The sequence below is a fragment of the Podarcis melisellensis genome, assembly GCF_964234715.1.
Source record: "Podarcis melisellensis genome assembly, chromosome: 4".
Lineage (NCBI taxonomy): Eukaryota > Metazoa > Chordata > Lepidosauria > Squamata > Lacertidae > Podarcis > Podarcis melisellensis.
Genome location: NC_138531.1, coordinates 84,730,240 through 85,018,597, shown reverse-complemented (window position 1 = coordinate 85,018,597; position 288,358 = coordinate 84,730,240). Strand labels below are relative to the sequence as shown.

General features: G+C 41.9%; 5 protein-coding genes and 1 long non-coding RNA gene across 8 annotated transcripts in view; 2 read left to right on the top strand and 4 right to left on the bottom strand.

Annotated features, from left to right (window-relative positions):
- LOC309369195 (stromelysin-1-like) overlaps positions 1-4,267 on the bottom strand; it is a 15,287-nt gene extending 11,020 nt beyond the window's left edge. The window contains 2 exon segments of the mRNA XM_081909962.1: positions 3,441-3,685; positions 4,117-4,267. Of these exon segments, the coding sequence (XP_081766088.1) occupies positions 3,441-3,685; positions 4,117-4,224 (353 nt within the window). The 5' untranslated portion in view covers positions 4,225-4,267.
- Positions 4,268-8,124: 3,857 nt separating this feature from the next.
- On the bottom strand, positions 8,125-25,343 carry LOC309369188 (stromelysin-1-like). The gene is made up of 10 exons (XM_081909951.1): positions 25,088-25,343; positions 24,431-24,675; positions 23,252-23,400; positions 23,036-23,155; positions 21,061-21,222; positions 13,770-13,932; positions 12,316-12,449; positions 11,251-11,410; positions 10,731-10,834; positions 8,125-8,603 (listed from the first exon to the last, which is right to left on the bottom strand). The coding sequence occupies exons 1-10, from the start codon at positions 25,193-25,195 to the stop codon at positions 8,500-8,502; spliced, it is 1,449 nt and encodes a 482-aa protein (XP_081766077.1). The 5' UTR covers positions 25,196-25,343; the 3' UTR covers positions 8,125-8,499.
- Positions 25,344-51,471: 26,128 nt separating this feature from the next.
- LOC309369174 (collagenase 3-like) lies at positions 51,472-62,567 on the bottom strand. Its single transcript, XM_081909925.1, has 10 exons — positions 62,324-62,567; positions 61,902-62,143; positions 60,192-60,340; positions 59,964-60,089; positions 59,056-59,217; positions 58,498-58,615; positions 57,022-57,155; positions 56,456-56,615; positions 55,053-55,156; positions 51,472-52,100 (listed from the first exon to the last, which is right to left on the bottom strand). The coding sequence occupies exons 1-10, from the start codon at positions 62,537-62,539 to the stop codon at positions 52,000-52,002; spliced, it is 1,512 nt and encodes a 503-aa protein (XP_081766051.1). The 5' UTR covers positions 62,540-62,567; the 3' UTR covers positions 51,472-51,999.
- Positions 62,568-85,645: 23,078 nt separating this feature from the next.
- On the top strand, positions 85,646-86,350 carry LOC309368553. Its single transcript, XR_014167819.1, has 2 exons — positions 85,646-85,791; positions 85,831-86,350. It is a non-coding gene; the product is annotated as an uncharacterized lncRNA (long non-coding RNA).
- Positions 86,178-99,860, bottom strand: DCUN1D5 (defective in cullin neddylation 1 domain containing 5). 2 transcript variants are annotated; one of them, XM_081908705.1, is made up of 9 exons: positions 99,361-99,860; positions 94,346-94,437; positions 93,211-93,281; positions 91,502-91,593; positions 90,675-90,783; positions 90,489-90,593; positions 89,613-89,715; positions 88,864-88,939; positions 86,178-88,765 (listed from the first exon to the last, which is right to left on the bottom strand). In XM_081908705.1, exons 1-8 carry the CDS (start codon positions 99,435-99,437, stop codon positions 88,884-88,886), a joined length of 705 nt encoding a protein of 234 aa, XP_081764831.1. In that variant the 5' UTR covers positions 99,438-99,860; the 3' UTR covers positions 86,178-88,765; positions 88,864-88,883. The 2 variants fall into 2 exon arrangements, with proteins under 2 accessions (XP_081764831.1, XP_081764830.1); XM_081908704.1 differs by having other exon boundaries at positions 86,178-88,939; positions 99,361-99,857.
- A 1,726-nt stretch (positions 99,861-101,586) lies between these two features.
- Positions 101,587-251,282, top strand: DYNC2H1 (dynein cytoplasmic 2 heavy chain 1). Of its 2 annotated transcripts, XM_081909489.1 has the most exons (90): positions 101,587-101,704; positions 101,861-102,150; positions 104,091-104,261; positions 106,224-106,359; positions 106,908-107,026; positions 108,236-108,380; positions 109,528-109,760; positions 110,688-110,822; positions 110,921-111,034; positions 112,188-112,299; positions 112,714-112,838; positions 113,797-113,972; positions 115,140-115,335; positions 116,580-116,675; positions 117,668-117,808; positions 117,901-117,999; positions 118,476-118,615; positions 118,743-118,971; positions 120,500-120,627; positions 121,477-121,592; positions 122,139-122,266; positions 123,406-123,555; positions 124,906-125,111; positions 125,772-125,927; positions 126,018-126,132; positions 126,518-126,688; positions 128,702-129,084; positions 129,321-129,453; positions 129,996-130,113; positions 130,616-130,728; positions 130,817-130,936; positions 131,818-131,968; positions 133,124-133,326; positions 133,889-134,071; positions 134,649-134,831; positions 135,416-135,639; positions 137,286-137,401; positions 138,126-138,325; positions 139,747-140,011; positions 140,469-140,676; positions 143,869-143,998; positions 144,833-144,988; positions 146,003-146,262; positions 147,100-147,346; positions 148,724-148,875; positions 150,522-150,666; positions 151,332-151,434; positions 152,439-152,606; positions 152,718-152,848; positions 154,717-154,965; positions 155,808-155,916; positions 156,664-156,777; positions 157,127-157,269; positions 157,811-157,889; positions 160,351-160,505; positions 160,653-160,790; positions 161,479-161,592; positions 162,938-163,098; positions 163,828-163,951; positions 164,544-164,665; positions 165,787-165,873; positions 166,403-166,529; positions 168,137-168,278; positions 168,796-168,905; positions 169,568-169,666; positions 170,276-170,399; positions 171,858-172,021; positions 174,858-174,977; positions 176,843-176,977; positions 178,199-178,342; positions 180,555-180,644; positions 187,360-187,425; positions 189,038-189,088; positions 189,907-189,984; positions 191,140-191,271; positions 194,466-194,538; positions 196,344-196,504; positions 197,727-197,852; positions 198,883-198,993; positions 199,905-200,060; positions 201,309-201,384; positions 205,469-205,680; positions 206,415-206,519; positions 219,136-219,252; positions 224,254-224,463; positions 224,641-224,730; positions 237,217-237,326; positions 239,682-239,763; positions 245,039-245,155; positions 250,286-251,282. In XM_081909489.1, exons 2-90 carry the CDS (start codon positions 101,947-101,949, stop codon positions 250,442-250,444), a joined length of 12,915 nt encoding a protein of 4,304 aa, XP_081765615.1. In that variant the 5' UTR covers positions 101,587-101,704; positions 101,861-101,946; the 3' UTR covers positions 250,445-251,282. The 2 variants fall into 2 exon arrangements, with proteins under 2 accessions (XP_081765615.1, XP_081765616.1); XM_081909490.1 differs by having other exon boundaries at positions 101,603-102,150; positions 152,460-152,606.
- The last annotated feature ends 37,076 nt before the right edge of the window (positions 251,283-288,358 follow it).

Genomic DNA, 288,358 nt, shown 5'->3' with positions numbered 1-288,358 from the left:
AGAGATCAGGAGATTGTTAAGAAGGCCCAAAAAGTTTTAAAGGATTATTTTGAAATAAACTTAAAGACAAATGTGGAAAAAAGAACAATCTGGGACGCAAGTAAAGCAGTTATGAGAGGGTTTCTAATACAGCAGAACACGATTAAAAAAAGGCTCTGGAATGAAAAGAAGGAGAAGATTTTGGAGAAAATAAGAGAAGGAGAGAAAAAACTGAGATCCAGGCCTAAATCAAAGGAAGTATTGAGAGAAGTGAAGTTTTTCCAGGCACAATATTCGAAACTGATAAATCAAGAGGTGGAATGGAAAATTAAACAAATGAAACAAAGATCCTTTGAATCTGCTAATAAGTGCGGGAAGTTGTTGGCTTGGCAGCTGAAAAAGAGACAAAAGCTTAACACAGTTACAAATCTAGAGATTGAAGGGAGAATGGTTCAGAAACCCGAGGAAATTAGAAAGTGTTTCCAGAGATATTTCAAAGAACTTTATTCACAAAGGCCACAAAAAGGCTCGGAGGTGGACCAATTTGTCACAACTAATGGATTACAAAAAATACCCCAGGAAATGAGAGCAACCCTGAACTGTAATATTACAATCCAAGAAATTGAATGCGCCATTCAGAACCTCCAACTGGGCAAGTCTCCGGGACCTGATGGACTTACTTCCAAATATTACAAGGCATTGAAGGATTCATTGATACAACCATTGTTGGAAGTTTGTAACCAGATTATGGAGGGGAGGAAGGCACCGGAAACGTGGAAAGAAGCTTTCATCACGTTGATACCAAAATCAGAAACTGAAAAAACTCAACTTAAAAACTACCGTCCTATCTCACTCCTAAATGTGGATTACAAAATCTTTGCAGACATTTTGGCAAGCAGGTTTAAGAAAGTATTAAATGAAGTGATTCATAAGGACCAAGCAGGCTTTCTCCCAGGCAGACATTTATTTGACAACACAAGAAACATCATTGACATTTTGGAATTTTTACAGACTAATTCAAATACAAGAGCGGTGTTGATCTTTATTGATGCGGAGAAAGCCTTTGACAACATTTCTTGGATGTTTATGAAGAAAAATTTGGAAAGGATGGGAGTAGGGCGGGGGTTTGAAAATGGAATAGAAGCAATTTATTCAGAACAAAAAGCTAAATTGATAGTAAACAACGTGGTGACAGAGGAGTTCAAAATTGAAAAAGGGACACGACAGGGGTGCCCTCTATCTCCTCTGCTGTTTATTTCAGTCCTGGAGGTGCTATTGAACATGATTAGAAATGACCGGTTGGCACAGGGAATTGTGGTCGGAGAGAAACAATATAAATTGAAAGCATTTGCAGATGACTTGGTATTAACATTACAGGAGCCAGCCTCTAGTACTAAAAGAGCGTTAGAATTAATTTCTGACTTTGGTCGGGTGGCGGGATTCAAGCTGAATAAACAAAAAACTAAAGTTTTAGCAAAAAACTTGACAACTACTGAAATAGAGGAGTTCAGAAAAGAAACAGAACTAAATGTGGTTAAAAAAGTAAAGTACTTAGGGGTGTACCTGACCTCCAAAAATTTGAATTTGTTTAAGGACAATTATGAGAAATGTTGGTCAGAGATCAAAAGAGACTTGGAAACATGGTCAAGACTGAAACTTTCCTTGTTGGGCAGAATAGCTGCTATAAAGATGAATGTATTGCCGAAAATGCTATTTTTGTTTCAGGCCCTCCAGATCGTGGATAAGGTGGAATGTTTTGGAAAATGGCAGAGGGATATATCTAAATTTGTCTGGCAGGGCAAAAAGCCCCGAATAAAGTTTAAAATACTAACAGATGCGAAAGAAAGAGGGGGGTTTGCCCTGCCGGACTTGAAGTTATATTATGAATCTGCAGCCCTCTGCTGGTTGAAGGATTGGATTTTGTTGGAGAACACCGATGTCCTCGACCTGGAGGGATTTGATAATGCTTTTGGGTGGCATGCATATTTGTGGTATGACAAGGTTAAAGTTCATAAATTGTTCAAAAACCATATTGTCAGAAGGGCAATTTTTATGGTCTGGTCAAAATATAAAGACTTATTGGAGAGTAAAACTCCGAGGTGGCTCTCACCGATGGAGGCCAAAGCACGTAAAAGACTCAATATGGAGGCCCACTGGCCTAAATATTGGGAAATAATTGAAAAAATTGGAGATAAATGGAGGTTGCAGAGTATGGAAAAGTTAAAAAACAAGGTGCGAGATTGGTTGCATTATGCTCAAATTCAGGAAGTTTTTAAAGCGGACAAAAAAGTGGGTTTCCAGGAGGAAAAATCGAAACTAGAGACAGAGTTGCTTGAGCCAAAATCTAAGCTAATTTCGAGAATGTACAACTTGCTGCTTAAATGGAATACACAGGATGAGATTGTTAAATCCTCCATGATAAAGTGGGCGCAGGACTTGGGGCATAACATTATGTTTGAAGACTGGGAAAGGTTATGGAACACCGGAATGAAATTCACGGCATGTAGTGCCTTGAAGGAAAATATTATGAAAATGACATACCGGTGGTACATGACCCCAGTCAAGCTTGCAAAGATATATCACCTGTCTGATAATAAATGTTGGAAATGTAAAGAAGAGGAAGGGACATTTCTACACCTCTGGTGGACCTGCCCGAAGGTGAAGGCCTTCTGGGAGATGTTACATAATGAACTAAAAAAGGTGCTTAGATTTACCGTACCCAAGAAACCGGAGGCCTTCCTCCTGGGCATGGTAGACCAGAGGGTGGCCAAGAAAGATAGAACTTTCTTTATGTACGCTACTACAGCAGCAAGGATCTTGATGGCAAAGCACTGGAAGACACAAAATCTACCCACATTGGAAGAATGGCAGACGCAGCTGATGGACTATATGGAACTGGCTGAAATGACTGGCAGAATTCGAGACTCGGGAGAAGAAGAAACGGAGGAAGTTTGGGAAAAATTTAAGGACTATTTGAAAAAGCATTATAAGTTGTATGAATGTTAAAAAATGCTCCTCTCTAGGAAAGTACAGCTTCAGTATCGGTAAATTTTTGAATTGGTAAATAAGGCACAACAAGACAGAAGTGATGTAATGAAATAATTTTATTGTGTTGAAACTAAAAATTAATGGATTTGGATTGAAATGTTTAGAGACCAGATATCACGATAAAATGGAAGATATATTATTATGTTTAAAATAAGTCAACAAATTGCTGAGGTTTTGGATTTACAGAGAATGCAGTGGGGGGAGTCCATTAGATCTATGGAAACATGTATTTGCAATTTGAATTTTGAATATTATAAACCCAATAAAAATTATATTAAAAAATAAAAAAATAAAAAAATAAGATCATCCATTCCATTATCTCCCCAGACAGAAGTTTTCTTCCTCAGCCAGGAGCCAATAATAAGCATTATCAAGTTACATCTTCGATTCAGGCAAGTGTTTTGAAACTTTACCTATATGTCAGGTTTCTTCGTCCCCATTTTGGTGACTCGGGAAAGGTGCTGTATTCTGCTACATCAGGAACCCCACACCTGGGATTCTTCATTGCCGCCAAAGTGTGTGAATCCAGTCTGCCTGTCACTCTCAGCCCAAAGTGTTTCTGCATTTGTTGTAACTTGTCAACAGGAATCTCATCACTCCTTTTGCTTCTTGCGACTGGCGTTGATGTGGAATCAGGGTAGTAGTTTTCTATGTACGTCTGAAGGGGAAGAACAGATGCATTTGAGTGTTGCAGAATTATTTTCACATATAATATTTCACATTGTAGGATTTTGATCTTTCTACCTTTTCCCCCCAGTGAGGAAGGTCATTTGTCTAATTGCACCCATTTTACAGACATAAGAACTGAAGCTAACGGACATTAACAGTGAATCCTATGCACGTCTTCTCAGTTCAGCGGGACTTACTCCAAGATGTATGGATGTAGGGTTGTATGTAGAATTGCAGTCTATTTTACCCAAACCCATTCAGCACAGCTATGGAGGAGCAGAGGTCGGAATCTGCATTTTTCCAGTGTATAAGCATGCACAACATTACACTGAGTGCCACTTTGCACAAGGCAATTAGTGACTGACTACTTTTTCTGCTAGTGGAATTCTGCTTCCCCTCTGTGCTACCATCGAACATTACCTTTGCAAAATTCAGGTCCGCTTCTCCAACTTGATCAGCTTCGTGGATTAGGGGCAAAGCACACGAAAGTGCTCCATAGAGCACAATCGTCAGTAGGAAACTCTTCATTGTCTCTTTCGCTTCTGCGTCCCAGTCTTAGAGTCCCAGAACTGTTCAGTCTCTCTGTCAATGGATGTGTCTATGTGCTCCCAATGGACCTCTATATATACCAGTACTTCATGGTTTTCTATAGAATCAACAGAAGCATGACTCACAACATTATAACATCCGTTGAGTTGCCAAACACAGAAAATGTCCCTTTTAGCAGAGTGACACGCACAAAGTTTGTTAAGTTCAAAAGCCCTGATTTGGCCACTACCAAGAAAGTGACTTGGACATTTCCTCCAAATAATTAAATAATTAGAATGGCATCATTCTCAGTTTATTCAATAGAGGTGGAGCCTGGTGTCCTTTTTAGCAGAGTGACACACGCGGCAGAGTCTGTTAAGTTCAAAAGCCCTAATTTGGCAATTACTAAGAAGGTGAGTGGGGTTCATTGCATAGGGTTTTGCCTCCAAGTAATTAATTAATTAGAATGACTCCCTAAAATTAATGAGCCCAAATTAGCTATATCCTTTAACCTCAAAGTGTTTACTCTGTGTAGGACTGGCGGTGAACACCACTGAACTTTTTCTTTTTAGTTGAAGGAATCCCATTATATTAGGATCATGTCAATTAATAGACTGAAATCTTATTATCTATATAAATTAGAAATAATTATAGCAATTGTGGCATTATCTGAATGAAACATTAACCATAAGATATGATGAAATGAATAACGCAGATCTTTTCAATGCAGCAAATTCTGGAAATTCTAGACAATTTTACTAGGAAATCAGCAGAAATTGTTAGAATAATTCTCTCATTGATCAGCACATCTAAGTCTGAGAAGTGACCTTGTTTATTATTTTTGGGTACAGAACAGTATTTGCCTTCTCCCACTACAGCATAAGAAAAGAATTTTTGGGGTCTCACAGAGTGCAGCTGAAATTTTAAAGCCCAAAGTCCACCTTTGCCTGGGGTTCTTTCCTTTGCAGAATTTACACAGAAGTAGACCTATAATGCTGCTCTTCTGGGATTTTGTCAACAGCACAGGAGTAAACAATGCTCTCAAGTTTCAAACACTTACAATTTATGGCTTTCCCTCTGTACACACAAAAGCATAAATGCTTTACTGCAGGGAAACAACCTAACTTGGATTCCTAGTTCATTCATCTGTTATTTGAATACAGAAAATGAGTCTGTCAGTGGGTAAAACACCATGTCCAGCAGGAAACTTTGCAGTTGCCAAGAATGGACGATTTGGAATGATCCCTCCTAGAAACAGAAGCTGGTGGTGGGATGACCAAAAAAAAAAAAAAAAGATTTCTGTAGCAATTTTAATTGAAGAAAAACTCAACAGAAACAAGGACAAATTCAGACTCATAGTAAACTAGAAGAAAATGATGTAATGAAAGGATGCAGAAGTTTACTTTAATTTGTTAATGAATCACTTCCTACAAGATAGCCGAATGTGACTGAACAATGAAAACATAATGGTTCTTTGTTAACAACCTTGTAGCCCTAGGTTATGAGACTGAGTGTATAATGCCAACACCAGGCCCATTTTTTGCAGGGAGGCGTATACACTTGGAAGTTGCCTCAGCAATACTGACAGACAACACAGTCCAACTTTGGAAAAAATGGCACTGACTTAGGGTGCCCTGAGAAGAGGGGCTTCAAATAAATATAAAATTGTAGAGTTGCAAGGGACCCCGAGAGTCATCTAGTCCACCCCCTTGCAATGCAGGAATCTCAACTAAATCATACATGACAGGTGGCCTTCCAACCTCTGCTTAAAAACCTCCAAGGAAGGAGAGACCACCACCTCTTGTGGGAGTCTGTTCCACTGTCCAACAGCTCTTACTGTCAGAAAGTTCTTCCTGATCTTTAGTCAAAAATCTACTTTCTTGTAACTTGGATCCATTGGTTCAAATCCCACACTCTGGAGCAGGAGAAAACAAGCTTCTTCCATCCTCCATGTGACAGCCCTTTAGATATTTGAAGATGGGTATCATCTCCGACTTTTGAGGCATATTTTGTGTTAACTGAAGTTTCCAAACGGTCTTAAAAAGGCAGACTTACATTTAATGCATTGTAGTGATCCAGACCTTGGAGAGACCTCTTCAGAGAGAGAGACTTGGGGCTTCACACAACTCCCACTGAAGACGTGGAGAAACCCACACTGGTCCAAAGGCTGAGGAACTTCATTTTAGAGAAGCCTCTCCTCCAGTGACCCCATCTTAAGCCTTGCTTTGATCCCTGTTTCCCCCCCCCCCATGATGCCCAAGGCTCAGGAATCAAAGATGGTGGTGGACCAGACAGGAAGTCCAGAGTTGCAGGTGGAGCACTCTGTTGGCTGCTACACAGCACTATTGACAGGGGTCTTCTGAGGAGCAGGGGCCTCCTTGGGAGGAAGAATTGACTCCAGCAAGTGACATAGCAGAGGACTAGGTAGAGGCACTGGTTTTCTTTTCTTTAATTTTCTATTTTACTGGTTATTTTGTCAATACTAAAAGGTAAAGGTAAAGGTGACCCCTGACCATTAGGTCCAGTCGTGACCGACTCTGGGGTTGCGGCGCTCATCTCACTTTACTGGCCGAGGGAACCGGCGTACAAGCTTCTGGGTCATGTGGCCAGCATGACAAAGCTGCTTCTGGTGAACCAGAGCAGCACACGAAAACGCCAGAACGGTACCTATTTATCTACTTGCACTTTGATGTGCTTTCAAAATGCTAGGCAGGAGCTGGGACTGAGCAACGGGAGCTCACCCCGTCGTGGGAATTCGAACCGCCAACCTTCTGACTGGCAAGTCCTAGGCTCTGTGGTTTAACCCACAGTGCCATCCAATAGTCCACATTATATTTACACATTTTCTGTTCATGTAATAAATATTGGAATAATGATAAAAAAACAGCAACAACGAAAACATAAATGCTGATTCCCAGCCTCAGCTGTTCATGTTATGGCGACCTCCCATCTGAATGACTGTATTGTGGGGCTGCTAGGTTGGTAAGTGGGGTAGTCATGTCTTGTCACTGGTCCGGAAAGCAAGTCCGTATCCCCACATGTGCCACTCTTGATCACTTCGATCGGCAGAGTTGGTGCCAAATAATACCCGTTCTGCATTGTAAGAGCTTGATCGCTTAGTGTCACAGTGACCAGACTTTGGAACTCCCTGCCTATTGAGCACCTCTTGTCGGCACTTGAGAAAAATATTATTCTCTAAATAAGCCTAACCAGCTGCTTAGAAAGTTGACGTAGTTTTAATCTGTTTTTCCTAGCTGCTTATAGCTCAGTGGTAGAGCAACTGCTTGAAATGAAATTAATGAAATTTTATTACGAAAAACATCTTTTTCTCCAATGTAAAAAATATACATATACAACTGGTAGCTGTTGGTACAGCCTATGGGCTGTTCTGTGTAATACATTTCATACATCCATAAATGGTATGGTCTCATGGGTTACTTCTTTAACTTAAAGACATTTCCCTTTTTTTTCTTGAAAAGAAAGTTTCCTCTTTTGGCAAAAAGATAAAGTGATGATTCAGGAAAAGCTCATCCATGACCCTACAGGGAAGGAGAAGTCACACAGCCAAGTTAATATGAGGAATGTGGAGGACTAAATTTAAGATTAGAAATCTGAGTTAATTTTGGATCTCATGAAGAGATTGAGGAGAGCCAACGCTGGCCATTTGGGTGGAACTTTTTCTGACACCTTCATTATGTAGTTTTGTCTTTTACTGAAGAGCCACCTAACCCTGACCCTTTACATATGGGATACGTATTTTAGAATCCACCATATTCTCACAAATGAAATCATTTTTACTGATTTTCAAACTGTATTTTTAAATACTTGTAATTTGCCCTAAGACCTCATGATGAACCACGATTAACGATAAAAATAGTAATCATATACCAACAACAACAATAATAATAAAAATTCACTTTATTACAAAGTAGCATACAACGTACATATTCTTTGTCGCAATAATTTATATTAAATATCTATTAATTTATGTAACAAAAGTTATATACTGCTTGATTTTTTAAAAAACCTATAAACAGTTTACAAAAAGTAAAATGAACGTTGAAATAAAAGACAAAGATAGAAACAGGATTATTTATTTATTTTTTAAAAAATTAAGATCTATCATAAGTTTAAAAACAGTGGGGAATTTCCATTTTAGAAGCTCCTTATTCAAAACGCAGCTTGTTCCGTGGCTCATGCAACCACAGGACAGGCCAACAAACACAATGCCCAGGAGATTCCCTTCTTCTGGGTTCCATCACTCTTTGTCCCGTGTCATTGGCACCCGAACCAGCTGTTGCTTTTCTTGATGCCGATAAATCTTTTGGTTCCGCTGTCAAACTCATATTGCTCTGAGCCAATGAATAAATAGAAATGACCTGAAAAGAAAAATGAGGGAGAGTGAAAACTGTGGACCTAATGGATGACAGAAGCTCTCAAAACCCTACAAAACACCTCAGTGTAGAATGAGCCTACAGTGGTACCTCGGGTTAAGTACTTAATTCATTCCAGAAGTCCATTCTTAATCTGAAACTGTTCTTAACCTGAAGCACCACTTTAGCTAATGGGGCCTCCTGCTGCGCCGCTGGAGCACGATTTCTGCTCTCATCCTGAAGCAAAGTTCTTAACCCGAGGTACTATTTCTGGGTTAGCGGAGTCTTTAACCTGAAGCGTCTGTAACCTGAGGTATCACTGTACTCACTTTTCCAGTAAGACTTGCTTCCTGACTGCTCTCCTCCACCACAATGCTCCATTCCGACCCAACCTCCCCCTGCCAATTTCCTTTTCTCTTTCTTTCCTACGTCAGCCTTCAGCTGTTCTGCATCCTTCTCCAACAATTCCTTCATACTTCTACAAACCTTGAGTTTCCCCTGAGCTTGGAAATACCTCCCTTTGGGACCATACCCAGCAGCAATATTCTCAGTGGCTTTCTGCTATTGATTATTTCTTCGTCAATGGATACCCACATAAACAGGAAAGTAGCTTCCAATTGTAGGACCAAGAGGATTCAGATCCACTGAGTGGGGTCAGTGCCTGATCAGTCGTTTTCAAAATAATAATAATAATTTTATAATAATTTATTATTTATACCCCTCCTCTCTGGCTGGGTTTCCCTAGCCACTCTGGGGGGCTTCCAACAAAAGATAAAAAATACATTAAAACATCAGTCATTAAAAACTTCCCTAAACAGGGTAGCCTTCAGATGTCTTCTAAAACTCAGATAGTTGTTTATTTGCTTGACATCTGATGGGAGGGCTTTCCACAGGGCGGGTGCCACTACCGAGAAGGCCCTCTGCCTGGTTCCCTTTAGCTTCACTTCTTGTAGTGAGGGAACTGCCAGAAGGCCCTCAGCGCTGGACCTCAGTGTCTGGGCTGAACAATGGGGGTGGAGACGCTCCTTCAGGTATACTGAGCCAAGGCCATTTAGGGCTTTAAAGGTCAGCACCAATCCTTTGAATTGTGCTCGGAAACGTACTGCCTCTGGGGAACTTTCAAACTCAGTTGCACTAGCACACATGCCAAGCAAGCACTGTAGTCTGCACAGAGTCATCTATGATAGTGGTTCTTAACCTGTGTTTTGTGGACCTCCAGAGGGTCCATGGATGGGCTTCAGGGGATCTGTGAAATGGTCTTAAAAAAGAATGCCCCCCCTCCATTTCTTTCCTGTTACATTGAAAATTATCTTTGTGGGCAAGAAAACAGTCTCAGACAGGAGGTTTTCCCAGGCTGAACGGGAGACACTAGGGATTGACCCTAGGAACTTTGGTACTCAGCTACCAACCTGGCTCTGAGCTAAGACCTGCTTTTTAGATCCTGACATGGACCATGGCCAAGGGAGCAGTCCTGAGATGCTCAGGTCATTGAGCAACTTGCCGCATTCGCAGATGTGGTCAAGGCCTTCTATGATCTCACCATCACACTGAAGAAAATGTTGTTTAAAAGACGCCTGATTCTTGGGAGAAAAGCAATGACAAACCTAGACAGCATCTTAAAAAGCAGAGACATCACCTTGCCAACAAAGATCCGTATAGTTAAAGCTATGGTTTTCCCAGTAGTGATGTATGGAAGTAAGAGCTGGACCATAAAGACGGCTGATTGCCGAAGAATTGATGCTTTTGAATTATGGTGCTGGAGGAGACTCTTGAGAGTCCCATGGACTGCAAGAAGATCAAACCTATCCATTCTTAAGGAAATCAGTCCTGAGTGCTCACTGGAAGGACAGATCCTGAAGCTGAGGCTCCAATACTATGGCCACCTCATGAGAAGAGAAGACTCCCTGGAAAAGACCCTGACGTTGGGAAAGATGGAGGGCACAAGGAGAAGGGGGCGACAGAGGCCGAGATGGTTGGACAGTGTTCTTGAAGCTACCAGCATGAGTTTGACCAAACTGCGGGAGGCAGTGGAAAACAGGAGTGCCTGGCGTGCTCTGGTCCATGAGGTCACGAAGAGTCGGACACGACTAAACGACTAAACAACAACAACCATGAAGATGGTCATCTGCTCACCATGGTTCAAAAAAGCAGCATCCACCTTGGAGCCAACCTGATGGAAGTCAGCTGATATCTTTCTTGGGTAGCCTTTTTCCATGGACTTCTGGGCTTCATCATATCTAAAGAAATGAATGGGTTGAGAATTCATTGCTCTTTGCACCAGCAGAAACAGCTACATTGAAAACTCCTTATATGTGAAGCTACATATGTAAAGTGTAAGGACTTTCCTTCACTGGGAGTTTTTAAACAAAGGTGTCTTACATGGTTCTGGGATGTGTGGCAAAGCAGCAAGAACCACGTGATACATTATTTGCATTTCAGTTCCAAAGGATTTAAAGGAGGGTTGGTCCTCCAGATGCTACTGAGACTACAGCTCTCAACATCCCTGCCCACTGGCAATTTTTGCTGTGGCTGATGGGTTTTGGAGTCCAATGGCATCTTGAGGACCACCAGTTCCTCATTTCTGAATTACCGTAAAGAGCTTCTCAATGAACTTTCCGGATTGCTCCACGTGAGCTAGGTAAGTTGCCCTTACCTCCAGTAACTGTTTCCAGAGAAGAAATATGTCTTCTTTGAGTTGCTGTCATGAGCAGCTGCATCAATGCTCTTAACACTTTTGGGGAGGCCCAGGCTGTGAATATTCTTGGGGAAGCCTCTCTGTATAATATTTCCCTTGGTGGCCCAATACTTGTGTCCTGTTAAGCAAAAGACAGAAAGAAAAGAAAAAGGATTGAGAGAACTTTGCATGAAGATGGAACAAATCTGAATGAGAGAGCCCAGGATTCCTGAATGTTGAGAAGCACCCTGCGATCTATGGGTATAGGGCAGTATACAAATAATAATAATAATAATAATAATAATAATAATAATAATAATAATAATAATCCCCTTTGTTATAATCTACTAGCCTTTATTAGCTTACACAAGAAAGATCCTGTTTGGAATCATCTTTCCTCTGAATCAAGGTAGGAACCAATACAGGTGGTATTTGTGTACCTTGGTAGAAACCTATTGATTTCCTTAGGCCTTTCCAGGATATTGATACCACTTGACTATAATAATATGTCTCTTTTGGCCTAATGCTGGCTGCTCATCTATTTATTTTTCAAGTTACATACTGAGGTCATATTTCTTTAAAGCCTCATGATGGGTATGTCAAAAATAGCATTGATGTGGTTTTAGTAAATAAATAAATAAATGGCTGGGGCGAACCAGTCAGATAGGTGTGGTAGAAATAACAACAACAACAACATCTGGGATGGATTTCCTAAGGAACATGAAGTAGTTTCACTAACAGCAGCCCAGAATTTATTTTATTTATATACAGTATTATTGTGTTTCTATCCCACCTTTTCCTTCAAAGAGATTTAAAACCCTGACAGTAATCCTGTAAAATAGGTTAGGACTTCAACTCTAGCCTCCCAAGGTCTTAATACAGCCTTCTAACAGCCACACTTTGTAGCTTAGGATTCGGTAAGTAACATTCTGTAGCCTCTTGCACAGCTATTTCTGCTTAATAACATGACACCCTCCACTCAACTCCTTCTTAGCTTCTTTACTTGCCATTCACCCACACTCACAAGGGACCCGGAACATTTACCTTTGAAGAGAAACACTGTGTCATCTGCCTTAACTTCATACGCAGCGTCTATGCCCTTGCTCAAAGTTGGCCAGAAAGCAGAAATAGGAACCTTTTCAACATCTCTTCTCTGGGGATTCTTTCTCCAGAAAAAGCTGGGGGAGACAATGTGGATGTTTAGAAACACAGAATCATAGAACTGCAGCGTTGGAAGGGATCCTGAGGGTCATCTAGTCTGACCCCGTGCAACGCAAGAACCTCAATGGTAGATCACCAGCTTAGCATGCAGGAGGTCCCAGATCCAATCCGTGCCATCACCAGATAGGTCTGGGAGAGTTGCCCAGTCTCAAACCCAGGAAAGCTTTTACTCAGCAGTGTAGACAATACTGAACTAAGTCGCCCAGTCGTCTGACTCAGTATAAGGTGGTTTACTCTGTTTATTACACATATTTGTAGCACGCTCTACAAATATGTAAAATTCACTGGGCTACTGACAGGTCAACAATTTTTTTTTATTTTTTATTGTTATTTTTAAATCATTTTTTATTTGCTTTTACAAATACAAAATTATATATTTTTTAAAATTCAAATATATATCCATAAACAGAGATTACTCCGAATTTTGGGACCTCTCCCCCATGGGGTCCCATGTTAAACATTTAAAACTGCATATTCTTCCAAACTCTAAGTGTTATATCAATCCATATTATCCATAGTAATTGTTACACTACAAGTGAAATTAAAACCCTGCCAGTGTTTCCATCTGCTTACAGTGGTCTCCTAGATAACTTATAATCCCCTCCCCCCCGTTCTTTCATAAAGTTTTTATCCTCTTGGTTTCTGAGTTTTCCGGTCAGTTTTGTCATTTCGGCATAGACTTTTTATGTACGGAACAACAGCCGCCCGGATACTAGTAGCCCGGAAATTGAAAGAAGACAAGGAATGGCAAACCAAGATGACAGGCCAACAATTAAAGCTATCTGAAGTAGCAGTAAAGCCCAACAAAATGAAAGGGAACATCCAGATATCATCTTCCAGTGCTTTGGGTTGAAATGCAGCTGGAGAGTTTGGGCATGACTTTGAATTAGAAATGAAAGATGTCAGTGCTTTGTAGGTAACTTAACCCTGACCATTAGTTCCAGTCGTGGCCGACTCTGGGGTTGCGGCGCTCATCTCGCTTTATTGGCCGAGGGAGCTGGTGTACAGCTTCCGGGTCATGTGGCCAGCATGACTAAGCCGCTTCTGGCGAACCAGAGCAGTGCACGGTAACGCCCTTTACCTTCCCACCAGATTGGTACCTATTTATCTACTTGCACTTTGACGTGCTTTTGAACTGCTAGGTTGGCAGGAGCAGGGACCGAGCAATAGGAGCTCACCCCGTTGTGGAGATTCGAACCGCCGACCTTCTGATCGGCAAGTACTAGGCTCTGTGGTTTAACCCACAGCGCCACCAGCGTCCCTTGTAGGTAACTTACTTATTTTTAAAGAACATGGTTTCCCCTCGGAGAGAGCAAACAGCATCAAAAGCCAGGCGAGGGTCACACAAGTCTGTGGATGGTGCCTCTGTTGCTGGCTCTGGGTTTCCTGACGAACTGTCATCACCATCACCATCACCATCCTCACCACCTTCAGGGGGTCCTTGAAAAGGGGTTAAAGAGAAGAACTGAAGAACAAGCAAGATTTGCAAGATGCAGCTCAGAGCAAGAGGCTTCACTGGATGATGGCCAAACCCGATAATGGATGAAATAACAGGTTGGCTCCGCCAATCCACATCAGGTGGTGAGCTGAACTAGAATCCTAAACTAAGGAAATTCACAGAAGGAGAGTTCCCAATCCCTTCTCTTGCCCGGCCACCGGTGCCCCTGAAAAGCCTCTCTTGAGGTTTAAAGGGCCTTCTAAAAATAAATAAATGAGAAAGAGCATGTGGGGGGTGCTGGGAGGAAGAGGAAGAATTGTCCTCAGACTCTAAGTTACTTTAAGGAATTTCATGGAAGTCAAGTTTCCTGCCACTATCTTCCACAGTCTCTCCATACCATATTGTTCAGAAGGCCTCTCTCCAGAGTTTCTTTTGCTGGAACAGCAGACAGGAGAAAGTGATGGGCAATTTCCCTTCTGGGAATGTCCTTAAGTTCAGGGTCCAGGCCAGTGCTCTTCTTTTTTTTTTTTTTTAAATCTGTTTATTGAGTTTTACACAAATCAACATACATTCATTTAAAACAGTAACAAAGAAAAAGCCAAAAGAAAGAAAAAAAAAGAAAAAAAGAAAAGAAAGAGAAGGAAAAAAGAGTCAATAAGCAAAAAGAAAATAAGAAAAACAAATATTACATACATGTTAACTTCCATCCAACCCGGTTTGGGTTACAGAAATTCTTATAGCTTAGTCACTGCTTACAAAATTAAATCTGTTGTTTAAACGTTGCAGGTATTAAAGTCCATCCACTGAGGTTTTTTTCACCCCTAAATTTACCTCAACATAACCCAGGAATTTACTCCAGTCATTTTTTAGTTTGGTGTTATTATGATGTCTAAGTCTCTGTGTCAGTCTCGCTAGTTCCATGTATTGGAATAGTTTTAACTGCCATTCTTCAACTGTAGGTGTATAAGATGTTTTCCAATTCTGTGCCAGTAAGAGCCTAGCCGCTGCCGTGGCATACTGGAACAGGGTTTCATCCTCTCTCTTTATCACGCCCCCTACCATTCCCAACAGGAACGCCTCCGGTGTCTTTGGGAAATTATACTTTAATATTTTCTTTAATTCGTCGTAGATTTGGTCCCAAAATCCTTTCACCGCCTCACAGGTCCACCACATGTGGAAGAAGTTTCCTACCCTGTTCTTACACCTCCAGCAATTGCTGTCTCCGGTTTTATACATCTTCCCCAGACTAGCCGGGGTGATGTACCAACGGTACATCATCTTTTCTAAGTTCTCTATAAGGGCAGCACAAGCCGTAAACTTCATTCCTTTCGTCCATAATTCCTGCCATTTCTCCTGTTCCAACTTATGTCCCAAATCTCTGTCCCATTTAACCATTACCCCCTTAACTATCTCATCTTTGGTTTCCCAGGACAGCAACTGCTTATACATTTTAGAGAGGAGTTTACTATTTGAGTCCAATATTTCTACCTGATATTTCGATTTTCTCTCACTCATGCCAGTTTTTTTATGTTCCAGCCACAGTGCATTAATCTGATGGTATTGAAGCCAACTGTTTAATTTCCCTTTTAACTCATCATAAGGTCTAATCCTCCAGCCCCCTTCCCGTTTAACTAATATATCTTCATATGTCCATCTTTCCCCTTCTTGATTTATTTTTTTAAGTGTTATGATGTCGATTGGGGATAGCCACCAGGGCGTGTTGTTTTCTATCACTTTTTTATTCCTATTCCAAGCTTCAAGCAAGGCACCCCTGATGATATGATTTGAAAAACTCTTATGGGCTTTTCCCTTATCCTGCCACAAGTAGGCATGCCATCCAAATCTGGCATCAAAACCTTCAAGATCTAATAAGTCTGGGTTTTTTAGGGTCGCCCATTCCTTTACCCAGCAGAGGCAGGCGGCATCATAGTAGAGCCTCAAATCTGGGACTGCAAAGCCCCCCCTCTCTCTTGCATCTGTCAGGTGTTTAAACTTAATTCTGGCCCTTTTTCCTTGCCATATGAACCTCGCCAAAGTTCTCTGCCAGGTCTTAAAGCAGGCTGTTCCTCTAATTATGGGGATACTCTGGAAAAGAAACAGTAATTTTGGTAGGATGTTCATCTTGATCGCGGACATCCTGCCAGACCATGACAACTTTAATCTACTCCAGGTATCTAAGTCTTTTTTAATTTCCTTCCAGACCTTGGTATAATTGTCTTCTAATAAATTTATATTCTTTGGCGAGATCCATATTCCCAAGTATTTAACTTTTTTCACTACTTTAATGCCTACCGATTGTTCCAGCTGGTTCTTGGCGGGTCCATCTAGGTTCTTCACTAAAATTTTAGTTTTATTTTTATTCAGTTTGAACCCCGACAGCTTACCGAATTCTTCTATAATCTTTACAGTGTTACTAACGCTGTCCATTGGCTCCTCTAGGGTTAACACCAGGTCGTCGGCGTAAGCCTTCAACTTGTATTCCTTCTCCCCAATTTTTATTCCCCTTATTCTTAATGATTCCCTTATCTTATTTGCCAATATCTCTAAAACCGTGATAAATAGAAGGGGGGACAAGGGGCAACCTTGTCTTGTGCCTTTTCTTATTGGGAAGGGGCTGGAGAGATTGTCATTTATGATCAGGCTGGCCCTTTGTCCTGAGTAAATTGCTTTTATTCCTTCGAGAAAAGGGCCCTCTATTCCCAATGTCTTCATGCACCGTATTAGGAAATTCCAAGAAACATTATCGAATGCTTTTTCAGCATCAATAAATATCAATGCGGCCGGGATATCAATCTTCATATCTAAATATTCAATGATGTTCACTACATGTCTGACATTGTCTTTTAGTTGTCTATTCGGTAGAAATCCCACTTGATCTTTATGAATGATCCTCATTAGGGACTTTTTAATCCTATTCGCCAAGATCTCTGCAAAGATCTTATAGTCATTATTAAGCAGGGAGATTGGTCTGTAATTTCTTATGTCTGTTTTCTCTGTTTCGGATTTTGGTATTAACGTAATATGTGCTTCCCTCCATGACTCGGGAATCGTCCCTCCCTGCAAGATGTTATTAATGACCTCAGTAAGTACCGGTGCAATGTAGTCTCCTAATGACTTATAATATTTGGCAGTTAATCCGTCCGGGCCAGGGGCTTTCCCGATTTTCATTTTCTTAATGGCCTCTTTTGTTTCCTCTATCGTGATCCTCTTATTTAGATGTTTTTTTTCCTCTTCGGTTAAGCAAATCCCTCCACATTCTACCAGGTATCTTTCTATTTCTGCTTCCTCTTCCTCTCCCTTTTCGTACAACTTTCCATAAAATTGGACAAATCTTTTTTCTATTTCAGCTGTCTCTTCCACTCTTTGATCATCTATTATAAGTTTATTTATCACATTTTGCTTTTTTCTTTTCCTTAACTGCCACGCCAGCAGCTTTCCAGGTTTATTAGCTGACTCGAAATATCTCTGCTTCATATATTTAATTTTCCACTCCACCTCCTGTTCTAGTAAAGCTGAATATTGTGCCTGTAGTATGTTAAGGGTTTGTTTAACTCTATCGTCTCCTGGTTTTATCGCTTGTTTTTTTTCACAATCTTTTAGTTGAGTGAGGATCTCTTCTTTCTTTTGATTTCTCAATCTCTTCCTGTAGCTATTTTGTTGTATCAGGAGGCCTCTCATGACCGCCTTACTGGCGTCCCAGACTATGTCGATGGTCGTACCCTTATTCAAATTTAACTCTAAAAAATTCTTAAGGGTGTCTTTGGCTTTGTCCATAACCTCCTCATTTTCAAGGAGGTAATCATTCATCCTCCATCTGTATGGGCCTGAAGGCTTCTTTTTTATTTCCACAGTTATTGGGCAGTGGTCTGATAGGGTTCTAGGGTGAATTTCGCATTCCCCTACTCTCGTCACAATTGCTCTAGATACCCATATCTGGTCTATTCTACCCCAGCTCTGGTGGGGTTCTGAGAAAAAAGTGAATTGTTTTACTGCCGGGTTTCTATACCTCCATATATCAATTAGGTCGAGGTTTTCCTCAAGATTTGTAAAAGATCTTGGTAACTTCCCTTGGTTTATTTTCCCCTTTTTTATGTTTCTATCCATATTCGGTATAGGTACCCCGTTTAGGTCTCCGAGCAGTATTAATTTATGATCTTCCAATTCTAATAATATTTGCTCTAATTTTTCAAAGAATTCGGCTTTGTTTGTATTAGGGGCATACACCGTTACCACATTTAATTTTTCTCCCTGACAGTTGAGTTGAATTCCTACTATTCTTCCTTCATCATCTTTACAAATTAAAGTCGGGTCCCATTTTTCTTTAACATATATCACTACTCCCTTTTTCTTATTTATTCCCGAGTTGACAAATTCTACTCCTAATTTTTTATTTACCAAAATATGTCTATGTTTTTTTGCTATGTGCGTCTCTTGAAAACATATTACGTCATAGTTCTTGTTTTTCAAAACTTTCTCGATTTTATTCCTTTTATGTTTCTCGTTCAGTCCGTTCACATTCCAGGATAAAAATTTCAGTGAAGAAGTTATCGTTTAAGTTTGCAATACAATAAACTCTCAGAACCGTTCTACCAGCTTAAAGTCTGGCGCCCTTGTTCTCTAGGACCTCCTCCTCTCCTGCCGCTTCCCTTCCCACTGCGGCTTCACTCTTTTCATTTTCATCCTCGGTCCCTCCCTCTTCCCTTCCCGGTCCCCTCCCTCTCCATCTCTCTTGTTTTTCATCCACCTCCCCATCTAGTAACTTGCTTTCTATCCTGCCAAGCTCCTTCTCATATCTTCTCATGAATTTTTCAGCTTCCTGGGAATCCAGTAGTCTAAATTTCTTATCTTTATAGAAAAAGGTGATCCCTTCCGGGAATTCCCATCTATACTGTATGTCGTTTCTTTTCAAAATGCCCACCACCTGTCTAAATCCTTCTCTTTTACGCAACAGTCTTGTTGGTATTTCTTTGTATATAATAATGGGCCTCCCGCCAATTTTTAATTTATTCCGGTAACTTGTTTTTAAGATCAGATTTTTCATTTCCAACGAGTTGAAAATTACTAGACAGTCCCCTATAAATTTATTTGCTTTTAGGTGTTGGGGTTTTGTTTTAATTCTAAATGCATTCTCAATGGTAAGGGCCACTTCTTCTTCTTTTAAACCCAGCCAATTTGATAATTCCTTAACCATTTTTCCTTTTATATCCTCGTTCCTTTCCTCTTCCACTCCCCTAAATTTTAGATGGAGTTGTTTTTGTCTTAGTTCAGTCATGGCTAGGTTATCCCAGATCCGCTCTTGTTCTTTGTTTAAATCCCTCAGATCTTCTTTCATCTTTGCTGACTCCCTTTTCTGTTCCCTTATCTCTTTCTGCATTTTTTTGTTGGATTCTTCAATTATTTTAGATTTAGTTGTTAACTCTTGAATCTTAACTGAAAGTTCTCCTACTGCACATTCTATTTTCTTATCAATCATCTCCTGTATTTCTTCCAGTTTGGTTTCTATGTGTACCTCATTTTGTTTGAATTCCTCTTTAATTTTAATCCAGAGGCAGTCCAAGTCTCTGATCTCTTCCTGTTTTGAGGGTTTCCTATCTCCAGGAGTCCCTCCTCCCCTTTTCCCATCTCTCCCCATCATCGCTAAATCTCTCCCTTATCTCTCCCTTATCGGGCTCACACTCTTTACTCTCATGTAACGGAGAGGGGAGGGGGGGGGATTAAATCCACTACTGTTGAAGGCAGGGATAGGTTACAGAGAGAAGGGGCCGGGGACCAGGTGCAATAAAGAGGGACCAGGGCCGATAAAAAATTAAACAGCGATCAATAGAATTAACCCAAGGAAGGGGAGGGTAGGATGGGGTAAAGTGGGGTGTTTCCCGTCCGGTTGAATGAATGGAGGGGGGGGAGGATTAGCAAATAAACTCCCCCTGTAGCTGTTAGTGGATAAGGTTAATGGGTAAAGTCTTAGAGTACCATCACCGTCTCCCGCCGAATCCACCAGCCACACTCTTCGGGGTCTTCGGGAGGTCTCTTATCAATTCTCTTATATACGCCGACCCGTCCACCAGGGGGTGAGGTAATCCAGCAGCAGTAAAATATTAATGAAGTAAAACAATAAACTACCCCCCTTTAGTTTTCCAATAGTATGTCCCGTAGCACATCCAATAGAATGTCCGATATACAGTCCAATAGATTGTCCGAATATAAAGGAATGTCCGAGAGTCTATATTCAAGTCTGTATTCAAGTCTATATTCAAATAAGGCAGCTAATAAGCCCCTGCGCATCAGTTTAAAAAGAAACATTAGCGCTGTGGGGGCTGACCTAGAAACCTCTGTACACCTTATGGCACCAGTCTGTGATATTGTAGCCACAAAATCTAAGTCTAAAGTTCTCTTTCTCCTAATTCTTCACCAGTAATACTGGGCTTAGTACACTAGAAGCTCCAGCAGGTCTTCTGGCGCTTCAACGGAAAGTACAAAGAACAAAATCCCTGCTTGACTGAATGCTGAATAAAGTAACCAAACCGCGTCCTCCTCTTCTTTTAAATTAAATCAAAATTTAAAATCCATAGTCTCTTCTCTCGTCGTGGGTTTGTTCTACTCACTCAGTCGGACTGGCGTGTATCTCCTTCCTCATTCCTGCGACTTCGTATCAGCGCCATTTTATCCGTCCGCCGGGAGGACACCAAACAAATAAAATCCAACGACATCCAGGGTTCTCCCAGCTTTAACCAGCGTCTTTTTCTAAGTATACACACTGGGGAATCCGTCAAAATCCTATGGTAGTCCGTCGCTTTTCTCAGTGGAAGCTAGAGGCTTCTCACCACGGAGTCGGTCTTTCCCTGCTTGCGCTCGCAGATCCGCCACTCTCGTGACCTCTCTGACGAAAAGCCCGAAAAGTCGGCGGTCCCGCTCCCCGCGCTGCCAGGCGACCTATCCCCCCAGGGTCTCCCCCTTGGGGTTTTTGGGGTACGTAGAGCCCTTACGAAACCCCAAGCCTCCGTGGTGATCGAAAAAACCCGAGCTGGGGTTTTCCGCGCTTCCTCGCTGCCGCGACCGGAACCGGAAGTTCCAGGCCAGTGCTCTTCTTGCATGGAATAAATCCACACAATCATCTGGGAGCCTGTACTTACCATAAAGGGACTGGATGCCTTCAATGTCATCTCGGTGAAGCTGGAAGTTTTGCGGATCTGTAGCTTGATAAGTTGGAAACATCAGAGCCCCCCAAATGCCAGAATGCCTGAGACCCAGTGAGTGGCCAAACTCATGAGCAGCAACAAGGAAAAGGTTGACTCCTAAAAGGAAACAGGAAGATTGTGAGTACTTGTGAAGCTCACCTGGGTATAAGATAGGGAAATATCTATCACTCGGGGGACTTTAGGGATTTGATTTTGGCAAATTCCACTAGGGAATGACCCAGTTCACCCTCTTCTGGTTTAATGTGTGGCAGAATGTATCTAGCCAGCAGATTTTGTGTTTCTAACGTGATGCCTTTCTGCATTTTAAATTGTGTTTTATTGAGAGGTAATATGTTCTGTAACATGTATTTAGGGGTAAGGTAAAGGTAAAGGACCACTGAACGGTTAAGTCCAGTCAAAGGTGACTATGGGGTTGTGGTGCTCATCTCGCTTTCAGGCCCAGGGAGCTGGCGTTTGTTCACAGACAGCTTTCCGGGGCATGTGGTCAGCATGACTAAACCGCTACCAGCGCATTCAAATATATGCATTTAAGTGTGTGTGTGTGTGTGTGTGTGTGTGTGTGTATTTGTAACTTTAATATTTTTTGAGAAGAACAGAAATATTGGATGGAACAGCCCCATGAGTGAACAAATGTGTAAGTGACATGGACCAAAATACATTTCTCCATCTTTACAGATTAGGCTTCTGAAGAAAAAGCTCCTATCAGACATAGTTTTTGAAGTCATAAACACCATGAACACCAGAAGAGTCCTGCTAGATAAGCACCCAAGACCCATCTAAACTCACATGCTGTGCTCACAGTGGCAGTGGGGACTGTCACTCCTTGGGACTGGTAAAGTGGGAGTCAGAAGGGCAAGCAGCAGACGCGGCCAGCGCCAATGACAGTCAGAGCTCACTAATCCCAGGGTTGTCCCCATCCACCTCCCTGCTGAGTTCTGCAAGGGCACTGAGATTAAGGAGTGGGAAGCTGAAAGGCAGGGCCACCCGTCAAATGGTTGCAAGTCAAAAGGAAGGAAGGTTGGCCCTGAAGGAGGCAGCACTCCATTTGTCCTAATGGACCAGTTTTCAGAATCCTCAAACGTGATCTGAGAGCAACAGTGCCTTTTCCACTTGCAATTCTTAGCAACTGCTATTAGAGTCATGAAGTTGGGATGCACTAGAAGCCGTTAATAGGCTCATCCCCCATGAATTTGTCTAATCCCCTTTAAGGCCACCCACACGGGGGCCATTGCAGCATCTTGTAGCATAACTTGGCCATCTGAAGACAGGTTGCTTTTGTATGTCAGAAACACAGAGGAAGGTCCCTAAACACACACCATATTTTCCCATGTATAAGGTGATGCTTTTTGCTTAGAAAATCTGGCAAAAATTGGGTGTCGTCTTATACACAGATAGTGAATGCAGAGGGGGGACGTGCGATTACTGGTGACAGCAAGCAGGAGATTGGCAGCGGCGATTGGGCGCATGATTGGTGGCTGCGACAAGGCCTGCTGGTGATTGGCTGTGGCAAGGTGGGCGGGTGATTGGTGGCTGCCGCAAGGCCTGCTGGTGATTGGCTGTGGCAAGGTGGGCAGGCGATTGGCAGCTGTGGCGAGGTGTGTGATCGGCAGTGGCTGTGGCAAGTGATTGGCAGTGGCGGGCAGGTGGGTGAGCGATTGGCAGAAGTGACCTCTCCACCCCCCAAAGAGCTAAACAACTTAATTTCTTAATTTTGGGTTTAAAAAAATAGGGGTCGTCTTATACATGGGGGCATCTTATACACAGAAAAATACGGTAAGCATTTTTATAACCTAGGATTAGAATGGTATCCGTGTCTCACTACTTTGCAGCATATGTAACAGAGTCACACCGAAAGCCATTACAAGCAAGTGTACAGCTGAATATATTGAAACAAAAGTAAACAAATTACCTGTTAAATCCCGCACCCAGGATTCATCCTCATCGAAATGGGCATTTCCACCGTAAGCAGGTGAAAATGCATGAGCCAATTGCCCACCTGGTCCATCGAAAGGGATATAGTCACCATGAGCTTTAAAAATAAATAAATCAAAGAACATGTGGATAAGTCGCCCGGCCAGGAACCTGAGTAAAACTACCTATATCTATTTGTGTGTGGTTTACTTACATCTAGCAGCAAAAGAGATCTCAATATCTGCAGGTTTCTCATAAACCCTGGTGAAGGTCAGGGGAGTCACATCGCTCCAAACTTTCCAAGCTCTCTCGATCGCAACATCCACATCAGCGCGGTCCATGTCTGGTGTGTAATTCAGAACGCTGTGAAACACAGAGTTGTAAAGAAAATGGACGTATGAAAGAAATGGCACCACACAGCTTTCGAAGTCTCTGGTGAAAGAGAGACCGCTTTCTACATATCAGCACATCTGACACAAAATCCATGCTCCTTGTATTTCTAGGTGCATCAAAGCGATGATATGATGAGCAGGCTTTTATGTTTCTTGCAAACTATGAACTACAGTGGTACATTGGTTCTCAAACTTAATCCCTTCCGGAAGTCTGTTCCCAAACCAAAGCATTCCAAAACCAAGGAGCGCTTTCCTCATAGAAAGTAATGCAAAATGGATTAATCCATTCTAGACTTTTAAAAACAACACCTAAAACAACAATTTAACATGAATTTTACTATCTAACGAGACCATTGATCCATAAAATGAAAGCAATCAACAATGTCCTGTACTATAAAATAAATAAGATAGTATTGTAGATGATTAAAATTAAAATTATTATTTTTTCTTACCTGCACTGATGATAGTCATTGTTTGGATGGGGGGCTTTCATCTATTTCCACAGTCACACAATCAATCAATCAATCAATAGCTGAACTGGGTTCCACACAGTCACAAAAACAAATTACCGTAACCAAAAAAGCTTCAAAAATAAAAAAGCAAATTAAGTAGCAAAAACAAAACCGCCAAACTTTATCCATTCTGGAAGTCCATTTGACTTCCAAAATGTCCGAAAACCAAGGCACAGCTTCTGATTGGTGCAGGTGCCCTGGAAACAATAGCTACAGCCATGTTCGACTTCTGAAAAACGTTTGAAAACCGGAACACTTACTTCTGGGTTTTCGGCATTTGAGAACCAAGGTGTTTGAGTTCCAAGTCATTTGAGAACTAAGGGAGCACTGTAATTAATTGTGCCCCAACTCTTCATTATGCAGGAAGATCAATCATGATGGACTAGAAAACTTTGAGGAAAGACCATTACTGTTCTTACTGAGGAATGTCAACATTTCTAGCATCTTCCAATGGCATCTTACAATCAATTAAGTCTAGTGAAACCTTACCTATATGTCAGTTTTGTTTTCTTCCATGCTGGATCCCCAGGAAAGGTGCTGTATTCTGCTACATCAGGAACCCCACACCTGGGCTTCCTCATTAAAGCCAAAGTGTTTGAATCCAATCTGCCTGTCACTTTCAGCCCAAAGCGTTCCTGCATCAGCCTAATTTTGTCAGCAGGAATATCGTCACTTCCTTTGCTTCTTATGACAGGCGTCGATGCGGAATCAGGATAGTAGTTTTCTATGTATTTCTGATTGGAAGAAAAGATATATTTGATTGCTTATAGAACTATTTTCACATATATCCATTCACATTTTAGAATTAGCCATTCATACTTTCTGCCTTCGTTCGCAACGAAGAAGGTCATTCACCTATTGCACCCATGTTACCAACAAAGGAACTGAAGCTCACAGACATTAACAATGCAATCCTAGGCATGTCTCCTCAGCTGAATGGAAGTTGCTCCAATGTGTATTTATGCATGGAGAATTAACCCATCCAGCAGCTCTGAGGAGGAGAGGACTGAATCTACATTTCCCCAGGCTACAAGCATCACATTGAATTCCACTTTGCACAAGGCATTTAGCAACTGTCTACTTTTTTCTGCTAGTCAACCTACCAGCAGAATTCTGTTTCCCCTCTGTGCTACCATCAGCCATTACCTTGGCAAAGTTCAGGTCCGCTTCTGCAACTTGATCAGCTTCCTGGGTTAAGGGCAAAGCACAAGAAAGTGCTCCATAGAGCGCAATTGCCAGTAGGAAACTCTTCATTGTCTCTTTCGCTTCTGCGTCTCAGCTTGGAGCCTTAGAACACTTTGGTCCCTCTGTCAATGGATCTGTCTGTGTGCTCCCAATTGACCTCTATATATACTCCGTGTTTGTTCTATAAAATCAACAGAAGCATGACTCACAACATTATAACATCCGTTGACTAGCCAAACACAGAAAATGCTCCTTTTAGCAGTGTGACACACAGCAGGAGCTGCCAAGTGTGAAAACCCTGATTTGGCAATTACTATGAAGGTGGCTGAGATTCGTCAAGTGGGACTTTTTCACCAAAGGGAGGGGGAATAGTTCTTTTTAAAAGATAAACAAAATATAAGGACAAGCCCTTCCACGACTCAAATACTATGCTTATTTGTATTATCAATCCTCCCTAGACATTCGGTTGCATTCAACTAAGTCCTACTCAGAATAGACCCACTGAAATTAAGGAATTAGTCAGATCAATAGATCCATCAATAGATCCACTCTGAGTATAACTAGGATTGAATACCACCCATCCATTTGCTATTTAGTATTTGACAGGCTCACATTTGACCGACAGACTGAATTCTTATGATCTATATAAATTAGAAATCATTAGAGCAATTGTATGAAGAACTGAAGAAAACATTAATATGTAAATATAAGATATGCTGAAATAAATAACGTAGGCCTTTCCATTGCAGCAGGTTTTGGAAATTTTACACAGTCTTCTTAGGAAACAAGCAGAGATGGTTAGAGTAATTTTGACACTGACCCATGGATCTGAACGCCAAATAGGTGGCCTTGTTTACCATTTTCCAGTACAGAACAGGATTTGCCGTTTACCACAATAAGGTTCAGCTGAAGAAGGCAAGAAACTTTAGGTATGCTTTGTAAATGAGCCAATTCCTCCTTCATTCCCCCCTTTTACCAGTACGTAACAGAGTAGGTTGGTGGGGAGAGGTCAGGCTAAATCAGTTGCATTATGTGGAAGTTGTAAATATTCGTTTCCCATTGAAATTAATGGACCTCAGCATACATCACGACTCATTTTTCACATGGGTTTCAATGGGACTGAATTCCAACTGACCTGTTGATGTTGTTACAATTATATCCCAGCTTTCCTCCACAGAGCTCAAGGTGGCATACATGATTCTGCCCCTCTGTATATTATCCTCACAACAACCTAGGTTAGACTGAGGAACTGTGACTAGTGTTAGAATGCATATACAACACATATAAACACTTTTTCTTTACCAATCTAGCTGAGTCCCAAGTAAGTTTCATGTGGTGATTTGACCCTTGGTCTAACAGGGACTAGTCCAACAACTTAACTGTGGCACAACACTGTCTCTCTTAGTCTGGAGGCAACCTGCTACGGTTTCATGAAAAGAATACTCAGTTGTCTTGAAAGGTATTATAGACAGTCATGACATAGTTTGGGGGCAAATATTTTCTTTGATTTTGGACTCTATCACTTCACACACACACACTTTAATCTTTGGCATAATTTTATTCATCCATACCATGTCCCCTCTTACTTGCTTTTTCTCTAAACTAAAAGGCCACAAATATTTCCTGATACGAGTGCCGCTCCAACCCATTTATCATTTTGGCTGCTTTCCATGAACTCATTCTGTGGAATATGTACTTTGCCCTCAGGCTGTTTCTGGAGAACTTTCATGGAGAGTCTCATGTCCAGCAATCCAGTAACCTGAATGTGCCCATCCCAAGGCTGAAAAGGCTTTGGCAACACCCACAGGTTGCACTTTGTAAAGAGTATCAGGAGAGGATCTGACTAATTCCAGACACAGGCAGTATAGAAACTTCCGACTGGGAGATAAGAACCCAAGAAAGAGCTGAACTAAATCAGGTCAAACATCTCTCTAGAACAGCATCTTGTGCTCACAGTCACCAGCCAGATGCCTATGGGAAACCGACAAGCAGGACCTGAGCATAGCAGCTGTCTGTGATTCCCAGCTAGTCTCCCTACACATGTCCTTCCAAACATCACTGTAGAAAGATTGTGTGGCAAAGATGAATCGTTAAAAAGAAAAGTATAAGCACTCGGAACCAGCTAGAAGCCCCTTAATGCCAAATTAATGAAGATGAGAAAATGGGGGAGGGCATGCGCTCTGCACATGCTCAGATGAAGACTTAAAAAGAAAAATACTTCCTGCGTTCTAGAGCTGAGACTTGGGTCAAATTAGGCCCCCTTATGAGGTGAGTCTGTGTCTGTGTGTGTGTGTTTACCTTGTGAAATAATGGAGAACCAATTGGGACAGTCCACTAATGCAACAGCCATTATACTAGCCGGAGTTATTCTCCTAGTGTGGCGAAACAGCCAAGTCCATTGGACAGATTGGACCAGTGTAAACATCTGTATTGTTTTGTAGTCTTCCACTACTTCCTCTTGTGCCATTGATGGCACAATGAAAGTACTTTGCACAACAACGCCAACTCTCTTACTTTAGGCACTCGCTTGACATTGGATCTTGCTATTATTCTAGAAAAAGAGTTGCCAGAACTCACCATGAACACCTCCCTTGTTCTCTTATAATGGCAACGGCGCCCATCGGAGAGGTGCCGGAACTGAGTTCCAGCTGAAACAAAGCTCTGGATCTCGCCCTTTGTTTTTGTCTAGAAGGGTACAAGCTGAAGCCTATCAAATGTAATTTACCCCCCCCCAATAGATAATGTACAATTGGAAAGCCTTTCAAGCAGCAGTCCAAGAGGACACCAGAAGTGTGTGCCCACACTCTACACATCCATTTCGTACATGAAAAGGTCACCTAAAGATGACAACATACTCATGAAGAGGCACACACAAATACACACATAGAGCCTCGCAGTTTACAGTCAGCATAGTTGTGGCTGCCTGCAGCATTTCACAGATGGCAGCATGTAAACACAGGCCTCTTCATGCAGGAACTGACTCAGAGGAACCCCTTTCTGACTGCTCAGGAGGCTCGGATAGGGCCAGAAATCCCCTCACGCCTCTTCCTGGCACACCTGTGGTGCCAAGGAGGGAGTCGGCGAGGGAGCAGGTGAGGCAGTTTGCAAGGTGTGGAGGACTGGAAAACGCAGCCTTGACTCTTCCTCTCGTGTTATGCCTAATAAAGGATTTTGAATTTGAATTTGACTCTTCCTCTCACACACCCCTTCAGAAGCTGGCAATCTTAATGTGCCGGTAGTCATGTAAAGAAAGGGACAGAGAGAGGTACCTTACTAAGACAACGGAAATAAGTACTGAAGCACAGTATCTCACCACGTTCAACAGCGCCTTGGAAGTTGGGTGCTTCTCCCTGAAATTCCTTAAAGTAACTAAAGAAATTCAAGTCTATTTCTCTCCCCTAAAGACTTGAGGAACAGTTGAAGGAGCTGGGTGTGTTTAGTCTGCAAAAGAGGATGAGAGGAGATACGATAGCCATCATAGGAGCCAACTCCTAGGGGCGAAGGGGTCTTTGCCCCACCAATAAAAAATTGAGGGGGCCGTGCATGTACTGCATCATGTGATTGATTATGTGGGGTGGGACTTACCTGTCCATTCCCCCGCCAATATTTTATTCAAGTTGGCACCCCGATAGCCATCTTCAAATATCTTAAGGGCTGTCACATGGAAGAGAAAACAAGCTTGTTTTCTCCTGCTCTGGAGGGTAGGACTCGAACCAACAGCTTCAAGTTACAAGAAAGGAGATGCCGACTAAACATCAGGAAGAATGTTCTGACAGTAAGAGCCGTTCGACACTGGAAGGGTCTCCCTCAGGAGGTTGTGGGCTCTCCTTCCTTGGAGCTTTTTAAGCAGAGGTTGGATGGCCATCTGTCATGGATGCTCTAGCTACTCTAGAATTCTACAATTATATGGTTCTATGATTCTATAACTTTTAACTGTGTGGGAACACTTTTTTCAGACCAACTCTGTCCCCCTTCAGGGTCTGGGCTCCAAAGAAGCAGGCACCAAGCCCTTGGTTTTAGCCTAAACTCTGCCCTACCCAGCAGAGAGTTGGTGCCTCTGCCCTTCTCACAGCTGTTGGTGTCCAGCCCTGCCAGGTTTGTGGGAAATGGGGACCTTTCTCACAAAGCGTGTTCTCCTTCATGGAGAGCGCGTGTTGCAGTGGGGTCTAACAAGACACCTCACTGTTGCTGGGCGGGAAAAAGTAGTTGGCCACCTTTGCGATTGGGCTCCTCTTGTCGTTGGGGAGAATTTGATGTTGCCATTTTCTGATTGACAGCCAAGAAGGCTTTTATTCCCTGCACGCAGCGTTGAGCTTCTTCTTTTAGCTGTGCGCATCAGATCACCCGCCCACCCTCCCTATATTTAGGTTGTTTGCATTGACCTTGCTATGCCTGTCATGGGGTCATCTGCTTTTGTGGCAGGAGCCCAGTAGGAATTTTGCCCATTTGGCTGATTGGCTGGTGCCATTTGGTTTTTGCCTACTGCGTAGCAAATTGTCACAACTTGTAAAGCTGCGGTTAGACATTGGTTTTATGAATTGGTTGGTGGAGGGGCATGGATTGGCTGTGCCTGTCCTTCCAATGCTGCTGCTGCAAGGGTATTCCATTAAAGGAATCCAGGGGCTCACCATGCTTTTGTTTGAACCCCTGTCAAGTGGCTAGGGCCACGCAAGAGCCCCTGGGAGCATTTGGGGAGAGATGAGGGCATGGTTCCCAGCTCCATCTTTCTCCCCAAAATGTTTTCCCTTTCTGACTTCGTGGGCGTGCGAATGCCAGTCTGTCCCCATGCGGGGTCAGAGAGTCACAACCAATGCCACTCATATTTTTTGTATTTTAATAAAGTTGTGGCCAAAATTATGCCAAAAGCCTTAAACAAAAATTCTGTGTGAATTGTACTTTATTGGGGTGGCTTGGGGACCTCGACACGCAACAGGATCTGAATGCCACACCAGCCTCCCCTCCTGCAGTTTCCAGTGACTGGTATTTAGAATCATATTGCTTCTAGCAATGGAGATAGAATATAGGCCATTGTGGCTATTGACAGCTTTCACATCCACGAATTTTCTAATCTTCTTTTAAAGCCCTCCAAACTGTTGGCCATCAGCACTACCCCTTGTTTATGCACTGTTCAAAAAAGTACTTTCTCTTGCCAGCCCTAGGTCTTTCAGCATTCAGCTTCACCAGCTCTGAGCTGGATGGCAACTCCATTTCATAGAGTTGGAAGAGACCACAAGAGTCATGTAGTTCAACTCTCCCTTCAATGGATGCAGGAATCTTTTCGTCCAATTTTGGGTTGAACCCACAACCCTAAGATGAAGTCTCATGCTCTACCAGCTGAGAAAAGGGAAAATATTTTCTGTAGGTCCCAGGTGAAGGAGACATGATTGCTGCAGGATAAAAAATCCAGACAATTTAGTAATCGACAGAATTTTAGAGATCCAGTGAGCTGTTATTAATGAGAACCGATCTTTGTCATCAGCATCTGAGTAACATGTCAAGTTCCAGAAGGGTTGCCAGACAGGGTCTTTTCTGCCAAAATCCTTTCCAAAGAAGACATCTGATCTATGATGCTGGGTTTGGGAAATGCCAGAAAAGGCCCGGAAACATTCATTCATTAAAATAATTCCATGCTTGGAAATACCCATGTGTCTCAGGTATCGTGGTGTGTTTTGTTTGGTTCCATTAATTCGTTAATTCAATTCAACTCATGCTCAAATTTTGGTCACAGTGCCCAAGGTGGATTAGCAGATAACAATAGCTGATTTAAACCAAATATCCAAAGCTTTGAAACATCTCCATCATCATCATATTTACATGCATCAACAGGTAACATCTGCGTAGGTATTAGATTAAATTGAAGAAATATTGGCCAGTTTAGGCAAGTGCCAGGAGAGAGAGGTATGGATGCTGGGAAGCAGTAAGCCCCAGAGAGAAAGGGCAGCAAAATTGAAATCATGGGGTTGGGGCAGGTGTGGAACTTAGAATATATCCTCCAACATGCCGAAGGGAAAAATCAGGACGCCATCTTTTGGGACAACATTTTCCCATTTTTTCTTCATGAGGTAACAGCAGCCATTTGGGGTGCCATAGTCTCATGTAAATTTCACCTGATTCCCCTCACCCTCAAAAAGTGAGAGTTTTGTGTCACGGTGCCTTAAAATGCACATTTTGGGATGTTGTGCAAGATTGCAGCCCTAAAAAAATCACTTTTTCCGGGGGAGGGGGGTGTCACAGTGCAAAATCACGAGAGATTGAGGCACCCAAAATGGCCACTGTGCTCTCACGAGAAAAAACAGGATGTGCTGGTTTTTCCAGGACAGTTGAATAAGTAACTATGATAGGTTTAGTGACGAGAAATGTATTGGCACAGTGAAGATGATAAGAAGGCCAGTCAAGAGAAAGAAGAGAAGGATGATTAGAGCAGGGTGGGGAGATTTACAAAGAAATTCCAACTGTGCCTAGAAGGAACTAAGCCTAGCTAAGCTGGGTTAAGAGGTGCACTCTGTTCAAACCAGAACCCCATATAATAAATTATATATATTGTTAGGGACTGGGCAGAGGAGGCATGGTGGAGACCGCCTCCCCATCCTGACCCTTCCAGGGAGGAGGAAGAGGAAGACAGTATAGATTTACATCAGGGGTTTGAGGGAGGTGAGGGAGAAAGTTGGGAAATAATTGGAGAAGAGGAGGCAGGACCGGAACAGCAACTGACTGATACAGTGTCTTTAGAAAGCATTCCAGACCCTCCATCTCCCAGAACCTGGTGAGCCTTAGAAGTAGGAGAGCAAAGAGCTCAAAGACAGAGAGCATGTAGCAGCACCCATAGAAGAGATGCTGAGATTGGCGAATGAGGAAGTGGGAGAGATGGGTGGCTGGAGATTCACTTGGGACAATGCCATTGTCCAAGAGGCTGGGTTCTATAGCCTCTCTCTGTAATTATTGGATAAAAAAGGATGGTAAGAAACTTTCCCTTGTCTTTATGCTTTCCTGGGCAACCAGCCGGGAGCCACTGACAGCATCCTGACACACACAGAGAGAGCACGCGCTTAAATGTGTAAAAAATCAATCAGACATGTATTAAATTATAAACATCCATAATTAGAATGTACAATAAAACTATCCCATTAAAATCTTAAAAGATAAAGCTCTAGAAGTAAAAGATGCAATAAAACAATCCCATTAAAACAACAAAGCAATTAAAACAGGAGACTCAACTTGAGTGATTAAGGGAATACATGTGCATTTAAGCTTAAAAGCTGGCAGAATGCCAGTACAGACGGCTTATCTCATATTCCAGTTGGGAGTGAATTCCATAGCACCAGTGCCACCTGTTAAAAAAAAAGAAAAAAGGGGGAGAGGCTTTATAAGACACACAGAGAGAAAGAGATCTACTAGATAACAATAAGAAGGTAATGTCAAAAATGTATAAAATGGTTTGGCAAACAAAAGTCAACAATGATACATTGGGGAATGGATATAGGACACTATATAGAATTGTCAGCATAGGAGCGATTGTGGAATGTAGACTTAAAATTTACAGCTTGTTTTGGAATAAAGGAAAATTATATGAAGATGATGTATAGATGGTACCTGACATCTAGTAAGCTAGCAAAAAATTATAAATTGCAATCAAATACTTGTTGGAAATGTAAGGAGAAAGAAGATACATTTTTTCCTATGTAAGAGGAGGAAAGCATTCTGGGAAATGGTTTATGAATTGAAAAAAAATATTAAAATAACTTTTGTAAAGAAGCCAGAAGCTTTCCTTTTAGGAATAGAGATGCCAAAAGAAAAAAGGTTTTATTTATGTACGTGACCACGGCTGCTCGAATGGTGTTTGCCCAGAAATGGAAAGAAGAAACAAACCCAACAAAAGAAGACTGGCAAGAGAAACTATTGGAATATGCAGAAATGGCAAAACTTACCAGAAGGTTAAGAAATCAAGAAAAGAGACATTTTGATTTGGAATGGAAATGCTTTATTGAAGAATTGAAAATCTGTTGTACACAACTAAAAACATTAGCAGGACTGACGCAAACATTCGCAGTAATTATTTGTTTTATAAAATTAAAAGAATAAATGATAAATAGGGTAAACTTGGAGGTGTGATAGGAATAAGATATATTACATGGAATCACAAAAGGAAGGGGAAGGAAGTCGAGGTTGGAGGAGTTCTTTTTCTCTTCTTTTCTCTCTCTTTAGATTGTAAAAGACAAAAACTGTCATGACTACGTCAACTGTAAAATGAAAAAACAGAAAATAAAATTTACAAACAAACAAACTGATGAAAAGAACTAAAGAAGAAGAAGTCAAAACCAGCACTTTGAATTGGGAGCAGTTGTGCCAGAATTGGATTTCTATGCTTGGACTGTTTTGCCCTGTTCAAGAGCCTGACTGTCAAATTCTGCACCACCAGCAGTTTCCGAACGTATCTTTGAAGGCAATCCCATATATCATCCATTGCAGTAATCTATCCTATCAGGGTGTGGACAACAGAAGTTAGGCTATCCCTGGCCAGATAGGGAAGTAGCTGCATCACCAGCTGAAGCTGATGGAAGGCACTTTGCGACTGAAGCAGCTTGGATATCCAGTTACACTGGCACCTGCTCCTTCAGAGGGTAGGTAACCCCATTCAAGGCAGGCCATGCACCAGCCAGCCAAGGGAAGCACCCACTAACAGCACTTCAGCCTTATCTAGAATAAGCTTCAGCTGAATGACTGTAATCCAGCCCATGACTGAGGTAGGACTTTGGTCTAGCACGTCCACTGCCACACCTGCAGATGTGGAGGAGAAGCAGAGCCGTGAATCATCAGCATATCGCTGGCAACACACTCCAGAACTCTGGGTAATCCCACCCAGCAGTTGGGATGACCTTTTGAAATCAGGATGGTGTACAGTATATCCCAGCTCCCTTTTATTCAACTGACCGCCTAAATACAGAAAAAGAATTGCAGTGGGCAACTCGAGAAAGCACTGGCGTTTACCACAGCCACATGGAATGTAGTGCTGTCCTGGATTTAGGCTAAATGAAAAATTGAAATGTAATTCTGATGAATTAGGATGCTTCCTGGCTGTGGCTGTTTTTGAGTGGGATTGGGAATATAGGAAGCTCTCTTACACTGAATTAGGCCACTTACATCAGGTCACTCCCAGCCCCATCTGCAGATGCCAGGGATTGAACCCAAGACTACCAGGACAAAAGGCAGATGTTTTACCATGGTGCCTCCTGCTCTCTGTCTTTTTCATCCTGACCGTATGTTTAATTGGGGTTTTAGAGCATAATTAAGCATTAGTCTCATCCCCAAAGTGATTAGGGATCAGTTCAGTTCTTCACATTTCCATATTAGTACAGTGGTACCTCGGGTTACAGACGCTTCAGGTTACAGACGCTTCAGGTTACAGACTCCGCTAACCCAGAATATTACCTCGGGTTAAGAACTTTGCTTCAGGATGAGAACAGAAATCGTGCAGTGGCGGTGCAGCAGTAGCGGGAGGCCCCATTAGCTAAAGTGGTGCTTCAGGTTAAGAACAGTTTCAGGTTAAGAATGGACCTACGGAACGAATTAAGTACCTAACCCGAGGTACCACTGTATGCGATTTATTTATTATTTTGAAATCTCGTGAAAAATTGTCAGCATTTTAATGTGGGTTTCCTAATATGCACATTTTTGCAAAGTGATTTCCCCAATAGAATGCATTTTTGTATGTTATTTTTACACACACACTCTCTCGGAAAAGTGCAACATATTCGGAGAAGCGCAAATTTCAAAGGGTGGCTGTTTCAATTCACGTACTGCTTCAGAAAGTAAGGATTCGGCAGATTCACATTTAAATATGAACTGAATCAAGTATCTTTCCCAAACCTCGAAAGAAATAGCACAAGGAACTGGAAGGCACAAGATGGCAGGCACTAGAGGGCTTTAAAGGAAAGGGTAGAATCCTGACAGTGGAAGTCCTGGCGTCTAGTCATGGAATTTCCAGCCTTCCTTCATGTGTCAGAAGTTCACTAAAAGCACAACACCCTGTCACTGTGTTTAGATTTGGCAGAGACGATCACCAGTCATTTACTCAAAAAGAAATCCCCCAGTTAATTTAGGGTGGCACTATATATACAGTATATTATGATGCAAACAAGAGTTTCTCAATCCTGTATTTCCCCTGTAAGGCATCTTTGATCAGCTTGGCGTTCTCCACATGTTTTGGGATGTAGATCCCACCATCCCTGGCTGTTGGTCATGATGGCTGGGGCTGATTCCAAACATTTGGAATGAACCAGGATGCGGAAGGTTGAAGTAAAGGAGCTCACCTTTACTTGGCTGGGTGGGATGTGCTTAAATCTTCCCCTCTCTGCTGACCACCCCCTGTAAGGCCTGCCATTTCCCTGCAGGCAATCTCGTAAATTGGATGCAAGGAAAACATGACTGAGCTGGAGGACGGGTAGGGAAGGGGAAATAGGCAAGAGACAATCAGGGGGATACCTAGAGGTGGGCTAGGTTGTCCCCTACCAGGGGTGCAGGCTCATGGATGCCCAGAGTAGATGGGGAAACTTAGCCAGATGGGCGTGGTATAAATAATAAATTGTTGTTTTTGTTGTTGTTGTTGCCTTGGTGGTGTTGTTGCTCTGTATTCTTTGAATTATCCACACTAGTGCAGAGTTGAGTGCTGCCTCCATTTATGTCCCCCTGCCAATAAAGAAATGGCATTCTGTGTCCAGTGAGCATGCTCAGCGCTCACTGAGACATTTTGCACCAATGCTTAGGGGTGGGGTGTTGCTGGTTTTTTCTTTTTCCACTTCTGCAATCTATGTTGCCAAGCAAATGCAGGCAACTGAGAACACATATTTGTGTAATAGTGGGCTGACGGTCTCATAGATTTCGTTTGGATTCACATGGCTTTTGAAGAGCTGACTGAAGGGTACCATATTTGAGAGACAACAGAAATGTTTTCAGTCTCTCTGTTCCTGCCACTTTCATGTAAGCAACATTCACAGAAGGTAGGCCTTCATCTCATGACCTCTGTTGTTATGGTGGACTTTAGCACTTAGTCAAAAGTTTTGTTCCAAATAAACAAAACCAAATTATAGTTATTTTGCAGGGCACTTTTTCTATAGCTACCCACAACTTCTGTTACGTTCTGTTAAATATCAGTTGCTTGTTTTCCTGGAGAATTGCACAGCATAACCAAGGACTTAACTCAAGTGCCTAAGCTGAATCAGCAAGATGGGATCACCAGGAAAAAGCAGATTTTTCATTTCTGAATGTGATTCTAAGGCTTCATGTGGACATCTCCCATGCTAAAATATTTGCTGTTGGGAATACATGATATTCTCAGCCCCATTGTGCATACAAAGAATGCATTACGAAGTACCTACACTTGGCTAACAACAACAACAACAATTTTATTTCATTTCATTTCATGAAGCCACCTGGAAGTGATGTACAATATAATGACATATGTTTTTGGTGCCTGCTAAAACATTCTTGCTTCGACAAGTCTCCCCAGATGCTTCAAAAGATGAATTTGTTTTAATATTTTAACATGTATATTTTAAAGGATGGTTGTGAATTTTTGCTTATTTTACCGTTTTATCTTTTGGAACCTGCTTTGAGGATTTAACAGTTAAGTGGTGTATACATTTTGTGAATTAAGTAACATAAATAGATATATAAAACAATTCCACATATTAAAAAACAGTTTAAACATTTGCATATAAAAAGAAGATGATGTGGATGAGGCGATCTTTGAGGTAGCCTGGTTCCAAGCTTTCTAGGGCTTTGTACACTGATACCAGCACCTTAAACTTCACCTTGTAGCTAATTGGCAGAATTTTTATCAGATATTCGTCAATGCCCAACTAGCCGTACACTTCAAAACTGCTAATTAAAGAAATACTATAGTTACGATGACTTTGCGATCAGGATTTGAACTATGAGCAACAGAAGTACAGTGGTGCCTCGGGTTAAGAACTTAATTCGTTCTGGAGGTCCGTTCTTAACCTGAAACTGTTCTTAACCTGAAGCACCACTTTAGCTAATGGGGCCTCGATTTCTGTTCTCATCCTGAAGCAAAGTTCTTAACTTGAGGTACTATTTCTGGGTTAGCGGAGTCTGTAACCTGAAGCGTATGTAACCTGAAGCGTATGTAACCTGAGGTACCACTGTAACTAGATGATAGAACTGTGGTTATGATTTAACAAACAGTCTTTTACAGGGGGCAGCAGAAGAGGAGAAACAACTCCATGGAAAATGGGGTGGGGTGGGGTCAACACAAAATAAAGGAAAAAATGAAATTGTGTATTGGATTGTATAAAAACGTAGAAATTTCATAAAATGCAGTTGGAAAAGCAGTACACTTCAAAACTTTGTGTTGTTTTATGTTTGTGCATATGCTATTCAGGAACGTGTTCTTTTCTAATCCTCTTTCTCTTAAATGGATTCACTAGTCCCTTTGCACCACCCATGGAAATCTTAAACCTTCCAATCACCACCCGATGAAAAGGAAGAATCAGTCATCAGGCGGCTTCTCGCCAGTCATCGTGACCAAACACATTCATCAGGACACATGCAGAGCTCCAAAATAAACACAACGGGAGAGAACCATTCGAAATGGAAAACTAGTGCAAGCGGACGGATTTAGTCTTCTGCTCTCCAGCAGCAGCTAGTGGAGCAGAGCGGGGTGGAATTGCATCGCTCACCTGGTTTTGCATCGCTCACCTGCTGCCAGTAACCAAGAGGAACATGGAGACGGGACAGGGAGATTGGCGCAGTGCAGGTGCAGCAGCAGAGCCAGTCAAACACCATGGCAGCTCATTACTGTTTTAAGTTCTGATCTAAAGAGAGCGAGATTCTCTGGGCACATTGAGTAAACTGAGATATACATGTTTTTATAAAGAGAAATAAATGATACATGTGTGTTTTTACTAAGGGAACCAGCTGACTTGGAAGTCACATCTCTCCTAAGCTCATTACAGCTCTTCAGCCATCTCAGCTCATGACCACTGGGTGGCCAATTATCAGGGATGCTGCAGCCATGGGTTTGCTACATCAGCAGAGGATGGACTTCATGATATTTGAGGTCCCTTCCAATTCTCTGGTTCTATGATGTTTCCTGTGCCCCCTGCTATAACTCTGGTGAACCAGCATAAGGTCATAGCTGTCAACTTACAGATTTGAAAATAAGGGACCAGCAGCCTTGAAAATAAGGGACCAGCAGCCAAAATAAGGGACCTGCAGCCTCACCTGTTCCAGGCACTCCAGTCTTCCTGTCCTCCTGCATTCCGGTCAAACTCATGCTGGTAGCTTCGAGAACACTGCCCAACCAACTTTGTAACCAGAGGTTCAACTGAATAGAATCTGAATCACATGCACCACAAGGCCTATGCAGCCTCAACTTAAGATGGCTCCCCGGCCTGGCATTGCACTGCAAAGTTTTCAGCAGCACGTGCAACAAAATAGCGTCCAGCATTCAAAAACTCCCTCAGCTTGCATTAACTAGCCACACACAAGGCATTCAAGCTCCACCCCCAGTCATTCTTAGACTTCTTATTGGGTGAGCAACACAGCCAAGCAACACAGTTGGAGCCTCCCTCCTCCCTCGCCAGCAGGGAGGGAGGGAGAGGAGCTGCTTCCTTTGAAATTTAAGGGACATCATTTAAGGGACATTTAAGGAACATTTATCAATAAGGGACAGCAGCGGGACATGGCGCTGGAATAAGGGACTGTCCCTTCAAATAAGGGACACTTGACAGCTATGCATAAGGTTCTTCCAGCAACTCACTAATGGAAAGCAGCCCTCCCTTAGTGGTCAAGAAATGGTCATTCCAAGTTCCCCACAGGCTCTCCTTCTGCGTTCTCCTCCTTCTCCTTCTCCACCATACTTCACTGACAAGCCTTACGTGGCACGTGCTTTGTTACATTTTTGATCCGCAGACAGTTTCTTTTTTAAAAAAAATATTAAAAATTAAAAATTAAAAATTAAAAATTAAAAATTTTAAAGTCCCCCCCAAGACTTCCCTCAGCTCCTCTCTCTGATTTCTCATGTTGTTCTCTGCGTACTGTAAAATTGTATATATCCTTTTATTATCTATCTACTACATTGTTGTTGTTGTTTAGTCATTTAGTCGTGTTCGACTCTTCGTGACCCCATGGACCAGAGCACGCCAGGCTACATTAACCCTCAATAACCCTCTACTACACTAACCCTCAATAAATTTGTGTATGTTTATTCAAAACCTGCCAAGGAGTCCAGTTCATTTTGTTGTCTTTTAAAGTAATTTCTAAAAAGTTCCCATTCTTCTCTGAAGTCACAGTTGTCCTTATCTCGCAATTTATATGTCATTTTAGCCAGTTCAGCATAGTTCATCAATTTCTCTCGCCACTGTTCTTTTGTCAGGGTTTCCTCATTCTTCCATCTTTGTGCTATCAAGACTCTTGCCGCTGTTGTAGCATACATAAATAAATTCTTTATTTCCCTTGGCATGTCTTGTCCTACAGACGGTTTCAATGCCCTGCAGAAATCTGGAGGAATAGATTGCTGAAGTGACTCATTTGTACTTTGATGGTATCAAACATCATGTGCTGGGGAAATATTTGCATCTTTGGTTCAAGCAAAGCATCACACTGTTTATATCAGGCCTGGGGGTGGGAGCTTCCTGCTTATTCTTCCGAATGGGGCTCTGGGACTCTGCCCTAAAGTCTTGTCTGAACAGCACCGCTGAGCAAAAAAGAGACACAAAGCTTCAGAGAAGCTGTATTCCCAGCAAGTGAGGTGGGATGGGAAAGCTTTTTGACCAAATGCTCCCTTTCTCAATACTGGCGCCACTGAAACAAATGAATGCTTGGTGCACTCCTAATGGTTTGTCCTGCCTGAGAAGGCAGCCCATGGTTATTTATTGAAAGGAAGCTAGATATTTTTTATAGGCTCTGCCTGTTGCTTTCAGAGGGGATGCTTCATACTCTGGTTTCTGAACAACAAAATCAGGACGCGTTTGCGAGGTGTTCAGACCAAACAGATTCAGTTGTTTGGGTGGTCAGCTTTTCCTGACATGATGGTAAAAGAGGGGAGAAATTTCTGACTATTCAGTTTCAAGATGGTGGGCTGCTTAACACCTCACCTACGCTTATGCAACTGTATTTGCTCCCAGTATATTTCTGAATTGACTTGAAACCTTTAAAGCTCTACACAACTTAGAACCCAGGTATCTGTTGGGCCATCTGCTCCCATATCAGTCCATTCCTCAGGCTCTGGCCTACCCAATATGTGGGCCTGGCGTCCCTTGAAGCACAATCCACATTATACTTGCAATCACACTAGATGTCAAACCTTGGAAGACCTTGGTCAGTATTAGGCATTGGGGATTACTTCACATTTAAAGTCAAATCCATCAATATTGCACTTTCTGAAACATTATGACGACAGCTATTCTTCTAAATTTGCACTTATCCGAAATTTGTATCGCAGTTCTCTGACAAATCAACGTTTACAAAAATGGATATATTGGGGGGGGGGGTTCATAAAAATGAATATAGTAGTGAAAACAATGCGTGAAAATGAATGATATTAGGATAAATTGCTTGCAAGCATGTGCACGTCAGTCAAAACTGCACACACAAATGTGTTTATGAGGAGAAATTTGCACCAAAGCACTGAATAGCTTTCATGAGGATTTTTAAAAAAAGAATTTTCAGATCGCTACAGAGATGTGGAGAACCAGCTTTAAGATGGAAACATGAGGAAGTGAGAGAACCGAAACTGACAAGCGCTTCTGTTGCTGGTCTGCATTAAGTTGTTTAAAAACAAACAAACCACAAAACCTCACAACCACCAGTATTGTATGAAATGGCACATTCCAAGATACCCATTTTCAAATGACGGCTTAATACTAGATCCTTTGCTAGATGTACTTGAAAAGAGGAAATAAGCAAACTTTAGCATTTTTAGAAAGCAAATTACAGTGGTACCTCAGGTTAAGAACTTAATTCGTTCTGGAGGTCCATTTTTAACCTGAAACTGTTCTTAACCTGAAGCACCACTTTAGCTAATGGGGCCTCTCGCTGCCACCGCTGCGTGATTTCTGTTCTCATCCTGAAGCAAAGTTCTTAACCAGAGGTACAATTTCTGGGTTAGCGGAGTCTGTAACCTGAAGCATTTGTAACCTGAAGTGTCTGTAACCCGAGGTACCACTGTACAAAAAATAAGTTTTTTCCTAATTTTTCTTATATTCCTGTTCAACAGGTCCTCTTAGGAAGGTTGCAGACAGAATTCTAGTAAGTAGAAATATTGCAGTGAAAGAAGGAGTTTGTGATGGAATGAGCTTCTTCACATACCTGCAAGTTTCTTAAATGCCACACTTAGCCATGAAGTTAACTGGGTAATGTTAGGGCCAGTCACAGTCTCGTAGCTGAACCCATCTCCCAGGGTTGTTGTGGGGTTAAAACTGGGTGTGCGAGAACCAGGTATGGCACTTTGAGCTCCTGTCTTGCTTTGGAGCTTCATTTGAACTGCCCAAGGCCTTGAGAGGGGAAAAGGAAGATTGACAGAATGCAGTGTGGTCCAAATGCTAGGAATGTGAGATTAAAAAAGCTCATCATCATTTGCTTATCTCCAGGCCATGCTCACTTCAGCTGGCACACTGTCCTAATCAGCTTGCATGTAACAGCAAGCATGGCTTCCTGTTATTTAATAACCTGCCGTGTTATTACTTAGGTACATATAGACTGGGGTATTATGCATAGCTGTCAACTTACAGATTTGAAAATAAGGGACCAGCAGCCTCGAAAATAAGGGATCAACAATTACGTTGATAAAATACATATTTTGTTGCGTGCAAATGGCTTTAGATACCTATTAGGTCCATAAATTACCATATAGCATATATTCAACACAAAAAACAGCAACAATTTGTTGTTGACAAAGGACAGCTGGACATAGAAAAGGGCCCCATTACCTTCAATAGCTTATTTAATAATAATAATAATAATAATAATAATAATAATAATAATAATAATAATAATAATAATATCTTTATTGTCACTGCCCCCTCTCGGGGACAACGAAATTAAGGGACATCATCAATAAGGGAGAGCAGCGGGACATGGCGCTGGGATAAGGGACTGTCCCACCAAATAAGGGACGCTTGACAGCTATGGTATTATGTACGTTGCAGAGCAGAACTTTTGTCTTATTGCTAGGAAAGACAGACACAGCGACAAGGTTTTAACAGCTTCTTTTACTTAAGATGGGCAGCCATGACAGGTCTCAAGCAGAAGCGAGCAAGGAAGGGGAAACAATAAGTGTTGGAAACATAAAAAAAGAAGGTTCTTTTTATCATATGTTGTGGTCTTGTAGTAAGGTTAAGGCTTACTGGGAAATGATATACAATGAAATTAAAAAGATGTTTAAAATAAAGTTTGTAAATAAACACACCCAGAAGCCTTTCTCTTGGGAATTATAGGGACAGAACTACAGTGGTACCTCAGGTTAAGTACTTAATTCATTCCTGAGGTCCGTACTTAACCTGAAACTGTTCTTAACCTGAAGCACCACTTTAGCTAATGGGGCCTCCTGCTGCGGCCGTGCCACCGGAGCCCGATTTCTGTTTTCATCCTGAAGCAAAGTTCTTAACCTGAAGCACTATTTCTGGGTTAGCGGAGTCTGTAACCTGAAGCGTATGTAACTGAGGTACCGCTGTATCTAAATTGCATAGAAACTTATTCATGTATACAACTACAGTGGCAAGAATGTTACTCACCCAAAATGGAAAGAAGAAGAAGTCACAGCAAAGGAAGAATGGATACAAAAACTTATGGGATATGCAGGAATGGCAGAATTTACCAGAAGAATAAGAAATTAAGATAACAAATTTTTTATAAAAGAATGGAAATGGTTTATTGAATATTTGCAGATAAATTGTAAACAGATAGAACCACTGGCAGGATTATTGTAATAACCTGCAGTTATATAAGTTAAGTGAATCTGAATATGCAGGAGATCTTAAAAATAAATTTAAGGAACTGCAGAAAGAGGGGGAAGGAAGTCAAGTTTTAAAATGTCAAAATGATTGTAAAATCAGTGAAATATATATACCTGAAAAGTATAAATATATATTTTTTTTAAAAAGAAAAGAAGGGGAAACAAAAAACGTGGCTCACAACTTGAGAAAGCTACCCAGCCTCCAGATATATTAACCCCTCTGTGGCCTTTTGTTCTCAAGACAGTGTATATTGATTAAAGATGGTTTCCTATTCCACCAGGGTGATTTGGGCTGAAATAGGTTCCCCACCCCTGGAGCCGGACTTCCTGGGAAGCACTCCGTTGAGTGATGGTGGTCTGGAGGCTGCGCACTGGAATTTCTCCACAGACAACCACATGTATGTTTCAGGAAAAGGACCCTCTGCAGCCACGGCAGGCGCTGTGATTCTCCAACGGTTTGACTTCAACCCTGGAGGCACACTCCATTGTCTCTCAAGACAGATGGATGCCAACAACATGATTCAATATGGCGAAACACAACGGGAGATTTGCCTGCCTTCAGATGATTCCTGTTTGTGGTAAATTTGTCCCCATGTCATTACCGCTCTATACATATCCTCATAAGCTCTTGAGAGAAAGACGAAACTGTGGTCAAGAAAGGAAATTTTCGTTTTGTTGTGAGAATGACCCTAGAAGGAAACTAGCAGTCAATGACAACATTCTTTCCTCAAAGTCTCTCAGGAACAGATTGCAGTATATCACAATGCCTTGTCCTCATATGCCCATGAGAGGAAGAATAACTGATTTCCTCAAAGGCTCAAAAATGGCTTACAAGGTTTCATTCCCCCCATAACCTATCTTGTATACTGAGAAAGAGGGAAACTGTGGTTACAAAAAGGAAATTTTTACTAAGTGTGTGTTTTGATGATTTATGAAAGGAGATTTCATGACAAATTCCCTTCCTCATAAACTGAGCAAGTCGCTGCGTAATATTATCAATCTGTTGCCATGTGCAGTCTTAATATGGCCATAACTCTTGCTATGACAAGGACAATGTGTTTATTTTTCTCACCCGTAGCTCCTGCTATGGGTACTTTAAGGACACTGCTAACATTTCAGAAGATGCTGGGTATCTGTATTTGTAATACACCCTAGGCCAGGCATGTCCAACAGGTAGATAGTGATTTCCTGGTAGATTGCAGGTTGTTCCTGGTAGATCCTGTTAGATCTTTGGCCCCTTAGTGATCTCCTCCCCCATCCCCCCCAAAAAGGGGGAAGATAACAACTGTGGCTTCCTTAAAAAAGCTCGACAACTCAATTTTGCCTTTCCCCCAAAAGTTCAAGAATTTTGGCTTCCTAAAAAAAAAGCTCAACCACTTTGGTCCATCCAGCGACAATGGATACATCATTGTCTATTGGGGGTTGGACGTCCCTGCCCTAGGCTACTGGTTTTGAGACATATCCAGTGCTGCAGCTTTGCTGGTGCAAAGGACTTTCATGCACACAATAGGAGTTCCTCTCCCCTCCTATGCCCTCCAGCTTCAGAGGGTGAGGGTTCAGGGGGAGAAAAGGAAATAGAAGTCGCATTGTGCTAACTTTGGATACAACCATATGTTCAGTGAGTTTGGAGGTAAAAACACACACGAGATGCTGGTACTCATACATTGGCAAAAGTGGCAGCACAAAATGGCTCCCAGAGACCGAAAAGGAAGAAGTGGTAGTTCTCTATACCAGTGAGTACTGTCACACAAAAAGGCCTCTATCAATGAAATTTAACACCTTATAAATCAAATTTAATATATGTTAGGATCGGATAAATGCTGGAGATGTGGATTAAATAAAGCAGATTACCTTTGAGAATTGTTCTCACGTAGAAATATTCTGGAAATCTGTTTAGGCTAATATCTCCAATATGTTAGGATGTCATATACGTATGGGACCTAAAATATTTCTACTTGGTTATCTAAAATATGTTACTCTGGGAAATGGCCAAGCAATCTTGTTTAACCTTATAACTGCTGCAAAGATTGTAATAGCTAAAAATGGTTGAGCGGGTGAGCATATCTCCTGCTATAGCTGAATGGATTGAGAAAATTTGGTCCACAGTAATTATGATTCAGCTAATTTATTACAAAATAATTCATATAAATCAGCCTAATAGGTTTATAGGGAAATAGGCATTTTTTGTAATATTTTGGAACAACATGTTCAAAGCTGCTTTCAACCTGCTGTAATAGTATGTATTTATGTTCTTTATCTTTGATTTATTTGGTTTATTAATAAAATAAAATGCATTTGTTTATTTTTAAAGCATAGCCTATGTTCTTCCGACAACTACCCTCTTCACCTAGTTAGCTAGACATCATGCCAACTGACAGGCCTGGCTCCTATTTGTTTGCTTTGGGGATTATTGTCAGAATAGCAAGGGCCCAGGACACTCGCCACTCCAAAGGAATGTTCACCTTAGGTACTACTCTAAGGTTGTTGTAAAGCAAGCCACTGTCAGTTGAGACAGGGTAAAGTTGCATAAGATCCAAGTCCCATTCAGCAGCGGAGCTGGTGGAGGGAAAACAAGCCTTTAAAACAGTGTTCTGTGCTGGGTTGCCAGGGCACATGGCCAAGCTGAATGGACATAGGCTCCAGCCTAAGTCCCTCTACTCTTGTTTCACCACACTGCACCACTGCCACGTCCCTGGTTTGGGATTTACGGTAGCCTTGGCTCAGCCAGTTTTGGCTGAGCCCCAGGTGAACCAGAATTAGCAAATTATGGTGTGTTATCTTCGGCTGAGGGATGCGGGTGGCGCTGTGGGTTAAACCACAGAGCCTAGGACTTGCCGATCGGAAGGTCAGCGGTTCGAATCCTTGCGACGGGTTGAGCTCCCATTGCTCAGTCCTTGCTCCTGCCAACCTAGCAGTTCGAAAGCACGTCAAAGTGCAAGTAGATAAATAGGTACCGCTCTGGCGGGAAGGTAAATGGTGTTTCCGTGCACTGCTCTGGCTCTCCAGAAGCGGCTTAGTCATGCTGGCCACATGACCCAGAACTGTACGCCAGCTCCCTTGGCCAGTAAAGCGAGATGAGCGTTGCAACCCCAGAGTCGGCCACGACTGGACCTAATGGTCAGGGGTCTCTTTATCTTTACCTTATCTTCGGCTGAGCCAGGGACAGAGACATAATACTACGAGAGAAATCTGCTGCATCCTAAGCTACTCATCTCAGCAGATCTTGCCATAGGATTGCCCTTTACACTCCAAATTCAGGAGTCGCTCAGGAACAAGAATGGAGGAGAGGTTTTATAGAGGAAAAAGTTATTGATGGCTATTGTCCACTATGGCTATTCTCTTGGAGGGAACAATGCTTCTGAATACCAGTTGCTGGGAAACACAGAGGGGCAAAGTGCTCTTGTGCCCAAATCTTGCTTGCCAGTTTCCATAGGGCAACTGTTCAGCCACTGTGGGAACAGGGTGCTGGACCAGATGGGCCACTGATCTGACCCAGCAGTTTCTTCTTATGTTCAATTTTAAAACTTGGCAAACCAATGTTTACCTTGCAGATGGATTAAGCTCAGTTTGCCTTGCTGCGTAACTTTATGACCACTGCTCCACAGCAATTGTTGTTATGCAATTTCATTCACCATGTAGATGAAGCATTTCTGTATCCTTCTGCTGTGCTGAAGAATTCCACAAAACAATGGGTATATCCAGAATCACTGTTCACTATGTCTGTTTGTGGACCACTTTGGCAGCGTTGGCTTGTTTCCTCCAGGTAAGAATCTGACCCATTGCTTCTTTCAGAGACTTGCATAGCCCACAAGGACTTTCAGAGACCTATAAGATTTATGTTTATTTGGTTCTATGTTTTCAAGAGTGGATATTCTGTGACTTTCAGAGATTTAGAAGAATTTATTTGGTTTTGCAGAGGGATGCGGGTGTGCTGTGGGTTAAACCACAGAGCCTAGGACTTGCCGAACAGAAGATCGGTGGTTCGAATCCCGTTGCTTGGTCCCTGCTCCTGCCAACCTAGCAGTTCAAAAGCACGTCAAAGTGCAAGTAGATAAATAGGTACCGCTGTGGCGGGAAGGTGTACACCAGCTCCCTCGGCCAATAAAGCGAGATGAGCGCCGCAACCCCAGAGTTGGTCACGACTGCACCTAATCGTCAGGGGTCCCTTTACCTTTACCTATTTGGTTTTGCAGAGAGTGCATATTTCATATATTTCATATTGTTCAATGTATAGATTATATAAAGGGTTTATATTGACATTGCATTGTTGCACTTGGTCATCATGTTGCCTTTGGATATTACCAATTTTAAAACTTGGCAAACCAATGTTTACCATGCTGATGAATTAAGCTCAGTCTGCCTTGCTGCGATTGCAGCGACTTAACTCCAAATGTACAAACCTGAACCATTATGCTGCCCATAGACAATCGAACTCTGTACATAAAACTACAAGGTAATTTTTAATAGCATACAGATAAAATCAGCAGGCTTTGAAAACCAGGGTGCATGACTAAGGTGCGATCCAGTCCCCAGCCAGAGACTGGTGGAGTTTAGCAAGTGACAGAGCCATTACTGTATCCGCAGCCTTGCCACTCATTCCGGCTGAGGCAGAAGGCAGGAGCTGGCAAATTATTGTGCCTGCCTAGGGCTGGCTGATTCCCCTCCTCTGTCGTGGGATGGCTGGTATGGGGACTTTTCATGGGCTGCCACTAACAAGGATCCTATCCACCTGCATGTTTGGCAGGTGGAGAAGTGAATTCTGTGCTGCACCAGTGGAGGGCAGTAAAGGAGAAATGATATGTCTGGAGAGACCTTCTGAAATAAAGAAAGGTTTTAGCAGGCATCTAAGGATGCCTGCCTGCCCTTTTTGTGGTTGTTCATGGTGTGGCTGTTGTTACAGCACATCTTCTGGTTGCAAGTTAACTAAGAAGTGGAAAGTGACACCTAGTGTTGGCTTGGAAGGTTTCCCTTTACTATCAACCATCTATAGGAGGTTTATTTAATGCTCCCCTGCACTCCAGGAGCCACAAACGAAGACCCACTGTTATGTCCAAGATTAAATCGCTCAACCCCAATTAATACAAGGCACGCCTCACAAATAGATGCACTAGGCAGTAAAATGGGGGGTGAGGAAAGGAAGGGGTGGGGGACCGCTAAGGAAGGGAGGAAGCACTGAAATAGGCAGGAAAATCCCGCTTTTTAAAATCCTCATCTCCTGCAATACCTGCAAAACATGTTTGGTGTTGGATTGTGGGGTGTGTGTGCATGTGTGCTGCCCTCAGATTGCTGGTAAATGTGAGAGGAGGGAATACAGTGGTACCTCAGGTTACAGGTGCTTCAGGTTACAGACGCTTCAGGTTACAGACTCCGCTAACCCAGAAATAGTACCTTGGGTTAAGAACTTTGCTTCAGGGTGAGAACAGAAATCGAGGCCCCATTAGCTAAAGTGGTGCTTCAGGTTAAGAACGGTTTCAGGTTGAGAACGGACCTCCAGAACGAATTAAGTTCTTAACCCGAGGTACCACTGTACTGGCATTAGCTCAATGGTAGAACATCTGCTTTGCATGCAGAAGGTCACAGGTTCCGTACCCCAAATCTCGACGTAGGATTAGGCATCCTCCTGTATGAACCCTGGAGAGCCCCTGGCAGGTTAGGTAATACTGACCTGGATGGACTGAGTATGAGGCAGCTTTCTATGCTCCTGACACAGAGATGGGGAGCCCTCACCCAGCTCCAGTGACGTAGCGTGGGTTGTCAGCACCCGGGGCAAGGCAAGTAATTTGCACCCCTAACCCATGGATTTGCGCCCCCTAACCCTAACCCCCAGATGTTGCGCCCGATGCGGCCGGCCCCCCCTGCACCCCCACGCTACGCCACTGCCCAGCTCTGACACTTTTGCCAGCCCCACCCTGAATTGTCTGGCAAGGTCCCTCCCCCACCCACCCAATGCACAGTCATACACACAATTTAAGATCCAGAGAGCAATGGCGGACTCAGTGGCTTTGGTAGTTTAGTCAGGTGCAAAGGAAGCAGGAGTGACTGAGCTTTCTGTACTTGTGTGTTAGGAGTAGAACAGGCAGCTCTTGAAACCCTACAGCCTGGGAACCTATTGAGCAAGGAGACCAGAGGCTGGAGCCCAGAACAAGCCAGAAGCAAAGGCTTTTGGTCCTGTTTTCGGGTGCCTACAAGAAAAACCAAACATTCTGAGTGTGTGTGATGGAGCCCAGTGCAAAATTAATAGCTGGGAGGTGAGGGTGAGATCCAACCTTGCCCCTTGCTTTTCTGGTATCTCCCCCATCCCAAGCAAAAAGGTCTGGACAGTCATGGCTATGGGGAGGGCATGAGTGCTAACTGTGTGGTATAGAGGTTAAAGTGTCAGACTAAGAGCTGGGAGGGTTCAGCCACAAAGCTCACAGAGTAACCTTGGGCTAGACACATCCTCTTGGCCCTCCAGCTGTTTTGGGACTACAGTTCCCATCATCCCTGACCACTGGTCCTGTTAGCTAGGGAGGATGGGAGTTGTAGCCCAAAACAGCTGGAGGGCCAAGTTTGGCAATGCCTGTCTTACCTACCTCATAGAGATATTGTGAGGCTAAAATAGGGAGGGGGAGAATCATGGACACCTTCTTGAGCTCCTTGAAGGTTGTGTAGGATATAAATGTAGAAATGAATGAATGGAATTAAAACATGACTCCTTCACACAGTCTAAGCCCTTTGGGTGGCATGAATGGAATGTTTGCAAGTGTACTTCAAACCAGGAGCTGAAAACTGAGAAAAGTTTGCAGAAATGTGGGCCCCTTTTTGTATTATGTGGCCAGTCTGAGAGCTGCAATGCAACCTCCACTTTTCCAGAAATCGTTTGGATTAGATCTACAGTATTACTGAGACACCTCCCTGGATAAGCAGCCCCTTATGGCCGTTGCTAAGGGGATAGATTTTGTGTGTTTGCGATTTTTCTCTTTTAACATGTTGTGAATTGACAGGCCCTGTATAGTTATTGTTGTGCTTACGCTAAAGTTCTTCTTAGAATTGTATATTGTATGATGCTGTAATGTTACGGATTTATAAAAATTGATTTTTTTAAAAAAAGAAAAAGAAAATGGAGAAACAAAGACTGCGCATGGGAACAGTGAAATGGGCATCATTAGTTGCTGAGACATTGAGGAAGGGATTTGCTTATGAAAAGCTATATTGTGAAATTGTCTGCCCCAACAAATTTCTTTGTAAAGCACATATCTCCTCTTCCTTTCAAGAGCATATGGGGACAGCAGGAGGGAGGGAGAAATGTTATGACACAACCTTCTCTCTCTAAACTCTGAGAAAATAATGTTGTCATCAAAACTCTGACACCACATCCTTGGAATAAACCTCATAGCAAAATAATATCCCTTCGTAACCACAACTGTCCTCACAGTGTCATCAGCAGTTAAGATTCTAACTGAAAATGGGGCAAGAGAAATTGACCGTGAACAGCATGAGGTTAAAGGCAAAAAGAAATGTACTGCCAAAAATGTAAAGTACTGTGAGTTGTAGTTTAAGGGTGCTGAGAGTTGCTAGGAGACCTCCTGTTCTTCTCACGTAGCTACAGTTCCCAGAGTTCCCTCTGAAGAGGTATTGGTTGTTAAACCACTCTGAGAATTGTAGGGGAATTGTGAGTGTTTTATCTGTATGCTGCCCTGGAAGCCATGACTGAAAGGTATCTCACCAAATGGACAGGAGGCTGACAAAATGGACCACTTCTGCAGGGTAGCATCCCTGTGTTCTGCGTCTTTAAAACCATGGATTAAAATCATCCTGGAGATGGAAGCTCTGCCTTCATCTATAGCATTTCAGGACTTCATCCTGAAAGCTGCCAAGTCTCTTTCACAAGCTGCCTGAGAGAATAGCAACATGACAGGAGCAGCCCACAATTCCTGGCCTGCTTCAAGATCTGTACTGGGAGGAAATGGTGCTTCTGTGGAGATCCACTCTTTATCGGGGCAAGACACCCAGAACCACCACTAGCATCAGTCAAGTGTTGATGCCCTCAGCTGCACTGTAAGAACTGTTATGTGTACCTGAGCTTGCCCTTCCCTTCTCCTGCCCATTCCCTTTTCCTTGTGTGCTGTGTCTTTTTATATTTCGTAAGCTTGAGTCCAGGGACCATCTAAGTACTGATTTTTGGCAAGCCGCTTTGAGAGCCTGTTTGACTTAAGGGCAGGATGCAAATGCCACAAATAAACAAACAGAAAGTTGCTCGTTCACGTTGAGTTTTCAAGTAGTATAATTCTACAGGGCCAGTTTTTCGATCAGCACGTAACTGGAATGTTGCCTGCTTCTTCTGTCATCTTTTATGAACTGTAATGTCCCACAAGATCTGAATGCTCTCTTTTAAAAACATTTTTTTTATTTCAGTTCCAGACTGATGGACGTAGTGCTATACAGCCTCATATACACAAAACAAAGTCAAAGGAAGAATGGCAAAGAGCTTGTTCACAGAATCAAGCTGACTGGTTAAAACACACACACTCAAAGACTCTCACACTCACTAGGTGGATCTACACACAGGAGGGAAACCCACTATAAATAAGTCAGAAATTAGATTGTTATAACAAAAGAAAAAAACCTATGGAAAATTGTGTTTAAAAAAGTCTGCTCTCTGGCACCATCTGGTGTTGCATGTTTATAATGCATTCAAATCATTGGTTTTGACTAATGTAGTTGAGCCCACTCACCTCGGCCTGAAAAGCAATATGAGTGCCGCACCCCATAGTCGCCGTTGACTGGACTTAACACTCCAGGGGTCCTTTACCTTTACCTTGCCTCTCTCTCTTTCACACACACACATATAAAACCAAACATCTGCGGTATAATTTTTCATGGAATGCATTTTCCCCACAGTTCAGAACCTAATCCAGAGCAATCAGCACCAGAAAATGGAGGTGGTGGTCAAGACCCGCATAATTCTTTCACTCCAGATGTTGAATTCGAACTGCAGCGGTCCATTGAAAAAATATATGTAACCTGCAGAAGAAGGAAACCATTCAGATAAGATTCCTGCTTCATGTTGCTGCTATTTATTTTGGTTTATGTTACTTCTTTTTAAAAACAGTAAATCAAAAATCATTCCCCACCCCCTGCTCACAAAGCAATTTGTTGATTAAGGCTGCACTCCGAGCCTTGGATTGACTTCACCCTGAGAAGCAAACTCCATTGTCTCTTGAGATGGATGCTAACAAGCCCCACTGAATCGAATATGATTTACTTATGAGCAGACAAGTTGAGGATTGCCATGTGATGCAGGCATGTACAACTGTAAGGTGATCACCTGTCCCACTTTACAGGAAGCAGTTCTGTTTGGAAGACAATATTCTCTTTGAAGATATCCTCTGTTTGAAGGGCTATTGTGTTCAAGTTGGTTTTAATGATAAGTAACCCTTAGGACAGAGAGAGGCAGCTACCTTGATGTTGCCCATCGACACTTTTTTTGGCCATGCCCCACCTAAGCATATCTAAAATCCTGATGCCCACCCCCAGTGACATATAATTCTTATTATTAAGAAAGTGAACTCCTATTCATGTGGAGGAAGCCTAAAAGGCCATTCACTGTTAATAATTCATTCTTGAATTGCCCCCCCCCAAATCAAATTGCCCCTCTGTGGGGTGTGTGCCCCGCGTTGGGAAGCAAGGGCTTGGAGGGTTTCACTTTACTATCAACCATCTATAGGAAGTTTATTTAATGCTCCCCTGCACTCCAGGAGCCCCAAATGAAGACCCACTGTTATGTCCAAGATTAAATTGCTCAACTCCAATTAGTACAATGCATGCCTCACAAATAGATGCACAAATAGAGGGCCTTCTTGGTAGTGGCACCAGCCCTGTGGAACGCCCTCCCACCAGATGTCAAAGAGAAAAACAACTACCAGACTTTTAGAAGACATCTGAAGGCAGCCCTGTTTAGGGAAGCATTTAATGTTTAATAAAAAGGTAAAGGTACCCCTGCCCGTACGGGCCAGTATTGACCAACTCTAGGGTTGCGCGCTCATCTCGCTCAAGAGGCCAGGAGCCGGCGCTGTCCGAAGACACTTCCGGGTCACGTGGCCAGCGTGACAAGCTGCAGCTGGCGAGCCAGCACCAGCGCAGCACACGGAAATACCGTTTACCTTCCCGCTATAAAGCGGTACCTATTTATCTACTTGCACTTAAGGGTGCTTTCGAACTGCTAGGTGGGCAGGAGCTGGGACCGAACGATGGGAGCTCACCCCGCCGCGGGGATTCGAACCGCCGACCTTACGATCAGCAGATCCTAGGCACTGAGACTATTGTATTTTAATATTCTGTCGGAAGCCACCCAGAGTGGCTGGGGAAACCCAGCCAGATGGGTGGGGTATAAATAATAAATAATAATTATAATTTATTAGGCAGTAAAATGTGGGATGAGGAGAGGAAGACCTGGGCACACCTGGCTTGTAGACTGAGCAGGCTCACAAGGCATCTGCTAACAGCGTTTCCCACCATGGCAAGATGTCGTCATCATAACTATTTCTAAATTTTAATATATACATATAAATTAACATATGTACGTTTTATTCAGCTCTATGCCCACTCTTGCCTGTTTGCAATCTAAGTGTCCGCAATAACACTTTGTGATGAAACTTCAGAGACCCCAAACCGGGTGCCAAGTGTAATGGCTCCCCTGCCGCCACCCAAAGGATTCTGGGAGCTGTAGTTTGTTAAGGGTGCTGAGAGCTGTTGGGAGAACCCTGTTCCCCTCACAGGATTACAGTTTTGAGAGAGGTTTAGCATGAAATCTCTCTTCACTGGGAACTCTGAGAACTGTAGCTCTGTGAGGGGAAATAGGGGTTTGCTCACAACTCTCAGCACCTTTAACAAAGATCAGCTCCTGGAATAATTTTAGGGAAAGGAGTTGTCCTTAAAGTGATATTGTAGTACTTTAGAGGTATATGGAACATTGGATTTATGTGTAAGTTAAACAAGCTATAGCTTAGGGCCCTACTCTCTTGGCGGCCCCACAAAGAATGAAAGGAAAAAACACCTGGATTTCCAAAATATAAGATAAAAAACAAATAAAATAAAACCTAAATACAGCAACAGTGTTTTGTGCTGTTTAGGCTCCTATGATGTAAGTAATGGGCCCCTCCTGCTAGCCTGCTCCCTAAAATATCACTGGTTTGCTCGTTTCTATATATAGGGTGCCTATTAGGTCCATAAATTACCATATAGCATATATTCAACACCAAAAACAGTGACAATTGGTTGTTGACAAAGGACAGCTGGACATATAAAGTGCCCCATTACCTTCAGTAGCTTAGGGCCTCATCAAACCTAAATCTGGCCCTGGGTGTACAGTGTGAACTTGACCAATACTGAGCTGGATAGACCGATGGCCTGATTCTGCATGAGGCAGCTTCCTGTGTTTCTTTGACTAGCTATTACTTTAATTTCCACAACCTCCCAGAGCAACCCTACGTCAGTACAGGTCATGCCTTGGTTTTCGAACACGCCTTGCTTTTCGAACAACTTAGTTCTCAAACATTTTGGCTCCCAAACATCGCAAACCCAGAAGTGACTGTTCCAATTTGCGAACTATTTTTGGAAGCCGAATGTCCAACGAGGCTTCTGATTGGCTGCAGCCAATCAGAAGCCGTGCTTTGGTTTTCGAACATTTTGGAAGTTGAATGGACTTCTGCAGCCAATCAGAAGCCGTGCTTTGGTTTTCGAACATTTTGGAAGTTGAATGGACTTCTGGAATGGATTCCTTTCAACTTCCACTATATACCACTATATTGAGAGAAATTAAAATGGTGGCTAGACAAAGCTGTCTGGCACGGTTTGGAGCACTGGGCCAGAAAAAACCCTGAAGGGTCTCCCAAAGCAGGCATCTGGAACGGGCCAATCTGGGACCCTGGTTTTTCACCCCAAAATGCCAGGTGTCAACACAAATAAAATGCATACCATTCTTCTCATAAGCTGCATCCACTCGGTGACCGATCCCAGGAAAATCCTCCTCAATATATCTAGGGTAGCCTTTCTCCATAACTTGGTTCTGTTCGTCATAACTTCATTTGAGGGGGAAATAAAGTAAATAAGCAAGTGTTTTATTTATGTATAGCATTATGCATTGCAATTCTGTTCCAATTCAATGCAGCTGACGACAAAACACAAACATAACAAGTCTAAAATCTAGACCAATAAATGATACCATAGAACTAAAAAGACAGGATACAAAAAGGGTCAGCTTTCTAGCAGAAACCTGTAAATTCTTGCTAGAACAAAAACATACTGAAAATGGCTGAGGGCACATCATCTATCTCTATACAATATTGAACATGAAATGGAGGGAAGTTCCTTGAAGCAGGTGCTGCTTTGCAAGAGAATTCTTCCCCACAACACCTTGCACTCCAGAACAGGTAGGAGACACATGGCCAACCCCAGGGGTCTTCATCCTTGGGTTCCCAGTTGTTGCTGGACCAACTCCCACCATCCATGACCTGTGCTAAGTTGGCTGGGGATGATAGGAGTTGTGGTCAAACAACATCTGGGGACCCAAGGTTGAAGGACATTGTTCTGCCCTATTCAGAAATGTTATGTAGTGCGGATGCCAGAAGCTCAAGCTAGCTAGCACGTGCAATATCAAGTATGCAACGATTAATGGCGCAATCCTACGTGGGGATAATTGTGTTAGTTTTCCTGACCATAATGCTAGGGCTTCAATCCTGGGTTCTGACATTGCTTTCACACAGCACTACTTGTTACATTATGGATCGCGATCAATATACCTCCATGTCGTGCTAAATTTTAAATACTGGAAAATGACTATATGCTGGAATACTGCCCCAATTTTGTCATGTGAAATTAAAATTAAACTACAGTTTTCTGGGTTAACAGGGATGCAAATGAATTTTCCCCCAGAAGCAAATAACCTGGAAATGTGTGCTAAATGTCCACTAGGCTCTGCTAGTTTTTCAGAAGTGGCTTTTACCTAATGTGAAAAGTCACATAAAACTTGGAAACGTTGGGTAAGGAAATGCTGTGAAAGTGGAAAAAAGTTGCCTCAGTGTGGGTCCTCCCTTGTTTACCCATTGGTCTACCACAGCGCTAGTCAATGTGGTGCCTCCAATTACTATTGGACTTCAACTCCCATCATCCCTTACTATGAACCATGCTGGACTGGGCTCATGGGAGCTGGAGTCCAGCAACATATGGAGGGCACCTGGTCTAACACATGAGTACACTGAAATGTTCATTGTACATTGAAAGTTGTTTGGTACTATAAGCAAAACGTCGTTCTTACCACATTGGAATAGTGGGAAAGAATGAGAGAGAAACTATGGGGAAGATAAGAATTTTCAACATACCTCCAGTATTTTTCTCCAGCAAAAAAGAGAGTTTTGCCAGTGTCTTTGATGTGGACAGCAGCATCGACTCCCTTCACAGATCTTGGAAAGCCCAGTTCATAAATCTTTTTAGGGTAGCCCTCTACTATGTCGTAGGCATTCAAAGCCCAGACTTTCTTCCCTGTAGATAAATATGAAGTAATGTATTAGGATTCAACCGTGTGATTGTCATATAGCCTTAGGCATGCTGATGTCTCACCCTCAGTTCCCCTTCTGTAAAAATTAGACTGAGGAGGATTTAATTAACTGGAATGAAATTAGGATGAGTAGGATTGGTACAACCACACAGTTATACAGTCTTGTTGGTGGCATTCCTTTCTGAGAAAACTTCTAGAGGCCCAAGCCAGAGGTGGGTGGGGCCGGAGGAAAGAACAACAAATAGACTTGTTTCTGCACAGACTCCCATGCCCCTCTCACAGAGGGTGCAAAGCAGGGGAAGTAAGGGGCATGGCCGGTGGGGGGGGGAGGGTGTGTGGTGTGAGAAGAGTCTTGAGGATCAGGCAGAGAGATTTCTGCAGAAGACCTACCCCTGAAAAGCAGCACATGGTCGTTGGTAGGATGCTCATAAGCCGCGTCAATCTTGCTTGGGATTTCTGGCCAAAACGACTTAATTTGTACCAAATCCGCCTCAACCATCTGAGGATGTAGGCGCCAGAAGAACCTATGATAGGAAGAGGGATGTTCTAGCATGGTAGGCTAGCATTTTTACTGAAGTGAAAGATATTGAATAGTCCTTAAAGTGCTCCAGAGATTAATTTGCTGGAGCCATTTCTCAGACAACACAAATAATATACAAATGTAATAGTTGACGAATAATTCTGAAGTCAATCATTCAAGGTGCAAAGCATGTTTCTTGCCTGGAAGCTATTCCCAAGAGCTTGTGTTAACAGATTCACTAATCAGGCTCATCTTCAGTGTTTTGGAGCAGGTCTTCACAACATTCCTTTTTGCAAAGTAATTTGTGAGGCACCAAGCCAAATGCAGCCCACTAATAAGGGCTCCCTCTGCACTATACATTTAAAGTAGTATCATAAAATGTTAAACAGTCGTGGCTACCCCCAAAGAATCATGGGCACTATTAAGGGTGGTTGTTAGGAGACCCTACTCATCTCATGGAGCTACTGTTCCCTGTGAAGAGGAATTGTTTGTTAAACCATTCTGGAAACTGTAGCTCTGTGAGGGGAATAGGGCCTCCTAAGAAATCTCAGTACCACAGGAGAACCAGATTCATCCTGTAAGAAGAGCCTGCTAGAACAGGCCAATGACCCATCTAGTTCATCATTTTGCTCTCACAGTGGTCAACCACAGATGTCTCTGAGATGCCTCCAAGTAGGACTTAAGTGCAACAGTGCTCTCCTCACTTGTTTCCCCCGGCAACTGGCACACACTCTCTGGCAGTGGAGGTAGAGCACAGCCATCATGGCTTCAGCGCTGGGTAATGGGAGTACATGGGTGTTAATGCTCTCCTTAGCCTTGCACCAACACCACCAGACTTTCCTCTTTTCCCAGGACTTATGTTGGGGATTGGCAACTCAGTCGTATGCTATTCACTGCAACATATTATACTGGTTTTCGAATGTGGCTTTGTATGTTCTCTCTCTCTCTCTCTCTCTCTCTCTCTCTCTCTATATATATATATATATTATTGAAAATTTTCAGTAGGGATTAAAGTGAAGAGAAATCAAAACAAGAGAAAACAGAGTAGTGCTTGTATGTTGCTTCTTAACCTCACTGTGCTTGCCTTGCAGTGCTGTTATTCTCCTTTTATTTGTACAATGCCTACAGAACTGTCTGCAGTCACGGATATAATAGAATGAAGAAATGACCCTTAAGATGAGAATTGGGTTGTTTTTACAAAGGTGACCCTATTCAACCTTTGCAATATTGGAGGATGTCTGTGGCTGGCAGAGTGCATCTGACTGGGTGTGCTTCAAGTTGCACAGGCCTGCTCTGTCCCTAGACAAAAAAAGTTTATGGATGCACGTATTTCAGTTGTGCCTCACCTGTCCTTGAAGATCACCATTTCTCCTCGAAGCTCCGTGATAGCATCTAGTGTCAAGTTGGCATCACACTTCTCAGGTGTTTTGGGGTGATCGGGATGGGGGTCGTGGTCTCCTGCACCTGTCCAGAAAAGTACATGTGTTATGCAGGAAACTATAAGCCTGTTGACTGTATTTAGTAACACAGAGATGATCATGGGTTCATATAGCTTAGCATTTTCCACACCGATTGGCAGCAGCTTCCCAGGTTTCAGTCTCTACCTGCATGAAATGGGGATTGAACCTGAGGCTTTTTGTATGCAAAGCAGAAGCTCTATCATTGAGCAATGGTCCTTCCCTTATTTTAACATCTGAACTTGTGCGCAGCATTTCATGGGCTCTAATATATGGAATGGTCGTAGAAAATTGTGATTTTATATGTGCAATGTAAAGTCATACGGTGACAGATCTTGCCGCCTCAGGCTGGCGAACAGAAACAACAGGGAAATTTATTACTCATATCTTTCATTGCATATGTACACATAAGGAGAAAATGGAGGGGGGGGGTAAATGCAGGCATACCATATAGAATCTGGATCCCTTGTACGTCATCATCTGGAAGCAATAAGCCTTTATTTCCCGTGTATGTGTAAATTGGAAACATCAAAGCTCCTGGGTCTCTGGAATGCTCAAGTCCCAGCGAATGACCAAACTCGTGGGCAGCCACAAGAAACAAATTATATCCTAGAAAACAGCATGTGCATCATGTTATGAAAGCTACAAAGCTTGTATCACCAGGCTGCTTTAGCCTGATTCTTTTGTTTAATACCTCCTTTTGCAACGTATTAAAATATTACACCTGATAGTATTCACTACTCTTTTGTTTGCATTTCAGAGAGAACAGAAATAGTATCTGTCATCTGTTAATTAAACGATCAGCAAGGTAGCACATCCCTGGTTTAGTCCAGGGTTGTGGAATTTGCATCCCTTCAGATCTTATAGGACTACAACTCCCAGAATCACTGGGCATTGGCCAAACTGGCTGAGGCTGATGCGAGCTGTAGTTCAACTGCAACATTTGGAGAGTCTCAAGTTTCCCAGCTCTGCTTTGCCCCCCGCCCCCCGCTTAGCCTTGGGTTGCAATCCTATGTATCTTTGCTTGGGAGTAAGTTCCACTGAATTCAGTGAAGCACACTTCCAAATTAATATGGAAGCCTGGGAGTGCCTGTGTTGCTTAAGAAGGTATGGCACAGGCAATATGGGTAAGGAATGGCAAAAGTAGCAATATTCAAAACAACCTGTTCAGTCATTATTTGCTATTTGTGAAATTGTTAATTTCAATAATTATAAATCATGCAGCAAAATAAGGCAGGAGAATCTGCTTGCTAAGTAATTCACTGGTCAAACATTTCCTGGCTTCACAGTGGATGCTATTTAGAGCCAACAACCCACACAGTGGTAATAAAAATTATCTTCAAAGCATGCGTTACCTTTAGAATCTGTTGACCACAGCTCGTCTTCATCAAAATGAGCATCTCCTCCAAAATTTGGCCCAGGAGGGAAAGCATGAGCTAATAACCCAGAAGGTCCATCAAAGGGATAGAAATCACCATGCTCTGTAAATGTTTGAAACAGGAATAAATATTATCCGCATGCTTAATTGCAAATCAAGCAAACAAGTAACACAGCCATTAAGACAGCAATTTCACTCTAGTTACCTTTCCTTCCAAAAGAAATCATGATATCAGCAGTACCATTGCGAATTCTAGTAAAGTTGAGTGGCGTCACATCAGACCAGACCTTGAACGCTTTCCTGAATGCTCTGTCGACTTCAGACTTTTTCAGATCAGGGGTGTAATTTAGAATCCTAGGAAGAACGCAACAAAAAAAATCCAAATACCTTCAGATGGTTCTCTGCAAACTCAAAACATGTTGCAAAACATCCCCTATCACAATATTTCAAACGTTACACATCTCTCTCCACTGCCAATTTAGCAAATATAGCAAGCATACAGATATATGCCCCTTTCCTGTTAGAGAATGTGTGGTTTTTATTGCTGAGTTATAATAAATTCACCTTCTTTTTTGGAAGTACTGATAAAGGACAATGACCGAGACATAATGATAGTGTCTCAAGCCTTTTGATTCCACTTAAACAGGGGCCCAATGCAAAATAGGTTTATTTCGACTTGCTTTAGAATGCAAGCATTTAAACTTTCATTCTATGTTAAGAAGGTAGGGTATTAAAAAATAAAAATAAAGCCTGACATATTGCTGGTTCAGCTAGATATTTAAAACTTTACTTCCATTCCTGCTTTTATTAGATACATCTGAGCACCTCATTCACAAAAGGTACTGTGTTTCTCTTGTCTGATTCCTCACCCGCTGTTTGGAAAAGGAAATTGAAAGGAAATTGTGTGGGGCAAATTAAATGAACTCAAAGCTTATAGGCTTTGATGATCTAGAGACAGTAAAACATGGCATGAGATTTTTCCAAACATTGCACATAACCTTCTTCCACATCTTGTTAGTCTGCTAAAACAGCACACCAGGTTAACTTCATGACACAAAATACATGCTAAATGCCTAACCCTGCTGTAAAAAAATAAATAAATGTAGTGCATCTGGCTATAACCAGAAGGTTGGTGGTTCAAGTCCACGCAGGGTTGGCTGTGGGCAGGATTCCCAGACTGCAGGGGGTAGAACAGACAACCCTCTATGTTTCTGTGATTCCATGTTGCAAAGTGTCATGCTATTAAACATATTACAAAAATAAATCCTTTACATACTGACTCAGCTGATTTTAATGGGCCTTACTTCCACATTAGTTTATATCCTGTTTAGGGGATTAGCTGTAGTCCCATGGTAGGCTAAAATCCAGGAATAGGAAACCTGAGGCTCTGCAGGTAGCATTGGACTACAATTCCCATCATCCCTGGCTATGGGCCAGGCTGGCTGGGGCTGATGGGAGCCAGAGTCTACCAGCACCTTGAAGGTTACATGTTCCCCATTCCTGCTATAAGTCTCAGATATCAGATCAGAATTAGCAACCACCACCCCCCCCCGAGATCCTGCAGAGTACTCAGTGACGAGTGCGCCAAACCAAAGTCTCTAAAAAATACCATGGCAGAGGTTTGGAGTTTGGATTTGATATCCCGCTTTATCACTACCTGAAGGAGTCTCAAAGCGGCTAACATTCTCCTTTCCCTTCCTCCCCCACAACAAACACTCTGTGAAGTGAGTGGGGCTGAGAGACTTCAGAGAAGTGTGACTAGCCCAAGGTCACCCAGCAGCTGCATGTCGAGGAGGGGCGGAAGCGAACCCGGTTCACCAGATTACGAGTCCACCACTCTTAATCACTTGTGCCACATGAAGATACTGTCAAGCATCAGCACAAATGGATCTGCACCCAGAGCCAGGTTCATTACCTGTATGTTATATTAGTGTGAGACCACTTCAGCTTTCGAGGGAAGAAGTTGTATTCCCCAATATCAGGAACGCCGCACCGTGGCTGTTGCATTAGTTTGTACGTCTCTTCGTTGAGCTTGCCCGTTACTTCCAGTCCAAAAAACGCCTGCATTTCTCGAAGTTTGGATGTGACTGTATCACCTGCCTTCCTCTGTATCCCAGCCGGGTTGGACTGGAGGTTGTAATGCCTCTTTAGATAGCGCTGGGAAGAAAGAGGGGGAGAGAGAACCAATTAGACTTCTAATTCACTGCTATTTATTAATTTTACAGACTCACATAAGGGAAAAGGACAAGCCTCTGCTCTGAAGAGCTCAGAATCTCAGTTTTAATAGAAGAGAAGACAACAGAGAGAACAGAGCCTATTCTAGGTCCTACGTCATACCTCTGCTAACTCGAATTTCTCCCTTGTGAATTCATCGCTGTCGTCTTCGTCTGATATGGATATCGGCAGGGCCAAACACCATGATATGCCCAGCAAGAGAAAGAAGGCCGCTGCAGCGCTTGGATGCTTCATGATGAATGCCAAGGTTTTGGAGCTCTGATGGTTCAGCTTATAACGTGCTTTGGCTTTTATAGAGCTGCACTGGTGATTCATCATCTCTCAGGGACAGGTTACAACTTCCGAGTGACTGTAAAATAAACATGCTTGCAAGACTCTTTCCCTGCTCTTCTCCTCCTCCTCCTCCACCACCACCTCCCTCCCAAGAAGTCTTGGTTTGAGGAATCTGTTGACCTACTGGTGGTACAGAAACCATGACTTCACATAAACACAGTCTCAGCATATTCCCAGGTGCTGTGGGAAGAGTTGAGTGGGGCAAACGGCATTTTTGATTATGTTGCAATAACTTTATTTGACCTCTCTCTCTCTCTCTCTTTTGAAACCATCCTTCTTCCCTTTTGTTTTCAACAGACAACTGCATTGCAAGCAATATGGGAGCCAGCAGCTTGGCTTAAAGGATTTTCCACCACATTTCTGACTTCCACATCTGTGCGCGGGGATTTTCTCGTGTGATCATAAACTCCAAATGCCCCTAGCCTCTCAGTCAGCACTGGTGGCCTTGCCTCAAAACGTATATTGTAGAGCTGGAAAACCTTTCAGAAAAGGGCAACCTATAGGATCCAGGGGGTGGAGCAGCTCCCCACTAGCAGGAAAAGTTGCAGTATTTGGGACATTTTAGTTTAGAGTAAAGTGTCATGACAGAAGCAGGGCTTTTTTCAATCAGAATTCACAGGAACTCGGTTCCAGCACCTCTCAGGCAGGTGCCATTGCCATTACAGTGATACCTCGGGTTAAGTACTTAATTCGTTCTGGAGGTCCATACTTAACCTGAAACTGTTCTTAACCAGAAGCACCACTTTAGCTAATGCGGCCTCCTGCTGCTGCCACGCCGCCGGAGCACGATTTCTGTTCTCATCCTGAAGCAAAGTTCTTAACCTGAAGCACTATTTCTGGGTTAGCAGAGTCTTTAACCTGAATCATCTGTAACCTGAAGTGCATGTAACCCGAAGTACCACTGTATAAGAGAACAAGGGAGGTGTTCATGGTGAGTTCCGGCACCTCTTTTTCTAGAAAAATAGCACTGGATAAAAGGTAAAAGGTAAAGGACCCATGGATGATTAAGTCCAGTCAAAGGCAACTATGGGGTTGTGGCACTCATCTCACTTTCAGGCCAAGGGAAATGGTGTTTGTCCACAGACAGCTTTCCGGGTCATGTGGTCAGCATGACTAAACCACTTCTGGCACAACAGGACACCATGATGGAAACCAGAGTGCACAGAAACACTGTTTACCTTCCCACCGGAGCGGTACCTATTTATCTACTTGCACTGTTGGGCTTTCGAACTGCTAGGTTGGCAGGAGCTGGGACAGAGCAATGGGAGCTCACCCCATCACAGGGATTTGAACTGCCAACCTTCCAATTGGCAAGTTTAAGAGGCTCAGTGGTTTAGACCACAGCGCCACCTGCATCCCTTCTAGCACTGGATAGAAGTAGAGAAATGGTAGAGAAAAGGTTCCTTTTCTCTCTCATAACATTAGAACTCATGACCTTCAATGAAGCTGAATGTTGAAGATTCAAGACAGATAAAATAAAGGACTTCTTCACGTACCTTTACCTTCAGCCTTACAGTCAGAATAACATTTTTACAAATTTATTTGTTTGTTTTGCTGTTTTATTAATTGCACTTTTGGCTCCCATTCAAAAGTGGCACTGGTACCTTCAGGAGGCGGCAGAAGAGAGGGTGGTAGATGTCAGTGTGACTGGGTTGGATCCTGAGACCCTTTCCTGAGCTATTACAAATTTAAAGCCTTCTAATGCATAACAGCATGGGCTGATTTTGTGACTGCACTATGGGAAAGTTTCCAAGATATCATGTGCTTGTGTGTGTGCCTCAAGTTATTTTGTTTGAGTTCCCTTGTGCTGGCTATTTTCTTTTACAAAACTGTGCTCCTTTTGAGGATGAGCAATGCAAAAGTGAGTAGTGATGTATGGAAGTGAGAGCTGGACCATCAAGAAGGCTGATCGCAGAAGAATTGATGCTTTTGAATTATGGTGCTGGAGGAGACTCTTGAGAGTCCCATGGACTGCAAGAAGATCAAACCACTCCATTCTGAAGGAAATCAGCCCTGAGTGCTCACTGGAAGGACAGATCCTGAAGCTGAGGCTCCAATACTTTGGCCATCTGATGAGAAGAGAAGACTCCCTGGAAAAGACCCTGATGTTGGGAAAGATTGAGGGCACCAGGAGAAGGGGACGACAGAGGATGAGATGGTTGGACAGTGTTCTCGAAGCTACTGGCATGAGTTTGACCGAACTGCAGGAGGCAGTGGAAGACAGGAGTGCCTGGCGTGCTCTGGTCCATGGGGTCACAAAGAGTCGGACACGACTAAACGACGAAAACGAATGAAAAAGTGAAATTAATAAATAAACTACATGAAAAAACCTGTAAAAATGTTGTTTTGACTGTAAGTCAGAAGATGAAGCAAATTTAAAGCTTCTTCCCATAATACTTTGAATGTTTGTGGCTTTTTTTGCATACAAAACTTCCAATGCAGTGAAAATAGTCACTTCTGTTCAATGATATTCTTTCGAGAATTAAGATTTCCTATCACAGGCTGAACCTGTTGGTCTGTGTATATTACATCAAGATTGTTTTTATTACTTCTGGACTTGGTCCATTATTCCCCATTTAGTCACTGAGTACGGTATTTTGCTGCCCGCTATACATCCAGACTGTTGACAAAACCATAGTCAGACAGGAAACAGTAGTGGTTAAACTTCAACCAACTTTTGGGATAATAACAGCCTTATATCAAGTCATGCCAAAAGAGCAAAAACAATGGAAGGGGAATAGAATTAATCAACGGGCTAATTTTCTAGTTTCGTTCAGCATTACGTATAGCAGTTATACAGGGAAATCACCAATCATATCATGAATTTCCCCTCCATGTGTTTGCAGAGGGAAGGAATTTGGACAATATAGGAGATTTACAGATTGGTTGTGTGCTCACTCCCTCTTTTATCACTCCACGTTTGCTTGAGTCATAGGTGTTTATATTTATTCATTACACTACATTAACCTTTGGTAGGGTCCGCCTTAGCGTAAGCTAATGGGAAGCAGTTGTATCAGGCTGCAGGTTTCAGAAGGAGTGTCATTTTCCTGTCTGCGATCGCAATCTCTGTGTGGGTTTTGTACTGCATTTTTGGGGTATTGCTGTGGAATTGTTTCTGTAAGTGCAGTCAGGCAACCTGCTCAAGGCAGTCCCCATGAATCATAGAATTGTAGCCTTGGAAGGGACAATGAGGGGCATCTAGCCCTCTGCAATGCAGGAATCTTTTGCCCAGCATGGGACTTGAACCCCCAACCCTGAGATTAAGAGCCTCAGTTTGTTTAGACATTGCCAAAGAGCAAGTCTGCACGCAAATAAACAACCGGAATACGGCATCATTTTCAGGGCTGGCCAGCCCATGAGGCAGCAACCGCCTCAGGTGCAGAACACCAAGAGGCGGCGTCCAAGTGGGTGTCCCAGCCTGCAATTCTTCATCCATTTTCATGTACTTTTGGTGCAAGTAATCCTGCAACAATTGCATACCAAGATGGCCCATATCGCTCGTTTACCTAAGCTAGGGTGTCTGTGTGTCCCGCTTTACAGAGGACAGTCTTCCCACCAATTTAATTCCAGTATAAAGTTAAAGTTCTCCAAGAAGGATTAAACAAATTCGTGGGGAAGGCCATCAATGGCAGGAGGCAGAGTGCTTATGAATAGGTAAAGGTAAAGGGTGCCTGGATGGTTTAGTCCAGTCAAAGGCGACTATGGGGTTGCGGGGCTCATCTCGCTTTCAGGCCGAGGGAGCTGGCGTTTGTCCACAGACAGCTTTCTGGGTCATGTGGTCAGCATGACCAAACCACTTCTGGTGCAACAGGACACCGTGACAGAAACCAGAGCACACAGAAACACTGTTTACATTCCCACCACAGAGGTACCTACTTATGTACTTGCACTGGCATGCTTTCATACTGCTAGGTTGGCAGTAGCTGGGACAGAGCAACGGGAGCTCGGATTTGAACCGCCAATCGGCAAGCCCAAGAGTCTCAATGGTTTAGACCACTACGCCACCCACATCCCGCTTCTGAATACCACGTGTTGAAAACCATGGAAAGAGAGGGTGCCCTTGTGCTCATGTTCTGCTCCTTGGTTTCCCACAGGCAGCTGGTTGACCACTTCTTGCGTTTCCTACTATGGTGAGATCTATTGCATTTCCATTTAATTTGTAGTCATTATTTCTAAACTTGCATTTATACATATAAGTTATCATATGAAATTTTAATGCAGTTCTGTCTTCTTCTTTTTAGTGAACAGCCTAGCCTAACCTCAGGCTGTTTTGGGGTCAACCCACATATCAATGCATTTTTGGAATCATGTCTGTTGGAACTCAGAGATGGAGCTTCAGTACGCATTAAGCATAATTCTTCTGCATATACTACACACTGGGTCTTTCTAAACTGGTTAACATTACCCAGGGTGAAAAACAAAGCCACACATCTTACATTACGAAAAACTGGAAGTTCCCAAAATCTGGGTAAGCAAAATATTGATGCAGCTGTAGTATTTGGAACATGTGTGCGGTCAGCTGGATTGATGGGAAATATCTGAGAGAACGGGGAGGAGAGCATTTTTCCGGAGGGAAAACATATCACTGGGCACTACTCAATGTTTTGTCCCCAAAAGAGGTCCGTGAGAGGATGGTGGAAAGGAGGAAAATCCTAAGTTGCTGTATTAGTGCTAGTTATTAAAAGAAAAAAGTCAGATCCAAAAAGTAATTACAAAATTCCCACAAAGAACTATCAAATGTGCCACATTTGAGTTGATTGAAACTGGGATTTAAAAAAGCTGTATTGATGAACAGTTGGAGGAGTTGGCTATGATTAGCCTGGAAAAGAGGAGGAGATATGAGAGCCATCTTCAGATATCTCAAGGGCTATCCCAGGAAAGAGGGAACAAGCTTGTTTTCTCCTCCTCTGGATGGGTAGGACTCAAACCAATGGCTCCAAGTTACAAGAAGGGTGATGCCAGCTAAACATCAGGAAGAATGTTTTGACAGTAAGAGCCATCCAACAGTGGAATGGACTTCCTCAGTAGGTTGTAGAACCTGAATCCATGGGTCCAAGTTACAAGAAAGGAGACTCTGACTAAATATTACGAAGAACATTCTGATGTGAAGACCTGTGCAACAGTAAAACAGTCTCACTTAGGAGGTTGTGGACTTCCTTTGAGGTTTTCAAGCAAAGGTTGGATGGCCATCTGTCATGGATGCTTTAGCTGAGATTCCTGCATTGCAGGGAGTTGGACCGGATGAGCCTTCCAAGGCTTGGGTCCCTTCCAAGTCTACAATTCCATAATTCTATGCAGGTTATAAGAAGGGAACCATTGCTGGTATCTGGTTGGAGAAAATGCAATGGAAGCCACCTTCTTTGTATATGTCTAGGCCTCGGATCAGCAACCTTTTTCAGCCATGGGCTGGTACACCATCCCTCAGACCATGTGGGGGGGCCAGACTATATGGGGGGGATGAACAAAATCCTATGCCCCACAAATAACCCAGAGATGCATTTTATATAAAAGCACACATTCTACTCATGTAAAAACACGCTGATTCCCGGACCGTCCGCAGGCTGGCTTGAGAAGGCGATTGGGACGCATCCAGCCCACGAGCCTTAGGTTGCCTACCCCTAGTCTAGGCCCTGGGGTAGTGTTCCTGCAGCTGCTCTAAGAACTTCTGAAAATGACTCTGTCTTGCTGAGAGAGAGGAAAAAGTAGAGTTGATACTTCAAAGCAGATGGTCATGATGCAAAGTTGGAAGAAAGGAAGAAGACTGGTCAGCCTTAGGTTGAAGAAGTCTGGGACAGATATGTATTGCCAAAGATCCAGGCAGAGATCTGAGCTCCACATTAGCCACACAATCATGAGTAACACGGTGCTGTGCTGCAATGGTGTAAATATGATGCTCTGTCATGGCAGAGAAACCACATTTTGGTGGCTTGTTATACTCTGGTTTTGAAAGCGCTTATGGCAAAATGGTCATTTCGTTTTACTGCAGTTCACACATGACTGCAGATTAAAGAAACCACATCCTTTAATCTTTCAGTTATTTGGGACAGGGGAGAAATCTGGTTTCAAGTTAGGACAAATCTCTGTATGTCTTAGCTTTTTGACTCATTTGTTGCTATTTCTTGACAGAACATATATGCCAAGAAAGACATATTAGGATTACAACTATCTTTATGTGATTTATTGCTATGCAGTATGGTACAACAAATCCTTTACTGTTTAGGAGGCGAATGGATTTGCCTTGTCCCATCCAGGTGTATGGTTGAGTGATGAGATAGCAAAGAGGACAGTTTGAATCTGGGTTTAGGACAGATGATGAACTTCTTAGAGTGCTTTGTGAAACTATTTTTTACAATAAACAATTCCCATTTGTGTGGGCAATTCATAACCTGGTGAGAGAAAAGGCCTGGAATTGAGTAGTTAAATCTCCCTAAGTAAAAATAGACATGACATTGAAAAATGTCACAAAAACTACATGCACCTAAGGTAAGATATTTTATTTGAAGCTCGGTCTTGCAAAAGTATCTTGCTGTAGTGTCAGCAACTGGCCTTGAACTGATCTCTTAACCACAGGCATGGGATTTTGTTAAACAATGTGATACAATGCCTAGGCCTAGAAAAAGATTGTGCTGTTTTCTTGCAGATAAGAGGTGGATCAAGCTACATGTCCTATATAAAATTGTCCTTACAATTTGATCAACCACAAGCACTTCCCAAACGTGCAGCATTAGATCTCCATGATCTATTGCAGGAGTCAGCAAACTTTTTCAGCAGGGGGCTGGTCCACTGTCCCTCAGAAGTTGTGTGGGGGGCGGCGGAGTATAGTTTTTTTTTGGGGGGGGAATTAACAAATTCCTATGCCCCACAAATAACCCAGAGATGCATTTTAAATAAAATGACACATTCTACTCATGTAAAAACACGTTGATTCCCGGACCATCCACAGGCTGGATTTAGAAGGCAATTGGGCCGGATCCGGCCCTTGGGCCTTAGTTTGCCTACCAATGATCTGTTGCATAAGCCTAACCCAAGCACCAGGGATGGCCCAATACATTTTGGCACCTAAAGTGGACATCAAAATGGCATCCCCCTTCCTATCAGGGAAGAAGGGGCAAAGGAAGTTCAACATTAGGAACAAGGGGCGAAAGAAATATGGACATCAGGATCTGTTGCCCTGGTGGATTCTGCCGCCTGAGGCAGCCACCTCACCTTGCCTCTTGGCTGGACTGGTCCTGCCAAACACTCTGTTCATCCAGAGGCTCTACTCTGGATTCCTCTCCCCCACCCCAAAAAAAGAAATCAGGTGACTGGAGAGAGGTCCCTTTCAGCCATGGCATCCCATTTATGGATTGCCCATCCCAGAGACGCTCACCTGGCACCAATTCTGATGTCACTCTAGGGCAAGGTAAAGAGGAGCTTGTATCTCACCCGACATCCAGCATGTTATGCCAAGTGGTTTTAACGTTGCTTTCAATTTAACATTGTGTTTTTATGCTGTTGCTTTTGCACTGCTTTCTGTTTTAAATCATTTTATTTTATTTCAACTCTATATGCCACACTAATAGGTTTTTTTTCTAAATCATGCTGTAAAAATATTTTAAACAAATTAAAATTCCCAAAGAAACTGCTTGTTTTTTAGTTGTTTAGTCGTGTCCAACTCTTCATGACCCCACAGTTTGGTCAAACTCATGCTGGTAGCTTCGAGAACACTGTCCAACCATCTCGTCCTCCATCATCCCATTCTCCTTGTGCCCTCAATCTTTCCCAACATCAGGGTATTTTCCAGAGAGTCCACTCTTCTCATCAGGTGCCCAAAGTATTGGAGCCTCAGCTTCACAATCTGTCCTTCCAGTGAGCACTCAGGGCTCAGGGCAGATTTCCTTCAGAATGGATAGGTTTGATCTTCTTGCAGTCCATGGGACTCTCAAGGGTATCCTCCCACACCATAATTCAAAATTCATCAATTCTTCGGCGATCAGCCTTCTTTATAGTCCAGCTCTCACTTCCATAAATCACTACTGGGAAAACCATAGCTTTAACTATATGGACCTTTATCGGCAAAGTGATGTCTCTGCTTTTTAAGATGCTGTCTAACTGAGACCTAAAACCAAACCTTTGTGAGGTACCCAGTTCAGCACCACAGCCATTATTTTGTTTTCACTTATGCTGACCTAGCATTCATTGCATCTAATCTCTTGCGAACTGATAAGGCAGTACTACAAGGAAACCTGAGTCATGTAAGATCTTGAATCAAGTCAGACCATGCTTGGCTAATCTTGACAAACAACAGGAAGTCCAATGGAACCTGAAACTCCCTCTTCTAATATTCCCCTGAGGGGAAAAGAAGTGTGTGAGATACCTCTCCCACGTGGCCATTTATCTGTGATTCACCACTGGGCTTTCCACAGCTAAAAATAACTCACTGATGGCACCAAAACCAAAACTTTTAAACTGAGCCAAAACCACCCTGCACCACGCCCGCCCCAACCTGGTGTGTTGGGAGAGTAGCCATTTAATGCTGCCCCATTGCACCAACCTGTCCCATCCCAAAATAGATGCAAACATTTTGTCTTTTTTTAAAAAAAGATTTATGATTTTCAAGTTTACCTTCCACCGTTTACCTTCCTGCCAGAGTGGTACCTATTTATCTACTTGCACTTTTACAGGCTTTCGAACTGCTAGGTTGGCAGGAGCAGGGACCGAGCAATGGGAGCTCACCCCGTTGCAGGGATTCGAACCGCAGCCTTCTGATTGGCAAGCCCTAGGCTCTGTGGTTTAACCCACAGCGCCACCCGTGTCCCATAATCTGGCTTTAATAAGCCGTATAAGATGCCCACAAACCTCTCTATCCCATCGATCAGAATCATTGCTTCAGGGGTCAAGTCTGGCTTCTGGGATCACCAGCCGGCCATCTCTGGTCTGTGGCAAGCGTAGCTGATAAAAATCATTGCTTCCCAGCAGAGATGGCCTATGTAGGTCACACACCATCACCTATGTCGAGAAGGCTAGGATGGTTAAGGAACAAGGTCATGCTCTGAGCAAGAGCTGAATGCCAAGCCTCAGCTGTTTTCGTTTTTTCCTGAAAGGCTGCTTTGTGGGGCAGTGGCTTGTCTACTGTTACACCACAGCCTTTAAATAGAATGCGTACCTGTCTCCTTATTGCCTCTGCTGCTATTTATGCTGGGCTTTTCTTACCACTCATACTGGTAGGAGAGGACAACTCTGGACTGTTTAAATTCCAAGGAATAAATAAAATTGCAAAATGTGGAGATGTGCAAAATCTGAAGGATAAATACATTCCAATTCACTCATTAGTCTGGGAGGGATGAGTCAGGTCAGTTCCCATCTCAATTTACAAAAAAATTAATTCCTCAAGTATCCCCGGAGCAGGGTTCAAAATTAGCAGGGCGCCGGACACATTTTGTGCCTAAAGATTTTCCATTTGTGAACACCTCCAAAAGTCTGGGTGCCATTTGTGTGTGCCTGGCTGACACTGAAGGATTACTGAAATGTATGTGCTTTGAAGCCTCAGAGAATATGTTAAGGACAGACAACATGTTAAGGAGTTCAACAATAAAGAGTGTTTTGAAAACTGAAGTATGGTACCAATATTTTTATTGTCAACACCAAATTAAACTTGTATTAACAATTTCTGCTAAAAAAAAATGTGATATTAACTATGTGTGACTTATATGAAATGCATATTAATTCATGCTTATCAAAATAATTAATTAAATGTGTCACTGACCCACCCCCCAGTGGCACCTAGACATTCTGTTTTGGCACCCACAACCAGAAGCTATTTGGCTCCTAGTTTTTCTATCTCAGTTTTTAATACTGCCCCAGTGTGAGGTTAAAAAACTCCTGTCCTTTGATGTGTTGCAGGTATATTTCAGAAGGAGAAGGAAAGGGGAAAGAATACTTTTCACCTACGCTTCAGACAAGGGTGGGCACATGTGCCAATTTCAGCTTCTTCCAGTTCCCCTTTCTTCCAGTTTTCAGTTCAGCTCTCCACATTTTCACACTGGTTTGTGAAAATTCATTTCAAAGCAAATTTCTCTTAAGGTACAATATCTTGTATCCAAATATAGCCCAATACACCTATTTTTCAAAGCAGTTTTCTCCAATATAAACAGTTGTTATAGTATGTCCACGAATATGTGCTCTTTTATGCACACCTTATTTAGTGTATGCCTTTTCGTAGACATTACTTTGCTGCAGAACTGCATTGCACCATTCAGATGAATGTCAAAGGATGGTTGTGTTTTGCTTCACCTATTGTTTCGGAAAGTACTTATTAGGTAATTGCATAATTTTATTACGGTCAAAGACCAGCTCGAAAAGCACAACTAGGACAGCTTTCACAAAAATAAAATATACATTTAAAACATTGTACAACAACAGCTTAAAGATTAAAATTTGAGATAAACGCATATACACATCAAGACCTAAAATTTGGGCTACCATACAAATTGGCCCTGCCACCATGGAGGCCGACTTGGACTGTTTTCCTAGTGAACTAATTTGTTTCAAGGGGTGGTCTGCACCTGCAAATCTGCGTGCAGAATCTGGCGACCATCCAGGTTGTCTTGTGGTCTTTACCTAAGAGGAGAAAATTGAGTTTAGACTTATCCAAAGGTTAGCAAGCCTCTCCAGCTGAGGGTCAATGGTATCTCTGCATATCTAGTCATAAAAGGTACATCTAAAGAATAAATTCTCGGGGCTTCCTCTTTCCACTAATGGGCAGGTACAATGTCTCTCAGCATACGGGACTTTTCCAAATATTCCTTTCAAAACTGGCGAAGGCAAGGCCAAGCTTCTGGCTAGAGTAAAGGCCCTTCTTGTGTTTCTTGATGCGAGGAAATAGAGGTATTCTGCCAGGGCTGCAACATATTTCTCATTTTACTAATTACTGTATTTTTCGCTCCATAGGACGCACTTTTTCCCTCTTAAAAACTAAGGGGGAAAGTCTGTGCGTCCTATGGAGCGAATGCAGGGGGGAGGCAGGCAGGAAAAGCCCCCAACACAAGTTTTGCGCGGCTCTTGCAGGCTTTTCCCAAGGAGGGAGAAGGGACTGACGCTGCCAGTCAGTCCCTTCTCCCTCCTCGTAGAAAAGCCCGCAGGAGCTGCATTCTCTTTAAAGGGTGTGCGGCTCCTATGGGCTTTTGCGGGAGGTGGGGGAATTGCCATAGCCGCGCACAGCCTCTCCAGCCGGGAGAGGCTGCGCAAGGCTAAAGAAGTCAAGGCAGTGAGCGCGATCCATCCCTCACGCTGCCTTGGCTTCCCCTTTAGCCTTGCGCAGCCTCTCCAGCCGGGGAAGGCTGCGCAAGGCTAAAGAGGAAGCCAAGGCAGCGAGTGGGATGGATCGCGCTTGCTGCCTTGGCTTCTTTAGCCACGCTTCTTTAGCCGTGCTGGAGAGGTTTAGCTCCCGGCTGGACAGGTTGTGCGGCTATGGCAGAAGCCATGACAGCCAGCGGGATGGATCCCGCTCGCTGTCTTGGCTTCTTTGCTCTTTGGGGCTGGGGGGGGGACCCGGGCTTCCCCCACAGCCCCAAGAAGCTCTGGGAGAAGTGGACAGGCTGTGCGCAGCCTCTCTGCTGCTCTTTGGGGCTGGGAAATAATTTATTTTTCTTGATTTCCCCCTCTAAAAACTAGGTGCGTCTTGTGGTCCGGTGAGTCCTATAGAGCGAAAAATACGGTAGGTAAGTTTTCCTTCAGATATGAATCTTATTGATCTACCCGCATCCCTAGTTAGAAAGTGGTGCCTGCCATGCTTGTTAACACCAACTGACATGTTCCAGCAGCTCTTAAATTGCTGCCTAATCTGACCAGGAGCAAATGTGTGGGAACTTGCCTCTCTCTGTATACAAAAACCACAATGCCATCTGGGAGTCAGCTGACACCCAGTCAAACCCAGTCAGCTCTGCTGCATAGGAGTTGGCTGGCATCTCTCCTATGGATGTAGAAAGACTGGAGTCTTTTTCCGTGCATTGGAAATTCCCAGCAGGGAATATTTTCTGACTCTGCATTTTTGCCAGACGTTGGAAATAATAACATAAACATGCACAAAATCTCCCCCAGATATCTTCTATCTGCATGGCTGGCTCATCTTCAATTCATGGTGACCTCAGGCTAATAGTCACATTCATGTTTCGGAGACAACATTGGCAAGCCGCCATGAAATGCCACCAAACGAAAATAAGAACCAGAGCAAAAACCACAAACACAAATAATATTATTGCAATGCCGCATAGAGGAAGCGGAACACCACTCAGAACATACATTTTTACACAAGTAAAATAAAATGTGTTTACAGCATTGGCCATAGAAGGGGGAGTGATATCATCATCCCGTAAAATGTTGAGAAAGCCAGGGTGGTGTAGTGGTTAGAGAGGCAGAATAGGACCCGGGAGTAAAGGTAAAGCTCACCCCGTCGCCGGGATTCGAACCGCCAACCTTCTGATTGGCAAGTCATAGGCTCTGATTTAATAAAGAGAAATCTTGCCCTTGTGAAGAAGGCTGTGACCATGTGACCTAACCCGTGTGCTGCCTCTGCCTGCTGCCTAGGTGCTGACGGGCAACATCCAGGCCTCTGCTCTCCCATTTTTTGGGTCTTCATCTTGCAAATGCCTGGGCTCCTGCTTGGGGGGTTCCCACAGGCATCTAGCTGGCTGCTGTGAGAACAGGGTGTTGGACAAGATGGGCCTTTGGCCTAATCCAAAAGGGATCTTCTTGTGCTCTTATGGACTGGACAACCCTTCAAATAGAGGAACATCATTTGACAGGTTCTCAATTTTCCACCCAAGCCTCTCACAGGTCCCGTTGTTTGATTTCGGGGGACTTGTACACAAAATGCCCCAATGGTTTCTGTGCCTTGCTTGAAAAACTCTTAGTTCTGTGATCCAGATAAGAAGCTATGCTCTATTCACTCTTTCCTGGCAACTGGGGAATCAGTTATTTCCTGTGGGAGATGTCTTTCTCCCCACCTGCAGCGTGACACAGAAACCAAGTCACCTCTTGGTTGAGATGGCCTAGGCCTTCCGCTTCCCACTTGGAGAAGGACAGAAATGTGTGGTTTGCCTTTCCTGACTGCAAAGTACTGACAGTGACAATTTTTGTGGTTGCCATTCCTGGCAAAGTCGAGTTTCTAGGAATGTCAACCCCATGTTTTGAGGGTAAGGGTGAGCTGGCAGCAGTAAGATTATCTTACAACCCCAGCAAAAAAGGGGGGAGGGAGGGGGAGCAGAGCCAGCCTAAGCAAGAACTCTGAGAGTGTAGTCAAATAAATGCAAAGGGTTTCAACATGTCCTGGAATGATAAACAGCAAATAATTGAGAAAGACCTTGAAGCCACCTATGGCTCAGTGAGCTATTTTGCACGGGGGGGGGGGGTCATTGAGGTGCTTTGTGCATCCATGTCTAATCTTGCCCCTTTCTAAAAAAAAAAAATTGGTATGGGTTTTTCTTTTTGCAAATCTACCAAATAAAAAATAAAATAAAATTGGGATTAAGGGGTTTTCTCTTTTTTTTAAATTATGTTTTAAAGTAATATTTATTAAAGGTTTAAGGGTTACAGAAAGAAAAAAATAAAACACAAAATTAAACAAAACAAAACAACACATCACAATAAAGAAAAAAAACAGAAAACACTACTTATCTTAACAAAACAAAAACAAAGACAGAAACAATTAAAAACACAACGAATATTCCCATAACTTATCTTTCATTTGCTTGTTTCATTGACCTTCTCACACCTCCCTTTTTTGTATTCTAGTTCAGTTAGCTATTTCAGCAAATCCTTTCCATCTTTCTCAGTTTTTGCCCTATAATTTGTCTTGACATAATCTAACTTTACTTTTCCTCATTTAGCCAATTAACAATCTATTTTTTACTTAATCCTTTATAACATTTCTGCTAAAGCCAAATAACTTCATTCCAACATCCTTCTAACATTCATTAATTTTACAATGTTTCTGTAAATAATCTTTAAATTTCTTCCAATCTTCCTCCACCGACTCTTCTCCCTGGTCTCGGATTCTGCCAGTCATTTCCGCCAGAGATTAAGGGGTTTTCTCAAGACGGTGGAGGGGGTGTGTGCTGTGTCTTCTTGGGGTAGCGGTGGTACTTCTCATCCTTCTTCTGACAGGAAGTGTTCTGCAGGGGGAAAGGAAGAAAAATGGGCAGCCAATGAGGGTCACTTTTGGGGGGAAGGGAGAAAAGTCCCTATTTTCCATCAGAGGAATGTTGGAGGGTATTGACAATTCACTCACCAGTATTAAAGTAAGACTCAGCTCCTAGTCTAGTTGGCTTCTGTACAAGGAATGGTGGTGACGCCATCTTGTTCTTGGCCTCAGGCTGGCCTGGGATAAGGAATGGAAAACCAGGCTGGGGAGAGAGGGAGAATGAAACAGGTTTGCTAGAATTCTGACCAGGAGCACTGCACACTCCAACCTTTTGTTGCATGCCCCACAAGCACTTTCTTAAATCTCATTACAGCTAGCGGTGTCTGTATTTCAGTCCAAGTGCAATATTCATATCTGCACCTTTCGGATTAAGCGCTTCTCTTTTATTGAAACGGTCTCCAAGATGACTCTGATTTTATTTGTTTATCTGGCTGCATTTATGCCCCATATTTCCTCCAAGAAGCTCAAGGTTCTCTTCTGCCTCATTTTATCTTTACAACAACCCTGTGAGGTAGATTGGGCTGAGATACTGTGCCTCGCCCATGGTTCACCTAGAGAGCTTCATTGTGGCTGAGCACGGATTTGAGCTCTGGTCTCCCGGGACGCGGGTGGTGCTGTGGGTTAAACCACAGAGCCTGGGACTTGCCGATCAGAAGGTCAGCGGTTCGAATCCCCGCGACGGGGTGAGCTCCCGTTGCTCGGTCCCTGCTCCTGCCAACCTAGCAGTTCAAAAGCACGTCAAAGTGCAAGTAGATAAATAGGTACCACTCCAGCAAGAAGGTAAACGGCGTTTCCGTGCGCTGCTCTGGTTCGCCAGAAGCGGCTTAGTCCTGCTGGCCACATGACCCGGAAGCTGTACGCTGGCTCCCTCAGCCAATAAAGTGAGATGAGCGCCGCAACCCCAAAGACATCCGTGACTGGACCTAATGGTCAGGGGTCCCATTACCTCGAAGTGGACATCCTATGCAAGGCTGATACAGATATTTTGTCACCTCTTTCTTCCTGTGGATGTGCCTGTGTGTGCAGTGGCGTAGCGTGGGGGTGCAGGGGGGGCCGGCCGCACCAGGCGCAACATCTGGGGGGGCGCGCTAATCTAGTGGAAGAGACTCGAGTGCTAAAATCCACGGGTTAGGGGGCACAAATTACTTGCCTTGCCCCGGGTGCTGACAACCCACGCTACGCCACTGTGTGTGTGATAGCAGTGAATTCCCCACAACAAGGTAAAATCAGCCTGCCAAAAATGGGCATTTGGAATTCTTCCAGGAGCCACAAATAATCAGGGAAGGGGCTACAATCAGCCAATGAGCCTTGCATTGTGCATTCCTGAAGATTTATGCATAAAAGTAGTTATATACCACTCTCTCATAAAATATCAAGATGCTGCTTCACCAGCATGTTTTCTGCCAGGAATGCCCTGATACAGACCCCTACCCCCTGGCAGTAAGCATGCTACTGAAGTGGCATCCTGCAGGATTGAACTCTCCCCTCACCAGTTGATGAGCAGGGGGTTCAAGTCTGCTCTGTGCAGGGTTCTGATTCGCCAGTGCATTTCCTGCAGGGAAGCACATGGCAGGAATTAATTAATTAATTAATTAATTAAACCCTGCCCATCGGGCTTGGGTCTCCCCAGCCACTCTGGGCGACTCCCAACAGAATATTAAAAACACGATAAAACACCAAACATTGAAAGCTTTCCTAAACAGGGTTGTCTTCAGATGTCTTTGAAAAGTCAAGCAGTTGTTTATTTCCTTGACATCTGATGGGAGGGTGTTCCACAGGGCGGGCCCCACTACTGAGAAGGCCCTATACCTGGTTCCTTGCAACCTCACATCTCACAGTGAGGGAACTGCCAGAAGGCCCTTGGAGCTGGACCTCAGTGTCCGGGCTGAGTGATGGGGGCAGAGACGCTCCTTCAGGTATACTGGGCTGAATGAACCCTGCCCCACCAGCTAACGTCACCCAGGGACACCAGCTGTTGGCAGGTCAACATGGTTTTGGGGGAAATGGCCTTGTGGACAAATTGGAGTGGCTCAGTGGCTGGAAGTTCCTCACCCCTTTCTAAGCAAATTGAATGTTTTGCCCCTCTTATAACAGTTGATCCTGCATCAAACAATGCTTTTGAAACCATCTCTTTCAAAAGCAGCTTGTCACATAGTGGTGAAGGAGAACTACTGTCTGAGGAAATTAAGTCAAACCTTCCTACTCTGCTCTAAACAAAATTGGGCTCATGGAACTAGTTTCTGTTCTTTGGGTCTTGACCATTGACCCTGGAACATCTACCAACACCAGAAGGTCATCACTTTCAGCACTGACAATTACTATCACCTAACTGAAAGGGCAACAAGGATGAAACTCAATCTTCCCTTCTTATTCCCTGCCCCCAATCTGAATTTTTGAACCAGATCATACCTTTGTTTAACTGCACATGTTGTGGTGCAAGCTGGCCTTGAAAGTATACAAACACCCCAAGAAAAATAAGGAAAAGTCCACGGTGCTGTAATTTTGTGAAAACTGCAAAGGAGGGGCTGGAAATGTATGATGAATCATGAGTGAGTGGACTTCAGTTGCAAGCGCTTGTTATTTTGTAATTTAAGAAATATATAATGATAGCTTTTCATATTTCACACTATTATAATTAGGCACTGATCCTCAGTAATAAGCTGGCGTATATTTTGCCAAAATAAAAGTGGTCTCTTGAAATTATTGAAATATGCAACATTCCTATAAGTTTTATATTTTTGTGGAATTAAACCTTTTCTAAATAGACGAACAGACCCCTTGGGTTGCATTCTGTCCTGTGCTGGCTGAGCATGTCTTGCAATGAACCCAAATGATGAGACAGCTGTTTCAGCATTCACCTTTCACGCATAAGCAGCACCCCTGGAGTGGGAAGCCAGTTGGCGTAGTGGTTAGTGTCGGAATCTCCACTCGACCGAGCTGCTAAAGCTCATCCTCCTCTGGCCGAGTCCTCCGGAATCACCTCCGACGTGATTGACGACCTGAGCTTCTGTTAAGGCTCAGGCACATTCCCATTCAGCAGAGAATCAAAGCAGCACATGGAAGTGATGAGATTTATGGCTACATTGCTATGCTTTATTTGTTACTACGCAGACAGAAAACACATCTTTTCTCTGTGAAAGCAGAGAGCAACTGAACAACAAAGGAACAGGAAACCAGTAACATCACATCCGTCTCCTGTCTTCCGTGAGACTTCCAACAGTCTGGAATCCCTGGAATGTAAACAGAGTCCTGTGACTCCAAAAGCACTGCACAATGGCAACACACAGAAACTAACAGTTAGAATGTCAGACTAGGATCTGGGAGACCAGAGTTCAAATCCCTACTCAGCCACTGGGTGACCTCAAAGGGTTGTTGTGGTGACAAAATGGGTGTGTGTGTGGAGAACTATGTAAGCCACCCTGAGCTCCTTGGGGGAAGGTGGGATACAGACATAATAAATTAACAATAGTACTAAACAAGCACCAGGGGTTGCAGAGGCCTTGGGTGCAGCCCTGACACAACAGGAAAATTGCCTTGGTAGTACAATTTTAAAATCTGGGCTTAATCAGTGCCAGTAATACAATACATAATAAAAACAGCATTTGTTTTCACCTAAAAAGAAAGGCCTATTCAGGAAAAAAAATAGGACAGCATCCTTTTGCAGTTCCGTGGAATTGGGGTGGCAAGTGTTTCTTGGCTGAAGCCTACAGAGCAGGGCAAGCACTGGGCACAGTGCAACATTTCTCCAATTAAATTTGGAGAGGCTGGTCAGCCATTGGGAGCTCTGCAGCAGACAGCTGCGAGTCGGCATCGAAGCTGGCGGAACATCAAGTGGCTTTGTGCTCATCTGGCAAGCACAAAGCGGCGACTGTTTTAATGCGGAAAGCTCACAGCAGCCTGGTACTTCTGCAGCAATGGGGCATGAAAAGTGATCTGATCTAGTCCCATCCTAGAATTCAGCACAGTTTTTTGGCTGTTCAGCTCCTTAGCCCATGCTGTGCCTTGAGGCGAACTAAACGACTAGCGTTGCAAAAGGCAAAACAAAAACCTGAGCTCGCCAAGGGAGACATTAGTAAATACAGGCAGCAGGAAAGAGGGAGGGCATTTGTAAATCAAGACCCTGCTCAGATGGCCGTGTTGGTATTCTAAAGAATGGGAACTGGGGGAGGGGGGTTTGCTGCGGTTTTAATCCTCACAGCGTGGCTCTTTAGGGCCCACATGGTGGCTTACGACTTCCACTATAAAAGAAGTTCCACTATAAAAGACCTTGCCAACAAAGGTCCGTATAGTTAAAGCTATGGTTTCCCCCCCTGTAGTGATATATGGAAGTGAGAGCTGGACCATAAAGAAGGCTGATCGCTGAAGAATTGATGCTTTTGAATTATGGTGCTGGAGGAGACTCTTGAGAGTCCCATGGACTGCAAGAAGATCAAACCTCTCCATTGTGAAGGAAATCGGCCCTGAGTGCTCACTGGAAGGAGAGATCCTGAAGCTGAGGCTCCAATACTTCGGCCACCTCATGAGAAGAGAAGACTCCCTGGAAAATACCCTGATGTTGGGAAAGATGGAGGGCACAAGGAGAAGGGGACGACAGAGGACGAGATGGATGGACAGTGTTCTCGAAGCTACCACATGAGTTTGACCAAACTGTGGAAGGCAGTGGAAGACAGGAGTGTCTGGTGTGATCTGGTCCATGGGGTTACGAAGAGTTGGACACGACTAAATGACAGAATAACAACATAAAAGAAGTTCCAGTACTAAAGCAAATAAAAGCAGTTGAGAAAAAAAGAGAACCAGGACAGGATTATAAACAAGATGTGTATATCCCACCTGTCCAATGCAGTCACAATATTCAGGATTACATGGATGGGGGAGAAATTCAGTTCAGTTCATTCATAGGCAAACCTATTTAAAGGAAGGCTGCCATATTTCAAAAAGTGAAAATCCAGACACTATTGTTGAGCTTCCAACATAGGTTGTCCGGGTTTTCCATGACATTTTCGTGATTATCGCAAATTCCGCTACGCTATTTCCGACAGACGAATCCCTAATCAGCATAATTATAGGCAGGTGAGAGCAAGCCTAGTGGAGGCTGGTCCATTAGGGAAAATGAGGTGCTGCCCCAACAACTTCAGTTTGCCTTCACCTAGGTAAAGGTAAAGGTACCCCTGCCCATACGGGCCAGTCTTGACAGACTCTGGGGTTGTGCGCCCATCTCACTTAAGAGGCCAGGGGCCAGCGCTGTCCGGAGACACTTCCGGGTCATGTGGCCAGCGTGTCATCGCTGCTCTGGCGAGCCAGAGCTGCACACGGAAACGCCGTTTACCTTCCCGCTGGTAAGCGGTCCCTATTTATCTACTTGCACCCGGAGGTGCTTTTGAACTGCTAGGTTGGCAGGCGCTGGGACCGAGCAGCGGGAGCGCACCCCGCAGCAGGGATTCGAACCGCTGACCTTTCGATCAGCAAGTCCTAGGCACTGAGGCTTTAACCCACAGTGCCACCTGTGTCCCTGCCTTCAACTAGACCCCACCTATATGCTTTGTGACTTGCGTCCAGTGCAGGGGTGGTGCATCCTGTCAGTTTTCTCCCCCTGGGTGGGAGGGGGGACCAAATGAGAACTCTTTGGCTCTGCCTATCATGGGGCTCTAGCACCACCTACTGTTGGACTCCCTGTCTTTCTCCCAGCCAACCCCAATGGACACCAGCGGTCGGGCTGGGCAACTAAGTCTACTGGGTAACTTTGAGCCAATCACTCTCTTTCAGCCTCACACTCTCAGCCAGTGTGGTGTAGTGGTTAAGAGTGGTAGTCTCGTAATCTGGGGAACCGGGTTCGCGTCTCCGCTCCTCCACAAGCAGCTGCTGGGTGACCTTGGGCTAGTCACACTTCTTTGAAGTCTCTCAGCCCCACTCACCTCACAGAATGTTTGTTGTGGGGAAGGAAGGGAAAGGAGATTGTTAGCCGCTTTGAGACTCCTTAAAAGGGAGTGAAAGGCGGGATATCAAATCCAAACTCTTCTTCTTCTCAGCCTAACCTAATAACCTCCATTATTTGAGATCCCTTGGATTCTTCTGTTGTTTTGTTTTGTTTTGCATATGTTCACATATAATAGTCTGCCAAAGTACTAGAAGACCTCTAGTGGTAGCAGCTTGTCATATGACATAAGGTGATTTTTGCTTTTCCAATAATAGACAAGCAGAAGCTGTATTGCAAGCAGTAGCTGGAGTGTTGGACTAGAACTGGCAGACCAGGGTTCAAATCCTCACTCAGCCATGATGGGCCAGTCACAATCTCTCAGCCTAACCCACCTCACAGGGTTGTGAGGATAAGATGCGAAGTGTGGGGAGGGCCCATGTGTGTCACCTTGAGCACCTTGGAGGAAAGGTGGGGGTAGAAATAAATAAATAAATCCTGGGGTATGGTCTGAAGGTGTGCAAGGCCACCATCTTCCTGAAACTAAGCTCATCTAGGTCTGCTCCGTGTCTGACTGGGATCCACACATAAGCTGCCTTGGGTACAGTGATAAAAGAAAGGCAGAGTATAAATGTAAGATGAACAAGCAAGGGACAATCTTGGTGGGCCAGGCTCCATAAGGTGAACAGGTACAACTGTGCTTTTTAACAACTCAAAATACTTAGTACCAGCTCTGAGGCAAAAATACCAACGGGAAAGATAAAATATCAAAGGGTTGGCAACTTTACAGGAGAAATAAGATCAGCATCCACTAGGGCAGGGGTCGGCAAGGTTTACCTCACCTGGGCTGGTTCACTTAAGCGGAGATCCCTCCATGGGCCGGATGGTGTGTGTGATTTCCAGCGTCTGCGCAGACACAATTTCCAGCCCCACGGAAGTGAGTCCCTGCGCCACGCTGTGCCGGTTTATTGCAGCGTGCAGGGATTCACCAAGCGGGCGGCTAGTGGGCCGGTTAAACGACCCCTGTGGGCTGCTTGTGGCCCATGGGCCTTAGGTTGCCTATCCCTGCACTAAGGGGAAGAATTCACTGATAAGGGATGCTCTTGACAAGAATTATTAAAGAGCAACTGCTGAAGGACCAGGTGAGTGGTGAGTTCAGGTGAGTGATGTTCACTCTGTTGGGGAAACAATGCAAATAGGGGAAAAGGTCACAAAGACCCTTTTGTTCACAGGAGGAAGTATTAAAAGTAGTGGAAAAGTGGAATACAGTGGTACCTCAGGTTAAGTACTTAATTCGTTCCGGAGGTCCGTACTTAACCTGAAATTGTTCTTAACCTGAAGCACCACTTAACTAATGGGGCCTCCTGCTGCCGCCGCACCGCCGGAGCACGATTTCTGTGCTCATCCTGAAGCACTATTTCTGGTTAGCGGAGTCTGTAACCTGAAGCGTATGTAACCTGAAGCATATGTAACCCGAGGTACCACTGAACATAGGTGTCAGACAGTTGTTTCTTCCAATTCAGTACTATCTACACTGACAGGCAGCTGATATTCAGGATTTCAGACAAGATGCTCTCCCTGCCCCACCTGGCGATGCTGCAGTTTGAAATTGGGACCATCTGCATGCAAGTCTAGATTTAAAATGCACAACCGTGTTGAATGAGGAATTTTTATAGTCAATGGAAACTTTTATCCCATTGGTTTCAATTTTGGTCTACAATCCTGTGGAAAACTTGAAAATCTTGACATAAATTCGGAGCAACCTCTCAACAAACCACAATAAGTTTTCCTAGGTCATGCATCATAACCACCTAATCAAGTTATCTATCCTATGTCATGTGGTAAAAACAAAGGCAGAAATGACACGACAGTATCAAAGCTCAAACGTGCGGCTTCATAACTTGACAAAACTTCTGAGCTGCTTTTCACCCTCCTCCCCGTAAATATATACCTATGACTGGCAACTGATTTTCTTCTTGTGGGATGGAAAGACCGCACTTGGAATTGAGCAAGCCTAAATTACAGATTTGTTTATAGTTGTTCATAAAATGCTGGACGCACGTTTCCGTTTCTGCTACTAGCAGAAACTTTCTAGTTGTCTCAAGACTTAAGATCACTAGAGCTCCTACCTTCTACATTCCAGAAAGCTAAAAACACATATGAATTGCATTTCGGCATATATATATATATATATATATTAAAAAAGAAAGGTTTTACAAAAAGGCAATCAGCTGTGTCCCTGAATTTGTTGAATTTGTGCAGTACATTTTGTAAGCAGTCCCAACACTGACCTCTCAAAGATAAAACATTGAAGACAATTGAGCCTAATGAATGCAGTTCTTTCAGGCAGCTGAACCATGGCTTCAGGTTCTTGCCACAACAAACTCATTCACTGTGTGTCAGAAATTATTAACATCTTCATGGGAATACTATTCTGTTTGGTACCATCATTTCCACAGTTGGCAACAAGTGCTTTTGCTAAATTAACCCATCACACCAAAGAAACGGAGAATAACTCCATTATTCTGTGATGAAATCAAGTGGAGACTCGGTATCTGGTATCTGGAAGTTGCTTGTTTCACAGGGATTTAAATACTTAAGCTCCCCACTCCGTCCCATGCTTGTCCATTTCATTGACTCGGGTGCTCTACAAATTTGATGGACAAAAAGAAACACCTGACTAAAATAAAGTGGTAGAAAACCAGTAAGTTTGTACAGTGGTACCTCAGGTTACATACGCTTCAGGTTACATATGCTTCAGGTTACAGACTCCGCTAACCCAGAAACAGTGCTTCAAGTTAAGAACTTTGCTTCAGGATGAGAACAGAAATCGTGCTCCGGCGGCACGGCAGCAGCAGGAGGCCCCATTAGCTAAAGTGGTGCTTCAGGTTAAGAACAGTTTCAGGTTAAGTACGGACCTCCGGAACGAATTAAGTACTTAACCCGAGGTACCACTGTACTTTGGAATGAATAAACTAATAGAAGCCCTAGATTGGATTTCACCAATCTAGTCAAATGGGACCTATGAAGATTTATGGAGAATTTATCACCTTGATGGTTGGGAGATTTTCTTCAGCGTGAGTGGTTATCCATACCTTACCCATAATTTTCCACTGTAAATAGTTAACATGCATGATTGACTTTGTTGTATAAGTTGTATAAGTATTGTTGTATAAGTTATTTAAGTATTGTTGTATAAGTATCCCCCCCCTCCCAAAAAAGGCCTGGAGTTTGCATATGTTGAGCCCCCCTTTAAAATTAGTTTTGGTTAAAAAATTTCTTGTGTTACAAATCAAACCTTCTTATGCTACCACAGTATTTGGAAGTATTCTAGTTTTAATTAGTGTCTGATAATTGAACACTGAATACTTTTCTTTCTCTCTGTCTTTACTTAAAAAAAAAAGCAATATGGAAAAGCTTCTCTCAATGAAATTCTATCTTCTTGCAGAAGTGACTCTTAACATGTAACATACACCCATTATCATTTTAATAGTATATTGGTACTTTAAAAACCACTCACAAAAAACAAGGTCTAAATCCCTGAAACATGGTTTTATTATAAGAATAGTGATAAAACCTCAGAGATACAAGTCATACACAGTAAGTTGATACCTTCACATTAAGTAAAGACACTGGCAATGGTGGAAACAACAGTCTATCGATTTACCATGTTAATACCAGCTCCTTTGGGCTAGTTTTTTTTTAATTAATCACTTGAATTAAAAGATGGTTTTGTTTACATTATAAACATAGTTGCGCTTTCCTGATTCGTATCTTGAGACTTTAAAAACCTGAGAGAAAGGTTTTCTAAAGCACAACACAAAGGACTGGATGCCAATTAGGATGACTTGATGGTTCAATCCTATGCATGCTTGCTCTGAGGTCTGCCCCATTTTCTTCGGGGTTTAATCCCCAAGAGATTGTGCATATCACTGGTAGACGTAATTAGGATGGGGACATGTTGGAGGGGAAGCACCATGGCAAAAAACCAGGGGAGGAGAATGACCTTGTGGTGACCTGTGCCTTATCACTAGATGCAATTTCAAGCTGCTCCATCCCATCGGTATCAGAGCGCGAGAAAGTGCCCATACCGGAGGCCAGTCCAGCGCCAACTGTGACAGGCCTCCCTTGGGGCTGTACTTCTTTTAAAGGCTGCATTGCCCTCTTTTGGGAAAGACATCGTCCTAAACCATAGCCTGTCCTGGGAAACACCAAAAAAGATTTTACCAAGGATTTGGGTTTGGAACAGTAAATAGCACTTTGCAAAAGCAATCTCTTAAGGAAAACATCTCATGTCTCATTTAGACACACCGCAGCATTTTTCATATCCACGATATTAATCTGATAATGCATTTTCTTCTGCCTACTCGCACTCTGGAGGTAATCAAATAGCCATCTTGTACTGTCCAACAGTGTTCTTTTGATGCACAAACTTGCAGCCCAGAACCACCAAGTTCAATGGGACTTGCTCCCAGGTGAAATATGCTTAAGACTGCAGACTTAGGATGGTATGACATCAAATATTAATAAGTGGCTATGTCAATACAAAAACAAAAACTGGTACAGACCATGTTCATATGAGGCTAAGAACTCTCCCAAGGTTATCTAAAATGTAATGGCATACACATTAACACAAGCAATGAAGTAAGAGCAGCAAGTTTGAAATGTTAGATGCTTCCCCTCACTCCAATCTCCTTTTTCCTGTGCAGAATTACAGAAAAGCAAAATAACACAGTGTAAGGTCATCCCTATAAGATGACGCAAAACAATTCCAATGACTAACTTGGGTCACATACACCTGAACAGCTGGCAGAGCTGCAAAAGAAATAGCCCTTTTCTATTGAATACCCAAAACAGATACTTAAGGACTCTATGATCAGAAGGGGGGAAATGCACCAAAGCAACATCTTGTCTGGACAAAACATTGTGGATATCTTGTACTACCTGAACTTGCTTACAGTGCACACAACACATTTCTCATTATCCTGAGCCAAATACTACCATGTCTCACCTAGCATGGTAAGCTATGGGGGTAATTAATAAAGTTGACCTAGATTTGCTAAAAGGATGATGATGTAAACAGAAATAACATCCTGAGTGGAAGAAGGGATGCAAATGATTTCTTTAACATTCACCATGCCAACTTGTTGCCATTTCACCCCATACATTTATTTATTACAAAATAGGCCTTGGGAATTCCTATGTTTGACAGACTAAACAGCCAATCTCTCTGTCTCAAAATATATGGAAGTAGAATTTGAATGTTATGGAAGTTATGATGGTGCTCAAATAATAAACAGGAGAGATAGCTGAGTTCAGCTTTCCGCACATGCCTTGATTTTCAATGCAACTCAGCACACACAACTGTGCCTTTTCACATTCTTGCTAAATGGCAATGAAACACATGAGGATACTGCAACTTTTCTTAGTTCAGGCTAAGTAGACACATGAAATCAGATAATAAAACCAAAGGTCCCACATTAGGAGATGAAGAGGAAGGAGGATCATCTGCAGTGTTTTCATTGAAGTTCTAGCTCTGCCTTCCTAGGGTGTTTTTTTTTTTAATATTTAGGCCAATTTCTAATCAAACACAGTTTAATGTTTTCAAGGTTCTACAGATGCTACAGACATCACCATCCTTTTAGTACCTTTTAACTTAATTCATAATTAAGACAATTATGAATGTTTCATTAGAAGACAAAATGTTGGGAACTGCAGAAAAAAATATTTTAAGGCCATGTCTCCATATGAAGCTGTAAACTGTGGCACAAGCGATGGTGGGTGTTGGCAAAACACCAGCCAAGGCTTTGACGTTAACATTTCTTCCTAAAAACAATCATTTCATCAGCGACCTACCATATCAGATTCCTTTACAACTACAATTTTAAACACATCTCCAGGATTCAAACACTCATACAAGATACTTCTGATGCACTCTACAATGTTTTGGTTTTGAACATGGAAACCACAGTCATATTCAAGGGATATCCTTCACTTTTAAGACTGTTACAAATCTGAATCTTTATTGTTCTGAAATGCTAGAAACTTAAGACGAAACCCTCCAATTTTCAGTCTCAGAAGAGGTGTGGTTCAATGCCCATTTCACATGTAACAAGGCTTCCTTTAAAAATAAAAGGAAAAAAATGACTAAAGTTCATAAGGATGTGAACGCAACCCTTGGTTTTGACTCAGTTTTTGCAACATCACAAGATCCAGCACCTTCTTCAAAGCTGCTCTTGCTATGATGCTTGGCGAACCTTTTGCCACTCCACAAATTCATCAAGAAGAACAGGCCCTGCAGAGGAAATAATGCCAGTTATAACATGTTGCGTTTTAGTTGAATCATAACAAAGAGAGAAAGTATTAAGTCTTAAATCATCTTAACATGTAGCTCTAGCTCAGGAGTGGCTAACCTGTTTCAATCATCCCTGAGGGCCACATCTCAGCAGTGGGGAGGTTAATGTATGTGTGCACATACTACACGACTCTCACGTATGCAGCACCCACATTCGCTAGCCATATACCGCCTCACATATACTCACACATACACTCTCACACAAATATGCAGAGATGCATGTTACACATGCAGCACTTCCAGCCTTACCCATTCCAGTATTGAGGCGGGAGTGGGAGAAAATCCTGCCTTTCATTTGCACAGAAGGATTAAAGTAAAAGGCACCATTCCCACTCACCTGCTCTCCAGCGGTGGGTTGGGGGGGAGGATCCTGCCCTTTAAAGAGGAGGCAGGGGACATTCGCTTCAATCTTAGCACTGCTTAGTGCTTACACTGGGGGTAAAAGATTCCTCTGCCTGCTCTTCAGAGAGGATAACTCTGCCTATTTAGAGAGGATCTCCAAAGAAATGCAGACGGATTTTTATTTCCTGATTTCAGTGCTTGAGGTTGAGAGATAAATCTGCAGGGATTAAAGTATCACTTAGAGTATTTTAATTGAAATGGGAATACTCACATGCCCCATCTTCATCATAGTTGCTAAGATCTGCATGGACAGTTCTGCTGAATTCTAACACATTGTACCACTGATCTTTGTTAATTACTCTGTATTTTGACTGCTGCAGAAAAATAAGACATCAGGTCTCAGCCCGCAATGTGTTGCATTTAGGAACAATAATGTGTTCAGTTTTCTTTGCACAAGCCAAGTTATTACAGTAGCTGAGGAAATGTTTGAGAAAGAAGCAGGTGTGGGGTGGAGGAGCCGCCTTGAAGATTTATTGCCTGGGAATGGGGAGCAATGTTGTGCAAGGCTCAAAGGAAGGCATGCAAACATGGAAAAGGGCAGCTGGTAGCAAATGACATCATGTGGCGCAGAAAGGCAATGGGGTTGATATGCATAAGCACCAGGAGCTGAAGTTGATATAGAAAACACAGGAAGTTCCAACATCTTATCCAAAAGACCCACCTAGTGGTGATGCCATGCAAATCTAATTCTGCTTGTCCATTCTAAAGTAGTGCCAACAATTATAAAATATTTTATTTCTAGTGGGTTGGAACATATGTAGGAACCCAAACATTTCTTGTGAAATATGAAGGTAGGGTGGACATAACCACTCAGCAGATGAAATTTGGTTGATGGTCAGTATAGAAATGGAACTGAGTGCCTATAGAAATAGAGGCACTCTCTCCCATTCCAAAAGCAAAGAGGAAATGAAAAAAGGCTTAAACTGCCTCACTGGATCGCCTATAGTGAGACCAAGAAAGTACACATTCATAAACTGGAGATCAGCTGAGATGTTGTTTTTGTTGTTATTTATGGTGTTTTTGTAGACCTATTCACAAGGCAAATCAAAATATGCAACACCTTTTATTTTTTTAAATGTGTGCTTACCTCCAAGTATTGGTAAAATACTGAAAACAGAGGCCACGTTCTTCCAAGTAGAAGAGCTAACATAGATTTTGCAGTGTCAATATCCAGACTTCTCTGGTCTTTATCCTAAAGAGATTGTAAAAAGGCAGCACTCAGATATAAATGGCAAGTTCCTTGAATGTTTTTATAAGGAGAAGATGCACTTACCCTTGCAAAATCGAAGGCATATCTGTAGATATTCTTAAATGTTGAAATATCATTCAGTTGCGAGCGCAAAAAATCAAATTTACTCTGCAGCTTTTCTGTGCAGTCACATCTTAAAATAAAAGATTAAAAAATTACATGCCATACATTCTTTTTCCTTTGGGGGGGGGGAAGACAGAAATATATAAAATACACTTTTTCAATGCATGCTTTAAACAAAATAGTAGAAAAGCATTTAAACTACCAGGATTAGGACTGTTTCTACAGAGAATATACCAAGAGAGGTTCAAAGGACATTCTCGGAACAAGGGACACTGGAAGGTTGCACCCTGTCTGGCCTCACTGACCAGTGAAGAAATAGCTGCAGTGAGCTTGCTTCCCTCTTGGCTGCCAAAAAGATGCCTGCTCTAACCACCAATTGACCTAGGACTTCAGTGGGGAGGACATTATTACTCTCGTTCAGCTTTCCTCAATGTGGTGCTCTTCATTTTTTTTGGACTATAACTCCTATCAGTCCCAGCCATATAAAATAGGAGAAATATGGTTATGCATCAAACAGCCTGCAAGTTGATTTTTTTTACAACTGTATAAATCACACAGCAATAATTCACAGGAGTACTTGCTTTTCTGATTTTTTTTTTAAAGTAGAGTTCAACACAAAGTTTAGTTAGGAGCACCAGAAAGTGACAGGACCTTTCCAGGTCAAAGCCAAAAGCCCTCTTGATAATAGTGCCCAACATTCCATCTGCCGTGCTCTTTGCTAAGGTTCTGTAGAATAAGTTTGCACTTTCAGCCATGCATGAAGATGATTTCAAATATAAAAAGCTTACTGTAATGAGGTCATCCCCTTTAACCATTCTTCCTTTGTAAAAAATCCCATGCTTTCAGCCTCCAGTTTCCAGGCTAAAACTAGCATAATAATCTGTATGGGAATGGGAAAAGGGAGAAATTAAAATTCAAGCCATCTGATGAACTGCCTGCACCTGTTTCTGCCGGCTGCACATGGAGATCTATAATGGAGGACCTCCTCATGTGTTCATTTCCTACATCAACAAGGTTGGGCGCCATGAGGAAGAGAGTTGTTCCATGGTTGTTCCATGGTTTTGGAGCTTCCTGCCAGCAGATCTATGGCAGGCTCCTATGCTTCAAGCCTTTTGGAAGGTCCTAATGACATACCTCTCCTGACAGGCATACTGTTCTGTCCCGCAGGTACCAATGTAGACCAATCAGGACAGAAATATATTGATGATGGTTGTTTCGCACCCTGACTATTTTTTGCTATTGATTTTAATTGTCTGACTGATTGGTTGTTTGGGGGGGGATTCTTATAGTTTTATGTTTGTTGTACTGATTATATTTTGTAATTTTTATGTAAGTAGCTTCAGACCAACATCTGGAAAGATGCTCCAATAATAATTTAATAACATATGTTTACAAGAAAAACACTACCTATTTAACACCTGGTTTATTTTCTCTGAACAGCAATACACAAGGATTCAATATGAAGATGTGATTTAAAATTAGTTCAACTGTAGAAGACTTTTCCCCTTAAGTTTTGTGGTGTTATCTTGGCAAAGAAGTAACCAAACCTGTGTTTGTAGAGGTAATGCAAAACCATTTTTGTTATTGCAATATATAATTTCATATGTAAGAAAATGAACCAACTGCTATTCTTGAGTTTTCTGATACAAAGTAACCGTTAACTAAAGGTGTACATTATTGTAATGTCAGGTCTCAATATTTCTGGTCATCACGGCAACTGTGCCGCTGCCTTGTGAACAAGGAGACAGGTGACCAGACTTCTTGTAAAATTTGTAGCTGTGGAGGGGTGTGCAAATACAGTATATATCAGCCTAGCAGTTACGGGGTGATCCAAGATTGCGAGGTAAACTGGGGTTGTTTGGCTGCTTCACTGAGGAGCTGTCTGGTTTAACACTCCTCTGAGCACCCAAACTGGTCTGCTCTTTCCTGGCTTTTCCTATAGGAAAGGCTGGTAGAATGCTGGCTTGGCTGTAGATGCATGGAGGCACTCAACTAACAACAGACTCCTCACCTTCCTCTCGTACAGAAAGGGTGGTGGGGAGGATTTATTCAAATGGGAGGGGAGAGAAATCTGGTGACCACAATCTCTGGTTTGGATACCAAGGCCAGCCAAAATTACAGACCCCCTAGAGATTGTTATTTATTAAACAACCATTTCTATTAAGAATTTGGTGTGTTCAGTACATATATATATATCGAGAGAGAGAGAGAGATAAATATTTTTGGTCTACTTCAATATTTTGTAGCTGCTTGCACAGCTACTGTGAATCACTCTAAACATCATTTTATGGAAAGGCAGCATAGAAATCTGATAAAGAGGCATGTGTATTGGAGAACTGGTGAATGGGGAGGGGCTAAGCACATCAGTTCCCACCAGTAAAATTAATGCACAATGCAAGTGAAGAAGATGTTTGTTGGGGAGGAGGAGGAAGACTTGAAAATCTGAGTCTAACGATTTGCAGGAAATAGCATATTGATCTTTAGGGACAAGACTTACATTTTCAGGTTCAACGCCAATGTCCTCACAGAATTTCTCCATTCCTTCTGGCCCTACCACTTCATCATCACCTTCAAAACAAAAGAAATCAAGCTAACACATGCCATACAAATATCATACTAGTCTTACTTCTGATCAAACAAAATGCCTGGCAGCACATCCATATTTGGATTGGACAGAGATATTAACAGACACAGGAAGGGTTAACCATTCCCTGCCTTTGTGCCAGTTATCTACTATAAATTGCCCCTAAGCCATGTTGTTTTTCAGTTGTTCAGACACCTGGGGTCCCTGGACCTAGAACAATGCCACTGAACACACGGCTGCAAATTTCACAAGACCAATTTAAGCAAACATTGTTGGATATATTTGGTTTAGGACTACTATCCTGAACCAAGAGTCCTAACTGAGAAGCATGTCCTCCACTTCATCAACTCAGTTCACTGTGTGTTTGGAGTGAGATAGCCAAATTTCAACCATCTCAGTATGCCTGAGGGAATGTCATGCCACTGTTTACAGTTCTGAACAAACAGAGGCAATTATTCAAGGGACTCTCTTCAATGCTTTCAGTTCAGCCTCAGATTAACCCCTTTTCTGTGAAAGCACAGAGGTTTAAATAAGCTAAGTGGTTAGTGCAGCGTATCTGATTACACAAAACAGGCTCTCATTCACTTACATACAAAGACACATTAAAACATAATTCTGCAGTTTGGAGTGAGATATAATCATCCCAAACTGGTGTTCTTCTCAAGAGGCTCCAAATTCTTGATGCTTCAGTATTTCCTTAAGGGTCAGTAGATGTTTATGAGTGAAACAAAAACAGAGCCTGAGATAAGAATGGCCTTTTACTGTTGACTGACAAGTGCCAGCAGTGAACCTCATGGACTTTTGGGTAGAAGGGACAGGCAAACAGTGTTAAGGTAAGCATTCATTCCTTCAGTAATTGTTTGCAAGGCTGCCTTGCAAGCTTCAAGTGGTTTTTAAAAATTGGACACTGTAGACAAATGCCCCCCACCCTATTATGCTTAAGTACGTGTAAGTGAAATAGTAATTTTGAGGAGGAAAGAAACAGCTATCAATTATTACTAAATAACTGAAACAAAAACTAGAATTTAGAAATGTACCAACTTCATACCTGCATATTCATAAAACCAAGCCAGGCACTTCTTGCTTGAAAAATGCTCCTCACCACTTATCACTTTACTAGAAGCTTGAGACCTGCAGTAGCTTATGAAGACATAAGAAAAACCTACAGTAAATATCAAGTCTTGGGAAAATTCCCAATAGCAAGTTATTAAAAACAGGCACACTTTTTTAAAAAAACAACAACCCCCCCCAATTATACCTAAAATGAATGTGTACTGTTTGATCATGACTTGCTGATTTTTAAAAGTTTCAGAGTGTTTACAGTTTCAGAATGTCAGATTGAGAGTATTCCTTGCTTCTTCCTCTTTAAGTAAACACGTAAGTATTCCACATTTCAAAGAAACAAACAGCAATACAATGCAGGCTGCTCAAAGATTCCAGCTTCATTCCTACCCCGCTGCAGAGTCTGGCTTGTCATGTCATCAAAACTCAGGCTCAGGGTTTGTTTCTCTCCAACTAAACCATGAACTAGAACAAACCTTGGTTAAATGCTTGCTTGGAGAGAAATCACAAGCTGGGGTTTGGATGGCACGACAAGCCAACCTCTGGCTTATTTTGCTTGTGGTGTGGCAGCAGCAGGAGCAACATGGGAACTTTTGAACAGTGTGCACCCAACATGCTGCTCATTCACATTAAACCAGTTTGTTTTAAACTATGGTTCTAGGCAGCACACAAACTGGGCCACTATATGCTTGAAATCAGAAATAATTTAGGTCCTCACAAAGTGCACTTAATAGTTAAAATAACTAAGTATCTTAGAAAACTTGGAAAACTGCACTGCCATTCAGATACACCGCTGAGCAAAGGAGCTCTGGATTTGGAAGTAACCATAACTGATGCAGATCTTGATGTGCATCTCCTCTAGGCAAACTACTGGATGTGCCTTCTGAAGCATATGGGGATCTGCATCCCTAACATGGCCACTAACTGTTATGCACAACATTGCTTGCAAGTACAGGCACTAATACTAGTTTAATTGTAGAACAAAGGATAAACAAAATGATCCATGGGAAATCGAGGAAAAAGCTCTGCCCTCGGACAAGCATTTTCTATTACTTTCTGGCCTGACAGTAGCAGTGATCATAGATGTAAATTAATGTTGATGGACTATGCAAAATATATTCTCAGCAATCGCTAAAATTAAACCCTCTGTTGTTCTGAACCTAGCCTATTTGACATAATGAAGTTCTTTGGCCACGGAAATGGACTGGCTTCTTACTAGAACCTCAAACTGTGTGAAATCTGTTACAACCTGAAGGGGACTCTAGATTTTACTATCCATTCACTCAGGAAAGCAAGTTACTTGTTTCATTTGGTGATGGACTGGCAACTGAATGAGTTCAGGATGACTTTATATCCCTGTCTTTATATTATGTTATGGTGCCTTGAGTGCTGTTTTTAATGTTTCAAGTCTTTTGTAGGCAGCTTGAAACCTTATCCAAAAGGCAGGGAACAGAATTAAATTGTTGTAATGGTTTCATCTTAATTATGTTACCTTGACTGTATGCCATACTAAATGCAAAGAGACTTGTTTTCTATTTTTCAGCCTTAAAAACACATGTCTTCTCAACTGTACATGGCAGCTAAGAGTCAATGGTATTTACATGTCATGTAATAATGGTATCTGTAATTAGCAGTTTCATCTGAAAACAAAGTTTCAGGTTTAACTGAAAGTCTGAATCCCAGGTGCCGCTGAACACTGTGCCGCTGAACACTCATACCCCATGAAGTGAGTACCTGTATTTTAATGCAAGTCATAACAGTGCTGCACTTCACTCAACTGTTGCTGCTAACAAGCACTTGACAATTTGATGTTTAAAGTGAAGCATCTAATCCATTCTGTTCCTGAATAGATAATTAAACATAGCTTCAAGTACAGAAAAGCAAAGTGCAATAATTTACTATTCATGGTGTTGCCAATTTTGTGCATATGATATCTGCACAGATGCCTTTAGAATCATGTTGACTTCTGCGTATGACAAATGGCAACCTGGGTAACTGGATTGTCAGAAACTCATCCTCTAGCAGCCAACACATATGCAGCTAAGGCTGCCCCAAATTGCTTTACTATTTGCCTCTGCCTCCACTTTCCTCCTGCTCCTCTGTTAGTATCCCTCAAGCTGAATGTCAGATGGTAAGCTCCTCTGGGCAAGAACTTGCTTTATTGTACTCTAAAATACTGTGGATGCTGAAAGCACTATTTAAATTTTGCTCTGCAAAATTTACTCCACTCATTGCCCATTTTCTCCTTCCTCTTATTTAAGAAATCTGTCCTGCTGCAAGCTAGAAGGGAAGACAGATGACAGAACATGAATGGGATGGCTGAATCTATATTCTGAGCTGGGGGGGGGCAGGCAAGAGACAAAAGTTGCAACCTGGCTATCCCAAATGCATTTCATTGCATCATCCTAAATATTTTTGCCATGTGGAATGAGGCAAGATTTTTGAGTGACACTATGAAATTATGTCACCACCCTGAAATTACATATCTCATGATGTCTGGACAGTTTTATCCTAAAGTATCTCCTACCATGTTTCGTTAACTGTGTTGTGTTCTGATCCATGTATATAATGCACTTTTTATGCCAATAAAGGAGATTGATTGAATATTTCTGCCACTGCTTCCATCTACAATACCAGCATATTTGATTATATTACATTGGTGCATATTTAGTAAAAGTAAATAAAAAATTGCTTCCAGGAAATTAAAATCCAATAGTCTGAATGTAGAACAATGGTGTTATGGTCGTTCACCTTGCACTTAGCAACAGATACTAATTTGTGCAAGCATTTGACTATTTGTGTAATAAGAAATCTAATGGCAAGTATCTCTTTGTAGGTAACACAGGTTCTTACCACACATAAAACAAAACATGCTTTTCCAATGTGTAGGACATGGCCATGACAAACTCATGGCCTAACACCCAGACAGACTTTATACTAGATATATGAGACTATCTAGAGTTTGGTAGCATAAGCAGAATTGTTACCCTAATTTATGGAACTAATAGTTGTTCTTTGTCTGACATAAAAGCCACTAAATCAAGGTTTCTCAAAGCAGTGCAAAATACAGTACAGATTGATGGGGCGGTGTAGGGAGGGGAGGGTTGTTCATGTGCCTTCCCAGAACTGAGTGTCATTGCCAGTTCCTGAGAGGAAGAGGCCTAGGGAGCTCAGCATGCTGTGAAGCCAATCCAATGCTCCTGCAAACATACCCACATTGTGCTGTGCTTCTCACTCCTCTCAGGGACCAGCAGCAATCATTGGTGTTGGGAAGGCACATGAGCAACTCTGCTCTAAGCTGTCCATGTTGCCCAATTGACGGCTACTGTTCAAGCAAGAGTAGAATGCAAAATAAGGCATCAACTAAGGTTGAATTAAGCGGTTCCTTGGAGGTCACATATACACCATAATTTTAGAGCACTTGTATACTAATTCAGCAGTAATGGAGAATCCTGGGAAGTGCAGCTTGTCAAGGGTGCTGAGAAATAACTCTGGAGGGTAATTTGAAGAACTGTTTCCCTGAATCTTAGTTTACATTAGAGAAAGTGGTTGAGATATGTAATAGAGATGGGTGAGACCTTGGTATAGATGCTATGGTGGAAGCCAAATGGGAGGTCTTTGGAAGTCAGACTGCGCTCCTGCAGTGGTGGTTGCATCTTTCTGCTGTATAGAATTAGCATATGTGACATGCAGAGGATAAGTAGATAGAACTTTAGGGACTGAGTTGATTATCTCTGGACAGATAAAGCAGACAGGCCTCACAGGAGAATTGGTCTCACAGGTGGTCTCACAGCTGAATTGAATGTATGCACCTTGGAGCAGAGACCTATCCTGTTACTCTGAAAATACTATATGAACATGAACACACCACTATAACAGCATCAAGTGATTCATTCTGCTGCATGGAGGAAGTTGGAAATAGTAGGTGGGGAACCTCCTCTCTTCAGAGATGCTGTCAAAGTCTGGCATCATAAACCAGCACAACATGACCCAGTTATGACACAGCTTGGCAAGAGCTTAGAGAGGAAGAGCTACAGCACATATTTTGCACACATAACGTCCCACATTAAACCACTGGCGTCATCGAACAAGGTTGGGAAATGCCCATTCAAAACCATGGAGATCTGCTACATGGAGGAATGGCCTGACTCTGCATTAGCTGGCTTCTGATGAGGCAATGCCAATTCAAGATCTACAGGCCGGGGACACAAAATGAATCAAGTCCATACATGAGATAGGGCCTGGCTGGTGGTGCAAAGAAAGGCTGTTGGTGTTTCTGTTCAGAACCAGCGCTGCAAGACAAGCAGGCGCAACATTTTGACAAAGGCCTACTGCAGCATTATGCTTTGCTTGATAGAACTACAGCTGCATGTAGTGGTACACATGCTTCAGTGGTACACTGCATGCTTCAGTGGTACATATGGGAAGGAGTGTGTGCGTGCGCACATCTGTGTATGCGAAGGATGCCTATGCCCCAAGAAACATACCAAGTTTTGCTCAGGGTGGGGCAGAGTTAAAACATAAGGGCGAAAAATGAAAGGATATGCATAACCTGCAATAAGTTATTAAAGCTTCACTTCGCGCAAGGATTGGGTACAGCCTGGCATATGTGTCAGAAAAGGTGAGGTGCAAACATAGGAGCCAACTCCTAGGCCCCTTCAGCCCCCCCTAAAATATTTGAGGGGAACGCCCCCCCCCCAAATTGTAGGCCACGGCCATCCAAATAGCATTCATGTGCCTCATCATGTGATTATGTGGGAAGGGGCTTACCTGCCCCCCCCAAATATTTAATTTGGCACCTCTGGGTGCAAATGCAAGAGGGGAGGGGAACCCCCCGCTAAAGGCTGCCTTTCTGGTATCACAAAAGACCCTCTCCCGCCTTGTGTCACCAAGGCAACGGTGAGGAGGGGGGAAAAGAAGGCGCTCGGTCCCCACCTCGGTTACCCCCCCCCCCGTCGCCGCAGAACTGGGCCCGTCCGCCGCCGCGGTGGCTGTTGGTACCTGCTGATTTTGCACTTCTTGAGGCCCGTCTCGTCCCCCGCCTGCCCCGAGGATTTGCGCTTCTTCTTCACGGGCATCTCCCTCGGTTCGCCCCGGACGGGGGCGCGGAGGCGGAGGGCCGCGGGGCCCCTGGGCAGGGGGGAGGGAGCCGCCGCCTCTTCCTTCCCTCGCGGCTGAGGAGGAGGAGGAGGCGGAGGTGGCGGCGGAGAAGCTGCCGGTGCCGTCGCGGCTCTTGCCTTCCTTCCCCTCAGCTCGTCGTCACCGCCGCCGCCGCCGCCGCCGCCGCCGCCGCGCCTGGTAGATTCAGGTGTGGGAAGGGGGGAATATGGGGCGGGGGGGAGCGAAAGAAAGAGCTTTCCTGAGGGAGAAGCGGCGGCGGCGGCGGCAACGCCGGTAAAGAGCGGAAGAGGAGGAGGAGAAGGAGGAGACGCGCCGCGCCGCCCCGGAGAGGCGGGAGCAGGAAGTGACAGAGGCCCGCCTCGAACGCGCGCGCGCGCGCCTCGCAGCGAAGGCTCGTCCAGCCTGCCCCCGTCGCCGGGCGGAGCTAACAGACGGGGGCGGAGCCAACACTCTGGCCCCGCCCCGCCTGGGGGTGGGAGGTCGTGACGCAGCCCGCCTCAGGGCCGCTGAGGGGACAGCGGGGCGTTGTGAGCCGACAATAAGCGCGCGCTTCGCCCAGCTCCCCTCTCCCGCTATAATATTATAAAAATAAATTTGCGTGTGTGTGTATTTAAAGGACTCGAGCCACCCCCCTTAATTAAGCAGCACCGCTAGCCGTAGGCATGTTTACTCAGGAGCAAGCCCAGTGGAGGTCAAGGGGAGACGGTGTTACACCCCAAAGAAATGGCGTCAGGGCATCGCATCTGAGGGGAAGCGAGCTGTAGCCCGCTCTCTGGTCGCTTTGGACTACAACTCCCATAAGCCTGCCTGGGGGACGGGGGCTGATGGGAGTTGTAGTCCAAAGTGGCTGGCAAATGCCGGCTTATGTCATAATACAGTGGTACCTCGGGTTTAGTACTTAATTCGTTCCGGAGGTCCGTTCTTAGCCTGAAACTGTTCTTAACCTGAAGCACCACTTTAGCTAATGGGGCCTCCTGCTGCTGCCGCAACGGCGGAGCCCGATTTCTGTTCTCATACTGAAGCAAAGTGCTTAACCTGAAGCTCTATTTCTGGGTTAGCGGAGTCTGTAACCTGAAGCGTATGTAACCTGAGGTACACCACTGTAAGCTTGCTGCAGGCAAGCTTCACTCTGCCCCAAGGTCTCCAGGGGGAAGCAGCATCTGAAGCCCAGGCGGCTCCTGCTGGTCAGGGTGGAAAGTGAGGTGTGGGGTGGCTTGTTTTCTTTTTTCCCCTTAGCCTTAGCAGCGCCGGACTGAGGGTGCTGCGGGCAGTTCCCCCACATACAGTGTGCCGTGCCCAGGCGGTACAAAATAGCAATAGGAAGAATATTTGTGTAAAAAGCAAATTACAAAAGGATTTACAGTACAGTACTGTGAAAATAAGAAATATTTTTTTTGGCGGGGGCAAATTTTGTACTCGCTCAGGGCGCCGCATCGCTAAAGTCCACCCCGGCCTCACAATCCGGCGGCTCCTGAGCCAGCCCAGCTCTGCCTTGCACCTGAAAAGGCCACTTTCGGGGCTACCACCAACTAGACTCCCAATATGATTAGGCAGTGTTCGGGGCTTCACCACAGCATAACAATCAGTGATGGTCCTCTCCATAAGCGGAGAGGGTCGTGAGCTTCATCCTGGCTGCCTGCCATTCATCAACCTCTGCGAATTAACAATTGCAACTTAGTTGCCCAAAGAGTTTATGTTGTTCAGGAAACAGCATGTTGGTTACTCATTCAATGATGCAAACTCGCAGTACGATTGTTTGTTTTTTAAAAAAAACTTTTTAAGAGAAAACAATCCATTCCGTTAAACTGTTGTTTAACATAAATAAATAAAAACCAACGACAACCCAGCAGTTCCCTCGGGCTGTTTCCGGAATAGCAAACGGGAGGCTCGCTACACTAGCCCTGGGCGATCCGAGCCCCGCTTGCTTTCGTATTTCACGTGGCGCGCAGAACCGGCCTGGCCTGGCGATTGCCGATCTCGCGTTCTGGAAAGCGGCCGTCGCTTGCTCTGGCCTGGGAAGGCGCGCGCGCACGCGCAGACGGCTTCCACTGGGGTTGGCGGCCATTTTTGCCCCGCGTTACCATAGCAACCGGGCCTCGCATCGCCGCCTGGCCTCACAGCCCGGCTTCTCTCCTGTCTCTTGAGGCTGGGCCGTGTAGTAGCGGCTCTTTCGCCCCCCCCCCCACGCTACCCACCCGCCTCTCAGAGAACCGCTCCCTGCTTGGTATGCGTTGTCGGGCCCCCTTCGACACCGGTTTCAGGACAGCTTTTATTATGAATATTACTTAGATAGCCTTCACCGCCCACTTTCGTTTCTTATCGTGAGGCAATCCTAACAAGCCCTGGAAAATTGTCCTGTCCCCCCCGTCTCTTTCTCCAGATCCCGGGTCGAGTCCCGAGCACGATGCACGTCTGAAGAGCTCTCCTCCCAGGTTCCCCGAGCCTCCCGCGCTTCTGCCGGCCGTCATGCCTCTGGACGGGGACGGCGATGGAGACAAGAGGAAGATCTTCATTTCGGCCACGGCCGCCAACTACTTCGGTCTGTCGTCGTCCGCCAGCCTCGCCCCGCTCTCGGGCGGCCCCGAGCTGGCCAACTTCTTGGACGACGGCAATGAGTTTCTGCTGTGCGTGCAGCACTCGGAGGACCACCAGATCGTGGTCTCCAACAGGGTACGGGGCTTGCCTTCCTGAGCAGCAGCTGCGGCTCCGAGCAGCGCAAGTCGAGCCACGGCGGCGGAGCCCCGTGGAATCCAAGGGGGATCACCCCCCGAGTTTAGGATCGCACCGGCGCTTGGGGCAGGATGGCTTGAAAAAGTTGGGTTTGCTCCCAAGAAACAAACCAGGAGCAAAACGAGGCTTTATTTCAGCCGGGCCAGACACCCAGTTTGGCACCCTTCCTTGCACGTTTGCGTACACACACACACACACAAAGGCTGGGAGCCCCAGTGGTGTTCCTCTGGAGGCTTCATCTGGGGCAACCCCCCCCCCCAAATGTAGCTTCGGCTTCCTAGGATTGCACTGTTACAACTGCAGCCTGCTATACAGCAGGGATAGCCCAGTTGGTAAAGCACAAGAGTCTTAAATCTGAGGGTTGTTGGGCATTGCAGAAACCTTGTGGTCCCTTCTCCCTCTGCAATTCTATGATTCTTTGGCATCCTAAAAACTGAGGGTGAGAGGAGGATTGCAGCTTTGTAGCATGTTTGCATGTTTTGAGGATCCCCTTGTGAATCCAGGCTTCTAGGCACTTGAATGCTGAGATACTATCTGGTATTCCTCTTACAAGTCTGCCACTCTGCCTGCCAGGGCTCCTGTTCTTTTAACCGCTGGGCGTATGACTGACAAGTGGAAATTTGACAGAGGAAGTTTTTCCTCCCTCACTACTTTTTCAGTAGAATTGAACCTGGAAACTGGCGGAGTCAGGCCAGAATCAATGTAATGCACCCAGGCTTTCTGATTCCGATCGATAATTATAATCTGGTTGCTGAATTCTGCACTAGCTGTAGTTTCTGGACTTTCATCAAAGGCAGCCCCACATGTAATGCACTGCAGTAATATAAGAGAGAGATTAGATTACAGCAATAAAACATCCAAGTATAACACAGTGTGTGATGTATGATCCAATTAATTAACAGGCTAGAGAAATGGGTGTGCAAAACTCTGCCTGAGCAGGTGCTCATCCTTTGTGGATAGACTGAGGCTGTGTGCATGCTCATTTAGGATTTTATGGGAGGCCAACAAATTCCCCTGAAATTAATGGAGCTTAGACTGTAGTTCTGCAGTGCTTAGACTGTACATTACACTTTATTTAATCTGCTTCCACTGTTTTTATTGCATATGTATAAGCTGAGGTGGGCAGAAGGAAGTTGGCCACAGCCACCTTCAGGTGGATCACCTGTTGTATACTATTTGTTGGAATTCTTATAAAGAATGCTGAACTAGATGGTCAGATCCAGCAAAACAAGCCAAATTCTTAAGCAAAAAGACTTGCACCTTTGTTTTTATAAAAAGGAGGAAAAAATAGCAGGTTTGCAGATCATGGGAAACACCTCTGCATAAAACTCTGGAGACTGGGCTAGGTAGACAAGTAATCTTCCCTGGTATAAAGTAGCTGCATTGACACAAATTAGCTGCAGTTTAATTGATAAGTGATATCAAGCATTCATGGTTTAGACATTCCAAACCATTGGAAAACTATTGGGATTTTAGCAAAACAAAAAAGTCACAAACCTGAAGTGAGTCTTCCCTGGGATAAACCATATGCTGTACAAGACGCTCAGGCAACAGACTCATGATTCTTGTATATAATGTAGAGCCGTGGTTCCCAAAGTGTGCTCTGTGAAGCATCTCCAGTGCTCTGTGAAGAGATTAAAAAAGGACAATGCACATACGTGCCTTTGGCATAAGAGCAACAATAGTGACAAATTTCCCTCCAGAAAAGTGCTCTGCGACTAAAGTTTGGGAACCACTGATATAGAGTATGAGCAAGAAGCACATCACTATACTTGTAATTTACATGCACTTTAATTTTAGTGGTTTATAAATACTACCACTTTGGTTAATAAGTTTTCTTCATTAGACTATATGAATATTTATGTTTCTTGATTGTATAGGTTGAAGCCGGCAGTTCAGAAGACAGAATGCTGGTATTCTTCAAACTACGACCAGATATAATCACAGAAGAGAACCTTCATAGCAATATTCTTGTATCATCTATGCTAGATTCTCCTATAAATATGCTTTATCAGTCAGTACGGCAGGTATTTGCACCAGTATTGTTGAGGGTGAGTAATGCAATATTCAACTTATTTCAATACACATGCAGGTTTGTTTGTTTTTTTTGCTGCTATTTTACTGTGGTCTGGTTCACACTTCACATTAAACCATAGTGGGTTTTTTTTTTTAAAAAAAATGCTTTAATGTGAATGAGTTGAAGTTCCTGAATAGCTCCTCCACTACTCCTTCCACACTGGGGATGAAACAAATCAGAGGCTGGCTTTATGTTTCCCTTAAACAAACCACATTTTGGGAATCCAAGGTTTGTTCTTGGCCTCCTGACTCTGGTTGGTTTGATGAAAACAAACCATGAGTTCTGCTTTGCACATAATGTGAAGTCAGCATCTAGTTTACTTCTTCCCTGACATAGCAAGAGGAACAGAAGAGTGGCTTGGAAACTCTTGAGTAATGCGCAGAACATCACTCTGGGTGATGCCTTAACCCCTGGCAGGATGGATGTTTGCAAGAGAGCTTGTCTCTCCCATCTCTCCACTCCTAAGGGCCACTAAAGTTCTGCCCCAGGACCTTTACCCCTCCAGCTCCACCACAAGACCATGGAGAGTTTTTATGCAAGGACAAGAAGTTTGTGTTTTATTTGGGAGCGGACAGGGTAGAGCTGATAGGACCAAGATGAGATGGTGGAAGATCAGAGAGGACAAGGGTGCATTCATTAAGTCAAGATACGACTAGGGCATAAACCAAAGTTTTTCCTGCATAGATAGAGGACGAGGCCATATTTTTGCAGTGTTGTAAAGAGGAAAGTGGTGCAACCTTGCAACAAATAATGGGAACAAAGGAGGGAGAGGCAGAGCTTTTACCTGTTCAGCATGGTGATATTGTTAAATTAAATTAAAATACTCAAGAAGAAGGGGACGAGGGAAGATTAGAAGTTTAGTCTTGAGCTTGAGATGACAATGTAGCATCCAAATGGAAGTGACACAGAGGCAGAGATGATGGAGATGATGAGAGAAAGGTCTGGGGTAGACCGGTTGAACTGGATGATGTGTATATGTGGTACAGAAAGCCATGATTTTATGAGCTCACCTCTGAAGAGTGTGTAGTGAGAAAAGCAGAATAAAATCCTGGGGGACTTTACTAGAGGGAGGGAAAGCAGAATAAGAGTTTCACACTATGGAAACATAAACAATTAGGTAGGAAGAGAATCATTGGAAGAAAGAATCACTGAGACTTAGGGTATAGAGGTAGCCAATAAAAGGTAAGAGACCAAACATGTATCAAGGACAGCAGATACAGTAGTTGCAGAGAGAGAGAGAACTGGACAGTGAGGAGGTCATCAATTATTTTTCAAAAGATGGTTTCATTGCAGGAGACAGCAGCCGTATTGGAGTGAATAGAAAGTGAAGTTAGAGAAACAAAGGAATATAGGGGACTGCCTAATACTGTGTCATATTGTTGCTCTATGTAGCTCAATATGACCTGTACCGGGGGGGGGGGCTGCAGCCCTCCAGATGTTGGACCACAGGTCCCATCATCCTTAACAATTGGCCATACTTTCTTGGGCCAATGGAATTGGAGTTTGACAACATCTGGAGAGCCTCAGGTTTTCATCCCATAGCTAAACTCGCTGACTGTGGCTTTTCATCTTTTCAGCTTTTGAATCTTACCCAGCCCTGTCCAAAGAACCCAAATCTTTTGAATGCAAAGCCTGGACTCTACCACAGAGCCATGGCCCCATAGTCTGTAGCCAGTGGGAATGCTCAAAAGAGTTTGGAGGGAAACAACAGAAGGGAGAGAGGGTGTGGTGAAGAGGAGGGATAATGGTATGGCAGACGGCAACTATGAGATGGGTTGGGTAAAAGAGAGTACATGGGGGAATCAGATGAGGACCACAGAGAAGGCAACTTATTAAGGGAGATGAGGATGGAGTAGAAGTGGAAAGGGTTGAGGGAGGTGTTGGATAAGGGATGGTTTTAGTGTGAATTTTTTGTCACCTTAAATTCTTATTACAGGATGAGAAATGGAGTAGAGAATTTGATCCCAAGCTTCAGAATCTTTTACGAGAGTTAGAGGCTGGTTTAGGTTCTGTTCTGAGGAGAACAGATCCTGCTTACGCAGGATCCAAATACCGGGAAGATGATGTTCAAGGTACGTGTTTTGACTCTGGTTAGTTGTTTTTAGTTACTGTTGTTTGCTAATGTTTTCAAGGTTTTTAAAAATATTTATGGTTGTCTAGAACTTTTTTAATGATATACCCTGCCCTGGTATCAGTACCAATGAAGAGTGGGGCTTTAGGTTTTTTTAAAAATAAAAAAATACACGAGGCACTTATTTACAGACAGTGGAATGTAAATTAGAAATGAATCTGTAATTTGTGTGATACAGCAACCTGCCATTCCAAGTGTCACTTGTAAATGTATCCCCTTGATATCAAAGTTCCCTAGACTTTGAAATAAGGAAATTGAGAATTATGATGTAAGGCTTCAATGCTAGTTAATTCTGAGTCATTCTTCACATTGTATATTTCCATATGAATATATTTTAATTCAGTGTTGAACTGCATTGCAGAGTATAAATTTACTGAGATTTAACAGAAGTTGATTAAATCCTGTAGCATATCTTCAGTCTGTTTCATATACATTAATAGACACAACTCTGAATATTGTATTTGCCGGATTTGTTTCTTTTTTTTACAGCAATACTTTGTCCAAATGACGAGTTTCAGTTCTGGACAGAGCGTGCTCAACGTGGAAGCAAGTCATCTAGCAAGGAGAGAGCCTCACATTTTAAAGAATTGTTTGAAGCCATTGCATATGTGTGTAACTTTTATTTATTCAGTGATGTTCTATATAAAACCTGCCCCAGTCTAGCACAATAATCACAGCCAACAGCTCCACATGCATGCTTGATTACTATTCCCACCTTTGAGAGATTGAAACCCTCTTTGCAACTTCAGGGATTTGGCTTCACTGGAGTGTAGTCTTTGCTTGGAAGCATAGTTCAGTGATTTCTTGAAACTGCTAAGAATGGTTCGAAGGATTAGGTACTCTGTCCATTAGGAATTTGCCCATTTGAATATTTTTGCTCTCTACAGAAATCAGCAGGTACTGTCAAATGTTTGAGCTTGTTGTTATCTGGCTCCAATTCAAATATTTAGGAATAATGTGGGACAGCACATGCCCTGTGGCACCCAGTGACATCCCTGAGATTGTTGAGAATGTGCATTCATTCATAAACCTTTGGTTGATTGAGTTCTGTTTGTGAGATGTGGCTGGTGAAGTGGCATGCTGGGAGGAAAGTGGTTACCATTGATAAGCAGCATCTGTGTGGGAGGGGCTCCTGATTCCTTACCTGAAATGTTGTGAAACAGAGGCATGGGCATGCTAGGTTAGCATTGCCAGCACACAGCTCATAAATGACCAGACAAAGGTATGCAGCTGTTGCTGTCTTGCAGTACTGTCTGGTAAGGGCATTGGGAATCCCCTCTTCTTCTGCCACCTCTTCGTTCACTGTCACTAGTTGCCATTGTTTCTTAATATAAGCTGCTTCAGACAATGCATTTGAAAAATGGGCTAGAAATAATTTCAAGAAAATAAAATAAATTTGCATGTAACTGCATAAAAAACAATATTTTCACAAAAAGGAACAGGGTTGTCAGTTCTTGTTGTATTATTATGTGCCATGCCTCCAAAGATGGAAGTCAGCTTTCACTAACCTGGTGGTCTCCAGGTGTTGATGGACTACAGCTCTGGTTGGCCCCAGCCATTGGGTTTGCTGGAGCATCATGATGGGAGTTGCGGTCCAGCAATATCTGGAGGGCACTAGGTTGGCAAAGGCTGGCATTAAGTAGTGAGTAAATACCACAAAGAATTAACAATCAAAATGGCAAAATCCCAGAGCATTTGCAGTCAAGTTTCTTACACAGTATTTTCATTAAAATATTCGTAGGTAAAGTCCCGTGTAGATTGTAGTCCTGTTCTTTAGATAGAAAGTTATGTTTTTAAAATATGCATTGTATCTCTAGGATTATTACAATTTGGACAGCTTATCTTTATTTGAAGTTGTGGATTTAGTCGAGACTACACGGGATACTGTAGATGATGTATGGAGACAGCCGGAACATGAACCTTTTCCTCAGCCACGCATGCAAAATCTTTTGGATGTCATAGGTAAAGTTGTTTGTAGAGAAACTCAATTGTGATGAACAGATGCTTAAAATATAGGTTGTTGCTCTTTGAGGAATTTCTAGCATTTTGTTTTCGTATGTGCTTCTCTAGAAGTGTGTGGAAAAGTGCCTGAAAAGGGAAGGTAATATGGAGTAAAATTATCTGAACCGACGTCACTCCCCTTCCTCATGTATTCTGCGCAGTATGAGATTCCAAGTTGTCTCCAGTGTGTTGCAGATCTGCATGGACTGGACACAGATGCTCTACACCTTTTAGGGAATCAGATTTATTAAATGAGGATACTGGGTATTTGGCAGTTCTGTGTGAACATACCCAATGTCTGCTGAGCCAATGTTAAATATAATGTGAAAATCTGGGGGTTAGCATTATTCCTCAACCCTTACAAGGATCTTACTGGCTCCTCTACATGTAACCAGTGTGCTGACATGGCTGCTACTCAGAGCTTTCGAGGTAAATCTTATTTGGGTCTGCCTAGATGTGCCCCTGAATCAGATAAAGACATCTCTAGTTGACCCTTCAGCCCAAGTCATTGAACAATCTGTAATGATGCTTGATGCTCCTCATGTCAAGTCAAAATCCAGCTAAGATACAATTCTAGTCTGCAACATGGGTTGGCGACTATTATCTCTGTACCTTTTGTGGTATTGCTCTGCCCGAACAATCTTCTTCACTGTGTTGGTGAATGCAGATTTGGAACAAATATTTCTGTTGAAAGTTTTAAAAAAGATAAAGTAGTAAACATGATTATAGGGAAATGCAGGTATGGCAGGTTTGCCAATTTAGTGGGGGCGACATTGATTGGGTTGGACTTTGGGGTGGGGTAGTTTTTAGATAATCTTGTACTGGTAGTCAGTTATTAAGTAAAGTATCTGTGTTGTCCCTTGACTGATGGAGGCTGCATATTACATCCAATTATATGAAGTATTTGACTCAGTGGTATTAAATTTTCTGTGATAGCTGCTTGATACTGACAGCATAAAGGTGCCATGTTCTGAGCTGAATTATTACACCTGTCTAGTATGTTAAGAAGAAAGGTCTAAAGCCATAAGTAGTAATGGGGAACATTTCTTTCAGCTAGAGAAGGTACAGCGCTTGTAAGTAATTTTGCAAAATCTGTATGTGATTTCAGCTGGCTCTCTTGGAAGATTTGTTCAGAAGAAACTAGGAACGTTAAATCTATGGGAAGATTCCTTCCACATTGTGAAAGAAAATCTAAAGGCTGGCATCATGATTTGTGAACAATGGGTAGCAGCCTGTGATCACCTTACTGGGCAGCTTTGGCAGCGTTATACCCCACATGTATGGCAAGATGAGAAATACGTTCCTGAAATGCTAGGGAAGCTTGGTAAACGACTTGAAGAGGTATCAATTTGCTTTATTTTCTCTTTTAGGGTGAGGGGGAAGAGTTGAAGCTTTTAAACATAATGTATTCTATTGGAGAGGACCCATAGCTTAATGATAGAGCAAAGTTCAGTCCCATGCATCTCGGAGCAGGTTCTAATAAAGACTTATGTTTGAGCCTCAAGCAACTTGATGAATGATGGAAATCTGTGAGTTGCATCTCTATTTTTGCAAAAAGCTGCTGCAGGGGACCTTATTCAGACTGGAACCCTGATGCTGAAGGGTGGGGTTGGGGAGAAACACTTTTTTAAACCCTTTCCATGTTTGAGTTTCTCTAAAGGGGGCAGTAGAAACTTCATATTTGGGGTGATTTTCATCAATAAATTAAGGTGGTGCTGTGAGGAGGAAAAGGTTAATCCTTTCCAGCACTGTTGCAATATTTAAGCAGGTAAGGGAGATAATCATGGATGCTGATTGGATCTCTAGTGCGGCTGCGAGACCAAGCTGCTGTTGGTCAAAATAGACAATATTGGGTTAATAACATCAATGATCTGTCTCAGTATAAAGGCGCTTCATATGGTCAATTCCTAGGATTTCTTTTGGGTCAAAACTGTATTATTGAGAGTTCTATCCTCTTATGGAATTCCCATTAAAAAGTTTACTCCTGGCCTCAGTGATGTGTTGTTGTATTTATTACTTCAGATAATGCAACATTAATTATAATAAATTATTCTAATTATAGATATGATCTCAAATCTAAATGTTAATATGATAATGGGTTAATGTAATTTTCACTAGATTGAATGCTTTGTTGATAATTTTTAAGAGAAGGTTTTAAAATGCTCTTTTATTGCCTCTAGGATTTGTTGCATGCAGTTTTGTTAGTTGATAACCTGTTGCAGGTGAGGGGTTCATATATATAGTTAAAATATTCCTTTTCTCGTATAGGTGCTAACTATTAGAACGCTTCATGAGAAACTTACATATTTTTTGCCAACTGGTGAACAGCAAGCACTGCACCTTGCCCAGGTCTTTGAGCCCTTTGCTGGTTTGAATCCTGTGCACTATAATCCTTATACAGAGGTATTCACACTTACATCTTATTGTTACACCCCCTTTAGCTTGTATTTGATAGTTTTGATGAAAATGTCCCCAACTAAATGGGTGTTCTTCTTCCCTAGCCTTTATGGAAAGCAGCAGTATGTCAATATGAAAGGATTATTTCTCCAGCTGAACAAAAAATAGCAAGCAAATTGAAAACATTTATTTCAGAAATTCAAGACAGTCCACAACAGGTATTTTAAAAATATATATGGCATAACTAGGCATTTAAATAAATATCTGCTAGAAATAATGGATGCTTCAAACCTCTGGATTAGGGGGTGGCGGCTGAACTTTTTTGCCTTGTGTGCCACATTGAAAGTCAGCCACCTCTCTTGAGTGCTGCATGGCAGTAGTGGGGAAGCACAGCAAACATATATGCATGCCTGTACACACAAACAGAGGGGACGCGGGTGGCGCTGTGGGTTACACCACAGAGCCTAGGACTTGCCGATCAGAAGATCGGTGGTTTGAATCCCTGTGACGGGGTGAGCTTCCATTGCTCGGTCCCTGCTCCTGCCAACCTAGCAGTTCGAAAGCATGTCAAAGTGCAAATAGATAAATAGGTACTGCTCCGGCGGGAAGGTAAACAGCGTTTCCGTGCGCTGCTCTGGTTCACCAGAAGCGGCTTAGTCATGCTGGCCACATGCCCCGGAAGCTGTATGCCAGCTCCCTCGGCCAATAAAGCGAGATGAGCCACAACCCCAATCGGCCACTACTGGACCTAATGGTCAGTGGTCCCTTTACCTTTGCCTTTACACACAAACAGATACCTTACAATATTTTCAGGCAATATTTTCTCCTCATTGTACTGCTGGGATAGGAGGAGAGGGACTTTCCCTCCCAGCCCAGCTCTGTGATGAAGAGCGAATCCCCTCGCTTATTTACAAAGGCACCTCTCCTGCCCCCTGGCACAGTGCACTTGCTAGGTCTTAGCATACAGGAAGACATGTTCCTGTCTGTGCTTGGTGCCACTTGAGAGGGCGAAGAGAAGCCTTTGCAAGTAAGTGAGGACAAGAACTGGTTCTGGGAGGGCTGCCAGGCCATTGGAAGTGAATTCACAGGCTGCATGTGGGCTGCACATGCATCACTCCTGCTCTAGATAAACCATTCCCTGGTTTTATTTAGGGGCTCACTAATTAGCTACAAAGCTGAAGTATGTATTGAAAAGTCAAGCTGCTATGCTGGGTGTGTTCACCATTCTCTGGGTGTTGGGTGGGAAGCCTCCAGATCAGTCATGGGTTATGGTGTCCACTACCAATTAAAAATATAATAGTTAATGAACACCAGTCCATGGTGATCCATTGCATTTGGTTTAGTAGCAATTTTTTTAATGTATATTTCTAGCTTCTTCAAGCATTTCAGAAATATAAGGAGTTAGTAAGACGCCCAAGCATTAGCAAAGAATTGATTTTAGAAAGAGAAACTTTGTTGGCGAAACTACAGGACTCGGTCAAAGGTAAGAAATACAATTGTTACTTTTGAAAATATGCATTAAAATAGTGTAAGGTTTGGTTGTTCACTTCATTAATGTATCATGTCTGTTTTTCAATTGGGATAAATCTAATTGCATGTTTCCTGATGTAACCCACACTGAGATCTGCTTGGAAAAGAAGAGTAGGTTAAAATGGTTATGAGTGAAAGATCACATGGTGAGAAAATCAGGGTTGAAATTTTATGGAAGGAATGCATATTCATACTTAAATTTTGCAGTTTAACAAATTCAGCAGAAGCTAGGACATACCAGTATAGAACTTTTTCAAAATGTTAGTCAAACTCAAGCCTTTTTAAGCTGGGCATAAGCAGAAGAAGTTCAGTGATTCTAGAGCTGTCAGTAATATTCACTAACCATTTGCTTTTTACTGTTATACAGATTATCAAACAGATTTTGAGGCACGATGCCATGGAACTCCTGGTGAAGCATCAGGACCACTTGCTGGCAAAAATCTTTCTGAAGTTGTGAATAATATTGTTTGGGTGCGCCAGCTAGAATTAAAGGTACCAATTAAAATCATTGAGCAGATTAAATAAATAAATAAATAAATAAATAGCAGTTCACAATATCATAAAAACACAAAAATGCCCAATTCAACTCGGTATTTGGCACTACATATCACCACTGTAACCAGAGAATCAAAGAGCCAGTACCAAGGATCATGAAATACCTGAATATATATATAATAGTCGTCCAAAGCACTCCATAGTTGCTGCCATCTTGAACCCTGTTAATAATGGAATAGGCTCTCCTCCACACCCCTATCAGATGGCATCTACAGGTTATTGTATGGTCAGGAGGACCCAAATAGGTTATTTTGTTCTTTTTTAAAACTGCTGTTGTGGGTTCATCAGTACAATAAACTAATGCCAAAGCCCCCTTTTAAAAAAATATGTATTTATTTTTACTGCTTGCTTCTCTTGTACCCTGCTGAGATAAAGTAGTACCAAAAATTATTTATTGTGGTCCTTCAATATTCATCCACTTTTTTATTTAAAAAAGGATCTCTCTCTCTCTCTCTCTCTCTCTATCTATCTATCTATCTATCTGTCAATCATCTATCTATCTATCACTCCTGTGTGTCCATTGCTGTGATTCTGTGATGCCCCCTCCTTTTTTGGGACCCACCGATTCACAAAATATGCACACCTTTTTTAATTGGCTACATTGACTTTTACATTGCGACATTTGTCTCCTGGAGGGTTGACCATGGGTTGGTGTGACCCTCTTGCTGAAAATGGCTAGGTACTCCAGTGGTGGTTGCATTATTTCAAGTCTCATATAGGACACAATCTAGATCGTGCTCTGTGAGAGAAAATGTAGGTGAACAGCTCTCCACAAGTGTAAGGGAACCTGATAGTTCGAGCAGGTTTAGGCAGTCTGTAGTCTGATATTCTGAATAATAAATCATTGTCTACATGCTAAACTACACGCTAAACCTCCAATCTTTGAACGTTTCAGGTAGATGATGCCATTAAGATCGCAGAGGCCCTTCTTTCAGACCTGTCTGGATTTCACAATTTCCGACGAACTGCAGATGATCTTCTAGAACATTTTAAAGTATACGAACAGGAACAATTTGATTATTGGTCCAGGGACATTCAGGCAGGGTTGTCAAACCCCAAGTCTGGTCTTTGGTAAGTGTAAAAAAAAATGCCCTCAGGGTCCCTTCAAACTCTACAATTCTATGATTCAAAGAGCAACTCTAGAACCTGTAGTTAAGCATTTTAGTAGGATAAGGTTTGAGTCAAGCAGTGCATTTAAAAAAAATATCTAAAGCATCTCTCTAGAGGACTAAAGAACCCAGATCATGACGGTAGAACATTTACAGAATGATTTACAACTGTTGTGGGTGTCCATGCAAATTGCAGATGCGAAAACTAATTTTGCTTCTTGCTTCTCACTTCTTGTGCTTCTTGCATGAGGTTCTTCTTCTGAAATGAGCTATTAAGTTGTAGAGTAGGAAGTGATGGCTTAACAGGGGGAATGGCAATGTTGCTCAGCATTGAGAACAGTGCAATGACTCCATCTGTTTTGCTCATAGACCCTCCTCCGCCATGAGGAAGAGTTTGAAGACCTTCACTCCAGTAGCTTGTTGTAGGGGACATTAAACTGAGGGAAACTTGCACTCCCTTGAATGTTCCTAGCAAAGAAAGGAGCAAAAAAGCCGTGTGGCTTCTGTTACTTCATTGAGGAGAGGAGTGAGCCTCCTTCAGTAGAAATGTGTGTGAAGCGCAAATGATCAGTGGATGCATTCCATCGCTTCCACTGAAAAAGCTGTAGCTGCTTTCACTGCTTTCCTCATTACGGGCTGCTTCTTCACAGTGCTCTGAGCAGTGAGAGGAAGTGCAATTTCTCCCATAAACTCATTTCCACTCACCTGACTGCCTCTACCACTAGCTCCTCATGAAGGGAAGGGTTAACAGATGGCAGCTGCAGAGACACTAGGTGAGATCCACAAAGGAGAAGAGGAGAGGGTTGGGATCCTAGTTGCTTTGTTGCATGTTAGAGAGAAATAAGGTAGGGGTGGTGACGTAGGCAGAGTAGCTGGATATCCATAAAGGGCTGCTAAAAAGGAAGCCACGACTGCAGCACTTTCTTAATCCTTCCAACCAGAAGAGGAGGTAGCAGCGGTAAAAATGTTTGGCTTGAACAGTATATTTTATGCCTTTGTTATAGCTGTGGCTTAGAATGGAAACAGCTGGCATAGGTGATAGCCAGTTCAGCCCCTACATCCCAGTTTATAGTGCAGGCTATATTGCTACTGAAAAATAATGTCTAGTAATGGAAATGTTTTGGTTTAGCTTACAGGCCAGCAGTCCTGTTATGGAACTTGATCACTCTGATGGAGCCTTAAAAATACATTATTCGGATCGCTTGGTGGTGCTCCTAAGAGAAGTGCGTCAACTGTCTGCGCTTGGCTTTGTTATTCCTGCCAAAATACAGCAAACTTCAAGCACAGCACAAAAATTCTGCAAACAAGCAGTTATTCTCAAGCAGGTATGACACCACGACCTAGAGGTTCTGACTCTACTGAGCACTGTCAATCTGAATGGATTGGTTCTATCTAGGATGGGACTCATGATAAATTTACCTTGAGTGTCTGCCTCTGTTACAATGTATTTTGTGAGAGTACGAGTAGGGAGTAAGTTCAGCCCCAAGAGGTGTTAAAATTGTATCTAGTTCTGAAACCGAATCAAAGGGTATGGTGGAATTTGAACTAAACTTTGCACCCAAACATAGATGTGCCATTTATTTCTCTGCACCAGAAGATACATACTTGATGTAAATTACAGTAATATTTGTCAAATGGTGGTTCTCAGTGCTCACTGCATCCTCTGTTGCCTGTATGTGTGTGTGTTTGTGTGTGGCAAGGTGGGTGGGGAGAAAAGATGGAACTGAGTAAATGTGGTTGGGGGACAGGGAAGATTGCAGGGGAATGGTCTCTCTCCTTCACAGAAAGGACCAGAGGAGGCACTGAAGGAAATTTGAGAGATAAAAGTTAATATTTAAAAATAAATAAAAATGCAGTGAGGACAAAGAGGAAGGGGATAAGAGAAGGAATTTGTTATAGTAGGAAGAAGAATGTGAAAGACACAGAGAGGATGGATGAAAGAGAGCACCATGGAGATAGAAAGTTTGAAAACATCTTTTCTCCGAAGGTGATGAACACATGGTGTGATGGGTTATGCTGCCCTCTTGTGCCCAAACCATTCTGTGTAATGTTATAATGGACTCAAGTGATTTGGCTCTCCCTAGTGCAAGTAAATAAATTAAAAAGTCTGAGCATATCCTGGACACAGACAATTTTGAGGATTGTCTGACTGATTTTTATAAGCAAGGGCAAATGGCTTAGTAATAAATAGTGGCAGAATGTATGCTGGTGTCATGATTGAGGCTAACATTTCAAGCACTTATTGTAGAGTATTAGCTGTAAATGTTTATCTAGTTTAGATATGGCAGAAGCAATAAAGAAGGGGATATATATGTGGCCAATGTATCTGAGTCTCATAGTGTTTCAAGTTATTAGATTGACGTTGCAATCTTGTGTACACTTACCTTGGAGCAGGCCCCCTTGAATACAGTAAAACTTAACCTGCGGTTAAACATGCATATGCTTGCACTATTAGTTGCTTTTCTGTTTAAATGAAATGGAAATAATATTCTAAAGAATAGAGAAAAATAAATTTAAATTTAGACATGGTGCTTATGCATAACAGACTTAATCTGCTTTGTTTTTATAGGTGGCACATTTTTACAACAGTATTGATCAGCAGATGATTCCAAGTCAAAAGCCAATGATGCTACAGTCTGCTTTAGCATTTGAACAGATAATTAAAGTAATATAATTTTTATTGTTTCAATATTTTATTACTCCCGGAAGCTTGTATATTCCCTGTTTTATATATTTCCTGTGCTGTCTGTCTTTTGGCCATTATTGTTCAGTATGTCAGATTACATCTCTTCATGTCCATGGGTATTGATGTTTTGCATGGAATTTCAGAAGACGTAGAGTAGGAAATAAATGCCTTTGTTGTAGTAATCATGTTGTTTGAAACATACGTATTTACACCAGTTTGTTTTCCTCTGAAAGCCATTGTTAGGGAAAGTGGACTTGAGCAGCAAATCTCCTTCACTGGAGCAAGTTATCCCAAAATGGATTAACCCCTACTTGCTCTATGTCAGTCACTACAAATATTTAAGCTTCTGTTAGTGGAGATCTTACTTGGTTTCCAGTCATGTCTGCTTTATTTACTGGGACTGCAATCCTATTCACATTTACCCATTGTGTCCTGGTGTTTTAAAACTCCTTTGGAGATGACATGCTTGGTGATATTTTAATATCAATTATATGCCCCTTCCCTCCATAACTGCATGTTCATATATGCTATCCATCTATTATGGAGTCCTGCAGTTGAAACTATAAAGGGGTCCTACTACAGTGTCAAGGCAGAACAGTGACATTGATAAGGTGGTTGTGAGTGCTATCCATGTAAAGAGGGAAACTTGTCAGTTTCATGTTTTCATTCATGTATGTCATGTGTATAGCCAGACTACAGCAGTATTATACTTACACAGCTTTGATCATCATCTGTGCAGATAGCCCAGTTACAATTTCATAGTAAAAATGATAATCCCCTGTGTCTGTTTCTCCTCTTATTTCTCTGTGGAGCAGCAATTGCATTGGCACATGAGAGGACAGGGAATGTTTTTTCTAGCAGCAGCTAACAGGAACTCAATCGAGAGTAATTTTATTTGCCTTGAGCAGTGGCAGCGCTCCCTTTTATGAACAAACAAGTAAATATTTGCATGCACTTCCTTTCTTTGATAGCATTCAAAAGCAGAGGGACAGATAACATGGGATAATCCTAAAGAGCTTGAAGCATATATCAAGAAGCTTCAAATTGCAGCAGAACGGCTTGCTACTGAAAACAGAAAATTAAGGAAGTGGCATACTAATTTCACAGAAAAGGTATGCTGGACTGGCATATATTAATTTGCTTTATTATTTCCTTCCACTCGATTGATGACCACATTTAGTATGTTTTGAATTCTTCTTGATAGGTTGTTGGGCTCATGAACATAGATCTGCTTCGGCAACAGCAGCGCTGGAAAGATGGCTTGCAGGAACTCCGAGGGGTGTTTTCCAACCTTGAGTCACAGGCATGGTTACATTGTTACTTAACTGCCAGTACTATTTAAGCAAAAATAAATACACATGTATTTATAGGTGAATGTGCGGAACTTTTTGTACAAAATGTTTGTTAAAAGCTGTCAGTTCATCAAGAATATGGATACATTTGGAAATAGACTAGGTTCCTTGTTGAGGACCAGCTTGCTTTGCGACTCACTGACTGGCCTGAACCAAGGCATTATCCCACATAACTTTCCTTACAGTTCCTGGGAAGATTCAAAAACTAGATAAGCCAGAGGGATTAGTTCAACTCTCTGCTGTACTGTAGAGATATACTGTAAGATATACCATAGATACCAAATCCTCTTAGTTGCCGGGATAATCTTTTCTTGAAAAGGAAGGTGGTTTCTAGGCAGTCTTCTGAGTCAATTAGTTCTCATGGCGAACTGCTTCTATGGTAGGACTTCTTAACCGTTGACTGTGTTCTAATATTGTCAAATGATAGGGTTTCCTTGCACGTGACATGAAAGCATGGAGGCTGCACTGGAACCATCAATTGTATAAAGCTCTGGAGCATCAGTATCAAATGGGCTTGGAAGCACTCAATGAAAATTTACCAGAAATAAACATTGATCTAACTTACAAGTAAGTTTATTTCTTTCAGTTAGCAAAATCAACAACATTTCCATACCTACTAATATAGTAATTGCAACCTGGCTGGTCCATGGTATGTGATTCTAATCGCTAATGTATTTTTAAAACATTTTTTCAGACAAGGAAGAATACAGTTTAAACCTCCTTTTGAAGAAGTACGAGCAAGATATTATAGAGAAATGAAGAGATTCATATCTATTCCAAACCAATTTAGGGGCGTGAGTGAAACTGATGAGGAGTGCATTTTTGCTGTCATGACTGAAAGAAATGCAAGTGGATTTCTCACCACTTTCAGTAAAGCGGAAGACTTGTTCCGAAGATTGGCAGAAGTTGCGGACCAATTTAAGGTGCAGAAATAGTTGCATTTGCTTCAAGGGCTTTTAAACATGGGCTTAGAAGCAGCTTAACCTTCATTTATATTCCATTCTGCTTAGTCAAGCACCTGAGTGCTTCTTCACTTCATGTTGCAATCACATTTGTTGCAGGTCATGTATTTATATTGCTTGCAATAAACATGTAAGGTATATAGATTAGAAATGCATCTCTTAAGGGCATTCACTAGAGTGTGTTGATTGGCTGTGTCTTCCTAGCACATGGCTGCTGCATGCTAATTGATGTACACCTGCTATTTGCTTGAACTTACTTACTCAAATATACAGTGGTATCTCGGGTTATGTACTTAATTCATTCTGGAGGTCCGTTCTTAACCTGAAACTGTTCTTAACCTGAAGCACCACTTTAGCTAATGGGGCCTTCCGCTGCTGCTGCGCTGCCGGAGCACAATTTCTGTTCTCGTCCTGAAGCAAAGTTCTTAACCCTAGGTACTATTTCTGGGTTAGCGGAGTCTGTAACCTGAAGCGTATGTAACCTGAAGCGTATGTAACCCGAGGTACCACTGTAAATTCCACTAAGATCAATGGGAGTTAATTGTAAATTTGCTTAGAACTGCAGCCTTTTGTTCTATATATCAAATATGAAATATAATAATTGCTGTTCAAATTTTATGATTATTAGAGATGGATTGCCCACAAATCTTCAACCAATGTTTAGTAGGAGGTTCTTAGGTGTGGCTGAGACTCCTGAAGGGGAGTGAAAGGCGGGATATCAAATCCAAACTCTTCGTCTTCTTCTATGACATGCTAACCAGTAGGATTTGGCTGAAGCAGTGCAAATAGGGTGTATAAAGGAACTTCAGTTATGAGCTTCAATCCCACAAGACACTTAATTTGAATGTCAGCACTTGTGAACTGGAGTTCTTTCAGAATTTTCTTTTGGATTAGCTGTCTGACCTTAAGTGTAGTGTTTCGGAGGAGGAATTTGAAAAGAAGCTGTGGGAATGTAGATATCGTTGCATGACCAGTTGCTTAAGAAACAGCTGGAACATGTGAATCTCAGCTATTGTGTTTAAAATGATTAATTCACCAGAGGTGGCTTTAAGGGCTAGGTATACACTGTGTGTTTAGACAGGCTGTAAGATTTCTGAAATGTCCAGATAGATGGTAGGACAGTGATCTGAGACTTGCAGACACAGAGACCTTTGGAGTCCAGCAGTTTGTTCTCATTTTTGGCCCCATGAATGCGTGGCCATTTTAAATAAACAGTGTACCTCCTCTATCTAGCATGGGATGCCATCATGGACAGTGAAACTGCAGGGAGTGTATACCTACAGTTTCTGGTATGAAAAGATGGGATTGTGCTTTGATTTATGATGTCAAGGGTTCATGTAGGTAAGAACCGACTTCATCAGAGTCATTTGAGTCATGCTTTGTTTGCCTGTTTAGAAAATTAGCATTTTGTTTAAAAAAAGATGTTGAGTATTTTACACAAAGGACCTTTCATCTTCTCTGTTATAAAAATATGTATGCTACGGCAAAGGAGTGGGTTATAATTGGACAAGTCGATATGGAAGCTCTGGTGGAGAATCATCTTTTCAATGAACAGGACTGGGAAAAAAATTTCAAAGCCCTAAAAGTGCGAGGAAAAGAAGTGGAGCGCCTTCCAAGGTATTGTACCCTGGAAGAACTATAAATGAGTAATAAGTTCCTGCATGTGTTAGTTTTGATAGCATGGACTGTATGAGAAAATTCATTTTATGCCTGAATAATCTGTCAGTGGAAATTGGGAGGTGAACGAATCTCATTTGGGGTAATTTTTAGTGTGAGTGGATATGGAACAGATCAAAGTTATTAGGCATACTCATGCAGGGAAGTACTTATTGAGATAATTTAGTCACAGGATGTTTAGGGCTATAGTGATTAAAACCAGAATCTTGAACTGAGTCTCATGATAAATTGAAAATCAGAGAAGCTAGTGCCAGGTCAGTCTAGTCAAAACCTCTCTAAAGAGAGTTAAGCCACAATTTGAATGATTGGAGTGTCTGATGTAGAGCAATGTGGGGCAGCCTTCTGGTGTGCCAAAAAGCTGAACAACTTGGGGATGCATATGAATGTTATCAGCACTCATTCCCCTGAATTTGAATTTGCATGCTCTGCGCTCCTTTGCCCTGCATGCATGAGAAGAGCTTTCAGATAAACTAGTTTCTTCTTATAGTCAAATTTGAGAGACTTTAGTTTCTTCTAATTGTGGTTAATTAATGAATCAAACTATTAAACCACAAACAGGTTTATTTATTCATATGCAATGTGAGAAGCTTTCAGTAATCTCGACTTGAATGTGAAAGAGATGATGGAGGTGTGGGAGAAGAGTCAAAGGTTTGTTCAGGCTCATGTTTATAATGACAGCCCATGGTTTGTTGTTACAAATGGACCATATTTCAAATCTGTACAGTTTAAAGTTTATTTTAAACTCTGTATTCTATATTGTTATATAATTGGTTGTCTTAATTCTTGAAGCACTGTGAAGGTAGATTGCATAATCGTGAATTGCAACCCTGTGAAGTCTATGATTGATGATCTTATCCAGAAGTTGTATGATGTTCTTGTGATGTCTTTGAGAAAGTCCATACAAGGTAATGCTCAAAAGAGAGAAACGTTCTTGCTAAAGTCTTAGAAAATAGCAGTAAATTGTTCACTCCTGCTCCCTCTGTGAAAAACAGTTACCTTGCATAGCATTATTTTAGATATCAGATATGTTGTGACATATAGTGACTCTGGTGGGCGTGCTGGCCTGGCTTTTGAAAAGTAACATTTGTGCACTTGGTTGCATCATCCATAATAACCTTTCATAATAAGAGTGATGGTTTTGTATATTAAACAGTCTTATCCCGCATCCATCTTTTGCTGCTCAGTAAGTAATATTAACTGCAGTGGGACTAAGCATTCTTAAGTGATATTTCACCAATTAAACTGTTTTGGGTTGTACTGTTATTAAGGGCTGTGCATTATGTCTAGTTACAGCTCCATTTTTTAAAAACTGTTAAAATCCAGTACGATCCTTTTGTCCGGTTGCTTATGCTGTTTTCCTTGTGGGAGGAAAGAAAGAAAAGACTTTCCCCTGCTGTACCATTTGTGTTGTGTTAAACCAAAACTTTTCTTTTCTATTTTCCTTTGTTTAGGTCATCTACATGATATTTCTTCATTTCTCAATGATGCCATGAAAACCTTGATAGCAAGGCCCCAAACTGTAGATGAAATAACAGAAGATAATTTAAAATATAAAAACCTAAAAGACAAAAAAGAAGAGGTAATTTTTTTCTGTACTACCAAGTCTATGGGCATTCAACATGCCAAGTGGTCATGGTGAATGGGAGACCTTTCATATCCCTGTACAGTTCTCCTCGCTCTGCTTGGTCAAGGACACAAACACCAGGCTGTTGTTCCCTGACCAAATGGAGGTGCCTGGCCAGGTAGGGGATATGGGATGTGATTACAGGTCTATTGTCCTTTGAGTGAATGAGTATCTCAGGTGGGGTGAGAGCCATCTAGTGCTTGCAGGCAGGATTTCAGTCGAATAAGAGACTTCTGCTGTCACCTGGCCAGCCCCTACCAGTTTTTACTTCTGCCTTCATGCTGAGAGTTTTTTCTGTGCTTGTTTGTGGTTTAAAAAGAGTTGTGTTTTCGCAGTGTCATTTGTGTGGGGAGTGGGACTGCTGGGTGTGCCTGGGCCTGTTTTCTGAGGGCCACTCCATTGATTTCATTGTGTGGTTTGACTTAACAGCACCCTTTTTGCTGGTGGAACTTAGGCCAGATCACCAGACCATGTTACCGAGCTGAATTGGTTTAGCACCTAGTGTAAGGCACACCCCTACCACCATTCCTGTCCCTTTCCCATCACTCACTTGGAGCCTTCGCCTTTTCAGGACCTACACTGACCTGAGATCCACCAGGATCAGCTAACTGATGCCCTGTTCAGCTAGAGTGAGGGACCTAAGCTGCCATATCTGTGTCTGAATGACAATTGTACCCAAAGAGAGCCAGTGTGGTGTAGTGGTTAAGAGCGGTAGTCTTGTAATCTGGGGAACCGGGTTCGAGTCTCCGCTCCTCCACATGCAGCTGCTGGGTGACCTTGGGCCAGTCACACTTCTTTGAAGTCTCTCAGCCCCACTCACCTCACAGAGTGTTTGTTGTGGGGGAGGAAGGGAAAGGAGATTGTTAGCCGCTTTGAGACTCCTGAAGGGGAGTGAAAGGCGGGATATCAAATCCAAATCCAAATCCAAAGTCTTGCTCAATATAAAGAAAAATAAAGAAACTTGGAAAACTGTTGGGGAGAATTTATTGCAGTTTGTATAAATCTAAAACAAAGGTTAATGTTGTAGCATTTACTGGCATAAACAAATACGGTGGCATTGACAATTTTACTAATTAAAAAACCTCTTTGTTTAGATCTTCCGTCTCTTTCAAGAAGCTGAAGGTAAAAACAAACTTCTGCGAACTGTGGCTGGTGGTGGCATTGAAACAATTGGCAACCTGAGAGCTACGTGGGATAAATTTGAATTAATGATGGAAAGTCATCAGCTTATGATAAGAGAGCAGGTAATTTGGGGTGAATTGTAAACGTTCCGCCCCTTGACTTACTTTTTTTCCCAGTTGTGCATGAACATCTTTTGATTCTGTCGGGTAATTATGTAGGGATGGGAATGTTTTTCAGCTTGAGGGCAGTATTTCCTTGGGGGCAACTTTCCAGCGGCCACATGCCAGTGGTGGGCAGGGACTAGAGGCAAAAGGGGGATAGCAACACATGGAAATTTTACCTGTGTACATTAGGCCATTTCCTGCACACCCTCACACACCCCTCTCTAGTCTTCATCAAGCAAGAGTTGTTAACAGAATGGGAGAATAGCCTGCTGGATCCGGCCAGTCGCTCATCTAGTCTAGCATCCTGTTTTCACAGTAGCCAACCAGATGCCTGTGGGAAGCCAGCAAACTGGGCATGAGCACAACAGCGTTTTTCCTACCTGTGATTCCCAGCAACTGGTATAACATCCAAGGACACATTCAAGCCAGGCAAAAGTGCTCTGCATGTGAAGCAGAGCTGTAGAGAGAGTTGCAGGGGTCAGATAGAGAGGCCTGGAGGTCTGTATTTGGTCCTCAGGCCTTCAGTTCCCGACCCCTCTGATAGGGTAACTTTGGTTTAGAGGGCCTTAATGCTTTTGCCAGTACAGTGGTACCTTAGTTGTCAAACGTAATCCATTCCGGGAGTCTGTTTGACTCCTGGAACTGTTCAAAAACCAATGCATGGCTTCTGATTCCTGCAGCCAATTGGAAGCCACAGAAGCTGCGTCGGATGTTCAGCTTCCAAAAAACGTTCGCAAACCAGAACACTTACTTCCAGGTTTGCGGTGTTTGGGAGCCAATTTGTTTGGGAGCCAAGCGATTCCATAACTAAGGTACCACTGTAGAGTGTTCTGGACTGCTCAACATGTTTTGCATCAGGATTTTGGAGCAAGGACAGCTGAATAGAGGAAGTGGGGAGGGAATGTTGTTTGGGACCCCCTGCAAATTTTTACATGGCAGAAAAATATGTCCAGAGGTTTACTTTACATCAGACAATCTAAAAATATTATTAATAAAAGCCTTAGCTGTGAACACAGATGCTTCAATAACATGTTCATTGAGGACCACTTGACCCACTGCACAGCACCAAATGTGATTTTGCCACCAAATCCACATTTTACTGTCGTGAGTTGGCTCTGTGACAAGTGTATCTACATAATTCCTTTTCTATGAAATATAAAATACGGCAATGATAGTTTGAATAATAGCTACTCTAATATGTCTGTAATGCACTATTAGGCAGACTGATAGCATCTGTCTGCTTTTAGTATAAGCTTTCCAAGGAAAGTAGTAAGATTTTCATTTTAAACCTCACTCTTTGTTCTTTAGATTGAAGTGATGAAAAGTAATGTGATGTCACGTATTCATACATACTTTCAAGAGCTGGAGAAGTTTAAAGCTCGCTGGGACCAGTTAAAACCCAAGGATGATGTAATCGAAACAGGTCATCATGATTTGCTGCAGAAGAGTGCTGAGACCATAAAGGAAAAGAAAATTGAGTTTGATGAACTTGAGAACACAAAACAAAAGTTAATGTATGTTTATTTCTCCATATGCATGAATATATATATTACCCTATAAGTGGTGTCCAGGACAGGTGAGGGGGTGGTGGGGTTTGTGATTTGTATTTGTTATTATGCATTTTGTGTTTTTTATCTTGTATTTGTATGTTGTGAACCGTCCTGAGATCTACCGATGAAGGTTTTAATAAATCTAAACAAATAATAAATAAAACAATAAAGTCTTGTAAATACAATTTTTGAAAGCAAGCTAGACAAGAATGAGCAAAATATAACCATGTATAAAGTATCATTTCCTGAAATTGTCAATTCTGTGTCTTATAATGCTTAAATAGCAAGGCAACATATGTAGTAATTATGATCATTTTGGAATGGAAAGATCCTGAATTTTCTTTACCTTTGTGTAAAAGATATCTTGTCAGTGCAAACATCCACATTAGCAGAACCTTCAATTGTTCACCTGGCCAGGATACTCTTGTTGCCTAGAGAACTTTAGTTATGTAATAAAAATAAAATGGCCCAGTTAATGGTTTGAGAGCAGCTGATACTTCAGCATTGTTGAAGCCATGTGGACAGAAGCCCCATTTAGCCCAGTCCGAGCTCTTTCAGGGAAGAGGGGAATGTAAAATTTTATCTGGGATACAATTTTAACATTGCCATGTTCTTTTCCTTCAGCAATGACTGCTGTCACTTTGAGTTAGAAGAGCCTGATTTCTCTTTAGCCGATGAAATACGCAGAGACATTGAGAGCTGTGCAGAAATTTGGGCATTATATGAACAATTTCAAGAAGGTTTTCAAGAAAAAGCCAATGAAGACTGGATTACATTCAGGTCTGTCTTTTTTTCTGAACTGCTGGCATTCTTTGGTTATAACAGTAGTTGACCCATTGTGAACTTTCTTTGACATGTGTTCCATTGCAGAAGCAAGACCTACTTGTTTGAAGAATTCTTACTGAACTGGCATGACAAACTGAGAAAGATTGAGGAACACACTATAATGACTGTGAAGTTGCAGAAAGAAGTTGACACATACAAAGTAAGGTGCTGAATTTAAAAGGGGAAGAAAGCAAAAAGGATGTATTGGAATACTTTGTACCAAATTTATGAGAGGTGTTTTTATATATAAATGTATATGTGTTTATGGAGGGTTAAATTCAATAGTTGTGCAAGAAGAAGGCATCTCATATTAATTAATTAATTTTTAACCCACCCTTTCTCGCAAAAGGAGCCCAGGAAGATAAGGAATTGTTCTGTCATGTAGAAAGTTAGATAAATTTTGAGCTTCCTTCCAGATTTTAATAATGCTTTGCATGCATATAACTGTTAAGTATTCAGAAGATAATTTAGCTGTCTGAATGTAACAAGGTTATATTAAAACGAGGTAGACTCATACATATACCTTTATTTATTTATTGCCAAAGATGACACTTCCTGTCTTGAAATACGTTAGAGGAGAACATCTGTCACCAGATCATTGGCTGGACCTCTTTCGTATTCTTGGTCTTCCCAAGGGTACTAGTCTAGAGAACTTGGTGTTTGGAGACCTTCTAAAAGTGGCTGATGTCATCGTGGAGAAAGCAGCAGAACTGAAGGCAAGAATTACTTTTCAAAGTTGTACTGAGAAGCAGAAAATTATATGGAGCAGTTACTTGGCTATTAAAACATTTTTGTAGTTTCCATTCTTCTGTGGTGCTGAATGGTGGGCATGTGGGTCAAGGTTGCCCTCTAGTGTCCAAAGCTGGGAAACACAATTCATTTTCAGGGGGTCACTCTCTGGATCAGAGGGATGTGCTGTAGTCTAAACCACTGAGCCTCTTGGCCTTGCCGGTCAGAAGGTCGGTGGTTTGAATCCCTGCACCAGGGTGAGCTCTCATTGCTCTGTCCCAGCTCCTGCCAACCTAGCAGTTCAAAAGCACACCAGTGCAATAGGTAAATTGGTACTGCTGCGGCAGCAAGGTAAACAGCCACATGACCTAGAAAGCTGTCTGTGGACAAACGCCGGCTCCCTCAGCCTGAATGCGAAATGAGCGCCGCAACCCCATAGTCGCCTTTGACTGGGCTTAACCATCCAGCGGTCCTTAACCTTTACCTTACCTTACTCTCTGGAGCATAGAATCGTAGAATTGTAGAGATGAAAGGGATCCTGAGCCTCATTTAGTTCAAACCCCTTGCAATGCAGGAATCTCAACTAAAGCACCTATGACAAATGGCCATCCAAAGGCAGACCATTGGTCCATTTAGCTCAGCAATTTCCTGTCTTTTGCCTGAAGTAGGTGTGTGTGTGTGTGTGTGTGTACACACACTCCTATTTTGTGGCCCTGTTTTTCTAGTTGTGTGAGTGAGTGTGTGAGTGACTGCTGCCTGGAGAATGAGCAGCAGGTTTCAGATTCCTTTAGGTCATTACCTGACACCTAAGTTAGTGGAAGGAGAGTGGAGTGATAGAATTATTTTTATTCTATTCTATTCTATTCTATTCTATTCTATTCCAGTAAAATTACAATAAAAACATAATAGGGGAAAAAACAATTTAAAATACAGGTTAAAAATACAATTTAAAATGTAGCCTCATTTTAATAATAGCCCATAGATCAAAACCATAAGGGGAGGGAAACATAAGGGTCAGACTGAGTCCAAACCAAAGGCCAGGTGGAACAGCTCTGTCTTGCAGGCCCTGCGGAAAGATGTCAAGTCCCGCAGGGCCCTAGTCTCTTGTGACAGAGTGTTCCACCAAGTCGGGGCCAGTACTGAAAAGGCCCTGGCCCTAGCTGAGACCAATCTAACCACCTTGCGACTTGGGACCTCCAAAATGTTGTCATTTGTGGACCTTAAGGTCCTCCGCGGGGCATAACAGGAGAGGTGGTCCCGTAGGTACGTGGGTCCTAGGCCGCATAGAACAGAAGTGGAGGAGCGTGTTTCTCCCAGGTTGTTTCAGGAGGCTCACTGTGTGAACATAAGTAGATCCTGCTGGATCAGGCAAGTGGCCCATCTAGTTCAGATGCCTGCGGGAAGCATGCAAGCAGGACTTCAGCGCAGCAGCATTCTGCTCATCTGTGATTCTCAGCAACTGGTATTCAGAGCCACATTGTGGATTCCATAAGATTCATGGGAGTGGCTGTTGTGTGAAGGAAAAGGTGGCGTTTGTCATAGAACCTTTTATTTAGTTCCTTAAATCATCATTCACATGTGTACCAATATGTAGCTAGTTCCATAGTGTTTGATTTTGAAAAGATAATCTTGTATTGATTAACAAATTACAGTGGTACCTCGGGTTAAGTACTTAATTCGTTCTGGAGGTCTGTTCTTAACCTGAAACTGTTCTTAACCTGAAGCACCACTTTAGCTAATGGGGCCTCCTGCTGCCACCGCGCTGCCGGAGCATGATTTCTGTTCTCATCCTGAAGCAAAGTTCTTAACCCAAGGTAATATTTCTGGGTTAGCGGAGTCTGTAACCTGAAGTGTATGTAACCTGAAGCGTATGTAACCCGAGGTACCACTGTATATTTCATGACTTGTCATTTGTCTGAATCTCTTTTTGTTTTAAGTTTGGCTGTAGTAGAAATGAGAGTCAAAACATTTGCTTGAATGTGATTTGTGTCTGAAAACAGGATTTGAACAGTCGGGCTCATGGCGAAGTCACGATCCGAGAAGCCCTGCGTGAGCTCGAGCTGTGGGGAATCGGAGCTGTCTTTTCATTGACAGATTATGAAGACAGCCAGAGCCGGATGATTAAATTGATTAAGGACTGGAAAGACATTGTCAACCAGGTTGGTGACAATCGTTGCCTCCTCCAGTCACTCAAGGACTCTCCATATTACAAAGGTTTTCAAGATAAAGTTTTTGTTTGGGAGAAGAAACTTGCTGAGCTGGATGAGTATCTTCAAAATTTAAATCAAATTCAGAGGAAGTGGGTCTACCTGGAACCCATTTTTGGGCGTGGAGCTTTACCTCGTGAGCAAGCCCGATTCAACAGAGTCGATGAAGACTTCAGGTCAGTTTTATGCTGCACAATGTCTTTCAATCCAAGTATCTTAAAACATTCTTCAGAATGAAACAATGCAAAAAAGTATGCAAAGCTTATTTTAATCTCATGCGTTTTCATACCCAGGAACAGAATTAATAGTTTTATAACATGGATACAACTGCAGCAATCATTTAGGAATTAATCTATGATTTTTCACATTATAATGACATATTTTTACACCCCCACCCCTGTTCTTTTAAAAGATCAATATTGTTAGATATCAAGCTTGACAACCGCATAACATCCTTGACTGCTCGAGCAGGAATAAGAAATGCCTTGATCACTATTCTTGACCAGCTTCAGAGATGTCAGAAATCCTTAAATGAATTCTTGGAGGTAAACATTTCTAATCTAATAGTGAGCTGACATAGATGGAGTCAGAATAGGGTCACTGAGAAACACGAAAGAATGTGTTGCTGCATCCCAAGGATTGTAGAAGTAGGGAAAAATAGAAGCAACCTAAAAGGGCAAAAAACAAAAACGAAAGACCCAAACAGCCCAGGGAGGATTGAGCAATCCTAGTTGCTACAGGCTGGCGAATGTCGTGGGCAGGGGGCATGCAAAAAGCAGGCAGCACAGAATGGCCTCTGGTTCTATTAGATATATATTATTTAAAAATAAATTGTTTGGGGTGTTTTATTAACATAAACTCCTGTCAGTGTAGGAGAGGCAATTGCCTTATCAAATAAATGCAGCATATAACAAGCAGAGAGATGCTTGCAGCAATCTATAAGAATGGGTGAGCTGTTTGGCCAGTATCCCTTGGTACACGGATAGCAAAGTTAAAAGTACAGAGCTATGCCTATTTTCATTTGTAAGAAAGTGCGGAATATGATATTAGCATTAAAATCAGAATGAATTCATCTATTTTGAAACAGGAAAAGCGCTCTGCATTTCCTAGATTCTATTTTATTGGGGACGATGACCTTCTAGAAATCTTGGGACAGTCTACCAATCCTTTAGTTATTCAGTCTCACCTGAAGAAGCTTTTTGCTGGTAAGTTGAGTCGTTTCATTGCTTCAGGATGCCACATGAGAAGCAATTCATGCATAAAACAATGTTGTGTGCAAGGGTTTGCAAACCTGCATATATCTAGGAACAGCTGGCAGTCAGTTCTTAGTTTCCTGGCAATAGAAGCCTTCAAAGCACCTTTAGTTACAATCATCTTCACTTTCAAATAATAAAAAATAGTTCCTTTTTAGCATTTGATATGGAAAAATTGGAAAATACTTCAAGTATAACACCTGAGCCACAGAAGGCTGATGAAAATCTTCAGAAGTCTTGCTTTTAAAAAATAATAATTGTCTTGTCATTTATGCATGCATATAACAATGATGAACCTTTTAATAAAATTATGTCATTAATTACGAACACATTTATTTAGACACCGAATCCTCTCTTATGAAACATAGTACTGTAGTATAAAAGCTTTATTGTAATCTAATAACATGGAGTAGATTATACTTCATTAACTGAATATTATGCTGTTAATTAACAGGAATTCACAGTGTGAGCTTTGATGAGGACTTTAAAAACATTCTTGCAATGAAATCTTTAGAAGGCGAAGTTGTACCTTTAAAAAATAAAATCCTGCTATCAAATGATGTTGAGGTGAGAAAGTAGACTCCAAACATAATAATAATACAAGCTGGGAGAAGTAAGTGTGATTTGTGATGTTTCCTTTTATGTTATTTTCTAGGTTTGGCTAAACAAGCTTTCTTCGGTGATGAAAGAAACACTGAAACAATTACTGTGTGACTGCGTAACTGCTGGGAAAAGAACTCAGGGTTCAATTGATCCATCACTTTTCCCCTCACAGGTAGTTCTTCTTCCTTCTTTTGCAACATGGTAGTTATTAAAATTGTTTAAGGAGAGACTGCATTTGGAGGAATATCTGACTTGAAAAGAAATAATATTTTTGTGCACTTTGAATTAAAGCTAACAGGCTGAGGTTAACAGATAGTTGTATTGGATCTTATTCATTTATCTTTAAAGGTTAGGCACAGTTTTGGTACTGGTAAAGGTGGGAACACCTTTGTTTGTTTGTTGGAACACTGTATTTTTACGAAGCCCAATAGTAACTGAAGATTCATCTGGGCTGGCTTTGAATAATATTTAATGGAAACCTAAAAGTTAAGGGCATGACCATAAACTTACTGCATTGCTACCTTCTGTTCCCAGAACCCCAGCAGACCCCAGGCAGGATTGAAGTCTCCTGGTTTTGCAAACAACTCCCAGTGCTTCTGTGAATGGTGCAGTGAGCTACAACAGCTTGCAGCCAAGAGCTGCCTGTTTGAGTCACTCTACTCCAGGCTGAATGGTGGGTGACTCTTACCAGTCACTTATGGTGCCTGTAGCCTGTAGCTGTTGCATAGAAGCTCAATCTGAACCTGCAAATTATTACTGTCTTCAAACAAATAATCATAACCCTTTATTTCCATACATTTTAAAAAACGACTTAGTCCCCTTTAGCTGGAACTAAGCCCCATTGAACTCAGTGCAATTTGCTTCTTAAAAAAAATACATTAGATTGTTAACCAGCTACTTGAAGAGCTCTTTGCTCATTAGTATGTTTTAGCAGAGGAGTAGTGTGGGTTTGAAGTTTGCTTAACACTGAATGAAGTGCTAAGATTTGTTGAAGCATCTATCACTGAATACATATAAATCCATTATTGCTTATGAATATTGTTTTCCCAATAGATTATTTGTTTAGCTGAACAAATTCAGTTCACAGAAGATGTTGAATGTGCAATCAAAGAAGGTAATTTGCAACAGTTAGAATTAGAACTGATGGCTAAATTGGAGCATTACACCAGCATAGACACTAATACAGAAGATTCAGGCAATACAGGTATGAAAGAGGATTGCAGTGGCTTTTTTCCCCAGGCTTGAAATTATTTTCTCACAACTGAAGCACACTTGCTGTTAATAATTATATTAAAAATTTTATCCCCCTAATTGTACAATTGGAATGACGGCTGTAATTTTGTATGGTTGTACCCATTTTGACTGTAATCCAGAACTGTTTTGTATGTGATTAATGCGTAGTATTTCATTTTGACTGCTCTATATTGCAAAGGTATCACAGTGGCTTCCAAAATAGTATAAAACAATATATTAGAGAGAGAAATTACAATGGAACAATTAACATTATCAATGAATTGCCAAATATCATCAGTGAACTATGGAACCATCACAGGTCAGCACATCCTAACATTTTGATTCGCCTAGAACACCCAGAAAGACCCCCTCTCCTGACTTCAAAGTCCAGGTCGGGGGATGTAGGATTCCATGTGCATGTAAGGTGTCCTCAGGTGGTACTTACGCTTCCCCAAGGGAAACATTTTGTCCTAAAAGGGAAAGTTGGTGATGGGGTGGTAGTTCTCAGTTCATAGGTGTACTACTACCTCATCTGTTTATCACAACCAATAATTTTAGGTTAAAAATAATGGATATGGCATCTGGGCATCTGCTGGGTGAGAGGTTTGATCCTCTAATCCATTTGAAGTAGACGTTCCAAAGCTAACTGTAATGTAAAACATTTAATGTACAGTGGTACCTCGGGTTAAGTACTTAATTCGTTCCGGAGGTCCGTTCTTAACCTGACACTGTTCTTAACCTGACTTACCACTTTAGCTAATGGGGCCTCCTGCTGCCACCGCGCAATTTCTGTTCTCATCCTGAAGCAAAGTACTTAACCCGAGGTACTATTTCTGGGTTAGCAGAGTCTGTAACCTGAAGTGTATGTAAAAATTAATACTATAAGACAAGCCACTTGGCAAGCTGCTTCTAAATTCAGATCCTAAAAAAATTACATCTTCTGTTAAATAGTTACATTGTATACAATGGGTAACACTTTCCCTCCTTTTGTTACATTTTATTTGTAAGCGTGAATGAGAAGCTTATGATTGGATAAAGCAAGATAAATAAGAGGCTGATATAATTGCTTTTAAACTTTTAATCGTCTGCTTAATGGTCTCCTGGAAATAATATTATTTATCTTCAGAATCTGGGATCCTTGAGCTGAAGCTTAAAGCTCTTATTCTTGATGTTATTCATAACATTGATACTGTGCGGCAGCTAAATGAAGCCCAGGTGCAGGGCAATGATGACTGGGCCTGGAAGAAGCAACTCAGGTTTTATCTAAAGAATCAAAGATGCTACATTCAAATGGTGGATGCTGAACTCGAGTACACTTATGAGTATCAGGTACTGTTCTCATTTCAGTTTCAAGATTTATTGCAGGCATCTCCTAACCATGCATTTTTCTTGCATTCAGAAATATTTCCACTTTCCCCATCGCTCCTTCACAGCACATTCCATGTTATTTAAGGGGAGCAAAAACTATAGTCATCCTTGCTCACTAGCTGAAGTGCTTGAAACACTTCTTGACTCCTGTATCCCAGAATGAATGGATAATTATTTTCATTTGTGTTTGCTCTTGATAACATGGTCCCCATCAACTGTAATAGCCATTTTTGTTTAACTTTTTTTAATCATCAACTGTTCAGCCATATGACATACATAAGGTACCTCTTTCACTTCATGGTGTGCTTCCTTCTTCCATGGCAAGCTAACAGATTTGTGGGCGACTTCAGGAAATATAGACTTATGTACATTTGTATGGTTTCCCTCATATTTGACTTTTGAGATTATTACTTATTTGGAGTTTGCAGTTCTGTTGTCTATTTTACATCTGTGCGATTAAGCTAGGATTGTAAATTTGATCTTATTGTGCTGGGTGATAAGATATGTTTCTTTATGTCATTAGGGTAATTTGCCAAAGCTTGTTTACACGCCATTAACTGATAAGTGTTACCTCACACTTACCCAAGCTATGAAGATGGGCCTAGGAGGGAATCCTTATGGTCCAGCAGGAACTGGCAAGACAGAATCTGTAAAGGCTCTGGGAGGACTACTTGGAAGACAAGTTTTGGTTTTTAATTGTGATGAGGTGAGACAGCATATTCAATTCCAAGTCCTCGTTTTGGCCTTTATAAGCTACTGCTGCTTTATTTTTGATGCTATATTTTTGCAAGTCCCTTCTGAAGTCAGGTTGTGAAAAGCAAAGTAAAATTATCCTGAATTAACAATAATTTATAATGTTACTCTATTAATAAATACAACAATGTTCAGACAGTATTTGCCCCTGCCGCAGACCTCTGCGTGTGACAAAATCAAGAGTGGGTCTTGGGCTCTCATGTTTCCTTTCGCTCCCCCAGTGCCATCTCTGATTCCTTGTAAGCATGTGAAAGAGAAACACAGAGCCTATGTTTAAATTAAGGCAGAATCTCCTAGTTTGTGTGCTATCTTCCAGTAACAGGAGTGGAGTAGGAAGTATGCAAAACTAAGACCTGTGTGCAAACTAGTCCCCCCATGCATGAGGAGTGGGAGAGGGAAGCAATGTCTGAATAGGCCCTAATGTATTTTTCAAATACCATTACTCCCCCTTCAATACATTTATTAAAACTTTTCAAATAGGAAATTGAATACTGAAGGTTCCATATCTTAACTAACATTCTTATTTCAAGGGCATTGATGTGAAATCGATGGGGCGAATATTTGTTGGTTTAGTGAAATGTGGAGCCTGGGGCTGTTTTGATGAGTTCAACCGGCTGGAGGAAGCTGTTCTGTCTGCTGTATCTATGCAGATCCAGACAATTCAACATGCTTTAAAGAAACACCAACCTGTGTGTGAGTTACTTGGAAAGGAGGTAAAGTATGGTATTTTATCCTCTTTTACAACAGTTCTGCCATTTTCTTTATTTAGGGTTATGCACCTTGTCTGTTCCTGTACCTTTGCAGTGACACTCTAATCTGTAGGATCTTAATGAGTGAAAGAATCATCCTTGCACCCCATCTACTTTTTTCTTTCTTCTAAATTTCTTATGAAACCTTTTTTTTTTTCATGAGAAAAACTGTAAAGGTCAAAGAATTGTCCTAACTGTAAACTAGTATAATTCGAAGGATTTTAGTAATTAGAATTTTCAGCTTGTTTGTGTCGACAATTATCTTTAGAAGGCTCTCATAAAGAGAAAGAACATAAAAACTAGATAGATGTCTAAAATGTATTTGTTTGGCACCAGTGGATCAGAACAACTGCTTCTTTAGTACAATGTCCTGTTTGGGTCAGTGGCTGGTGCTTCAAAGGAAGATGTGAAGAAATAGCTTCAGGGTAGAGTTGTTTCTTGCCGTTTCTGGCAAATGGGGAATGAGAATACATGGGGACTTTGCCAAATAGTCATTAGATACACAATTGTTTCATAAGTCCCTTATGAGTGCATTTTTTAAATGTCAGGTTGAAATGGATCACAACTCTGGAATTTTTATCACAATGAATCCTGCTGGAAAGGGCTATGGAGGCAGACAAAAATTGCCCGACAATCTCAAACAACTTTTTAGACCCGTTGCTATGACTCGGCCTGATAATGAACTCATTGCAGAAGTGATTTTATATTCAGAAGGTTTCAAAGATGCAAAAACTCTGGGAAGAAAATTAGTGGATATTTTTAATTTAGCAAGGTAGGTGTTTTATTCTATCTCCAGGCAGTCCATTTAGGAAATATAAACTTTGGCTCTTTGGAATGCATGCTAATTCTTTAATATCACCTCACACGGTACTTTGCTATTCCTGAATACTAAAAATCGTAGAGGGGGAAGTCATGGCTGTGAAGCATTCTTGTGTTCTTCTTTTGATCTAGTGTAGCATATTCATTAAGGGTAGGTGCTATGAGCTGGAAGGCCCAGGTTCAAATGCCAGCCCATGCATCAATTTCCTGACTGGCTTTAGGGGAATTACTGACTTACATCTCCTTCCCCAATACAAGCATAGTAATACTGACTAACTTTATAGGGCAGAGGAGGAGGGCCTCTGTCAGAGGCTCCTGTTTGGCTCATGAGGCCGTCCTTTTGAAACCACACCTACCTGTCAATTAAATGTCACCTTGATGTCAGCTGATAGGTGGGATCAGCTCAGTTGAGCTGCATGTGGTAGTTCCCTGCTCATTGACTGATGTGGTGGTGTTAAATCCTGCTAGGTTTGCTGCTGATACCAGTTTCATTCACTCCTCCACATAGCTCAACTTCACACCCATAAGGGGATAGGTAAAGGTAAAGGGACCCCTGATTAGGGGTCCAGTCGTGGCCGACTCTGGGGTTGTGACGCTCATCTCGCTTTATTGGCCGAGGGAGCCGGCGTACAGCTTCCGGGTCATGTGGCCAGCATGACTAAGCCGCTTTTGGCAAAACCATTGCAGCGCACGGAAACGCCGTTTACCTTCCTGCCAGAGCGGTACCTATTTATCTACCCAATTGTCAATCACCTGTTGTCATTAAGATGATTGGCTGGCTCAACTCCCTGTCAAAGTTGACCCATGCAGTGGGGGGAGATAAGAATCTGGTCCCACAAGCCAAAAAGGCTCTCCGCCCTTATTATAAAGTTATTGTAGTAATTACAACTGGCAATTGGATTGGAGACTCTTGTTAATGAGAGGTATGGACAGAGAAGGGAGTCAGTTGCTGGGTAGATGAAAGATAGATTTGTGTGAAAGTGCTGTTGAATGTCTCTTAACTACACTATTAGTTTTGTGTTCCAGCTGCTCTTCCCTTTAATCTTTGTAGCCATTGAGGCAGAAGGCACAGAGTGACACAGCAAATTATGATTATTATGTGCTTTTTCATAATAATATACCATAGTTAATGCAAGCTGAGATTCATAATCCAGTTTCAAACTATGGTTTCAGATGAACTGTAGTTAGTGAGCCTGGCCAGTGGCCTATCTAATCCAATGTCTGCTTCTCACAGTGTCCAGCCAGATACCTATGGGAAGCCCTTACCAGCATCTGAGCACAACAACACTCTTCCCCTTCTGTGGTCTCTAGCAACTGGCATTCAGAATCATAGAACCACGGAATTGTTGAGTGGGATCCTGAGTTCATCTAGTCCAACCTCCTGCAATGCAGGAATAAGAGAACCACTTCTGACAGTGGAGTTAAGCTGAACTAACCATGGTTTAATGTTGGGTTCTAACTTAGCCCCTGGTTTTGCATCTCTTCGTTACTCCATTAAAGCTTTTGATTTCTTCACAAGTACTAAAGGGAAGTAGACCAATGATTGTACATGGAGAAAGCATTAAAATATGACTGTTTTTTTTTTAAAAAAATAATCAGGGAACTCTTGACACCTCAGCAGCATTATGATTGGGGCTTGCGAGCACTGAAGACTGTTCTGAGGGGATGTGGGAACCTTCTTCGACAGCTGAAAAAAAATGGAATGAAAGAGAAAGGTAAAACTTTGACGTTGTCTTTCTTTGTATCTTTATAGAACTTCTCAAATTCAAGCATTCTGTTTTTGTGGGAATCTTTTTGATGCCAGATGTAAAATCTTTTCCCCCACAATTAGAATCCTGCAACTGACCCACAGTCATTGGAAGAGCTGTGGCCAGGTTCACACGGAGCTGATGTATTACCATGACCGCTGGTAATACCCACATTGCTCTTGATTCCTAGTTCCATTCTCAGGAACCTAGTTGCTTCAAATAAGAGCCAAAGTTAGATGCTGCTTCACGGTAGTGTATTATCTAACATAGCTACAGGAATCCTAATGTCTTTTGAAGTCATAGGGAAATATAAAAAATAGGAAGTTTGTTGAATCTGGTGTCCTGTCAAACAGTAGACAATGCTTGGCACAGTGGGTTTGCATTAACAATTAGTTATTTTTTTCTGAGTTGTTGAGCTTATTGTTAAAAAGACCATAGCTTTCTTATGAGTTGTGGCATAAACCTAAGAATTAATGTCTTCACCACACTGCTGAATATTTTCATATTCAGTATATCATGCAGCTCTTATCCTTTTGTCACTGAATTTCCATGTGAAATTTAAGGCATTACAAATCCACCATCTGTAGGGATTGTATTATCTTGTGATGCTAGACACCAGCTAGTGTGTTTCTCTTACATCTTGAAGCACGAAGAAATTAAATTGTATCCTCTTATCTTTTCTCCCATGTAGTAAATGAAAGCCATATTGTAGTCCAAGCACTGCGACTCAATACAATGTCAAAGCTTACGTTTGCAGATTGTGCACGGTTTGATGCATTAGTTAGAGATGTCTTTCCTGGTATTGACTTCAAGGATGTAGATTATGCAGAGCTAAATAATGCTTTACGAGAAGTCTTTGAGGAGGCCAATTTGGAAATTATATCTACTCAGGTAAGTATCAGCTACAACCCTAACTGATACTGAATACCTTGAGTTTGCCTAAAAGTCTTAAGAAACTTATAGTGAATCTGTTGTGGTTATAAAAATACTAAAGGAAAAAAATATTAATTCCGTAGTTATTGGAAATACGTTTGTGGTTTATGTAAATGAATATATGCAAAATGTATATATGTAAAATCAAACGTAAAAATATTTTACTACGTTACATTTTAATAAGCTTCATTGATTCTTGTGGCACTTACCCTTGCAAACCTGTAAGATTAGAGTCAAAATAATTTAGTTCTTGATCTGATCTGAATTGCTTGACACAAAATCCCTCCATGCAATTTAAAGACACTAGAAGCAATGATTTTTTATCTAATTGTGTGAAAGAAGCATCCAGTTGTTTTAGTTACCTCCTCACATTGCTCAGGAAAATGGAACAGGTGAACTAATTTTGTGGTCTAGACTTGGTCAGATGACTCCTTCCATGGGAGGGGGTGTTAATTCCCCCCTTTTTTGCTGTTATGTTATGTATTTAGTGTTTTTATGTTGCAAACAACCCTGTGATCATTGTTTGCAACATAAAAGTTACCTGCCTTAGCCCAGGACAGAACTGTATTCATGGTCTCAAACCACTAGGTACCTTTACTCACTTTTTTTTGCTGATCGGTCATTTCCTTTCCGCCTCCTACAGTGTCCTCTTTTAATTCAGATTTTTTTTGGGGGGGGGGGAGTCTTTTGTTCTCTCTCTGCTATTTTTCTTCTCTTATGGTTTCCCTCTGTCAAATAAACCCTGCAAAAAAGAAAAAGAAAAAAGAAAGCATACTGTATCCAGTTCCCACCCTAGAGATCAGGTTAGCTAGGGCACATTCCACTCTGTTGGATGCCTCTCCCACTGTAAATGGATAAAGGAACATGGGGTCCTGGTTTTGAAGATTCATTCTGGTTTGGGATGAATGAGGCATCCAAGGCACACTTGGCTATAGCCAATGGCTAGCATTTTATACACAGAGAAACTAGGCTTCACTTGGCAGAGAGCTTTGACTTGTGCCAGTCCCCTGGGAGGCAGGATGAGGGACCAAGGGTCTATTCTCAGATGTCATTATCTAATTGGCTGTGGATATTCCTCAGTCTTTTTTCTTAAGCTTGGTCATGGGACAGAGTTAGGGAGCAATCATCTGATCTGGACTAAATGACATAACTTGGTTACATGTTCCTTTCTTCCTTGGGTCGTGAGATGAGTTAATCCAGAATATCAAGTGCCTTGTTCACCCAAAGTGAAAGGAACCAGTACTTGATGTTCCTTTTTGTTTTTAAAAGGTAAACGAAAACTTGAAAATGTCTTATTATCTGCTCCTTATTTGTTTGAGGGATGGCGTCTATAAACATTTAAGTGTGTTTTATCCTTCTACTTTTTCTTTTTGGTAAAGATCAAGAAAGTTTTGGAATTGTATGAGCAACTACGCCAGAGGATGGGGGTAGTTATTGTAGGCCCAAGCGGTGCAGGCAAATCAACCCTCTGGAGAATGTTGAGGGCTGCACTTGGGAAAGTTGGCAAAGTAGTGAAACAATATACCATGAACCCCAAAGCTATGCCTCGCCGCCAGTTACTAGGCCATATAGACATGGACACCAGAGAATGGTCTGATGGTGTGCTTACAAACAGCGCTCGACAAGTGGTACGTGAACCAGCAGGTACGTCTGTGAATTAGAAATCTTGGCTTTCATAAACAAGGAGTTTTATTTTTAGATCCTAATCTTGATTACTCTGAAATAAGACACCACTGTACGTATTAAAGTGTGTATAGAATTATAATTCTAAGTTTGGTCGATCTTATCACCATAAAAGGAGCTGTGTTACTATGTGTGTTTACTTACAAGACACTAAGTAAATAAGAAAACGACTATGGGGACAATAAGAATTGCTTGCATTGTAGGCATTTATAAGCATGTGGTTAGAGAGAGCATATTCATCTGGCTTGATCTACTTGTTTGTTCATACATGCAGTTGCACACATTGGAATTCATCAAAATTTATAATTGCCGTCCCCTGTATCCACTCCAATTGCAAATGTTAAAATAAATCTAATTTGAACTCCTACTGAAAAGTGACTTGTTTGAGATACAATGTTTGGTTACTATTTGTAAATAGATGTTACTTCATGGATAATATGTGATGGTGACATAGATCCCGAGTGGATTGAGTCCTTGAATTCTGTCCTTGATGACAACCGTCTACTTACTATGCCCAGTGGAGAAAGAATTCAGTTTGGCCCAAATGTAAACTTCGTTTTTGAAACCCATGATTTGAGTTGTGCTTCTCCTGCCACAATATCTCGAATGGGGATGATCTTCCTAAGGTAATTTGACATTTGACATAGATGTGCATTAGAGTGATTTTCAGTGATTATACATGCTACAGAAGGTTGAACAAAATTTGAGGTACCGTATTTTTCGCACCATAGGACGCACCGGACAATAGGACGCACCTTGTTTTAGAGGGGGGAGAACAAGGGAAAAAAATTCTTCTGCTCTCTGCCCAGCGCCCCTTCAGCGAAGCGGCAGGAAGCACTGCGCAGAGAGTGGGAGAATTTTCCCCCTTTTGTTATCCCGCTCTAAAACAAGGTGCCATTTAAGGTGCATTCAGGCGACTACCTTGGAAGCCTGGAGAGCGAGAGGGGTCGGTGCGCACCGACCCTTCTCACTCTCCAGGCTTCAGGTTCCTTTCGACCTGCTCTTTGGGGCTGGCGGGGGAAGCCCACCACCAGCCCCAAAGAGCAGGTCAGGGAGCAGCGGCCATAGGCGCGCGTCACCTCTCCAGCCGGGAGAGGGTCGCGGGGGGCTGCTTTAGCCCCGTGCGTGCTCTCCCGGCTGGAGAGGTGACGCGCGCCTATGGAGGCTCCTGCCATAGGCGCGCGTCACTTCTCCAGCCGGGACGGCGCGCGCGGGGCTAAAGCAGCCCCCCGCGACCCTCTCCCGGCTGGAGAGGTGACGCGCACCTATGGCAGGAGCCTCCATAGGCGCGTGTCACCACTCCAGCTGGGAGAGCGCGCGCGGGGCTAAAGCAGCCCCCCGCGACCGTCTCCCGGCTGGAGACGCGGGGCTGGGGCGGGGGAAGCCCGAGCTTCCCCCTCCCCCAGAATGGGACCCAGAGCCATGCCGAAGCTGCGCGCAGCTTTGGCATCGCTCTGGGAGCTTGCGGGGCTGGGGGAGGAGGAAGCCCTCCGCCAGCCTCCAAACCATGTCGGGAGACAGCGGGAGGGCGCGCTGCGCCTCTCCCGCTGTCTCCCGAGTTTGCAGGGCTGGCGACGGGGAGGAGCAGGCTCCCCCCCCACCAGCCTTCTAGCCAAGTCGGGGGACAGCGGGAAGGGCGCGCTACGCCTCTCCCGCTGTCTCCCGAGTTTGCGGGGCTGGTGATGGGGAGGAGCAGGCTTCTCCCCCCCGCCAGCCTTCTAGCCAAGTCGGGGGACAGCGGGATGGCGGCGTTCCGCCTCTCCGCTGTCCCCCGAGCTTGTGGGGCTAGCGGTGGGGCTCTCCTGAAGCCTGGAGAGCGAGAGGGGTCGGTGCGCACCGACCCCTCTCGCTCTCCAGCTTCAGCGAAAGCCTGCATTCGCACCATAGGACGCACACACATTTCCCCTTCATTTTTGGAGGGGAAAAAGTGCGTCCTATGGTGCGAAAAATATGGTAGTTAATTTAAAATACACACATTATTTTAACCAGCCATTGTTTCATTCCATTGTGCCTTCATTGTTTCCATTTGCTTGTTGCTCATTTGGAAGGTTGGTAGTGTTTCTTATAACCACAAAACTCTTGAACAAATGTTATTGGCAGGCTTCACTACATACATGGAATTGGTGACCTCTCCCTATTGTTCCTTTTAAATTGAGTTGTGGGTCTGACAGCAACTGTAATGGGATTCTTGTGCATATTAACAACTTCAAAGAGGGCTTCAAAGAAACACCAATTAGCTAGTTGGCCATGTTGGGTTTAATAAGCTGAGATATGAAGAAGACATAGTTGCCACATAGGTTTTTTTTGGTTCTTCCTTTGCATGAGCAAGTGAACAAGCCAGGAAGTCTTCAGTAAACGATGGTTTTCCATTTAATCCAAAACCAGGAAATCGTAATTAGCAGCTTTGGAACATGCTAAGACATGAAGGTGTAGTTTGAAGTATGCTTAATAGCTAGGCTTGTTCTGAAGCTGTCAAACATACCGTATTTTTTGTTCCATAGGGCGCACCGAACCATAGGGCGCACCTAGTTTTTAGGGGGGAAATAAAGGGGGGGGGTTTCCCCCAGCTCCAAAGAGCAAAGAAGCCAAGACAGTCGGCGGGATCCATCCCGCAGGCTGTCTTGGCTTCTTCTTTAGCCACACACAACCTCTCCAGCCGGGAGAGACTGCGCATGGCTTCGTTTTTAGCCGCAGGGCTGGGGCGGGAGAAGCCCAAGCTTCCCCCGGCCCCAGCCCCCAGAACAGGTTTGGGAGCGGAGGCAAGGTTGCGCAACCTTGCCGCCGCTCCCGGAGCTTGCGGGCTGGGGGAGCGCTCCGAAGGCTTGCGGATAGCAGCCTGAAGCCTGGAGAGCGAGAGGGGTCGGTGTGCACCAACCCCTCTCGCTCTCCAGGCTTCAGCGAAAGCCTGCATTCGCTCCATAGGACGCACACACATTTCCCGTTCATTTTTGGAGGGGGAAAAGTGCGTCCTATAGAGTGAAAAATATGGTAATTTTCAGTACCGATGACATGGAAGATTATTTTGTTTTAATACACCATTTAGCTGCAATTCAAAAAGCAAATATAAGACTTCTGGGCTTGTTTGTAGGGCGTTGCAGGGGGGCGGTGTGCCCCGGGTGCCATGTCGGGTGAGTGTGTGTGACAAGGCACCCCATGGGGTGCTTGCCCCACCACTCCCAGGCGTGGCGGTGCAAACAGCCACCACGCCGCCGCAGCCGCATGTGGCGGATCCTCTGTTCGCAGCTGCAGCCATGAGCAGAGGATCCTGCCACCGTCCATACGGTGCTCGAGTGGCGTTGGCAGCAAACTGCTATGTACAACGCATGCACAGTGTTGCACACATGCACTATACGTAGCGATGCTGCACATGCAGTGTACATAGCAGTTTGCTGCTGGCGCTGCTTGAGCGCCGTACGGACGGCAGTGGGATCCCTCCGTCACCGCTACAGCCAAAAGCGGAGGATCCCTCCTCCGCCACGGCAGCTGCGAGCAGAGGATCCAGCCACCGTCCGTACGGTGCTTGGGTGGCGCCGGCGGCAAACCGCTACGTACAACGCATGCGCAGTGTTGCATACATGTGCTGTATGTAGCGACACCACACATGCACCCTATGTAGCGCCGCCACGCATGTGTCGTACGTAGCAGCACAACGCGTGCGTAGCCGGCGGTTTGCCCCGCCCCAGTTGTCGTTTAACCTTCGTTTGCCCCTGTTTGTAGGCTTGGGCAAGGAGGCTGCGTGTGCTCTTCCTATACTTGTATATGTATTGGTTTATGGCAACTTATATTCTTGCTTTAATCTGAGGTATATCCCATTTTAGTGATGAAGATACTGATCTTAATTCACTGATAAAATCCTGGCTAAGAAACCAACCTGAAGAATGCAGACAAAATCTTGAAAACTGGATTGGGGATTATTTTGAGAAAGCTCTAAACTGGGTCCTAAAACAGGTGAGTGATATATAAACAGTGTCTAAGTTTGGCCTCATTGAGGGGCAGTATTTCAATATGAGTAGGATAAATGTTTAGGTTTTTTAGAAAAAAAGCACTGTATATAAATATTTTAAATAGACAAATTCTAAGTTGAGTGTCGGAGGTCTTTAAATGGGTTCTAATTCCTCCTCCTGTTTCAAAGGCAGGAAATGATATTAGCATTTTCTTGTTTAAAGCCTCTCCCTCTGCTGAACTCCAATTTCATTTCCTGCCTTGCTTGGAGCAGTACCCACATGTATTCTATCTTGCTCTGTACATGTATTCTATCTTGCTCATCTGCATGGATAACACTGTGACCAAAGCCTCAACAGGCAAGGGGATATCAGATGGGGTCTCTCCATTCTGAGGGGACAGTCCTGATCTCCTGGGCCAAGAAGTGTCTGGTATCCCTGAGGTCAGAACACATTTGAGGTGTGAGAGAGTGGAGAGGCAGAAGGAGGGAGGGAGTCAGTACCATCCTATCTTTCCTTCTTGCTCATCATTTATCCATTGCTCTGCTGATTGTGGAGCCTATGAGGATTAACTATAGTCAATGTGTAGTTACCAGAGCAAATGTTTTAAGATAGTAGATAGAATCTATGTGTTGCTTCTTAAGACAGATGTTCTACCAGACACCTTGCTTTTTTAAGATTGATGTTTTAAGATTGTATATGTACTTTTGAGTGCTGTCTTGGCCACTCTCAAGTTTCTGTTAATATTTACCTCCCTACTTAAATAGGACTCTGCACTAAAACTTGGTCCTGCTGTTGCAAGTTAGTTTACAGGTTGCTTACTGCATGCTGTATTTTACAGAATGACTATGTGGTGGAAACAAGTTTGGTTGGAACAGTGATGAATGGTTTGTCTCATCTTCATGAGTGCACTGAACGTGGACAATTTATAATCAGCCTGATAAGAGGACTGGGTGGAAATCTCAACATGAAATCACGGCAGGAATTTACAAAAGAGGTATTATTTGGAAGACAAAATTATTCTAATCATTAGCAGTTTCAGGGTGGGCAGGGAGGGGAAGAGAGGGAGAGGAGAGATTAAAAATATATCTCAAGAAGAAGAAGAAAAAAATAGCCAAGAACTGATATTGGCACTCAGTTGTAAAAAAAACACCACCACCACCAAAAACAAAACCTAATAGTCTAAACCAAATGTAAAGTGCAACAAAATTTCTTGCATAACAAACAATGTGATGAGGGAAAATGTATAGTGATTTCTAGATAGCATATGAAGATAAAGCATTGTACAAGTTTTGCATGTCTCAGTACAAAAAGATTAGTACACTGTTTTTTGAAGCTAAGCTTTTTATTGTTGGCTCTCAGGCAGAAGCAAGAGAAGTTATATAGAAGGCTTGGACAGAAGAACAGCGGTGAAGCCATTTTGCCACATCGCTGTGAATATTTATTGTTGAAAGTCACATTGAGGTTTTTTAAAAGGAAAAAAGAAAGGAGACTAATATGTCTAATAAATAATAATGAAATAATAACCTGAGTAGCAGAAATTTATGTTTCATGTGGTGGAGAATGAAGAGTTGGTGTTTTGGATCTAGACTAAGTCATGCTTTAGTCCCACTGATTTCAATAGGACTAAAATGTGGCTAACAGTCTAGATCTAACTCTCTAGAATCATTAGAAGGCAACATGCTTTTTATGTTCTGAGCATGAACTGACATATTCAAACTTGGGAGATAATTTTCTAGATGAAAAGAGGATACAGTTATTTTCTGCATCTAAGTTTCTATATCCAGACATATGGTCTAGATATAGAATGTTTTGTTTTTAACTGTTTTTACTGATAATTTTATTGTTTTATTCACTTTGTAAACTGCTTTGAGGTTTTATTTCAATCAAGTGTTAAATAAAATCTGGCAAAATAAATAAATAGATGTGTTGTGGAGGATGTGTTTTATAGCAATTACGTTTGGTATTTTTAGGAGTACATTTAACAATGTTTTAATATAATTTTTGAAAGGTGTTTGCTTGGGCACGTGAGTCTCCACCAAATCCCAGCAAACCGTTGGACACCTATTATGATCCAGATACTGAACGCCTAATGTCATACCAACTGAAAAAGCCTGAAAACCTGACTGCTGATGATTTCAGCAATGTCCAGACTCTTCCAGTCATTCAAACGCCTGATATGCAAAGAGGCTTGGATTACTTTAAACCTTGGCTAGGCTTTCATAGTAAGCAGCCATTTCTTCTTGTTGGGCCTGAAGGATGTGGAAAAGGGTACGGATTTTCATTTTCATACTAACTGTGATATCAGTGCAGTCTTACTAATACTTAAAATGATGTTGATGGCAGTATTACTTGAAAATCACATGTTCTCTGATGGATGTGTTCCGCTACTCCAGGCATGTGGATTTCCTCCTCCTGTTTTTTTTATACCATGACATCACTGCCCTGTGCTCCATTCCTTCTGAATTGCAGGTTAACTAAGAATATTCCTAAAATATAATGTGCAGGTTGCTGTGGGTTTCCCATGCGTGTCAGGCTGTCACATGGTGTCAAGGGTGCTCCCCAGCCAAAGGAATGCACATGGCAGATAGTTAACTCTTTATTGTCAAAGAGAACACCTACAGTCATTTCTATGGCTCTGAATACCTATGCACACTAATCTAGCACCTAGGCAACTATTCCCAGGTCCTAGGCTATGTGTTGCTTCTGCAAGCCTAGTGCTTATCCTCACATTTAAGGAACCAACTCTTGCTGAGCTAGAGGGAGTCCGAAGTGGTTGGAGCTTTGCCTTGAGAGTGACTTGTGGGTGGGATTTGGATTAATTGTGAGCTAGCAAAATGAGAGAGGAGCTTCCAAATGTAGTGCTGTGCAAGAACAATCAACCTCATAAATAAATGAAAATTCAAAGAAGCCTGAAGGATTAGAGCAATTTTAAAGTTTAGCTTACTAGCTGTGCTGTAATGAATACTCATGTAAAAACCATGTACTTGTCCAAGGTTAATGTTTTGGTTTCCAGTTGTTGCATGTTCATTTCACATGGCTAAGACAGACTTTAGATGTTTCTCTCCCAATGTGCTGTATTTGCATCTTTTCATTTCCCCGCTCCAGAATGCTGCTTCGTTATGCCTTTTCCCAGCTACGGTCCACTCAAATTGCTACAGTTCACTGCAGCGCACAGACTACATCTCGACATCTGCTCCAAAAATTAAGCCAGACATGCTTGGTGATCAGCACCAATACTGGGCGCGTATACAGGCCAAAGGATTGTGAAAGACTGGTTTTATACTTAAAGGATATCAATTTGCCCAAACCGGATAAATGGGGGACGAGCACACTTGTGGCTTTCCTGCAGCAGGTGAATAGAATTTGGTTTAAATGTTGCTTTCAGAATTCTAGTATAGGAAGGAGCTTCACACTTCCTGTTCTGCTTTGAGTCACATTTGATGTTTTCACGAAATTGCACTATAATATCTGGTATAATATTTGTTTCTTGAAAATCCTTGTGTATTTTTTTAAAAGCATGTTTCTCTGAATACATTTGTGTGCCTGTCAGCAGAAGACTTATTGTTCAGGAGGGTGAACTTCTGGGTCCACTGCATGGCTATCTATTCATTCATTGCCGTCTTAGGTCGTAATTCTGACATTAGTCCTTTCCCCAAATAGGAAATTACGCAGTCCGTAGGGTGCAGAATAAAGTTTGCAGCTTGACAAGAGTAAGCAAGACAAGTTATGATACACAATGTTTGGTTTAAATAACAAGTTCAGGAGTGTTTGTAGGGTGGCATTTTGGTTCAATTATTGTGGAAAACTGGCCACATGTAAGAAACCTACATTTATATGAACTTCAAATTGCTTCCATTCAGTGTTGTTTTATTTCTTACCAGCCATTCACCTTAAAGTTCCAGTGGGGGGGGGGTTGCAATAATTAAAATATTAATATTAAAATCAGTTAAAGCAAGCTACAGTGTAAAGAATCGGGTGGGTTTGAATTCTGTCTATAGATACAGATAAGGTACCAAAGGCCCAGGTAAAGAGGTGCATCTTCAAGATTCAATGAAAGCTACATAATGAACCTCGCAGATGCACCATGAGGAGGAATACTACACCTTGTGTCGTGAGTCAGGCAGCTCTACTATGGAATTGGGGCATCTGATGACATTGAGGTGGGACTCTCCTGGCAACCCACGTGGTCCCTTCTCAGCATCTAGATCAGCCTCCCAGGTTGCTGGGCTCCTGTCCAGGATCCGGTTCACAATCAACCCATTCTTCCTCTTGCTCTGATCAGCCCTGTTTAGATATCTCTATGGGCTCATAACATCAGTAGTGATTTGGGCAGTCTCTTCAACTAACAGTGGGCTTGCTGTAGCATTCCCAACGTATAAGATGATGTGTTCCCTCTTTTCCCAGTGACTAGTTCTCCCCAAAGTGCCTTCCATTTTGAGTGTTAACCACCTCATGTGTACCTTCATATACTGTAGAAATTTCATACATTCAGAATGAATGAATTAAGGAAATTTATGTGTTTTCCATAGTAGATTTTGTTTACATAATTCAGCATTTCTCCTTGAAGAAATGTGTGCATATATACATTTCGCATAGAGTTAACCTTTATTAGACCACATAGTCATAGTTACTGTTATTGCATAGTCTTTAAAAAAGTCTCTTACAAATGTTTTAAAAAAAATTCTGCTTATTATATATGTCTGTTCTGTAAATTTTATCTTATCCCAAGGTGCTGACATATCAGGGATTTTACGATGAAAATCTTGAATGGGTGGGGTTAGAAAACATCCAGATTGTGGCTTCCATGTCTGCTGGGGGAACACTGGGAAAGCATAAACTTACCTCCAGGTTTACTTCTATTGTCCGTCTGTGTGCAATTGAGTAAGTATCTTCTTGATAATTCTTCATATTTCCATGTATTAGACTCACTTTGAATTGATGAACTCTTTTTATTCCTCTACACATCTATGTTCTCTAAATTATAGCTTAACATACATTATCCTCAGAAAAGTAGCATGCTTATTGTCAGGGCCTGGAGTGAAGGGGGAGAGATTGAGGAGGAATGCTAGAGGCCGACCCCCCTTCTCCTGGAGCTTCCAGAGGAGAGGAAATACAGCAGTAGTTTGAGGAAGGCCACAGCTCAGAGACAGGCGAACAGAAGAGTTGAGAGGTGTTGGGAAAAGGGAGGGGGCAGCCAGCTGATGTTATCACTGGAGAGTATTTCTGATCCCCCTTCTCCTAGAACTTAGCATTCATTGAGGGTGCAAGAGCAAAGGACTTGGAGACAATTAGCCCCTGGTGGCCACCGTAAGGGGAAATGCTGTTGGTAGGAAGGGAAGCGGGAGGAGCAACGCTATTAACGGGAGGCAAACTGCATTCTTTGTCTCTTGCCGTGATGGCTGAATAAACTCATTAGTAAGAACTCATTGTTTTTCTCTGCTCCTTGCGGCCACCAGGGGAGGGAGAGAATTCCCCGGAGTCTGACACTTATGGAGAATAGAATTTTTATTTATAAATTCTCTTTAGTGAACATATAACATGTCCACTCTTTAAAGAAGGGAGCAGGCGGTGTTGCACATGCAAGCCTCTGCTGGCTCAATTTCAGACCTTCCCTCTCAGCATGGAAAGTCTGAAGGGAGATTCTAAGAATGTTTGGGTGCAAACATGTAGAACCCTCCCCATTATCTTAAAGTCATATGATCTTAAACTTGGATATCATCCATATTAAGGTAAAGGGACCCCTGACCATTAGGTCCAGTCGTGGACGACTCTGGGGTTGAGGCGCTCATCTCGCTTTATTGGCCAAGGGAGCCGGTGTGCAGCTTCTGGGCCATGTGGCCAGCATGACTAAGCCGCTTCTGGCGAACCAGAGCAGCGCATGGAAATGCCGTTTATCTTCCCGCCAGAGCGGTACCTATTTATCTACTTGCACTTTGACATGCTTTCGAACTGCTAGGTTGGCAGGAGCAGGGACCGAGCAACGGGAGCTCACCCCGTTGCAGGGATTCGAACCGCTGAACTTCTGATCTGCAAGCCCTAGGCTCTGTGGTTTAACCCACAGCGCCACCCGTGTCCCTTCCATATTAAGGTAGTCCTGCATTAATCTAATTGAAAGCATAGCTAATGCAGTCTGGTTCTGACTCATCTTTTGGTTACTGGATAAAAAATAGTACAGGCAGCAACCATTTTGTGCCTATCCAACTGATGTGAGACTTCAGATATACAGGTCCTTTTGGTCCCAGAAGAGGACATAACGGGGGCTGAGCGGGCTTATACGCACTCCACCGATGTACACGGGGTCCAGGAACAGAACCTTTGTGCAAAATGGTCACTGTATGTAATGATCTTATAAATTAACATTTTTAACCAGTTACTGGCACAGTCTTTTGGATGAAGATCTTCAAAGAAGCCAAACTGCATTTCATTTTTGGTCTGTTCGGCTCATACTGATGGTTATAGTTCTAAGTAAACAATACAAAGTAATTTAAAATAACTGAAAGTTTGATACTTATAATTCCAATTTCTAGTTATCCAGAAAGAGATCAGCTGCAAACAATTTATAGTGCATATTTAGAACCTGTTCTACACAAGAACCTAAAGAATCATCCTGCTTGGGGATCTTTGGCGAAAATCCATCAGTTGGCAGGATCTATGGTTCAAGTATATGAGCAGGTACAAATGATTTAATCTGGATTCTAATGAAACAGTATAAACTTTGGTGTAGAATTTATGTCTCCTGTATTAGAGTTTCTACATCCTGGTGAAATAGCAAAATACCTAGTGGCGCAAATGAATCTATTCAGTTGTGTCTCCCATTCTGTGTTTCCTCTGTGCTTTACAAACTGTTTCTGTATGTGTACCAGATTCACCTGTATCCACGTTTTAATGATTTTAAACTTTGTAGTCATATTTATAATGGTGAATATTTGAACGCCCCAGTGTCTTTTAGAACAATGCAGCTGCACTGTGTACAATACATCTGGAAGCAAGATTCATAGAATCATAGAGTTGGAAGGGACTATGAGGGTCATTTAGGCCAACTCCCTGCAACGTGGGGCTCGAACCCTCAACCCTGAGATTAAGAGTTATATCCTGAATACCGGTATTTTGCTATTCGCTAATGAAACAATTCTATAGTCCTGTGCACACTTACATGAGAGCAACTCCTGTTGAATTTTGTAGGAAGTAAACTTGTGCACGATTCTGCTTCTAGGCATGTAAATGTATATACATATATTTTGTAGAAAAAAATGTAGGAAATTACTACAATATATTGTTGAAAACAAGTGGTAGTCTTGTAGTAAAAGAGGTAGTTTTGACATCATTTATATTTCCAGATTCGAGCAAAATTCACAGTAGATGACCATAGCCACTACCTATTCACACCATGCATTCTTACTCAGTGGGTTCTAGGATTGTTCAGATATGATTTAACAGGAGGTGAGTAACTCTGACTATGACTAAGCACCTAGTTACGTTTTTGCTGGAGTTGAAGTTGCCAAGCTGCTTCTTAATCTCTGCAGACTGTTCTGATGCATATGCTGCTTCAGGTTCAATATTATTGTCAGTATGTCTGTCAAAGATAATAAATGCAAACAGTATAAAAGGTTGTAAACATTGTGGTTAGTATGGTGACATATGCATATGTGGTGGCCATGTCCCGTTGTATCCATGTTTTGGAGCCTGCCATTTGCAGAAATGGCAAACATTACACATCAAACATATATGCCATGCCAGAAGTAGCTCTTTTAACCATTTGAGAGGAGCAAAATGAGAAATTAATATCTAAGGAACCAATAGTATTTACTTTGTTCATTTATTGCTGGGTGATAACCAAAATATGAAAAACTGCAGAACTTTCGACATTGAATTCTTGGTACAGCGAGCTGTGGCAATTAGCCCTGGCAGAAAAATTGATATATCAGTTTAAATAAGCAAAAGGCAAAGCTGTTATTTTATAGATAGAGAGACAGATAAATAGGAATTATTTTATCTCAATTACAAGTCAGGGACATGTGCAGCAACATCTACTGAAGTCTTTCCTCGCATTATGAAAAAGAGACAGTATGAGCTGTAATATACATATATGTAGCATACATATTTTATTTGTCACTCCATTTTGCTGTCTTACTTGCTGCTAAGATGAGGACTGACTATTCTTAGACAGCTATCCTGCCAATGACCTAAATGAAAATTCCTACTAAGTGCCATTGTATTGTTTTTATTTAATGCTTATGAAGAGCCTGGTTTTACCATGTACTTTTGAAATTAGAATAGTTTTGAAGCCTTCATTTTCATTCTTGATTTTTATTTTCCCCTTTGCTTCTTGATGGTCTCCTTCTGGTATGTAACCTATATTGCTGCATTAATTTTGACTTTCTGTTGAAATGCAGAATTTCAGGGGTTGAACTCTATAATGTATATTATTAATTTATACTTCATAGGGGCATCAACACACACGGTAGATACTGTTTTGGAAATTGTTGCTTATGAAGCTCGCCGTCTCTTTCGTGACAAAATTGTTGGATCCAAGGAACTTCATGTATTTGATAATATTTTGATGAAAGTTTTTCAAGGAGATTGGGGTTCAGATATTTTGGACAACATGGCAGGTAAAATAAAATAAAATGGTTGGTTTTGTTTTCATGTTTCCAATATTTATTGCATTGAAATAAAATTTATATAAAATATAATATGACCCCACCTTCATTATATTTTCACAGATAGTTTCTATGTAACATGGGGAGCTCGTCATGAACTAGGAACCACCATGGCCCCAGGACAAACATTGCCATCCCATGGAAGGCCACTTGGCAAACTTAACTCAGCAGACCTAAAAGATGTCATCAAAAAGGTATATCAAAACAGATCAATATATTTATGTATTTCAGAAATTCATATGGGACTGAATACTAACTTGTACAGACACTTTCCCTCACTCAATGCGACTTCCGCTTCCCTCTTCCTTTTTGTAGCACTCTCACTACCCCAAATTTGCTCTGAAGAATCCCCCAACTGCTGTAAAAACACACAGTGCTGCTTATTCTATAAACAATTGCTAAAGGCAGCATCTTATACAGCTAAAGTTGTCCCTCATAAACTTACTTGTAGGACTTACTTCTGTGTAAATATGCATAGGATCAAGTTTCCAAGCTCTTAATCCAGGGGTCAGCTTTCATTAGGGGGCCGGTTCACTGTCCCTCAGGCCTTGTAGGGGACCGGACTATATTTTGAAAAATATAAATACCCTGCAAGCCAGTCCCGCAGCTGCCTCCGGACCTGGAGGAGGAACATACTCTGCACATGCTCAGGAGTGCGTCTCGGCGCCGCCTGCTCACTGGCTTTGTTGATGAGCAGCAGCCGCTCCATCAGCCCGTCCCCGTGGAGCTTCCAGGCTGCGTGCACCACGCACTGTGGCCCATCGTCTGAGGCCAGGTTGGCTGACAGGCCACGCATGCAGAACAGGCGCACAGCTCACCCTCCAGCTGCTCCAGCGCGGCCACCAAGCGTGCCATCAGCAGCAGCGTCGAGCCAGGCGCCAGGCGTGGGGCCAGCAGGCACACCAAGCTCCGGCTGAAGCCCCGCGGTGCGCCCGTCACAATGCCCATGGCATGTCCCAGACTTTTGTGGTAAATTATTGTCTCCTGCTGTATGTGAATAATATACCATCGTATTAGGTGTCTTATACACTTAGCCAAGAGAGGGTTGACCAAAAGCTTCCTCAAGAGTGTGAATCTTTCCCTGCCTTTAAGAAACTGGAGGAACACAACCTACTTGGTGGTGTCCAAATGCCCACTCAGAAGCACCTTTCAGATAAGACTAATGGTCCCATTTGAGGTGATGTAACGTACTACTAATGGTGATGTTTCATCTGTGATAGCGGTTTCATATCTACTTGCTGCTTATTGTGTGATGAACATGCGTGAATCAATGAATCACCTGTTCTTCTATTCCTAATCAGGAAGATCTAAACACGACTTTGGTATTATAATAACAACATAGATACCATTTGTATAGCTGACAAGATAATTTCACAGCAGGCCACCAGATTTTATAACTCACCCAAACTTTCCAGCTATACACACATTTTTCCCTCAATACAAATTGAGGTGAGAAGCCTATGAAGAATGAATTAAGCAACTTCTATCCTCTAGAATAGGGACGCGGGTGGCGCTGTGGGTTAAACCACAGAGCCTAGGGCTTGCCGATCAGAAGGTCGGCGGTTTGAATTCCCGCGACGGGGTGAGCTCCTGTTGCTCAGTCCCTGCTCCTGCCAACCTAGCAGTTCGAAAGCACGTCAAAGGGCAAGTAGATAAATAGGTACCGCTCCAGCAGGAAGGTAAATGGCATATCCGTGCGCTGCTCTGGTTCACCAGAAGCGGCTTAATCATGCTGGCCACATGACCCGGAAGCTGCACACCGGCTCCCTCGGCTAGTAAAGCGAGATGAGCGCCTCAACCCCAGAGTCGTCCACGACTGGACCTAATGTTCAGGGGTCCCTTTACCCCAAAGTTGTCCCTGACTGGACCTAACGGTCAGGGCTCCCTTTACCTTTATCCTCTAGAATAAAAGTGAATTTTTATAATTCTCCATTTTGGCTAGTATATCTCAGGAATCAATAAGCCACATAGGAACAAACCCGTATTATGTCTTTGCTGTTGCATATCGTTATCTTTAATGGCTGCATTTGCATTTGTTTACTTATTACTTCTTTCTCTTTAGGGCATTATTCACTATGGGCGTGACAAGCATGAAATAGAAATTTTGCTGTTCCCAGAAGTCCTTGATTATGTATCTAGAATCGACAGAGTACTGAGTTTTCCTGGAGGGTCGCTTCTGTTAGCAGGCCAAAGTGGAGTGGGCCGTCGAACTGTTACTTCATTGGTTAGTCACATGCATGGAGCTGTTCTCATTACACCCAAAATTTCCAGAGGCTATGAAATGAAGCAGTTCAAAAATGATTTGAAACATGTAAGTTACTATATATATATATATTGTATGTTATTCAAGCTTGCTTCTCAAAAAACTTAAATAAAGGAAGATCACTATTGAAATATTCCATATTGGACAATCTGTTGTCTATAGGAGTTGAACCATTATGCTGTGTGCAATTTATATGTGCCAAGCTGAACTGGATGGTGCTATATATACCCTCTTAAATTATTTTAAAGTGGTCTTTATAAATGAATAGAAATTCAGGGATTTTCAGTTTCTTTTGTTTATCCATTAATGGATAAACAAAATGGATAATGCCTTAGTTTGGATAAGATTTCTGGAGTAATACCATTCACCTTTTAAAAGTGTTATCTGTCCCTCCCAAACTTTTGTGTTTTGTTTCTTTCTTTCCTGAATCTTGTCTGTTCTATTTTGAGGTGTATATCTGACTATGAGGAGGACAGTATCATTAGAAATATATCAACTGTCTCAATAACTTCACATCATAAACTTATTTTTTCTTTAAAATATTTTGAATTATTTTATAACTTGTCAAATAAACCTTTGGTGATTTGTGATGTTAAACACACTAAATAAACCCAAAACTGCAGTAAAATAGTTGAGGCCAGGCACCTCTCTCTACATTTAGCCTCAAATCATATGCTTACAGCTTATGTGTTGAAATAGTCTGTGGCTCGCTGCATTTGTTTATACCATGAAAATATAAATACTATGTAATCCTGGGTTGAAGTGTGAAACAGATCTTATTTTGAGAACTTTAGTTTCAATATTTCAGATAATTTATTAGTGATGCTTCAATTCTACTGATTTGGCAGCTTGATATATCTTCCCGTAAACAATCTATTCCATTTTTCCAGGTGATGCAGCTTGCGGGAATTGAAGCTCAACATGTTGTGTTGTTGCTTGAGGACTATCAGTTTGTCCAATCCACATTTCTTGAGATGATCAACAGCTTACTATCGTCAGGTGAGATTACAATAAGAGGTCAGTGGCCTACAATAGGGCCTGATGTGATGGCTGCTGCAAATTTCAATAGGCACTGAATTCTAGTTGTGTCTTGTAAAGTACAATTGCCTTCAGACATATCACTTGTCAATAGTTCAGTGTTACAAAAATTGATCTAGGGGTTCCCCCTAGCTCTGGCTTTTGTTCTCTTCTTCCTCCTCATGTTTTTTTGGAAGGTTTTGCTTCCATTGTGGATTAATTGTTGTTTGTATTGTTACCTGAACCAATATGGACTGTGGTTACTCTTAAGTTAAGAACAAGCCAGAATCTTAAACAACTTTGAACTATGATTTAAGATTTTGACTTGTTCCAGAAGCTGGTTGCCATAGTTTTCTGGTAACTGTGGCTGGGAAACCATGGCCAATTGGACATTTCCTGGCATCGTGGCTTACATAAGAGAAGGATTAAGGAGCCTGCATCCTAAAGCAAAAGGCTAGTTAGGATTTCTTAAGGAAATAGTAAATTAATTGTTTATTTTATAGTGATATGGAAGAGTATTGGCTTTTCCTGTACAAATTTTTAAAATTTCACCTGAAAAAGGAGAAAAATGTAAGACTATTGTATTTTCCTTTATCTGGTTTTCAGTTCGAATTAAAATATTTTCAAGTAAAGAAGTTATAAAACATTTATTTAATTGTTCACAAAATGGAATGCTGAAAATGATTTTAGTAATTTTAGATTTTTTAAAATAACCTGTTCCTGAAATAGGTGAGGTTCCTGGCTTGTACACAATAGAAGAATTAGAGCCACTCCTGTCTCCTCTGAAAGATCAAGCATCACAAGATGGATTTACAGGACCAGTTTTTAACTATTTCACTTACCGTAAGTGAATCACAGTATGTATGTATTTGTGTATGTATGTGAGTCATTACAAAGGAATCTGGGGAGAAACATGGCAATTTTACAAGTATATATGATAAAAATGATCTATTACTAAAATTTGATATGCATTAGGTTATATAAACACATAATAATTGCTGTCCTACTGGATACTTTTTCAAAACAGAATCAATACAGCCCAGAGGTAGGTTCCAAATCTTGTTTGTCTCCTGCTTGTGGCTGTGATGTAAAGGAAGCAAGCAGGTGACCAGCCCCTAATATCATATAAAAATGTCATGTAAAGTGTTAAACACAACGTTTATGATTTACAAATACACTGTTTACATTTTAGGAATTCAACAGAACCTTCATGTTGTGTTGATTATGGATTCTACTAATCTGAACTTCACAATAAATTGCGAAAGCAATCCTGCCCTTCATAAGAAATGTCAGGTCCTCTGGATGGAGAGTTGGTCTGAAAACAGTATGAAAAAGGTAAGCACAGAGAGAAATACTGAAGTTCCATTCAGTGTATTTAATGCCCTCTAGGATTCATTTCTGTTGCTTCTGTATTCATATATTCAAAGTTACACAATTTCATTTAATTGCTGAAATAGAGGGATAGCAGTTATTGTGAATGACAGGCTATCCAGGGAATGAGCAAGAGGACTACTATTCTATGTAGGTGTAGCCTTTACTTCATCTTAAATGGTTCTAGACTGGTTTCACTCATCATCCTTTTACCCAAAAGTAGGTGCTTACACCTACTTACACCTACTTTTTCATCTCTGCATCTGCTTCTAAGGTGTGGAAGGAGTGTAACCTTGAGATTACTCTAAGTGTCCCAGCCTTAAGAAGCCTTTTCCTTGTGCTCAGCTCCATTTCCTCTAAACTAACCACTCTAGGAGCATCCATGGTTCTTTCTTAAGCTAGGAATTGGTGGCACCCATCCAATGATACTTCCTTGGTAAGTGTCTACTTGCAATGAAAATATCCAGTGATACTATTTGTTTTTATCTTAAACTTCATGTTTTAGATACCTGAAATGTTGTTTATTGAATCAGATGAAAAAGAAAAAACTAAAACACCAAAGGAACGCAGAAAGAAGAATTCTGGTGAGATATTTGCTTATTCCATTAAGCAGCTAGAGTTACTTTCAAAATTGTTGTGTAAGTAACAAGAAATATTGAAGACATTTAGACATTAAATTATGATCCATTGTATACAAAATTAGTAGACCAACAATATAATTTGATTTTATCAACCTTGGGTAGAATTTCAGTAGGAAAAGTGACCTGCAGAGATAATGTATATGCAGAAGATACATAATAAACACGATTCTAGTCAAAACAGGTAATACTAGAAACTAAAACTAGCAGCTTTAAATTTACTTTAATACTTTTAAAAGAAGATGCCTGGGATGACATTTTCTTCTCCCATGGATGATGAAGATCCTCAAGTGGAATCTAGTTCAACCTAGTGTCTGAAGGCAAGAAACACAGATAGTTTGAAGAAGTAGCTCTGTTATGTTTCAGTTTGTTTCCTGCCTTTGTCCAGAGTAGATCCCATGAGTCTATTCAGCTACACCCTACTCAGAGTTGACCAACTGAAGTTAATCAACATTAATCATCCCCACTTACACCGTGGAAGGTGATGTGGATTCAGAATTGGCCACCACAATCACTTACAGGCTTACTATTAAGACAGTGTTAATGGAAGACAAACTTACTCGGCTAGAAGTAAGAAGAAGAAACCTGTAACTTTCCACTGATACCTTCAACTGAACAAATACCTCACATTCATGCCAAGTGCTGCTGAATGCAGCCTTGGCTTTATAACCCCCTCCCCCTGCATGTACAAACTTTTGTTAGAGAAATGGACGATAGACGAGTCAGGTTGTAGGCCCTTTGGCTTTGCTCTAGCCACCCACTTGCAGCTGGGTCTTTATCTAAACAGAATCCAGATGGGGCATAGGCTGCTCAAGACCTGGCTCAAGCACTTACTGCAATTTCACTCATTGTTCCAAATTACACCAGCAATCGAATACAGTTGTACCTTGGATGCCGAATTGAATCCGTTCCAGAAATCCGTTTGACTTCCAAGGCGTGGCTTCCGATTGGCTGCAGGAGGAGCTTCATGCAGCCAATCGGAAGCCCTGCCGGACGTTCGGCTTCCAAAAGAATGTTCGCAAACTGGAACACTCATTCCTGGGTTTGCGGGGTCCAGGAGCCAAAACGTTTGACTGCTAAGGCGTTTGTCAATCAAGGTACGACTGTACTAACATTTGTTTGCTATCAGTGTCCATTGCCATATAGGTCTCAGGCAGGCCTGAGGTTGCTCATGTTGTACACTATACAGCAGCTTGTTGAAAAGAAGCCTGGGCCTACTGGGGGGTGGGATTACTCTCCTCAATTGATTGGCAGATGAGAGGCACATGGAGGAGCAGCTCTGATGACACAGAGGATGTAATATACCTCACTCAACCCAGGCTATTTGAGTCCCCTCAAGGTTCTTTTGAGGAGGATTGCCCAAGTTTTTCTTTCTTGCCTTGTCAAGCTGTTGACTTCATTACCACCCCATACCCCTCAGGCTTTTCAGGTTAAACACAGACATTTTGAAAGAAATCATAGAATCATAGAATCATAGAGTTGGAAGAGACCACAAGGGCCATAGAGTCCAATCCCCTGCCAAGCAGGAAACACCATCAGAGCACTCCTGACATATGGTTGTCAAGCCTCTGCTTAAAGACATCCAAAGAAGGAGACTCCACCACACTCCTTGGCAGCAAATTCCACTGTCAAACAGCTCTTACTGTCAGGAAGTTCTTCCTAATGTTTAGGTGGAATCTTCTTTCTTGTAGTTTGGATCCATTGCTCCGTGTCCGCTTCTCTGGAGCAGCAGAAAACAACCTTTCTCCCTCCTCTATGTGACATACTTTTATATATTTGAACATGGCTATCATATCACCCCTTAACCTCCTCTTCTCCAGGCTAAATAAAAGGCATTGTTGTGTTATTTGTCTGTAACTTGACTTGAAGGGAACTGGTTCCTGAGGGGAGAGGAGAGCCACCTACTTCCTCAAAACTACTGTGTGTTCTGCCTTTGAGCACCAGGTGGAACTCATTCCCGCTTGAGAGCTTTAAATCATTGAAGGAGAAACACCTTTTAGATGAGAACAACAGTTCCTTTTCTGCCATGCTTCAAATCATTTGTTTTTTTGTTAAAGTTGTGTTTGTATATTCTTTGCCAGTGTGGTGTAGTGGTTAAGAGCGGTAGTCTCGTAATTTGGTGAACCGGGTTCGCGTCTCCGCTCCTCCACATGCAGCTGCTGGGTGACCTTGGGCTAATTACACTTCTCTGAAGTCTCTCAGCCTCACTCACCTCACAGAGTGTTTGTTGTGGGGGGAGGAAGGGAAAGGAGATCGTTAGCTGCTTTGAGACACCTTCGGGTAGTGATAAAGTGGGATATCAAATCCAAACTCCTCCTCCTCCTCCTCCTCCTCCTCCTCCTCCTCCTCCTCCTCCTTCTTCTTCTTGCCCACGTATAAATGCTGATTTTCTAAACATGTTTCATAGGTGATTCTGAGTTCCTTAAGTCATTTTTGATGATCCACGACTCATGTAAACCCTTTGGAGCTACGCCCAGAAGATATTTGACTTTCCTTGATATGTATCGTGCCATCCATAATGGCAAAAGAGCAGAGCTGATAAAAAGGCAAAGCCATTTGCAGGTATATAAGACATAGGTTACTTTGGATTTACATTATCTTTCCAAAACAATGTGTTTGTCTTGGATTTTTATTGTCCAAATAAGGTGTTGTTTCTGTATATTTCTTACTAGCTAAATGACATTTCTTCACTCTCCACTTGTCAATTAGGCTGGAGTAGCTAAACTGAACGAAGCAAAAGCTCTTGTTGATGAATTGAACAGGAAAGCTGAAGAACAAAGTATATTGCTGAAAATGAAGCAAGGTGAAGCTGATGCTGCGCTCCAAGAAATTACTGTTTCTATGCAGGTAATGTGTATAAACATAAAGTTGCAAACGCATTACAGGAAGGTTGAGAATGGAGACTGTCCAGTTGATAGCATTCTGGTAAAGATGCTCAAAAAGATTAAATGAAGTAATCAACAAGGCATAGAAAGGTGGAGAAAAAGAGTGCAGTTAGTAAAGAAAGGTGAATTCTCTGGAGAGAGGGGAGCAGCCCCTTCAGTGCTGGCTTTTAAACGAGCCTTGAAAACCTATTTATTCCGAGCTGCTTTTAATGATGGTGCTGTTTTGAATTTTTTAAAGGGTTATATTGCTGGTTTCAAACATGTCGATTGTAAATTACTCCCTTTAATTTCATAGGAGTACTCTGCTGCTTTTTGCAGTGTTTTAACTGCTGGTTTAATTTTCTTGTATATTTGACAAGTGTTTAATGCAAGCTGCATTGAGAGTGCTTTCCTTCTAAAAACAGCAGTGGACATGTGCTGGGGTGGCATTGCTCACTCAACTGGATTGAATCTTAAGGCCAGGGGAAGCAGGGTTTTTGTCTGGTCCTGTGAGCCTCTGCATCAATGCACCAGAATGATCTGTGCACTATTACAAAATCACCATAAGGGGTACAAGTCCTCATGTTGCTGTGTAGTATTCAAACCCAAGAAATGGGGGGGGGGGTTTCCCATGTTATTAGCTCCTGTGGATAATACCTATTTTCTTATAGGATGCAAGTGAACAGAAATCAGAAATGGAGAAAATAAAACAAAAAATAGCGCAAGAAGTTGTAAAAATCGAAGAAAGAAAAACGATAATTGAGGATGAACTGAGAGAGGTTCAGGTAATAACAATGGAACTTTATTGGCTTTAGATCCTGGTTTATAAAACACAAAGAACATAATGGAGCTTCCTGGAGCTTTTATTTGTGCTCCATTATTTTCTGGATGTGCAATCAAGAATGAGTTATGTATATTTTAAAGGGACAAGTACTGAAAAAGACATGCTTGAGTGCATAATGGCTTTGAATGTTGGCTAGAGTGAAAACAAAAGGATGTGAGCATCTCCATTTATTTTCATGTTAGCTTCTTAAAGCTAACTTTGGTCCCTGTGGAGATAATCTCCATGGCATGGCTGGATAGGCCATTAAATTAATGGGAGTAGGATTATTTTCTTTCTGATGGAGCAGCAAGACTTGGAGTGATTGGAGGGGCAGGAAGTTATGAAGAGATGAGTATTGGGGTAAGAAGCTTCTCATCACTTTTTGAGGGGGTCTCTGCTGTCATGTTCTAAGTTCTCTGCCTGGAAGGCACATAGTTGTGGCTCCTCACTGACTCCTTGCTTGTCCTTTGAATTATCTTTTTTTCTTCCTCCTCTTTGCTTTCTCTTGGAACGCTCTGTCACAAGAGACTAGGGCCCTGCGGGACTTGACATCTTTCCGCAGGGCCTGCAAGACAGAGCTGTTCCACCAGGTCTTTGGTCAGGGCACAGCCTGACTCCCTCCTTTGGCAATCTTCACAGAACTTTAGCCTGAGTTGAATTAATTTTAATGAAATGATTTTAGAATGTTGTATTATTTTATTGTTGTTAGCTGCCCTGAGCCCGGCTTCAGCTGGGGAGGGCGGGATAATTTAATAATAATTTGATTATTATTATTATTATTATTATTATTATTATTATTAATCAGCCTCTTCATTTTCTAGTGTTCTGGTCCCTGTCTGGTTCTTTTCCGTTTTGGTACTTTTTATGCCCCTTAAGCTATATTGTGGAACTATGCAAATTCTGGCCCCAGCATGAACCAACAGCTTCACACCCGACAAGGAGTGAAGAAACTAGCCATGTTTGTGGCAGTGAAATGAGGAACGGAAAGAACACACTTAATAAGCAAGGGACCAAGGGGTGGGGTTGGGAGCATAGCAGAATGTGGAAAGGTTTGTTAGTGGTCACAGTGGGAAAATTGGACAGGAGAGGGAGTATTGTTTATTATTGCACCCCCTGTCCAATCCCCGCATATCCATTTTTCACAAACATTGACCATAAGACCTACATTAATATTTCCCACTTATTGCCACCTGCTTTTAATTAAGCTTTGAGATTCTTGAGACATTGTAGCTGCAATTAAAAAGGTGAAGTTAAAGTTTTGTTAAAACTAATCAACTTTGGTAATTTCCCTATTTTTCTTGTTTTAGCCTCTGGTTAATGAAGCTAAGCTAGCCGTTGGAAATATCAAACCAGAATCTCTGTCAGAAATCCGCTCCCTGCGTATGCCACCGGACATAATTAGAGATATACTAGAGGGTGTCTTACGCTTGATGGGCATCTTTGATACATCATGGGTGAGCATGAAGAGGTAATTGAAGATTTTATTTATTCATTTCATTATATATAGTCTGCCTCTCAGGACAGAAATCCTTCCAATGTTGCTTACAAGTGACGTCAACGAATACACATTAATAAAATCACAATAAAAATATTGAAACCCAAGTCATCAGGATTGGGAATAGTCCAGATCAAGCAGAATCTGATGCCTTAGCGGATGGTGTTGTAGGGTGGTGGCATTTAGCTGACCTCCCAGCATCTGAGTTGCGGCTGCTTATGGGGACAGAGGGGTTGGGGAAGTCAGTCCAATGCAAACACATTGGCAGGATTGCTAGACTGGCCCTGCTGGTGCATTTGCACCACACTTACCTCCCTGCCCCCTCTCCCCCCAGGAAGCAGCAGTGATTAGATATTGGGAGACCAGGTAACTGCCATCATGCTGTCTGCTGCTGCTCTGACACCTTGCCATAGCTGTCAACGTTTCCCTTTTTAAAAAGGGAAATTCCCTTATTCCGAATAGGAGTCTTCGCAAGAAAAGGGGAAAGTTGACAGCTATGCACCTTGCTTGCTTGCTTGCCTACCTCTCCTAGGAATAAAATCCAGGGGCGGGGGAAAAATATCGTTAAGAAAAACAACTTGGTTGTATATCTTTTCCAAGGATTATGTATTTTGTTCTGAATACCAAAGAAAGACCATGGCAACACCTGTTATGATGTGCCCATTTTTGCCTTTGTATTCAGTCATTTAATATATTTTGCAGTTTTCTTGCCAAAAGAGGCGTGAGGGAAGATATTGCAACCTTTGATGCTCGAAATATTCCAAAGGAAATCCGTGAGAGTGTGGAAGAACTTCTAGCTAAAAATAAGGGATCTTTTGATCCAAAGGTAATTTCTTTGTGTACTTAACAATTTTATGACAGTGTGCTTTTGCAACTGGTTGTTTGCTGCTTCTGCTTCAAATTGCAGTCCTATACACACTCCCTTGAGACTAAATTCCATTGAAGTAAGCCACACTTACTTCACAGAAGACACACATAAAATTATTCTGTAGTGTTATGCTTGACTACTCAATTTTCAATTTATTTTTAAATATATTGTAACACAGTTTGAAGCTGTAAACATTTTTGTGGTTTAGTACATTGGAAGGCAGAATAAAGAGCTAGTAAAAAAGAACTATAAAATGAAATAATAAATACTGATTAAATGAATTACATTTTGGAATCACTCATCACCCAACGTTACAGAAATGGTGGGAAAGGGGGAAAACTTATTTATTTTTATACATTGAAATGACAGTGCTGCTTTGTAAGTTAATCATGTTACTGGTTTAATGCAGGATACAATTTCCAGTGATTCTGTATTGCTTATTTTATTTGTGGGGATGGAAGCATTATATTTACAGTATAGAAGTGTATTTAAACAGTTAAAATGGATGCATGCCTTCTCACGATAATATGAGTATGTTTCAATATTTCAGAATGCTAAAAGGGCCAGTACTGCAGCGGCACCCTTAGCTGCATGGGTTAAAGCCAATGTTCAATATTCTTATGTCCTGGAACGAATTCAACCTCTGGAAACTGAACAGGCAGGCCTTGAAGCGTAAGTAATGCACGTTTTTTACAGTTGCTTTTAATTCCTCGACAGTAATATGAAAGTAATTTGAAACCAATGTTTGGGTTGCTGAAGTGAAGACCATGGCCACAGTGCTCTTCCCCTGGTCCTCCTGCTGCGTTAACCTGGGATCAAGGCATGGTTTTGTTTAGTTTTACATTTGAAGCATGGGACTAATCTGATGGAAGAAGAGTTTGACTCAAGTCTGAAAAATAAATTCAGCATCCCTGTGAAATATAGTTTGGAATCAAACATGCTTTTTGCACTGGTTGTTGTCTACTCTTGGTCTATACCAACAGTTGTTGGCACTAGAAAAATATTTCGTTAACATATTAATCCATTTAGATATACTAGGTATCTCATTAGTCCAAGGCTGCAATTCTGTGCATGCTGCAAGTGTCATTCTGAGACTTGCTTTCAAGTAAGCTTGCATAGTGTCATGGGCCCATTAGATCTATTGTGATCTGGCGTGGTTTGAGATCCCTAGATAATAAAGGAGGAGGGGGAAGGAGAAGAAGTGGATTGGAGGCTAGTTGGTTGGGAGATGTCTTCTCCTAAAGCAGCCTTTCTCAATGATGTTGTTGAACTACAACTCACATCACCCCTAGCTAGCAAGACCAGAGCTCAGGGATGATGGGAATTGTAGTCCAGCAACATCTGGGGACCCACAGGTTGAGAACCGCTGTGACCTAAAGCCTTTGCCCAGTCTTATGCTAATTCTTTCTTAATTTGGGAGACTAGTCCTGCCATGGCCTTGGTCTCACCTTATTTGCCTGCATCTTTCTGGCCAAACACCTGTTGGCTTCCCGGGGGGGGGGGGGGGGGTGGTTGCTGCCATGTTGAGATCTCTCAGGCCTGGTATTGCCACCGATGTAGAGATTGATGTAGGTGGAGAAAACCAGGACTTGAGGGTTCCTTCTTTGCTTACATTTTGTTTATGTGATATATCCCTTCTGCAGTCCAAGAGATTCCCACACAGCAGGGTTAAATTCATATGCTACAGATCCCAAACATTGGAAACATCCATCTTTGAAAGGTGCCTACACTTTTGCGTGTGTGTGTGTTGATTGGTAAGGATCTCAATTATTATTCTTAATATATTATTTCAGTAATCTAAGGAAAACAGAAGACAGAAAAAAGAAGCTAGAAGATTTGGTTAATTCTGTTGGTGAACGGGTTGCAGAATTAAGAGATAGGTATGTATTTTTCAGCCAAACACTTTACATTTTTAATTAATTGATTAGAACTTTTAATTATGTCCCATCTATTGGTACTTGGGTACAGAGTGGGACAAGAATACCTAAAAAATAATCTCACCAAATATATATCTCAACCAAACAAAGCAATCTATAGAAGAGGGCCTCCTGAAGGCACAATTGCATCAGGATTCCTCCAGAAGATGTAGCAATCAGGCATTTAGTGTAGTGGCACCTACTCTTTCAAATCTCTGCTGTTACATACCAGACAGGTCCTATCTTTTATCTTTTCAGCACCTGTTGAAGACTTTTGTTTTCCAATAGGCCTTTTCAGTGGAAATTTCTCCACCTGTCCGTATCTGTATTGGACTTAAATTATTATTATGTACGTTCTTGTTTTTTCATTGTTAAATTGCCTTGAAATGTTTTACAAAAAGTGACCATTGCTTTCCTTTTGAAATTAAAAAAGGCTTTATGTCGAAACGCATTCTTTTGTTCCTTAAGTCTTAACAGTTCAGTTGGTCCACAGGTTCCAGGCCAGAACAAGTGAGGCAGCTAAGCTTGAAGCAGAAGTTGCTAAAGCACAAGAGACAGTGAAAGCTGCAGAAATATTGATCAAACAACTTGATAGGGAGCATAAGAGATGGAACTCACAGGTTGGTTGCTAAAGCTTCAATAAAAATATGCCTTTTCTTCTTCAAATTTAAGTCAGTGTTTTATTTTCAGAAAGCTTAAATATCTCTGCACAGTATTCTAGATTCAGGTAGATAGCCGTGTTGATCTGATGCAGTCAAAATAATAATAATAAAAAAATTGTCCAGTAGCACCTTATAGACAAAGTAAGTTTGTTCTGGTATAAGCTTTCGTGTGCATGCTTTTCGTGTTCATCTGAAGAAGTGTGCATGCACATGAAAGCTTATACCAGACCAAACTTACTTCGTCTATAAGGTGCTACTGGACAATTTTTTATTATTTTTATTTTTATTCTGTACGGTATGATGTTCTACAGTAGAGTAATTGTGTGGAATTATTTTACGGTTTCATATTGCTTGGCATTCACCTCTTACTTTCAGTTTTAGTTCTTCTGATTTTGGTTTCTTAGCAATTAATCTGGGCTTCCTTACTGTTGAATAAGCATAGCTTCATTTCACACACCCCTCTTCTAGTGAAGGCAATAGGTGCCTTTAATAGCAGGCAACATAAACAATGTATTTATCGTCTTCTGTGGGCTGTGGCCCATCTCTGATGCTAGGTTTGATTGCCTTAAGCATTAAAAACTATTTAAAGGCCCTGAACTGACTTTGAGAGGCATACTTTTATTTTCCAGTTCACCTATTCCATAGAAAGGACCTCCACTTCATCTACAGTATCCAATGGTACCACTTTGGGATGTTACTTCTTGGCCTTACTTCAGTTTTGGGGCTATTTTCAAAGGTTTTGGTAGCACAGTCCTCTCATTTTACTTGGAACTTGTCTAACACAAGGTTCAGCTCACACAGTTATCTACCATGCTTTCCCCAATCCCCAGTGATGTTCTGTGTTCAGTGGAGATTCACTAGGTAAAGGTAAAGGTAAAGGTAAAGGTAAAGGGACCCCTGACTGTTAGGTCCAGTCGTGACCGACTCTGGGGTTGTGGCGCTCATCTCGCTTTATTGGCCGAGGGAGCCAGCGTAGAGCTTCTGGGTCATGTGGCCAGCATGACTAAGCTGCTTCTGGCTAACCAGAGCAGCGCACGGAAATGCTGTTTACCTTCCCGCCGGAGCGGTACCTATTTATCTACTTGCCCTTTGACGTGCTTTCGAACTGCTAGGTTGGCAGGAGCAGGGACAGAGCAACGGGAGCTCACCCCGTCATGGGGATTTGAACTGCCAACCTTCTGATCGGCAAGTCCTAGGCTCTGTGGTTTAACCCACAGTGCCACCCGCGTCCCCTGGAGATTCACTAGAGAACATAAAAAAAATTCCTTCTATAAAAGCTTTAGCACATGATAGTGAAGAAACTATGCCTAGCCTATACTTGCCTGCAGTATTTTCACAGGCATTTAAGCTGAAGTCGTTGCATGTGAAGATGGAGTGGACGAGAAGTGCGATGGGTCCAGTATGCATTTCTACATGTTGTCTGTCTTGTGACCCTGAAAATTATTCAAGGCTGACAAAGTTACTAGTGTGGCTATATTAGTATTTAATAAGACTGCTCTACTCATGTAAAAAAATCACTTAAGTACACAGAGAAATACAATATCGTGTTGGAAATCTATTTTCAGGTTTCAGAGATAGCAGATGAATTGAGCACACTGCCAATGAGAGCTCAACTGTCTGCTGCATTCATTACTTATCTTTCTGCTGCACCTGAAGATCAAAGAAAAGCAAGTTTGGATACATGGACAAAATCAGCTAATCTGGAAAGTAGGTATTGCTATATCTTGGATATGAAAATAAATAAAATATTAATCAGAATTATAAGGTATAATTATGTGCTATTGAACATTGATTAGTCAGTTGTGTTGTACTGGGAAGCCAGAGTTGTAACTCCTCTACTCAAACATAGTCATACACCTCTACATCAAGGGAAGGGGGGAGGGACTCCTGAAACCTCTTCAAATAGAACTTGAACAAAATAATATCAGCTACTCTCTGCTTAGAAACAGATAATCTGTTTTGACTTTTGTGTGCGAATTGTTCTTTACAATCCAATGAAAGCAAGTTATGTGTTCTACATAAGGGGTTGTCCCTCCAACCAGCTCTCAGTGATCAATTTATTTATTTTATTTATGAGGCCCCTTAATGAAATAACACACAGGTATGGGGAGGTAAGCACAATTTAATATGTCCTAGATGCTCATCCAAATGGTGAGAAGCCATACAAACATAAAATGCTCTAGCAAATTTAATGGAATTAAAAGAAACATCTTCTGTTTGTTAGAATTTGATCTTATGCGATTCCTGAGCACAGAGAGTGAGCAATTGATTTGGAAAAGTGAAGGGTTGCCCTCGGATGATCTGTCAATAGAAAATGCCCTTGTGATTTTACAGGTAAATTGTATTGCTTTTTTATTCTTTTGGAGGCACTGCCTGTGTAGCATGATAGTACTCTCGTACTGAGATAGTGTGTGCAGTGGGGAAGGCTACAACCTGGCTGTGTAGGGGGTGCAAGTGAAGAATGAGGTTGTCTGTCACTTTTTCTCCTCATTGCAGTCTTTTAGATCATTTTCTGCCTCTACTCAATGTTGTCTGTGGAGTGGACCCATGATCCCATGAATACTGTATTAGATTATCTAGGAAATCTTGGGCTCCTTTGCGAGGAAGGGTGGGATATAAATTTAATAAATAATAAGTAAGTAAAACAATGTCTCCCCCTGTATCCCCAAGTGAACTACTAAGCATTTAAAATTTCTTTCCCTGCATTTGAAATCCTGGTAATAGTTGAATATCTAAGAAGGGATACTGCAATGTTAAATTGGGAATGCTTTACACATGGAATTTTATTTCCTATGTTTCCCTCCCCCTTCCTGTGATACCTTTTATTCTTTATATACTATGACTGCTGTACCCAATGCAAACATTTCCAGCTTTTCATTACTTCCTTTTAGGATGATTAATGGGGTGTTTTCATGTAAATTATATAGTTGTGTAGTTTCTTTCAAACAGAAACATGATTGAAAGACATTTCTCCCCCCTCCTTTTTTTTTTAACAGAGTAAAGTTTGCCCATTTTTGATAGACCCCTCTTCCAGAGCTACTGAATGGCTGAAAGCTCATTTGAAAGAATCACGCTTGGAAATCGTCAACCAACAGGTCCTATTTGAATCTTTTAGATGGTTCTTTAATTTTGGAAAAGAGATCCCCTTATTCTCTTATACCTTTTTTAAATTATAAATTTTCCCTCCACTGATCCTGCAAAAGATGAGCCTGCTTACGCAAAATACCTGATCTGAAAAAGAATTGTCTACATCTGCAGTGTTTTATTCCCAATTTGGGGGTGGGAGCTGTAGCAACCCAATTTCACTTCTTCCTCATTGGATTCAAAGGCATTTAAATGACAGAGGCATTAATATCGCTCCAAATGTCTTCTTCTGCTGTTTAGAGGGCCAGTGCTCACCTTCCCCTCCACCTTGTGGCTAATGTTGCATGTGACAGAAGTGCTGCTCAGTCGAAGTACTGTACCAGATTTTTCTGTTACTAGAGGAGGAGATGTGTAGCACAAGAGTCCATAGTTTGGCAATGCTTCCCAACAGGGACTGTATGTTTTAATACAGCCTTGATAAATATCATTTCAGTGTATTTTGTTTACATATTGACTGTAACTGAAAATGTCTTGATGATGCATTTATTTTACCTATCGTCAACTTAATATGTCAGTACTGAAGTAGATCAAACAATGGTGGTAAAATTTTATTTGTGCAGGATGCCAACTTCATTAACGCTCTTGAGCTGGCTGTGCGATTTGGGAAAACTCTCATTATACAGGAAATGGATGGAGTAGAACCTGTGCTTTATCCATTGCTCAGAAAGGACCTTGTTGCGCAAGGTAAATTTCCAACTTTAATTGTGGCAGGAATACAATACTCCCCCCCCCCCAGTCAGATAAATGGACAAATCAGCTTAAAAGTAGCTGTGCTGTTTGTGTGGATATTTTTTTTTAATCCAATATATTTTAAAAAATTATATCATCACTAAAATTTTTCGCCAGGCTTCTAGTTCACCCAGGTCTGGACATGAAACAATAAACTCTGATGTTGTTTAACTGAGGAAATAGGAACAATTCAGCCATGCAGAATTCCCCTCTGTCTCCTTTGCAGATGGACACTTTTTCATAAGTGCAAGTGTATGGGTTCATTATTATTTTGCGTTTGACCATGTTTCACAGCTTGTTATAAAAATATGATTTATACGTTACAGTGAATTGGTGCATACACAAATCCTATTTGGGATTCAATATTTTTACAACAAGCAGGTGAAATTTATGTGGTAAATAAGGTTCACATTGACCTCTTCACACCTGGACATTTTTTCTTAATTGCATAATTATCTTTAAGTGACACTTCATTATGACCATCTTTGGTCCACAGTTAGCACAGTAAGGACTCACCCTGGGTCTGATTCATGTTTGTTCAGTTGGTCAAATTAAGCAGAGTTTAAGATTATTATTATTTCCTATTTTTTGTTATAATTGGCTTGCCAATCGGTTCCAGGAATACTTACTTTCAAGAAAGGAAGCAGGATCTTTTTGTGTCAGTGTACACAAAGACTACTTGTGCTGTTTTGTATCTGGTTCAGGATATGGTGGTAGGTTACCAATAGCATATCACAGATGTACTCCATTATAAGACATATAGTGCCTTATACTATGGTGTCAGGTGGCGCTGTGGGTTAAAGCCTCAGCGCCTAGGACTTGCTGATCGAAAGGTCGGCGGTTCGAATCCCTGCTGCGGGGTGCGCTCCCGCTGCTCGGTCCCAGCGCCTGCCAACCTAGCAGTTCGAAAGCACCTCCGGGTGCAAGTAGATAAATAGGGACCGCTTACCAGCGGGAAGGTAAACGGCGTTTCCGTGTGCAGCTCTGGCTCGCCAGAGCAGCAATGTCACACTGGCCATGTGACCCGGAAGTGTCTCCGGACAGCGCTGGCCCCTGGCCTCTTAAGTGAGATGGGCGCACAACCCCAGAGTCTGTCAAGACTGGCCCGTACGGGCAGGGGTACCTTTACCTTTACTATCAGTACACCATACTTTGGTTCGTATTGGGTAGATTAGTAATGGGAATTGGTTACAGATTGATTATCCAGCCTACTGTGTTATACTAGGCACCCACTAGATATACAGCAAGAAGGTGTCGATAGTGAATGGGTCATTTGCCCATTTTCTTGCATACTTTACTTGCTTGTGAATACAGTGGAGCTGATATTATGCTAATTATAATAATTATTAGATAATACTGAGCATGTAACACTTTTTAAAAAATTGTTCATCTTGGTATGTTTTCCTCCCACAGGTCCTCGATACGTTGTACAAATAGGTGACAAAATAATTGACTATAATGAAGAATTCCGCCTGTTTCTATCAACCCGAAACCCAAATCCTGACATTCCACCCGATGCAGCTTCCATTGTTACAGAGGTTAACTTTACAATAACACGGAGTGGCTTAAGAGGGCAGGTAGGCATTCACATCTCCAGGAATGACATTCTTCATTTTAACCTAAAGACACAGGGCTTTATACCACTCGTGGAAGATCCTGATTTCTTTCCCTGAGAAGCCCTTTTGTACAGTATTAATACTTGCATGAAAAAAAAACCTGTAAAGGAAAAACGGCCACACCTAAACTTTGGCCAACCACTGTTTTGTGACAAGGAGATGGGATGGGTAATGAAGAAAATGAGAAGATTCTGAGAACATACAAGTGGTTCTGTAATCACAATGATAGCACTTACGTTGATGAACATATTTTGAGCTAGTGCCAAAAACAGATTGTGCTCTGATATAGGGAAGGATGTTAGTGGGTTTTTTTCCCTTATACAGTGGTACCTCTGGTTACGTACCGTATTTTTCACCCCCATAGGACGCACCGGCCCATAGGACGCACGCCAGAACAGGCTGCTATCCGCAAGCCGTGGGAGCGCTGCACGAAGCCCAAAGCTTTGGGCGTGCTGAGCTCAGCGCGCCCCAAGCTTCTGGGTGGAGGCAAGCTTCCTGAAACCTGGAGAGTGAGAGGGGTTGGTGCGCACCGACCCCCCCTCGCTCTCCAGGCTTCAGCGAAAGCCTGCATTCGCCCCATAGGACGCATACACATTTCCCCTTCATTTTTGGAGTGCGTCCTATGGGTCGAAAAATACGGTACTTAATTCGTTCTGGATGGAGTGGAACCTGTGCTTTGTCCATTGCTCAGAAAGGACCTTGTTGTCTGTAACCTGAAGCATATGTAACCCGAGGTACCACTGTTTAAGCATGGCATTCTCTGCTTAGGGCCGAGCAGCTTGTGGCCCTCAGTTGTTAGGCTCTTTCTCCCTACATGATTGTAATAAAGAAGCCCCAGGCAGTGTTTGGATCAAAACACAATGAGTGGCTATTTTTCTGCAACATTCCTCATGGTGCGTTAATCCCTTTTAGCACTTTTGCACAGCTGGCAGTCTCCACAGAGAAAAAAATATTCTCACTTTAGTTAACATGTCCTTAAGTGGTTAGATTAGAAAGTTCCGTTATAATAGAAAATATCTTGTGAGAAAGGTATACAATAACATGCAGCTTATATGAGGGTTACATTTTGGAGATTGTGCCTAAAACCAAAATTATGAAGAGTAAAAACACATGGGGTTCAATGGCCAGTAGGATTGCCAATGCCATTTTCCCCAGAACCCTGCCTCCTTTCCATTCCCTTTTAATTTTTTTTCCCCCATGCACTCAAAGCTGAATGTGCAAAAGTTTAATGTGTGCAACTTACTGTACTTAATACTGAAAAACGGGGTGAGAATCATCTGAATCACTGGGCTGAGTTGGATTTTGTGGACTAGGAAGTTACGCTTAAAGTCTTTACAGTCCAATTATTTTTGTGGGTTCTGATTCACATATAGAGTTCCCCTGCCTATAAAATGTCCTTCTTTCTTCTGTTTAAATGAGTGTTACACCCCAGTCACATAGAAACCTGTTGGAACAACCACAGGGCTGTGGGCCAATGCAATATAGTTGAAATATGTCTAATGCGTAAAAGAAATCAAAATTATTTAAGGTCAGTTTAGAGTAGACTAATGGTGGAGAAGCAGTAAATAGTGCTGGAATATTCTCTCATTCATTTTATTGTGCTCTTGTTGGTGCTAACAATGGATATTAATTTGCTTATTTATGTGACTGATAAGCCAAGCAATGAATGAAAAACATTGTCTCGGGATAACATTTTTCATGTTAATGATAAACAAAATATATTAATAAACCAGACATCTCTTTGTGTTTGGTACATTTGCGTTTATGAATCTAGAAAACAGAGCTTCAGTGGCTACCATTACATTTAATTCATTTTCACTGAAAACTTGAATAATGTGTTTTAAATTTGGAGAGCCATGAGTGGTGAAATCAAAGGAGCTTCTGTGCCTTCTCTTCCTCACTGTAGTCCCCTGCAGTACCCAAAATCTGCCTCAGGGTTGGAGAGCTCTCTGTAGTAGTGTAGGATAGGCACAGTATCTGAGAAGGGCAAGGGAATCAATAGTATTGTGTGGGAGCATGTTTGGGGGAGTAAAGTGCCTTTATCCTGTGTTGTTGCAATGGACTTAAGTGGATTTGACTTCTCCTAATACTCAAAAGTAGGAAGACACACAGAGTCCATTATAACATATAGAAATACATTTCAGTTAATACAAACAGCACCTTTTGGACCCAAACCAGTGTTGAAAAAGCAAATATCTTGATTTTATCAGAAAATCAGAACAAAAGGATATTAAGAGGCCGAACCACTGGATCAAAACCAGCAAGATGCAATTCAAGAGAGATTAATGTAAAATCCTGTATTTTACTATAAATTAGAATAAATGCACAAGTGAAGATAGCGGGGACCTGTATTGCTAACGGTACATAAAGAATAGAATCGTAGTGAATCACAAGCTTAACACGAGCCATTTGTGCAGTTGGACTGCTAAAAACAAAATGAAACACCAAATTTATTCTTAGGCTGGAAACCAATCCTATGTGAAACAGTTGCAAGAACTGGTATGTTTATCCTGTAGAAGAGAAAGACATAGCAGTTTTCAAATACATGAAAGCCCGTCACATGGAAAATAGAATAGACCTGTTCTCTGTTGCTCCAGAGAACAGGGCTGGAACCAATGAATGAAAATTGTAGGGAAGCAGATTTCAACTAAATAGCAAGAGAAACTTGGACAGGAGCTATAGTTGAATCCTGCTGGGATAACCTCCAGGATTCCTCTCATTTCTGTGATAAACCATTGCTTGAAAATTCCGTCGTCTTGTGATATTCTCTTCTGACATCTCACTAATTGCCTGCCAGCTTCTAGCTTTGACTATTCAACATGAAAAACCAGATTTGGAAGAACAGAAGACAAAATTGTTACAGCAGGAAGAAGATAAGAAGATACAATTAGCAAAACTTGAAGAATCACTTTTGGAGGTAAAACGTAGATGGGCTGCATTTATTTAGGAGTTTCTGTATGAAAGACAACAACAGACTTAGAAGATCTTTACTGCCAGAAATATGTTTAAATATCTGCTGACTATAACTATTTTAGGCCAGCTTGCCATAGAATATAGATTGCTTGCTTGGGGGGAGTTGGGGAGAAAGAACAACAGTCTTAACGTTGGAAAGTTGCTTCTAAAGGCTGCACTGTGCTCTGGAACAATGCATAAGGAAAAGGGGATGTGGAATCAAGCTTGTATATGGAGCAGAAAGTGGCCTAGAGCCATCCACCTGCCAGTCACTTGATGTTGCAATGATATTAGGTGACCTTTTTGCATTATAAGGGGTCTCCAGAAGCTCCTGTCCAAGGTACTGTTTTGTGCAGCTAATTGTCAGGTCTTCAGAAGCCCCTGGGCAAGACAGTGTTTTCAAAGGGGCTTTTGAAGATATCAGGTACAGTGGTGCCTCGCAAGACGAAATTAATCCGTTCCGTGAGGCTCTTCGTATAGCGGTTTTTTCGTCTTGCAAAGCAAGCCCATTGACAGCTTAGCGGATTAGCGCTATTAGCGGTTTAGCGGCTTTTAGCGGCTTATCAGCTTAGCGGATCAGCTGATATGCGGCTTAGCTGCTTAGAAAAAGGGGGGAGGGGAAAAAACCCTCAGGAACTCGCAAGACATTTTCGTCTTGCGAAGCAAGCCCATAGGGAAATTCGTTTTGCGAAGCGCCTCCAAAACGGAAAACCCTTTCGTCTAGCGGGTTTTCCGTCTTGCGAGGCGTTCGTCTTGTGGGGCACCACAGTATAGGGCAGGTGGGCATGGCTTGGCTGAAATGGTATTGTGAGCCAGATGGGGAGGCCTGATGGACCTAATTAGGGCTGTGGGCTGGATGTTCCCTATGCCTGCTTAGAACGAGAGAGTGCTAAATTTGAAAGTGTTTCTTTAGGAAAGGATGAAAAACACTTTCAGATCAGCAGTTTTTTCTTCCTTCAGAAAATTCTTCTGCAGTGGTACCTTGGTTTTCAAGCGTGATCTGTTCCAGAAGACCGTTCGACTTCCAAAATGTTCAAAAATCAAAAACTCAATACGGAAGTCTCAAAACTCAACATGGAAAACTCAAACAGGAAGCTGCCTCGGAAGTTTGACTTCCGAGGTGCGTTCGAAAGCGGAAGCATTTACTTCCTGGTTTATAGTGTTCGAATTTCAAAATGTTTGTCAACAGAGATGTTTGAAACCCGAGGTACCACTGTATAACTGATACAGTTGCAAACACGTTATATGTTGTGTAAAATTGAAAGTGTAGAGGTCCTTTTTCATCTTTTTATGTAGAGTTTCTCAGGCATGCCTCATTACCTGTGGATTAATAACACAATCCATATCTGTGCATGATGACTTCTTAAAAATTCCCTAGTTGATCATTGGTGAAGCATTTCATTGACTACGTCAATAACTCATTTAAAATCACAGCAGATTTTTGTATATTCTTGGAATATGTCAATAAATCATTGCAATTTTACTCATCGAACCCTATCAGTTCAAGCCCCTATCAGGGCTTGTTCAAACTTAATGTGAAAACCCAGATTTAGAGATGATGAGAAAACTGTGGAACTAATAAAATCCAGTTTCAGAATGAGTTCAGGAGCATACCCAAATTCATTTTAATGTGAATTGGCAATAAGTGAATGAAATGCTATGACTAGGATGGAAGGGTAGGGTAGCCTGGTTCCAGTATCCAAGAAATGTAATGCATACTTAGATTTCATCCGTCTCTCTCTAGTTTTTAAAGTATTGCCACATATTCTATATATACACCTTTAAAATTTCCCAGTTATAAGGAAACTGAACTGTTTTTCCTCCCTGCAGACACTTGCAACCTCTCAGGGAAATATACTTGAAAATAAAGATCTGATTGAATCCTTGAATCAGACAAAAGCAAGTAGTGCTCTAATCCAAGAATCACTTGTTGAATTTCATAGACTTCAGATTTCTCTCGATCAGGTAACTTGGCTTCCTTATACTTGTTTTATTTGGGTGTGCTTTCGCTAAGTAAAATATTTTATAATAGCTCCTATTTGATTAACTTGGCTCTAATTCTGCATTCTGTTAGTACATCTTACGTTGCTTGGTAGAACTATTTCAATTACAAATATCTAATAATAATCTTTTATTTCACAAGGAAGAGACATAGGGCACCATCCAGCTCAGAATTGTGCTTGGCCCTGCTATGTCACTGTGATTTCATTGACAGAGTTCAGCAGGGTGATTCATTTATCCATTGAAAGCAGTGGCTTATTCATTCATATATTAAGCTGGACACTGTTTTCTCTACCTTCACCAGTGCCAAGTCAGGTGATGTAACTGAAATTCTCAAACTGTGGAATGAACACATCTTTTCTGATGTCTTCAGTCACTAGCAGAGACATTTTTGTGTTCTTGGACTGAAATTTTATCTCTTAAGTTTGGGTATACTTTGGTGAACAGAAGGCCGTTAAAGGTATATGACTTCTATGACTGGCTCCCTGATATGTCACAAATTAAATTTGCACACATGTTTGTGACTAACTTTTTAAATTCAACACAACAAGATGATGTGAAAGGGAAAGGAGGTAGAGATGAACAGGGGGGAGATGTGTTATTATTGTAGTTACGCATACCTAGGCTTATTTTCAGTAGGACATGCAAACTAGAGGATTTATGGAATAAATTTTACCCACAAATGCAATGTTCTGAAGTTATTTTCAAAGAACTTCATTGGCTTAATAGGTGCAAATCCATAGAGAACAATTCTAGATCTGTCTAAGGGTTTGTAGTGGAGCCGGTAGGACATTTCACTTATTCATCATGCTACACTAGGCAGTTATACCAAGTAATAGATGGCTTTTGAAACTGCCAGGAATTTGCAGATAGGTTTGCGTCCCTCTTGGAAATCCCCCATCTCCTTGCTCAATGTTAAGCTCCATTTAGTTTTTCTCTCTCTTGCAGATTCATCATCACTTGCTTTCTTTCCCAGTTCTACAGTTGAGCATTTGTGAAATATATTTTAAGTTTGCAAAATTTTATTGAAATGTGTATAAGAATGAGGGATCATATAATATGCCTTACAATGTGCAGGACTACTGCACTGTATATATCTTTACGTATTTTGTTAGAAATGAATTTATTTTTTGGTGGCCAGTAGATGGCGGTAGCATTCTAATTCTAACTCTTCTTTTTTCTTAGGAAAGGGACGCCTATCTCCCTCTGGCAGAAAGTGCCAGCAAGATGTACTTTATTATCTCTGACTTGTCCAAAATTAATAACATGTACCGCTTTAGCTTGGCTTCTTTCCTAAGACTTTTTCAAAGGGCCCTACAAAGTGAACTGGTATGTGCCATTATTCTGAAGCAGGCAACGTGTTATTTATTTTTAGAGTTTTATAATGTATTGCTTTTAAATTGTTACTTGCCTCAAGTCCTAGGAATAGGGCTGTTTGAAATAAATTGGAAAGGAAAAGGAAAGAAATAAGGGGGAAAGCAATCTATTAATGGTAGCACAAAATGTCTAAGTACTTTGGATATTTTAAATAAGAACATAAAATTAATACTGGCAGTATTACGTGGCATACATTGTACTGTCAGGGTATGAATAAAGAGAAATTCTGTCCTATGGGAACTGCAGAATCTTCCCAGAGAATGTCTTAATAAAATACTGTATCTCTAAAGGTTCTTGGATGCAAAGGTAATAAATTCTAAAAAGCAAGTTCAGATGAGGATATTAAGATGTATTTTATGTAAATACATGATCTCCAGTTATTAGCTAATTTGTAAATAAAGCAAATTATTTTTGTATTTGTCAGAATAGGGAATCATGCTTTAAAGGGGTTTTTTTGAAGTTGCTCATATGTTATCAAATTAAAGTTAATAGCAGCTGTAAGGGGAGATTTTTGAAGACCCAGGATACTATGAAGTTAGGACTGTGAAGGAATAATGCATCTTTCAGCTAGTCAAGGTTAAATAGGCATGGTGAGGCAGCATGGGACCAGCAAGGGGCAACTTTCCCAATAATCAGTTCAACTCCTTTTTACTCAGAGCACTTTATCTTAGGAAGATAAAGTGTTAAACACACTATCAAAGGAAGACCCAAATTGCTACAAAACTCGTGCGTTAGCATGTTTTCAGTTTCTACTGAAATTCCCCTGATTTATTTTTTTTATGTAAGCTGCCATTAGTGACATTCTGCAAAGCACTTGCTCCGACGAGTTACTTTGAAGATGCAGTCTTGGATTCAGTCTTACAAGTATTTATCTTGCTTTAATGCCCATTAACTGTGGCTTGTAATACAGGTACAGCACAAACAGCATTCAGGGTGTTGCACCCGTGCCACTACTTCTCATGGGAGCTTTCGCGAGCCCGGCTTGCTTATCGCAATGCTTTGGTGTGGCGGGGAAACAAAGGGGCAGTTTTACAAGGATCTCAATTCTTAGATTTAGGAAGCCAAAGTCGAGATTCTAAGGAATCCTGAAATCAATAGAATGTACATGTAAGCAGCAGACCACAATATGATGGGACTTTGCCACCCACCTGACCTCAATCCAGCTGAGTCCCTACTGCATACCATGCTGGTGGTGGGGAAGAACAGGATGGTGGTGGGGTTGATATGGAGCTCGTGGTTGACTCCACCAATGCCTTTGCACTGTGGTGGGCCAGCCTTGCTACTACCATTCCTCTCCTCCTCTTCATCGTAGTATGATGCATTGACTCAGCTGGATAAGGTCAGATGAGTGGGGCAGACCCAGCACACCATCTGCTTCTGCAGGCGGGTCTTTATTTCTGTCTCTGAGCAGGAAGAATAAGATTAAGGGAAGATGAGCCAACCTCCCAATTTCAGGAAAAAAAAGAGTATCAAAGGATGAATTGTTCCCGGTGGGTCCATTGAATTAGTGTAAAATAGAGCAATTAAAATAGTATAGAGGCTTAAAATACTTAAGGATTGTAAATGGAAAAGGTTCCAAAACTGGCTTAGTTCATATTGCCAACTAACCTTCATATTGCCAATTAACTAACTTTGAAAGTCCAGGTAATTTTTCCCAGTATTTCATAATTGTACATTGTGTTCTGAAAAGTTTATATAATCTGTCATGGTAGCCCTCCTCTCTGGTTCGCCATACCCAGGCAAGCTTCTCTCAGCCCAATGTTACTGCTGACATGTTTAAATTACTTCTCTGAATGAAGTAGATCAGGCTTCCTCAAACTTGGCCCTCTAGATGTTTTGAGACTACAATTCCCATCATCCCTGCCCACTGGTCCTGCTTGCTAAGGATCATGGGAGTTGTAGGCCAAAAAAACATCTGGAGAGCCAAGTTTGAGGAAGCCTGAAGTAGATGCTTGCTGATTGTAGGGGGAGCCTATTGCTTGGTATACATACACAATTTCCGTAGGTTGACAATATACCACATCAGATTTTCTTAAAGTGATATTTGAGTCCCTTGATGTAGGTTTTTATCTGTAAAGTGATAGTTAACATTTTAACTGACAACCTAGTCAGATAGGTGGAGTACAAATAAATTATTATTATTATTATTAACCATTATTTTCAGGACTTGGGAAATACAGAGGAAAGAATCAAGTCCCTTATCAGCTCCTTAAAACACATGGTATATGAATATGTCTGTCGCTGTTTGTTTAAGGTAAGATTTTATTTTCCTCTGCACTGATTCACAGTACTGAATGTGAAATTATATTCCCACTGCAGCCATAGCTTGGCGCACTTGAATATATGGATCAGTAGATACAGAATAATGCTAAAATTTGCTTATTTGTTAGTAAGAGGTATTTGCTTTTTACTCATGAGAGCTGTACACAGCAGCTTTTTGGCTTGTTTGGCAGAACAAATGAGTTTCCTGCTTTATAAACAGCCTTTTTGCTCACCTTGGGACTATTGCCTTATTACAGCACTGGGACACCATTAACTTCAGAAACACCAGTATTTGGAAAAAGAAGGAAAGGAATGGTACCCAAAACAAACAATGTTCTTTCAGGATTCACTTATGGCTTTACTGATAACTCTTTTTTATTAAGGGCACATTGCCTTAGTTCATAAAATCATCAATCTCTTGAGTCGTACTGGATCCTGGTATCTTTGTATGCTGTAATATATAGGAATTCTTGTACTGAGCAACATATCAGCCCCTTCTGACACCCCAGAACTGATGCAGCCCATTTTCTCTGCCTTTTCTAACAAAAGAGAACTTAGTAGAAAAGGGTATATAACCTGTCCTATAAAAAACCCTTTGTGCTGGTCCCGGGGGGGGGGGGGGTGTTACCGTGAGGCGTGGTCAGAGTCTGGTCCTGGGCCGAGGGTCTGGAGACTGTCCACCAAGGGCGAAGCAGGGTCCGAAGCAAGAAGCCGGGCGTGGTCGGGAACTCTGGAAAAACAGGTCTGGGTGCTGGCAGAAACAGGTTTCCAACGACGTTGCTCCCGCAACCTGGGACTGGGCTGACTAGCCTTTATCTCCTCTGAGGCCAGGGGCGGTCCCGGCCCACAGGTGACCCGCCTCTCCTGGCCTTAAGGCGAACACTCCTCCTGAGAGAACCCAGTTCCCTCTGCCTCTCTGCCCTGAGCCTCTGCAGCTCAGGAGAGGCTGGAGGGTTACTGGACCCAGGGGCAGCTTCACCTTCCCCTGACAGGGCTGGGAGAGGCACACCTGCAGGCAATGGGTCCTCAATCACCTCCGGAGCCAGAGTGGATGCATCTGGTGTCTGCTTTTGAGGATCTGGCACAGGTGCAGGCCCTTCGGATTCAAGTCCCTGCCCCAGCTCAGCCGGCCCTGGAGGTGGGGACTCCTGTGCAGGCTGGGACTCCTCAGGTTCAGATTCTGAATCAGATTCCCAGGCCATCACACCCTTGCTTGAAGGAAGCTGGAAACCTTGATCAGGGGCAGGAGCTGCCTTCACCTCATCCTGTGCTGCCCAGCCAATTGATTTATAGATATGCATCTTTGACCAGTTCTTCACATTAGCATGCAATGCACTACGCTGTACCCCCAGACACATACTGAAGGGTACCTTGGGGCAACATTGCAACAAGTCTTCTGTCAGATGAGGAAGGAACAAACATCTGGACTGTAGTTGAATTTGTGGGAAGATATAGCCGTCATACACACTGGAACCACTCCAGGCCTTAGTGGAATCTTGCTTTCATCACTTAGGAACTTGTTCTCCAGATTGCCTTATGTCAAGGGTGAGAGTCCCAAACATGATAGCTTCAAGCACAGTATCACCACAAAGTGGTACCTTATTATTTGAGAACCATCTTGGTGAACGAGCAGTGTCATTATTGGCTTAGTTCACTAGGAAGCATTATTGTACAGGAATGCTTCTTGCATGACCATAACCTTTCTGAGAACAGAGGGAACACATAATTTTGTAATTTTGTATGCACGACACTATAGGCTGAAAGGGAATTACCTGGCACTGAAAAATGATTGACCTGTTTTGTAACAGACCATGCAGCACATATTTTTCCAGAGGACTGCCCAATTACTCACTTTGAAAAGAGTGAAGTGGTTGTATCTACTATGGTTAAAATAAGCATACAGTTTTTAGATTGTCTGTATTCACAGTCAGAGGACATGCAGAGGCCTCATTGAGCTCTAATGAACAAATTCCCCCCCGGAAAAAGATTATACATAACAAATGATGCAAGGCAAATCATTCATTTAATAAAACTAAATACTTACTTATGTATTTCATTGGCTATATTGTAGAGCTAGTGTAGTGTGTACAAGACTCAGAAAGAGCTAAGAGTCAGGCAGTCCCTGATTAAAACATATTTATTACATATTTTTTAATTTGTTCCTTCAGCAATGAAATGCAGAGTAATATTTTATTTAATAGAAATAAAGCAATACCACACATGAAAATGTATTCATAAAAGCACTGAAAATGGCACATAATAAAACCCTACAAGAGATCAAAACGTCTACAAAGTCTGGGAAACCAAAGAAAAGCTCTTTGCCTAGCACTGAAATACCGTTAATAGCTGCCAGGCAAGCTGTCCTGGGAAGAGCATGGCAAAGAGGGACTGCCACAGTTGAAAAGGCTTTCTCTCCAATCACTACTCACCTTATCTGGGATGGCACAGAACCTAGAAAGAGCCTCAGGTGATAATTTCAGTGATTGGGCAGATTGGACAACACTTTGAATTGAGTTTGGAAATCGACCAAGAACCAGTTATGCTTTTAACACAGATAAGATATAATTTGGATACGCAGTCCCAGTTAGCAGCCTAGCAGTGACTGGATTTTCCAAGCTGTCTTCAAAGAAGGCCCCACATCTAATAACACTGGTGATGCCTAGTTCTATTCCAGCTGGAAAGCAAGTTAATAAAACCTCAGAGCCTCTTTCGTCTGGACTGCCCTTTGCCCACAGGGCTGTTGTTGTTGTTTAGTCATTTAGTTGTGTCCGATTCTTCGTGACCCCATGGACCAGAGCACGCCAGGCACTTCTGTCTTCCACTGCCTCCCACAGTTTAGTCAAACTCATGCTGGTAGCTTCGAGAACACTATCCAACCATCTCGTCCTCTGTCGTCCCCTTCTCCTTGTGCCCTCCATCTTTCCCAACATCAGGGTCTTTTCCAGGGAGTCTTCTCTTCTCATGAGGTGGCCAAAGTATTGGAGTCTCAGCTTCAGAATCTGTCCTTCTAGTGAGCACTCAGGGCTGATTTCCTTCAGAATGGATAGGTTTGATCTTCTTGCAGTCCATGGGACTCTCAAGAGTCTCCTCCAGCACCATAATTCAAAAGCATCAATTCTTTGGCGATCAGCCTCCTTTATGGTTCAGCTCTCACTTCCATACATCATTACTGGGAAAACCATAGCTTTAACTATACGGGCCTTTGTTGGCAAGGTGATGTCTCCGCTTTTTAAGATGCTGTCTAGGTTTGTCATTGCTTTTCTCCCAAGAAGCGGGCATCTTTTAATTTCGTGGCTGCTGTCACCATCTGCAGTGATCATGGAGCCCAAGAAAGTAAAATCTCTCACTGCCTCCATTCCTTCCCCTTCTATTTCCCAGGAGGTGATAGGACCACCAACTGTCTATAGCAGGTAGATCGTGCTACCTCTAACAGGTAGATTGTGATCACTGATAGATCACCGGCTCCCCCCAAAGAAGCTCAACAACTTTGACTTGAACCCTAGAAAACAGGGCTTCTCTTCCTAAAAAAAGCTCAACAATTTAGACGTGAACCCCCCAAAAGGGGGTAGATCACTGCCAGTTTTTAACTCTGTGAGTAGATTACAGTCTCTTGGGAGTTGGCCACCCCTGGTCTATAGGAATAATTCTGGGGGAGAGAGAGGCAAGTGATGATAAGCCCAGTCTCTAGGTGAACTGCCTTCTACCTTTCTGAACCATCTGCTGCCAACTGTCCTATGGGAAGGATTTTGAGGGCTTTAATATTGTTTACTGTAATTTTATTGAGGTATTTTATGCTACTTACAAGCTGTTTGGGAAGAATTTGTATCCTGAGAGATGAGCTATAAATATATATTTTAAAACCAGTTCACACATTGATTACATTTCACACCAAATTTTCAGGTGACATCATACAGAATTTTTTTAGAAAAAAAGATACAGTACTTAAGATCACTTTCCCCCAAAGACCCGAGGCATTTCTATTAGGAATAACAAGTAATGATATCCTGAAAAAGGCACTCAGTCTCTTTTTATATGCGACCACCTCAGCTAGAGTGTTTTATGCGAAAAAATGGAAATAAATTTAGCGGAATAAATTGTTAGAATACACAGAATTAGTAACTATGACCGCGACATTAAGAAATAAGGATGAGCCATGGATAAGAGATGAGTGGAAATTCTTTGAAGAATATCTTAGAGGGTATAATAGTTAATTTAACCTATAAGTAGGAATGAACATATGAGCAGCAGATAAAACTAAATAAAGGAAGATTTGAGATGAAAATGGATGGAATAATAGAATATGCAGCCAACATAATACAACCTAGAATGCCATGGAGAGATGGACTGGGAAGTCTGAGGATAAGAGATAAATGATGAATATTGTATGATGCATATATAAGTTGTAAAAATGCATATATATATTAAACAAATTATCAAGTGACAAATCACTCAATCATTTCATGCACATGTTAAATAGTAGGGGGAACAAGAATGAGCCCTGCAGAAGCAAGTAGCATAAATTTCACAGGCAGAACTCTCCAACTCTTTTACCGTTCTCTGAAACAGCCTCTCCAGGTAGGATGCAACCAATAGAGCCATCCAGTTCCCAGTTGCAAGAACCTTCCCAGAAGAATGCTATTGTTGCTAGTATCCAAAGCCAATAATTGATACAGTAGAAGCAACAGAGCTTCACTCTCCTGCCTTTTGAAGTGTAGTTCATATATCAGGGCAACCAAGGCAATTTCAAACAAGATTTAAATGCTTAGGTTCGCCTAGAAATTTCTGGAGCTGCTCATCCCTTTTGCTGGTGTGATTTCTTTTGGTGGACAGCTAATCCTTAAACATATTCTTCAATGTGTTTTTATTTATTTTCTAGATTAATTTTTTCGTTATTAGCATCTGTCAGAAGAAAACCTCAAGCTACCCCAACAATTGAAAGCAAGCTTTTCGGTTCAGTAGCTAAGACTGTCTAAGGAGGCTGCTGTTGTTCATTATCCCCATCTTTGCACCAAGTCCACTGTCCTCTGTTCTAGTCCCCTTGAACGGAATGGGGTTGCACAATAACTGTGCATTTGGAAGACTGGAGTTTTTCTTCACCAACCTAAATAGTTACACTGGTGTCTTCCATATGTTGTCAGCATGTTATATGACTTTGCATTACCACAGAAGTTGAATGAAATAGCACATTCCAAGCGCTTCATAATATACAGTATATGAGAGATTTCTTGTTTTCAAAATCTCCCCTGAAGAGTAGAAGATGAATGGAAGGTTAAACATATAATTTTGTGATATCAAAATGAATTATTACCATTTGCTTTTGTTATGATGGTGCTTTATATCATCAACATTGCTGCATCTGACCCTTTGTTTCACCTGGGTACTGTAGATGAATTTAAAATGCTGCTGGTTAGCTCTGAAAGCGAATTCATTGAAAAACTATAAATTAGTAGTTAGGGATTTATGTAGTTGCTTGGTTCAGAAATGAGCTAGTTCAATTACCCTTTCACTTCAGCTGATATATGGCTGTAATGTAAGACTGTGTACTGCACTGACACTGTGGCCATTCAATATAAAAAGATTTCCAAGCTAAAGTTATGAGCCTTTATGCATTACAAAATTAATTAGATCTGTTTTGCATCTTTCATATCGTTTCCAAAATCATTGAATGCCACACTTAAAGACATAGTAACCACGTTAGCAGTAACAGACTAAAATAGGGCATATGATCTTATTCACAAAAATGAATAATTTGAAGCGCAATTCAGATTCTGATTAAACACAACCTTAGTTAGCATTAACCAATGGTTGTAGTTTGTCGTAACTGCTCAGCCACTGTTAAGGTCTTTGGGGAAAATATGTGCACAAGAGGGGAGAGAGGAACATGTGATCACACAGCATGTTCTCCTAAACTTGATTTAAGAAATAAAGAGAGCAGTCCTATGCACAAGAAGCTGGCATAAAGTACACCGGTGTAAACTAAGCCAGTGTAAAGTTACATCAGATCCAAAGCCCATTCAACAGAGGGACTGCTGCTGCTGCTCTGCCTAAAGCTCTGATCCCACCCCTGCCATGTCAGCAGAGATATTCCTTAGAAGTGACTAAGAGCTAAACAAGACATGATTGTCACATAGTTTGGGGTTGTGTTTAATTTTTTTTCTGCATTGAGAATATGTAATCTGGATAAGGACTATGCTGTAAATGGAATTTAGCCTTTACTCTTAGCTCCTATTCCCAATGGGATGAAAGCTTTTATTGGCATCAGTAGCTTTCCCCTCGTTATGAATAGGAAGTGTGTGGGGCAGTTCTAATTGGGAGCATGGTGGGAGCGAAGAGTTAAAGCAGGCTTCCTCAACCTTGGCCATCCAGATGTTTTTGGCCTACAACTCCCATGATCCCTAGCTAGCAGGGCCATTGGTCAGGGATGATGGGAATTGTAGTCTCAAAACATCTGGAGGGCTGAGGTTGAGGAAGCCTGAGTTAAAGCCTTCACACCACACTCCCAAACTGGCTTGCTGAAAGGAAAATGAGCTACATCTAGTTTCACCCTCAAAGTATGCTGCCAGTTCTCTGAAAATAATATATGGTCTTATAATTAACATTGCCTTTAGTTCCTGTGCATATGTGAAAACTAAATTATAGGGTTTAAATTCCCAGAAAATGTAGCCTGGCATACTGTTCTTAATGTATCTAACTTTTTGTTATTGTAGGCTGATCAACTGATGTTTGCACTGCATTTTGTGAAAGGCATGCATCCTGAACTTTTTCAAGATAATGTAAGTGATAGAGGAATGCTTCCTTTTACATTTGAATGGTCTGATAAGCAGAAAATAAATATGAGCACTAGAATATCTTCCAGCTACCCAGCTAAATAAAAAATAAACATAACAAATACAATGCTTTTCCTAAGGACACTGGGACATCTTGCAACATCCGCAGTGGATGTTCCTCTGACAGTTGTAATGTCTGATGAAATATTGCCACCGGATATGAGAGATCCACGGGACGAAATGAAATGGTGGTGTGCAGAGTTTGTGATTCCTTAGCACTATCAGCCTTTAGCTCTCTCCAACTTTGGCTAGAACAGCTGTGTGTTATGGGTGTGAGATCTATTAGAAGTTACTTGTGATTACATAATATATGGCTAAAAATTGACATGTAGCTTCAAAGTATAAAACAACATATAAAACAAATATAACTACTACTAGTCCTCTTCGTGTTTGGGGGAAATTATTCGGGATATTCCTAATGGCGTACTTAAGGAAAGCAAAGAGAAACAGAGGTTTATTTATCAACAAAGATGAGATAAAAATTTCAATAATTTCCTTTCCCGATTGCAATATAAGCTTTGTGATTCCACATGTAGTGGACTTCTCTGGTTCAGACAGTACAAAACTGGCAGACCTTGTCTCAGTGGCCTAAGCTTAATCAATAGATGGTTTTGAGACTAGCAAGAAGGGTATCTTCCCAATGATCCCAGGCCTGCCCTGGTTGGGGGAGAAGATGGTCTCACAGCACTAGTAGGAGCAGTCTACCTCTGACTAATGGGTACTATAGATGTTTCAGCTCAAAATGTTCCCTGGAACTGTCACCAGTGCCACCAGTCTCTTTCACACTGACCACCTGATCCAGGAATCTCAGAAAGCAACTAAGAAGAAAATCAGCTGGATGTAGAATCATAGAATCATAGAGTTGGAAGAGACCACAAGGGCCATCCAGTCCAACTCCCTGCCAAGCAGGAAACACCATCAGAGCACTCCTGACATATGGTTGTCAAGCCTCTGCTTAAAGACCTCCAAAGATGGAGACTCCACCACACTCCTTGGCAGCAAATTCCACTGTCGAACAGCTCTTACTATCAGGAAGTTCTTCCTAATGTTTAGGAAGTTCTTCCTAATGGTTTAGCTGCTCTCTTGCCTGCCACCTCTCCACTTCAAATTCTTTCCACAACTCTCTTCCTTTTACAGGGTTCCAAACATATGCTTTAGTCATTGCTGGCCAATAATTGTCACGTTCGCATGTAACACTGAACCAGGAATGAGCCTTAACAAGTGATGCTTCACACTCTCACGCTCTCTACTCCTCCTTGCACATGACCAGGACTTCTGCCAAGGTTACTTTCAAACACAGTGCTAAGCTGAGATTCTTTTAATAGTTTAACCAAATTCAGTGCTCCTCCTGTCTATGCTGCAGGAGGAGAGCAGAGGTGTGACATTTCACTTGGGCTTTTTGAGGCTTTTCCATGTTTCAGCGTTGCACGTGAACTGGGGTATTACATTTCTTAGGTCCCTTTGAAAATGTAATATTCATTTCCTTTTGGCTTTCAGAATTTTCACTTATGTATGTTACATTTCAGCATATTTTAACTTGGGTTTCTTTCTTTTATAGGAATGGGACACATTTACGGGTGTGATCATTGGAGACATGTTACGAAAATCAGTGAGTCTTAACGGATATTTCTCATGAAAAGTAGTGCACTATAGCTTCCAAATGCCATATACCTCCATGGCCCAGAGGCTTCAGACCTTAAAAACATGGGGTTTTTTTTTGTTTTTAACTGTTTTGTGCTGATGAGAATTTCGGACTTTAACCCCAAGCAAGTACCCGATTGGGCCAAACCAGTAGTTCAAGTTCCTGTCATGGGTGGCTCCTTCTGATTACTCTAGAGTCTAGACAAGCTGAGATTCCAAATATCATAGGAAGTGGAGACTGCTTTTGTAGTGATTTCATAAGACATAGCAATGTTGAAGAGCTTTATTAAGAGAGATCCCTGCTATAGAAAATACTGTAGGTGTTACTCATGAGATCACAGATATCATTTTGAAATTAGAACCAATCCTGCCCCCCCCCCCAGGAATGATTGAAGGAGGAAAAAACCTCTAAAACATGGGTGAGTAGGGTATGTTCACATCACTTGTTTTCAGTTTTAGCTGTGTGAGTGCAGGTAGTGAAAGATGTGGATATCTCTGAGGCACATTACAAGTGATCAATACAGAAAAGCAATGGTCAAAAGCTGTTATTGATTATGCATTTTTATAACTCCAGCATTGTGTCTTCTTCTCTACTGCACCTTTCCATAACAAATATGCACTTTCACATTATTTTGATTTCAATGAAGTAAGGTTGAGATATGCCTAACACTGCCTTTGAAACCAGTGGAAGTTAAAATGTTTCAATTTTACTATTCAATACCTTAAAACTTGCTGGTATATGTGAAACATTTTCAAAATACAGTAATCTGTTCTTGTTCTGTTAAGGATTCCCAAAAAAGCATTAGAGACCAAATTCCTTCTTGGATTGAACAGGAAAGAGCATGGGCGGTAGCAACTCTAAAGGTATTATTTCACTTGACGTTTTCTTCAAAAATCAGTTTAACACTAAGAAAATTGATGTTTGCTAATATGATCGGATTAGTTAATTTAAATTTGATTATTATTCTAGATAATAATGCAGCAATTGATCTAGTATTGTTGAGGTTCAGTTATATATGTTTATATGTAACGTACTCTTGACTTTTCAGAATGTCTTCTCTGTAGTCCCTGTTTTGCTTCCTCATTTCTCAATTTACCAAAACAGTATGAATTGCATTAATTAATATTTTAGTAGAAAATTTATACAAATATGGAATAATAATAATAATAATATGCTGCCCATTTGACTGTGTTGCCCCAGCCATTCTGGACGGCTCCCATCAAAATATTAAAAACACAATAAAACATCAAACATTAAAAATTTTCCTATACAGGGCTGCCTTCAGATGTCTCCTAAAAGTCAAATAATTGTTTATTTCCTTGACACCTGATGAGAGGGTGTTCCACAGGGCGGGAGTGACTACCAAGAAGGCTCTCTGCCTGGTTCCCTGTTACTTAACTTCTTGCAGTGAGGGAACCACCAGAAGGTGCTTATATTAAAGCGCTGGGACGGTTGAAGGCACTAAATCAGCATACCAATTTGGTGGCCAAATTGCTGTGCATTATGTGTGCCTGTGTGTGTGCGTGCATGCATTTCCTGGGAAAGTTAGTCACACTTTTGAGCTGTTTTCAGTTTGACTGGTATTGTAAAAAATTACTAAGTTGTTAATTTTATGAAGCAATGCATTTTTAGAAATGGAACATTTTCCATAGAAAACTATAGCAGTGGAACAATTCTTCTCCTCATCACTGGTGATGCTGTGAGATTATGCATGGGATATAGCTTTCATTTCACTAGAAATATATGTAAATAGGACCACATTCTTAAATTAGCAGTGGTCTTATAACTGGCATATTGTTTTGACACATTGGGTACATTATAAGCCACATGAGTGCACTTCTTTAGAAATCAATGAAAAAAGTTACTCCTAAGTAGCTTGTTAAAGGGCTGCAAAGAATGGATTGTTCAACAATTGCAATTATATGACAGTTTATTCAAATTATTCCTTGTTCAGCTATTAAAAATAGATCACTACTTTTTTTGCTGTTAAATATAAATCTTACACAATTGTTCTTCAGATCTCTCTTCCAAACCTGTATCAGACCATTTGCTTTCAAGATGCACCTCTATGGCAGACTTTCTCACGGAGTTCAATGTGTGAACAAGATTTTCCATCTATTATTGCAAACAGAATCTCACTCTTTCAACAGGTATACTTTGATATTTCCTTATTTAAATATTAGACCACAATCTAGCTAAACGTGGCCGTTGCAGCCATGTTCAATGAAAGTACTCATCCTTAGTCTCATTGAAACCAGTGCAAGAAGTTTGTCATTGCTAAAATACCATTTGCAATGGAACTTCGTCAAAATTAAATTTGGTGTTTTAACATGTAATTTTATTATGGCTTGAAGTTGTTGGTGTTTTTTTTAACAAGTAGCAATAAAACAGAGAGAATTACTGATGGCTAGCACTATAGACCACAGTTCATTCAAAGCAGACTTATTCAAGCTTTACAGTGTAACTAACAATATAAAAATACCCAAGACAGTATAACTTTTTAGCATCAGCCTGATTTTTCCATGGTGCTTTGGAAATAAGTATTATGTTCTCAAGTGGGCACTAGGGCAAATGCTTGTGTGTTTCTGGCCTTGCTTTGTTGTTGGTTAGTCTGTGATTTGTGTGGTTTGTGAATTAGATGAGGGTGTGAGTGGTGTGCCTTTATCCCTGTATTAATTCCAGTACTTGGGTTTATTTAAGGGCTTTTAAGTTTATTTTTTCCTCTGAATGTGTGTGTCCATTGGTTTCTTCTGTCTGTTGTTGTCCTTTGATTCCTTTTCCAATTTGAAATTGATTCTCCCCATAAATTAATTGATCGATTTTAACATTCCCTCAATTAATTGTTATTCCCTTAAAAAAATGATTTTCTTGATGAAGCCACTCTTGATGCACTGACATTATTTAACATCTTATTTAAAAAGTTATTTCAAGTTCACACCTTACTAAGCCAGAATCGGCCTGTGAAAATGTGAACAGTGGACCTCGTGGGAATGTTTTGGAGCCTGCAGAGTGATTTTTCTCGGTCTGAAAGGTAGCAAGGCCAGACGGAGCTTGTGTTTTTCACACCAGGCACCAAGAGAAAGTATGATTGGTCTTACCTGAAGAATAGATTTTGGAGGTCTGAATCCATTCACTGGTTGGGTATGACCTCACCCGCTGATGAGGCAGGAGAGCATAGAATTCTGGGAAGCAAGTGTCTCCTCTCTCTGTTTTTTTCCTTCCTTTCTGACTGTCAGGGACTGGGCAGAGGAGGAATGGTGGAGACTGTCTCCAGGTGAGGAGAGGAATAAAAGGTTTACAATATGAAACTTAAGGAAATAAGAACACACTTGTACCTGTGCTCTGCCCGCCTGCCTACTTTTATTATTTAGATGATAGGATCTTGCCCGAGAAGTAAAATAAATTAATTATATTTTCAAGGACTATAAACTTTCAATCCATCCTTACTTTTGACTTTTTGATCCAGCTTGCCTTATTAAAGTGCAATTATATATATTTATAATAAAAGGCTATAATAAGGAGATTGGCTACTGTTCCTGATTGTCTAGGCAAAACTCTGTATAGAGTTAGCCCATCTGTGCAGGTAAATTTCGGGCTTTGATAAGAGGAAGTTACCGTAGTTACTTCTCACCTTCCAGGCAGTAGTAGACAATGGGGGGGGCACATCACTTACCTGACCTCCCTCCAGCCCTAGTCACTGCTACCTACCTGGTTAGAGAAGAAGAGGAGGAGTAAGGTCAGAATGGTGGAAACGCACTGGCAGGAGGACTGGATTAGTTCTGCCAGCATGTTTTCAGGGTCTCTGCCTCACCCCTCCTCCTCTCTTGTCTTGGTATGCGTGGCAATTTGGCCAAAGGGAGGCCTTATTATCTACTACATCTTCTGGGGAATAAAACTATCCCTCAGGTAGAGGTCTTAGCCTCTGACAGTATGCCTCTGGGAATCACAAATGAGGAGAAGTGCTGTTGCACTCCTGTCCTGCTTGTGGACTTTCCACCTGGTTGATGACTCTGAAAACAAGATGCTGGACTAGATGGGACTTTGGTCTGATCCAGCAGGGCTCCTCTTATGCTCTTACAGTGGGTGCTACAGTGTTTTCTTTCCCCCTGCAGTGCTGCTGTTTTGTCAGCTTCTACCAGCTACATCAGATTGCCATATAGTAAAGAGAGAGAATTGGAAGCATTGACTGACTGAGCAACAGAATTGATAGATTAATGTATTAGTCACATATTAAAAACTGCCATTTTAATTGATTTGAATTGGAGCTGTCACCCGTGAGAAGGTTATCAGTGCTGATGGAACTGTTAAAAATTACTTTAAAAAAATAATTCAGGCACTACTTAAGAAGATTATCTGTTCATTTTATTAAAATAAAGCACTCTTTCCATTAAATGCTTTTCAATCTCACCTATACAACAGCTCACCAATTGGTGTTTATTTTAGTTGCTTAACTTCAAAAGTCAATCACCCAGAAAGCATACTTTCATTGGTTGACAAACCTAGAAATACTGCAGAATTTATATTGAATTGAGATGATGCAAAAACATCTGCTGTATCAAAACTAAAATTTATCTGGTCCAGGTCTCTTTACTCCCATGGTGACTAGCCAGATTTTTCCAGGACTAACACTGATAAGTCATGTTAATAATCAATTACTTCTGTCCTCCACATACTCCATCAACTGGTATTCGATGGCATTCTGAACATGAATATTCCGCTACAGTTGTCATAACTAATACCCATTTGCAGATCCAATATCCTTTAAAAAAAAAGATCCAATTTAATTGCCATCACCACATCGTGTGACAGAGACTTTGATAGATTAACTTTATTGCGCTCTTACCTGTCCTGAATCAAGCACCAATTATTTTCATTGAGTGCCTCCTATTACCAAGAATCTGAACCTACAAGTACAGAATTTTTTAAAAAAATCATAACCTCAAAATAACACAGAAAAAACAGCATATATAACAACTTGTATCTCCCTTATTCGTTGAATTATTGATGTATTTTAAATCAACATTGTAACTTATCTGGAAAGTCATTTCGTCTACTTTTTTAAAAAAGCTTATATTTTAAAAAGCATACCCAGTTTCTTTTAAAGATTTTTGTATTACCTTTTCCTCCCCTAGTAGGAGGATGGTCCAGGAGAGGGGGGAATTCCGTCTGTGCTAACGTGAATCCTTGTGCTTGTGTTAATCATGTGGTAGTAATCATCATCATAAATTTTATTTATATCTTGCCCTTCCCAGCCGGAACCGGGCTCAGGGCGGCTAACATCAAAAAATGCACACTGGTATTTGATAATATGTTGGAATTTTAATATGACTGTATTTGTTTCAAGGTCCTTGTGGTTCAAGCTGTCAGGCCAGATAGACTACAGAGCGCAATGGCCCTTTTCGCATGTAAAGCTCTGGGTAAGTTGATCGTTTTTTAGAACAACATGAGGTAAAAAAACAATTACACCTTGATTCTGGTATGGGTACTATATATTCCAAAGCACATGCATATCCCTATGTAGAGAACCATATGCACATTTAGGTGCTGCATACAATTTTTCTTTCTGATCCAGTAGCTGAGGCAACAGGTGAAGCCATTTTTGAAAACTAAAATCCAGGCAGTGACTCGGTGGGAGGGAAAATGAGAAAGCGGGGAGTTGATTCAATAGTACTGCAGAACCAGATTCTGTCTGATGTGAAGAGTCATTTATACCTACATGTGGAAAACTCAAGGTTAAGAATTAGAACATGGGGACTTGAGCTGAAGAACACAAGAAAGAGGCAAAACGAAAACTGTGCTTTCCTGTCCCCCAAATTCCCTAGCCAGCCTTGCTGGCTCTGGCCGACGCTCATGCAAGCTTATGGCTAGAATTACATGTGCTGAATTAAAACAAAAAAATTCCTTCCAGTAGCACCTTAAAGACCAACTAAGTTAGTTCTTGGTATGAGCTTTCGTGTGCATGCACATTTCTTCATTGGTATCTGAAGAAGTGTGCATGCACACGAAAGCTCATACCAAGAACTAACTTAGTTGGTCTTTAAGGTGCTACTGGAAGGAATTTTTTTGTTTTGACTATGGCAGACCAACACGGCTACCTATCTGTAACATGTGCTGAATTAAACATAGTTATCTTCTAGCAGCTTCTGTGTTTGAAATAAGTGTTTGGCTCCAAATATTCTTGGTCCCTCCATGGCCAATGTTTTATCTCTAGTGCTGTCATTGGGTAGGGACCAGGAAAATTGACCCTTTGTTTTTTGGACTCTCTCCTCATCCTTGCCCCCAACCTGGTAATCCTTAAATGTCTGCTGCCCTGTAAATGACGCTTTTTTATTCCTGCTATTGTATTATTGATACTGATATTATTGATGTCCCACTGGTGTTATTAAACATTGTTAAAATTCTATTTGAAGTCTGCTCAGGATCTTTTCCTAGGAATCTATCCCTTCCCCTGAACCAGTTTTTGCGGCAGCTTTATTTATATTTTCCTTTGTACAAAAGGCAGCTCTTGTCGCTATTCTCATTCTCCCCTTTTCTGTTCATTTTTCTACATGGTAACAATCTGTCATTAGAATCTAAGTGTGCGCTTACCCATGATATTTTCAGGAAAGCCTGAAAATTCTCTTCAGACGCACTAAACAGGAAGGTGTACAGTAGTTTCTTAAAACACTGACAAGCAAATGACCTGACAGTTGTAACACAGTAGTTCTGCACATGAGTTTGCTTTTTTATTACTGCTTTTTGCCTGTGTTAGAGTTTCTTTGGAGATTGTGTACGTTTTTAAGATAGCGTTATACCTTTTACCATTCTCCATTTTACTAATAGAGGTGGTGTGATTTGTAGTGTTCAAGTTCTAAAATGTACCTCCTTTTCAGCTCTAGTATTTGTGTATATGAACTCAAGAGTTGAATTATGGTATTTTTAGCTACAGTAATATGTTTCCAATACAGGCACTTTTATCACCAGCTTCAACATTACTAGAAAGGAAGGTCAATATCTATGACAGTATCCACCCTGTTGTAGTTTACTGTCTGATTTTTGAAGTATGATTTTCTATAACAAGGTATTTTATAGATCAAAGATCTATTGCTTTGTTTCAAGTGAAATCGGGAACTTGGGAAACTAGTCTATTCCAACCACTGATGCAAAGAGGTAGCTACTCAGAATGCATTCCCAACTTTACTGGTATTTTAAAATTCATATATATCTATTTGTCCATTTCTAGGGATCAAAGAGTTGTCACCTCCTCCACTGAATCTGAAACGCTTGTATAAAGAAACGCTAGAAATTGAACCTATCTTGATCATTATTTCTCCTGGTGCTGATCCTTCTCAGGAATTACAAGAGCTTGCAAGTGTTGAAAGAAATGGGGAGTGCTACCATCAGGTAAGTTTCATATATGTCAGTGCTTTAAAAAGCCCACAAATTATTTGCCTGGTAAGGGTTCATGCAGGCACATGCAGGGCTTGTCTGATGCCCAGGGCTAGGAGTGTTGTTAGAAACAAAAAAGTGGCCAATCCCTGGCAGGGCCCCCTGACCAGCTTAGCTCTCAGAGCACCCACCCCTCCTTTCACAGGCCTTTAAAGAAATATGAATATTATCGATGGCTAGACCTGTTTGCTTATTTAGTAGATTTATATACCTCTGTTTGCTGTTTTCAAATTGGTTTACAATATGATTTAATATAACCACGAATAAAGCAATTTTAAGTCAACTTCAAAACTAATGAAACCCTAACAGAACAAATCAAGCAGCAATTGGACAAAACAAGAGTTATAAAAGATTTTCATTGAAAGGAGACATGATCTGGGGCTAAACAAGTCTCCTGGAGGAGGCCATTCCACAACAATTGAGGCAGCTACTGAAAAGGCCCTGGTCCTGGTGAATGCTAGTCTTTCTGTTTTCAAATAATGTCATCCTTAGTATGACGGCAATAGCAAATCTCAAAGCTGGGGTGGGTGGGAAGATTTGGGCAAAGATGATGTGTGAGATACTCTGTGCCCTAAATATTTATCACTTTAAAACCAGCAGCTTGAATTGGGCCAGCAAATGCACTATTTTTATACAAGTTTTATTAATAAATATACTGGAATGAAACAGAAATCCTTTCCTGTTTGTCATATCTTCTTCTGAAAGTCTACTTTAATATATTTGGCTGCTAAAAACTAGATCTTCCAAATGGAAGTACAACACTATGCAAAGACTGATGGAAGCTGTGTTAACTTGCTATTCTGCTTCCCTCTAATAAAAATAAGATGTAAAGTGAAGAGGAAGGACCCTTCAGCTTACACTGAAGTAATTTTGTGTACAATAAAGACACAGAACAAATGTAAATGAGACCAACAGAGCTGCAATCTGTCTCCATTAACTAGAGATGATGTGGTCCAAAATGATTCACAAATAACTGCCAATAGCAATTCTAAACTTACCATATTGTGCATTTTCACAGTGTCATAGTGTGGGAATTCTGTTTATTTAAAAATCTCTCCAAGCAATCTATAAATAAAATTGGAGATAAAACACAGCTAAAACCCATCGTCCAATTAAAAAACGATACATAAAACCCTTATATCCATGATAAACTAGAACATTTGATTGTCTTTTGCAGGTTGCTATGGGCCAGGGCCAAGCTGATCTAGCTATTCAGACTGTAAAAGAATGTGCACGAAATGGAGAATGGCTCTGCTTGAAGAATTTGCATCTGGTTGTGTCATGGCTTCCCATATTAGAAAAGGTAAGAGAATACACGTGTTCAGCAGCAGGGTCAGATTAAGATCTCCAGAAGCCCTATGCATTGAAAAGAATATGGTGCCCCCCAATTTATTTATTTTTAAAAATACTAAACCATTGAAATAAGGTAAAGGGACCCCTGACCATTAGGTCCAGTCGTGGCTGACTCTGGGGTTGCGGCGCTCATCTCGCTTTATTGGCCAAGGGAGCCGGCGTACAGCTTCCGGGTCATGTGGCCAGCATGACTAAGCCGCTTCTGGAGAACCAGAGCAGTGCACAGAAACGCCATTTACCTTCCCGCCGGAGCGGTACCTATTTATCTACTTGCACTTTGACGTGCTTTCAAACTGCTAGGTTGGCAGGAGCAGGGACCGAGCAACGGGAGCTCAACCCGTCGCAGGGATTCGAACCGCCGACCTTCTGATCGGCAAGTCCTAGGCTCTGTGGTTTAACCCACAGCGCCACCCGCGTCCCTAGTAAATACCATTGAAATGCTATGCATTAAATTTCCTTAGGAAAAATATGACATATTTCAGCTGCTTAGAAAAATGTACTGTGCTCCATGGGTTCAAACAACAAAAGTAGAGAGGAATCTGTTGAAAGCTGAGTTCAGACATAACCAGAAACTTGGTTTTCCCACTATGTGAATGAGTTTGCACAAACCTTGTGCTTCCATGGTTCTTCCTGTTCTCCTATTCTACATGGAACAGAAGATCGAAAGCTTTTACTGTGAGTTTTAAGATAACTGCAGTTCCCAATAACATCCAAATTCATGGAAATTGTTTTTTTAAAACACTAGTTTGTGACAACAAGCCAAGACCAAACCATAGTTTCAGATCCTGGCTTATTCCCGCCCTTTGCTTAAGTCAACACTAAAATTTATCTGAAATTATTTTTGGATGAATAAGGCTTGTGCTTCCTTTTGGTGTGTTAAAATATCAATTATTGCCCAGAATTTTCAGACAGGAATCGTGTGCATCAGTGGTATTGCTTAAATGTTTGTTTGTTTATATAAATATATTTCTTTTCTACAGGAACTGAATAATCTGCAACCCCAGCCTGGTTTTCGTCTTTGGCTGACTGCCGAAGTCCATTCTAAATTTTCTCCTATTTTGCTTCAATCAAGTCTGAAGATAACATATGAGGCAAGATTAAATTACCAGCAAAATATAACATAGTGGGGAATTAACAAATAAATTGACACCTAAAGCAACACATAGGATTGTATTCTGAGTTATATGAGCAGATGTTCAGTGGGGAATTTGGGTTTATTGTGCCTTCTTTCTCACTGTAGCCTTTGAAAAACTTTTTTTGGGGGGGGAGTTGGGGACTCTCAGTAAAGTTCTTGGCTATGAGGGCTGCAACGTGAAGGGAGAATCGGCAAAAACCGTTGGGAGTCAGATTGTGCAAGGGGGGCAAACTTCATGTTCTCAGTTTTTCCCCCTTGCCAACAAAGGTCTGTATAGTTAAAGCTATGGTTTTCCCAGTAGTAATGTATGGAAGTGACATCTGGACCATAAAGAAGGCTGATCGCCGAAGAATCAATGCTTTTGAATTATGGTGCTGGAGGAGACTCTTGAGAGTCCCATGGGCTGCAAGAAGATCAAACCTATCCATTCTGAAGGAAATCAGCCCTGAGTGCTCACTGGAAGGACAGATCCTGAAGCTGAGGCTCCAATACTTTGGCCACTTCATGAGAAGACTCCCTGGAAAAGACCCTGATGTTGGGAAAGATGGAGGGCACAAGGAGAAGGAGACGACAGAGGACGAGATGGTTGGACAGTGTTCTCGAAGCTACCAGCATGAGTTTGACCAAACTGCAGGAGGGAGTGGAAGACAGGAGTGCCTGGCGTGGTCTGGTCCATGGGGTCACGAAGAGTCGGACACGACTAAACGACTAAACAACAACAACATCTCCATTGTAACTCTTTGTGTCCCCTGCTGTGTGTCACAATTGGCTGTAGCGGGAAGGAGAGGACAGGAATGGTAAAGCCCTATTGCACGACTTCTGCTTGCAGATACTATTTTTATACTAAGACTTTATTTTCTCCCTTAGGCACCTCCAGGCCTGAAAAAGAACTTACTGCGAACTTATGAATCCTGGAGTCCAGAGCAAATTAGCAAAAAAGGGAATTTGTCTCGAGCCCATGCTCTCTTTAGCCTGGCTTGGTTTCATGCTGCATGTCAAGAAAGAAGAAATTACATCCCTCAGGTATGAGTCTTACTCATTGCTTATGTTTTTATCTTGTTTTTCAGTTACTAATTGTTTCCTTTCATTTCAGATGAATTTTTAATTTTAAAATAAATTGTGCACCTTCCCTTTCTTGATTTTAAATCAATTAAGTGTTTTAAATTTGTTGTTAGCTGCTCTAAGCCTGGTTTTCTGAACTGGGAAGGGCGGGATATAAATAAAAAAATATTATTATTTATTATTATAAAGATTGAGCCATAAATACCAGTGCTGAAAAAGTAAGGGGTGGGTAGATCTAATTGAATTCAGTGAACTTTTATTTTTTGTAAGCTAACATTATTTCTGTTGTATGGGAGAAGCTTTATAAAGAAACAGCTTGTTTCATATAATAGCTGTTGTTCCATGTCCACCTAACAGAAGATCCCACGATAAACTCCACTAGCTTCCACTGTTTACTTGTACTAAAATGAACTGTTACAATGTAGTAACTGGGGTTTGTTTTCCCAAACTGGAGTTTTGGTTGAAAGAAGCTGTTTTAAATGCCTGCAGGCCATGCAGCTGTCATAAATTCTTACAATTTGTTTCATTTGGAACTATGCCTTGAGAAAGCTGTCCAGGGCAAGTTTGGGGTGGTTTTTTTTTTTACCCCCCACAAAATTGATACTTGCTCTTATTTTACTTTGGGAGGTCATCATGACTTCAATGAAATAAGACTCTTTCCTCACTTGCCAAAGCTAACCCTGCCTTGTTGTCTTGTGTGGTGCCCCTGTGATTAATTTGGATCCTCACACTTGGGTTTTTTTCCGCCCCTGAGACCTTTGAATTTTAAAGCATTTGAAAATAGCATTATTCCTCAATGTTAAGGGTTTTTTTTCCTTCTTCCCAAAATTCAGGCTAAAAGCATTGTAAATTAATTAAGAATTCTGGATCTCTGCATTGCTCAGAAACATCACCTTGCATGTAGGGCCTGAATAGCATAGAAGTTCAGTGTGTTGTGTGTTTTCTGGGATAGCTAGCAATCCTAGAAATCTGGGTGGTGGTAATCTATAGGTTAGCAGACTGTTTTGGAAGTTTTTTCATTATTTACTGGTCAGTAATCATTCACTCAGACCTGTAGAACGTTTTTGGTCTAGGGCGCCTTAGTGCTGTTTTCTTTTACATTTTTTTTTACTATGTTTCTCCATGATACATGGTTTTGAACATTTTCTTATCATCATATGGTCATGCACATTTAATAATGAGTAATAGAAACTGCCTTTTCTCTTACAGGGCTGGACCAAATTTTATGAATTTTCTTTATCTGATCTTCGTGCAGGGTATGACATTATTGACAGACTCTTTGAAGGTGAGTCATCTTGTTCTCAGGGAACTCTGATTTCATTGTCTGACTTCATTTTGCTAAAACCATAAATCCATGTGAGCTTCCCATATTTGAGCTTAACAAGGAATGGAAGGATAACAATTGCGGAAAAGACTAGGGAAGCACCAAAGCCATTGATCCAAAATACTGTTTATTGTCCTAATTCAAAACAAGACTTTCCTTGGAGGGTGGTTTAAAACTAATTCTTAAATAGTTCACGAGCATATTTACATTAACAATTCATGAATTTTCTCTATGTAAGAAAATACTTGGAAAAGAATGTGGCAATTTTTATAAAAATGTGTAGTTATTCAGATAACTTTGAATGAAGACTAATAATGGTTGACTTGTCACATGAACATAACTGCATGTATAACTGCGAAAAATGCCAAATAATAGACAGATAAATTTGATCATGTCCAAAAGAATGCATTTAAACATATCGGTACAAAGTTAATTGGAGGGTTTAATTATTTAAAACATGCTTCTCTGAAAGATTAGGAGGTCATGATACTTAAGCCAGCTCAGTCTCAGTGTAGAAAGTTTGAGGATTTTGCTTCATTACATTCGACAGGGGTGTTTGGTACCCCATTGCCTGATGGGGCAGGATGTGACAGGGGTGCACTTTTATTCAAACTTAGCATGAGGTAAATTCTACTGCATTCTTTTCTGACTGAACAGGATTGGGTTTTACCATATTCTTCCTTGGTCACAATCTAACGGAACCACCTTCACCATTGGGGCCTGGTGAGGACATCAAGATCTTCTGTAATGATTTTGCAAAGTTTTTTTTTTTTTTTTTTTTGCAGATAAAGTTGCTCTGATTCAGAAAGAGGTAGATTCCACCATGGTAGTGGGGTGGGGCAGGAGAGTGCTTAGAGTCCTGTCTGGTCAAGTTGCGTAGGATCAGTTCCCATCTGTTACCTCCGAGGATGTGCACAGGCTGCTTGGACGAGTGAAACTGACCACGTGGCCGCTCACACCAGATCCCAAACCTTTGTGCATTCACCATCCGTGTATAAGACGACCCCCAATTTTTGACTTCTTTTTTTTTTTTGCAAAAAACATTGTCTTATACATGGGAAAATACGGTAATTCTTTTAAATCTTGCAAAGAATTTGTTCCATTAGTTTAAGAGGAATGTGAAGTCCAGCTGGCTGTTACAGGGGGCTTTTTTGCCACTGCTGCAGCAGAGCCAGCAATAAGCAGCTGGCTGCCTTGAGTGGGTTTTTTCCTCTTCTATTGCAGCTACAAAAGGCAGCTGGTTGCCTCTAAGGTCTCTTTATCTAGTACAGCAAGATGCTTCTTTGAATATAAATAAAATATATGTCACAAGGCAACTGACTTTCCAAATTTACTGTTGTCAAAAGGACAGAATTTAATGAAATAGGTTTTTTTAAAGTCTCCATTGTTATTAAGTCTCTGTAAATATTTCAAAATGTTTATCATCATATACAATTTCTTTTTAACATGCAAAGTTTCCGCTTGTTTTCCCACCCTTCCTATCCTTGTTTTCCCACCCTTCCTATTATTTTGACAATGCAATAATAATAAATAAAAATAAATAAAAAATGTTCACCCCACCCCCGAGACCATTCCATCGTAAGTATCCAGCCTACCATAATTTTAACACCTCTTGCGATGGTTTGACCCCTTTCCGTTTTAACGGTACAAATTCTACAAATATAGAAGATATATCTCCTCAAAATCATTTCTCCTCCATATTTCCCATTTTACCTTAATAGCACATATTAATTTATCATTCATAGCTATATCCCACACCTCCTTATACCGTCCTTCCATTTTATATTCACCTTGCCCCTTCTACTTCCTATCTATAATAACTCATGCAGTTGTCTGTAAATTTATGAGCAAGTCCTTCATAGCCTGTGAACCTTCCACACCACCGCAAATTGATAATGCTACCTCTGGACTTTCGGTGAACTTTATTTAAGCCAGTGTGAAATAGTTTTTAACTTTTCTGAGTGTCCATGCTGGGTGGAAAGAAGAAACCTCTTTCCCTCCCTGCCCAACACAGAAGCCAAGCTGCTGGAGCAGCTGGAGCCAAGCTGCTGGAGCAGCCTTTTGCTACTGTGGTGAAGACTCTTCTTCCCAGCACAGCATGGGGATGGCTAGATGAGGGGTGTGGATGAATAGGGGATTTTCGAACTCCTTACCATGCCTATCAGGATGCGGGTGGCGCTGTGGATTAAACCACAGAGCCTAGGACTTGCTGATCAGAAGGTCAGCGGTTCGAATCCCTATGGCGGGGTGAGCTCCTGTTGCTCGGTCCCTGCTCCTGCCAACCTAGCAGTTCGAAAGCACATCAAAGTGCAAGTAGATAAATAGGTACCGCTCCGACGGGAAGGTAAACGGCGTTTTCGTGTGCTGCTCTGGTTCACCAGAAGTGGCTTAGTCATGCTGTCCACATGACCCGGAAGCTATACTCCAGCTCCCTCGGCCAATAAAACAAGATGAGCGCCTCAACCCCAGAGTCGGCCACGACTGGACCTAATGGTCAGGGGGTCCCTTTACCTTTTAACCATGCCTATCAGTATGAATCTTGGTGTGCCATGCACTTCCTTTCACCTGGAAGCTCTTTTCATTCATCACCCATGTAACCAGTAAGATAGAAATTACTCTGGAACAAGGGTAAAACACTATTTGCGTCGGTCGGAATCCATTCACTGGTTGCGTATGATCTTATCTGGTGACAAGGCAGGAGAGCATAGAATCCTGGGAGGCAGGCATCTCCTCTGTCACTTTTTCTCTCCAGCATATGCTCAGAGACCACTTCTTCTTGCTTCACATATTTTAAAGCCTAAAAATAACATTGGAAGTGGTTTCCAAGACTGAGCATAACTCCAAATAATGCCCAGGGCATTCCCTCTTCAAGAGTTGTTCCTTCTTCAAGAAACACTGAAGCATCAGGCAGCTCAAGTTCCCTCTGTGTTGGTACAGTTCATCCCAAATCAGCAGCTTCTCTGGAGCTAATCTAAGCTTCCACCCTGTGCATTATGTGGGAAGTTACACTATGGGAGGTTGGGCAGAGGAAGTTATCAGTGCGTACAGGTTGATGAGGTGGTGGGTTGTTTGAAACTGAAGACTTTAAGCCTCACTTCCAGAAAGAAAGAAAAACTATAATGCCAAAACTCAAGCATGAAACAGGCAAAGATGCAAACACCAAAAAGTGTGGGGAAAGGGCATATCCCACAACTTCCCAAAAATCCCAGCCAGACTATTTTTCCCTGTCACGCTTTTCTTCTCAACACATCTGAAAATAGATCACTTGGAAATTAAAAAGATAGCTGCCAAGTTAGGCAGAGCTACAACAGTACGTTAAAAACACACACAGAGAAAGTTTAAGTAGAAGGTTTTTGTTGAAACTGGGGAAGGAAGGTAAACAGGTAAGAAAAAAAGGAATCTCCATTTGAAGTGTCTGTCTCTCATTCCTACTGCACTTTGGAGAAGGGGGGGTTCTATTGCTTTGGGAATATGCTCCAAGAAATTGTTTTTACATTCTCTTATTTGATATACAGTGGTACCTCAGTTTAAGAACAGTCCGGCTTAAAAACAATTTGGTTTACAAACTCCGCAAAACTGGAAATAGTGTCTTGGTTTGAGAATTTTCCCTCGGTCTAAGAACGGAATCTGAATGGTGGAAGGGCACTGGCGGCGGGAGGCGTCATTAGGGAAAGCACGCCTCGGTTTAAGAACAGTTTTGGTTTAAGAACGGACTTCTGGAATGGATTAAGTTCATAAACCGAGGTACCACTCTATAGATTTCACTTTCTAGAGTGTGTCCTCAGCTGCTGGGGATACTTATGATTTGCTATAAGGAAAGAGGGACTGTCTAATGTCCCTGAGGCCAAAATGGTTAAGGCTCCTTAGGGATCTATAATGGAGGTAATGTCATAGTTAAATGAAAACATTAGGTCATCTGCATAGACATGAGTCACTGCATGGCAGATTCTATTTGCCCACTGCATTAAAGATTGCTTTAATGATGAAATCCGAAACCAAGCCATTGTGCCATATTTTTACATGCTTTATATTTAATAATTTACAGGCGCCAAAGATTTTCAGTGGGAATTCGTGCATGGTTTATTGGAAAATGCTATTTATGGAGGTCGTATAGATAATTACTTTGATATGAGAGTCCTTAGATCATACCTGGAACAGTTTTTTAATTCCAGAGTCATTGCTGACTCAAATTTCCGGGGCAAGAAGATGAGCAGATTTCCATATTCCATCACTCTCCCTAGCTCCTGCAATATATTGGTGAGTATGTGTCCCTTCTTATCAGATGTTAAAATAATATTAATTTTCTTTGGCTTTATTAAATTGGCAGGTGATTATGCTTCTTGTTGCTTAATTGTAGACCTACTAAAGACTGGTTTTATTATGGCTGCTGGCAAGCTGAAGGCTGACCAGAACTGAGAGAATCTCAGACTTAGAGACTTATAGCTACCTTATTCTGTCAGAACTAGTAGTACAGCTATAAAAAATACAAATGCTGGGCTCGTTGTTTTTTTGGATTGTGGATAATCATCGGACATCTTTTCCTGATTTGAGCATACGATAAGCTGCATTTTAAAAACAACTCTTGTTGTTTTACTGTTAATCACCACATTATTCTAAGAATTTTTACTCAGAAGTAAATTGAATTGAGCTCCCGCAAACTTACTCCCAAGGAAATGTATATAGGATTACAGCCCTAATGATTTTATTGTTAGTTATTATCAAGTTTAAGCTTATTAAGTTAAAAATAATAATTTTGTGTCACTTACATTGATTAATAATATTAACCACATCTATGGGCACATTCAAAATTATATATTTATTAGTGTATTCAGAACTCACCTGGCTAAGAACATAACTAAAAGACTGAAATCTAAATCTGAAATTTATTTCCAAAGTATATTACCCACATGTTTCTCTTCCTTTCATTAAAATAAGAGTGCTCGGATATTTTTTTAATAACATATTGAATACCACTTTTCCTTTTTGCATAGGATTACCGTCATGTTATTGAAAGTCTTCCAGAAGATGATAAACCTGATTTCTTTGGCTTGCCTGCCAACATTGCTCGCTCATCTCAACGAATGACCAGTTCTCTAGTAAGCATTTGTTTGTTTATTATCAAGATGTCAAATCTCACTTGCTAAAAAGATCATATCTATCCAAAAATAAATCTTACAGGGTTCACTGTGATAGTGAGATCTATTGCTTCTAGGGTCATTCCCTAGAAAAAGTAAGGAAAATAATTCATTCTGAGGGATAATTGATCAAAGGTGATGAGATTCAGATAAAAGGATCTGACACCTCTTCATACTCAGAACAGTTGTGTTGAATCTGTGTTTTATAGACCATGCTGATCCTATGAATATAAGGAAGGTGTTGGTTGCTTATTCTGTCTTATCCAGGACTCTATATATAGAAGGAATTTCTCTCTTCATATAAGGAGGAAATCTTCTCAGTAGAGTCATGGTCAGCCGCTCTGCTATAGATTTGGGGAATATATCATGTTGATATATCACAGTAATGGGAAGTGTGATGATAAAGACGCCTTTCTGTACTTTTGTGAAGATTTCATTCCTCATGATATTAGTGGTAGCCCAGCTACCTAGAATCTTATGAAATCATATGCTATCAAATATTAGGTAGTTTTTATTGAATATTTCCAAGCTACGTTAAAGAATTTTTTCAGTAAACTTAGCAGGCAAAACATTCCTCATGTGAATTGTTTGTATAACTAGCTAGAATATGTCCAGCTACATTGGAAGAACCACACAAAGAAATAAACTTAGAACAATTGACACAGAGCCAGATCTATGGTCAGAGAATGGAAAATAGTTATCAGTTTTACAGTGAAATCATATGTCTGTCTACTCAGAAGTAAGTCTCACTATGTTCAGTGGGGCTTAAAACCAGGTGAGTGTGTGTGGGATTGCAGCTTTATTTTAGGATACAAAAAGGGGATTGCAGCTAGAAAAACCATCTTCCAGTACATACTATCTAACTCTAAATCTTAAATGTGCTGAGCTAATTTTTCCTAAAACAAAATATTATCATGTAGTAGTTCAACTATTTAATGATAGACAATTAGAAGCTTGCAGGCTGGACAGATGGGAGCCAGAGCTCTGCCACATTTTTGCTAGAATCCAAGGCTGTGACCATGGAAGAAGCAAAACCCTCTTGGGGTGTTAATGCTGTAAACCCCTCCATCATAGGCTCATGTTGTATATGTGTGCATGTGTAAATAACCCATATATCATAAATACACCAATCTTCGCTGTCCTTCGCACCTGGAACATCTCACCAGACAAACCATAAAGATGGCCATAATAAAGCTGTGTATCAGTTTACCTTGTTCATACATGAGTTCCATTAAATCTGGTATATTTTCTAATGTTCTGATTCTGGTATCAGAAAGAAATGAAAAAAATGACTGCATATTTAATTCAGAAATTAAACAAAACTTACTATAGTGCTGCCTAAGGCATTCCTGGAGGAAACTGACTACAGTGGTTACATACGCTTCAGGTTACATATGCTTCAGGTTACACACTCCGCTAACCCAGAAATAGTGCTTCAGGTTAAGAACTTTGCTTCAGGATAAGAACAGAAATTGGGCTCCAGCGGTGTGGCAGCAGCAGGAGGCCCCATTAGCTAAAGTGGTGCTTCAGGTTAAGTACGGACCTCCGGAGTGAATTAAGTACTTAACCCGAGGTACCACTGTATCTAGATCTACTCCAAACCTGTTTGGCGCTGAATCTGTCTTGGTTGCGCTGATAGATGACATCTAAAGGGAGAGTGAGAGGGGAAATGTGACCTTGTTGGTCTTACTAGATCTTGGTGACTTTTGGATAGCATCAACCATGGTATCTTGCTGAACCACCAAAGAGATGAGTATTGGGTGCACTGTTCTCGGATTCAAAAAGAACAGGAAAATACAAGTACTTAAAATTTATTCTGTGAAAAATGTTTGGAATGTCTGCGTTAGAGCTCAGTTACACTGAGGTGTAATGAGTTTCTCTGAGATTTAATGAAGATTAATTGACAATTAATAGCCGTAAATCATTTTTGACAAGAATGGAGTTATAGCCTTACTCTTTGGTCCACTTTGTGAGCCCATTTGCAGCTTACCAAAGTCTGAGTTCAATTCACTGCTGCTTAACTGAAGAAATACTGTACACAAGCACTCTTTACAAGATATACCAGAAGCAATAGAAAAGGCCCTGTTTTATCAGGAGATCCAGCCCTCTGATAAATTACTTTAACATATAAGAAAGGTGAACTGAATTAAGGGGTGGTTATTTCAGGATGCATTTTGCTGTATTAAACATTTCACCCTAAACAAAAAGTAAAGAGAAAGGGTCATACCAGTGATCCTTTAATTAACCATTTAAAATCATTTTTATTTCTAGCTTTTTATATTTCAATTGTAATGTGTTTTCTGCCATTGTTGAAGCATGCTGGCCCTTCTTTGATGCAGAATACAAATATACGCTGCAGCACAATGCAGTATACTGCAGAGTCATGGGATCCCCTTTGAAATCTTACTGCATCACAAATGCATTTCTGAACTGAGTGGCATAGTCAGTCAAAAGCAAAACTCCGGTATTCTGTCTAAGCAATGTTAGTGACATTCTGCATATGTGCCTTTGGTATATAAATGCACACAGACACGATTATCACTGTATGCAAGGATCTCTGCAAATTACCCTTTCATAAACATGACCTGAACCATGAAATTCACACTGTTTTCTTCTAGTCCACATAATTGGAGGATACAGAAATCATTTATAAAGCACTGTTTGCTTTTTATTATTCAATCATACACTCAGTTATCTTATTGCCATATGGAGTTTTGAACTCGGCTCTGAGCCGCAGCTTTGCAAATTCCTGTCATAAAGATACTTTACGATGCCCTTGAAACATTGCATCATGTTGCAGCAGCCATTTACAGCAGATAATACAGTAGTTGTAAGTCTTTGATTAATAAGGTGTGCATTTTTATAATAATGAAAAATGACTATGAAAAAGTGAAACCTGCCCTTAGCCCATGTTAGTTTAAATTCTGATATAAAGATACTGAGATTTCAGATATGGAATTTAGCTTTGGCAGTTTCCACTTGGACTACACCTTGACCCAGTTCATACTTGACAACAAGCATTACTAAAAGAAAAAAGAAAAAGCTTAGCCAAACAACTAGTTGTTTTTCTAAATGGTGCATGATGATCTGAGAAGTTTGTTTCTCAAAATGGTACCATCTTCTTATCCTGAATCATATATATCCAAAGTACCGTATTTTTCCATGTATAAGACTAGGTTTTTTTACCCCAAAAATGAGCTTTAAAATTGGGGCTCGTCTTATACACGGGTAGTGCTGAGGGGTATTTTCTTAATTTGGAGTCCCCCCAAATGGGGGCATCTTATACACAGAAAAATATGGTAATTTAAAGAGCTGATTTCCCTCTGTTGAGGAAAGCTATCAGAAAGTTGCTTATTTCTATGCAATGCCTTTCTCAGAAGAAAAACATTAGAATCCTAGTCAACCAGTGCTTACGTATGTGTGGCCTAAACACAATAGACAATATATTCATTACCTCCGTTACTGTCACCTTTATGGGAATCTCAAATTGAGGGCTTCATCCTAGATTTTAGAGTCTTGATTTACTTGCACTTGCTTCCTCAGTGGAACAAATGCATTTGGAATTCTACATTGTACCATTTTTTAAATCTTTGATTTCTATACAGGGTGCATGCTTGCTTTCCTTCAGCTTTCAATTCCTTTGTCTGAGTCTCTTTTATATGTGCACTTGTACAAACTCAAAAACACCACAAAAGCAATTTTGTTGTTGTTTAATCATTTAGTCATGTCCGACTTCGTGATCCCATGGACCAGAGCACGCCAGGCACTCCTGTCTTCCACTGCCTCCCACAGTTTGGTCAAACTCATACTGGTAGCTTCGAGAACACTGTCCAACCATCTCGTCCTCTGTCGTCCCCTTCTCCTTGTGCCCTCCATCTTTCCCAACATCAGGGTCTTTTCCAGGGAGTCTTCTCTTCTCATGAGGTGGCCAAAGTATTGGAGCCTCAGCTTCAGGATCTGTCCTTCCAGTGAGCACTCAGGGCTGATTTCCTTCAGAATGGAAAGGTTTGATCTTCTTGCAGTCCATGGGACTCTCAAGAGTCTCCTCCAGCACCATAATTCAAAAAAAAAAAAAAGCAATTTTATGTGATTGTATGTGATTATGGTGCTGGAGGAGACTCTTGAGAGTCCCATGGACTGCAAGAAGAACAAACCGATCCATTCTTAAGGAAATCAGCCCTGAGTGCTCACTGGAAGGACAGATCGTGAAGCTGAGGCTCCAATACTTTGGCCACCTCATGAGAAGAGAAGACTCCCTGGAAAAGACCCTGATGTTGGGAAAGATGGAGGGCACAAGGAGAAGGGGACAACAGAGGATGAGATGGTTGGAGAGTGTCTTCGAAGCTACAAACATGAGTTTGACCAAACTGCGGGAGGCAGTGGAAGACAGAAGTGCCTGGCATGCTCTCGTCCATGGGGTCACGAAGAGTCGGACACGACTAAACGACTAAACAACAAATTTGTGATTGCATCTAGCTTCTTTAGAGCCATAATTTGCACATGTGTAGTTGTGCACAGTGCACATTCATAAAACACTGCCACAACACAATTACTTGATGGGATTGAATGTAGGATTCTGTCAAGGGCATGTGGTGCTTTACCAGTGTACTGGTGTTGCATCAATGTTGTGGGCCACCTGCATGCTACATGTTGGTGCATAGTGAGAACATGCTGACCATTTCAGCCCCCTGCCTCCTCCTGTTGCCCAATACTGAGAGTGAAGCATTGGTTTGGCTTTGTGTTACATCCAAATCAGAGCTTGTGGTTTGCCTTGCTCCAAATAAACAATGAGCATTAACCAAGGTTTGTTCTGGGCTTACTGCTTGTGGTTTGTTTGGAAGAGAAAACAGCATAACTGAGGCTAAACAGATGTTAAGGCAAGCCATGGTTTAGCTAGGGGATGCGGGTGGTGCTGTGGGTTAAACCACAGAGCCTAGGACTTGCCGATCAGAAGGTCGGCGGTTCGAATCCTCGTGATGGGGTGAGCTCCCATTGCTCAGTCCCTGCTCCTGCCAACCTAGCAGTTCGAAAGCACGTCAAAGTGCAAGTAGATAAATAGGTACCGCTCCGGCGGGGAGGTAAACAGTGTTTCCGTGCTCCGCTCTGGTTCGCCAGAAGTGGCTTAGTCATGCTGGCCACATGACCCGGAAGCTGTAGGCCAGCTCTCTCGGCCAATAAAGCGAGATGAGTGCCACAACCCCAGAGTTGGTCACGACTGGACCTAATGGTCAGGGGTCCCTTTACCTTTACCTTACTAGAGAGGCAGCTTGAAAATGATTTGACTTAGTATTACATGCAAACAAAGTTACTATACATTACTAGTTAAATTGGAGGAGTGAGATGCAAAGCAGAATAAATCCATATAACAAATGACTGGACAGAACCAGGACATTTTTTCTGCCTGCAAGTTATACAGATGCTGAGGAGGTGCTGTTTTTGCTGCTGCTGCTGGATCTAGACAAATATACCTTATTACTAGGGGCTACCTCCCCTGTTCGCTCCCCTTGCCATTCCCTTTGCCAACCCCCCTTCCCCAACACGTGGCCAATCCATCCTCTCTTTATACCTTAACCCACCTGCCTATCCCCTCACAGGCTATCCCACCCCCTTTTAAAGGAGTTTGGGAGGCACTTCAGAGAGAAGCTTGCCAAACTGCTCTCTGAAGCATCTCCCCCTTCACTTGTCTCAGCAGCAATATTCAATGGAGTGGGGGCACTTCAGAGAGCAGTTTGTGGCAGTCATGGGGGGCGGGGCTGAAAGGGAGAAAGAAGCTCCTTTCTCTCCTTTGTCCCCCCTCCACCTGCTGCCACAGCTGCACAGAGAGAGAAGAAAGCCTGAATTTTAGCAGAGTTTTTTTCTCTGCTTCTCACAGCAGCATCCATGCCCAGCAGCAACTCTCTCATCATCACTTTATTGTATGGTGGGGGAGCTAGAAAGTGCCTTCCCAACTGGCAGAACCTTCCTCCTTCAGTCACGGGTGTAATGCTTCATTATAGCGTTCATGTATAAAATCAATTGTATGTAAGCCCAGACTTTATGGCCAAATAATGGATCTTACCTAGAATATCAATGTGATCTGTAGACCTTCATATGCTGTATTTTACATGCATATGCCCTATTCAAATATTTTACCTACCCATGGAACATCTAGTGGCATTGCATGTCTGACAGGTTTCTTAGGTGCAAGGAGGGGTGCAAAGCGGGTCTATGTCTCCATGTGTTTTGTAACTGGGACAGAACAAATGAATGTACTCCCTTGGTTTATTCACAAACAGTATATCCATCAGTTTGCTTGTTGGTCTCCTTTTTCTTTTCATTTTTGGCTTATTTGTAATGACTTATGGTTATATACAGATAAAGACTAACTGACTGTATTCCTAATAAAATGTAGTACATGGCCTCTTCACAGAAACAAGTGGCACATAGTTTTGAACTTTGATGATATTCATATTCACAGCTGGCAGAATGAATGGGTTTTTCACTGTGACAGAGAGGTTCGCTTTTAGTTTGCTTAAGTTAAAATTGCATAAGCTAGCATGTCTCCTGTGATTTGTATTCAAGCTTTTAAGACCTAATTCCCTTGAAAAATATGCTGATGCAGTTCCTTGACATAGTATAAAGCCTGCACATTTTACTTCTGATACTTAGTAAAAACCTCATCTTGCAAATCACTGCCATAAATTATAGTTTGGACATGCACAAGACTAGAATGCATATTGGAAGGATACTGAGACAATCTATGTTCTCATAATATTCACTATCCTGACAAAGAGTGCCATTATTGTAGTTACGAATCTTTAGTACTGTCTCATGCTAACAGATCCTTAGTCAAGTTCTCAATGATATAAGTAAATAAATGATAAAAAATGTAAATGACATTTGGTGTAAGCACTGAGGAAGCTTATGCAGTTTAATTTTTCATACTTAAAAACACATTTCATGCCAGGCTTACAGAAAGAATCCCAGTTTCCTTTTTTTAAACATTTGTAAAATGTTGGATTTCATGTAACCCTCGATTTAAATACTTAACTTAATACAAACATTAAATCTAACTAAGCACCAGGAAGCTTCCCAAAATACAAACAATTCATTTTCAGGAGTGTCAAATTACAAGAGACAAAGGATTTTAAAATTAGGGCTTAAGTCTTTAGCATTCTTTTCTGGAAGGATGTTGACTGAAGGTTTCCTTCCATGTAACATTATTTGTACTGCAAATTAGGGATCTGATCCAGCCAGTTTCTTCCACGCTCCCTCAGATATGGTTCTCTCATGGTAGAACTGCTGACAAGGAAAGCTGGTTAGCAACACTCGTGTCAACTTGCCAAATTAGCGAGCAACTGGTGTCTTGAACGTGTTTTCCATTGGCAATGAAAGTAGCCAGAAGGAAGTACTGCAGCCTCTTAGCTGACATGGCCAGTATGATTAAGCCATTTGTCAGCTGGCACAAGAGCTGAAGGTGTTCTGCTTTCACCTTGGCCTAAAATCCTCAGAATCTTCTACGGATCCTCAGACCTTGTTGTCCACCAGCTGCTTTGCCTCACCCTGCACTCTCTACACTCATTTGCCATGTGCTGCCTGTCTTCAGGGTTAACTACCTTGAGTGTGCTTTCAAGCTGCCAGCCCTGACATAGAGCAGTGCACTATTGCTTCTTATCGAACCTTCCTCTCGCTGCATAAGTTGAGGTTTCCAATATGGACCTACCCATAATTTTGTCCAGTACAGATGTATCCTTAACACTAAGTACTGTGCTAGCATATACCACAGCACCACATAGCTAGCTAGATAGATAGATAGATATAGATGGGTGGCGCTGTGGTCTAAACCAATGAACCTCTTGGGTTTGCCGATCAAAAGTAGGCAGCTCAAATCCATGCAGCGGAGTGACCTCCCGTTGCTCTGTCCCAGCTCCTGCCAACCTAGCCATTCAAAAGCATACCAGTGCGAGAAGATAAATAGGTACCGCTGCAATGGGAAGGTAAACGTGCGCTCTGGCTTCCGTCATGGTGTCCCGTTGCAGGAGAAGCAGTTTAGTCATGCTGGCCACATGACCCGGGAAGCTGTCTGCGGACAAACACCGGCTCCCTTGGCCTGGAAGCAGAGATGAGCACCCAACCCCATAGTTGAATTCTGGACTTAACTGTCCAGGGGTCCTTGACCTATACTTATTAGTAAGCACAGCAGTTACAGTCATAGAATTGTAGAGTTGGAAGGGATCCCCAGAGCATCTACTCCCACCCCCGCAATGCAGGAAACTCAGCTAAAGCATCCTCGACAGATTGACATCCAAGCTCAGCTTAATGACAGAGACTCCACCACCTCCCGAGGGAGTCCATTCCACTGTCTGTACTGTCAGAAAGTTATTCTTTCAGACGCTGGAAGCCAGTAAAGTACAGATGAAGCAAAATATCATTTGACACCTCAGCCTGCTCCAGCAAAAGGCTAGGAGAAGAACATGTTGTTTATATGTACCTCCCCAAAGAGTCTTTCTTGCAGTTAAGTAGAGGCAGGAAATCATTGCATTGGAAAATAGGCTCCATTTTACATTCATCAAAAGTGGACCATGTGACTGAAAATAGGTTTTCTGGGTTTGGATTGAATCAGGGTCATCTTTCATGAGTTTTTTTGCTAGTGTTTATTCAGGACATATAACACAATTTTTAGATGCTGCTACCTATTTTGAAAACTGTCTGTTGCCATTAACATGGTAAAAATAGTATATTTTCAAGCGAGGTGATAAGATCTGAGGAAATAACATTTCTGTCACATATATTATACAGTAACTAAATATGGTAGGTGGCAGTAGAGTACTTGCCTTTTTATTTTCCTATTGATGGGGAGGTGAAAATGTAGAAGAAGGTTTATTGGCTGATTTTATAAGAAAAAAATAATCAAGTCATTAAAGATTTTGTACTTTAGTACAAAAGTCTGCCACAGAGTTTTGAAGAGATAATTCTGCAGAAGCTGTACAAAACTCATTTTTGTCACTTATCTTTGAATTTAATGTATGTTTACATTCTGTGACTTCTTAAAACTGTTGAATAGATTTGCTTAAATAAACAAATGGTTTAGCCATATTTAATATAGAGTAGGGAAAATCTGTAGCTAAACTACATTGCAGACAAAACAGTATCAATTTTTTTATATACATAAAAATTAACTTAAACATATGCATGTAGTTACTAAAAATTAAAGCAACTTTTAGTTCATATATTATTTTCCAGTTCAGATTTTATCCTTTAAATTGCACATTTCTTGTGAAAATCAACCCTTTCTTTATTCATGTGTATAGAGAGCCTTTCCTATCAACCTTTGCATCTAGTGACTTCGTTCATTAATGGATGGGAAAGAACAGGGGTCAGCAAACTTTTTCAGCAGGGGGCTGGTCCACTGTCCCTCAGACCTTGTGGGGGGCCAGACTATATTTTTTTGGGGGGGGGAATGAACAAATTCCTATGCCCCACAAAATAACCCAGAGCTTCATTTTAAATAAAAGGACACATTCTACTCATGTAAAAACATGCTGATTCCCGGACTATCTGTGGGCCAGATTCAGAAGGCTATTGGGCCGGATCTGGCCCCTGGGACTTAGTTTGCCTGCCCATGAACTAGAATGTAAGGTAGAATTATTTAACTCAGGTGGGTTCCTATAACTGTTAGGACTGCCACATAGTATTATGAAGTTCCGGATGAGAGAGGATTTTCAGCCCTAACATTTCATTGTGCCATGGAAAAGGCTGTACTTTTCTTAAGAAGAAATAGTGTACAAGCACCTCCTCAATTTCTGGCCTTTCTAACCCCAAGTTTGCTTTCCAGGCTTCCAGCTTGCCCTTTGCATTCTCACTTGAACTCCACAGCACTTTTTCTGCTAGTACTTAGATTGTTGTTTAGATTGCAAGAACTTCAGTCACAAGCTAAGATTTTTTTTATATACAAAGGTGGTTTCTTTGCTTGTTTGAGGGTTCTTTTCTTTAGAAACAGAGTGCATTATTGGTTCATAGTGGTTTAGAGTGTTTTCCCCTCTTTCAGTTTTCCAGAAACAAGCATTAAAGTAACCAGTGTGTAACTTCCAGGATTCACCCTGAGCTTTTTTTAAAAAAATGGTGTTATGTTCTGTGAGCTATGTGCGTGAGAAACTTTTTTCTGTTTTGGCCTCTGAAAGAAACAATTACTAGTCTTCACCTTCATTTTGCTCCTCTTAAGAGACCAGATAAAGATTAGTTCGGCTAATATGAGTGCAATAAAATATGCTCATTTGATAGGATTTTTTTTTTGTAATCCTATATATGTTGGGAGGAATAGGAGGGGGCATCTAATTACTGTATTTTCCCTTGTATAACAATATATCCCCCCCCCCAATTTTTAAAGTTTAAAATTGGTCGTCTTCTTATACACGGAATGTTTAAAATGTTTATTTCTTAATTTTGGGCTCAAAAATTAGGGGTTATCTTATACACTAGGGTGTTTTATACATGGAAAAAATACGGTATATGGCTTAGTATAAATCTGTTTTATCTAGTAGCAGAAATATTGCTTCTGCTCAGAAAAAGCAAGGTTGCATTTTGGATTTTCAAGGGAACAAAACATTCCCAATAAGTTAAGTGATGCATTTCCATCAAAATTCAAAATCTTTTGTATCTAGTTTGAGAATGGAAATGTTAAAAAAAAATCCCCATTTGTGTCTATGTTCTTTTTAAAGCTTGAATTTGTTTTCTTCAATGTTTAGCAAATTAATCGATAGCAACAATTATAAAAGTTAAAATAATACTTCCACAGACTACCAACTAGTGAGGCTTCATGTTCTAGCAAGTCTGATAAATTATTTTAATTTGCTTTCACTGAACCAAACAACAGTACATAATTTATCAGACAAACAAAGAAAATGAAACAGTGCATCATCACACATTTTTCAAGATTAGAAAATCAATCAAAAATGCACTGGTGGACTTTAAGTGGATAATTCTGACTATTTAACAACTAAATAGTTTGTCCTAGAGAAAGATTAATGTTTATTTATTTCAAAAGTTCTGTGTGGCCAAGCAAAACAGGAACTACACTGTGGTTTTAAAATCTTAGAATAAACAACGATTTTAAATAACATGTAAACAGAAAATAAACATGCCGCTATTTTATTGATATTGAATTTAAAATTGTTTCATTTCTTCTTGGGAGCTACCCTGACAGCTCTGTTACAGGGCAGCCTGTAAATATTGATAAGATAAATAAATGTCAGTATGGGCAATGCTACTGCATTGCTGTGAGAAAAATGCATAACAATTCATAGATATTTTATTGTTCCAACAAGGGTGAAGTAAAATGAAACTATCCCACTTAAACCTTAAAAAATCCCAATTGAACTTTTTTAAAAGATAAATAATACTGATTTCTTGCTAAGATTAAAACTAATAAATGCAGCTTATTTTTTTAAATATTCCTTGTTGGAAAGATTCCCCCCACCACCACCAGAGCCTCTAGCGAGGCTTATTGCAAGACAGGCGCATGAGGGGTGTGCATGGCATTCTTACAGCCGCCTCTCTCTATAGGCCCAAACAAATGCCAGCATCTTTGCCTCAATAGTGATAGCAGCAAGACCAGGGGTCAGCAAACTTTTTCTGCGAGGGGCCGGTTCACTGTCTCTCAGAACTTCTGGCGGGCTGGACCACATGTGCGCGCATGCGCACACTCCTTCAGAGACAGAGCGGCTGAGATACCTCTACTCACCATGTTCAGATGGAGCAGGCTGGGCTGGGGAGGGGGCGTCCTGCCGGCGCTGGGTCTCAGCTTGTGGGGAGCGGCTGCAGTCTCCCCGCCTGGAAGGGCCCCTACCCCAGGGTGTCCATGACCGTGCTGCTGATGTTCCACTGCCAAGCAGCACAGAAGAGTCCCCCTCCTCTTCCTCCTCCTCCCTCCTCGCAGGCCCTCTGCTCCCGCTTCTTCCCGCCCCTTCGCTTCTCTTCCTCCCTTCTCTGAGCTAGATGTCAACAAGGCGCCCTGCCCTGCGCCTCACCCTGATTGGCGCAGCGAGTCTCGGGAAGGGTCGCCATTGGCAGCCAGCTCGCATGAAACCGGCCAGTGGAAGGGAGGCCTGAGGCTGCTAAGGCTTCGGATTGGCCAGTGTTGCAGAAGTCTGAGCAACCTCAGAGCATGCTGGGAGATTAAGTCCCGAGGGGGGGGGACGCAAAAAAAATGGTGCCCAGGAAAAATATGGTGATTGCACCGATCCAAACGGTGGTTGCAGAACCGTTCATAGGCTGGATCCAGAGGGCAATTGGGCCGGATCCATCCTGCGGACCATAGTTTGCCGACCCCTGAGCAAGACAGTGTATGCTTCCTTCCTTCTCCTACCATATCACAAGAACTTCAGTAATATGTGATCCAATCCTGCACATATTTATGATTGCTACAGTTGCATTGCCATCATGAATATACATGCATAACTGGTTAGGGTACTGCAGCCTTGAGTCGGTTTTGAAGTGCTTGATTCCACCCCAGCCTCCAGACGACAATTCTGTTTATTTGACTTACCTTACTAGAGAATTAAGTGTTCACACACTGTCATATTATCTTTTTATCTCACAGGTAATTTCACAGCTTCGGATCTTGAGCAGGTCTGTAACTGCTGGCTGCAAATTTGACAGGGAAATCTGGTCTAATGAGCTTTCTCCAGTCCTCAATCTATGGAAGAAGCTTAATCAGGTAAGAGGGTCATTTGTTGGTAAAGTTTTCAGTGTTACTTTCAATAGAACAGTCTAGGTAAAATGTCAATATAATTCATTTGAAAGATGGGCATTCCACAGAAAGGGAATTCCAGTACAACATGGATTTCAGATAATATTTTGTTGGAACCAAAGACTCCTTTCAACTGATGCATTTTTTTTTTCTATAAGAGAAAAGAATGTGGCTGCAGGTTGTAGTAAGGTAGACCTATTTCTGGTACAAGTTTTTCAAGAGACAAGTAATATCACCTCACAGGTGGTGAGCGTATCTCCGGAAGTAGCACTGCTCAATATAATTGGCTAAGGACTAGATTTTTTAAAAAAGTTTATTTTCTGTATGGGTCGATTCTATTTTCTGTACCATTGTGGCATATTCAAAGGATCTGCGGTTCCTTGTTAAATTTTGACTAAAATAAATTCTGCACTATATACTAGTTTATGTAAATTTGTTTTGATTTTCATCATCTGTTTGAATACTACATGTATTCTTTGTATATTGTTTTAAAAATGGGTACAATAGTGAGTGAGAATGGAGTGAGAATGGCTGAGAAATCTGTACATTTAGGAGACAATAATGACTATGGCAGAAGCCTAAAGGAAACATGTTAGTTTTATACTGCTGACATGAAGTTACTTCCAAAGCCAAAATTTGAATTATGTCACTTTCAGTATCAACCTTAAGTCATTGCTGTGAATGGGAAATATAAATTTAAACAAATAAGCAATGAATTGGATGAAGCCAATAGCATCATTGTGTGGAAATGCTGTCATGAGTATTGGCCAGCACATAAAGGATTCCACTTGAATCCAGCTTTTAGCACACCTTTGTAGATGGTCCTCCTTCCCCTTTGCGCATTTAGTAAATGCATATGAGTAACACCTGAAAAGAATTTTTGTGGCGCTCCCTTTCTTAAGCCAGCATTGCAGCTTTTATCTGTTGTAGCCAAATATCTCAGTTGTGAGTTGATGCGCTGGGCTTGGACATTTTCAATCATTGCTTGGAAATCATCCAGCTTGACTGTTGGAACTGTCAAAACCGACTTTGAAAACCATTAGTTGGGGGATATGTATGCAGATCTGCTCAAGTAAGGACCATAATTATTATCTTCCTGGTTCAGTTAGTAGAAACTGCCAACCAAAAATTATACTTTCATACCTGAAAAACTATGAATATTTTTTAATATAGATGCCTCTTTCCAAATTCCTTTGGATGAATCACTTCCCATTTTTAATCTACATAATTACTCACTGCATTTTATATTTTATTAAAATCAATATGATTAACTATAGACACATTTCTTTCTGATGGTCATTTTGAATTAAAAATTACTCAGTTAAGAATACTAATCAGCATTAAGTGCAGTTTGTTCCCCTCAAAATTATAATTAATTTTGAAATACTTTAATTTTTAAGTGAGGAAACATTGCAGACTTGAAGTAATTTTAATAGTTCTCTTTAGTATACATTAATGTATATTTAAAATATATTTCACTATGAAAATTATGAAAACTTGACATCTCTCCACAGCTTACTAAACTACAGAATTTTTTTTACTAAACATTATAATGAACAGTTCTGCAAAGCGTAGCCATTTTTTAAAAAAATATTATAATAATAATGATGATGCATATGTTTGTAATGCTTGGGGTGTAGTTCTGTAGTCAATAAACTAAATTACTTTCATTGCACTGCACTAAAGTGGAACCACTTATCATTTCAAAGTTTCTCTAAAATTATTATTTCCCTGTTTTGAGCAGGAGATACCCAAACTGATGTAGCCCCACAAAAGTAATTTGCATGATACTGTTACTAGGCGTCTCTGCAACAGTTTGTGAGGATTTTTCAAGGGTCCACAAATTTAGTCACCATAGCAACTAAAAAAAACCCCCGACAACTTTTCTGTCTGGATTTTCACTGTTTAAAATATGGCAGTCCTGGAGTTGGTGCTGATCACAGAAAAATGACTTGACCACTAAGGCTTCTATCCTATTGTAGTTTGTAGTCAGTGAAGACACATTGTGGCAGTCTCAGATCATCTGTGCTATTTTCAAGAAAAGTTCGTGAATAGGATAATTTTGAAACCAGACACGGAATGCAAAAGTGTTGCGAAGTTTGTGTATTTGTGTCTATGTAGCAAATTCCTATCACTAGAAATGAGTATAGTTTTCCCTCAGGTTACGAACACTGCGAGTTACTTCCGGGTTTTGGCGCATGCACAGAAGCACAAAACAACATCACACACATGCGCAGAAGAGTCTAAACACGTCACGGGTGTGCGCAGACGCGGTACTTCAGGCTGGGAACGCTGTGGCTTGCGAATGCGCCTCCCGCATGGCTCATGTTCGCAACCCGAGATATGACTGTACATGATAACTTAATCTGGACTCGATCTTATATTCACCACATGGATTATTATTATTACTATTAATATTATAATTTCTATACAATTTCTAATTAATTACATTTCTATACAGTTCTTCATCCAAAGATCACAGGGCAGTTTACAATATAAAAAAACAAAATGCATACCATAATAACAAATAAAAACAATAACCTATAAAAAGGTAAAGGTACCCCTGCCCATACAGGCCAGTCTTGCCAGACTCTAGGGTTGTGCGCTCATCTCACTCTATAGGCTGGGAGCCAGCGCTGTCCGCAGACACTTCCGGGTCACGTGGCCAGCGTGACAAGCTGCATCTGGCGAGCCAGCGCAGCACACAGAACGCCGTTTACCTTCCCGCTGGTAAGCGGCCCCTATTTATCTACTTTCACCCGGGGGTGCTTTCGAACTGCTAGGTTGGCAAGCGCTGGGCCCGAACGACGGGAGCGCACCCCGCCGCGGGGATTTGAAACCTATACATAGTTTAAAGGCCATAGATCATTGAATTAGCCGAAGGCCTGGCGGAACAATATTTTTGCCTGGCACCTAAATATATGTAATAATTGGCATCACCATGATGAATTTCCCACCCCATGACCTTAACATCTAGTAGGACCCACTGTGTGAGCCATTGTGTAGTGATTTTTTTTTCCACTAGTAGTTATCAGTGACATGGATTGGTGGTGAAGAAACTCACTATATAAATGTGGGAACAGCGCAGCTGACAACAAGAATAATGTGGTGTGCTAACGTTGTCAAAATAAATTCTGGCGGAGCTTTCCTATTTATTTTCCTTTCTTTTGACAATGGTGACTGGAAAGAGAGTGGTAAATGAAGCCCATGAAAAGCCACCTAAATCAGTTGCAGCCGTCAGGCCATTTTCTGGAGCAACTTCTTGGTAAAAACTGACAGGTGATGAAAGTATTGTCACTGCTGCACCATATAGTAAATGTGATTGATAACTTTTTTCTACATATTGAATTAAAATTCTAAATAAGTCAGCCACTGTACTCTTATGAAATTTAGTCCAGCACACTTTTACGCATATAGCAAGAATTAGTCCATTGTGAAATAGTTCGGTATGTTCAATTGTAACTTTCTTTCCACAAATATATATATATATATATATATATATATATATATATATATATATGCAAATTAGGCTACATTAAAACAATAGATAGGTAAAATCATATATATGTAATCTGTTTCTAATGAAAATCTGAGAAGAGCTTGCTTTAATGTAACTTTTTGCCATATACATAAATGTTTTGGTCCTCCATGGTTTGTGAGTCAAACAAAGAAATCTCTGAACATACTTTCCCATGGTTTTATTAATTAAATAAAATGTAGTTTTATAAAATTTTAAAATAAGTGCTGAGTGCTTGCCAGTTGTCTCAGTGCCATCACAAGCATTGGCCAGAAAGCTGGAAGAGAGGCACACACTCACTTGCTTGTGTAAATAGCTTTTTTAAAACACACGTCAGGTTGGCATATCATCAGAACCAACTCAAAACCAGCTGATAAAAATGACTGATCTTATTGTACAATTATGAAAAAAGAAAATGTAATGCTGTAAATGTATAATTTATGTAAAGACTTTTAGCCTGTGTAGCTTTTTTCCATTACATATAATATGATTTCAAAGCTTGATTTTGGGGGAAATCAGGAAACAGAAAATTGTATCTGAAGTAATCTTCTGCTAATGGCTTTAGCTGAGCAATTTGCAGAGTTCTGGGGATTTAAGAACATTGATTATTGAAGAGGAAGCACTAATTAGCTGCATTTAAACTACGGCATCAGATGTTTCCCCAAAATACGAGTTTCAGGTTCATCATGTATAATTCACTTGTTAGAGTCTATTTAAAACATTGTTTACTTCCTGGTGTGTGTGTGTGTGTGTGTGTGTGTGTGTGTGTAGCCTTTTAGCTAGGAATAAAACAGAATTTCATAATTGACCTGTCTCAGAAAACAAACAACGTCTGCTCATAATGCACAGGAGTATTATTCAGTGACCATTTGCTGCTAGTGCATTCTAGATGAAGCGTTTGGACAAGATGCAAGGCATGACACATAAAACATGTTATGGTAATCAAGGCTTGAGGTTACCAACGCATGCACTTCTGTGCTCAGGCTGTCACGTTACAAGAATGGTTACAGATGGTGTACCATCCAAAGCTGGCAAAAAGCACTCTTGGCCACGTGGGTCACATTGGACGCCGCTCACAGAGATGTGCCAAGGAGTACCCTCACAATGTGTACCTGCTTCTTTAGAGAGAGTGCCACCCCCTCCAGAACCAGCAGTCCTGTGTTCTCCTGGACACAGGAACAACCCACCCACACATTCTCCATCTTTCCAGGATTCAAGCTCAGTTTACTGACCCCCATCCAGTCCAGCAATGCATCCAGGCACCAGACCAAGGCTTGTACAGGTTCTCCTGACTCCAGTGTAATGGAGAAATAGAATTTAGTATCACTGATGATACCCTGTTCCAAACCGCTAGTGACGAGTCCCAACAGCTTCATATATATGTTGAATAGCATTAGGGACAAAATAATACCCTGTGTCACCCCACTGAATAACATTTTTTCCCCTTTTAGAATTCAAATCTGATTCATCAGAAGGTGTCCCCTCCTTCTGAGCGTCAAGGATCTCCAATCCTTTCATTCATTATTCTTGAACAGTTCAATGCCATTCGCTTAGTTCAGAGTATTCATCTGTCTCTGGCTGCTCTCAGTAAAGTCATCAGAGGAACCTCGCTGTTGAGTTCAGAAGTACAACAACTAGCAAGTGCTTTGCTAAACCAAAAGGTAAGGTCTTCTTTTAAATTCTCGTTGTACATAATACATCTTTATTCTGTAAATATGGCAAGCTTGAACCAAAGCCAGCCAACTAATTTAGATAAGTGAAAGTTTTAATCTTCAGTTAGGTTCTTGTGTGACTCACAAAGCTCAGCAATGCCTGCAATTATTATCTTCTTCTTTCAGTGCCCCGTAACATGGCAGAGCAAATGGGAAGGCCCAGAAGATCCTTTGCAATATCTCAGAGCTGTTGTAGCACGAGCACATGCTATCCAGGTACAATTTAATATTTCTCTAAGATTCAGAATTTTAATAATAAAAAGTAAAGTTCACGTGTGTTCTATTTATATTTCATATTCATACCTACCTTTCTTTTATTAAAGGCAATCTCTAGGTTGCTTGTATTGGAGTGTTCCACAAATACAGTTTTGTCTACATAACACTTTCACATATAGCAAGGCGGGGGAGCGGAAGATGTGGAACCTATTTCATAGAACTGACTAGAATCATAGACTTGTAGAGTTTATACCTTGTAGCATAAATTCCCACTTCACTTGCTTTTTAAAAAAACAGCAACATGTCATTAAATTCATATAACACTTGATTGTAAAAAACCTCAAAGTGGTTTACAAAAATAATAGAACAATAAAATTATCAATACAAACTGTTAACAACAGTTGGGCGTTTAAAACACCCAAATTATAATTAAAATCAGTGATACTTTTTTTAAAAAAACACCCAGATTAAAATATATGTTCTACACATCTGTAGAACATAAAAAATTGAGCGTGTGCCAAAAAAGCAGGTCCCTGCCTGCAGGAAGTTCCAAATTGTAGGTGCTGCCACACCAAAAGATCTATTTCTTTGAAATGTGGAACAAGTATTATTTGGCATTTGTAACAGTGTCAGTTCCACAAATCATCAAGTCAAGGTAGACGGGTTGCAAGTCGTTCAGGGCTTTATATGCTAATAATAACACCTGGTAGCAAATTGGCAACCAGTGCAGGTCTCTGAACACAGGCGTTGACAGGGTCTCACTCCTGCCAGCAACCAGGCTGCAATATTCTACACTAATTGCAGCTTCCAGGTCAAGCCCAAGCGAAGCCTCATATAGAACACATTGCAGTACAGTAGTACCTCCGTTTACATAACCCTCTGGTGACGTAAACTTCAGGATGCAAAAGCAGCAAACCCGGAAGTATTTGACCGGGTTTCTCTGCACGTGCATGCGCAGAAGCGGTCCTCAGATTGCAGAAACCTTGGGATTTGACCGGACCTCCAGAACGGATCCCATCTGCAACTGGAGGTACCACTGTAATCTGGTCTTGAAGTAGTATGAACCCCTGTGACTAAAGGTTTCCAAGCTTTTACATGGATATATTGTCCTTGCATCCATAGTTTCAGGAATGGTGTTGGGGTTGTGTTGCGTGTTTGTGCCTGGAGTCCCGTAATGGTTCTGTGATTTAAGTTTACACTACACAAAGCCAGAATGATATAGTCCCATGCCCTGTCCTATGAGCTCCCTCTCCCTCTCAGGAGTTGATGGTTTGCTGGTGGTGTGCTGTCACTAGGATTGGGAGTTACTCATATTTCACCATGGTAACACAAGCAGAACACAAAGACGTGGCTTTTTGCTCTCCACTAAGTTCATATGGCTTACTCTACTTCAAAAGCTGGCATGATGTTATAAGGATAAGAAGAAAAGGATTTGGCAGGTGTCCATTTTTCAGTGGGCTCTAGGACACCAGCGTGTGGGGTTGTGTTCTGGTTGCTTGAGGCAGGAAAAAATCATTTAAAGGTAATTTAATTTGAAAAAGTAACTCATGTCTGTCCCATTAAACTTTAATTAGTTTAATGTAAATGCCCAGTGCACTTCCTTCTTTAAAAGTCTCACCACGGCAGAGGATTTCGCGCAGCAGCTAAGAAGGGCAGGAGAGGCAGCATCTTCCCAAAAAGGAGTCCTGGAGCATGCGGTTTGTAAATCAAAAAAAAAGGTTTATTTACAAAACACCAAAAAACAATCCTGGCGACGAACCACACATCTCAGCAAAACACACACCCAAAAGGGAGAAGGGGGAGAACAAACAAGCAGGGGGACTATTTATACAGACTCATGTTCCTGGAAGCCTAATGACCTCCAGCTGCTCAGTGATTAGAGCGTTTCTGCTACTCTTTTAACCCTTTGATAGCAACACCCCCTCTCGCTCGTAACACTGAGCTGTACCAACCTTAATACAAATTTAAACCTGAACAGAAACATTTATGAGATTGCGGACTCAAAGCTTTTGTAAAACCGTCTGCGAGATTTTCTTGGCTTGGACAATACTTTAGTTCAATTAAACCTTGTTTTACACTTTGGCATACATTTTGATAACGGATATCCAAGTGTTTTGTATGCGCCTTGAATTGACCTGATTTAGCTAGTTTAATACAAGGTTGATTGTCTTCCCACACTCTGATAGGTAGGGAACATTCTCCAAACAATTCTTGTACCAGTTGCTTATAAAATTCCAGTTCTCTACATATATCTGATAACGCATTGAACTCAGATTCAGTTGAACTTAAAGCTATAAGTGATTGTTTTCTTGATCTCCAACCAATTAGTGCATTTCCAAATTTTATCGCCATTCCTGACACTGATTTTCTATCTGGTCCAGCATCTGCCCAACTGCTGTCGGCCCAACATTCAAGTTGTGTGCTGCCCTCTGCTGATAGTTTTAAGCGAAAGCTTTTGGTAGTTTGGAGATACCTTAAAACTCTTTTTACTCCTTGCCAAGCATGCATTGATGGTTTTTCAGCTTGTCTACACAGCATGTTGACAGCATATGTTATATCGGGCCGAGTCCACTGTGCAATGTGGAGTAGACTGCCTATCGCTGACTGGTAAACCCCGGGATTACAGAACTCTGCCTTTTGCTCAGTTTGAGCATCCTTTGTGTAACTTAACTCCATTGGGATTTTAACACCAGCACAGTTGTTCATTTTAAACCTTTCCAGCAACTGCTGGATTTTAGCTTCTTGGCTAAGCCAATAGTTACCATTTTCATCTTGCTGAATTTTAACTCCTAGATAAACAGATACATTGCCTAGTGATTTTATCTGAAACCTTTCTCCAAGCTTTGTGGCAAATTGTTGTGCAAGTTTATCATCCTTTCCACTGTATAATAAATCGTCAACAAATATCAAAACTGCTTCTTGTTCACATCCCGAGCCTTTTAGATAAAGACACGCATCTGCTGCGCTCTTTCTGAACCCCATGCTCTCTAGAGCATCGTTTAAGCAGGAATTCCAATTACGGGCGGACTGTTTCAACCCATAAATGGATTTGTGTAGGCGCCAGACCTGGTTTGGCTTGTCTCCTTCAAAACCTGGTGGTGGTGTCATATAGACTTCCTCCTGTAAGTCTGCATTTAAATAAGCCACATTGACATCAAAATGAAACAGCTTATTTCCCTTCTTAGCTGAAGAGGCTAGAAGCATTCTTAATGACTCCGATCTTGAAGTAGGGGCATAGATTTGAGAATAGTGAACACCTTTGCGCTGCGAAAACCCTTTTGCAACTAGCCGGGCTTTATATTGCAACTCTTCAGTAGTTGTGGGCTTTAAACGATATACCCATCGACAACCTACAGCTTGTTGCCCTTTCGGAAGCTCTGTACTTGTAAACACACCGAGAGACTTCATTGAAGCCATCTCTTTTTCCATTGCTTCCTGCCACTTTACGGCTTCTGAGCTTGGAAGCTGTTGTACTTCCATATAGCTTTCTGGCTCACACTGTGCCATATTTACGTATACACTTGTCACCTTAAACCGCTCTGGCGGCTTGCCCTTCGTGGCGCGTTTTGACCTGCGCAATTGCTCCTCTTGTGCCCCCTCTGACCATTGGCTGTCAGAATCTGTCTCAGACTTTATGTCTGGACGCGCCCCTAGGGATAAAGACCTCCGTTTAGATACCTCCCTTGGGCTTGGTGTTGCAGGTGACCTGCTTTGCTTTTGCTGTCTGCTAGGCCTACTGACTGGCGAAGTTGGAGCACTCCTAGATTCTGGCTTTTCTACCTTAGGAGAAGAACCTCGTGCCTGATCAGAATCTGCATCTGAACCATGTGCACCATCCCTTTCTGGCTCATCACTCTCTGGACTTTCTTTCTCAGCATGAATGCCTAAATCATCTCTCAAAATGTCAGGGTTAGCGTGTAAGTGAGTCCATCCGGACTGCTCACAAAAATCAGCGCTCCTACTGAGGACCACTCTTGTAGTATCCCCATCTGGGTCCACAAACCTCCAAGATTTGGCATGTGGTTCGTACCCGCAAAAGATGAGTTTCCTAGCCCTTGGACTTCCCTTTTTCCTTAACGCTTTTGGGATAAGTACATAGGCTTGAGATCCAAACACCCGAAAGTAATTAACTTTGGGCTTCTTCCCATATAAAGCAAAATAAGGCGTAGTATCAATTACCGAATTATATACTCGGTTCAGAATATGAGTAGCCGCCTGCCAGGCTTCCGCCCAGTAACTTTGAGGAAGTTTAGCATCAAACAACATAGAGTTTGCCAACTCTTGCAGAACCCTATTTTTACGTTCGGCCACGCCTCCTTCTTGGGGGGAATAAGGTGTAGACAGACGATGCTTAATTCCCTTTTTCTTAAAGAAATTCTGCAACACAGACCCGGTAAATTCTGACCCTCTGTCTGTCTGAAAAGCAAGTACTCTAGTACCGAATTCAAGTTCTACCGCATGAACCCAATTTTTAACTGTTTCTGCAGTATCTGCTTTTGTTTTGAGAGGAAAAAACCATGTAACCTTTGTTTTGTCATCCGAGAGACACAGTGCATACTTCGAACCTCCCATGCTAGCAACAGGCATTGGGCCACACAGGTCCATATGCACAAGTTGGAATACTTTGTCAGATTTCCTATCTGAACTGGGATAGCTGCATCTATGAACCTTCGCACTTTTGCATGCAGTACAATCCAAATACTTAGTACATTTGTTCAATTTGCACCCTTCTGATAATTCAGGTTGCCTTTTAACATACTGAAAATTAATATGCCCCAAACGGCGGTGCCATAAATGAACACAAGAATTATGGGTAGGCGTGTTCACACAACCAGCATGAACCTGTTCAACTTCATCTGGACTTGTCTCAAAATAATATAACCCATTTCTGCATTCCACCTGCAAAAGAGATACGTTATTCTTTGAAATAGTGCAAACCCCATTTTCAAACACAGTTTTAAACCCATTTCTATCAAGTTCTGACACAGACAAAATACACCCCTTCAGTCCCTTTAGCACGTAGGCATCAATTTCTGTTTGCAAACAATTCAAGAACACTGTGCCTACAGTCTCTAAGGAACGTTTAGTTGAATCTGCCATTGTCACAACTTTAGGGGTTTGCAAATGTCTGCAATTCTGCAAACGTACACTAGATGGCGCCACCAGGTGGTGAGATGCACCACTGTCAATCAACCAGCGTAGATTGCTGCCTTGGCCACGCCCTTGCATCAACGCCATTGCTGAAGCCATGTGCTGTGTGCTGTGGGAGTAGCCACGACCTCCTCCTCTTCTTCGACGTCCCCTGGAACTCCTTGTCTGGTAACTAGGGGTAACGGCCTTGTTGCTGTCTTGACCAGGTTCACGTGTGCAATTCCTGATTAGATGGGAAGGGGAACCACAGCGAAAACAGTGTCTAGCTGCAAAAGCATTTACTGTGTGCTCAAACTCAGCATCAACACTCTTAGGCACAGCATAACTCCCCTTTAAAGACAAACCTCTTTCTCTTTGCCTTTTATCCTGTTCATCCGCAAGCCGAGAAGAAATGTATTCAAGGGTTAATTCAGTTGAAGGCATAGCTTCCAAAGTTAGAGCTAGAGTCTCATAGCTTTTATCAAGAGAAGACAACAATATGTATGACTGCTGCTCCATAGAAAAAGGAATGCCCAGCTGTCTTAGTTGATTAAAGGCAGACACCATTTTGGCAATATGTTCTTTCACACACGCTCCCGGTTGGAGACGTAAATCAAACAAACATCTTGTAGCATGGATCTTGGCCCCCGCAGTGTTTCTGGAATTTAACCGCTGCAGAACCGTCCAGACCTCATGCGTGTTCTTTAACTCAGAAACATAAGGCATTTGCTCTGGTCCCACTGCCAAAACTAGTAGACCTTGGGCTTTCCTGTCGCGTTTCTGTGAAGCTGCTGCTGCTGCTTTGGCTTCTGCAGACGCGTCTGCAGCTGCCTGTAAAGGCGGTGCTTCAGTACAGCTCCACAACTCTTTTGCTTGCAACCAAACCCTTACTCTAGCCTTCCAATCTTGCCAATTTTTCCCATTGAGTCGCGTAAACGGGACAGTAAAACTTTCCTGGGACTCTGCCATCCTCCCTGGGGCTTAGGAACGATACTCACACACCTGTAGACCGTCTCCCAGCTGCTGAGGTGGCTCCTTGAGGAATCAGACATCTTCCAGCGAGTACAAACTGCGCAGTGCCTCTTTAAAACTTTTCTAGGCACGTTGCAGGACTCAAGCTGCTTTGGAGGCTTTCGTTGTCGGCAACCGCTTCTGTCTTCACTCCAGTCCTTGCATAAATCACTCTGAACTGCTCTCCTTATCTCCTTCTTGACGTACAAACAGCCATAACCTGTCCCATTAAACTTTAATTAGTTTAATGTAAATGCCCAGTGCACTTCCTTCTTTAAAAGTCTCACCACGGCAGAGGATTTCGCGCAGCAGCTAAGAAGGGCAGGAGAGGCAGCATCTTCCCAAAAAGGAGTCCTGGAGCATGCGGTTTGTAAATCAAAAAAAAAGGTTTATTTACAAAACACCAAAAAACAATCCTGGCGACGAACCACACATCTCAGCAAAACACACACCCAAAAGGGAGAAGGGGGAGAACAAACAAGCAGGGGGACTATTTATACAGACTCATGTTCCTGGAAGCCTAATGACCTCCAGCTGCTCAGTGATTAGAGCGTTTCTGCTACTCTTTTAACCCTTTGATAGGGTATTCTAAATACTTAGTGGATAGTTTCCCAAGAAAACAAACAAATATGAAGAAACATTTTAGCTTTTATTTAGACAAATGAAAGTGCACATTGGAGTAAATGTGCAAAACTCTACTCGTGGTTTTTGAAAGTCAGATAACATTTTTCATTCTTACTGAAGAATCTGACTCATTCAGAAGCTGAGGTGAATTTGTATGCAAGTATTCCCTTTGGTACTACAAAATATCTTGACAGTGGTTCTTGGAACTTCTATGAAGATCCAACCTTAGCACATCCCATGACAGATATTGTAGTCAAAAGGTTATTATTGCCAGCTCCAAAATTCATTTCCTTAATAGGCTCCCTTGAATTGTCTGTAGGTGATGCATATTGCATTAGGAAGTTCTATAATAAAGAGTGTTTTAATTTCATTCTTTCATATAAAATGACTTTACCCTTGGGAACACGTAATGAGATGAAGAATGCACTAGCAAATTAACATCTCAGCCTGTCATATTGCTAAGGATTATTAGATACATTAGGCCACTCCACAGGCATGAAACCTTATTAAACCTTGAGGAAGCTTTGTGACAATAATGTTTTGTGTGTGCTAGTTTCTGGTAGTTATTTTAGCCAAATTTGCATCGCCGAGGGAATTATTTACAGTGTTCTGTCTCTGGCATTTAGAGTGCAGTCTCTGCTTTTGGGAATAGCACCTCTTCCTTGTTGAAGACTGATTTAATCTTCTGATTCCACAGGGCAACTGGGAGAGGGGGCAGAGGAGAGGCTTCCTGGGTACCCAGATTATCCCCACCTCTTGGGCACAAAGCTTCTGTGATCCCTCCTACATTCTGACTATAGTTTTCTTTTTCTTAAGTCCGGAATTGTACATCCTTCCCTCTTCCTAGTTAGAGACGCTTATTCGGGTGGGGACGGAGATAGGAAACTGTAGCTTACTTAATATCTGTCAGGAGCTTGTCCTACACTCGAGTAGGACCCTGGCAGAGACACATGCCCGACTGGCATGTTCTCTCCCTCCTGGTCAATTGTTTGGGAGCTTCAAAAGCTTTCTTCTGCCCGAACATCACAGCGACCGATGCCAACAGACATCGGCATACTTGGGGATCTGCAGAGTCTTCGCGGTTCGCATGACAGACCTCAGCAATTCAGCATTTTGGCTAATCTATTATTTACATATAAAGCATACACGGCGCACTGCAACATGGCTCCCTCTCTAGCATCAGACAGCAAAAACAAACAAAGGACAATAGTCCCACTTCACGGAACACAGTAACACAAACATCCTGTCTCCATCACTTCCCACTCTGTGGAATGAAAACATACACCGTCATGTGATAGACAACAATCCCGTAACTGCAATCATGGAGCAGGAATCTTAACAATATCCAGACTCTAATACAGCAGCTGCTATAGCCTAATGCTGACCCTGCCCCTTCTCTGCTCTACAGCCAAGACAATGATGTAATAGAAGGAGCCACAAAAAGCTGACTCAGAATTTTTGGGCAGTTCCCTAGAATTCCAAAACTGGAATGGAAAGAAGCATTTTCCCCTCAAGGGAAGATCTATAGCATGCAGTGGCCCCTCCCCTAGTCCAGGAAGGCAAGCACCAATCTCAAGCTGGAAAAGGAGGACCTTACAATGTACCTTACAAATTATTGCATTTTAGAACTAAATCTTAGTTTCCATTATCAATTCTATGGAAACAATCTCTTTGACAATGCTACAAATGTTTTGCCTTCCCACCTTGCCTCCAGCACCCTAGCACAGTACAGCTATGTCATGAAGAGGATGTAGAAGATTCCTGTCACAACACCATGTGTGTTATTTATGTGCTTAAGCAGTAGCTAAATCAATACACTACCAGGAGAGGACAGGCTAGTTTATTATGTCCAGAACCAGGACTAGGATACGTATTAATTCCAAAAGCTGCTGCCTCACTTGAGGTCAGGGACGCGGGTGGCTCTGTGGGTTAAACCACAGAGCCTAGGACTTGCCGATCAGAAGGTTGACGGTTCAAATCCCCGCGATGGGGTGAGCTCCCGTTGCTCGGTCCCTGCTCCTGCCAACCTAGCAGTTCGAAAGCACGTCAAAGGGCAAGTAGATAAATAGGTAGCGCTCCGGCGGGAAGTTAAACGGTGTTTCCGTGTGCTGCTCTGGTTCGCCAGAAGTGGCTTAGTCATGCTGGCCACATGACCCGGAAGCTGTACGCCGGCTCCCTCGGCCAGTAAAGTGAGATGAGCGCCACAACCCCAGAGTCGGTCACGACTGGACTTAATGGTCAGGGGTCCCTTTACCTTTACCTTTACACTTGAGGTCAGTTCTAATCCCTCACTTTCCTTTAGTTCTAGTAACACTGGAGTTCTTTCCTGTAACAATATCCCACAGCACTATGCATGTGAATACTTAAATCGCATGGGTGGACCAATGTGATGTGTCGTTCCCAACTGATTGGTTGCCCTCTCGGCCAGGCACTATCTGTGTGGATTTTCTGACATTCACAAAATCACTGTGGAATAATTCAACTGGAAATTTCAACACCTTTGCTGTAGCTTTTTTATATAATCTCTCGGCCATTTCAATGCAATCTAAAATGGGAAGTTCACAATGAATTCTGCATTGAATTTAACTGTCTAATAAGTATATATTTTAAAAAGAAAAATTCCGGCATTAAACTAAAATATAGTGATGTTAAAAAGTTTGTGTATTTAAATATCAATCTCCCAGCCAAGCTCACAGATTTTATTAAACACCAAATTAGGAGTGATTACTTCAGACTTCATGTGATTGTCAAACATTGCAGTCTCTTATAATTTTATTGAATATAACTGCTTGCCCATAACTTTCTTGAGGAACTGAATTAAATGTTTTTGAAGGCGCTGCTAAAATGAATTTATTAAAAACAAATTACAAAATGATTCCCATGACCACTTAGATACTGAACAATTTACAAAATGCTGTTTTTCTAATGGGGAATTGCAATTATGGCCATGCTATAAAAGGAACTGTTGTTAAATCATTGAAAGGAGCATGCAGAGATGCCCAGTGTACAACTAATGAATACAGAAAAGGGGAACAAAATCAAATCACTCTTAATTGTCAGGGATGAACATTCATAATCTGTGTTGTGACACATTTAAAGGTCACCTGATTAAATGGCTGTGTCTGAGGGAAAGACCACAGCAACATATTTTGACCCTGACAGAAAAGCAAATTACAGTTTATTTAGTGATATTATTGTTTCAGTGGCTTTTTCAACGATGACTCAGTGCTATAAAACTAGCAATGTTTTTTGAAAAATAGATATATTTTTTATACAAAGCTAGCTGGCTCCCCACGCTTTGTCACATGAATCAGGCAGCTCCTACAAAAGATGGAGTTGACCAGAGCCAACTAGTGAGCCATTGAGAAGGATATCCTGATGGCACTAGCCTAAGATGTTCCAGCTGTGATTAGATGAGAAGAGGAGACACTTCAATGCAAGGGGCTGCATGCCATGGGCAGCACATCTACCTGCATCAGGGAATTCTGTGCTTCTTTGCTGATCAGAACATGCATTGCTCAGCTTAGAAACCGCAGATATGGTTAAGAAGTTATTGTTTGGGGACTTGAGGGCTGTTTTTTATGAAAGAGTGCAAAGCGTAAAGGAAGAAGAAATCAATATGAGGGTGTAAAGAGGAGCCCCAGTCTTGGTCCTCTTCCTTTAAGCGCATGTGATATATGACTATAGCAAGGAGGGCTCTGTTCAGTGAAACAGTGGGATGCATGAACTTCTCATGAATGTGAAGTTCATCCATATTGTCCTGGAAGAAAAAGGAACAAAAAAAATGAGGTCAGAGGACACTGACGTGTTCTCTGTCAGTTGTTCACTGAACTTCTAAACCCATCCAATATATTTTGGATAAGGATAGATTTCAGAAAATGAATTAGTTGCAATTTGGTTGGTTGTGAGATTTCATTTTATGACTGAGAATTTCATGGTCTCTTTATTCTGATGGACGGCATATGTGGATTTCACTTTATGATAAATATTGCACTTCAAAACCCAAAAATTATAACTAATGGGTCTCCTATTGTCCAATGCATTGTGCTGAGCTAAAGGAAAATGTCTGTTACAGGATATGTGAGTGTGATAATGATACGTATTTATGAAAGCTATGTGGCACTTCCGCTATTTTATTTCATAATATATTGTGACCATTGCTGCCATAATTCACCAACTTTCACTTCACATGCAAAATTTATGTGGGGTACTATGTTTCTATAATGTTTACTGACGCCTATGTATTATGATTAGCTGTTTATAAAATTCAGTGTAATTTGTGAACTAATTTATGTATGGTAACTATAAGGCTTACTCAGAATCATAGTAAATATTGTTATATATAGTGGCGTATTCATTTGAGAAGAGATTAATGTTCTTTGTGACATATTGTGTACTAAGAAGGGATTCATACAGAGAAAACAGACAAGCCTAGGCAGCCAATTTGAATTTGTGGGCCATTTCACAGCTTGTATCCCATAAGTCCCATTCATCAAACAAGACTGTTCTTCTTTTCATAAAACTATTTTTTTTTTGTTTCAACGTGGAAACAATCATTTCCAGATAATACTAGAAGATTTTTATACTTCATTTTACCTTATAGATATGACATACTGAGCCCACTCTATCATTCCATAAGTCCTACAGTCTGTCTTCTCTGAAGAAGATCAGGAACAAATAAGCCATTTTAGAGCTAAAAAGCTTAACTTCATTAAAAGTAATAATCCAGGATAGCTATTAGAAGGATGCAGGCTCAATGTTCCTGTGTTTCTCTCCACAAGAAGACGAATGACATCAAACATTATTAGTTCAGGGTTCTCCCACTCATAAATCTGCCCCTAGGACATTAGTAACACCCCTTTAGTAGAAATGAGACTTCACAATTTCCTTTTGTTTAGACAACTGTCACATATCAGGACCTTCTAGTTTCCCAGACCACTCTGTTACATCGTAAGCTCCTCTCTCAAACACCACATTTTCACTTGAGGGTTCACCAACATACCAGGATAAGCAGATTCTTTCTGAGAACAGAAAATGGAAGAGACTTTTCCTAGCAGATGCAGTCCACAGTTCTCACAATCACTTTAATTTTGTGTGATTTATATATTCATTTTAAGCTGCCTTGAATTTGATTTTATCATAGAAAGATTAAATATAAATGTCAAAATAAATAAATTGAACGATCCAATTTAGGGGATTAATAGCATTTTATATGGAGACTATGTTTGCTTGAATGGAAAACACAATCCAAGTTAAGTCTCTTTTCTTTTGCAGTCTGATGTAAAAGGGATGACTTCCCATAGCATTCACTTACCTCCTGACATTTTCCAGCATGGGAAATTATTTTTATTTTTATTTTTTTGTTTTTATTTTTATTTTTATTTTTAGAATAACAAGTCACCCCCATTCTCACTGAACATGAATTTTTTGCTCCCTCAGCTGGAAGCTGCCATATGAGTAAAAAAAAAAACCTAGTCATGTTGTGCATCAACTTCATCTTTCTTGCCCCTCAGTCACACTAAAATCAAGTTCAAAGTGCATTTATCATTTGCATCCAAAACTACAGTCCTGGGCTTGGTTATATGCATTGATGTTAGTGGGACCTATAAGCATATAACGTATAGAAGATTGGTGGGCGAATGTGTTCAAAATTCAAGACCATTTACAACAGTAAACTAGGTATTTCCCCCCAATTAATGTGCAATATTGTTACCTTTGTAGAATTGGGTGAGTAAAGCAGAAAAGCAGATCTTGCTCTCAGATACCCTCGACCTCTCAGAACTCTTCCACCCTGACACATTTCTCAATGCCTTACGACAAGAGACTGCAAGGTAAGTGAATTGGTTGCCATTTTATGAATCTCTTAACACCTTTCCTTTCCTTTTAATGCCTCCTGTTTGCCTTTCTTTCCAGGAAAATACTAAACGGTAGCAATCAAAAACATTCTCTTCTGTATGGAGCCCAGTTGGTCCCCTTTCTCTCTCTCCTGCCCTCTTGTTATGACCTTTTTCTATTTAGATAAACTTTTAGTTAATTGCATTAGAAACCTGTGGTTTTTATCTTCTTTTATGGACTCTCTTTTAGATATATGTTAAAGATATTAAACATTTTGCATTAAAAATTAATGTGGGCCACCCTGAGTAGTGTTTCTAAAAATGTAAAAAAGAAAACAAAACAGGATATAAACTTCCTAAATTAAATAAACGGGTGAAAAACCATTAGGCCACCAAGCCTAATGACATGTAAGAAACCTTGGTCTCCTGGCATTGTAAAAGCAGGGGAAGGAATGGAGGAGGGATATCAAGCATCCATTGGACCACAATACATTGCTGGAGGCCTGCATTTGGCATCCTTGGCCTGATGTTGTGCAGCCCCGCAGTACAACTTTCTCTCCAATAATAAGGACTTCTTTCTGGCAGCAGCTTCTGTGATATTTTAGGGAGCAACCCAAATTCAAAACCCGCCTGGATGAGCAAATTAGGATCCAGCAGATCTCCAGCTCTATTGGCCAGTTCCCAACACAGCCATAAGTATGCTGGCATAACTTTCTTATCCTGACTCAACCAGCTGAACTGAAATAAGTGGATGTTACTCAAGCAGAAACCCTGAAAAATGAGTGTTCCAACGGCGTAGTGGGGACAGCAGAGCTAGCCAGGCTTACTTGAAAGTAAATTCCATTCATTTCAGTGAAATCTATTCATCTGTAAGTGTAAGTAAACTTTTAAGAACACTTAGTTCTTAAGTACTAAAGATATGTTGCACTCATCTTTTAAGAATCTTTTAATAATGCTTGGTTCTCAAGTACTAGCTATATGTGGACACTCATCCGCATGCAGCAAGTGCCCTTTAAAAAAAAGGCACTTTGGGAGAGAATATTTTAAAGAGGGAAAGTACTGGGAGAGCAAGATTTTGCACAGTAGTTGACCACTGTGAAAAACAGGATGCTAGGCCAAATAGTTGTTTGGTTTGATCTGGTAGAGCAGAGGTTTTCAACCTTTCTGAGTCCACGGTTCCCTTGACCAATTACATTCTTCCTGCAGCACCCCAGTGGGGCTCAGAAGCCCAGTTATGTCACCCCTTGCCTGCAGAGCTGGCAGCCTCACACCCTATTTCAAACACCCTCCCTTGTGGAGTGTTCTCTCAGCCTCCTCCCCCCTCCCCTCTCCTTAGGAGGCCTCTGGGCAGCTGCAGCTGCCCCCCTTACCCCAAAGAGAGGTGCCTCCTCACACTGCCCCACAGGGGCCTGGGAAGCACCCCCTGGCCAGCCCCAGAGGCACCATTCGCCAGGGGAGCTTGTAGCCAGGGCTGCTGCAACAAACAGCCATACAAGCCTTTGGGAGGCAGAGACTCAAGAGGCCTCAGAGGAGGGAGGAAAGGAAAGAGGGACAGTGGCCAGTGCTGCCCCTGAACATCATCCAAGGCACCCTAGGGTGCCAAGGCACACTGGTTGAAAACCACTGCGGTAGAGCATCACCGGCATGAGAAGAGCTGAAACACAAGAAGCAAAGACAGACTAACCTAAAGGAGCCAAAGCTCATAGATATATTGGGATGCAGCCAACAAGAAAAAAATAGTGTAGGATTGTTCAGACAGTGCAGCCCTGAAAGCATTCCCTTGCCAATCAAGGCAATGGTTATCAGTAATTAGTTAAAACAGAAACATGTGGGTACTTTTGTGCCTGTGGTTGGAATTCCCTTGCCTGGCAGCAGCAGCTCCATTAGTGTGTAGGCCAGGTTTCCACATTTTCTGCCAGCGGTTTCTGGTTAAGTCCCAGCATTTCTACTCTTCAGAGCCAGAACATGAAGACAGCTCCCGGGGGAATGTTTTGTGGAGACAGAACATGTTTTTGTGCAGAAAATGTTATCTTAAACATACCGGTAGGTATGTAAATTAGGAATTCATAGTCCAGGAAATAAGAGATTTTGCTTCTTCAGAAATTACTATGCAGTTTTTTTAGGCTCTTTAATTCTTATTCAGATTGAAACAATATTGTTTGAAAAAATACTTCTATCTTATTTTTCATTGCCAGAAATATTTTCTTTTACAGAATGCTGTATTTTCTCTTGCTCCTTTTTTTAAATAAAAAAATCCAACTCCCTTACTCAGCAGATGAATCTGTTATTTTAAGTTTCTTATGGTCTTGTGAAACAGATTATTTAGGTTTTCATCTTATTCCTCTCTTCTAGGGTGATGGGCTGTTCAGTAGACAGCCTAAAATTTACAGCATCCTGGAAAGGTCAGATACGAGCGGCAAAGCTCCAAGTTCAGGTATTCTGCATGTTCATATTTTTCTCATTCACTGAAGCTTCCATGAAATTCTATGAAAGCCAATTGAAATATCCCTTCATTTGTTCTATTGAACTTATAGCCTACCCAGTCTCCAAACATGTGATGGGTTACCTAATTACCCTGGACACTCTCTTATTTTCTATGGGAACCAAAAGCCAATAATATTTTTCACCACTTCCGGGAAACAAACATGCAGGTCTCCAGAAGAAATTATTCTAATAGCTGAGTGTGGGGGTCACAAAAATGTTACTAGAATCTACTGCTGTAGCAAATTCTTTGTAACAAACCAAATTCCGTTCCTTTAAGATGCTTTCCTCTTAGAGTGGTTCTCTGGTAAATGGTGCTTTCTATAGGCAGCAGTAGCCAGCTTGATGGTGTTGCACCCCTGTCTTCCCAACACTGAGCATCACTGCTGCTTACTAAAAGTGGGAGGGATGGGGCACAGGGAGCTCAATGTGGTGTGAATGCAATAGTAGGAACATCTGATTGGTTGCACCACACTGAGCTTCCCATACCCCACCCTTCTCGGTTAGCAGCAGCAGTGCTCGATATTGGGAAGCCAGGTGTGCAATGCTGCCCTGCCTGTGCCACTCCACTGATCACTGCCGGCTGTAAAATGGGAAGAAGAAGAAGAAAGTATTGTAAGTGCAGGTTTGTATATGATGAGAATGGTCTTCCCTTATATCTCGGAGCTTTCTTATAAGGCTTAAGAGGACGAATGCATGCAGGAAGTCCTTTGGAGAGAAAGGGCAACCCAAATAGTCAAGGTGATACAGCAGCTCCCCTATGAAGAAGGGTCACAACATTTGGGGCGACATCACCTTGCCAACAAAGGTCCGTATAGTTAAAGCTATGGTTTTCCCAGTAGTGATGTATGGAAGTGAGAGCTGGACCATAAAGAAGGCTGATCGCCGAAGAATTGATGCTTTTGAATTGTGGTGTTGGAGGAGACTCTTGAGAGTCCCATGGGCTGCAAGAAGATCAAACTTATCCATTCTGAAGGAAATCAGCCCTGAGTGCTCACTGGAAGGACAGATTGTGAAGCTGAGGCTCCAATACTTTGGCCACCTCATGAGAAGAGAAGACTGCTTGGAAAAGACCCTGATGTTGGGAAAGATTGAGGGCACAAGGAGAAGGGGACAACAGAGGACGAGATGGTTGGGCAGTGTTCTCGAAGCTACCAGCATGAGTTTGACCAAACTGCAGGAGGCAGTGGAAGATAGGAGTGGCTGGCTTGCTCTGGTCCATGGGGTCACGAAGAGTCGGACACGACTAAACAAAGCTTGTTACTTCAGCAACTGTTACTCCTGGCGCCAATAGAAGCCTGGCAGAAGTCATCACCTTGAGGCAGAAATAACACTTCAAGGACTGGCAGAGTACTCAGGGAGGGGTTGTGGGCGACAGCATGGCATGCATAACAAAGAGGGTGTTTAGATTAAAAATGAACTGATTAAGAAAAAGACCAGTTGACAGGAGCAAAGGCATTTGTTGTGGCTTAATGAAGGCTAGGACTTGCAGATCGTAAATCTGGGAGCGGATTGTCAACAATTACAAATGCATTTTTCAGACATTCAGACTTCTGATACGGTTTTCAAGTGTATCTGTAAAGGTCACCTAACAATTTTGGGATCCTCTCTGAAAGACAATTTGAAGTGCAGGTGCTCTTTAGTCAGGTACCTGAACCACGTTTACAGCTTGGTCCAGAGGGATTTCCAATCCTGAAATGGATAATTAATTCACCAGATAACCTCAAGGCATGATTAGGGTAACAATTCCTTCCTATTAAGGCTATGAGGAATTCTTGATTCAGAGTCAGTTTGTACATTATTATATCTTTTTAATGACATTTAGAATTACTTGGACAGAGACTCTACCCTGACACATCTCATGCCCATATGCAAATACATGCCTCTTGTGATCATTTTAAATCACTGGGAAATGAAAAATAAAGAGGTGTTCCCAATGACATTTTAGCAGTAGCATGAATTCAGTTAAAACAGAATATAAAGACGTTAGAGAAAATATAGCCCAAGTTATGTCTTCAAGTTTTGCAAACATCAGATGTGCTGCTTATACACACAAATATTAAAACCATACAGACACTTGGCTCTGTATAAACTAAAGAGAAGCATGGCTGTGCCTTCCTGGTGGCTTTCCAGTTGAGTTGTGATCGCACTTAATGATCATTCAGTTCCTACAGTGGAGAACTTGAACCCTGAAAATCAGAGATTCTTTGCAATCTGCCAGCTTACACATTTGTTTGAAATAAAGTGAAGCTTGATATGTGTGGGCAAATTTATCTAATAATGATCATGAAGGCTGCATTGCTACTTAAGGCAAAACAGTATTTTATTTTTCTATTAGTGCTGCAAATCATTCCTTCCTTTGAATCGTAGGAGGAAAGAAAAGGGGTGAGCTCGCTCTTTCTCCCTCATTTCTGTCCTCTGTCCACCTGCCTGTGCATACAAGGGAGGCCTGTGTCAAGGGAGGCAGCAGGAAGAAATAGCCTCTTCCCTGCCATTCCATGTTCCCAAGTCCCAGCAGTCAAGGCGAAACTGCTGCATTATTTGTCCTGGATGGCACCAGTCCTCATACAAGGACTAGTGGCACAAAATTTGCCTGGGGATCCAACAAGCACCCTCCACCCCAAAAAGCAATGAGGTTTTGCAGTGAGATAAGTCAGGGGAATATAGCAATGGCCAATAAATGTCTATATTACATTGCCTGCACAGGGAATTAGAAGAATAACTTGGTACCTCAGGTTAAGAACTTAATTTGTTCTGGAGGACCGTTCTTAAACTGAAACTGTTCTTTACCTGAGGTACCACTTTAACTAATGGGGCCTCCCGCTGGTGCCGTGCCGCTGGAGCACGATTTCTGTTCTCATCCTGAAGCAAAATTCTTAACCTGAGGTACTATTTCTGGGTTAACAGAGTCTGTAACCTGAAGCGTCTGTAACCCGAGGTACCACTATATTACATTTAAATGTGTTTATTTACTCAAAATGGTTGACAGAGTAAAAAATAGTTCTTATGGATGGAAGCACAAATACTGAAAATAGAATAGAATGATTAGTGGTTAAAATTATGCAGACTATCTGCCCAAAACAATTCCCAACAGAGATAGGAAAAGACATGCCGTATAAGGGATTATGAGGTGGATGTTTAAACCCAACATAAGCAAAAAGATACTAAATAAACCAAGAGGAGGAAAAGTTCACATGCAAATAGCTGGTTTTCAGCTCTCCCAGGAGCTGTAGGTGCATAAGACTCATGAAATATGAAAGGCAGAAAGAAGTGAGAGGGTTGGGACACAGTGGCTCCCTGTCTCATAAATGAATATTAAGAAGAATGAATACTAAGAAGCAGTTTCTTGAGATTTCACTGTTACCACCGGAGCCTTGTTGTGGCTGGGTTTGCAGGTTTACTGCTGATTTGGGTGGGAAGGGGTTTCTTTTCAGAACAGAGAGTTAACTAACTCCCCCTGTATTCTGGAGGATGGCTCATCTGCTAAAGCATGAGATTCTTAATCGCAAGGTTGTGGGTTTGAGCCCCACATTGGGTGAAAGATCCCTGCATTGCAGGGGATTGGATGGGATGACCTTTGTGGTCCCTTCCAACTCTACAGTTCTATGTCTTCAGTTATTTCCACCACAACCTTCCATATTGTGGGCCTTGACTGGCCTTATCCAACTTCATGGGGATACAGGAGTGAGAGATGAAGTGAGTGATTCTAGCTAAAGCTCAGGTAGGGGAGAGAAGGCTTTCCCCCCAGTAGGTCATGGGGTCAAAGTATCTTGAAAAGGAGAGGCTTGGGATTGCCTTCTGGATAGGTTCAAAAAAGCTGTACAACTTGGGGGTACAAGAGAGAGAATTGATTTATCAGCTGACATTTAACCTAAATTTGCAAGGTCATCTTAATTCATGTCTGGGATAAGCGCAGGTGACACTGAAGAACAAAAAGTGCAGTTAATGATCTGCCGTGAGTAACAGCAATTACATTTCCCACCACAGTCACAAAAGGTGACTTCACCAGTCAAGATTATTCTTTAAGACTATGTACGCTACAGGGATTGACCTTGGATTTCTAAGGAAATACAAACAAGGTTGCTTATTTTAATTAGAGCAGCATGTTTGCTGGAGATACCTCATTATTCGCACAGGATAATTAATAGCTGAATTTGAGGTGTTTACCTGCATTTGACATGACACAGAGTCCATAGGATTAATTAGGCATGCATTAAGGTGGTTCATTTGTCACAGGGAAAATCTCATGTTCAGCAATCACTCTGGGGAGCATCCTTGGAACAAACAACTGGGGATCTACTTGAATATGACATAGTAGGTTTGAGGGTCCTCTTGTTAAATTTGCCCCCTTTCGGTGTGAAGCTAAATGATACACAGTTTTGGGGGCATGTGCAGCACTTCCATTGAACTGAGCTCTGCAACAGTGGCAAGTGGCAACAATTTTTATTATATACATTGCTTTTGAGAATCATATTGAAATTGATTAAAAAAAAAATGGAGCTGGGAATGCCAATGACAAAAAAAAATTACTTTATTATTAATTTCAGCAAAATTTAGCTTCTCCTAAATGTAGGAATTAGAAACTTCATTCAGAAATTGAATGTGCTGCTTCAGTAATTAATTGCTAAAATGGAGCTTTCAAAACACATCACCCCTAGAATTCTAGAGTGCCAGATTTGTTAGCACGATAGAAAAAATAAAGTGAGCAGCAGACCTTGTACAGTCCCCCCCCCCATACATTTAAGATTTATTTTATTCATTCCCCCTGTGCATTATTTCTACACATAGTAGAGTGGCAATGACTTGCAGAAAACATGCAGTAACTGGATTCGTTCTTTGAAAGTGAATGTCAAACCTCTCAATGGAAAGCCATGCCTATTTGAGCATTTGTTTTCTCCTCTTTATGTGACATGGTTATTGTTTATTCGGCTCTTGCTGCTCTATTTCCATTACTCTAGTGCCCTGACACTTGCCACTGACATAGACTGATATTTTTTCTCTAGCGATAATAAAGAATTTGTATCCAAAACATAGGAAGTGCCCTTTATTCTAGAACATACTTTGTAATCACACTTCCTACTCTGTTCTGTACTATTTCCAGCTGATTTTTGTTATTTACACGAACCATTCAGAGTACTGCTTTAGCCTATGCTAAGATATAACACAATCACTACTCACATTTTCAATCCCTAACACACATTTGAATATTTTATGTGTTTCCATGACAGATCAGTGGCCTTCAACTGGAAGGCTGTAGTTTTGATGGAAATCGACTTTCAGAAAACCAGCATGATTCTCCCAGTGTGTCATCTGTGCTCCCTTGTTACATGGCCTGGATTCCACAGGTAATTCATTATTAAGGGTCCTAAACTTTAAGTTCTGTAATTGGTTTCCTTTGCTGTAATAGGTTTTCAGTATGACGTCTGACCTGCTTTAAAAAAAAGAGGTCAGATTCCTTGCAGTTTAATAAGCTCCATTCTTCATATCTTCAAAAGTGGATTTTCTTTTTATCTAAAGCTATACTTCTCGGGAAGAGGAAATAGGTTTTCATAGAACACATGGTGCTCATTCGCCCTTTGTTGTTGCAGTATGGACCTGTAAATAGAGAGTTCTATTCCTGGTATAGGTTAATATAATTTTCATTTCCTCAAATATTAGCTGGGAACATTTAAGCAGACTAACCACAAAAGCCATATTGCATAACCAGAGCCAGTTTTCATGACTATTTTTTTAACTCACTGATGTTACCTTAAATTAGTTCTTTTTAATGGCTATTCACCTATTGAGCTAGTCTCAAGGCTTCATATGTGCCCGGATCACATTCAACTTACTTTGATTTAGTAAAATTTCCCAATTATTTTTGTAGCTTTATACAAACTTTTGTTTAAACAATTTCATGCAAAGAATCTGCAAAGTTGATTCCAACATGCAAATAATTATTGAGTGAAGTTAGGGCTGCCATACATCCGGAATTTCCCAGACTTAGCCGGAATATGGCAGTCAGAATCAGTGTCCGGGCAACCCACGTCAGAAGTGTCGATTTTGGCAACTTTTCTTAAAAATAGCTCAACAGCTTTAGCAAATAATAATAATAAAAGCTCAACAACCTCCCCCCAAAAAGTTTGAAATATGGCAACCCTAGGAAGAGTCCCTCAGAAGAGAATGAATGACTAGTTTTCCTATCATGTAATAAGCCAGATATATTAAGGCTTTTCTAAACCATGATGGTTACAGTTGCATTACTTTTACATAGTGAAACAATTCAGTCATACAGGTATCTCACTATGTACCGATGCAGAAACAATTGTGTGGACAAGAGCAGGCTGAAACCAAACAATAGGTGTCAGCCTTTGGAATAAGCAAGGAGCAACTGGAAGTATACACAGCGGTTTGTCAAGGTGCAAGTCATACTTGGCCAGTGTTTTTTTCCTGTGGGGATGCAGGGGTACACATACCCCTAAATATTTTTTGAGTGTAAGTTTGGCCTCATTGAGGGGCAGTATTTTAATATGAGCAGAAAAATGAGAGTACCCCTAAACTTTTTTTTTTAGAAAAAAAGCACTGTATTTGGCTAATTAATAGTTGTTGAATATCACAGAGCTCTTAGATGAATATAGTATAGCACTCCAGACTTTTTCATATGACTGGTTGATAAATCCTTAGGGAAGAAAACTGCCCTGAAGAATAACTTTTGTTCATTGTCTGCCATTTATCACACTCTCCCAATTAACCTCAGATGAATAATTATTGCCAGATTGTCTGCAGTTTATTTCCCCATAAAACTGAAATCTGAACCAAATTAGGTGTGATATGCAGTCATATGACTCTTTCCCTCTAGTGTTTTCTTAATTAAAAACATCATTGAATATTGCAGTAAGGAACAGGGAGGGTGTATTTTACTCTTTCCCCTCTGGCTGTTCATTTGCTCAAGACCTCACTTTTGCTTTTTCACCCCAACCTGTTTGCTCATTCTCAGGGAAAAAGGACCTTGTATATTTTCTGCAGGGGGGGAAGCATGTTTGGGGTGCTTTTGAGTTGACAAAGTGCTGGAAAGAAATAGACTGTGCAGCCCTTCCATACACTTACCTCCTTCTGCTCTCAAACTGCTGTCCCTTTTTGTTTAAGTTGAGGGAAAGGAGACACATAGCTGCATTTATTTGACCCTCAGATTTTTGGGCTGCTGTGTGTATATCCTGTGTTTATAATCTGAATATAACACTTTGATAAGAATCTTTATATGATTATTATTTTTTAATGAAGTCATGATTTTCAGGTATCTTATTTTCCATTAACAATGTTGGCGCATGTGTAGAAGCAATGCAAGAGTGGTTCAAAGGCAGTTTTGAGTCATGTGTAGAAACTTCCTATGATCCCATAAGACTTCACCTAGTGCAATTCTGAGAGATCAGCTGGGGAAACCTCAGCAAGGGCAGATCAAAAGAACATTTGATACAAAGGCATGGACAACGGCATTCACTATTGGATCTCAGTAAAGTGTATTGTTGTTAGAGATGTGCTTCATATGAACTCTGGGTCAAACTGGAGTGTCTCACAGCCTTTGGGGGCTTTCCCGCAGCAGAATCTATGCAAGGTCCCTCATGTCAAAGCAGAGTCTCCAAAAAGGTTTGTTTCAAATTGGTAGCAATAAGCTGCTGTTTTATTTTATTTTATTGTGAGAAGCAAAAGCTTTCAGTGAACTAGATTGAGCTTTTCGTCCTATCTCCACACTTTCGATTTCTTTAAAAAAAAATCCATTCTTTTTTTGGGGTCTGAGTACTTTTGTGCAGTTTTATGAAATGCAGTGCTATTCTATACACACACACACACACACACACACACACACCTTAGTTGTATGTAGGGTTGTGTTCCTTTTCATTCTGTTCTTTATATCCTTTTCTCATTGGAATTGGTGCACAGTTTTATCACTGTGCAGTATTATCCCTCTTCCCTTCAGTTTAATGCTGGAATTATTTGTGTTTCTATTTCATTCTGTTTTTACCTTGCTGTACTTTCATTTTTGGTAGAGTTTCATTCCTCTGCCCCCTCTAGATTTGAGACTTTGTATATGAGGGTTTTTTTAAATTAAGCTGAGTTATTTCATTTTATTTTTAGCTCAGCCTGCTTCTTTCATATACTCAAGTGAGCCCCTAGTTGCGTGTGTGCCTCTCCTTGACTCTGCCAAAGTGAATTGCTTGATCTTAGTCTACCATAATTTATTATCACTCTCTCTCATACACACCTACAGTATCTGTCCTATATTATTTGTGATGATAGAATCATAGAATTGTTGGAAGGGACCATGAGGGTCATCTGGTCCAATCCCTTTCAATGCAGGAATCTCGAGTAAAAGCATCCATGACAGATGGCCATCCAACCTCTACTTAAAAACTTCCAAGGAAGGAGAGTCCACAACCTCATGAGAGAGACTGTCAAACAGTTGTTACTGTCAGAAAGTTCTTCCTGGTGTTTAGTCTGATCTCCTGCAAGATGAAGCCATTGTTTTGGGTACGACCCTCTGGAGCAGGAGAAAACAAGCTTGCTCCATCTTCCATTGACAGCCCTTTATTTATTTGAAGATAGCTATCATATTTCCAGCATGAGTTTGACCAAACTGCGGGAGGCAGTGGAGGACAGAGGTGCCTGGCGTTCTCTGGTCCATGGGGTCACGAAGAGTCGGACACGACTAAACGACTAAACAACAACATCATATTTCCTCTTTTCCAGGCTCAACATACCCTTAACTCCCTTAACTGTTGCTCATAAGGAAACTGTAATGCTGCCCTTGGAGGAGAACGACTACAGCTCACACTGGACAATCATGCCTGCAAATTTCTCCAAATTCCGCTAGGGGGAAAAAGAAAGCTATACACATTTCCATTAAAAATCTAATTTAAAGGCACCCAGTGGAATGTTTCTGGCTGGCTTAATCTACTCTAGACGGGCTACCACACCTGCACAGTTTATCCACTTCTGTCCACAAGGGGTAGGAAGTTAGGAATCCTGATGCTGGTGCACACTCCTAATTGCTACTAATTTGCCAGGAGCAAAGTGAGAAGTTTTGAATGTGCCCTTAAATAACATTTTAAGCAGAATGTTCTATAAACAGTATACAAGGGTTGTTTGGTATTACATATACGTAAAGAAAAACAAATCCCAAATATTATTTAAATACATAGAATTAGATTTTAAAAACCTTGAACATTAAGAATTGTACTCCATACAACTTTCCAATTAAAGTAATCATCTTTATTTAATGCAGATTTGGATGCCTCAAATAATTTGTTCTACATGCTAATTTCCTTAAACATGGGTTTTCACTATGAAAGTATAAACTGGTAATTTTATTGCAGAAAAAATATATGTTGCTTTGTCCTTGAAGAAAAGGAAACACAGATTTCTGGGACTTATTAGAAAACAGAGGGTGGATAAAATGATTGGGGCACAGTTCACACCTATCAAATCTGTTTCTTTTGCTGTAGTCCTGGTTGTAAGCGCTGTTGAATTCAGCAAGGCTTGCTTTTATAGAATTGTGTTATTAATTTTAAAAAAGATAGTGTTATTATTTTTCATTGTTAGGAAGAAGCATAACTGGGAAAGAAGCAGGCTGCTCCCATAATCTCACACTGTTACTTACGCCCTTCTCTGTTTATTTACTTTAACATCCGTTCCCTAAAATTATTGTCTGTAGTAGCCTCAGACAATAATTCTCTGTGATTAAGCTAGACCTGTCTGTCAAAACTGCTTGTGGGGAACCTTTGGCCCTCCAGATGTTAATGAACTACAACTCCCATAAGACATAGCAAGTGTGGCCAATGGCCAGGGATGATGGGACTTGTAGTTCAGCAAAATCTGAGAAGGCCAAAGGTTCCTCACACCTGGTCAAAATGAAACATCTCTCTTGCACACACCTCCACCTCTTCCCTTCTCAGACTCTGGGTGTTTCACCAGTCTGGTTGATCATATATCGCAGAAAATAAAATAGAATAAAAATGCTGTGTGCTTAACTTTTTGGAGTGGCTCAGAATGGCTCAGAAGCTTTTGAGGCCCTTGATCCACCTAAAGACACCATATTAATCAGTAATCTGAAACCATGACCTGAATCACCCCAATTCACTGCATTATTCAGGTTGCACATCCTTAAATCAAAGACTTGTGCACACATGAGGACCCTATTGCTAACTGTGGAGACTAATTTCACAGGTGTCAGCCTCATTGAGTTCCTGGCATTCTTACCTAATTTCGCAACCCTGTATGAAATGAGTCCTGGTAATTGGTAGTGACCTTGAATGCATTTGGCTAGCAAGGCTTTCCAGCAGTTGACATATCCATTCCTACTCTGCTCTCTCTTACTGAAGTCCTCTTCTGATATCTAAACATAAATGAATTCGTCACACTTGGCCTTTACATCCCTGAGCATCATGAGATTAATTCATCTAACGCCTTCACATTCAAATGGATTGTTTTTTTCTTGACAGAATGCTTATGGGTCCTATTCTCCTGATGAATGCATCTCTTTGCCAGTTTACACCAGTGCTGAGAGGGATTGCGTGGTGACAAACATTGATGTTCCATGTGGAGGCAGCCAAGATCAGTGGATCCAGTGTGGAGCTGCTTTATTTTTGAAAAATCAGTAAGAAGAAGGAAGGCTATAAATGTTCTTGCTGCTAGCCACCAGATAGAGCTCTGTTATCTAAGAACTGTCTCTGTTTGCAAAGTTAATTTAAAACCAGAATGTGAAAAATCCAAAGATTATATAAATAGCTGTACATAAGAAATTCTCACATTGCATTCCAATGGGCTGTCAGCATAACTTAAGACTTGGTCATTTTAAAATTTTATTTTTTAAAAAATACTTCTTCTTTTTTAGTCAATGGACACATCACTCATTGTAGCACAATCCACCAGGAAGTTCTCCTGCAAAAGCTGAATTCAAATAAGCAGAATCTGAACATGAAAACCTAGTAGTGTCATTGCACAACTCCTATTTATTTCAGTGGGGCCTGAATTTCTCTGTGGATTGTGTCCATTATGCATAATCCATTAAATTCATGTGCTGTGCAACCTCCATTTATTTTGTGCATCCTGGCATTAAAACGAATCCAGGTTGTGGATCACTAGTCCTTGCAGAGTCTTTCCATTAACTTTACTATTTACTCATGTGGTTTACTAAACATCATCCACACAACTCTACATATTCTCAAGGTTGTAATACTATCTATTTCAAGCTGTGTGTTACAGTATTTTAGCAGATTTAGTCTTTGAAATTCCTGTGATCTCTTTATTTTTCCATCTTCTACATTTCCATCTTTTAAAGAGTATATTTGTTTGTGCACATGTAAAAGATAAAAACCTTAGAATTGTCTAGGTGCAAATTTTAAAAACAGGTCATGCTGATATATTTACTGAAAAAAATATATGTGAATTATATTTATTATAAATCTCTCATTAAATAACATTTGTAGCTTTTCAGTTGCTATTTTGTTTGAGTGTGGTTTGTGAGTAACCAGATTCTTCCGTGTGCTGTGTATTAATTGTTTTATCTGACTCCTGCAGCAGAAAGACTTATGTCTGGACTGGACTGAATTCCAGTCAGGATCTGAATATATATACAACAAGAAAATCCACAAATTAAGGAGAATGTTAATAAGCTCCAGATTAAAATTATAGATCTATATTCTTCTTACATCACATGCCTCACTTTGGGGGAGAGGGTGGGGGAGATGAAAAATAATGAATGCACTCTAACCCAACAGAGCCGGCTGTGGGCTACCATTTCAGAGAGATCTAGATTCTCTTCCAATGACCTATTGCATCATCAGTGGTGGCGCTGTGGTTTAAACCACCAAGCCTCTTGGGCTTGGCCGATCGTAAGGTCAGCAGTTTGAATCCGCACGACAGAGGGAGCTCCCGTTGCTTTGTCCCACCTCCTGCCACCTAGCAGTTCAAAAGCATATCAGTACAAGTAGATAAATAGGTACCACTGTGGTAGGAAGGTAAACCGCATTTCCATGCACTCTGGTGTCCCGTTGCACCAGAAGCAGTTTAGTCTTGCTGGCCACATATGTGACCAGGAAAACTTTCTGCAGACAAACACCAGCTCCCTTGGCCTGAAAACGGTGGTGATCGCCGCACCCTATAGTCAAATTTGACTGGACTCAGCTGTCCAGGGGTCCTTTACCTTTACCTGCATCAGCAAATGACTTTTGAGATGGAGAAGAATAGCTACTGAGCTTACTCAGAACTGCACCATCTCAACAGTGTGCCTCACTGATTCTAAGTAGTAATAAATAACAATACTGTGAGGGTGTTATTGTTTTTGTATGTTATGATATGTGTTTTGTGTTTTTTATATTGTAAACAGCCCTGTGATCTTCAGATGAAGGGTGGTATAGAAATAATAATAATAATAATAATAATAATAATAATAATAATAATAATATAATCTAGGAGCAGCCCCCACCATACCTGATTCATGAAAGCAGCACATGGATCAAAGACAAGGCATAATATTAGCCTGTGTGGAATAAGTTGGTGCAGCTCTAGAGGCCTCATTGCCTTCAAAGCTATCAGGACTTTTGTGATGGAACTTCTGCAAAATATGTTCACTTGGCTAAAACATGTTCTAGCATTTCCCAAAGGTTATTGAGTATTTTGTATTGTGGGTCAAGGGCCTGAAACATGATATAGCTTAGGTTGTCTCTCTGACAGGCACAGTTTGTGGAAAATCTTCCCTTCTCTTCTTGCAAATGAATTTTTAGCATTCAGGGTCCGCTGACTTTGCAACTGTGAACAGAATGCTAGCTGGTGTCATAGTGTCAGTAGAGAGCTTGGAGCAGCAACTCAGATTTCAAACCTCTCTGTTCCTGATTATTCTCAGCGAAGTGTCAGCCTGGCAGTGGCATTTCAGCATCAACACCTTTCTGTTTCAATTGCTGATCATTTTGGTAGTTGAAATGAAGATGCCAACTAGATATGGGAGTCCTTTTGAGGTGTCAGTAATAAACTGGGAATTGACAAAAGGAAACAAGGATGCAGAAAACAATACATGGGTTTTTAAAAATATATTTGATCATTGGCTGTCACTCCATCCATCTCATCTTCGCTAACATTGTTTGATGAGGTACAGAGAGACATTATACTGCATATTTTATTAAACATAAGGCTCACATTGACAGATTCATATACTGAATAGCTCATTGGAGCTTGTGCGTCTCAACCTGCCTATTGCAACATTGACTTAGTTCCCGGCATGTAATGTGCAGAAACAAGTTGCTCAATCCATTTTGGCAGAATCTAATTCTGTTGAAGCCTGAAAGCGTGTTTTGGTCCTGAATTCTGCAAACATATTCAGACACTCATAAGCAATATATACCTGCCAATATATGCCTGGAATGTTGAGAGTTTTTTATTTATTTACTTACTTACCCTCATCTCCAGGCTTCTTTTGCAGACTATAAGCAGTGACACTGGTAAGTGTGGGTCTTGGGGTCTAAGTCTGGGATCCTGCACCTCTGCTCTTAGTGAGTCTTCAAATGAAATATATGGTAGCCACCTGGGCTACTGCTGGATAAAACCTTCTTTTAATTTCACCTGGTTATAACCCAAAGCTATGAGTGCATGCAAGAAGGACACAGAATTCTCAAATGGGCAGTCATGGGCACAGTGGAAATAAGAAGTGGTCAATGGCACTGGCAGGTTTGTGGGGCCCTCCTGTCCCCATCACAACCACAATTTCTCTCCCTGTTGCCACAGCATATCCTCCAATATTTATCTGATGAAAATAAGGATGTCCTATTCCATAATAATATTAATAATTTTACTATTTATACCCTGTCCATCTGGCTGGGTTGCCCCAGCCACTCTGGGTGGCTTCCAACATACATACATATATACATATACATATGCATATATATATATATATAACACATACATACACACACACACACACACACACACACACACACATATATATATATATATATGCTTTCGTAGATTTTCACGGGTACAGGAATGCAGGTTTTGGTGTCCTCGGGTGTCTTCCCGTGTAAAAGTTGGGGTGTCTAGGCGACGTTTCGACGAGGTCTCACTCGTCATCTTCAGGCTGGTGCTTTCGGCTTCTTGTTACTGGAACAGAGCAGGATCTCAGTGTTTGAGTTCCTATAAATACTGTTGAGGGGGTGTGGTGTATACACCACACCCCCTCAACAGTATTTATAGGAACTCAAACACTGAGATCCTGCTCTGTTCCAGTAACAAGAAGCCGAAAGCACCAGCCTGAAGATGACGAGTGAGACCTCGTCGAAACGTCGCCTAGACACCCCAACTTTTACACGGGAAGACACCCGAGGACACCAAAACCTGCATATATATATATATATACACATATACACATATACACACACACACATATATATATATATATACACACACACATACACATAATTAAACATTAAAAACTTCCCTACGCATGGCTGGCTTCAGATTTCTAAAGGTTGTATAGTTACTTATCTCACATAACTCCATACTCTACAACATTTTTCCGATGAAATAGGGACGTCCTACCATACCCTCCAACAATTCCCTGATGAAATTAGGGATGTCCTGAGGAAAAGCAGGACATTCTGGGGTCAAATCAGAAACCAGCACGGCTTTTGTAAATCTGGGGAAATAGGAACACTTGGAGGATCTGCCACAGTTTCACTTTCAAAGCAACCCCCTCTCCTCTTCCCTTGCCTCTATTTCCCTCCAAGGGAAATAGCACCAAATGCAGCCTTGTTTGAATGCCTGGTGCCTCATCCCTCACTCCTTTGAATGGGAGAACTTTCAGAGTTCCAGGCATTTTGAAATTATGAACCACTTTCCTTCCTGAGATAGCTGTAATGCTGAGGTTTTGCTGTAATACTCCTGTCAAGTTGTCAAGCCTTTGAAATAGAGCAGTTAAGGAGTGAAACAAGTTCAGCACGAGAAGAGGTAAGGAAAAGGGAGGGGCTTTGTTTTATCTTGACACCTGCGCTGCCATTCAGAAGTAATGGAACAGCCTGTACATTCTGCAATTGCCTGCACCAGAATGGAGGTCACTCAAGGAATTAACATTGACTGTAGGATCTTGACAGCTTTTCCTGATGAGCTCCTACTGTTTCACAGAGAAGGCCTTGAGTTGAACACAGGACACTTTCACTTCTCAAGAACTGCCCGTGGAGGATGGTCTGGCGAGATCTGAGACTTTAATTACCATGGGCCAATCTAATTGACCCAACTCTGTGGTCCTTTACCAAGGTAATTAATTCCACTGTAGTTTTAATACATCTAACAGTACTTGACACTTTCGTTTGATGGTACCGGCTAACTCTACACTGGTTAATCCTAACTCTACAGCACTGAGAGGACTGTTAGAAATGAAATAGATTTTGGGTATTAAAAAAACAACAACTTTGGAAGCAAAAGACGGTCAGTTGTTAAAAAAAAGAGGACACTCACATTTAATCAGATTAAAATGAAGAAAATTATGGGGCAACTCAGTTAAAAATTTATTTATGTATTTTATGTAAAATATATCAAAGTTGGGCACATGCATCTGAGAAAAATACACGAGCAATTAGAACAGATATTCTACCTTAGACCCCTGTTTATCCCAAATCATCAAGAGTTTGTATTGATCCTTAGTACAGATCCAGAAAACAAGAAATAGTTGTTTCTTCAAGAAATAGTTTTTCTTAAAGTAGAGAGAGGGACTGTGGCTCAATGGTACAACACAGGTCTAATCCCTGGAAGATCTGGAAGAAGATGAGGAAACCTCTGCCTGTGACCTATGAAGGAAGCAGAAAGTCGCAAGTAGAAACTGGTGGGTGAGCTGGACAAAGAGTCTGACCCAGCATAGTTCTGCTTCCTCAGTTTTCCATTATGGGTCTTGGTCTGCCAGCTGAACGCCTGTGCTCTAGTGGAGGCTGCTATGAAGACAGCTTTTCTCCAGGAAGTGTCTGTGGCTTCAACTGGTATTAATTAATCTTTAGTTGAGTTAACAGAGCATAAAATCAGAAGCAACATAGCATACGATAAAGCAATTTGTTAATGCAAGTGGTTTTTACCAGATGATCCACCCAGGCATGAAGAACATGGTGTGCAACAAATTTCACCTGACATCTTCCAAACGCTTCGACGTGCAGCCTCGAACTTTGCGTCTCTGTTTGCCGTTGTCATTACCACAGGTAGGATGAACCGTGGTGGATTCCGTGATCCATTGTCTGATGTCCTTAATGAGCTTCTCAGTCAACAAAAAGGATGCAACTTAGCAAACCACTGCAATATTTAGATGTTAGCATAGTGCAGTCACTCAGAGTCAACAGCATTAAACATTGATAGTATGAAAGTAGTTCACAAGAGACTTCAGAGCCAAATGTGTGCTGCAGAAATACACTGGAATGAGCCCATGTGTCACCCATATGTCTAAAAAGCACATATAGAAATTCATACATATTTCTAGCCTGGAGAAACGTAGGTGTTCTGCATAACTTCAAAAGTAGCTTGTCAAGGACCTGAATCTTCTCTAAGGGCATATCCTCATATCAGTTCAACTGACACAGCTTCCTCTAACGAACTGCAGTTTGGTAAAGGTAGTGAGAATTCTGAGTTTCAGTAAGAGACCCACAGCCTCCCTCACAGAACTACATTTCCCAGGGTTCCCCAAGGCAAGTGAATGATTTGGAGAAGAACAGGAAGAGCCTTGCATGCACAGGGTTCCAGACTCAATCCCTGGCATCTTTTGTTAATAGAATCTTGTGTAACAGAGCTAGGAAGAATCTCTCTACTTAAAAACTTGGAGAGTTGCTGCACAGATTGTGCAATTCTGAGTTAAATGAATCAATGGTACGACGCAATACAGAGCGTCATGGTATGTTCATCTGGAAGGGTGTGTGTGTGTACAAAGACAGAAGACAAAGGACAGAACAGTGAGTGGAGGGGTGGCACTGGGCTTTGACGTCCCAACAGGTTGGAGGCATCAAAGTGCAGTGCCACCTGACATCAATATGGCGTTAGGGAATTGAGCCCGGGGGTGGTGACATAAGGATCTGGCCCAGTGGCCAGAAAAGTTTCTCTACCTCTGTTCCAGAGGGTAGGACTCAAACCTATGGGTTCACACTGTTAATTTCTGTTTGCCACTGAGCAGTGCTTTGGAGTCACAAGACTCTGTTTACATTCCACACATTCCATACTGTTGGGAGATGGGAGATGGATGTGACGTTAGTGGTTTCCTGTTCCTTTGTTCCTTTGTTCAGTTGCTCTCTGCTTTCATAGAGAGAGGATGTATTTTTCTTTGCTGTCTGCGTAGCAAGAAATAAAACTCTTTAGCCATGTAGCCATAAATCTCATCACTTCCGCATGCTGCTGGATTCTCTGCTGGATGGGAATGTGCCTGAGGCCTCATCAAAGGCTCAGGTCGTTAATCACGTCGGGAGGCGATTCCAAAGGACTCGGCCAGAGGAAAATGAGCTTTATCAGCTTGGCCAAGTGGAGATCCCGACACACACTACAAGACAAAGGATTTAGGCCAAACATTACAAAGAACGTCCTGGTGGCACATGCTATTTGACAGTGGAACAAACTATTTTGGAAGGGGGTGGACCGTCCATTGCTTTTAAGCAGAGGCTGGATGGACACCAATCAGAGATGCTGTAGCAGTGGATTTCCTGCATCGGTAAGGGATTGAGTTAGATGACCCTTGAAGTCCTTTCCCATTCTGATTCTATTACAAGTTGGAATGGAAAACTTAAGCCAACGATCCAAGAGTTACATCTGAGAGAGGAATGGAGGTTGAGACCCTAAAACAATACAGATTGCTATGATCTGAAAGCCTTCATTAATTATGATGCAAGAGGTGATCAACTCAAATAAAAGGCTGGTTTTACTGGCATCCAGAATGTTCAAACCACCTTTTCTCCCCCAATAATGAAAATTAACCGCCAGCCTTTGTTGGTCCCTGCAACACAGAGCTACGTACAGGAACTATCTGTTCTCTACAAGGATGTGCTTGGCAGAGAAACGTTTTCATTTCGTTAGGAAAACTGTATTAATGGAAATGTGAATACAAGAGGTGATAAACATTAAAGGTAATTTGATTTCAAAGCTACTTGGAGAGAAAGAAAAATATTACCCGGGCAAATTATGCCTGATTCAGACTTCATTTTAAAAGCCAGCCTGAAAGAGAAACTGGCATTTTCCAACTGATATTTCTTTTTACTTTTTTTTTAAAAGAGCTTAGATGAGAATTCAGCACACAAGAGACAAGCAGGCTGACAATACACAATTGCGCTGAAGTTTAAGTATGCCCAGGCTGGCAGAGTTAATCAAAACCTCTGCTCGTCCGCCAGCTCTTTATGCATTCATCAAAGCCCAGCGGAGAGTTATCAGCATAGACGATTCATACATCAAGGCGTCAGCCCAGGGTTCCTTGACATTCCAAGCAGATTAGCCTGTGGCTGATTTCTGCAGTCCGGCGAAAGGGAAAAACATCCCCTAAAAGTGAATCTCAAATGGAAATGACAAGCAGATTCAAGAGTGCTTGGTGTCAAGGCTACTTGTTCCGCCAAAGACCAACAGCAGGTGGATCCAGAACCTGTTACTGGCAGTGCAATGTATGTAGCCTATACCAGTAAGACGAGCAACAACTCTTGGTTTCTGTTACACAGTTTCTGGTCTGGTATCCATCTTGGAACCACACTGAAGAACACAGGGCTCGAGCTTTCCCCCCCAAGAAGTAGCAACCTGTCAGCCTTTGGGGAATTGGCTTCCTCCCCCTTGGCAGTAAATAAGAAGATCAGATGAAAGGAACATCTTACCAGTTTGATTATTTTATAATCACAATGAGAGACAAAAGAACACATCTCCCTAGAAATGGCGGTGTTCCCAATTAAGGCTTACACCCCCTCTGTCCCTATTAATCTATGTCACTCCTATGTCTTGTAATCTGAGCTTGTACCCCCTGCGCTTTCTGTTCTGAGACTCTTCTCAACCTTGGGGAGGGCGGTGGAGGAATGCTGTCCAATGACTGTGAATCTGTTAACCCTCTCTCTTCCAGGGTTTCTTCTCCTAGGTGTTCCCCATCCAGTATTTCCCAGCTTCGGCCTTTTGAACTATGCCCTTCTGCAAAACACTCTTCCAAATCTATACTGTCCTCCTGCTCCTGGGAAGATTCAGGATCAGGGGGAGGGGTGGCTCCCACCATTCCTCCTCAGTGCAGCCCTCCTCAACTCGGGCCCTGACACAACCTCACAAACCAATTCTACCTTTGTCCCTGCCCCCACCACTGGCAACACTGAGGCTCAAGAAGCGGAACCTAACTGGCAGTTCTACCTCCTGGACTGGTAAGCAAGAGGCAGAAAGGTCAGAATGGTCAAGGACAGCTCCAATGCATGATAATGCTCATTTCACCCCTGTTGCCTGGTCGGAGGTTAATCAACAAAACACACAGACTGGATCTATGCTTACTCTTTAAACATTCCTAGAACAATGCTTTTGATATTATTCTAAAGCATAAAGGCCTTTGGTTTCTCTTGCGCTTCCTTGAAGGTCTACCCATTTATTTGACAGGGAGAATTCTGCAGACCCTCTGGTGTCACATTTTAATAACACATTAAAGGTAAAGGGTAAAGGGACCCCTGACCATTAGGTCCAGTCGTGACAGACTCTGGAGTTGCAGCGCTCATCTTGCTTTATTGGCCGAGGGAGCCGGCATACAGCTTCCAGGTCATGTGGCCAGCATGACTAAGCTGCTTCTGGCGAACCAGAGCAGTGCACGGAAACGACATTTACCTTCCTGCCAAAGCGGTAACTATTTATCGACTTGCACTTTGATGTGCTTTCGAACTGCTAGGTTGGCAGGAGCAGGGACTGAGCAACGGGAGCTCACCCCATCGTGGGGATTCGAACCGCCGACCTTCTGATCGGCAAGCCCTAGGCTCTGTGGTTTAACCCACAGCGCCACCCGCGTCCCAATAATACATTATTGACTAACAAAAAACAAGTCTTATGACTATATGGTTACCATATCCCTTTTAAAACTCATTTTTAGCATTAAAAACTGCGAGTGTAGACAAGTCCCCAATCTCACTTGCTATGTCTCTTTTGGCAATTGATCCTGCTGCAGCCCTGCCAGGAGGGCAAGGTCTCTTTAAAAAAGAGTGAGCGAGCTGATTCTTGAATATATCCAAAGATTGCTACTTTATATACAGCAGATTCAATCCCTCCAGAAGTATCTACTGCTAAAGCTACTGCTAAAGCATTTCCAGCTACTACTGATATTCCTCTGTTAAGTGCAGCACTGGCGTTTGAGTGAATTATTCAATTAGTGAGCCACACTCACAAACAGCATTAAGTCAGTGCTATGAGCAGCTCACCCCATAAGAATATCAGTAGACTTTTTAGAAGGGCAAATTATCTAGGTAATATTGCAATTTGAAATCCACCTTTAAATACGACTCTCCTCTTAGCTTTTGGATGCTTTAACTAATCCTTCTGAGAAGGTCACTAGAGTACTGTAAATGTTAGCAAGTTGTTTATCCACTAAAAGGAAGGCCGCGATATTACAGATATTAACATTCCAGTCTGAAGTAACTGGAAGCATAAGAACTGACTCCTTTTGGAAGAATTCATTGTCCAGACCCATGAAAATATTATTGAAACTTTTACTTGCAGAACTCTTTAGAAACAGAACATAAGCATCAAAGATACATTCAAAATAGCCATACAATGCCTTGTGCTGTCTTTACCAGTCTCAAAAAAACAAAACAAACCTGCTACCCCCCCCCCCATCCAAAGCTGCTATTTGCATTGAGAAGGCAGCTGCCTCTGTTCTTAATATAGGGAGGGGCAATTCTCATGGGGGGTAGGGCAAGGGAGGAAGGGTTTTTTAAAAAACAAAACAAAACCCTATTGCCCTGGATTCCAGATAAGTCATACTGTGAAACTGGCAAACATATTCTCAGAAATTTCCTAAGGCCTAAGTGAAAGCAATGCACTCACAATGCATATAGCTGTAGCCAAAGCCTTGATTAATTATAGAGGTATCTAAATCTAACAAGCTGAAATCATAACTCTGAGCTGAAAGTCATGGCTGTTTTTATAACCAGAATAAACCACATTTATAGCTTGGAGTGAGAGTTTGTATCGAACTTGATGAAGGAAAGACAGGGCAGGTTCCAGCTACCGTACAAGGGGACTGGTTGGTGAGAATGAGCTGATATTCTACCCAACTCATATTCTGGGAGAGTCAAGCATAAATGAAACATGGACTTGTTAAATGAGACCATACACACCAACTCCTAGGGGCCGAAGCAGTTTCAGTCCCCCCTATTTTTTTTTGAGGGGGCTGGGACCCCTCAATGTTCAGAGGGTTCAGAGGGTGTTCGGATCCTCCTCGCAACTTGAGACGATGGCGCCTCTGATTGGCACCAGCAAGATGGCATGACAGGGACACTGAGTGAAATGTGACAAGAGGATGTAAGAAGACAGCAGTTGCCGACGCAACCTCCACTTGTTGCAGTGAGCGACTGCTTCCCTTGAGCTGCAGTTTGGTTTGAGCCAAACACCACACTCAAGATCTGTCTCACCTTTTAACTTAAGTTATGTAATTCGAATTCGTTTCAATGTAAAGTGAAAGTCAAAACAATGTAGAAAACCCCCCAACCATTAATCACGTGTCGTTTGCAGACTTGAAAAGAACAACAATTATATTGTGAACGCAAGAACCACAGCAATTTCCAATTCCTCTTCCGTTTTCATCCTAATTCTCCAGCATCCCTAGAACAAGGGTCGGCAAACTAAGGCCTGGGGCTGGATCAGGCCCAATTGCCTTCAGGATCTGGCCTGCAGACTGTCCATGGATCGGCATAGGGATTCAGTTCATTAGGGCTGCACCGTTTCCCCCTCCTGCACCATTCCATTCCCCCCCTTCACACACACCGCGGCGGCACCTCCTCCCTCCCTCCCTCCTGGCTTCTCCCTGCCCTGCCTAGAGGAGGAAGGGGGCTGGGCAGAGCTGGCTGAGAGCCATTTTAAGCAGCCCCTCTCCAGAGCCAGCCCTTTCACGCCACTCATCTTCCATCCACCACCACTGCTGCCCTGGTGCTCCTGTGGGCCAGAGAGCGGAGCGGATGAGCTCACTCTGCCTACTCACGAGAAGCTCAGCAATGTCTAGGCAACACGATGACCACGTAAATACGCTATAGACAATCTTTATAGAATTCCTTCAAACCATAACAAGTACAAAATGAAATCTTTAGTCTCAAAGTCTCTGAAAGTCTTTAAATGAAGCAAAGCACCAGACTTTGTACGACGAAAGACAAGCTGTGAAGCTTTGTGTATTCAGCAAATATGATGTCCAACCCTGAACAGCGATTCTGGATATTGACTACTGTTTCGTAGAATTCTGCGTCAGCGTGGTGGGAGGATATAGAATTGCTTCATAAACCCACCTTATTTCAAATGAATGTATGTAAATGAAAATATCAAATGCTGTGGAACAGTGCTCATGTAATAATGTACAGTGGTACCTCGGGTTAAGTACTTAATTCGTTCCGGAGGTCCGTTCTTAACCTGAAACTGTTCTTAACCTGAAGCACCACTTTAGCTAACGGGGCCTCCTGCTGCCACCACACGATTTCTGTTCTCATCCTGAAGCAAAGTACTTAACCCGAGGTACTATTTCTGGGTTAGCGGAGTCTGTAACCTGAAGCGTATGTAACCTGAGGTACCACTGTAGTCACCTTAGACATTGCTGACGTTCTCTTTCCAGCACAGGGGTTTGTTTGGTTACTTATTACCCACAAGAAGAAGAAGCAGCAGCAATGGTGGAGGCAACCCCTGGGAAGGTAAGCGCAGCGGCTGGGGCTGGGGCTGGGGCTGGTGGTGGTGGGGGGAAGGACTACTTGCCCCCCTTGCCTCTTCTTCCAGCTCCCCCCCAGGCGCCGCTTCTCCAGCCCTCCACAATGTCTGAGGGAGAGTGGACCGGCCTGTGGCTAAAAAATGTTGCCAACCAGAAGACACAAGATTTACCCACCCGGGAAGAATGGCAGATGAAGTTGATGGACTATATGGAACTGGCGGAAATGACTGGCAGAATCTGAGACCAGGGAGAAGAGTTGGTGGAAGAAGACTGGAAAAAAATTAAAGATTATTTATAGAAATACTGTAAAATTAATGAATGTTAGAAAAATGTTGGAATGAAGTTATATGGCTTTAGCAGAAATGTTATAAGGAATTAAGTACAAATAGATTTTTAATGTATTAAAGGGAAAAAATAAGGTTAGAATAAGTTAAGATAAATTACAGGACAGAAAACAGAGGAAGATGGAAAGGAATTGCTGAAACAGTTAATTGAAGTGGAATACAAAAAGGGAGGTGTGAGGAGGTCGTGGAAACAAGTGAATGAAAGATAAGATATTGAAATTACTGGATGTGTTTTAAATTGTGTTTGTTTTGTTTTGTTAATTCAATGTTTTAGTGTTAGTGTTACGTAGTGTTTTTGTTTTTGTATTGTATTGTTTTGTTGAATTCTTTTTCTTTTTTTATAGTCTTTAAACTGTTAATAAATATTATTTTTTTAAAAAATGTTGCCAACCTCTGCCCTAGAGCTTGCTCAGATGCAGGCAAAGATGCATTCACAATTTGTAATTTCTTACCTGCAGGCCACCCCCCCACCCCATTCCTTTTAAAGTTATGAAACATCGTGCTTCTTGACGGTATTATGCTGCTCAGTCTGGGGAGACGCATAACTGAATGCATGAGAAGCAGAACTGAATGCATCTCAGCCCATGGTTTGCAGTGGACCACGGCTGCTTTTTGGTTTCCAAATGTGGAAGCCATCATGGTGCAGCAGATTCGTTTGGAATAATTTTCCAGTAGTTGACTCTCACCGGGGCCATTTTCAGCTGAAGGTTAATTGCTCACACGATGGCGGCGATTTTCTGAAGGTCAGGATATTTACACACAAAGAGGAGTCGATGCAAAAAAGAAAAACAGAAAAGAAAAGGCATGTTTTTTATTGCGTCCACATTGTACAGAAAATTCAAAGAAGAATTGCAGGTGCTGAAACCGCAGGGCCAGCAGCTTATTTCATGGTGGGTAGCAAAACAATATATTTAACACGAGTGAAAAGGTAAATATATTTCACAATAAGCCCCCAATTACTTCAAGCATCCACCAGTGGGATGTCCAATTAGCTCTTGCCGCTATAACATCTTGTCCATCTGTTTCTCTTAATGCAGCCCCAGGTGTGCCCTTTAAGAGTTGCAAACCATGGGGCAGGGTTGTTTTGTCAAAGCCTGTGGCATCTGCTTCCAGCTAAGCAAACAGCACTTAAAGGCTGTTTGCGAGGCCACTACTGTGATAACTGCTATCTTTTTACCATGCCAAAGAACATGCAAAGCATTTACATACAGGGTGATTATCTCCTTCTTTGAAAAGAAGCTAAACCAGTTCACATGGTCACACACCTTTAGAAAAGGGGGACAAAGAGTCAAGCTATGCAGTCATCATCCTCGCCGGTAGCAGACTTCAGGGGGTATATGGGTTAATATGGTTATCTAATCTGGGTTCCTCCTCCTAACATCTTCCGGAATATCTAGTTGTTAAACAAAAAATGCTAAGTTCCCTGGCATGGCCTCACTTCTAAGTGTCTTAGCATCCTATGATTCTATGGTCTTCAGCTGGCTGAGAATCAGTGCTCTATTCTATAGATTTATTGCGGCCATTGGCCCATATCGAAAACAATACATCAAAATTTATCCATAAACAATACAATTTAAACAGTTCCAAGTTAAAACACCCAAATAACACCAAATTTACTTCAGTTAAGTAAACACTATACACAATAAGCTCCCTCTATGTAAACCGCAATTCAAATCCATCAGATTTTGGGGGGTATGCGTCTTAGTTCTGGCACTTATTGATGGTTCTTAAGTTTAGCTAAGCTGTCAGAGTCATACAGTGATCCATTTCTCCTCTTTTGAAATAGAACATTAATCAGGTATCTAGCTCTTTATTCAGCTCATAATGGTGAGGAGGAATGGAAGTCCCCTCAAAGTATCTGCTTTATGTACATTATTTACACAATGGGCCGCACGTGATTGGCTAATTCCAGAATTCTCCTGTAGGCCAATCAGGTTGTGGATTCACTTCCATCTAGAGCCGGATTGGGTGGCTCCTGCAGACCAATCATACTGCTGCATTGTTCTAGGACCAATCAGACTGCTGCATTCTGAATCCTATTGTTCTAGGACCAATCCGACTGCTGCATTCTGAATCCTATTGTTCTAGGACCAATCAGACTGCTGCATTTTGGATCCTATTGTTCTAGGACCAATCAGACAGCTGCATTTTGGATCCTATTCAACTCAGTAGATAACAATTTTAGACCCCATCTTCCCTCCAAGGAGATCAATGTAGTCTATATGCTGCCTACCCATTTTATACTCACAACAATCTTGCAAGGAGGTTAGGTTGAGAGATCGTGACTGGCTCAAGGCCATCCTGTGACTTTCATGGCCAGACTGGTATAAGAACCTGGGTCTCCTCGGCCCTAATCCATGACTCCAACCTCTGCAACACACCAACTGTAGTACTAGGCAGTCATAAAATACATAGACGCTTGTGAAATACTTTTTCAACAATGCCCCAATTCTCCCTGGTAATGAATATATTAAAAATTCACAGCTTGCTACTGTTAGAAGCAACCTCCTCCTGCCCCTCTTCTTTCTCTCTTAAACTGCAAGAGAGTTAGGGGAACAAATGTCTTTGAGCTGCAGAGAGATTCCCTCCCTCTCTTGAAAGAGGTTTGGGCTGAGATATTTTTCTTTAAGACAAGTTGTGATGGAGAATTTGCTCCTTAATTAAATGGTATAAAACTAGTGAACAGGGAAATTAAATTCTTACCAAAGCAATTTTACAGAGATGTTTAGCCCAGACTGGAACTTGTGGCAATGAAGAAAGGGAAAAGTTACTTAAGTTTTAAAAAACCACGGCATATTCAATATTTCCTTTTTCTTTCAAAAATCATTCATCTCGCTCTCGCTCTCTCTCTCCTCTGATTGTGTAGCTATGCTTCAAAACTCACAAACAAGTACCAAATCATATTAGGGAAATGTAGGTACAAAAATGCTTGTATTTGTGAAAATAATGCACAGAAATGCATTATATCAGGGGGAATTGCTTGCAAAAAGGCTAATACAAAAGAGGCATGCATTCAGCAGTGAGCTACGCATGAAAATGCATACACATTATTCATGAAGGCTTTAAAATAATAATATTTGCAACCATGTGAAAATGGTGGGGAGAAATGAAATTAAGATTGGAAAAACGAGAAACTGCAAGAAACTGAAATTGACAAGCACATCCATCTTTAGTGAAGAGTCTCTGTATGTAGCCGTAATAATAGTGAGTGATCTATGTGTGTTTACATTTGTGTGTGGACTCTCTGCAGACAGGTACATAGGTGTAGGTTGGGAAGCAGAGACTGATGCCGCCATGTCTGCTTCCCATGCTCAAATATTCATATTACCGTATCTCTCCTGAACAAGGAAAAAGAAGCTAAAGTAACTGTGGAATCAAAATTTGGAACGCCCTGCCTATTGATATCAGGCCACTATACTATTCTTGACACCTGCTAAAAACATTTTTGTTTAGGCAAACCCAGTGCTTTTTTTGGGGGGGGGGGTGCATATCCCTAAATATTTTGTAAATCTTTGACCTTTTGTCTATTTGCTGTATTTATTTTCCCCGATTTGAACTATAAAATGGTGACTTTCTTGAGTCAAAAAGAGAGTACCCCTAAACATTTTTTAGAAGAAAAAAAAAGCACTGGGCAAACCTATCCAGAAATGTAGAATGTTGACATGTGTTTTAATCTGGCTTTTGGCTTATTGTTGATTTTAATTATTTCTTGAATGTTTAAAATAGTAGTTTTTGACTGATATTTTTATTCTTTTTGAAAACTGAATTGAGGTTGTTGGGTTTTCTCCTATCATAATAAAGTGGTATACACATTTTATGAAATAAATACATAAAAATACATTAATAAATGTTCAATATACTGGCCCGGCCCAAATAAAACCTTACAATCCTGGTGAACATTCCAAGATACCAAGATATCTCCCATCTCTTCTCCTCTTATGCCTGGATTACACTTCTCTGGAATGCCAGTATTACTTCCCTTTCCTTTACGCAACCAACGAGGAATGAGAAATTGCAGCCAAATTTCTAAGAATGCTAAACACAGTAGGAAAACAGGAAGCACATGGTAACTCCGTGTGCTCAAAGGCAAGAGGCAGAATTGTACAAAAACAGGGATATCCACATCTCACCTTTGGTAAACCCTTTTGGGAAATAAGAACAATTGACTCCACACTGCCCAGGTCTGTTTCCTGAAAGGGTACATCTCATTGACGTAAAGCAGTGTGAAGATTTTCTGGGCAGATGGAGATTTAAACCGAAAAGGTCCATACAATGGATTGCTCCTAAGACCATTATTTATGGGGCCAATGTTGGCTCTTAGCTCCTGTGCTGGTCCAAGGGGGAGGTTACCATGGGGCGAGGTCCAGGACCTGAGTTGAGGGTGGGCAGACAGTCCTCCTCGGACGAAGCGGGAAGCCGGGCAAGGACAGGAACTCTGGGGGAAACAGGACTGGATGCTGGCCGAAACAGCTCATCAACAATGTTGCTCCCGCAACCTGGGACCGGGCTGACTGGCCTTTATCTTCTCTGCGGCCAGGGGCACTCCCGGCCCCCAGGAGACCCGCCTCTCCTGGCCTTAAGGCAAGCACTCCTCCTGGGAGAAACCAGTTCCCTTCACCTCTCTGCCCTGAGCCTCTGCAGTTCAAGAGAGGCTGAAGGGTTACTGGGCCCAGGGGGAGACTCACCTGTAGGCACTGAGTCCTCAACCACCTCTGGAGCCAGAGTGGATTCAGCTGGTGCCTGCTCCTGAGGATCCGGCACAGGTGCAGGTGCTTCAGAATCAAGGCCCTGCCCCAGTTCAGCTGGCCCTGGAGGCGGGGACTCCTGTGCAGGCTGGGATTCCTCCGGTTCAGCCTCTGAATCAGATTCCCTGGCCATCACAGCTCCAAAACAGCTTCTGGGTCCAAGCATGGTGAAGTCCATCAGCGTCTCTTCTTAGGCCTAGTTACAGATAGGTAGCCGTGTTGGTCTGCCATAGTCAAAAAAAAAAAAAAATTCCTTCCAGTAGCACCTTAAAGACCAACTAAGTTAGTTCTTGGTATGAGCTTTCGTGTGCATGCACACTTCTTCAGATACCACTTCTTAGGCCTGTCGTTCAAGCCCATGACATCACAGCTCTTTAATACTGGGCAAAGGAAACTGGTTTTGACACATTTCTTCATGGTGCTGGAAACATGCAATCATCGAAGTGGCCCGTGCAGAAATCGCTGTCGTCAGAATCTTAACAGCAGCCTCTCTTAATGTGGCAGTCATTAGCTGTGAGATTATTAACAGACAACGACAGCAGACGAGTCTCACCTCTCCTTATTATAGAACAACAAGGGAAGGTAGCAACAAAGCACAGCAGGCCCAGATGTTCCCCTATGTCAAGGCAGCGAGTTAGTCTAACAGATCATGATAAATGACTAGATGGCCCCTACCTTCTGCTTTGCCATTTGCAAGGGGAGGCTTTAAGCATGATAAATATTTGTCTAGGCTGTGCAGCTGAGCCATCAGCAAATTTGCATAATAGTCATCAAGGTGGTGGGATGCATAGTAATGGGATGTAGTCCGACGGAACTGATAATGCAAGGGTATGTGGCTGCATATGCATGGAGAGATAGCAAAGGCAACTCACAGCCTGGTTCAATAATAACATATTGTTATGATGAGGAGTAATGGGGATGCGGGTGGCGCTGTGGTCTAAACCACTGAGCCTCGGGCTTGCCGATCGGAAGGTTGGCAATTCGAATCCCCGCGACGGGGTGAGCTCCCGTTGCTCGGTCTCTGCTCCTGCCAACCTAGCAGTTCAAAAGCACACCAAAGTGCAAGTAGATAAATAGGTACCACTCCGGTGGGAAGGTAAACGGCGTTTCCGTGCGGTGCTCTGGTTTCGCCAGAAGCAGCTTAGTCATGCTGGACACATGACCCGGAAAAACTGTCTGCGGACAAACGTCAGCTCCCTTGGCCAGTAAAGAGAGATGCGCACCACAACCCCAGAGTCGTTCATGACTGGACTTAACTGTCAGGGGTCCTTTACCTTTTATGATGAGGAGTAGGGGCAATTTTTCTGGAGGGTGGAAAAGCACCCTGAGTTTTTCCTAGCTTTTACCAATTGGATTGTCCTTAAATTAATTTGCAAATACTTGGTTGAACTCTGGTTGACACAGGAAGGAGATCTCGGATTGAATGTAGTCACTTGCTTGGGTTGAAGATTATTTTGTGGGATGCCTTTCAACAAAAGCCTTCTAGCTTTTTGATGCAGGAATGTTTCTGAAGACCAGTGGCTGGAAGCCACAGGAAGGGAGAATTCTCTTGTGCTCAAGTCTTGCTTGTAGGTTTCCCTTGGGCATCTGGTTGGCTACTGTCAGAACAGGATCCTGGATTAGATGGGCCTCCAAGAAACTGCGCATGTGTAAGGTAAAGAAACGTGCTATTTATTTTAAGATTCTGCTAAAAGGTTAAGAACTTGCAGGCAATACAGTCAGGATTGGCTGACCCATTAGGTAAGGTGAGACAAATGTTTCAGGCGGCAGAACCCACAAGAGCAGCAGATCTCGTGTTGATCGTTATTCCATCCTTGTTCCTAATGTAGATCTTCACTCACCTCTTCTTCCCTGGCAGGGAGGGGGAGCACCATTTTGTGGTTTGCCTCAGGTGCCAACGTGTCTTGGGCTGGCCCTAAATACAGTTTCTATTTGTATCATCATATAAAGTACGGTGTGGTAGGAGGTCCCGTGTTACATGATGTTTGGCTCTAAGATCTCCAAATCTTGGAAGGCAAAAACCACTGAGTGCACAAAAAGCTTATACAGTACTTAGTTATTGCTGGTTTATTTTTCAGAAAAGCTCATGACTGCAGGAAAAAAATAGATGTTTATTATCCACATTAGGACAAGTTTTCACATTATATGATTGCCAACTTGTAAAAAAGGAATCAAAGCAAAAAACCCCACATCCAACAGAAATGTCAGAATTAAAACTAAAAAACTGAGAAACTTACATATCTTGTGGAAGAAGATTGCCATCTATAATCTGGCTCTGGGAACTAAAGCAACAACAACAACAACAATTTTATATGCCCCATCCACTCTGTGTGGCTACCAACAAAAAAATAGTAAAAAGACAATACAACATCACACACTAAAAACTTCCTTGACCAGGGCAACCTTCAGATATCTTTAAAAAAAACACCACATAGTTGTTTATCTGTTTGACATCTGCTGGGAGGGCGTTCCGAAAAGGCCCTCTGCCTGGTTCCCTGTAACCTTCATCAGCAAACAGTGTATATGTCATTAGAAAATGAATATCCCTTCACAGGTATATCAGTGTGGATAATTTCAGAAGGGTAGCAATGCAGTAAGCTATGTTCATTTGGGCAAGCTCTACATGCAGAAGTCAATGGGACAATGATGGGTGCTAGTAGGAACCACTGACTGTTGTTTTATGGTGATCAGGGAAGGAGGGGAATTCTCACCCTTATTGAAATTATGCTGTTTTACCCTAGCAGAGATGAATGGCAAACCAAGCTGTTAGACTACGCCGAAATGGCAAAGCTGACTGGAAAGCTGAGAAACCAAGAAGACAAAAACTTTCAGAAAGAATGGGGGGAAATATAATTTATTTAGGAGACCACTGTAAGCAGATGAAAATATTTGCAGAATTTTAACCTCACTTGTAATGTAACAAATACTATGGATAGATACAAAATATAGACTATGAAATAATATGGAGTTGGAAATGTTGGCAATAGGATCCATGGAGGGGATGGGGGGAAGTCTCAAGATTCAGAGAAATCTCTTTTTATGGGTATGTATTTGGCATTGTAATAAATTTATATTTGTAAAATCAAATAAAAACAATTTCAAAAAAGAAAGAAAGAAATTTGGCTGTTTTGGGCCATGTAAGAAGAAGAGGAGGAGTTTGGATTTGATATCCCGCTTTATCACTACCCTAAGGAGTCTCAAAGCGGCTAACATTCTCCTTTCCCTTCCTCCCCCACAACAAACATTCTGTGAGGTGAGTGAGGCTGAGAGACTTCAGAGAAGTGTGACTAGCCCAAGGTCTCCCAGCAGCTACATGTGGAGGAGCGAGGAAGCGAACCCGGTTCACCAGATTATGAGTCCACCGCTCTTAACCACTACACCACACTGGCTCCGGTGTAGGCTGGTCATGATATAATCTCATTCATTAAGTGTTCCCTGATCTTCCTGAACCTTGCAGTGAAGTAGGAGATAAAATTGCTTCCAACGAAGGAGGCAAATGGCAGCAAATGCTTACAAAGAAATGCAAAAGTAAGAAACAGTTGCAAAGACCCCAAACCCCTCACTTCACCCCACTTCACCCCATATTGAAACACTGCCCCTCAATGAAGCCAGACTTAGATTCACAAAAGCCCAGGAAAGTCCCCCCAGGAAAAAAGCACTGACCGCAAGTAGGGAAGAGGTAGCTCAGTGGTCAAGCACATGGTGTCTTAGGGAAAGACCTCTGTCTGAAGCGCCACCACCAGTCAAAGGAGACAGCAATGGCCCAGATGGACCAATGGTCTGTCTGACTCACAATGGTCTGTCTGACTCACTATAAGGTACTTTCCAATGTTCCTAAGGTGGTAGGGTTATATTATCCATCATCAAATGAATCACAGCTGGTACATAGCCACACAGCAGTGAGAAGAGCAATGAAAAGAACACCCCGAGGAAGTGTGACATGTGGCCTTGGAGTGTCCAGAAAATGTGATTTGCTTGCGGCGAAAGTGTGACCTTGCAATAAAGGGGTAACTGTAAGACACAGCAAGCAGGCTGTGTGCAACAAATTGAAGACAGATGTGTGTTTATTGTGCAATCCCAACCCATCCAGCCCCACACAAAAAAGCAACCAGTTGAACTCTTTGACGCTCAGTCATGCACTTATAGAGGGTACAGCGCAGCAGTTGGACCCCATTAAAAAGAAAACCTTTCACATCTGATCTCTGGGCAGTGCTGGATTTTCGCCCATCGAATTTGCCTTATTTGTTCTCCATCGCAGCAAACAAGCAACTTAGGACAGGCTAAACATGCCTCGCTTTGAGGGAAATAACATGAAAAAAATGCATTTCTTCACTAGGCTGAAGAAGGTAATTGGGCAAACTTGGGCAGGGGGCAGAGCTTGTATGAGCACAAGAACAGAAGGGAAGGTCATGGCAAGGAATTAAATTGTGGCCTGATGTGAGCTCTGGGGAGTTCATAGAAATCCTATCATTTGGTATTTTAAAACTGACTAATGCCCTGCCTTTGAAATGTGTTACAGAAAAGGAAAGGGGGGGAAATCTGTGGCTCACGAAGAACTAATACATCTCTTCCATTTGCAATTTGTTATAGTTCAAGGAAGGTTATATTTCAGAAACTGGATGTGAATCAGAAAAGAGGAAGGAAATTGACATTCCATGCTCACTTTGCCACTTTGGAAAGGCGGAAATATTTCCTTTTGGTTCTCTTTCTGAAGCCTGGCAGTGTCTCCCCTGCATTAAGGAAGCAGAAGCACCATTTAGTGTGGTAATAACAAGCCTTCTCTGTGGGAAAACAGCTCTGCTTGCTGATCGGGTAATTGATGGATGACAGGAAATGTCCGAACATGGCTGTTAAATTACATTCCCAGATGCAGTTACTGTATTTGTTTGAGCAAACAATCACTGTGGTCATTTTCTCTGCGCCTTAAAGGTTGGATGATACTTCATTTTCTCAGCATGGGAGTTTTCGGGCACCGCGAGCTGAATGGGATTGGGTCTTCTCCAGAACTGGAAGGTGCCACTGGAATTTGAGGATTACCACACTGTTTGTTTGCTTTTGTTTTTGTTTACAAAAGGCCAAGCCAGTATAAACCCATGTGCAAAAGTATTTCACGAGGAAAGAAGACCACGTGACACAAAGAAAACATTCTAAATGAGGGCACACATTCTGGTTTCTGAAACTCGTGATGGAAACTCAGTAAGGCAGACAGGCTTTTGTGAAGTTACTGGAAAGGGTAGGGAGTAGACTATAGGGAGAATGGTCTGGAGCAGAGAAACAGTGGGTGGGAAAGGGTTAAGCACCCCACCCTCCCCTATACACACTTCTGCTCTAAATTCCCTCTTCCCGAAACAGTGTTTTATTTAAAAAAATGACACTGTGTCTCTGCTTATCTGTAACACAATAATTTTGTTTGGTTGTTTGAAGTAACTGTGCTTTCTAAGGTATTTACAGCATTTCATTATATGTACTGGCAGCTGGGCATAGCCCAAGGTTCTGGGTTTAACCCAGAGAGCCTCAGAGAACTGGATCCTGCAGACCTTCCACTCTGCGATATATCATAGTCTTTAGCTCACATGCATCAAACAATAGCAATGGAGACATGCAGAAAGTTGTTCTGATGGCACTTTTTGGCAGCACCTTTTGAAAGAGACCTAAGGCTCACCTTTGGGGACCAGGGTTCAACTGGAGTAGAGTAGGGAATGAAATGTTGTTCTCTTTTGCTGGGGTGGTGGGTGGATTGCTCACCTGAATCTTTTGGAATAGGGGTGGGTTAAATTTAAATTAATGAGCGGATCCAACAGAAACAATGAAGAAAGTTTGGATGTACTGTGTCTAATACCAAGACGCCGTTCGTTCCCTACCAACTTGATTTGCGACATAACAAATGCTCAAGTTTGCTGTTCTCAGATTTCCCAGGAAGGTAACCCATTAGATGTGCAAAGTTGTGTGGATTTTTCTCCTCTCCTCCCTTTCCATTAGTCATAATTATCATCAACATGAGTTCAAATTTATTTTAAATATTCAGAATGGTAGATTTAGTCATTCATTCAATTATGATTAAGCCAACACACTGAGAAATCAGTCTCTCTTCCCCCCTCCCGTTGCAGGTTAATTATTACTGCTAATAATTCTCATTCTGGAAACTCCTGCTTAGGATAATTGTCCTCATAAATCTCCTTAGATAAGTGTAAAATTCTCATTACTTAAATGATTAGGCCACTCATCTGCGCCCATTTTCTCCATAAAGATTGTACACCATTTGAATGAAGGCTTAATATGGTCCACACTATGTTTTTGTGTACAGACTTTATGTAAGTGGCTTTCATGGATGAGCTCCAAAGTCATTAGGGGTTGGACTCGAAAAACTGTGAGCTGCAGGAAAAGTAGCCATTAGTGCTAGTTGCGCATTGGTTCTGTAGCAGATGGGTGGCTAAACTGTGGCCCTCCAGATATTGTTATGCTCCTGTCAGCACAGCGAGTGCCGAAGGAGGATGGGAGTTGAAGTCCAACAGCATCTGGAGTGCCACAGGTAAGCCATCTTGTTGTGTATTGAGTCAAAGGATTTTATGTCTGTATTATTATTGTCTGTATTTGCATTAGGGTAAAGTAACTGCCTTTTGGTTCCAGAGGGTACAGCTACTATTGGTTCATTTAAGCTGCTGTATTTGGATCCTCTGTCTTATTGGTTTCCTCCAAAAGGCAGGACTGTGATTGCCTGATATTGTTCCCTCCAAAATGTATCCTTTCTAGTTAGTTCCCTGTCCCTATAAATGTAGCTTTCCCCTCCTCAGTCTCAGTCTTGTTTGCTTGATTAAAGAAGTGTTACTAGAGAACTGTCTTCAGCATATTATGTCAAGAGAGCTGAAATCACAAACCCCACGTCACAACAACTGGCGACGAAGGTGGGATAGGTTAAGGCCATCATCGAGGCACCATGACCACAGAACAAGACGGAGTTGCAGTCCTTCCTGGGACTTATTAACTTTTATCATTCGTTCTTACCCCAGAAAGCTTCGGTAGCTGAACCATTACATAGACTGTTGTAGAAAAAGAATGTGTGGCGATGGGGGCAGGGGCAGCAGAAGGCTTTTGACTCCTTGCGAGGAATGCTGAGTAGTAAGAGCGTCCTTGCTCATTATGATGAGTCGAAGCCGCTGGTCCTGGCATGTGATGCCTCTCAATATGGCCTGGGGGCGGTGCTGAGTCATAGGGAACCGGATGGGTCGGAAAAGCCCATCTCTTTCTATTCCCGTACGTTGTCGCCCACGGAGCGCAACTATGCTCAAATTGACAAAGAGGCGCTTGCAATTGTGGCAGGAATCAAAAAGTTCCATGATTATGTGTACGGTCGCCATTTCTACATTGAAACGGACCACAAACCACTGTTAGGGTTGTTCAACCCGAACAAACAAACGCCACAAATTCTCTCCCCCAGAATGTTGCGTTGGTCTATATTCCTGAACGGGTTCCAGTACACCTTGACCCATGTGCCGGGGAAACGGTTGTGCCACGCTGATGCGCTGAGTCGATTGCCCCTTCCTGGCGGGAGCAATGAGGATCCTGCTCCAGCGGAGCACATAATGATGCTGGAAACACTTCCGGGGGCTCCTGTAACGGCTACTGATATAGCTGAGAAAACGAGGAAAGATGCTGTTCTCTCCCGTGTGCTCACTTGGGTGGGGAGGGGGTGGCCAGGTGGTCCGCATAAAGACAAATTCAGGCCTTATGCGACAAGGCAGCACGAGTTGTCCATGCATAAGGGTTGTCTCCTGTGGGGAGATAGGGTGATCATCCCAGCACCACTGAGAAACAGGGTTCTTGAGACGCTTCACATGGGACACCCGGGAATGGTCAGGATGAAGTCGCTAGCCCGATGTTATGTGTGGTGGCCTGGAATGGACCAGAACATAGAACAATGGGTACGAACATGCAAGGCATGCCAAGAGGTGCGACCAGAAGTGGCCAGAGCACCAGTTCACTGGTGGGAGCAGTCCAGATCTCCCTGGAGCCGGCTGCACTTAGATTTTGCTGGGCCATTCCAGGGGAAGGTCTTTTTGGTTATCGTCGATGCATATTCCAAATGGTTAGAAGTGGCGATGGTCCCTAGCATGGCATCAGCTGCCGTAATCAAGGTGTTGAGGCAGCTGTTTGCAACCCACGGGTTACCTGAGACCATTGTATCAAATAATGGGGCAGCTTTTGTATCCCAAGAATTCAGGGCATTCTTGGCTGATAATTTCATAAGAGGGGTCACATCCGCGCCCTTTCACCCATCCTCCAATGGGCAGGCGGAGCGCATGGTAAGAACAGCCAAAGAATCCATTGCGCGCTTAATGGAGGGTGACTGGTCAGCTCGCATTGCGCGAATGTTATTTTTGCAGCATGCGACACCGTGTACTGCGACGGGCAAGTCACCAGCTGAGCTGCTCTTGGGTAGAAGACTGGTAACGGTGCTGGATTATGTCCACCCGGATAAAATGCCAAACCGTAATTCAAGAGCAACCCCCCAGGCTGAGACTGACACAACAAGGTATCTCGCCCCTGAAGATCTGGTCTGGGTGAGGAACTATTCACGAGGTCCGCGGTGGGTGGCTGGTGTGGTCACCCGGACTAGTGGACCTGTGTCCTATTATGTGACCTTGGAAAATGGGCAAGTTTGGAAGAGACATATAGATCAGCTGAGGCGCCGGGCGCTCAGCAGGGAGGAGTCTGATAATTCATCCCTGGCTAACGATGCAGAGCTGCAAGACCAGAGTGAAAATGGCCCAGAGGTGCAGTCACCAGGGGCTTCAGCAAATGAACCAGGGTCTGCTAGTCCTCAGGATGACGAGGTACAGGTAGGGGACCCTGAGATGTCTGGGACTCCATCTGTTCCCGACGAAACCCCTATAGCAGCCCCCCTACCACAGGTGACACCCAATCCAGAACCGGCAACACCTGTTGTCAGGAGATCAAGTAGAAGTTGTAGGACCCCACAGTACCTGAGAGATTACGTCTGCTGTGCTCACTAGGGGGGGGAGGGGTGTTGTGTATTGAGTCAAAGGATTTTATGTCTGTATTATTATTGTCTGTATTTGCATTAGGGTAAAGTAACTGCCTTTTGGTTCCAGAGGGTACAGCTACTATTGGTTCATTTAAGCTGCTGTATTTGGATCCTCTGTCTTACTGGTTTCCTCCAAAAGGCAGGACTGTGATTGCCTGATATTGTTCCCTCCAAAATGTATCCTTTCTAGTTAGTTCCCTGTCCCTATAAATGTAGCTTTCCCCTCCTCAGTCTCAGTCTTGTTTGCTTGATTAAAGAAGTGTTACTAGAGAACTGTCTTCAGCATATTATGTCAAGAGAGCTGAAATCACAAACCCCACGTCACAACAGATCTCACCTCTGATGCTTCCTGTTGTGCCAGGGATTGAGCTAGTGATTTTGTTTTGCTTATCTCATGCAGTACAACAGCATATAGTGGTACCTCGCAAGACGAATGTCTCGTAAGACTGAAAACTCACAAGACGAAAGAGTTTTTCATTTTTTTGAGTTGCTTCGCAAGACGAATTTCCCTATGGGCTTGCTTCGCAAGACGAAAACGTCTTGCAAGTTTGATTTTCAATGCATTCCTATGGGAATCCGTGCTTCGCAAGACGAAAAATTCGCAAGATGAAAAAACTCGCAGAATGAATTAATTTCGTCTTGCGAGGTACCACTGTAATTGGTAAAGCGGGGGCCGGCAAACTTTTTCAAGCCGAGGGCCACATTGACCTCAGGGCGCCTTGTGTGAAAGTGGGTGTGTCCCAATTATTAAAATGGCTATAAGAAGGGCTTGTTTTCAGTCGGAACTCACCGGAACCCAGTTCCCACACCTCTCAGGTGAGTCCCATTGCCATTCAAAGAGAAAGAGGAAAGCGGGGGACGCTCAGGCACCCCCTTTTCTTGAAAAATAGCACTGGATATAGGCAAAATGAAAATATGGGTATGGTCAAAAAAATATTTATTTATTTGAAAATGACAGGTGAAAGGTTGTTGTTTTTTTTTGGGGGGGGGGTCAGAAAAACCTTTAAAAGGCTTTTACTGAATTTTAAAATATTTAAAAGAAAACAGCCATGCAGACAAGAAACGGCCTCATTCGAAGAAAACACAAACAAATGACTGAAAAGAACAAAAAATATATGTCATGTACAAACTTAAGCAACAAGAAGTAAAACTGGCTGCCAGGTAAGCGTTTAAATGAAAATTCAATATGAGATCATTTTTTAAAGAATACACACACACACAATATTATTAATATTAATTTATTATTTATACCCTGCTCATCTGGCTGAATTTCCCCAGCCACTCCGGGCAGCTTCCAATCGAGTGTTAAAAACAATACAGGGCTGCCTTCAGATGTCTTTTAAAAACAGGATAGTTGTTTATTTCCTTGACATCTGATGAAAGGGTGTTCCACAGGGTGGGCACCACTACTGAGAACGCCCTCTGTCTAGTTCCCTGTAACCTCACTTTTTGCAGTGAGGGAACCTCTAGAAGGCCCTTGGCGCTGGACCTCAGCCGATACTACATTAGTAGATGGGGAGGATGGCAGAAAAGGAAACTCCTTGCGGCACTTTTGTAATATTTGCTTTATGTCCAAATACACAGGTAGCTCATACTTGGGGCTCATAATACACAGGTAGCTCATACATGTGTTGAACCTGTGGGCATCTGCAGGCAAAGTAGATACCTACTGTTAAGCTATGTCCCTTTCTTGGTGTGTGATAACGGAGGGATGTTTCAATAGTAGAATTGGTTGAATGGTACGTTTTGCTTAGCATATTGTAGCATATTGATGAACGGGGTGTTGACAGGTCTATGAATAAACTAGAGTAAAACAAAGAAACACTTTTACATCAAAGGAGTCGGCAAATTTGCCTGACTTTTCACTTTCTGTGCAATTCCCCGGGGACTCAAGTGAAGTAACGCTTCTGCAAAAGAGGCAGTGAATTTGCATCTGTGAAGAAAATGACTTCCTGGGCACAGGAACTTCAGGCTTTCTGGGCAAGCTGTACATGGAAAGCAGGGAGCGACCAAGTGTGAAGGCCCCAATTCTGTATCTTCCTACAGCAGCCGGCACAGATTTCACTCGAGGTCAGGTAATCTTTGAGACACATTTGCATTTCACATATTGGCAAGTGGAAAAGGTCCAGCAAAAACGGTATTTGAAAAGCTGGTTGAAATGCAAACGACTTCGACTCTGCTGCATAATTGCCATCCCCGGTTCCCCGTCTCTCGTTATCCAATTTTATTTAATCCTGAGGGGAATCTCCTGCCTAGCACCTTCCACAATAAGGACATGCTTCAATCTTCCTGGACTCCTCAAAGAGATGAGAGGTGGTGGTACACAATCAGGGAAAGCCGATACAAAGCTTTACGAGAAAGAAAGAAAATAAAAGGGGGAAATGGCCTTATTGGAGCAGGAGAGGCATATAATCAAGTGTGGTATACTCCAAGCGCTGAGGTGATTATTTATGCTCTGGCATGTTAACAACCATTCTTGCTTGAGGAACTGTATTTTGATTTTTAAAAAATGAAAATGAAGAGCTGCCTTTAGATGCGAGCAAGTCCTACGTTATTGTGAAGCTCACAAAACAGCATTTGTGGGGGTAAAGATCTACACTTTTAAAAGCGGGAAATTACTGGAAATGAATGTGTTATTTTTGCATCTGGTTCTCAAGTTGCACCTGGCGTATATTTGGCTCCCAGGATTATCTGGTAGTCCATAAAACAGTAAATGCATTTCATGGAATGTCTAGTCGCTCAGGGTATACTCCGGGAGAAGAACGAGAGTGAGGTAATAAACCATTATGGTTCTTTATTTGTTTATCAGAAGATCCAAAGGAATAACTTCTTGCAATTGATACCGTAAGCACCTGAGATAAGTTTTTGTTGAAATCGATGTGGAGTGCACCATTAATTTTTTGGAAGCTGGAACCAAAAAACTCTCTGGGGTTAAAATATGACTTGCAGGTTAGCTTGTGTAGATTTTTGTAATTTGTAAAATGGGGCACTAACCACAGCTGCAATGTGATTTAAATCTTGGCAAAAAGGCCTGAATTTCTTTCATCAGAAAACCAATATTTGTCCACAATACAGGGAGCTGGTTGTGTGTGTGTGTGTGTGTGTGGATAGATGATAGATAGATAGATATGAGAGAGAGAGAGAGAGAACCAGGAAACAGAATATTGCCTGTAGGTATTTCCTTTTGTCTCATTAAGAGTCACAGTGAATGCTCCTTCAAATCCCATTTTCATTTTTAGCAAATACATTGCACTTAGCTCAGGTTTTTTTGGTGATCTTTTTTTGTGGCCTTTGGCAAGTCCATATTCCCTGGACTGATTTATCAGTCCATAAAACAGGCGCATCAGTACTTCTCTCACAGGGTTGCAGTGAGCACAAGTAATTGTAGAATTATAAATCATTAATATTAACGAAGGGTGAAGCCCCTGCTTGCTCCACTCACCTCCCCAAGACACCCAAGATGCCTGATGAGAGTGACGGAGATGATGGTGCCAGTGGCAATGGCCCCCACAGTCTTCCTTCCATTCTCTGTCTTCTCCTCAGTCACTGCCTCTTCATTCACCTGCCCTTCCTCTGCCTCAGACTCCTTTCCTCCTTCAGCCTCCACCCTTCTTTCCTCTTGTCACAGTTTCCCAAACTTGGGTCTCCAGCTATGTGGGAACTAAAACTTCCATCATCCTGAGCCAGCATGGCCATTGGATGATGGGAATTGTAGTCCAAAAACAGCTGGAGACACTGCCTGCTATAAGTTGCAGGGTTAGCACCATCTGCTGGTTGCCACACAAACTACAGTGTGACAACAGGCCAGTGCAAATATAATATATAGAGATATTAAACATTCTTAATCAAATTATAAAGCTGCTGTTATTTTTAGTAACATCAGAAATATTATAAGTACTCCCCCCTTTGAAGATTATTCTGAGACTTTGAATTGAACAGTGTGGATTCAGATTTGTTTGTTTGTTTATACTTTTACATTTATTTCCCACCAAGGCATTCAGGGTGGCATACGTTGTTTTTCCTCTCTCCGTTGGTTGGAGGGAAGATGGACCTCCTCCTCTTGCATTGGCAAGAGGGATATTGAATGGGGGAAATAAGAGGACTTTGCTTTCAGACTGACTGCTTGATGTTACCACATAACCAATCAGATCTGGCTACCTGGGAACTGAGTGCGAATTCAGGCCTCTCATTGCCCACACTCAAAAGGGAAGGAAGGGGGAACACTTCTTGGTAACAAAGGCAATGAAGTTAACATTCCCAGTTTTGCCATACAGAGCTGATTGGCATCCACCATTGAACAAAGATTGCGTCCCTACTTCCAGAAGGGCTGTATAGACCAAGAATTTCAGTGGAGAAAGAAATCTACATGAATTCCATTGCATGCCTGGGCTGACTCACTTCATTTAGATTAACGAGGCAGCATCTGTTAGGATATTTCCATTCTACCTTAAAAAGGGAGCAGGTTGTTGTGTCACGGCCTGCGTATTTCCTGTTCACAGGAAGTTTCTGTTTTTGTATATAGCTGTTGTCTCTCTCTCTGTGTGCCTGGACACGCAGACAGGCAGTCATGTTTTTCCTTTGTTCTGACCAACGCTGAATAAAGTTGTAAATAATGCTCTCCTGAGTGCATCTTTCGTTGTACGAACTCTGCTGAAAGAGCGTGCACGAGTCTGGAATGTGGAAAGCTATTTCTGAGGCTCGTGTCGCTAATTGACTGATACTGTATCTACGGGAGATCGATGGATCGTCTGGAATCGACGTGGAGGCATGATGGCCTTTGTCTCCCTGGCAGTATCCCAACAGCATCTACATGCAAGGACTCCATGGATGCACATGTGAAGAGTGCTATAATAGAATAAGCATACTAGAATCATAGAATTGTAGAGTTGGGAGCATCCACGGCAGATGGCCATCCAACCTCTGCTTAAACCCTCCATGGAAGGCGAGTCTACCATCTCCCAAGGAAGTCCATTTCCCTGTCGAACAGCTCTTACTGTTAGAAAGCTCTTCCTGGTGTTGTAATACTTCTCTGAGCCACTCGAAATTATGTAGTGCAAGTCTAATTGATTGCTCTGAGAAAGTTCAGATCAGGTTTTAATCTGTCCTATGAAAATCAGCAGGATTTACAAGTACTAACATTTGGCTAGACGGGAGCCTTAGCGCTCATAAAGTGCATTTCAAGTGCTCGAGGAACTTCTTCTATGTTATTTCAGGGATTCTTTTGACTATCTTATTATCCCCCGATTGCACTTTTGGGGGCCGAGGTGAAATTGGAGACATGAGGCTAAACCAGCTCACAGATAACTACTTCAGAAAAGAAATAATGGGGTAGGAAGCTGCCTTATACCAAGTCTGGCCATTGTTCCACCTAGCTCAGCACGCTTTGCACTGACTGGCAGCAGCTCTCCAGGGTTCCAGACAGGAGTCATTCCAAGCCCTACCTGGAGGTGCCAGGAATTAAACCCGAGAGCTGATGCTCTACTGCAGAGCTACAGCTCTTCCCCAGGTCACTCAGGGATACAGCTCTGGGAAAGGGGATCCTGTGTTTCCGTTCATCATCACTCGAGATGCAACGATTGAGGGCCTCCTTGAAAAACTGAAGTGCAATCATGTGTAGGAGCTCAGATCTTGGCATCCAAATCTGATTTACATATGGAAGAGAGCAATCCAAATCTATTTTAAGTGGGAAAGGGGGAAGAAATAGAATGCCAACAAGAGCACTAGAGAGAAAATAAATTATTTTGTGAAGCTTCATGTTTAGAGAAGTGTAAAATGTTCGGTTAATTACATTTGCTGCCGGTATTCTCATCTACGTGAGAGGAACCCAGGTGTGCTTTCCCCCTGAGAAATAAGAATCAGTGGGAGAGTGAAGCAAAGAAGGACTTTGTCAAAGTTTCCCTAACTGGCATTGTTGAAATTGCATTTAGGCTGCAATGCTATACGTACACATATCCCTGGGATAAAGACCCCTTGAACTCACTTCTCAGTAGACTCGTACAGAAGAAGAAGAAGAGTTTAGATTTGATATCTCGCTTTATCACTACCCGAAGGAGTCTCAAAGCGGCTAACATTCTCCTTTTCCCTTCCTCCCTCACAACAAACACTCTGTGAGGTGAGTGAGGCTGAGAGACTTCAGAGAAGTGTGACTGGCCCAAGGTCACCCAGCAGCTGCATGTGGAGGAGCGGAGACGCGAACCCGGTTCCCCAGATTACGAGTCTATCGCTCTTAACCACTACACCATACTGGCTACAGGGCTGTGTTCCTACGGTGCTGGTTAGACTATGCTGTTAGAGTACCACCTGGCAACATTTATTCCTGCCTGATATATCTCACAACTTGTAGTGATGGTCAGGTTTGTCCCTCAGCTGAGTATCGTGGCCAAACTATACAGTAACCTGGAGTTGTATAATTGGAACACCAAACATAGATTTGCTATGCAAAAAGCAGCTGTTGGGGTGGAGTATTTGCATTGGGGCCATGGTACAAGTTAAAGCAGCTTGGGGAGGGGGGAGAGATTTGTATCAGGGCTGCACTATGTAGTAGTAAAAGGTTGGACTCCCTTCCTATCATGCTGTAACCTCAATTCAAATTGCTCCCTCCCACTGGTTTCTGAAGAACAAAATTAGACTGAGCAGTCCAATCATGAAATGCCAACCTAAAGTGTGTCATGGTCCAGTTCACGGGTGATTGAAGTACTGGCTGGGGACATTGGAACCAGGGGCAAGATGGCAGGGTGGGAGCAGGAACGGGAGTCCGAAGCTAGGAGTCAGAAAGCCAATAGTCTGAGGATCAGAGAGCTGGGAGTCAAGAAGCCAAGGGTCCGAGGGTCAGGAAGCAAGGAGACAAAGTCGAGGGTCTGAGGATCAAAAAGCAAGGCTTCAGGGCGTCAAATGCAGCAAGGCAGGGAACGTGTTGCTGTGACAAAGAGCCGAAGGAAAAATGCTGACCTTATATCCCTTCCCGGCTCTTGCCACCAGGTGCTGTGAGTTACCAGTTGGCCTTGCCTCTTCAGAGCAAACTTAGGAAGGCCCCAGTCCTGCAGAGTCCTGTTGGTCACAGGGCCTGGCTCCTGCATGCACACCTGACAAAGTGTTACTGGACCCTCAAACTAGCCCAGGATAAATCTGATTGCGAGGTGTAAAACATGCCTTAGTTACATGTTGGCTGGATTATTGCAACATGATTTCTATGAGAGAGACATGTTTTGTTGCAGTTGGGACAGATGAAGCTGTCTGGCTGTGCTGCTGCAGATGCACCATGCCATTTCTTCTCTCTGCGCTCCTCCCAGTGGTCATTCCTCATCAGGTCATTACTATGGATGCACAACCTGACTGCCTGTCTCCAGACATTGCAGTCGTCTGCAAGGAATTCCCACATGGCAGGGTTAATGTCGCCAGCTTTCATAGCACATTTGCAGAGTTGGTCTGGTGCCTGCAGCCAGCTCCCCATAGAGCATGTCTTTGGGGATCTGTGTACTTGACCAAATCTGCATAGACATAGCTGATACAGAAGTGTGAACATGATAGGAATGTTGGCTTGGGAAAGCACATCTTTGTTTGAGACTCTGTCCTGTTGTGTGATGCCCAAAAGCATCCTGACACAGTGCATGTGGAAGGCATTGAGGCATCACTCTTGGCGGGAGTAAGTTGCCCATGTCTCACTACCATGCTGAACACGTAAGCCTGGTAGACCTTCATCTTGGTGTTGGCTGTTAAGCATCACATTCTCCCATACCCTTTTGGAGAGGTGAGCCATTGCCACTGGCTGCCTTGCCAACATGCTTACCCATCTCAGCACTGATGGAGTGGTTGCTGGTTATGGTGGAGCCCAGGTAGGCAAAATCATCTACCACCTCAAGTATGCTGATACGTGGAGTGCTGGCAACATCCCCATTCAGGATACTGGTCTTCGTCAGACTGATGCTTAGACTGAACTCCCTTCAGGCTTGGGCAGAAGAGTTGATGAGACTCCGAAGAGAGCTTCATTGGAGTGCACTGTCAAGGCTGTGTCATCTGCAAACAATATGTCTCAGATGAGGACCCACCACATCTTGGTGTGGAGAGTGTCAGGTCTCCACACCAAGCCTACCCTACCTCTCAGGAGAGCCAGTGTGGTGTAGTGGTTAAGAGTGGTGGACTCGTAATCTGGGGAACCGGGTTCGCGTCTCCGCTCCTCCACATGCAGCTGCTGGGTGAACTTGGGCTAGCACACTTCTGTGAAGCCTCTCAGCCCCACTCACCTCAGAGTGTTTGTTGTGGGGGAGGAAGGGAAAAGGAGAATGTTATCCGCTTTGAGACTCCTTAAAGGGAGTGAAAGGCGGGATATCAAATCCAAACTCTTCTTCTTCTGTGAGAGCCCTGCATTGAGCTCCATGGACCAAGGATGGGAGGCAGTTTTTATATATATATATAAAGGAATAAGCTGAATAATTTTCTTTAGTTTGAAAACATTTATGGCTCCATCACTGGAACTTTTTGTTCTGTCTGTTGGAATGAAGCATTTCATCGTTATTCCATTAATCAAAGAGTGGCATGAATTCACTTCTCTTTTCTCGCTCAACATGAGATGATTATTGAAACAACCCTTTATAAAGTGATCAGCCAGCCAGTCTCATGTTGGAACAATCTTCTCCTGAGACGGACTAATCATTAATGGGAGAAGCAGCCATCCTCAGCAAAGTTGCTCAAGCTACATTAAAAGTCTTGGTGCCTGGTATTTGATAGTCCGTTAAAATAATCCATAAAATCTTAAGGACAATTGCACCTTGAAATATTGTTCCCAAAGGCCTCGTAGGATGAGCAGAGTGAGAACAATGCAGATCTATGACTCCACAATATTACAACAGTATTTCAAATAGTGTGTGGAGGCTCACGCTTAGAATGTCTCACAGTCAAAGCCACTGGCACCAGGGAAGGTTGAGGGATCCAGTCTTTCTGACTTTCAGTGTGAGCTGACTGGACCTGCACACTGCACCTCCCAAACTGATGTGCTTAGTTATCTATGGGTTTTTGCATTTCCTAAATCTTCTGACACAGTTCTCAGTTTCAAATAAAGAAGTATCAAAATACATTTGCTACCCTAACCTTATAGACTCAGAAGTAAGTCCTGTAAGGACTTACTCCCAGGTAAGTGTGGTTCAGATGGTAGCATAAGACTAGACTGGGAGTTAGTCCCCTTGACCTCAATAAGACTTCCTTCTAAGTAGATATGTACAAGACTGTACTTGTTACATATGTTAATTTTGAGAGAAAATATGTTTAAATATTTAAATATATGGTTAAATATTTAAATATATGGTTAAATATTTAAATATCATTTAAATGCAAATTTTAATGGAGATGTAATTTTTTTTTTTTAGCTTATTACAGAAATGGAACAGAGTGGACCTATGATGAACACATGCTAAATTGGTAATGTCCAGAAAAAGTTTGATTCAACCATCCTTGGTTGATGCTGCCAGATACCATGGATGGAGGGTGCAGTGGAAATAACCATCTTATTTATGATGATGATGATGAGGAGGAGGCAGAAGAAGGAGGAGGCTTGTTTTTTTAGTATGAAATTGTCTATGGAAAAATGACAGGGTATTTTCCTACCCTTCTCTTGCTAACATTGGCTGGAGTAATAAATACACTCCAATCACAAAATCCAATATGTTTCTAGAGCTTTTTATGTTGTGTGTGTGTGTGTGGTGTTGATGGTGTGCAAGGGACAATTTGTTGCAGCATTACAGAAGGAATATCTTGTAGGTCTACTTATATGTAAGTAGCACGGTGAAAGGTGCACCCTGAGTAGGTTTATGGTCCTGGAATTCTGCATGAACGATAAGAAAGGAAGTCTGTTTTATTAGTGCAGGAAAGAAGGTCAATTCATTTTTAAATTTATGATTAGCAAGAATAGTGCCATTGGACATGAACATATTGTGATGGGGAGCAAAAAATGAAGTATGAAAGAGCCATCGCTTTCTTCTGATGGCAGCCTTTGAGATGGCCTTGTCGCTTCCGAATGGGGATCTCTCTGAATTAACTGAAATATTTCCTGATAATGAGTCAGTGGATCATTTCACTTTTATTTAGCTCAAAATAATAATAAAAAACCTCCCTGCAACTCAGATGGGTTTCATCCATTATGTTCTTTCTCTAGTTATTTATGCTGTAAATAGCAATCCTTCGATTTATAACAGGAATCAAGTTTTCACCCGTCTGCTCATTGTTGAAGTGGATCCTTTTTAAGTGAGGCTAAGCTGAAAAGGAATTATCATTTTTCTCCTGATACACAGCATTGGAGACAACCCCTATCACCCGCCGAGGCAAGTACTGTTGACTCTGGAGAATATAGTTGAGGCCACACAGTCCTATGCTGGGGCACAGATTTTTCATCCTGATAAAACAGAAGGCTTAGGGAGAAATCCTCACACTTCCCCTATCCAACTGGCTGGGTTTTTATTGCATGTTGGGGCCACTGCTCATCCACAGTCACATAATGGCTGCGGTAAAAAGTGGGGAATGGTGTAGGCAGATTGCAGTCTTCTTCTCTTCTTCTTCTTCTTCTTCTTCTTCTTCTTCTTCTTCTTCTTCTTCTTCTTCTTCTTCTTCTTCTTCTTCCTTGATCAATGTAGCCGAGTAAGAAAGTCTTCCATAAACATGGTTTTAACAGTAGGTCTGTAAGTGACTGTGAAGGCCAATTCTGGATCCACATGTCCTTCCACAGTGGGGACATTGGTTTCTGGGAGGGAGTTGATCACGGTGAGGGTTTGCCAAGCGTGCCTTCCTCTTCGCACGTGTCTCCCTTTCATCCTGAGTTTGAGCGTCTTCAAGAAGGTTGTTCTCCAATTGGAGCACTCACAGGCAAGTGTTTCCCAGTTGTCTGTGTTTATACTACATTTTTAAAGATTTGCCTAGAGACAGTCTTTAAACCTCTTTTGTTGACAACCAGCATTTCACTTTCCATTTTTAAGTTTGGAATAGAGTAGTTGCTTTGGAAGACGATCATCAGGCATCCGCACAACATGACCAGTCCAACAAAGTTGATGTTGAAGAATCATTGCTTCAACACTGGTGATCTTTGCTTCTTCCAGTACACTGATATTAGTTTGCCTGTCTTCCCAAGTGATGTGTAAATTTTTTCAGAGACACCCTTGATGGAATCTTTCGAGGAATTGGAGATGGTGTTTATAAGTGGTCCATGTTTCATAAGCATATAGTAAGGCTGGCAGTACAATAGCTTTGTAAACAAGCATTTTTGTTTCCCCGTGAATGTCCCAGTCCTCAAAAACTCTGCACTTCAGTTGGGAGAAAGCCGCACTCACAAAGCTCAGGCGACGCTGGACCTCAGCATCAATGTTGGCCCTTGTGGAAAGATTACTGCCTAGGTAGGAGAAGTGATCGACATTTTCCAACGTTACACCACTGAGTTGGATTTGTGGCACTGCAGAGGGGTTATTTTGTACTTGTTGCTGCAGCACTTTGGATTTTTGGATGTTGAGTGACAGGCCAAGCTTTTCATAAGCTTCTGCAAAGCTATTTAGGATGGTTTGGAG

What these genes read in the sequence shown, in the direction of transcription:
- DYNC2H1 (XM_081909489.1), top strand. Translation starts at nt 101,947, where the DNA reads ATGCCTCTGGACGGGGACGGCGATGGAGACAAGAGGAAGATCTTCATT. An exon ending in AACATTGATCTAACTTACAA is followed by an intron (nt 118,616 to 118,742) that starts GTAAGTTTATTT and finishes ACATTTTTTCAG; the next exon opens with ACAAGGAAGAATACAGTTTA. An exon ending in GATATTTTTAATTTAGCAAG is followed by an intron (nt 135,640 to 137,285) that starts GTAGGTGTTTTA and finishes AAAAATAATCAG; the next exon opens with GGAACTCTTGACACCTCAGC.
- LOC309369188 (XM_081909951.1), bottom strand. Translation starts at nt 25,195, where the DNA reads ATGAAGAGTTTCCTACTGGCAATTGCGCTCTATGGAGCACTTTCTTGT. An exon ending in CTGGGTGCGGGATTTAACAG is followed by an intron (nt 21,223 to 23,035) that starts GTAATTTGTTTA and finishes GTTTCCTTTTAG; the next exon opens with GAGTCAACCTTTTCCTTGTT. An exon ending in ACCATGTTCTTTAAAAATAA is followed by an intron (nt 12,450 to 13,769) that starts GTAAGTTACCTA and finishes TGTCTCCCCCAG; the next exon opens with CTTTTTCTGGAGAAAGAATC.
- LOC309369174 (XM_081909925.1), bottom strand. Translation starts at nt 62,539, where the DNA reads ATGATGAATCACCAGTGCAGCTCTATAAAAGCCAAAGCACGTTATAAG. An exon ending in GATTTCTTTTGGAAGGAAAG is followed by an intron (nt 60,090 to 60,191) that starts GTAACTAGAGTG and finishes AAACATTTACAG; the next exon opens with AGCATGGTGATTTCTATCCC. An exon ending in ATGGTGATCTTCAAGGACAG is followed by an intron (nt 57,156 to 58,497) that starts GTGAGGCACAAC and finishes TTCCTATCATAG; the next exon opens with GTTCTTCTGGCGCCTACATC.
- DCUN1D5 (XM_081908705.1), bottom strand. Translation starts at nt 99,437, where the DNA reads ATGCCCGTGAAGAAGAAGCGCAAATCCTCGGGGCAGGCGGGGGACGAG. An exon ending in AAGAAGTGCAAAATCAGCAG is followed by an intron (nt 94,438 to 99,360) that starts GTACCAACAGCC and finishes TGTCTTCATAAG; the next exon opens with CTACTGCAGGTCTCAAGCTT. An exon ending in AAGGGGATGACCTCATTACA is followed by an intron (nt 90,784 to 91,501) that starts GTAAGCTTTTTA and finishes TTTTATTTTAAG; the next exon opens with ATGTGACTGCACAGAAAAGC.